Genomic DNA, 288358 nt, shown 5'->3' on the forward strand with positions numbered 1-288358 from the left:
TTATCATTTGCTATAATACTAGGAAAAATATAAAATAATCAATATGGAAAATGCCATTTTTTATTTAAACAATTATATTTTTAAGTTGTATGGAGAATTTTATGAGACCATCAGACACCTATACAAAAAAAAAATGTAATCTGTTTGAAAAAGAGCAAGTAAGTTTTAAACAGTATAAAAAAAATAGTAGCCTGCTTGAATTTAAATTTGTTTACAAACCCTTTTGTCAAATTTGTCATTCATAAGAGTATTAAAACTGTTACTCTCTCTTGGATATTGTTCATGGTAGAACAAATATTCTACTTGGACCAATTATTCTCTTGGATATTGTTCTTGAATCTGGACAATGCACTTCACTGCAAGTTTTATCAAACCAACTTAAAAAAACATTTACTAATTAGGTCATGGTGAGAAGAAAGAGTGAAGTTTAAATAATTTAAATGTTTTTAAGTCTCTGAAGTAATTCCCAGAGGCTAAACAGGTAAAAGAGAGAGAGAGAGGAGTGATGTTTTTAAATAAAATTACGTTTGTATTAGGATTACCTAAAATGGATTTATTACATTTTTGCCTTTATTTTTTATTGTTATTACAGAAACCCTGACAAGAATATTCTTTTAGTTTTATAAGTACTTTTTATCAATTGATATTTATTTTACATACTATTTTTATGTATTTGGTCTGCACAATGTATACTGATGATATTCGTTTAACAGCCAAACAACCATCAAGATTTAAATTTTAAGTACATTTTTTGTAAGGTTTCTGGGGCATATCTTGTTTCAAATTTATTTCAATGAATGTTTATCATAACTCATATTTGAATAAAAAATTACTGAAGAATTTACAGAGAGCATGATCAGCCTTTGGAAACTAGTGTACTCTGCTGGCGGTCGCAACGAACGACGACCAACAGAATAATTAGCTATATTTTTTTGGTTTGTGTAGTTAGCCGGGAGTGAGGTTAGTAACATTATTTTTGTAAGTGATTTATTAGTGTTATTTATTCCAAGGTATGAGCTTCACTTTGCGTGCATTAATAGCAGATGTTAGACGATTTAAGGGTTGTTTATTTTTTGCATTCGTAAACATAGTTGACAGAAGACTTATCAAGGTTTAACAGGGATTTATCAGAAATTTATTTTAAAAACTGGCATACGAATAAATAACATTTAGTTATAATCAGTGAGTTATCATTTTGCATTCTTTTTAAATGTTTAATTATGTAAGTTAAATTCTACTATTAACTTTTATAAATTTCAGAAACAAACTGATTACATCCAACCTTATCATTGTTAACTGGTTATCATATATTTATGTTTCATAATTTGGAAAAGATTTACAAGAAAAAAAAAAATATATATATATTTACTCAAATAAAGTTAATGAATTATTTATTCAGAAGATCGTGATTTTTGTGTTAGGTAATCAAACTATATATTATATAGTTTGTTGATTTCGTCTCATACCAAACCACTTTTTTGTTCAACATTAACAGCTCATGTTTGGTTATCAGATTTATTAATTGTAATTTAAGAAGTAAGTAACGTGCATTTGGCAGATGTGTTTGTCACATCCATTTTTTCCAGATTGTTAAAATAGTGCAATTAAGTTTTTTGGTTATGGTTGCAAAAGTTTGTTTTCTGTTATTTCTCCAAAGTAGTTTACGTTTATTTGTACTGGATTTTCCGTATAACGATTTTATAGTTAATTTTATAGATTATTATAAAGATATAATCTATTGTTCAACACAAATTATTTTATATAAAATGTCCAAATCATGTAATTTATTTCTTAGGTTAAAATTATGTCATCTGAATAACTTGATATTACAGATATGATTTTTTTTTGTTTTAATTAATTCATTGTATACATTTTCATTTTTGTAATACAAACAGGTGAATTCTGTTCAAAGATTTATTTCATTTGGTTAAACTGAATGTGTATATAAAGACAAATATCTTTTCCAACAGTTTGTTAAAAAATTTCTCCTTGTTCATGTTTTTATCTCTGAATTAATTGATTTTTAAAATAAAACATTTCAGTGACTCTTGTAGACTGTATAATAATATTATGTCCATGTAGACTGATAGTTATTAATAAAACAAAAATAAAGAAATTGATTTTGTCGTGAAAAAACTAATTGAACAATTTTTTTGATGTAGCAAGGGCTTTTCTTGTGTACATAAGGATATTTTAACTGGAGTGGCGTAGGCACTCTTGATGAACATCTTATGTAATATTGTACATTTCCTTTGGAAAGTTCTTATTGCCAGTTCAAACTTAATTTTGAACTACGTTGCCAGTTCAGACTTAAAGAATATCCAATCTAAAAAATGTTAAAAAGTACTTTGAAAACAAATAATAAGTAAATATTGTCTTGAGTAACCTATAAGCAAAATTCATTATCCCAATAGCACTATGTTCTATTAAATGAAAACTGGTTGGTTACACCTTCAAACAAGTAAAATTATAATATCCTATTGTTCAGTACAAGTGAAAAACAAATTGTTTTTAAATGCATAGAAATACTCTTCCAGTGGATCTGTTGGGAGTTTACTCATGTATTCTGTTAAACCTTTCATTACTGTTGATAGCTCTCATTGATTGAACATTTTTCTAACTTTTTCAGAATATAGGATTGTTTAAAGTTCTTTTTAATGTATATATTTCTGACTTGTAGAATACTTTACCCCTTTACAAATTGTTGTTTACTTGTTACCTTGTATGTTTTTCTGACACTGTGTGTATCATAAAATTTCTGGTCCAGTTATAAAACAATGCACAAGTCTACCTTTTGTTCAACAAGTTATATTATTTAATCATTTATAATAAATCATTTGAAGTCACCGTCTTGTAGAGAAGTACTCAAAGCTCTGCTTATTTAGTTGGTAAAATATATCAAAACAATTGTTAAAATAAATATTTTGCTTAGATATGGACAGTTCATTGTTTTAACAGTTTCTGAAAATTGACTGAATTTAATGTTCAAACTTGAAAAATTCAAGCAACATCATGTCATCCAAATTTCATGTTTGAACATGTAGCTTAGCTCCCTACCTTGACACTTCCCCTCTAGCCATAGAGCTTATACCAGGGCCGATATTCTTAGAATGTTGTGCTGTGGAATAGTTGTAGTGCATTACAGCGTTTCTTCAAACTGAATTTTTTGGGGCTACTCATTGTCATAAACCAATTAACAGCTTTGATCTGTATTTCAGTAGTTCAAATTTGTGTTTGTCATTACATTTTGCTTGAGCATAATCATTGGCTCAGTTTCTTAACATCATGAGATGTTTGGTCCTAAATTTTTCATTAATGTGGCATTCTCATTGTTTGAGAAATATCTGTTACTCCACCAGCTTCTTTGGCACAGTGGTAGCATCATCCCTTTTGAAAGAAAGGAATTAAATTCCTTTCAGAGTGGGCATTTTTCACTTGCTATAGAAACTTATTTTTCATGAAACTGTAATAGGGCATAAGTTGGCCTATTATTCTGCAGTAAGTAAATAAATAACACTTATATTTTTATTTGATTAACTTTTAACTGAATGGGTGGTTGGTTGTATGCTCTCTTCTCCTATTTTTAAGTACCTTGTATAAATGTCATGGGAAATTTGTGTACCTATACTTTTTATTTAATTTTTTTTTTTTATTATTTATTCACCAAATAAGTTACAAATCTTATGGGAATATGAAATGGAAATTTTTTACTGTATGAAAATTACAATGCCAGACCAGGATTCGAACCCGGAACCTCCAAATGAAAGGCCGGTTGTTCCATCTGTGACTCCATCACAGAGATCAGCTAATTTGTTACACTGGGCTTATCCAATGTTTCCATTGCCTGCCCAAAATTGTCTAGTGAGCCTTTGGTGGTACTTCATATACTTTCTAAACTGATGACAGAATCGTTTATTTACAGGCCAATTTTTTTTTTCAGGAATTATGGCTGATGGGGAAAATGCTGCAGTTATGGAGGGTTTCCTATGTCCAATATGTAAAGCAGATCTTGGTACATATGGTAGACTTGTTACTCATTTTCAAGATGCCCATTCAGAAGAACAAGATTTACTGAAATCATTTAAAGGTATAATTTTACTATTGTACCTTTATTTTTATTGTTTGCCTATATTAATGTTTTTTTTTTTGAAATTTAATGTTTATATTAATGTTTTTTTCTGAAATTTTATCTAATTACCAGAATGTAGTTTAATATTATAAGATAAAAAATATTAATTTTAATATTAAATACATTTTAAATATTAATACATTTATGTTTACTGATATGATTAACATTTAAAATTAATATTTTTTTAATCATGTTTATATTATCTATATTTCTTTACCTACAAACGTTTTTACTTTTATATAAAATCTGGGAAGATAAGTACTGTAGTTTTTACAGTTCTTTTGAAAATGCTGTTTACAAATCTGTGTTAAAGAATTATTTTTTTTTTTTAGACTATTGCACATATTTTAAGGTTTATTGCATTCATTTTCTTAGAATTAAATTCTCTACAAATTTTTGCATGTTTTAGTCATTTAACGAAGACGTATTTTTCATCACCTAATTTATCTGTTTTGTGGGAGATTCAGTTCTAGAACCTGTTTTATTCAATTTTTTCAGGTCAAAACCATCAGGAACCAATCAAGTTTACTCTTTATATAACGTCTTAAAAATTTCACTATGACCTTAGCTCACCATTGGCGGGGGGGGGGAGAATCTGAGCAAAATTTTTTGCTTGCTGCAATTCAATAACAAGGCGTTATCGGACATATGTTTGTATGAACTTTATTTCGTATTTCATTTTCTGTAGAATCAATCAGTTCCCAAATTAGTAAATTTTCTTTTGAAATCAGACAGTATATATATATATTGAATGTTTTAGAAATCAAAGATATTAAATATAGATTTCTCATCTTTCTTTTGTGAGAGATTTTTATTTAAACTTAAACTTTAATAAAATACTTCCATAAAATTAGTAGTTTGTTGTTGGCCTCTGAATCACCTTATATCTCCAGAACTACTGCATCGATTTTTTGGCCAAACTTAGTCAGATTACTTGTACATATGGGGGACATTGGTGTTAAATTTTCAACTTAAAAGGTCAAGGGGATGAGGGTGTAGATCAAGGTCATTCTCAGTATCTCGAGATTTCGCCTAATTAAGTCATATTTTTCTTAGGCAAATCTGTTACCAATTAAAAAATTAATATTTGCAAAATTACATCCCCACCTCAAAAAATGCTGTTGTAGTCGCCTGTTATGTTGTGATGTCACCGGTAGAATTAGATAAATTAATAATGTTTAAAATGTAAAAAAGTAACTTGGTCTGGCAGAGTTTTGAACTCGAGTGCTCAGTTGACTTGGTACCTGGTGTGTTAAGCCTTGCGGTTACACCAGTCTGCCAAGCATACAAGAGAAATTAATTAAAAATAAATTAATTAATTAAATCTATGTAAGTTGTGAAATTATATTAATGTAGTTAGTGCTGACTGTCGCCGCTAATACCGTCACATCCATGCAAATTAAATACGATATGCACACACACTTTAGTTAAAATCATTGAATTAAATAAACAAAAAATAATACAGTTAAATAAAATGATAGATATTTTAAATTAAGTTGTGTGTGAGTGTGTGTAAGCCATGAATCAGAAACATCTGTGCTGTCAGCCTTTTAATTACTGTTATAAAGTTAAAGCTATTGATGAAATTAAAGTTAAATGTTAAGTTTATTATTAAGTTGAAGTTAAATTTTTGAGTACTTTATTTCATAAAGTTAATAATTTTATGAAATGAAAATGGTAAATATTAATTTTGGTTCAAATGTTATTAATTAAATGCTCAGTGAGTGTTGGCTTATTAATTACATTAATATAAAAGAGTTTAATAAGTTACTTTAGACGAGGATCAGTTCTAATTCTCTCTTACAAATAAACAAACCTTACCATCTAAACTTAAAATTCCTTTTATCATTTTCTTGAAAAATAAATTTTATTTGGTTATTCAAAAATTAACTGAATGTTTTCTAAAAAAAGATTTTTTACAGCAGTACATTTAATTTCTTTCATTTATTCTTCTTCCCATTATTCACTTCCCAGTGTCCCATCCACTTTAAGAAGTAGCTGTGAAATGCAGTTTTTGAAATAGCTTTTAGAAATAATAGAAGCATAAAAGAAGTAATTTTCTTTTTTGTTTTCACAAATTTCTTTCCTAGTAATGGCAACTTTAATCTGGAAAGAAAAACGTCAGCAAGGAGCTAGGTCGGGTAAGTACAAGGGTTATTTTTTTTTCAAGATCCGATCGGTCACGAAATTAAAACCACAGTGAAAATAAACAATTTTTAATTTGTAACAAGTACATACATAGTTACACTATTTCTCTACAAAGTCGCCATTCCGATTAAGACATTTGTCATAGCATGGTACCAACTTTCCAATACACTTGTCAGAATGGAGCTGCCTGTGTTTTCAGTCATGTTTCTACGCTAGTCTGCAGCTCGATGTCCGTGCCAAAATGTTTTTCTAGCTAGCATTTCATGTGAACAAAGAGGTAAAAATCAGATAGAGCCAAGTCCGGCCTGTATGGTGGGTGATCAAACACTTCCCAATGAAAACGCTGCAGGAGCTTCTTTGTTACAGCAGCAGTGTGCAGCTGAGCATTGTCGTGGAGAAAGAAAATGCCTAATGACAACATTCCTCTTCGCTTATTCTGAATTGCCCTTTGTAGATGTTGAAGAGTCACACAGTATGAGGCTGCAGTGATGGTCGTGCCACGTTCCATGAATTCCACCAAGAGAACTCCATTCCGGTCCCAGAACACAGTAGCCATACTCTTTCTGTTGGAGAAGGTTCGCTTGAACTTCTTTGGTTTACTGGGAGAATAAGAATGCATCCACTGTTAGGATTGTTCTTTTGTTTCGTCAGTTTCGAAATGAACCCATGTCTCGTCCCCTGTGACAGCTTTGTTCAAAAAATCTTCTCCTTTATTGTGCTGGAGAAACGTTAGGGAGGCGTCCATTGTCATTGTTTTGTGATGGTCAGACAGCATCTTGGGAACCCATCTCGCACACAGATTGCAGTACTGAAGTCTCACTCACAATGGTGTAGAGAGCTGACCTTGAAATTTCAGGAAACGAATCACTCAATACAGAAATTGTGAACTGACGGTTTTCTCGAATTGCCTCATTCACTTGCTCAACAAGATCATCGGTTGACACTCGCTTCCTTCCCTGACCGCCTGCATCATGAACATTTGTATATCCTGCTTTGAAGTTCCAGCACTATTGTCGCACTTTGCTGTCACTCATTGAAGCTTCACCGTACACATTACTTATTACACCCCTCAGCCTGAAGAAATCGAATTACTGCACGCACTTCACACATGGTGGGAGATGCTATTGTTGTAGACATGTTTACGTGCTAGCTGCGTGTTCAGAACTAAATGAAGTGACACGGCGTGATTGAAGGCCATATTAGAGACGCTGCGCAACACATATGCACAAAGGTTCATCCGATTTTTGCACGGGTTTTTATTTCGCGACCAATCGGACCTTGAAAAAAAATAACCCTCGTATAGTAACTGAGGAGTGACATTGAATAAATTTTTTGTATAAAACTTGTGAACTAGGAGTGATGTGTGGGCTGGGTTATTGCAGCAATAAAGGGCCTTGAGTGGTCATACCAAAGTTCAGGTCTCTTTACTTGCTTTTCTTTAACTCACAATGTTTTTTTCATGTTTGCCTTTAATTCTTGCATCCTTAATTTAACATACTTCCTGACATTGCTGATTGATGAAATATTGCACAGTTACCGAGGTCGAGTGACAATACAATATACCACCATTACTTTTGCAAAAATCCTCCCATACAGTGGTAAATTAAGGTGCAGGTGTAAAAAATTGCAAAATCTGCAAAACTGATGTTATCTTTTGAAATCCAAATTTATTTACTAATTAAACTCATGCATTGTATGATAATAATTTGATTAAAGTATTACTAAAAAGTATAAAGAAAGGTTTTAAAAATTTTTGTAATGTTATTCTTCACATTTTCATGATGATGTCCACATAGTAGTGACTGTCTGCCCCCGTTGGTAGAAACTCATAGTGAACAATGTTTTTGATATCAAAGAAGATTGTCAACAACACCTTTGTGTTTAAACAGCTTTTGCCTGTCTTTTTTTAGTTTCAGTGATGATGGTTACCAGATCCCCTACAATGTCTTAAGACTTAGTTTCCGCATCAAATCCGTGCACTATAATTGGCAAGAGGATTTTATTATAATTCTCATGATTAAAGCTCCTGATAAATCACAACATGATTTTCTTTCTACTCTTTTGTCAAGTTTTTGAATGAACTTGACAGCAACACAGTGCCAAGCCTAATTTTAATTGGGATTTTGTAACCCACCAAAACCCCAGTCTTTTCTGCTATTTCACAAACTATTAATAATCAATTTGACCCTCACAAATCATTCACTTGGACAATGTGGGTTATGTCAATAGTATTGCTCAATGAGTATTACCTTTGATATATTCTCAGCCACTTTTAAAATGCCTGAACCTTTCATAGCACCATGTGCAGCTGAGAGAATCTTCCCTCTAAGCTTATTGAATCATTCTTGTGAGTTTCAGTAAACATTTTGTCGAACTTAAGACAAAATTTCACTGCAGCTGTTTGTTGATGTCACCTATTGCAAAAGTCATTGAAGCTACAAAACATCTCTTTAAAAGAGTGGAAAAACTAATCGTTGTAGACACTCTTGAATAGTGGGAATTATTAGTGTACACTACTCAGTGATGCCAAGTACACATTTCAAAATATCTGGGAGCACCAGAGAAAAGAGACCTCGTAGCTAAGAGTGTTTTTAATGTATAAAATTATTTATTACTGTGAACAAGTCACCTTGATATAATAACTGAAAATAGAGATATCAATTCTTAATCCCTGACATAAAAGTAATAAAGGTTTAACAATCTTTAACTTGATGGGAATAAAGATAAAACCTGTGATAACTGCCTGTTTATTGAACTGTTTTTAATTTTGAATATGCCATAAATCAGTCATGAGCGAGATTACAAGAACTGCTTCTATCATTTACTTCTTTGTTGAGTCTTATCGAGATCACAACTCGATTTGTGAAAGTTGATCCAAGGACACTGATTCAAACAAAAACTAGTGCTTGCACATAATTCTTAAAACGTGTTTGATTGTTAATTCTTTACCTGATGGCAGTCAGGTAAAGTTGAGCCACTTACAACAATTAAAATCAAAGTATAATCTTCATAAAAATTAAACTTTTTGTCAAATTCAATTTACAGCTAACAACTATTAATTTCCAATTCTATGTTGGAAATTGGTTGAACACAGTGATAATTTAGATTTAAATGCTTTAAGGTTATTTTTTTATTTTATTATTTTTTAAGATTTACTCGGAAAAGCTAAGAAGAGAATACTAAAATTAGAAGAAGGAAGTGATTCTGCTCCTAGTGTACGCCGTTTGTTTTCTCCACAAGAATCTTTTCATTGGGATCCTCAAGAATTTGGTAATTATTGGTGTTATATGATATTTCTTTTTGAATAAACAAAATAATAATATTTGTAATGTGTAAAGCTTTTGTATGTTATTTATGTGGTTTAAAGAGAAGGTTGGTATAAGATGGCACCACATTAAAAAATTATAAAAAAACTTTATGGTAAATTTGCAAAGAAACTATACACATTAAAAATATATACATATATTCATTGATACAGTTCAATGATACAGTTGAATGAGGAGTAGCTTAGTAGGTAAAGCTGTTTTACATTATTCTTTCATTAATGCTCACATGTGTTCTGTATGGTGTTATTAATTGAATAGTGTAGATAGTATGTGCTTTGTATTTATTCTAAGAGTTCAAAGACAGCAGAAACCAGTTTTGTGTAAGCTTTCCACATATATATAACTTTTATTAAAATACTCTTTATTTCTATATTTGTTAATTGAGAAACAAACCATCACGAACTAATCCAGTTTTAAGAAAACTGGATTAGTTCGTGATGGTTTGTTTAGTGATAGAGAGAGATCTTCAATATTTGATGAAAATATTTTGGACTTATCTGATGCTTTGATGTGAAGTTTCTCGTAGTATATTTATAAACCAATCCAAATGAGAAATGTTGGGCTTACAACTTTATGTAAAACAGTTGTTGAAAAAACTTGATTCATTTTAAACTGATAGCACTTTTGAGTATTCTTGCTCTATTAGTGTATGAAAATAAAATGTATGTAACTAAATTAAATAAAAGATTAGTATAATAGAGAATCTGATTAAACAATAAGAAAGGAAATTTATTATTGTTAAGTTAATTAAAAATTTGTTTATTATTTAATTAGTTTCATTAAAGTATTAAAGAAGTGATTGTACTGAATATTTTCTTAATTGATTTTTTTCAATTGTAGTGTTCTGTTGTGACTCTTTTGGTAATTTTTTTATGAGATTTAAATCCAGTCTTTGTTTTTTAACAGGAGCATCAACATCTCATATGAGATTTTTTGAAGCTGCTAGAAATGCTCGATTGGAAATGTATACTGTAAATAAAAATCGTCTCATTATTCGTTTAGATAAGTTACTGCAAAATATACCTACAGATCCTGTTAAAAAGAAAGGTGTGTGTGTTGTCTCTGATATTGATTTATGGGTAATTTATATTGTGATATTATAATTTTCGTGTTGTTGATTTAAAACTAACATCCATTTATTATAGTTTGTTTGGATTGTTATATCTACTTAGTTGTCACACAAGTATGCTTTATACACGTGTACTTTGCATATAAATAACAAGTCTGTTGTATCTTTTATTTAATTCTATTGTATTTATATTTTTTAATTGTGTAATTAATTCATTTGATCATATTTGTTTATTCATGTGGTTTTGGTGTGGTTGTATATATGTAATATTTAATGTACTGCTGCCTTTAATTAATTTAAAACTTTCTGTTAATGAACCATAACATATTATGGTTCTATATTTCAAATAAATTGGGACAAGTGAATGTGTGTTTAAAATTTTTATTTTTTGATAATTCAAATGTATCCACTATTTATCAGTTTTCAATATTGTTATTTTTAGATTACTAACTTAACAGAGTAATAAAATAGAACACACCAACTGAAAGTTGTCTTTCATAATTTGGACCATCTTTTCATTCTTGATTTTACTTCATTAAAAAATAGTATTGATTTCATTATTATTATTAATTATGATTATTATTGTAATTGGGTCTCATTGTGTCTGCCAGCATTGGTAATTAATTGTTAATCGTGATTTCAAGTTAAAAAGTAATAACAGCAGGTAAAAAAAAGTTGCATCTAATCAATAGATTAAGAAACAAGTCTCTAAAATACACATTAATATATATATTTTTTTAAGGTGAATTAGTACATTTTATGTACGTTTTTATTTAGTGGAGGGAATATAATATCATAGTTAATATATTTTATTATTCTGTTGAAGTCAACAGAATTAATAAATTATGTACATAAGGATAATCATAGCTCATGAGTAGAAAAAAATTTGCTGTCATAGCTTGTGACCTTTTGATCACATCCCTATCTTTAATGTAGAAGGTTCTGGGATCAAATCCTGTTGTCACCAGTTCAAATAAATATTTATTATGTTAGCTACATAATTATAGGTTTTGTAATATCTGTTTTCTTATTAATCTTTTGTTTCTTATTAATTACTTAATTCTATACCGGGTTATTCAAATAGAATGAGCATATTTTAAATATTGATTTCTAATGAATAACAATTGATAGAGACAGATATGATACATCACTGAATAGAGGAAAGTTCAAAGTTTTAAGTATTAGTTCCATTAAATGCCTGCAGCAGTGCTGCTGTGGTTTGTTTATGATAAAATGACGATACCACAGAAAAAGTTGTTTAGTGTGCTGCAGTATGCAAAGAGTGAATCCATTGCTTTAATGCAGCATGCACTTTATTTTAAGTTCAATAGAAATTCAAAAGAGCTGCCTCATCATAAACAGATTTACAATTGGTACAAGAAATTCGTAGAAGATAGTTGCATATGCAAAGGGAAAAGCACTGGTTGTCATCACACGTCAGATGAATATGTTCAGCTTATCTGGACTGCTTTTGACCCTAGGAAATCCACAAGCAGAGGAAGCAGAGAACTTGGAATTCCACAACAAACAGTATGGCGTGTGTGCTTAAAAAGGTCTGTATCTGAAGCCATATAAGTTGTAGTTATTTCAGGCATTGAAATTGGCAAGAAATGAACTACCTGTTTGATGTTTGTCACATTGTGCTCGTGCTGAATGGACAAAATAAAACTTTCCTCTAATCAGTGATGTATCTATATGCCTCTGTCTATTGTTGTTCATTAGAAATAAGTATTTAAAATTCCTCCTTCTTTTTGAATAACACTGTACATTTATTCTGACAATTTTGGGTTGTTTACAAATTTAGAAGTACAGAATACATGATATAAGTATAATTTAAACAAGGATGATCATAAAAATTAGAAATTACACAAAAAATCTACCTACTACACAGAAATATCTATCTAATCTAAAATATATAGAAATATCAGTGCAGATAGACAGAAAAAAATATTCTTGCAGTAAAACAGTATGTCTGTGAATGGTACAATACAAAGACATTGCACCACGTATAGAAAGGTTAAATACAATTATACCTGCTTCAGGCATCTCTTTTTTCTGCCACCAAAGAGTTTTTCGTACAAAAAAAAGGAGGAATGTATGCTAAGTAAATATAAAAAAGGTAAATTTGTTTACTTATGTGTAGTTACTAGTCAATTTGTTAATTCTTAAAAATATACTTTAATAAAAACATGCTCTTTAAATGCATTTTTTGTTACTATGTGATAGCATTGAGTAATATAAATATATTTTCTGTTTTTGTTTAGCTCATGAACAAAAAATGGTGCCATGGTTAGATGGCAAAGCTGTAACACGATGTCCTGATTGTACTGCATCATTCCATACAGCACCAAAATTTACCAGGCAACATCATTGTCGTTTGTGTGGTTCAGTAATGTGCAATGACTGTAGTAACTTCTTGCGTATATCCACTGCTAGTAAGGTCTCTTATTCTAAATTTTAAGATGTAGTAAATTAAGTATTCTGTTGTGGATTTTTTTTTCGTATTACACTTTATTGAAATATTATTCTGTTAAATAATAATAAAGTATTTAGTATTATTATATTTAGTACAACACAATATTTATTTTATAATAATTTTTAGTACCTAATGTTTTAAATTTAAAAAAAAAATTTTGTCATAATCTTCAACAGATTCTGTTTAAGGCACAGGTAATAATGAGGAATACTGTCATAACAATAACTAAATTACAATTACTTTTGCTGTGCACCTTTATTTTGTCTTGAGTGTGGTAGAGTTGTTTTTTTTATAAGATGAGAAGTTAAATACTTGTGACAACTTTAAATAGTTGTTGACTTGTTACATAAGTTTCTACATGTATACAAGGCATGATTAAAAAGTATCTGACCTTGGCTCATAAAACCAGTAATTCTTAATCTGTTTAGTTGAATAACTTGTCTGTTTCAAAGTAAGCACCTTGATGTAACACATTTATCCCACTAATATTTCCATTGCTGGAAGCATTTATCAAAGTAATTTTTAGTGAGTACCATAAATTGTCTTCTTGTTGCATTTCTTGTGATCTCTTACCTATTTTCAAATTCTGTGCTTTAAATGGAATCTTAAGGTTAGGAAAAAACCAAAAATTTCAGTGAGTTAGAAGCCTGCTAATGTCTATCGATCCCTTGTTTTGCCAAGACTGTCTGGATAAGTTATGATGCATGATAGGCTAGAAAGTTATGAGAATTTTCCAATTGCCATTTTCCTAAAGCTTTGGTCTCTTGTGTTGGAACAGTATTTCTTAGCTGACAAAGAACAATTATGTTGTACTCTTTGTCCTTGAGAAACATACTCATAATGGACCATGCCTTGATAATAAAAAAAAAAACTATCATCATGACCTTCACCTTGCTTTACGATTGCCTGGCTTTCTTTTGTTGTGGAGGACTTTGAGTTTTCCAGTGGGATGAGTATCCTTTGTCTCAGGGTTGTAGTCATAGAGCCAAGTTCATCTCTGGTTATTATTTTTATTTTTATTTTTCATAGAATCAGGATCACTATAAGCACATTCCAGTACGTCCTGCACGGTTCGTCAGTTTTCTTTTAGGACTAAAAAAGTTGTGTTTGGACTAATTTTGTTGTAACGTGTCACATCCTGAGGTATTTTTTCTGTTAAAATTTATTGAACTAAGCCAAATGAAATTTCTATTTTCACCTTCAAATTGTTTAATAGTTATTCAACAATCACTGATCATCATCTATCAAACTTGCTAGATTTATTTTGGATTTTTTTCTGGGGGAAGATCTGCCAGAGTGTTTGTCACCAGTTGTTCATCAGTCTTGAAATCAGTAACTCTTTAATTTTCATAACACCTATAGCTTGATCACCCAAAGCTGTTGAATCTTATTGTTTCTACTTTCCTGTCATCAAATTTCTGACAAAAGTTGGTGTAGATTCTCTGCTCAGTTGATTCAGTCATTTTGAATGGCAATGAAAATATGAAAGCCCTACTCACACATTTTACTTTCATGGCTGCTAAGCAGTGACTAGCTGCAATGGCAGCAAAACAGTGAGTCATATGCAACAAATACATGTCAATGTCCACATTCTACATCTCCCACTTGCATACTGGTTACTGCAACATAAAGTAAGGTCTGCTGCTTTTTGATCACAACTCATCCCACAAATGACTTTTGTGTCTATGGATCTAAGTTATCAAGAATAAGTTATATCTACACGAAGACAGTGCATGTTTTTCTCTTTATAATCTTTTAATCATAAGGTAAGATAACTACCATGAAAAAATAAGTGTAAACAGTATTGACTCTGTAATGTTGAAGTGTATGTTACTCTCTACATTGAGCTTTAAATATATTTCAATACATATTCAATACAAATAAATTTAACCCAGCTTGGAAATGATTTAATAGAAGATTTTATTGTTTTACATCTATTTCAGTTGGCATGATGTAATTTTTTGATAAATGTTTTCCTTTGTTTTCTTTTGTATCCAAACATAAGTTTTTAATGTTTTTATGTTACAATAAATATCACCTCGACTTTCCTTGAAACTAAGTTATTTTTCTATGTTTATGGGAATTTTCTTTGCTATAAACCCACACTGGTAGCAGATCATTATCTTTAAAATTTTCACCATGCAGCGTTGGGTTTGAAGTACTTTTATCTCTTGTCAACTTAAAATAAATTGTTAGCTGCTCATAAATACGTTTTTAACAAATTGGTTAGACAGAGATCTCTGCAAGAAAGTTAGGGCAGTCTTATGAAAGACCACGTTATATCCATATTGATGCACTGGCTGAATAAATGATGAATAAATGAATGTGTAGCAAGATTAATAAATAAAGAGACCACTTATGATTTGCACTGTGATTTTTATAATTTAATATTTGTTTGTTTGTTTGTTTTCTTTCCAGGAAAAATATTAGATAAGCCTGAAGATGAAGACAACTCAGGTGATCAGACTTTGCGTATCTGTACACATTGTCTTAAAGTAAGTAAGTATGTTAAAAATTACTTCTTAGTTAAAAATAAAACTAATTTTTAAAGTAATTTTCATGACCAAAAGATATTATAACGTTGCAGAAATAAATAATTAATACTGTTAATTTTCAGTATACAATCCTGATTACCCTGCAGATTTAATTTTCATAATTAAAACATTTTTATATTTGTCTCAACTTATTTTAAATAGTTTTCTTTTTTTTTTTAGTTCTAAATGTAAAGTAAATTCCGAATGTATATTCAAATTCTTAATGCATGTATTAGAAATATTAACATAAATTGATGATGAATCAATAAGCAGAGTTGTTTGAATTTTTCCTAGATTTTTTTTCATAGTGCAATTCTTCAGTTTTAAATATTTCCTCCATTGTAAACATCAACCTCTATTATAAATTATTTTTATAAAGGCACATTTGGTGATTGTTAGAAGATTCAGTCACTATTTATGAGGGATATCTCTAAAGTAAAGACCACTGGGAAATTTCTCTCCTTAAGGTTGGCAAACCATTGTTATCTATAAGTAGTCGCATTGTAGTGTACCTTTGATTACGTGTGAGTTATTACATTATAAAATGAATAGTAAAATCGATGTTGCCACTGACTGTGAAATATATGTAATCATACATTTTCTTAAAACATCAAAATGTTAAGCCGCCTGAAATTCATAAGCAGTTGGTTACTGTGTATTGTGATAATGTAATGAATGAAAGAAATGTCTGAAAATAGTGTGGAAGGTCTAGAAGTAACAGAATTAATGTGCATGATGAAGAATGTTTGGAGAGGCCCTCGATAATCACAAAGGACTTTTTGAAATGCATTGATGATGAAATCAAAAAAGATCATCGCTTAACGATTTCCGACCTGGCTCTTTTTTTTTCCTGATGTTTTAAGAGCTGTTATTGATCGCACTATTCATGGCTATTTAGGCTTCAGAAAGGTTTGTGCACGTTGGGTGCCGCACGTCTTAATAGAATGTCACAAAAAATCCAAATGGGTTTGGCTTTGGAATTTTTGATGTGCTACACAGAAAAAGGTGATGAGTTTCTTAATTCAGTTGTTACCGGTGATGAAACATGGATTTTGTATTACACGCAGAGAGAAAACGGCAGGTAAATGAATGGCGTCATCTTCTATGACCTATTACTCGGTGACTAAATGGACTGGCGGTAAAAGAATACGACAGGAGTGTATTGAAACTGGTGTATCACTATGATAAATGTTTTAATTCACGTGGTGATTATATTGAGAAGTAGTATAAGGTATATAGTTTAAGGAAAATAAAAAATATTTATAAAGTTTTCAGAATAAATTTTTTTTATAATGAAATTGTCTTTACTTTAGAAATAACCTTTCATATTATAAATTAAGGTAATATTTAAAATTTGAAAAATAACATTTTTATCAAGAGTTGTTTTCAGTGTCTATATGTGTACCAGGTTCTGAGTTTCACTCAAGACTCAAATTAAATGTAAATTGCATTGATTTTGATGTTAAGATTAATAGTTTATAGGTATATGTTGATAAAAACAACAACAAGAAAATGAAGAACAAAAAACTTGCTTCACACTCAAAAAAACTCATAAACATGAACATTTTCGGCACTAGAAAGTGCACAAAGATCGGAACATATGACAAAGTACTGGGATGACTGCAGGCCCAAACAGTCCCATCAAAGAGACTTGGATAATGGACTAACTAAACTGTTCCTATCTGGTCATAAAAGATAATAATAATATGTTGATGAATTATTTGAATTTTCACAAATATATATATAAAATAAAAAGTCTTATTTTACTTAAAAATATTACCTTTATTAATTTCTTGGGTTAACCAATCAGCTGCACAAACTTATAAATTAAACTCAATATTTCAAATTGTTGAATTTTATAAAATCGTTTTAATTAGAAACTAAATCTTTTTTTTTTAAATTAATTTACACAAATAAATACACGATACTGTTTTATTCAGTGTGTTTTTTTTTTGGACAATAATTGAACGCAATATTGTACTCATTTTTCTGAATAGCGGATACCTTTAAACAACAACCAGATTGTTGTTCCCGAATCATGTTTGAAATTGGGAAGTTTTACTTTACCTACTTTGCACCCCCTTCAAAGTTTATATGTATGTTTATTATGTTGTTTGGCATGTACAAGATGTTGATAACATCATGTAGTTAAATGCTGTTATCATTCTTAACATCAGCAATGCATGAGACAATTTTATTGAATTATGCAGGATTTTATCCTACACACCATTCTATTTCTAGGATGCTATCTTGAGATATTCCAGATGTTACAGAAACATTAGGTTGTTAGTGATTCAGTTTACCATTCTACCTAGGAACCTATGCATATGTTTGATTGCATTATGTATGTTTGTTCCAGGTACTAGAAACTAGAGAACAGATAAGGGAAGCTCATAATTGTAAACCAATTATTTGTCAGTTTTATGAAAGGTTAATGTCATATAGAGCTGAAGCTGACGAAAATGCAACTGTTTATAATAAAATGGTTTCATCTTTATGGTACTGCTATTCTACTTTTATAATTAGTTTTAATTTAAGTCATTGGAAATAATTTATTGATTGATGATTAACATGAATTTTAACATATTCCAACTTGCAAACTAGTATGAGATAACTGGTTTCCTTCATGTAGGTAACCAACTTATGTGAGACAATTATTGTATAAGTTTATAATATAGTGAGGGTTTTCCACCTTTATTAGATAGCATTGCTGTTTCATCCTAGCCTATACAAAAAATCTTCATTTTTGATCTATATCTAATGCTTGTGAATTAAAAAATTTAGCATTAATTAAACTGCAACCTTATGAGTTTTCATAGACAACCATTTATTAAATTTATCTTTTTTGTAAATCTTATGTTTTCATAGTAATAATTTATTTTCTTAGGTGAATGTATATATTGCTAATTGTGTGGATGTATTCATATTAGGTACAATAGTTGTATTCCTGTTTCCTGCCATGTGAAATTTTTCTTTCATTTTAGCTATGTCCAGAAAGTAACAGGGCAGTTCAGAAAGTAACTTGTGTTTTACTTTGTTTACGGTGTGTTTTACATTATCAAGGTATGGCTGTGGTGGTGCCACCTTGGTGGCTTTTGCTAGGCATCATTCTGCACTAAGTGGAGGACTGCAACATGTCTTGTTGATTTTTTACAAGTGTTTAAAATGTGTGCTGTTATAGAAAATTCTACCATTGCGAAGTGAAATTGATTATTAGATCTCTTTTGACAAAAAACTACAAATCCATTGAGATTTGTTAGGAACTATATGATGGTTATGAGGTAGATGTAATGAGTGAAGGTGCACTGAGGCAGTTGTGTATCAAGTTTAAAAATGGCTGCTCAAATGATCAAGATGAAAAGCGATGTGGCTGGCGTAGTGTTCTGTCTGACGAACTGGTAATGAAAGTTGATGAAAAAATTCATGATAATTGGTGCTTCCATTGCTTTGATGATGACAGAGGATTCTGGGAATGTGTCACTCAGTGGCTGAAAAATCAGACAGCAGAATGTTTTAATAAAAGGTTACAAAAACTCACGTACAGTTATGACAAGTGTCTCAATTTATTTGGCAACTGTACATAGAAAAATACTTTTAAGGATTCATTTTCAAATTGTATGTAATAAATTTTTTCAAACAGTTATTGTTTTTGTTTTCCGAAATATTAATTAGTTACTTTCTGAACAGCCTCATATTATAGTATACATATAGCGTGAAGATTATTCTATATTGTATTGCTTTAAAACTTCTTAATAAAATGTTATGTCATTATTAATAAATATTTCATACATCTATATTCATCATATTACAAAATATATTATATTCATTATTTACATCTATATTTCTATATATTTTTTCCCTCTTAAATTTGTAATGTTTTATTTTGGGGATCCTTCAAGAACTGAGATTGAATTTTCTGGATATAAAAATGACTGTCAGATCTAAATTAACAATTCCTACACTAACAGATGTTTATATTTTTGAATATGTATGCCTTTAATAAATATGCTTAAAATAGTAGTCTTTTATTCCTGAAAAACTGATAATTTTCATTTCTGTGAACTAAGTAGCTGTATAGTTTTTAAATCATAAAATTCTAAAGCCAAAAAATAAAATTAAATAGTTTTTGTAAATCTGAAATCTGAATTATTTTTTGTTTAACAACCAAATTCTTTGCTTATCAGTGAATTATGTTTATATTACTTAATAAACTAGCTAACAATGTAAAGATATTGATAAATTAATTTAAAATTAAATTTAAAGACATAATTTACTAAGACAGTAATACTGTATTGTATGCATGTGGCTGTAAGTTTGATAGTGTTTTAGCAAAATATAGCTCACTTATAAAGTTTTATATTGCTCATTAACAAATTCAATGAAAGTTTGTAAGTGATTGAACATCTTCTATTTTTTAGAAGATGTTTTGCATCAACTTAGTCAATAAATTCAGTTAGCTGTTTATGTATTGTATTCTTTTAACATAATGTGTATTTTACCAGTATGTTTTCTGATTTTTTATTATTAGTTACTTAAGTATTGTTATTATTTCAATTTTGTACACTCTTCATCTGACTTTTTTAAATTTATTCTGATATCCCACTACATTAGCTCTTATTGAAGATTGGATCAATAAACATTTTTCTTTTACGATCTTTTATGTCTGAGAACATAGTTGAAAACCTTTTCATTCTTAATATTTACTTTTTACATTGTATGTTCAGCAAATCATTGTATATATTTGAGGACACTTGCATGTCTGTATAGAGTGTGTAGAGATTAAGATTTTGTAGTGGATTAACTAATAAATATAGGATTTTTTTATTAACAAAAAAAAGATAGGAAGAATAACAAAACATAAATAGAAAAATTATTTTCTGGGTAGAATACGAAATGACAAATATTATTGTCGAATTTGCACTCATTCTTACATAAAAAGGTAAAAAAAAATCAATTTTAGGAAAATTATCAGTTTCTATTTCGTTGTTTTTTGTGCAGTCAGATCAACTTTGTCTATAATGTCATTATTTCATTATTGTTAAAAGACTGTAACATCTTCAATTGGTATGAACTGACTAAGGGTAATTAAGGATAATTGTTCTGCATTCTCTCTTTGGTTTTGCATTGTCTTTGTTACCCCTCTTCCAATTTTGGATATTTTGCTTTTCCTGTAGTATGACATCTATAAGATTAAACACTCTATTGTGGTTTATGTTATCCAATTTTTCAGTTAAGTCCTAATCATTTCAGTTGGGTTAAATTTTCATTGACAGAGACAAGACTGATAACTTATATTTGCACCATAACTGTTTAGTAAAAAATAAAATTAAATACTTGTAAAATTATTTGTTAAGCAATTTCATAAAATTGTAATTAAACAACACTATGTTTAAAAAATATATTCAGTAATTTAATTGTATGTTTTCATAAAATCTAATAAAATAACAAACAAAGGTGTGATGTGCAATTTGTACTCTCCATGATAATAACTATTACTTTTACAGTAAAAAAAAAGAAGAAAATAGGGAGGCCATAAATGTTATGCAGATGTGGTGATTAGATGTAACAGAATAAATGAAATTATAAATAATGAATTAATAGTAGATTTGTAAGAATAATGTCAATCACTATGATTTGTTTGTGTAAATGAATCAAAAACATTGTGTGATTAGTAGGGTTAATGGATTTTACTGGATGAGTGAGGAGCAAACAGCAGGGTTCCTTTTACACAGACCAGCAGATAAACCATTTTTTCCATAAAGTAGTTAAGTAAATGAATTATTAATTGGATGAATTATTAACTGGGTAATAGTAAACTGTGTGTTCTTGTACATTCTATGGTTGATAATCTTGCCTTAAATGCATGTCTATTTTTACTGTTTGTTTTTGTTTTCTTCTTTGTCAGTTTTTTTGCTGATTACTGTTGTAATTAGCTAGTAATATTGAATTTTGACTAAAATTTGTAAATTCTATCAATAATTTTATGTTTTTATCTTCCAGTTGTGGTGAAACTGAATATAGTTTAACTGATGCTCAAGCACTTAGAATGAATATTCTTAAACAAGCAGAAAAAATTGATGCCCTGAGGTAAAGACAAATTTGATAAATATTTAAAATTTTTCTTATTTAATTGGTAAAATACAGGGTGTCCCATATAAAACGCAGCCCATCAATCACTCATCCATGAAATTTCAAAAGTCAAGCTTACTCCCTTACTCGTTACTGAAATGGACTCATCCAACATCTGAACATCGCGGCGACGCACTAGAACACTACCGATAGTAACAACAATGCAATCATAACGTTCAGTGTATTGCTAGAGACAAGATGGTGTTTTCGCTAGATGAACGTGTTTTCATTGTTGAGTCGTACTTCAGTACAAAATCAGTGGTTACAGTGCAAGATTTGTTTCCCCATAAGTACCCAGATAAACCAGCTCCTAACAAAACATCAGTATTAAGGTTGGTTGCAAAATTTAGAGAGACTGGTTCTGTTAATAACAAGGAACACAAAAGATCTGCGTCAGTGTTGAATACAGATACAGTCACTGAAATCAAAGACCGATTAATCGCCTCGTCAAATAAATCGATCAGACGTTTGTCTGCTGAAATTAATTTGTCTAAATCAACTGTTCATCGGGCGACCAAACAATTACAATTACGACCGTTATGAAACGGTTCATCAACTTCTTGAGCCCGGCAAAGAAAAACGCCTACAATATTGTCAATGGTTCCGTTGATTTCTGCGCGAGGGAATTAATGGTATGGATTCGTTATTTTTCACAGATGAAGCATGCTTTCATTTGGATGGCTACGTAAACAGCCAAAATAGTAGAATTTGGAGTGCTGAAAATCCCCACGTTTATCACGAAAAACAATTACAACCGCAGAAGTTGGGCGTGTGGTGCGCAATATCGTGGAAGAAAATAATCGGTCCTATTTTTTTCGAGTACACCATTAATGTAGAACGATATCAGGATATTTTATTCCAATTCATTGCACTCTTGGAAGAGGACAGACACTGCTAGCTACAACATGACGGTGCGACATTGCACTACGCAGGTTCAACTTCTGATTTCATTGAGGAATTCTTTGGTAATCGTGTTATCGGTCGAGGCTTGTGGCCACCAATATCTCCAGATTTGACTGCGGCGGATTTTTTTCTATGGGGTTACCTCAAAGAAAAAGCCTACAGCAACAAACCACGAACACTTGAACAATTGAAAGTCAATATTGAACAAGCTGTATTAAATATCCAGCCACAAACTTTGAAAAAAGTTGCAAGAAACGCTGTAAAAAGAATTGAAGCTTGCATTCAAGAAGATGGCGGCCACTTCCAACATTTACTCTAAATCTAAGGTAATGGATGGTAATAATAAAAATTACATTTACATTTACACATGCCTTTTTATTATTTCAATACCTACCAATATAAGGTTGGGTTGCGTTTTATATGGGACACCCTGTATTTAATTTTAATCGTTTTTTTTTTGCTGTGCTGAAAAAATTTGTTTTGGTTCAAAATATTTTAGATAGAGATAAGGTCAGATGTGTAGCTTTTTTTTTTAACCTCCAGGTCCACCGTTAGGCATGCTTCAGAGGATGAAATGAATGATTTTGTAGTGTATGTGAAAATGCTTTGCCTGACCGGGATTCAAACCCGGGACCTCCAGATGAAAGACCAAGATGCTACCATTCACACCACGGAGGCCGGCCAGATATGTAGTTTGAGCTCATTAAAATGAAGAAATTGATGTAGCATGAATGCACTATTTGTTCTGTTTGCTTATAAGATCCATTGTGTAAAAAATATATTCTTTATGAAAATCTTTGTTTTCTTTTAGGCTTATTCTTAGATAGTTTGATATAAAATCTGGTTAAATTTATTAGAATAATTTTAAGAGAAATGTACAGATTTGTATAGTTATATAACAATCTCTTTCATCCTATGCTTTCTTAAAATAATGACTTTCTTGTTCTCTCGTTCTGAATTGCTTATTGTAAATGTATGTTGATTGTCCACAAAAAGTGGTATTTTTTTGCTTCTATATGCTTTTTAAAACACACAGATTTTCATAAATAAAGCTGTGTCAAGGCTTTTTAAGGCTTGTAAAAAGTTTTATGTAATTTGTTATGGTACCAGTTATTTTCATTATTTCTGTTTCAAAACAAGCCAAATTTAACTATTCTATGCTGAGTTTGATTTAAACTTAGTTTCTATTTAGGATTTGTATTAAACATTATTTTACATAAGGTAACTTCAACCAGGTTGTATTTTAATAAAACTCAAAATTAAAATTTCTCATTATTTCATTAAGTTAAAAAAAATTATGAGAGGATAATTTGAACTGTGGTGTGGTAATTTGGTCTAAAAAATCTCATCTGTTTCATTTATCCAAACTTCATTTAAATCTTTTATCATAAGATGTTATGTTTCTTTGGATCCAGCAATTGTGATATTCAGTTTTCTTATTATGTATGCTTTTCTAAACGTTATACCATGATAACATTGTTTTACTTATTGTTTCTAAAGCGTTAGTGTATAGTGGAATTATTTATTGAAATGATTATTAATCTTCAAATTTTTGTTACGTAAGTTGGTTAATTTTTAAAGTTTTCATCTGTTTTTCTTTTTTATTTTTCAGCCAGAAAATTGCAGTGCTTGGTACAAAAGATACAGAGACTCCTCCCAGTGGACAGGCATTTAGATTAAACAAGTCTATTAGATCAGCAACAACAGCATATCTTCGGTCACAGTTATTGAATTTACCTATCCTTCCCACTGAGTCTGAATTAAAACATGCTCAATTCAAACGCAGGTATAGAAAAATTTTTCTTGTTTATTTACTTGTAATATGATGGTTGTTCAGAGAGTGTTTTTTTTATAACAGATTTATTGTATTTATTTTAAGTTTAATATATGCTACTGACTCTACATTTTCTAAGCTATTTTTCAATAAAATCACCTTCTAAGTTCAAGCATTTGTCAAATTATGGCGCTAGTTTTTGTATTCTGTCATCAAAGAAGCTGCCACAGGTCCATTAAGCCACTAATGAATATCTTTCTTGATGTCGTTACTTTCATAACAGCTCCTGCCAAGAAACTCCTTCAATTTTGTAAACAGATGAAAATCGCTGGGAGCAAGATCTGGAATGTATGGTGAATGACCAGAAACATCCCATCTGAAATCTTTGAGAAGTTTACAATTCTTTTTGTCATATGTGGAAATGTATTATTGTGAAGCATGACGATTTGGAATTGTGCCACAAAGTTCCATGAAAATTTCCTAATAAGATTCAGCATTAATTGTCTCTACGAGGCATAAAATCACACAGTAAAACTTTGTGGTGATTACTTTGTGTTTTGAAAAGTGTTTGTTTGAAATTTTTTGGCGTGTAAGGTGATCAAAAATAATGCCACTGAAGCGATTGACCGTTTACTCACTGGTTTGTAGTGGGAAATCCACATTTCATCACTAGTCACTAAGTGATCCAGCATTTCTTTGCCTTCTCTGTGGTATCTTTCCAGGAATGAGAGAGCAGCAGACATTTGTTTTTTTTTGTGATTGTCTGTCATCATTCTTGAGACTCATCGGCTACAAATTTTGTGGTAGTTTGGGTGAACAGTCCCAATTTCATGTAACAGAGACTGTTAGCATATAGAAAGTTGATATAATATAAATATTAGTTTATGTAATACTTAAAGTTTAAGTCTAATATGAAATAGTGGTTCTATTTAATATGTCTGTCAATCTGCTCTTTCAACTGTTCAGTAATGAGTGTAGACCATTCTGACTATTGCTTGTCATGAACATATGTTTGTGGTAAAACATGCATGTGGTTACTTATATGCGTTTAGGACCGCCACTGCGCTTGTAGATATATATATCTACAATGGCAGTTCAAAAACTAATGAGACTGATTTTCACAGGGAAATTTAAAACTCATTGAGTTTACATATATATATATATATATATATATGTAAATGCTTAGTAGATCTACTTTTAATTACTTCATATTAATTGGACTAAATATAAAATTTAGTAAGTATTAAAGAGGTCAGGTGAGTTATTTGATTGATATCAGCTATAATAAAGTTGTGACTTTGCAAAATAATTAGTTGTGGCTGTGCAAAATAATTAATTTGTAGTGATAGATTAACAAAGATTTAAACTTAATAAATATATTTTAATTATTGTAAAATATTTCTAATCACATCTTCATTGTTCTAAATTACATTGTTTAATTAATTTCTATATAAATGTAAAATATTGATTAAATGAATATGAATTTGAAGGTGCAGTACAGCCTAAAATATTATTTACTGTAATTATTGTTTTAGACAAGAGATGGAAGCTAAAATTAAAGAGGAGAAGATGCAAGATGCTAGACTGAGAAGTCCTGGTTCACGACCAGAACCTGTTACCTATTCTCCTCAGCATAAACCAACAGTTGAGCCTGTAAGAAAAGTAATTATTATCTGTAAGTAAATAATTATAATTTTATTTTAAACCTGTTGTGAGAAAAATGGTCCATTGTTCAATGAAAACACATCCTAAAAGTAATTAATGGTGAAAAATGTATAGTTGGTGAGTGTTGATTATTTTTTGTAGAATAATTATTTTCTAGAATTATTCCATCTGTGTAAGTTGTCTTCATTTGTAATTATTACATGCCTGACTGTGTAAAATGATTATACATACAAGAAGTAGTGCGCCTTCTCCTGTTGATATATGTATAGAAGTGGACTGGATGACTTTTTTCAGTTTATGTATCTTCCATCATTTTTCTTTTATTGTCTCCTTTCTTCTCTTAGATGCAACATTCGTAACTTTCTTTGTACCTCTTTTCAGTCTACTTTTATTCCACAGTTATTTGCTACTGACATTTTTTCATTTCTTTTTTATCAATATTTCAACCAAAATGTTTCTTACTCTCATTAATTTCTCCTTTGGCTCTCTTTCCTCAATATGTTTTGTTATTTCAGTCAGTCTCCTTTCTACTTTCTTTCTTCTAACCACTTTTCAATGCATTTCCTTCTTTTCCTGTTTTAATTTTTTTGATTATCAAAGTTTCAGATCCATGTGAAACAAAGCTTCACATAAAATATTCAAAATCATCTTTCTTTGTTCATTCTTTGGATACTCAGGAATCTTGTGGAGTAGATTTCATTTTTCTAAATCTTGTTCATACAGATTCTGCTTTTTGTCTCTCCTTAGTGCACCTTCTATTATTAATATCCAAATTTCTCAGTTGAACTTACCAGCATCTTTTATGATGTTCCAAAATTTTTACTCCAGACATATTATAACAATCTTTGTAATTCTCTCACGTTCATTTTCTCTTTTCCCACTTTTAATACTCCATGACCTGGTCTTCCATGTCTGTTGAAACCAGTTCATAGGGTCTTTTTTTTATTATATGATTTAAACTAACATTGTTTAAAACTAAATTTAAGAACTTATCAGCTCCGCATAATTTATGCTTTGGGATGATCCTGATTGATATAACTGCTCATGAGAAAATTGAGCTAATCTGCAATCATTAGTTGGCACCGTATTCTTCCAAATGGTTACAGAATGAGCCAAATCTCTTTAACATTTGGCCAAGTACACCTCTTTAATAATGTCTAGCAATGGGAAATCAACCATTTTATTCATTTTGTTTCATAAATGAGTTAATTGATTAATTGAATTTGAAGAAACAAACCTATTTTATGAAATAGTTATGCAGAAATAAAGTACTATTTCAACTGAACAAAAGGTAATTGCCCTAATAAAAACTTTTGTGGTGTCAGTCTTCTTTTAATGGCATCCTGATCTGCACTGCAAAAACTGTAATTAAGAGTAAAAACACTGTAATTTAATTTTCACATTAACTGTAATATAAAACTGCTATTAAACAATAGCAGTTTTAATGTTAATGGATCATCAAACAAATTTATAAGGTAGCTATTAGTAAATAAAGCTAATTAAAACTAAATGTATCAACAAATGAGCTGATATAAAACTAAAATAAAAATTATTGATATAGAGCAAATAAGAGGCCAGAATAGATTACATCTAGAATAAAATGTACATGTAAAGGTAAAGTATCTTTTAACATTATTTCTGTTCATGTAGTTACATTACACAAGCATGAATCCAAGTTCAATAATAGGGAAATGAATGGGTAAAAAAAATCAAATTTTTATAGGATTATCAGTGATAGTTATGAAGATGGTAAGACATGAATGTAGCAGGAAAATGTGTGACCTTATTTTGAATAATAACTTGTTCATTATAATAATACAAATTTGAACACAGTATGTTTATTACAATATGCATTTGAAATTTAAACTTCTGCATCCACACATTGAACCTAATTATGTAATAATTTTTTTTAAATACTTAATTCAAAATGATTTCATATGATCTTTATGACAGTCCTCAATGCCTGGTCCTCCTGTTTTCATGTTGGCAACATCATTATATTACATTACTCACATTACATTTAATATTTTGATATAGTTATTCTATATAAATAATGTTAAATTTATAATGTACATGAATTATAATGATAAATAAAGAAAGAATTGATATTTTCTTAACTTATTGTATTTAATTTTTTTTAGCAAGCTGTAAGTGTTGGGCAAGGTTGGGTACCTGAGAAGAAACAGTTCTATGATCTTGATGACCCTCTTATTCTGCAAATGAATATAATTAAGAATTATATACAAGAAGCTAAGTCAGTATCTTGTTTATGTTACTTTGTTATATATATATGTTGATATTATCTCACAACCCATCAGTTACAGATTAATCTAACACTTTTTGTAGGTGTGATTAAAAGTTAAAAGTCTTTTTGTGATAACAGATTAGTTAAAATTACATAAATCTCTTGTATATTTTATGTTGTTTAACCCATATGTGATTATAAGAAGTGAATCATTGAACGATTGAAAATGCTTCTATGATTCTTATTGAAAATATCTAGTCATTTAATGGAATACTAATTGAATGTTTTCCTAACCCAGTCAGGACTGCCTTGAATACTTGGAAGCTGGGTTGACTGTATATTCTGTGCAATACATAGAAATTTAAAACTTTTTAGTTGATGTGTGTCATGTTTGACAATCCATAGAGCCAATAATTCTGCTACTCTATAATGGTCAATCACACACGTCACTTACAAGCACCAAGGCTCTTATGAAGTTTAAATTTGAACCTATTCTACACCCTCCATACACACCAGATTTGGTGTTCTGTGATTTTCACTTCTTTCTGTAAATAAAGAGGGATATTAAAGGTATTAATTTCACCATCGATGATGATTTGAAGGACATGAATCAAGTGAGGTCTTGGATCAAGGGAAGAACCAGCATTCTTCATTGTTGGAAAAAAAAACCGATTCACCAGTGGAAGAAATGTGTAGTTGTAAATACTGACTATGTAGAGAAATAAATGTGAGAGTTTATAGGAAACGAAATGTTCTTTTATGCCATATTTGTTTAATTTGCAAGTTATGAGCGATTGTACATTACATTCTAGCTACCTTTTGTATTTTTCAAGGAAGACTTCAAAAAATCTCAAGCAAAAACAATTAAGGAACATAAAATTTTGAAACAGCTTTTGCATAAAATTTATTTTGATAATTCCATCATAGGCTTTACCCTGTTAGTGAAAACTGTGGTTTTCATATTTATGTGTTTGGAGGCATTTAAGCAAAATACTTTGCTGAATGCAGTGGAAAAAAATAATACTTCAAACAATTGTATTTAATTGAGAACAGGATTACACCAACTCTTGCCAGAACAACTTTTTTAAAATTATTTTTGATTATGGATTTTAATGAGAAATTTAAAGGTTTAAAATTAGAATTTTAAACAAATTAATTTTTTTATTTTTTATAAGATATTTCAGGTGATGTAACACTCTTATAACTGCATTCTTTACAACCATCAACCTGTTGTAAGTCATGAGTTTATTATCTTAAGAGGACTTATTTGGAAGTTTTATATTTTTAAGTAATAAAAAAATCAAGACTGAGGAAACATGTTTATTTATATGTTGTGAAAAGGGTTGAGGATAATTTGAATTGAATTTTATTGAAAGAAACTTGAAATAATAATTTTTTTTTTTTTTTAAAGAAAAATGTCAAGAGAAAAGAGTAAAAGTTCCAATCAGAAGAGCATATTTTGATGATTTAAAAATATTCTAAAACTATCAGTGGTTTTAAAACACTTAGAAAGCTAAGTAGAATAGGGTTTGAGGAATTAAAGGTTATAAAGTAAAAATTAAGTGGCAACGACCAAAATCATGTTTAACAACCTTTTCAGCAAAACAGCAATTTTTTTTTAGGAATTATTACTTTTTCTGAACTAAAGTCTAAGAGAATAAATAATTATTGTATTATCATATTCTTGTTTGTAGAGCTGCTCATAAATTTGATGAAGTATCCAGTCTAGAAGCAAATTTACAGGAGTTGAATGAAGAATATTGGAGGCAACAACAAGAGCTTGATAAAATTAGGTATGAGTTGTTTTATTGAATTAAATTTTTCCTTTATATTTTGTGCTCATATTTTATTAAAAGAAAAATATCAAACCAATTATGATTATAATTCATGAAAAAAAGTTAATTTTGATGAGTTAAGTTTTAATAATAATCTCCCTGTTTGTTAGGTTACCAAATGATTGATTGTAGACATGAGCTGATGAAAATCAGATAGCCATTACTAAGCATCCCAAGTCAGGTTTATTAGAGTAAACAAACCTTTGAAATACAAAGGTTTTCCATTTCTTCTTCACCAAACCAAATAAACTGTTTTGCAAATCAGTTTGCATCTGAAATAATGTTAAAGTTATACTAGTATACCCTTGTGTTTACACAGGGAGTGGGTGTTTTGCAGTTCAGCAAGATACTGATGTTACCTGATGTAACTCAAATGCTTTACGTATATTGCAAAAATACTTCTTTTTGTTGTAAAAACTATCCCTATATGAGAAAAATATGTATACCTACATATAAAAATTAATTCAAACTTTGTATGCCATCCCTGCCTCTTGAAAAAAATTACCAAAACTGAAATTTCACAGTTTTTCATGTTCATTTTTATTGATAATTTCCTTATAGAAAGAAGAGAAATGGTAAATAAACCACTGGACCAATGTTTTACCTTGAGAAAATATGAATAAATTGCTTTTTGTTTCATCCTTCCAGGACCAGTAACTTTTTTTTATGATTTTTTCCATAAATCCTTACAATCACAAAAATAGGTGTGCGCACCATAACAAAAATGGCCGCCACAGGTAAACTGCTTAAATTAAAAATTAAAAAAAGATAGTTTTAAGGTTTGGAGACATGTAAGAAACAAGTGGTAAGTTTCAATTTTTTTGAATTGGTCAAACCACCCTTGAGTCATTCAAAATGGATCTTTTATAATGTTTTTCAAACTGATTTTTTTGTTGAATCTTTCTTTCTGTATTGTATATGTATTTATGAAAGCCATAGTGAACAAAGGAAAAAAGTTTTCTTCCACCACTTTATTTTTTCCACTGAAAAGGGTGGTTAGTAGCTGTTTAATTGATCACCCTGACTATACCAACCTTATTCAGATTGTACAGTAATAATGTTAGATTTGACTACCTGACTGGACCAACTCTAGTTCTCAGTGCATGTTTCAGCAATGATATGCAGATATTCCATACTGACCTCCACTTGTATGCAAGTAAGTGTGCCTTGCACCGGATCAAAACTTCCTTTTTTTCAGTTATTTCATCTTGAAAGTAAACAGTAGTCTCTTCTGTTCTTCATGAAAAATGTAACGCCAGTGCCCAGTTTTCTTCCACCACAGAATATTCATCAATGAAGGACTTTCATTGAGTTTATAAAAACTTTCCATGAAGATACAGTGACCCTTACCTAAGAAATCACAGTCTCTCAAAAATATCTCCTTTATATAGTATTGTTTTTGTTATCCACAGCTACCGTGTAAACATTGCAGTTTAGCACATATCCTTAGCTGCATGGCACAATACATAGTTTTATTTCACATTTAATGAGCTTATTTTTTATACAGACCTGAAAATCTACCTGGTCTGTAAAAGGATAGGTATATCCTTTCATTTCCATAGAACATTACATTTCCATAGAAAAAAGTTGAAAAAAGAGTAAATCTTACAAATTGGCCCTGCTTTATGGTAATCCATGTTGTCATTCAAATGGAGCAAGTATAGCAACCCCTTTGAACCTATCATGAGATAGCAGCTTTTGTGAGTAACATGTTGATAGAAATATGTTCAATTTGACTACACAAAAATGCAGAATAATAGCAAAAAACTTATAAATTTAACTTTGACAGTTTTCCACTGTTACCACAACTTCATCTTTTATTTTCCTTGCCTTTTCATAGCAGCAATCTGGGTAGCTGAATACAGATTTATTTCTTTCTGTATTTTTTTTATCACATGTGAATAAAATACTGAAAAACAATAAAAATTGGAAAAGTCGTCATCCAATTTTACAAAGGCTGAAAAGTTTTAAAAAAAAACAAGAATTACTTTCTGTAGGCAAGTGAGTTGGCAATGCTTTCTACTTGCTAGGTACATTTACTAGACACTCTCCCCACTCAGTTGGCCATCCCAACCCCATAGAGGAAGACACCCACCTTGTGGCCATCCCAGTTGCCACACCACTCCCTCCATTCTGAGCCCTGAGGGGCTTTACCAGAGGTCATCTTTAGACCCTCTAACTGATTACATCTCATAGTCATCAGCCAGACCTGTTGGAATGCCACGGATGCAAATGCCTCATTAGATATTTACATCAGTAAAAATTATTATCTCAGCCAATGCATTCACTTACGGCTTCTTCCAGACATCTTCACTCTCCTTTACCTACAATATCACCCTCTGAACTAGCTAACAGAGTCTGCGGAAGCGTGAACTCCGTGCTTAGTCTAATTTTAATATCAGTTGTCCAGGTAGCGTTTATAAGAAACCGTCGCAGTAGACAGAGAGTGACTGTTTTCTAAGCCTCTTTCGATGCTTTTAGTGAGTTTGCAATGGCAAATGAGCAATGGGCCACTTCAAATTCTGTTTCCTGTTAAAGAAAACAGTGGCAGAAACAGGCGGGAAGTTTTTATGGGAAGGAAGCTGTAAGCCAGGCAAGAATTTATGAGTTGTTTGTCCAGTTCAGAAGTAGCCAAATGTCACTTGAAAATGAACCCTGTTTGGATTGCTCCTCAACCTCCAGAATAGACAAAAATGTTTAAAAGGTTTGTGATACCATCTCATTTGATTGTCACTGAACAATCGATGAATTGGAGGAAATAACTGGAATTTCCTGGAGTTCATACTAAAGAATCCTAACTGAAGATTTGAACATGAAACGCGTCGAGGCAAAGTTTGTTCCACATCTGCTTTCTGATGACCAGAGGGAGAACCTTCTGTGAGAGTATGTCAGGAATTGAAAGAAGAGGCACACACTGACTTGGATTTTTTTGTCAAAAGTCATAACAGGAGATGAATCTTGGTGTTATGGTTATGACCCTGAAAGAAAATAGTAGTCCAGCCAGTGGAAGACAGCTTCATCGTCCAGACCGTGGCAAGTGAAATCAAATGATGATTTTTTTTGACATCAAAGGAGTCCTTCACGTTGAATTTGTTCCTGGGGCACCACAGTGAACTAACTTTACTATCTGAAGCTGCTGAAGCGATTTTGTGAGATAGTGAGAAAAACTACCTGAATTGTGTGATCGGAAGAGTGGCTACTTCATCATGATAATGCAGCTGCCCACATGGCATTGAAAATCAATCAGTTTTTTACAAAAAACACCATGACAGTGTTTTCTCTCCCTCCCCCACTCTTGACCTAGCCCCCTGCAACTTCTCAAGAATAAAAAAAAACCTAAAGAGAAAGCGTTTCAGGACACATAAGGGGTTAAGAAAAAATCGCTGGAGATGCTTAACAACATTAGTTCAGAAGAATTCAAAAAATGTTTTGAACAGTGGAAAAACCCTTAAGACAAGTGCATATCATCAAATGGATACTATTTTGAAGGTGATTGATGGTTTTAAGATTTTATCGTAAATTAAAAAAAATTAATAAATTGTTTTTTTTTGGATACATCCTTGTAATAAAAAAAAACAAGTTTCAAGCTTTAATTTCATATAATACATCAGTTTGTAGGGGTAATTAATAGTAATGTAGGAATTTTTCAAAAATAAGTAAATAATGTCAGTCTGACATATAAAACCATGTTAAAAGCGTTGGACCTAAAAGCATTAATAGGAGAATGAGCCTTTCTTTGCAGGTTTAAAGAGTGACAGAAGATAAAGAATTAGTTTGCAGTAATAAGGCCTAGCCTTTAAAGTAAAACTTGTGGGGTGGGTTTATTGATGATAATCACATAATTGTAAGTAAAGCTGTATTGTATCCATTGCATCTATTCTGCATTTATTGTAAATCATGTTCTCTAGTTTGTCAGTACACTAATGTTTTATTTTCAGTGTTTTTTTAGTTGAACTAATGTAATGACATGTAATCAGATGTGTAGTTTTTTGGATGTTTTATCTAGTTTTTCTGGACTTTGGCTGGTGGTAGGACAGGTCTTGCTGAATTTTTACAGCCAATGTCCTGTGAATTAATCAGCCTGTGTATTAATCATGTGAATTTTACTTGACTTAAACATGGGAAATAGCGTATTAACATGTTATGTATCTGCTAGTGTATTTAGTTAGAATATATACAATTATAAAATTAAAACGTATACTATCTATGTCTCATACACTTATTTGTTTTTACATTTCATGTAAAACAGAAAAAATTAATAGAAAATTAAACATATTAACCTGTTATCCTAATTTCTGTCCATTTGTTAGTTTGTCATTTAAGAACATTGGATCTTAATTTTATTTAAACATATACAATGAAATTATTATTGTAACCAGGATTAATGGCCAAGGTTTAACTTAAAGTAGAGTTTATGCATGTGATTTACTCACTGAAGATGTGTTTTAGAAAAAAAATCCAATGTTATCAAAAAAGGAAACAATATGTGATCATTATTTCTTTTTTTATTTTTGATAGGACATTCATCCTCCTCTTGGCTAGACTTTTTGTTGTTTACTTGTCTGTAAAATATTTTAGTAATAGATTTATCAGAACTATTATTAAAATAGTAAAATTTTAATATTCTTTTTTCTTCTAATCTTAGACATTTTGATTTTTTTTTTCTAGAGAAGAGGAATTGCTGACAAATAGCACTGATTCCACACAAGATAGTATTGAAAAAGAAAGTTCAAATTCAAATGATACACAGTCAGAACAATTATTAACATCTTCATCTTCATGAATTGGAATTTATTGTCCGTATCTATTGATGATAAGCTTATCTGAATTTATATATATATATATATATATATATAGTATTATATTTATCAATATCAATAATAATAATAAATAAATCAATACTGCAAATGTAGTATTTGGTGGCTTTAAGTATTCAGTATTAAGTAAACCAAACTAAACAATCGAAAGACTTTTCAATTTAAATAAGGTCAGAATTGATGGTGCTGTTGAATTGTAGGATGGCAGTAGCTCTTATGTTGTTAAGATATTGTAGTGATTATAATGTAAGGAGATCTGTTACTGTAATCTCATAATAGTTGTGAAATTATATCTAATATTAATTTTATTTGTAATGCCATTGAATTTCTTGTGAAATTGTTGTATGACAAAGGTAAAATGGAAGTATAGAAAACTGTCATTATGGATTGATTGCAATGTAGCTTTTACCATTCATAATTACAATTATATTTTATTATTTTCTTTTTCTTTTTTTTTTTGTCTTCAGTCATTTGACTGGTTTGATGCAGCTCTCCAAGATTCCCTATCTAGTGCTAGTCGTTTCATTTCAGTATACCCTCTACATCCTACACCCCTAACAATTCTTCTTTTTATTATGTAATAAATAATTTTGTATAACTTGTAAACTAGCTAATTTTTTAATTGAAACGCTTTATATTGTATAACAGTTATGGTAGTCCTTATAATAACTTGAAATATAAGGCATAACAAGGGTGAAATTTTGGTTTTACAACTGGTAGCAGGGAGCTGATAGTAATATTCAATTCTGTCAGAAAACAATTTAATGGTTATAAATGTAACCTTTCGTTATGCCAAATTTAGTTAATTTTATGAATATGGTCTTGGTCAGTGAATTCTCTGAGTGATTTACTGTTTGAAGTGAAATTGTATTCTTATACAATGTAGAATCATTAAAAAAATATTCTTTCAAAAATAATTATTGTTCAGATTAATAGTAAGGCAATTGAGTGATTATAAGTTGTTTGCTGCTTTCTTGTTGCTTAAGATTATTGTAATCATATTACAAATAATAATTGACATTATTATTTGATTAAAAAAGATTATTTAATGTAATGAATTATTTATTTACTATTTTCTATAAATTCATTTATAACCTTTTTTTCTGTTAATATGATTACTACTGTTCATGATTTGATTTGCAACACAAATCATGGCCACATACTGAAGTTTCCCCTGCTGCAATAATAGTCCTATGTATAAATTTAAAATGAAAAATCAAAATTAAAAATGCTTTAACGATTAAAAAGGTTTCCTCTCTAGTGGTGATTGGGTTCTGAGGACATAATTCTGCGTTATGGAATTATTTATTATTGTTGATGTTGATAATTAGTAAAATATTGGCTAATGTTGAAATTATTATAAGCATAATACAATAAACCTTTTTTTTTTGTGTAAATATAACCTATTCATAAATATATAAGAAAGCCTCGTGTATTTGTAAGTATAATTCATTTTTTAAAGTTTTGTTAGTAATTAAGTAATTTTTATGTAAATTTGAGTAAGTTGTTTGAATTTTTTATTTATTTACTGATTCTATTGTTTTTTATTTTATATTTTTAGAGGTTCTTTTCTGTATAAACTCAGGAAAACAGTAGGAGTGTATCTGGCTATAAAATGAGCTGTTGATTTCTATATCTCCCTAATGTGAAATGTTACATGTAAGAACTGGAATAAATTCCATTTTGAGAATAATTAAGTATAAAATATCTCACTAACATGAGGTTTCTATTTTGATTTATTATTTTTTTTTTTTAATTAAATTTATAATTATAATGCATGCCCATGAGATTTATAAAAAAAATTATTGTATAAGAATTTATTATATAATTGAAATAAAAGAATGTATCTATGTTTTTAATATTTTGAAGACTGGAGAACTGAAGGCAACTTTCCTTATAAATACATCAAAACAGATTGTTTCTCTCTCTCTCTCTTTTTTACACATAATAGTGTTTTTATATTACATTATCTGAAAATAATCCGCCAGGTTAATCTACTCATCTCAAAATCAGCTGATTTTCAAAGTTGAAAGTTTTAAGGTTTGAATCCTTGTAAAAGGCAGTTGCTTTTGTATGGATTTGAATGCTGGACTGTGGATACCGGTGTTCTTTGGTGGTTTTTTTTTTACCTTCTCCCTGAGCGAGGTATCACACAGCCCAGGGGAGTGTCCTTTACTCTAATGGGCCTCTATGTCTCGGCCAGAGCCCATCGAATCTTACTTTGCGCCCACCTAAAACCCCCAGAGTAGGATCCACCAGGCCTGGTTATGCCATCCCCACTCTGGGAGCTGGGACTCGGTCTTTATGTCAATGCCTCTAACAGGAACACCCCATGTGGGACATCCCCACTTGTGGGGCCGGGACTTGGTCTTTTTCGCTCTGGAGGTGCAAGAGTTCCTGTGTCTCATGCAAGCACATGCGAATGACAACTCCACACAGGGCCATCCCTCATCTCTGAGTCCTCCAATCCTTCTCCTGAAAAACCATTGCCACAAACCCTGTGATGGTATCAAAACTCTTGGGGCTCCGCAACATAGTGGTGATGATTTCCACACACCGAGCAAGCTAGGTAGTATTCATTCCACTGCGGGCACCAGAACACCACGTGTTCAGGAGTATCAGGGTCGCTGCAGTAAGTGCAGTAGAGGTCATTTACCCTCCTCCTACCTCACAGGTAGGCGCTGAAGACCTCATGGTCAGTCAGGAATGTGTGAACTAGTAGTTCAGCTCATCAAACCTCCGACCAGTCCACAGCTTTATATCTGTGATAAGGCGGTGCGTCTACCACCTAGCTTGCCAATCTTGAAACAGGGCCGCATGTATGTCCCCCTTGGACACCCCCTGGTGGCCCAACTCAAGCCTCTGTCAGCTGCTGAAGAGGTGGCTGCCCTGTGATCACCAGCACTGCCTTTGTTGACACCAAGGCATATGCTGATGCCATCTTGAGGACCATGCGACAGTGTACCCCCTCTAGTATCCTCCTGTTGCGCCCCATGGCCATAGCCCTCTTCCATGTCAGAACGCCATAGAGAAGTGTTGCATTGATCCCATGTGTGCATACAGCCTTCTTTTCGATGCTCATTGTCCACCAATGTTTGAGAGCAACCTAGCCAGACGCTGCACCATGCATCTTGCCTTCTCTCTAACCTCTTTCACATGATGGGTGAACAATCGCTTGTGGTCGTCCAGCCACATTCCCAGGTACTTGGTGGTTTCCCACGACTAGACCACCGCTCCCTTGATGTTGATCGCGATGAACCCCAGCACCCGTCTCCCTGCCAGCGGGACAAACAGATTTTTCTCGGGACAGTTGCAACCTCTTTTTTTCATCCATCTTCCATTTTTAGCTACAGCAGCATTAGCCACCCCCTCAGTGTTCCCCACCACCACAAGGACCAAATCATCAGCGTAGACAAAGAGAATCACTCCTCCCGGTTAACGCAGCTGAAGTACCTCGTCATAAACCACATTCCACAGGAGAGGTCCCAAAACAGAGCCCTGGGGCACCCACACGTAGAGCGAAACCACAGCTCATTATCCCCCAACCTATATCATCATTACCAATCATCAAGGTAATCCTGTACTATCCTCCTCAGGTAGCCACCAACACCCAACCCCCTCAGCGCCTGGAAGCGTAGATTGGGTTTCAATTAACCATACATCTCAGGAGTGGTCGGCCTGAGACTACATATTTACCAGTACATTTACAATCACATGCCAGACTGCACACAGATGCCTTGGCATCTCTGCAGAGTACTGTTGACATCATGTCACTCTGCTGTTACTATGTAACCAGGTATATATACATACATATAAAATAAGTTAATAATAGCTTTGTAAAATAGTGTATTATATGTAAAGGTTGTCATTTCAAAGGTAACAACGTTAATTAATAATTTTTTTGGTAAATCTCAAAAAAACTGTATCTCTTGACAGAAATGAAGATTTTTTTTATAAATTCTGGCCAACATGCAGTCTGGACATGCTTAAACATCCTGTGTTGAAATCTGGTGCAATTGGTTTTTTAAATTTTTTCTTTGTCTCAGTTGCATCCGATTATCATTTTTTGGCCTTCTAGTAATTGATATTTTTCATAATGACTTTCAATGGATTCAAAACTCAGCCAATGTATGTTTTTCCAGTCCAGTTCTTGATCTTCTGAACCATGAATTAACAGATAATTATATCAAGTAAATGTAGAAAAGGTGAAATTACCACTTCTTCTAAACTCTATTTTAAATAATTTGCCATTTTTTTATTTTTTGCTTTGGATAAAATAAGAACAAATAATATTACTGGAAGTTGTTAAACTGTTTAGAAAATGGAAATGTATTAAAAATAGTGTTGAGAAGTACTGTTGAAAAATTTATAGGTTATATGTTTGCAGGTTTGCCAACCCTGTCTATCAGAACATAATCTGAATCACTTTGATGTTTATTTCTTCTTCCAAACCAGAATTGTCAATAAACTGATGAAGTGATGCATCATTATAATTCACAGTTGCTTACTGAAAAATAAATTAATAATTATAATTTCACAAAAAACAAACATAAGAAGAAATTATTTAAAATCCTAACATTTATTTGTTGGATATTCATTACATTTTAATTACAAGTCGTTTTGAACTATCCATTTTACAGAAAAAAACAGGGTCTGTAGTCAGAGCAATTTGTTATCATTTACTATTAGGGCCCACATCTAATTTTATTAATGTTCATATTACTTACTATTGATTAGTATACTATAATTTTAATTCTTTTCAAACTTGGAAAATCTTTATTTTGAACTTATCCTATTATTCATCAGTCTTTGATATTGGTTATGTGTGTAGTTTCTGCGGTGCTGGATTGTAAATTTCACGGCTCTGATATTGTTGTACAAATGTTTTCTATTTGCATTTTGTGTTTTTATGTAATTTTAAACATAGATTCACTTAATGCTGTTTAAAGTGGTGTTTATGATTTCCAAACTGGATGTATTTGAGTGTACCACAATCATTTAGATGAGCAAACCAATCAATCTTAAGGCAGTTATACAACTGCCTGTCGTCACTGATTATTGTTGTGCTTGGATTTAGTGTTTCATTACAAAAGCAACATATCAGCTTTATTTTCTATTTACTTGTTCTATTCCATCAAATACCCGCTAATTTTCAATTAAATGTTTGTGCATTCATATTTTTGCCATTCAGATTTTATATTGTATTTTCAACTATCTTTCTGGCCCTCCTTGTAGCTTCAAAATGTTCTGCTGAATGACAAAAACACATACATCTTGGAGGTAACAAGACCAGGCAATGCAGATTTTGCTAGATATTTTTGCCTGCTACAAATGAAATATTGCCTTGGCAGACATAAAGCACTCAAACTGCCATAAAGTATGATCCTTTTTCATGAGCTTGTGATTTCTCAACCACATATCCTAATTGTAAAACTTTAATACTTCAGTGTTCTGATACTTTCTTCCACTTATTCATATTACTTGTTATACAATTAATACAATGTCCCTGTTATTTAGGGCCATAATACTGTCACACTAGATATTTACATGTGTTGGTATTATTGTGTGTTCTTTTAACAATTGTTCTAATTTTTTTGCAATTTCTTTTTATCTAGCATAATGAGAAAAAAATTAGTTAAATATGTTTGTTTGCACTTGTGACAAGCAAAAAAATCTTATTTGTAATTAGAACATGAAGCCATCACTGAAAATAAAATAATAGCTGCAATACAAAAGTTGTGACAAGCACTGTGTTGTGTAACAAATCTATATTGATGTGCAACAATATACAAAGCACTAGAACGATTTTATATTTTACATCAGAAAAATAGGTGGTAGGTAACCTAATGATAAATAAACAAATAACAAACAATTTTTATTATAAAACCTTCAGTTCAAGTTCTCCCTGGGTTTTATTTTAAGTAAAATATATAACAGAAGTGATGATTGGGGTCAATCTTCAAAGTGTTAATAAGTGATTAGCCAACTGTATTATCAACTGTTCTATAGATTATGCATATTTCAATAAAAAATTACAGAAGAATCGAAAAAACATAGAAGTTTGCTTTGACAACATATCTATTGTAATTTTAATAAGATAAATTACTAGTATTCGTTAGTATAATTCAAAAAACAAAATGGTATATATTTAATAAATATAACTCGGGTAATTATTTTTAAATGAATGAGAAGAATATTAAAATTCGTTGGGTATAAAAAGGCCTCTTTTCAGGTATACAATGTATTTTTTTTTGTGTGTGTATATTTTGTTTTGTTCATCATTAACATGTATCCTTCACATCTTTTATTTTATACTTCAACAAATTCATCCTATTTCAATGTTCAGTAAAAGTACTGGATGAAAAAATTATCTTTCAAAGGATCAATCTGGTACCCAAGTTGTAAGAAGAGTATTATTCAAATCTACTGGAAACGTATAGTTGAGGAACGGCCATCTTTCATAAAAGAAAAGAATTGTCAAATGTTAAAATATCTAATGTACAGAAATTTCTGTACTTTTTTTATGTAATTATTGATTTTATTAAACATTTTCATTGATTGGTATATTATATTACATATATTATTATGTTGAGTAGGGCAGTCATATTTGTATGATTCATGTTCTGTAAAATTTAGATATACTGTCAGCACAGTAGTTTTTTTGCTTATTTAATTTATAGGTGGTTTTTTAGCTTTTTGTTTGATTTGCTTGTATAGAATCACATGAACATTATTATTTATTACATAGATTTTTGGACAAAAGTCTATTAGAAAATTAAACTGGTCTGGATTAACCAAAATTCTGGTCTGTTAAAGCCTGGATCATCAGGTATGTTTATAAATAATTTCAAGGTAGCTGTAATAATTTCAGTGCTAGCTGTTTGATCATTTTTGAGATTTAAGTCAGTTGATTAATAATTATGTGATGTATCTGTTTCTTAACATTATCAGTAATTTTATGCTATGTGTATTAAATCAATTATAATGTTGGTTTATGTAGATTTTTTGTCAATATAATGGTTTTAACTGTGATATAGATTATTATTGTTACTAGGTGTTATATGTAACTTTTTTATAATTGCACTGTTATTTTAGATGTAAAGTACGATATAGCAATTTATAAGAAGTTTGTTAAAATAAGTGTTTACTTAAGTATATTGTCTTTTATTTTAAAATTAGAAGGAAAACATTTTTTTAGATTTTACGAGTCTTTTTGAAGAGATATAGTAATTGTGCATCTGTAACTGCTGAATAATGACTTCAGCAGTAATAGATAATTAATATTTGTAAAAATTAAGCATTCAGTCATTAATGTAATTTTCATTCTACAACCAAGCACTGTTATTAAAGTGTAAAAATAATAATAATTAAAAATATCACATAACACTACCATTGCAAAGGAAAATGTAATGTGATATTAAATTGGGTATTACAAAAGCCAAGGTAAAGAAAGAATGATTACATGAATATATAGTTTAGTTATGTAGGAAAGAATGATAAGCCTTCCTATCATATCTCACAGCTGCACACTCAAATTAGTATATTATAACTTGGTGCATGTGAGTGTAATTATATGTGATAATAAGTGGATATGTAGTTTTGTGTATGTGAATCTCATCAGTGACTGTACCTTCAGCTCATTGAGAGGTCTGATTTATCAAATTGAAGTTGATTGAGATTTGTACCACATTATACTTGACAGATTCAGTTGAAGTTTTATAGTATGGAAAAAATTATTTATTGTTCCAGTTGAGAACAGCTGTGCACATTCACTCTACATGTGATCTAATAAACTTTGTTCTTTTCCAGAAAGGATGAACTTCCTGCAAGAAGGAAAAGTAAACATCATTTCTATTGTGTAAATGAAATAAAGTCTGATTCTGTGGTTTATAAAGAGCTGTTTTTGAGTTAGCTTTGATCATTTGATGATTGAATATTGTATAATGGTTTATTTTTTTTTTTAATTACATGGCTATCTTTGAAAAATAGATTGTGACATAATATATAATCTATTTATTTTAATATTAAATATAAATCTAAGAGTACAATTCCAGCAATAGTTCAAGTACTAGTTTTCAGGCCATATTTACTACAATTACTAATTTTCTGGGTTCAAAATAATTAAAAAAAGTATGCTTATTGAATATTAAATGGTCGCCAGTTTTGGAGCTCTCAGCAGTTCTCCATCTTGCATAAAAAAAAAATCAACTTACAGTCTTTGGTAATAGTAGTTAGGCAGGCATTCAATTAATGTTTGAAATGTTTAGTAGATACTAAATAATATATAATAGATGATAAAAATGTACAAAAGGTGATAATAATATAAATAAACATTCAATAGAGTAAGATGTTTGAAAATATGATGAAACATATTACAACAAAACACGAGACTTGTAAAAAGTAAGTATAGTATACTATACCCAAGGTCACAAACAGTACTGAGCATTATAAATAGTCAGGACTCAAGGCCTACAGAAATGTAGATATCGCATTCTTTACTTTGGGACTTGAATAAAACATCTAGCAATTAAAAGCTGGGATTCAACCATTTGAAATTTTTGGATAGTATATTGTACTATAGGTCTCAAGAGGTTATAATTTAATGGAAATAAAATAAATTCTTTAAATATTCATTTTTTTATATCCACATGAGTTGCACCCTGATACAAAATATGCTCTCCAATATTTATCTGTAAATTCTTGCATTTATATACATTCTTTCATTTACAAGCAGAGTGATTATGTAGGAAGAGTTCATCATAATATTTGGTATATTGTAGCTAATACAAACATTTTTATTTTTATATTAAAAGATTTAATTTTTTAAGAATTTTTTGTCATCAATCTCATTATTTACTTATTATGAGGCCACTTAATTTTTAATAAAATTAATTATATGTGGTTTTTATTCTTTTCCACTAGTTTTTAGAAGTTGCATTTACTTATTCTGATATTTTTTGCCATAAAAAAATGGCAAATTTATTATGGTGCTAAATGTTTCCTTACAAAATTATGTTTCTAAAGATTTTATTATTATAATGAATTCTTTCATATAAAAAGTAGTACTCTATTATTTTTAGTTAAGTCATTGTTTTATTTAAATGGTAAAGAATCTATTTAAATAATAATCTAATTAATTTTAGTCTATTATTTAATAAATTTTACTTAGATTCATCATTTTATACAAAGTTTTGATTACCAGTTTGGTTCAGTAATTTTTTACTATAAATAAAGATTGCACTTCTTCCAATTGTTTATAGAGAGTACATTGTAAATAAATACTGTAACAGCATTTCTTAATTCTTATTAAAGCTTAATCCTGCCAGAACATGATATGCATTAATAATAAATATTGTATCTAGTACAATTTCAGTATTTATGTTGTTAACCATAAAATTTATTTGTTATTTTATAATTCATAAGTATTGTATGTTACTTCTCTTTTTCTATATTACTTTCTAATTTAGATGACTCTGGAACCAGTTTATTAAAAATACTATTCTGTTTGATATTTCATCCTCAAATCCCTTCATTTTCAAGGTTGTTGCTCTCTTAGATGTTAGAAAATTTTACACAGCGATTAGATTGTAAGGGTTGCAATTTTACTGTCTTGCATAATATAGTTAAATCTAATGTAGCCGAGATGTTTTTAACAATAAATATGTTTTTATAGATTTTTCTAACTGCATGATTATGTGTTTGAAGAGACAAATGAAAAAAATATAAATCTTTTAACTGATACTATATAATACTCACCAATAAACATTCCTAATAGTGTAATCCAACCACAGCAAGGTCAGTTAAGCAAAGTTAATATTTTTCACCTTATCTAATTGGATATGAATGCATTTTATAAAAATAGATGAAAAAAGTAACATTGAACAATCTCATTCATTATTCTTGTTATTATAAAATCTCCCAACAATGTCCTACCCAGTGCAAAGTAAATACTCATTTATTTACCCATGTTTGTATATTTATTCTTTCACATTATAGACAAAATATGAGTTTAGAAAATACATACAAAGAATTCAAAGTGATTTAGGCAAGTTAAAAGTGAAGTATTCATTAAAAAGTCTGTCTGAAGATAAAGTGTTAGCTTTTTATCAGTGTTGATGCTTTTTATCTGGATGTGTAGTACATTTTGTTGATTATACATAAATCATTTAACCATGTTTTAGTAATCCATAGTAAGATACAGAATTCTATCAACAATTTGTTACTTTTATATTAAGATGAATTTGCTATACTATTTATGTCCAGGTTAAAAAGCAATTTGGTGTACCAAACTTGAATTATTCAGTTTTAATTATCTTGCTATCATAATTAAATAACTAAAACTTGTATATTTTTGTCATCATCTACTGTACTTCGTAATGTATGTATGTGAATATATATAGAATATTGATATAAGACATATCTTAATTTTTCATGAAATTACTTTCGTGTGATCCCACATCCTCAGTCACAGGAATAATAAGAATCGTAAAAAGATATTAATTTCAGTAAAATTTTTTATATATATATATATATATATATATTTCATAAGTTTGTAAAGGGTAGTTTTACTGTATGTATATATATATATATTACAGAATGTTTAGCATCTTGCTAATTACACTGATCAACAATGATTTTGTGAGTGAATAACTGATTCTTATAGTAGTTTTCTTGGTGATTTCAAATATGAAATCGGAATTCTTCTATCAGGCTTAGTTTTTTTGTAACTACCATTCTTATATTCAGGTAGTATCATGCATGAACTCTACAAACATAGCATTTTGCGAATGTATTTTATTATATTATTTATCAGCTAAAATAGCTTTTGTCTATTTATTACAGTCCCTTAATTGTTGTCAGATTGATTTGTTAGACATTATTATTATTTACCCAAATTAAAATGAACAAGAATGTGACTCATTCTTATTTTCATCTTGCTATAAACATATCCACTCATTAGTTATTTCTGTTGTTATTACATTTACTTTATTAAATTGTCATGCAGACCAGTGGTGGGATAAACAATTCTTTTTCAGGAATCAATTCTTTCTATTCAATTCGATTCTCAGAAAGGATTCGTAAAAAAGAATCATTCGTCTGATTCAAAACTTCTTTTCCTTGTCCCACTCCAGTACTGTAAACTCTAATACGCATGCGCTCTTCACTCATGTTTAACAGTTCATCTCTCTTCACACTCTGTTCGACTCAACTGATGGATACCTACTAAATGTGTCTTTACGATCGTTAATCTTAACGTGCACGTACTTCCTTTCTCCGCACTTCAACTATATTTGATTCTTCTCTTTCAACTCTTATTCGACTCCTTAATAAAGACTGCCATGAATCGAATCGTAACTGAGAAAGATTTGGTTTCCGATCACCTATCCATCCAATTCATTGTTGAAAATTGTAAACAGAATCGGTTTCTCCCACAAACCGATTCTCGACTGTTTCGTTCAGTATAAGGAATCAAATTGACGGAATGACTCTTACATGATTCTTCCCATTACTAGTGCAGACTAGAAAAGTATTTTTAATTTTCATTCAATTGCAAGTTCTCGTGTGTGTAATATTCAGTTTTGTAGCTGGCTTTCGCATATTTGCAGATATACTATGTTGTTCAGTAAAGTGAGTGTATGTTTATTAAATTAGTGTGTTTATATAGTGTTTATTTTTAAACAGTAAAGTTGTTGTAATGTACTAACAATGCCTCGCAGTTGCATTAATCATCTAAACAATTTCTTCTACATCTTTGGTGAAGTAATGTTGAAGTCTCAGAAAAGAAATATAAATCCACTGATAAAAAAGTTGTGTGAACTTATTTTGAATGTAAATTAAGTGATCAGAACAAATCTTTGGCTCCTCGTATTTGCTGTGCTTCTTGTATAACATTGTTGATTGGTTGGCTAACTGGATCTTGTCACATGCCATTTGAATGCCAATGGTTTGGAGAGAACCGAAGGATCACACCACAGACTCTGTTATTTTTGCATAATTAAGATATCTGGATAGCTGTTATCCCAGATATCTTTGTTATACAAAAATAACAGTCTGTGGTGTGATCCTTCGGTTCTCTTCAAACCATTGGCATTCAAATGGCATGTGACAAGATCCAGTTAGCCGACCAGTCAACAATGTTATACAAGAAGAACAGCTAAAACTTGATGTACCGTTAAATACTCTGATATTCTCTTTGCCATGCCACCATTGCCATATAGCCAAGAGTTTCCAATTCCAGTACTACTAGAAACTTGAAATTTAGATGAAGATGGAAATGTTAAATCTTGTGTTGACTTTTAGGTGATGAAGAAAGAGATCCAAACTTTTTAGAAAATAGGTATACTGAACCCCATTTAATTAATCAGTCAGAATTAAATCATCTGGTTTGTGATCTAAATGTATCAGAATTAGCGCGCGAAACAGAAATACTGGTATCTTTTAACAGTCAAACACTAAAATAAGTGCTTTCGATAATACAGTCAGAATTTGAACATTTCTTCTCTCAGTATGAAAACTTAGTATACTGTAATGATGTGAACTCGTTACTGCAAGCTTTGGGACATATGCACCATCCTGACGAATGACAACTTTCTATTGACTCATCAAAGCTTAGTTTGAAAACTCTTCTACTTCACACTGGAAATAAATACCCATTAATACTATTAGCATATGCTATTCACATGAAGGAGTCTTGTGAAAATATAAAACTTGTATTGAGGAGGATTCAGTATAAGAAATATTTGTGGAGATCTGAAAGTAATAGTGCTGTTACTTGGACTGCAACTTGGATACACTAAGTTCTGTTGCTTTTTGTGTGAGTGGGACAGCAGGGATAGGAAAAACCATAACATAAAAGAGCACTGGCCAAAAAGAGAGGTATGGACTGTAGGAGAGAAGAATGTTGTTACTCAGACATTAATAAAACCAGAAAAAGATTTTTTTCTGCCTGTACACATTAAGCTAGGTTTATTCAAAAATTTTGTTAAGACAATGGATCATAATGCTGCAGGGTTTCAGTTTCTAAGAAACAAATTCTCTAATATAAGCGATGCTAAAATTAAGGAAGGTATTTGTTGAACCACAAATAACAAAACTAATGAGTGATCCAGCATTTGAATAATGTTTGAATGACTTGGGGGTTGCTGCATGGAAATCATTTCAAAATGCAGTAAGAACTTCCTTGGAAACCATAAGGCCAGTAAGTACAGAGAACTTGTGAGTAAACTTGTTCAAAACTACAAAGAACTTGGGTGTAATATGTCACTCAAAATCCATTTCTTACATTGGATTTTTTCCTCTAACAATCTCAGTGCTATCAGTGATGAACATGGAGAATGCTTTCACCAGGAGATATTTACAATGGAAACACAATACCACAGAAATTGGAACCCAAAAATGTTAGTTGATTACTGTTTATTTATATACAAATATTGTATATAAATCTAATTATGGATCTACCTACAGCAAATTGCAGCAGAAAATCCAAAAGAAATAGATTTTAGACGAGTGCAAAATGCATATAATGTTACATTTTTGTTTCAAAAGAAATTTCAATTACAAAAACACAGCTTGATAAGATTTATTAACAGATATGAAATATATATATATATATATATATATATATATATATATATATGTTCATAAATCATCTACATATAAATAAATTCTATGTATCCGTTTTTGCTTTTTATATTTTTTTTTTATGTGTTCTGATTAATATTTTTGTAGCTTAAATTGTGTTTTATCTAACTTTAGTACAGTACTGTAATTTTATTCTCTTATTTTGTGGGCTGATTACAGAAGAACCGTATTATTATTTTTATTCAAACATGAACATAGAAAACAGTGTTTTATTTTCAGAAAACCGATAAAATAAATTGAATTTTTACAAAATTTTTCGTTTTAAATTAGCCACTAATTTTTCTTTTTTTTAATTTTGATTTACATGAAATAAATACATAGTACTGTTCTATACAAAGTATTTTTTTTCTGTACAGTAACAAAACATAATACTGTATACATTTTTCTGAGTAGCAGATGTCTCTAAGTAATGGACAGATGTTCCAAGCTTTGTCAGATATTGCCAAGTTTTATTGTATATAAATTGAATTACTAAAATAAAATTTAAAACTAAAATTCAAGTGTTGAAAATTAAACATATGAAAAAAATGCATTTAGAAAAAAATTTTTATTTATTTTAATTTTTGAAAGTACTTTACAGATACTTTTCCAAAAACAACAGGCTGAAGCCCAATTACAGTTTCTTGATGTTAAATGAATTTTTGACATGAAAAATGCCATTCCTGATTGGGATTCAAACTCAGAACCTTCTGGATGAAGATTTACCACTCCACTGTAGAGAATATTCTTTAGTAAAATAATGATTGAGTATCTTTTGTTACAGGTTTTTATTTTAGAAAAAAATATATTTGAACATATTTCGGTCTACTTGCAAATTATATTGTAGATGCTGAAAGGTTTAGGGAATTAACTGTGTTAATTGTATGATTAAAGATAATTCCTTGTAAGTGAGGAATACAGTTTTATTTTTCCAATATTAAAGAATATTTTATTCAAAATGTGCGAGTAATCGAAAACATTTAGATCAGTGAAATTGTGTGTAGTAATAATAATTTGTGTTTATTAATGTTAATAATTTAATTGCGTTTATTTAAAATATAAGAAATTAATAAGTTTTTATTTAAATTGTTCTATTCATACCACTGAAGTGCAATATCTTGTTACTGTTGAAGTAATGTAAATAGTTACCATTAAATATTTCATTTACACAGCTTCAGCCTTTAATTTTTATTAAATGTGACTGCTTTAATATTGCTAATTATTTTTTTTTTTTTTAGTCTGTTCGTTTTTGTGTGAAGAAAGCCCATAGGAATTGTGAAAAATACATATAAAAATTGCTGTGTTATGATTTTTCCCAGTTGTGCAATTTCAGTATTACATTATATTAATAGATTAAATAAAAAAATTATTGTTTTATATAATTTTAATTAACAATATATATATGAAAGAGGATTGTAAAGAAAAAGTATCAGTTTTATTAAAATTGCTGAAAATCTTCGCTGTCTGTTAGAAGAGTGTTTTTAAAGATTGTCTTTTCATAGTTGTTCATATAAATACAAAATAAAATGCTGACCTCATCATTTCTGTACAACTGTTTCAATGTCTACCGCTATGTATTAATAATTGTAATTTTTTCTTCTCAACTGAGATTCTGAATAGCTTTAACAGAAATTTTCTTTTCATCAGAATGCTTTTTCCACCCCTTCTTTTATCAAAATTTGGTACATATTACAATGAATTGTTTATATTTAACACATGTTTCAATATAAAATGAACTAGCTAAAACAGTAGTTGAAAAATAAATTTTTGCCATATTGAAACCAGAAATACCAGCCATAATGAAATCAGAAATTAAAAAAAAAATTCTTTAATGACAACTGAAATTTTTCTAAAATATACTTAAATAATAATTTTTCATACAGCTTATTAATGAAGTTATGAGGTACTGAAATTGTACTACTGAGAAAATTGACAAAAAAGTGTTGTGCTTTTTTATTTTTTCATAATTCTTTAAAAAATTTAAGTTCAATATAAAACGTAATGTTTTTCATTAAGGATTCAATATATGGCTTAAATATTTGTTTAATTTTATTAAACACCATTGAGAGAGAGCAAAAGAGAGCATAATCTTTGTTTATTTAACTTTGATAATTTTATTTAAATGAAAATAAACTTCAAAAAATGAATAGTATTTATTTATTGAATAAAATATGTCATGAGAAATTATTAAGCTATATACTTTTTTGATGTTATGATATATTTTTAATACATTTTTGGGGTCAGATATTGTATTTTAAATTGAATATAACTAAAGTTACTTATTTATTAACAGATATCAGGTTCATTTAAATCACTTTCTGAATACATTGTATCCAAAGTATTATAGTAGTACTTATCTGGATTTGTATAAAGACATAAAAGTGCTACAACATCTTTAGAGTGATGATATCTCTCCAAACAGTAATTTTCTGCATTCATTAAATAAATTATATCATCTATTTTTACTATAATTCTACCATCAGAAAGTACATTGAAATTATCACTTTTTACCTCATACAAGCAATCTATTTGAAAATCAAAACCAAATAATACTTTGATATTATCGGCATTATCTTCAAATTTACGTGGTGTTAATTCTTCATTTAATGGATTGTAATCAAAATATTGTAAATCACGGAAAAAATCTTCTTCAGCAGTAATAACACAATTACCATCAGCATTAAATACAAACTTAGATTCACAACACTTTCTTAAACAATTTTTTATTGAACACACACAACCTCTTTTTTTTCCATTAAAATCAAATACCTTATCTGATGGAAAAAGTATATTATCTGATAACACACTCCCATTATTAAAAATTTCCATTTTTTTAAAAGGGTTGAATGGAACACTCAGTTGTAAATTACATGGAAATGTGGAATTATCTTTAGTAAAACTCACAGGAAAAATGATCAGAATTATTAACAACATTAATTTACACTCTTCCATATTCACAACTGTAGTTCTGTACGATTAATTAGTTAATAATTTGAATAAAATGAAGTGAATTGTCAAAAGATAAAATTCAAACTAAATTTAATCTGATTTATTCATCGTAATATACATGCATCATAAATATTTCACATTTCTTACAATCAATTTATTAACATTTTCCTTGTAGGTTTTTTTAAAATTCAAAGTGGGTTTTGTGTTTGTGAAATTAGACAGACCTCTTCTTGTTAACTCTAGTATCTAGTACATAATCTATTATTTAGTTTTTTATTTAATTAGTTTATTGATAATAATTTTTTTATCCCTTTTTTAACCAATTTCAAAAAAAGAGGAAGTACTCAGTTCATTTTTTTTTTACTATGTGTCAAACATAAAAATCATAAAGTAACAAATACCAAATCAATACATTTGGTATTTTTTTATATTGTAAAAAAAAAATGACTGATGAACTTGTTACAAGTTTCTTCCTCATCACTTAAATGGAAAATTTTTTCTATGAAAGATTTTATTATCTACAAAGAATGATTTTTTTTTTTGCCGCTATAATTATTTAGTATTATATAGTGTAACTAATATCATTATGATACTGAAAAGTACAATACATCTTGCCAGACTCTAATCATTCCAAGTTTTTTCTTTGTGAAAAAATCTCCTTTTCTAGTTTTTATAAAAACATAATTTTAAATCATAGTGTTTCTTTCAAATTGAATTTACATATAACAGTATATCTTGTAAGCTTGTTGTTATTTTAAATAAAAATGAAAGTAAAAAACAAAAGTAAAATAAAAATTAGTAAAATCAATAGTAAAAATTCACTAAAAATTGTTTAGTTCTTTAAATTTCAATATTTGAAATCCCATATCAAATTAAGTGATAACAAATTATTCACCATTTTAATTTGGCACAGTTGCCTTAAAATCAACCCACCAGGTTGGTCTAATGGTGAACGCATCTTCTCAAATCAGCTGATTTGAAAGTCGAGAGTTCCAGTATTAAAGTCCTAGTAAAGTCTGTTACTTTTATATGGATTTGAATATTAGATCGTGGATACCGGTTGTTCTTTGGTGGTTGGGTTTCAATTAACCACACATCTCGGGAATGGTTAAACGGAGACTGGACAAGACTACACTTCATTTATACTCATACATATCATCCTCTCAAGTAATATCTGAACGGTAATTACCAGAAGCTAAACAGGAAAAAAGAAGAGACGTCTTAAAATTAAACATTTTAAAAGAACTGAAAAAGTATTACTTTAAAATTTTTATGCTGTATTTAAGTTGTTTTTTTATTACCGAATTGTAATTGAATTAAATTTATATGTTTTTTATGTTATATTTCTCTTTTACATATTTCTTAGGGCTTGTTGAATGATTTTGTTACTTCTGAGCCCACAAAGATACCCTTCATGGTATTTTTTTGTATTTACAAGAGGAAAACTTTATTAATATTTTTTATTTCTCTTAAACTATATACCATATATAACTACATACTTCTATATACCATAGAAGTAGTCTTCTCTATATAATCGCCACATAAAATAAGACATTTATCGTAGCGATTCACCAGCGTCAATATACCCTTGTCATATTCTTCTGCCGCCAATCCATTTAGCCCCTGATTAACAGCATTTTTAAGTTCATTGTCACCCGCGAATTGCTTACTACACAAAATTTTTTTTAATTTCCCAAACAAATGGTAATCAAAAGGAGCTAAGTCCAGACTATATGGTGGTTGATCGTAAATTTCCCATCCAAATGTTCTCAGTAAATCATGTGTCCGACCTGCAACATCTGGACGTGCATGATCGTGCAACAGGACAACACCTTGGTCACCACCGATTTTGAATGGCATTCTGTAATTTAGGTAGAGTTTTGCAGTAGGCTTCTGCATTTATAATCATTCCACGTGGCATTAAATCAATCAGCAGTATACCAAACCGATCCCAAAAGACTGTGGCCATCAGTTTGCGTCCAAATGGCTGTGGCTTGACCTTTGTTGGTCTGGCTTGTGATTGAGGATGATGCCATTCACTTGACTGCCGTTTTCTCTCTGGCGTGTAATATGAAATCCATGTTTCATCGCCAATAACAATTGATTAAGGAACTCATCACGTTTTTCTGTGTAGTGCATCAAACTTTCCAAAGCAGATACCATTCGGATTTTTTTGTGACGTTCCATTAAGATGTGCTGCACCCAACGTGTACAAACCTTTCCGAAGCCTAAATGGTCATGAACAACAATGTGACTGATAATAGCTTTTGAAACATCAGGAAAAAGAATGGCCAGGTCGGAAAGAGTTGAGTCAGATCTTTTCTGATTTCATCATCGACACGTTTCAGCAAGTCCTTTGTGATTATCGACAGCCTTCCTGAACATTCTTCATCATGCACATTAATTCTGTTATTTTTAAACCTTTCACACCATTTTCGAACATTTCTTTTATTCATTACATTATCACCATACGCAGCAGCCAACTGCCTATGAATTTCAGTTGGCTTAACATTTTGTTGATGGTTTAAAAAACGTATGACTCCATGTATTTCACAGTCGGCGGCAACATCAATTTTCCTGTTAATTTTATAAAGTAATAACTCGCACATAATTCAGTGTAATTCATACAACAGTGCAGTATGTACATTACTAGCGTGGCCACAAATGACACAGATTCGCCAACCTTAAGGATAGAAATTTCTCGGCGGTCTTTAATTTAGAGATATCTCTCGTATATTCTTTTTTTTAAAAAATCAAATAAAGGTTGAAAATGATAAAATAAAATAGTATTGCATATGCTCAAAATTAGATTTATATTCAAGTGTAAAAGTTGATCTACATTCAAAAAATTAATACTTGTTTGTGTAGAATAGTTTCAGGACTTCCTTCATTTTACATTCATGATTATTCATTTGTTGTGGACTGGTCATAAGATTTTAGTGTAAATGATCCTTACCATTATTTTCATTTAACACACACATAGAGCATAATACTATGGTGATTCTTATTACCAGTGTAACTATGTATGGAACTCAATTTTCTGAGTCATCCAGAATTATTTTATGAAAGTGAAGATTTTTGTAATTGTCATAGTAAGTTGTTTTAAGATTATGAATAACATTAATATAATTAAATAAAAAATGGAATTGGTAAAAGTTATTTTATTTATTGGTTAATTTATGTTCATTTAATTGTATTTTTGTAAATTTGTGCAATTATTACTCTGTATCACTACCATTATTGTTTATGGATATTTCATTTTTATAGTAATTTTAATTATATATATATTGCTATCATATAAAGACACTTTTTATTATTTGTTGTTTGAATTCTCGGTTATTATTATGCATTCTATTTTTATTATTCAAGTTAAATAATTGTTTTTGTATCTGTACTAATAAATTTTATATAATTGAACTAATGTATTGTTACCATTACGATTACTGTTTTTTTTTTTAAATTCTATTTAGATTTATTATTTCAATAAATTGTAATATATTTGTAATATATGTATAATATATTTATTTACATTAGAAACTGTTAATTATTATTTAAATAAAAAAACAAAAAAGTTATATTTCTGACACAGCAATTTACTCACAACATATCTCCTAATTCAGTAGAGTTATTTGTGTGAGAGCAAGTCAAAAAGTAAAGTAAAATTAAGAAAAATCAATATATTTATTTGTACTTACATAAATGATACATGAATTATTTTTTAACATAATCCCCTCCTATTTCTATGCACTTAGTCCATCTTTTAACAAGCATTTGAATTCCTTCCTGAAAGGAAGTTTTCGGTCTGGTGTGCAGAAAAGTTTTCACCACTTCAATGGCCTTTTCATCAGATCAATAATGCTTCCCTTGCATCTTTTCTTTTAATGGGCAAAAAAGATGAAAATCACTTGGAGCCAGGTTCGGACTGTAGGAAGGGTGGTCCAGCAGCTAAAAACCAAGATCTTTAAAGCAAAGGACGACTGTTATTTTGGCCATGTGGAACCTTCCATGTCCTAGAAAATCATCATCATCACCTTTCCTGCAGACATCTGAGTTTTGAACTATTTTGCTATGGGAGATAAGGATGTTTCCATACTAAACTTTGTCACTTACTCTCAGGTTCAGAGTGATGGACCCATATCTCATCAATGGTTATTCTCTTAAGAAATGAGTCTCCATCTTCGTAACGTTTCAAAAGCTCTGGGAAATTTTCAAACAATTTTGTTTGAAAATTTGACCAATGCTGGTCAAGTGACGTGGAACCCAGCAAGCACAGACTTTTTGAAACTTTAAAGAATCATGGATGATTGAAAATACTGAGCCAAGGCTTATATTCAACTCACTTACAATTTCATCAACTGTAATTTGTCGATTACCGAGAATCATGTGTTTATCTGCTTCAATACTGTCGTTAGTTTTTGAAGTGGAAGGCTAACCTTGTTGCTGTTTATCACAGAGAGAAATCCTATCATTTTTAAAGCGATCAATCCATTCGTAGATCTTGCTTTCATTCAAACAACTTTCTCCATATTGCTGCTATATTCGACAAATAATCTCTGCTGGTTTCACCTCTTCTGAACTGAGGAAACGTATCACTGCTCACGTTTCTTCCTTGGTGTAATTAGACAAAGGAGCACTCATTTTAAACAGACTTTTAAACACAATCACAAATAGCTAACAATGAAACAATAATTTCAACGAACAGCTGATAGAGGTTATGAGTTACAGCAAAACAATCATTGCTGTCATGCATGTGATTGGGAGGGAAATAAAAATTTCCTTTTACTTTTTGTCTTACTCTCTTATTTTAGTTGATTCAACCACCCAAGAATTCTCCAACTTCATTGTGAATCTATCATCAGTAGTGGTTTTATTGTCTCTTAAATACTTGAATATCTCTTTTTTTCAGGTTATTATTGAGGTTAGAGTGCAAGTGTTGTTATGAATTGGCCTAATTAAATTATTATGCCATATATTGAGCACTTCGAAGGATATTTCTACCTACCAGTGTCTTTAACAGTAAAGAAAAATATATCATGGGGGACTATTTTCCAGGAATCAACTATATAGTAAGAGCTTCTCCCTACCACCAGAAAATAGATAAATTCTTCTGATTTTATCTGGATACATAAAACATTTTGCCTCTCTTACATAGATTGTTCTTTAATCTGTTTTTTATATTTATCAGTTTTTATTTTTGAAATATGTTTGTGATGAGTGAGACAACAGGAGCAGGAAAGTCGGTGAAATTGTATACATACCTTACCAGTGTTGTATGTGTTACCTTGACAAGGATGTAGGCTTGGGGAGATCTGTATGATATTTGCCCTGTTATGAAGAGAAAGTCCTCTGAAAACCCAATAGATGATCGATTTGTAAATATAAGTTAAACTACTTAATCATTGTTTTTCTTATCAATAGTAAAAATCTTATTCAAAAGTCCCAATGAAAATTTACTAGAATGGTCTGTAAAACACTCACCCTGCTGTAATTTTGGTTTATTTTCAGTATTTGAGCTTTCAGTTGAACAAAAGCAAAATGAAATAAAAATTAGAATTTGTGCAAAATGTTATAAATAATTAATTTTATAAGCTAGGTTGAAAATTTAATATTATTGAACAGCTAATTTTTATCTAATTTTTTATGTTCATTTTTTTTGTTAATGAAAGCCATATGTCTGATTTATATATTTGTTACAGTTTTTTATTTGTCCTTTAATCTCAGAATTTTATTTAGTATATTTCTTTTAAGCCTTAATTTATTTGCATGTAAAGCTACTTGAATATCAGTTTTATAATATTGGCTTTTTTCATACTTTTCAATTTTAAGTGGCTATTGTGATATATTTGTAATAAATATTAACAGCATTCTGAGATCTGCATTCAACATCATTTATGTTTGATATGCAGGAACCAGTTTTTCAGACATGGATACTGGCATGTCTTCCTTTTAATTCCAGGTTTTACTTATCCTGAGACATTTGTGTGTTTGGAACAATCAGGTTGTAAGAAATGGATGCAGTATGTCATTTTATACAGAACCCATTTTTGTCTTACTTTAGAAAGATTTAGAAATTGAGAATGTTAGGGAAATTATTTTTTTACAGTTGGCAGCAGTTCTTTGACTTACAGGGTCAACTTAATGTTACAATTTACCAGGTCTCAGATGTAGTATACTTACAGTGTTTATTTAAAATGATTGTAACAATTTCAAATCCAACCACATTTGAGGTATTTGGTATTAATACCTTTGTGCCTATGGTAAAATTGACTTCCTATAAGAGTTGTGAAAAAAATTCTTAGTGTATGTTAAATGCAAAGAATCAGCTTTCCATGACATTCTCCATTTATGAAGAGTCACTAACTATCAATTTTTATTGAGACTTTGTGAAATTACATTTGTACAATGATAACATAGTTATGAAACTGATCGGGAAATTACACTTGAGTACAATGATAACATAGTTATGAAACTGTATTTTGTATTGAAACACTAAATTTGTATTTGAAAAATTATTAGATATTCATTATCGTAAAACATAAGTAATTTAGATTTTTGTTAATATTGAATTTCTGATAATTTGAGATGTTTTACCTACTACATTCATTGTGCACTTGCTGACAAATTGAGTAATGTTGAATGATACAAAATAACTTAATGTAATTTCCCATCATTCAACATGTGATAAGTAGGCTTAATAAGTAAGAAGTAGACTTATAAATGTGACAACTGTAGAAATGTGTAGTATAAATTAAATTTTCAGCCAAATACTTGATAGGAATCTACCTTAGGATTATTGTATATTGATGCCTTCTACAGTAAAATATCAACTGAGAATATTAGACATTTCACACATTCCTAAAATCCTGTATCAAATTATACCCTAATTGACCTCACTATGTCCAAAATGTTACAGACTTGCAATCAAAATCAATAGAATATCTATTATAACTGACATCCATGACATTATCTAACTACTTAATGTAGCATCAATATGCAGATTTCTTATACGTGCTGTATTATTAAATTCACACACTTTTGTCAACCAACTACAATAAAAAATTCTGTACAGTAAGATTCCTCAATCAGGTTAATGACTATTCAGATTTTTAGACAACATGCTGTACAAAAAAACAAAATTTAAACCATATGTTATGACTGAATATCCATATCAGTGCTATATATGCATTGAAGTGATACAAAATTGCCTACATATTCAGGGAAGAAATTCTCTCTCAGATACAAGGAACACATAATAAACAGAATCAAATTTTGCTAATCACCTAATACAAACAGTTCAGATTAACTACAATAAACAGATTATAACCATATGTCAGAGACACCATTACCTTAATACAGTATGAAATTTACACACAAAATTTTATAAACAACATATTGAATGATCACAACATATATCAAATTTGTTGTTGGTTTGTATACTTTTAATATGTTTCCTAAGCTTCTGAAGGTGGTATGGTTAATTTATTTATTCTTTCTCCAGAAATTGCAGGTCTACACCTAGTTAATGCCGTACTCTTTTTTCACTTAATTACTATGGCTGCTTCTGCCTCTCTGCTCCCAGCTTCCATCAAAATCTGTCCTGGCAGTTCTTGTTTAAACTTCCTACTACCATTTCCTTATTTATGCTCTTCAACCTCATATCTGTTGGCTGTCCCTTTTTTCTTCTACAGTTGGTATCCATTACAAACTTTCTTTGGGAGATGCTCCTCATCAATTCTATTGACAAACCCAAACCAAATCAAATGTACCTCCCTTAATAGGCAGAGTAACAAATCGGTTTAAACTGGTTAGTCCACTAAACATTACCTAAAACTTTTGTCTGAAACAACTTTTGATATGACCAACCCTTACAGCAAGAGATGACCAAAGTATTACTGGAATTGTAAAATGAGGCTTGTCGTATGCTAAACTTGTAAAACTTTTTTCACATGCAGTGATTGTCGTATTGAGAAAATTTGAAGTTTTTCTTAACTTTAAGGTGGAAATCTTTTTATCCCCTACTTAGCAGTGGTGAAATCTACCTCCACCTTCCAGCGTGCCAAAAAGGCATTTTTTTGATAAGTAATAAATTTTTTAGCACATAAAACATACAAAGTGTGATTTGGATTCGCATCTAGAAATTTTTGGATGAAAGATTGAGATTCTGCCATGAAGGCCAACCTGCTAACAAAAGTGTTAGTAAATACTGCACTCAGAAGGAAACTGATAACCAATTTTGAAAGAAAAAAGTTATATTTTTTTTTTAAATTGAGTTTTTTAATATTTAACTATTTAAAGATTTTTTCATTCTTTTATTTCTCCATTGGGGATATGGTTGAACATTAATAGTGGAGTTGATTCTACATTCAACACAATTATAGGAGTATGAGCTTTTAACCTTCATGAATCCTTAGTATCTGGAAAAAAGGAATTGTTATATCGTAAGAAAGCTGTGGGTGTTGGATAACACCTGGTGGAAATGTATTAAGGATAAAGAAAATTGTTGCAGTTACTTCATCCTGATTATTTTCAGGGTGAACTTTCATTTTGTAATTTCCTTATTTCCTGATCGGTAAAAAAACTTGTCCCAGTTTAGAGGTGTTATTGCTTAAATTCAAACCTAAAGTAGTTCTGAATTACTAAATATATAATATTATGCAATACTTTATGAAATGCATGACACATTTTTTGTTAGATGACATAGTTGTAAAAAAATAAGTCTGTTTTTTAAAGATTTTTTTAACCAAATGGGTTATTTAGGGGACAAAAAATGACTAATAAGGAAACATAGTAGTAGTGAGTTGGTCAAGCCTTTTATTTGGCAGTAAAGACAATTTTGCTTTTTTTTTTTTAATACACTTAATTAGTAACAAAAATTTATCTTTGAACATTCAGTATAGTCCTAATAAACTGGGCTGTCTAAGTGTGAGTAGTTGACAAGTGAAAAAGGCAGGCGCTGGGTGTTTCTACGTGACACAATTAGACAAAGCAAAAGGAGAATACCATACAAAAGAAAGAGAATGAACAGTGATAGAGCGAGGTAGAGAAGTTGACGAATAAAAAGGAGTAGTGAGCCTTTCAGCTTTAGTTCCTCTCCCTCCCTTTTCTGTAGTGTCTGTTCAACTTCGGTCTCTTTTGTAAATTCCTTTCGTGCTCAACTTATTTAACTCGTAATTGGATGAAGAAACTCTATTTGTCCCCATTCTCTGTTCAACTTTTTGTGGAAGTATGCTACTTTGTGTATAACTATTAATGTAGCTTTAGATGCAATTATATCTGTTACTAGCATATAGATTTCTCTTGGCACTGGTACTATGTTTAACAGGCTTTATTTGCACCTAATTTGGTTGTTTTACAGTCGTTCAATTAAGTACCTTACATTATTACTCATATTTATTAATTGAGAACTAGTTATGTTGTCTTAGGTATCATAATTACAATAAATATTGTCTGTATAAATGTCAGTAACTGTTACCTGTTTACATGATAAAATATCTTTTCAAATATTTTGAAGAACTGAGCCTCAGTTGGAAATTGATTATTTTAAATTTTATTTTTTGAATGGCTCCTAAGTGAATAGTATTCTCAAAATTAATTGGCCACTTATATACCCGCATTCTAAACAGTTTTACTTCAAGCTTATTGTAATTCTTTCATATAATTTGTTCAGCATTTTTTTTGTGGAAAATTTGCTGATTTTATGAAATGTTAATCTGGGAAGAGTATGGATGATTTAAAGAGTGAAATTATTAGATTTCAACCCCCTACCCAATATGGTGATGATTCACTTCTGAAAAGATATCTTTAAAATTTTGGAGCTATAATAAACACTTTTCTCACTGTCAGAATTTAATTAATATAAATAATCATGGTATCATACTTAAATTGAGGAACAGCTGGGGTTACATAAATTTTTGTAGTCTCTTTTCACTGGGGTAGAAATAAACTTCATTTAAATAGCGAAGGTTTTTTTTTTTCTATCGGTCAGTAGGTATTAAGATTTACCCAGACGAATAACAAATCAAATAGACTTTGGACTTTATATTAAAATATATGTATATGCCCTTTCAACCATAAACATAGTTTTTTTTTGTATATAGTTATGCTCAATACATTTTTTAGCTCTTATAGCTTGGTAATTTGATGTCATTTCTAAATTACGATTTAATAATCAAAGATATAATAATAATTTTGTAATTGTTAATTTATTATTTTAATATGCAGTAAGATATTAAATTTCAAACGAGGCTATTTAAGATTGCTATTATTATAATCTGGCTAGAAAGGGAATGACGAATGTCCTAAATAAAATTATAACATTCTGTCGGGAACGTAAGAATATTTATTAGTATAACCATAGTACGCTTGCTGCTGTCGCAGCAGCAGTCAATCTCGTGCGTGTAGATGACCGAACTTACGGAAATGCACGAAGTTAAGGTGAGCTCAGTTGATTCCAGTGTTTGTTACTGTGAATGTTTGTATGTTTTGTCATGTTCTGAATTGCAATGTGCTGTGTATGAAATACGTATATTTTGTTCTGCAACGGTTGAGTGATTCAACGGTTGAATTCTTCCGTTATTCTTAAAAAATTTAATTAAACAGCTTTAAAATTAGATTTTTATGTAAGGTACGTACATATTGTTTGTAAGGTGTATCGGATATAGATCTATTTTAATCAGATTTATCGATCTATCTTTTTATGTAACTATAATAAAACAACTTCGTAAAATTTAATTAGAGTAAAGGTTTTTTCATTAACTGTACAAACAGTTGTACATTATGATGTTAAATGAAACCATCTATCATTCTCTTGATACGTACAGCCGACTAATCATTTGCACGTGTTATCAAACTTCTTTCTTCATAACCCACCAACCCATGCGTAAATGATCATTTTTAGAAAACTCTACATATGTGTTGTGTTATTAATCGTGTGCTTATATAAGTAGAATATGCTTACATGTATTGACGTATTTATGTATTAAATTATAATTTTGTAACGATTTGTCATTGTACATGATCTACGCCTTGTATAACCTCAATAATAAAATTATGTTACAGTATTTAAACTTTTAAATTATCGGGTCTTAGATTCATTTCCTAGCAAGTATACTTCGGCTCTTTATCATACGTAATAGCCTCCATTTCAGTGGCGGCTCGTGTATGGCCACTCTGGACTGCAGCTTCCCCATTGCCAATTGATGTTATCGATAACATTTAATATAATAAATCCTTTTTTCTTTATACTTGTGCAATATATAATACTTAAGCTTAATGTCAGTAGCCATCCTCCAGTTTATAGGAACTGTGCGCTTGCGCTTCACAGTTCCAGCAGCGTAGTGTTTGGTTCTTATGCGCATGCCCACATAGGAAGCTGCACGCGAGGCTGCGAGGGAGAAAAAACACTGTCGCTCCCGCAGTGCCAACCCTGGCGTGTTGGTGGAAGGTAGTTTTTTTTACTGCTCATGTGTATGGGATGTACCTTGTTTGTTTCCTTTTCTAGTTTAGTTGCTGGAAGGAATATGAAAGTGTTTAGTTGTTTTTTCAATAGTGATCAGAAGATGGCGGAAAGCAAGGTCTTTAAGGGTGAAAGAGAAGGTAATTAGTAATCTAATTACTAATCTAATTAGTAATCTAATTAGTATCTAATTATGTATTTGTTTCTGTGTACATAGAAATTTAAATTAAGCACCATTGAACTATAGTGTTTTTAAGCAGGAATTTTATTAAGTTTTTATCCAATAATACTAAAATATCTGCATTGACATTTTATTATTATTATTTGATTAAACCGAAAACGGTTTGTAAGCACACTGTGCTTAAAACTATGTGCCATATTCTTGAATGTGATAAAGTCCAGAATTAGATTATTATCCTGCTTCTAGCCATTCTATTTGATTCATTTTTTCAGTTCATTTATTTTACAAAAGACTAACCATGGCTTTGAAACGGCCCAGAAAAAGTTTTCTGGAGCAGCACCCTCACTAATTTTAGCTACAAGCTGCCACTGCTCCATTTATTAACACATTATAACACGAATGATTTATTTAAAAATGTCATAATGCTGCTGAAATTATATTAGTCTTAATTTTTAAATCTCTACACACACAACACAATATTATTTTATGGATTTATTTATTTAAGAAGAGACAAGCAAAATATTATAACTAGATCAATCTGTGATGTTTACATTTTTGTATAAGTAACAGTAAACAATACCACATGGAACTAAATAACAAAGTCATTACATTTACCTGTTATGATTATTTTGTTACTACTACTATAAAAGCTGTTAAGTTAATCATTTGAGGAAACAGGGTGTTAAGATATGTAATGCTTTTCATTAATATAAAAAAACTGCTGAAAAAAATTCCCTATTTTATATAATTCCTACTTCGTCCATCTTTAGTTATTCTACTTCCCAAATAACAAAATTCTTCTACCTCCATAATCTTTTCTCTTCCTATTTTTATATTCAGTGGTCCATCTACATTATTTCTACTATATTTTATTACTTTCATTTTGTTCTTGTTTACTTTCATGCAGTAGTTCTTGCGTAGAACTTCATCCATGCCATTAATTGTTTCTTCTAAATCTTTTTTACTCTCAGCTAGAAGTACTATATCATCAACAAATTGTAGAATCTTTATCTTTTCACCTTGTACTGTTATTCCAGATCTAAACTGTTCTTTAACATCTTTAACTGCTAGTTCTATGTAAAGATTAAAAAGTAATGGGGATAGGGAATATCCTTGTCAGACTCCCTTTTTTATTATGGCTTCTTCTTTCTTATGTTGTTCAATTATTACTGTTGCTATTTGGTTCTTGTAAATGTTAACAATTGTTCTATTTCTATACTTGAACCCTAATTTTTTTAAAATGCTGAAATTTTATTCCAGTCTATGTTATCAAATGCCTTTTCTAAGTCTATAAATGCCAAGTATGTTGGTTTGGTTTTCTTTAATCTTCCTTCTACTATTATTCTGAGCGCTAAAATTGTTCACTTTGTCCCTATACTTTTCCTGAAACCAAATTTGTCTTCTCCCAACACTTCCACTCCCCTCTCAATTCTTCTGTACACAATTCTAGTTAAGATTTTTGATGTATGAGTAGTTAAGCTAATTTTTCTGTATTCATATTTATTTTCTCGTGTTTTTTTTGTTATCATGACTATAACACTGTATTTAAAGTCTGATGGAACTTCCCCTTTTTTGTAAATATTACATACCAGTTTTATAATCTATCTATCATTTCCTCACCTGCACCTGCACAGTAATTCTGCCGGTATTCCATCTATTCCAGGAGCCTTTCCGCCATTCAAATTTTTTAATGCCCTCTTATTCAAATCACAGTATTGTTTCTCCCCTTTCATCCTCTTTGACTTCTACCCCTTATTCCTCTATTACACCATTTTCTAATTCATTTCCTCCATACAGTTCTTCAATATATTCCACCCACTTATCGACTTTGCCATAAGCTTCTCTAAATTCCATCGATTCATCTGACACCTTTTCTTCAGGTTTTTAAACCCCAATTTACATTTCATTATCACTAAACTGTGGTCGCTATTGATGTCTACTCCAGGGTAAGCTTTGCAGTCGATGAGTTGATTTCTAAATCCTTGCTTAACTATAATCTACCTGATATCTTCCAGTATCACCTGGCTTTTTCCATTTGTATATTTTTCTATCATGAGTTTTAAAATGGGTGTTGGCAATTTCTATATTATACTTCGTGCAAAACTCTACAAGTCATTCCCTCTTTCATTCCTTTTGCCCAGTCCATATTCAGCCACAATATTTCCTTCCTTGCCTTTTCCAATGCTTGCATTCCAATCTCCAACTATTATTACTTTTTTTCATCCCCTTTTATGTGTTTAATTGCTTCGTCAGTTTCTTCGTATACACACTCTACCTCATCGTCATCACCATGTGCACTTGTAGACATACAGATGTTAACGATAGTTTTCGGCTTAGGTTTTAATTTTATCCTTATTACAATGATTCTGTCGCTATGCGTTTTGAAATTCTCTACCCTCTTCCCTATCTTGTTGTTCATTATGAAACCTACTATTGCCTGCCATTTATTTCAAACTGTGTTAATTATTCTAAAATCACCTACCAAAAGTTGTTTTCCTCTTCCCACCTCGTTAATTTCTATTACATCTACATTTAATCTATCCATTTCCCTTTCTAAATTTTCTAACCTATCAACCTTTTTCAGACTTCTCCCATGCTGCGACTCATAGAATGTTATTTTTCTGGTGACCCCTTCCTTAGTAGTCTCTACCTACATATCTAAACATGGGAGACTAGTTTACCTCATATTTTGGAGGTACCAAAATATGAGATAAACCAAGGAATGAGGTTACCAAGGAAGGCGCCTCCATCTTTGTTACTACAGAGAGTTGCATTTTCTTGGGAAAAAGCAGCTGTAGTTTTACATTGCTTTCAGCTGTGCAGTACTCAGAAGATTGAGTGATGTCGATATGGCCATTTAAGTCGTCCTGACTTGTGCCCTTAAGAATTATTGAAACAGCTACTGCCCTTTTTCAGGAATCATTCCTTAGTCTGGCTCTAAACAGATACTTCTCTGATATGTTTGCAAGTTCGGTCCAGCTACTCTGTTTTATTGAGCACTCAAGCCATCTCACCATCGGCAAGGTTTCATGATTCATAGAAGGAGTAATACATTAAAGGAGTTAACACATAATAAATAAGTAAATATGGTATTATTAAAAAATGTGTATGTTTATTTGGTATAAAATCAAATTGTCAAAATATATATACATATTTAAAAAAAACAACATAAACTATCCTTAGTTATTAGACTAAAAATGAAAAATAAATCCTTTGTATTAATAAAACAAAAAAATAATATAATTAATATTAAAATTACACAATAACTTCATCAATTTCTTCCATAGTTTCAGCCACAGGACACTCACGTGAATCTTGAAACACTTGATCAAGCCAACTAATATCTTTTCGCTCTAAAAACTTATAAGCTTCTCGTATCAGTCTTTTCAACGCATTACTTTGAACTCGATCTTTCTCAGGTAAATGTTTGGGAATGTCCATGATGATATTTTCTTCCTGAAGAAAGTAGAAGGCATAAATATTCCAGTATAAGTTGTCACTGCTGCCTGTGAGTGGAAAAGTCAGCCTTACGTATGACTGTATTTTAAAGGTGTAGTTTTTCACTGAAGGTTTTTTCATTATGTTTTTAAATTATTTTGACCATTTCTATAATATTGGTGCGCCATTTTTGGCAACAAAGCACGATGGGTTTTCTTGTGCAGCAGCAAGCAGTTTTAAACACTTGTCTAAGGTGTGAATTTTTTTCTTCTTTTTTATCTTTGAACCAAAAAGACAGTGTTGCGGTAACAGTGGAAAAAAGAGTGCCTTCTAACAGGAAATATATGGGTTACTTTCACTTTGAACTTCACTGACAACTGGCTACAAAAGAATGTGGCCAAAAAGTTTTTATTTTGTCCCCTTTCTCCACCAGAAAAGAGATGAATTTCTTTAAAAGAGTCGCTGAACTTTTCATTTACTGTGTCAAATTAAAATGAACACGTGGTGTCTGGGTTTTTCTTGGATTCGGTTTCCAAAAAGTAATGTAAGGTACTGTTATCATAATGGCATTGTACATTAAATAAATACACACGTATCAGTCGTTTATAAAATTATGATGTCTCATTAGTTTTCAGTAAAGGTAAATTTTGGGCATACTCAAACTCGGGCACAAGTATCTGATTGTTATTTTCTTTAGACTTCTCTATTAGCTCTTACATGTATCTCCTAGTATTGGACTTTCTCGTAGTATTGGACAAATGAAGTTTCATATGGGTTAATTTCCTTTTGCATTCTGAACAAAAATCAAATCAATCTGTTTTAGGTAATGAGAACCCATGGTTTAACTCAGTTTTAAAAATAATACTTATGTTCGTCTTGTAAGGTGGTTTTATTAACTCTTTATTAGTTTTTTCTTTATAGAATTATTTAAACATTTGGTATAACTTCTTAGCATACAGATTTGGATTTTCAAAATACCTCTTAATTGATTTATTTCTTCAGTAATGAGACTCTACTATGAATAAATGTTAAATGCTATTTAGCTAGATCCCAAACATTATTAGGTATTGAACGAAATCTATTTTGATAGGTTCCACGTTTCTCTCCAAATGATTTCATTATTTCGGATTTTCTGCTGGATAATATATAACCTTTTCTCTGAAACTTGATAGAGACCATGTAAAAGATTTTGATAGACAATTGTTTTTCAACCACTCACCTTTACACTGTACTTCCAAATATTTTCTCTTTTGTGCTTAGCACCGGCATGATAAATGGAAGAAGATTTACAATGCATTAATCCAGCTTGTAGAACATCTTGCTGTTCTTTACAATGCTCACAAAAAAACAATTGTACAGGCTGTTTTAGTTTTCAACATGTATTCTTTTACAGCATATTTCTTTGCCAAAAATTTTAAATGGTTTGCTAGAATTTTTCTTAATAGAATAAAAAGTGTACGAGGTGTGTGAGAAAAGTAATGAGACTGACTTTTTACTTACCAAAGTTTTTATTTTTTTCAAACAATAATATTATCCCCTTCAAAGTAGTTCCCTTGGGCAGCTATACACCGGTGGAGTCGTTGTTCCCACTCCTGGTAGCAGCGCTGGAAGTCTTCAACTGATAAGGCTTTTAACTGGTTGGTCACAGTCTTGAATGTTCTCCAGAGTTCCAAAATGACGTCCTTTTAAGACATGTTTCAATTTCGGGAAAAGGAGAAGTGAATTTCAGGTAAATAGGGGGGTTGAGGAACCGTAAGGATGGGTTTTGAGGTCAAAAATTACCTAATGGAAATGGCTGTGTGACACGGGGCATTGTCATGATGAAGCATCCACTTGTCTGCAACGTCTGGTCTCACACGAATCACTCTTTGCCTGAGCCTTTCAAGGAAATCTTTGTAAAACACTTGGTTGATAGTTTGTCCTTGAGGAACAAATTCTTTATGTGCAATACCCCTACTGTCAAAAAAGCAAATTAGCATGGTTTTGATCTTTGATTTGCTCATTCGACAATTTTTTGGAGGATATGACGGAGTGTGGCCAATCTTCGCTTTGCCTCTTTGTTTCAGGATCGTACTCAAATATTCATCACATGTGATCACACAATTGAAGAATTCTTGGTCATTGTCAATCTTCTCAAGAAGATCAACGCACACGTTTCGTCGAGTGTCCTTCTGTTCCGTTGTGAGGTTTTTCGGCACTAATTTTGCACAAACCTTTCGCATGTCCAAATCGTCTATCAAAATTTGATATACGGTAAAAGTGTTTAAATTTAACTGTTCACTCATCATCCGTATTGTTAAACGACGGTCTGATCTCATAAGAACCTTCACACGCTCAAAGTTTTCGTTAGATTTTGAAGTTGAAGGTCTCCCTGAGCGAGGTTGATCTTCAACGTGTTCTCGGCCTTCCAAAAATGATTTGTGCCAGCGGAAAACTTATGCTCTTGATAAGCAATGTTCCCCATAGGCCTGTTTCAACTTTTCAAAGGTTACACTCGCGGATTCCCCAAGTTTAACAGAAAACTTGATTGCACAACGTTGCTCTAAATTCCGATGCTCCATTTTCGTAACTCACAACTTCACTGATGATGCTGTTAAAAGTAATTTGTGGGCTGAACGGAGTTGAAACTTATAGTGAGCATGTGGAAGGGATGAACAAACCGGTAGACACAGCGTTGCCAGATCGCTCGCAGTGTTACCAATTCATTACTTTTCTCATACACTCGTATGCCTCGAGATTGTTTTTCTCGTGATTTTTCCCCACTCCATAAAAAATAATATGATCAACATCCATAAATATTTGAGCCAAATTTGAAGAAAATAAAGTTTCCTCTAAAATACATCTGAAGAAAATTTAAATTGTTTTTTCGTGATATCCCCCACTTCCTTAATGAATTAAAAAATATGATCAATGCCCAGAAATATTTGAACCAAATTTGAAGAAAATCAGATCTGTCAATTGTGAGATATAAGGCCAAAAGGCAAACACATACGCACATACATTTTTTTTTCTAGATAAACTAGTTGGACCCTAAAACGTAAAGATTAGTAAAAACTCGACACCTCCATACTTCCCCTCTTGGATAGCTATAATTAATAATCACTACTTTTTTATTTATTATTTTGAATATTATATATATCACGCACGTAAAAAACGGAGGGCTATAGCTCCCGCCGAAATTATCGGGCGATGGGGGCTGCAGCCATATCGCCCGACAATTATTAAAAGTTCATTCAGAGGTTAATCTAGTAATTTGGGTCCAAAAATTCGTTTTTAGCATTTTACATTTTCGTAGTGTATAATATCTCAAAAGTATTTTCACAAATTTTGAGATAAAGCGGTACATAATCATCTCCCTATTCATTAATCCGCTCCTATATACTTTAACCCGCCGTTACTCGACCCTACAAGAGTAATGCCGTTACATGACGTTTGAACGCCACGCTCACTGACACAATACTAATAAAAATAATTGATAACTGGGGATTTCTCGCAAGCTAGAAATACAACACTTGTTTATCGTCTTCCAAACACATCCGTAGGCAGCTAGACGGCGTTCCAAGAATCTTCAAAACGTTTTCAAATTATTTTGCCAGGTTCAGCTAGTCCTGGAAAAGTGGATGCACTAAAAATCTTAGCGATGTGTATAATAATAAATGTTCTGAATTTGTCTTCCAAACGGAGCTTCTTATTTGGTGCGAAGAGATTAAATTTAAAGAAGTCATTAAATTTAAATTGCGATCTAGAAGTGAGTGAAATATTGGATCGCTACAATAAAGAATATTTGCCGAATATCCATTATCTCTTGCAAGTTTTAGCGAGTCTTCCGATAAAATATACTAATGAACGCTTGTTCTCCATAATGAAGAGAGTCTAAACGATTGCGTTTAACAAGTCGGGAATGGAAGAATAAGTTCGTTAGTTTCTTTGTCAGTGCATAGAGATATTACTGCTGTTAATCCCGATAAAGTTTTAGTTATGGCGAGAAAAAAAATCGATGACTAGCTTTCTAATAGCTCGTAAATTTTATTAGAGTGTAAATGTGTAAGTGTGAAGTACAAATGCAGATTATTAAAAAAGTTATACATTATGATTCTTATTTAGCTAGTAAATGATGTATAAATCTAAGCAATGTTTTGTATTTTTCAAATGCAGTAAAGTTTAAAAAACCGTTTCGATATAAATAAAATGATTTTTCACGTAAAATTATTATTTCATCATTATCATCATCAGACCCTTAAGCTCCCCCCCCCCCCGAAAAAAAATCCTAGCTACATGCCTGATATATATATATTTATGGTTTTTGTAATTTCGAGTAAATTGGAAACTTTATTAGCATTTACTGTCGAGTAGAGAGGAGACCTTTGCGTGGTCTATTAAGGTATCAGTAAACGTGTTATCTATGACATAAATTCTATTTTCTCATATAATTGAAGAAAGGCTCATTTTACTATATCCTTTAATATAATTTCGCCTTTGATCAATTCGGCGTGTGTTATTATGCATAGGTCTTCTCTCTCGTTTCACTCGGTTAGAGAATTAAACTAATGAATACCGCACGTCTATTCAATTCCAGCGTATATTCCATACTGGCTATAGGTATAGAGGTGTATCGATTAATACTAGCAATAGGGAAATATCGATTTTTATATATTAAATATATGGTAGATTAATCGTAAATGTGAGAATGTACATTTTAATCGATATGACTTTAGTTCTAGTACTAATATTTCCATAAAATATTAGCGATATTCAAAACAACATGAAGTTATTCAAAGAGGGAATAATAACCGGTACTGTAAAAATTAACAAAATCGGAGTATAATTGCAATAAACGATTGTTTAATGTAAAACAATGAACTTATATTCAAACAGTTTAGTTAATTTAAAATTATTTTATTTTTGGGGAAGCTAGGGTATAAAATATATCGTGGAAAGCCGATTATCCGAACTCCGATTTTTCGAATGTTAAAAAAAATTTGTACACGATTAAAAAAAATCTAATACACTGTTCAAACAAAACTTTGTTTCAGCAATAAATGTATATTATCGATCTGTGTATTAACCGGGTCTTTTAATTTACATTTTTTTTTTTAAAATTCGTGTAGTACAAAGCATGCAAAAATTTAGGCGTGTGTTAAAACTACTGTATACACCCATGTATCACGTACACTATTTTGTCCGGAATGACGGTTGCGAAACTAGCCTACGCGTCGTTTATGGATTTTAAGGTTTAATATTGATGATAATAATTAATTAAATTTATTATTTATTAATCTGCATAAATCGACCATTTAAAACAAACTAAATAAAACTGGATTATCCACACAACTCTACATCGCATTAAAATTAGGTAACCGCCTTTGACAACTTACAGATTTGTGAGTGAACAACTGGGGTTAATCACAAATACCGAATGATTTGATTAAAAAATCGTTCAAGTAATGTATTTGATTTCTATGGAAGTGATGATTATTTTTTATTAAGTGATTACGAAGATATTTGCAGTTCTACGGATGACGGAAACTTGAACAGATGCAATCACTGTGTTTTTAATAATTAAATGTTAAATAAATACAGTATAGACTGGTTTATTGATATTATGCAAATCACAAATATGTTATACGTTCAACCTTCTATGGTGATTTTGTTAATAAAATGCAAAAAGATAATTTTTGTTTTTTTAATTTTCCAAACCTGAATGCCCATTTTATGTGGGCGTATGCGGTACACGGCTGTACACGGGAATTGCAAAATTAACTTCTGAAAAGATTGATGAAACATTAATTAATCAAGTATTAAATATGAATTCTGCTGCGCATATACAGGAGGTATAAATAAATTATAACTTTACTTTATTCTTTACCTTACAAAGTTTCGTAACTTTACACAAAGATTTTTTTGTACCGTATTATTGAATCTGTTTTTGGTACTTACGTATTAACGCCACCGCAGCTACGGCTGTTTAGGTTATGTTGACTTCGTACGTATATGTTGACTTCGTGTACTGACAAATCGTACGTATATCAAAATAACCGAACTAAATATAACCTACGCTCACTTCGCTCGCTAACCTCTTACAATTAACATTAAATATGCATGATTTATACAACTTATTAATAATATAACCTTAATGTTATAGCACCGAAATCGGTGCTTAATGTTAACCCACCGAAATCTATTTTCGTCTTTATTAAGTGTAATACGCATTAAATATTACAATGATATGTCCAGTAAGTATGATAAACCTTTTCCAATTATCCGGATTCCGCCTTGAAAAAGTCAGTCCGGATAATCGGTGATCAATTGTAAAGTTTTTCACATTTTGGTGTTATATTTCTTCTGTTAATTTTTTGGAAGTAGCAAAATGTTTTTTACCTATTTTTAGAACGAATTAATATTTTTGTAATTTGGTAAAATTAATAAAATTGTATTTTCTTTTTTGATACAATTCAACATGTACATTTTGGTCCCTGGGGACAATAAATAGAGGTTTTGAATGATATAATTGGTTTGAAGGAGAGAAAGCCCAATAGCAATTAACTTCTCTGTATATCGTTTTTTCTGGCTTGCACCCTGTTAACAGACGTCGATGGATGATAATGAAATGAATTTTTTGGGGCGTGTGAAAAAAATACCTGACTGGTACTCGAATCTAGAACCTTCGGCTGAAATGTAGACACTACCACTCCATCACGTAATCGGTTAATTTTAATCTTAGTGAAAAGAATATATTTTTTTCGTATTTCTGTTATTAGATTATTTGTTTATTTGATGAAAATTAAATACGTGTAAATTTTTAGATTTTTGTTTGCATAAATTACTAGCACAATTTACTATGTAGATTCAGATTTAAAAAATAATTTTTCTCTCCCACTTACTCAATCTCTCTCGCTTTTGCAAAGTCTATAATTAGAATTCACATCGTACCATTACATCTACCACAGTTAGTATAACGTTGTTGGCGGATTTAAGGTATTAAATGACCCCGTTATAAAACCATATGACCCGTGACAATTGAGATAAATGTTATAAATAGAGTTTCCAAAACTACACATTAATTTTTCTTTTTACTTCATTCCAGTTTTGAAGGATGACGTAAAATAATTCGAATTCTCTGTTGTGCATGCGCCCCGCACTCGTTTTTTACCTCCTTGTACAAAGTAAAGGAAGTATTGTGATCGCGAAAAATTTCGATTTTCAGATTTCATTTTGACTATCCCTGAATCCATTTTGACTAGTTTCGGCGTGACGTCTGTACATACATACGTACGTACGTATGTATCTCGTATAACTAAAAAAAACGATTAGCCGTAGGATGTTGACATTTTGGATTTAGAACTATTGTAACATTTAGTTGTACACATATACTTAGAATAATTATGAAAAAAGAACAAAAAATACTTAAGTTTTTCTTTCAGAAATTTTTTCACGATACATTAAGTTAGTCAGCGTTGTGCAATTTAATATTACTTCTACATTTTATGTTGAAATCGGGTGCCTACGAAGACTAAATGAAATGGGTATTTTTTTTAGTGGCTTCCACTTTTAATTAACAGACACCTGATTACAATATAAAATGTAGAAGTAATATTAAACTTCACATCACTGACTTAACTCTATCCTGAAAAAATTCTGTTAAGAAAAAAGAAAAACTTGTTTAACTATTTTTTTGTTCGGTTTTCATAACTATTCTATGTAAATATGTTCAATAGTTGCGATGTATTCCTGTTTCCTTTTGCTGAGCACTTTTTTCATCAATAATCACTGATAAATTTCACTTATAATATTTTTTTTTATAATTTCGCTGTTCAATTTTTAAAAAAAATCACGAGAGGCAAAAGGTGTATCTGTTTTGTCGTTTTATGGAATACCTTCTTTAAAATTTGGAAACAGCGTAATTTTTAGATTTTGTACCCCAGTCCATCGCCCTTCCCTTCTAGAAATACAATGTAAGATAGCCTGTGTTACTTCCAGACCATAAACCTGTTACTACCCAAAAGTTGGTTATAGTTGGGTTGATCTGTGAAGTTAGAACAGGGAACAAACAAACATAAATATTTAAATACATTACCAATCCTGCTATGGACGTAATTAGATAAAAAAAGTCAGTTAGCTTTTTACATATAATACACAACTATTTTCATACCGATATTACTGTTTATATGACCAAAGAAATTGGTAATCCCATTATTAATTTAAGAAATACATGTATATATATATATATATATATATATATATTTATTTAATATATCTTCTTTTTTTTTAATTGAACATCAATTGTACATCTTTCATCTGAAAAAAATATTAAAATAAAAAAGAATATATTTTATAAACCTCCAGGACCACCGTTAGGTATTGCTTCAGAGGATAAAATGAATGATTTGTAGCATGTGTTAAAATGCCGTGCCTGAACGGGATTCGAACCCGGGGCCTCCGGATGAAAGGCCGAGACGGTACCACTCGCGCCACGGAGGCCGGCAAATTAAAAGTAATAAATGTTACCCTGACAGTTATTTTACAATATTTTTCCTTTCAAATTTTATAAAATTTAAATGCTTTCCCCATATCTTACCGTATACATATAAGAAAAATTTAAAGATATTTAATTCGTTTATTAATTTTTTCTGCTGCTCATTATATACATTTAGTATCCGGAAATACCTAAAAAAAAATCCTACTAAGGTGAAAATAAAAATACACCTCACTGTTAAGTAGCATGTCTCTTTGACAATTATTAATAATAAAATAAAAGTAAATAATAATAATAATAATACATAAAAAACATAGTAATAATATTTATTGACTGTTTCAAGTTTGTACAATCCAGCGAAATTTTATATTGGATTCAACATATTTTTATAATGAATTTATTATTTAAAAAAAAATCATATTTATTTACATAACGTGTAGAAACCATTATTTCAAAATTGCATGGAAAAAATCTAATTGAGAAATGAATTAGTTTCATATCTACAAAGCAGATTTAATTTTTAATCTATATATATATAAAAATGAATGTTTGTCTGTCTGTTTGTCTCTTATGCCTTCCTAAACCGTTCATACGATTGCGATGAAACTTTGGTAAGTTATTGTGCGCACGCCCGCAAAGGTTTCTGAATTAGTTTGGACCCGCTAGGTGGCGCTGTGGTCGAGATATTTTGAAAAATTGTATTTATGGCCCGATTTGGCTGATATTCAGAATGTGTGTTACATGGAAAGAAATACCTCTACAAAAATTGGACCCGCTAGATGGCGCTGGGGTTAAGATATTTGGAGAAATTTACATTTATGGTCGGATTTGGATCATATTTAGAATATATATTAGTTACGTTAAAATAAATATTTTTACAAAAAATGGACCTGCAGGTGGCGCTGGAGTTGAGATATTTGGAAAAAATTGTATTTATGGACCGATCTGGCTCATATTCAGAATACATATTAGTTATGCGAAAAGAGAAATTTTTGCAAAAACTATACCCGGTAGGTGGCGCCGGTATCGAGATATTTACGAAACAAAGAATGAAATATACAGATTTTCTTCTTCTATAGATATAAAAGGCAATATAATATGTTCGTATGTGTGTCCGCTATAGACTAAAACACTTCAAGTGAAGGTTAAATTTTATGAAGTTCCGTAATGTTAATCTTTTTAATGTTTTACCAAACTTTCAATTGTATTAATTTAATATATATATACTCAAATCTAGCAATAGCGAAGCATTGCCGGGTCTGCTAGTATTTTATAAATTAATTAAAAACTAGGAGCAGAATTCGTAAAATAAAATAAAAATGTAATATCGTTTATTTTTTACCAGTATTTTTACATTAATTTTTTTTATGCTGTCCTCATGGTCATTTTTTATTATTCATTATAAATTAGGATTATAATTTTATATAAGATATTAACAATCAGTGAGTATTTAAAAAAAAATACTGAAAAGTTACTACACATTAGCTAACCTCTATTTTTTTAATTTCTTATTTTTTGCTTTTACGGCTTCATTGGACTATTTAGTGATTTATTTTGATCTTTGATTTTTATTAACTTCGGGATTTTTAAATTTTCTTGATTCCCAATATGGGTTTTTCTTTCTGCCTCTGAAAAAACTCGCTTGATCAATCCTGATTTGTTTACTTTTGATTGAATTCTTATAGGCTTATTCTTATTCTTCAATTTTTCAGTTTCTCTGTTTTCTCTCTTAAAAGCACTAATTCCAGATCATCCAATTCTCTCATATCTTCTTTGATTTCCCTGATCCAAATTGGTTGTGTTTCCTGTTTCCATATTTTTTTATTATCTTTCTAGTCAATATATATTCTGGCATTCCCATCAAATTCCGAAAAAGGAGATCCTTTTCTTTTTCAGTGTGTTAATTTCTGATTCTACCTCTTTGTAAACCATCTCATTTAGAAGAATTCACCACACTCCTTTTTTGATTTTTATTAATGCAAGTTTTAATTATTCTATTTTATATAATACATTTTTTTTCTTAAAAATTATTATAAACACATTGAAAAAATTATGGAAATTAGTTACACTCGTACAATTCCTAAGTTACCTTTTTTAAACATATTTCATTATTCAAATGTTAACTATTTGTATTCACATATCTTACAATTATTTGGAACCCCAATTTTTAGCAAATAATTTCACGTAAAACATCTATCACACTTTTAAATTATTTTCATGATACTCTATGTAGTTATCGTCTAAAATATTTTAAAACACTCGTAGGAAAATTTTATCTGAAAAAGATCTTAACACCTTTCACATTATAATATGTAGTAGATATATATATCTGTTATTTAAAGAGCATCCTCTATTATAACTAAAATATTATTTTTAACAAAAGAAAATAATGTATATATATAAAAGTTATGCGATCATCTTTAATTTTTTTTTTCATTTAATATTACAGTACTTTAATACCCATTAGTTCAAAGTTTTCATCACCATATTGGTGTATACTTATTTCATTTTTATCACATTTATTATTAAGCAAATAGTTTAACACCTAAAACTGAAGTGTAAAATATACTGGTCACGGATGTGTTTTTCGCTTTCGTTCTTGCAGTGTGTGCGGGAGGCATGAACGTGTTATTTTTTTGCCTATATTGAGCGGAATGCGGACGGGGAATGCTTATACCCCTTCCCGGAAACCGGGTTGGTGAATTTATGTGAGATTGCTCTGCCGAAGTCTTGCGCCGTTCAAAATGAGTTAGTCACTTCAGTCCTTGTGGGTTCTCCCATTGGTGTTGGAGCCCTTACTGCAACGTGTGAACTCTGGAATGTCGGTGGGTTAATCTGTAAGAGGCAGCTGACTGGGGGAACCCAGGCAGAATCAATGATCAGGAGCATCACCAACTGCCTTTCCACCCGCCCCTTACGACATATTGACTGACGTCATTTTATTCATGCAAATTAACTTCCACGATATCTGTGGAAGAGGGTCCACATAAAATTCGTCCAGGATAGCCTTTTGACAATGAAGCGTGTTGCCCACATATTTAGTGATAAAGAGGAAAGAAGAAGCTTTTACTAAGATTAGTCCTCTTGTGATTGGTCGAGGGATCATAGAAGCTGTAGGAGGACCTATTAAGGAGACAAGGAAGACTGCTATTAGACTATTTGTTGAAACCGTCAACTGTTACAATTGTTACGGTTACTCAAAGCCAAGAAAGTAGGACTATAGACTCTGAGGTTTACCGCACGGTACACTAAATACCTCTAATGGATTGGTTGTGTGCAGGAATTTGCTGAACTACAAAGACGAAATTGTGTAGGAATTAGGACGACTGAATACAAGACGCAATGGGGAAGTTGAACCATCCGCGTCGCATGTCTGACATTTATACAAACCCTAAGTCCCGAAAAAAATAAAGGTTAGTTTTCATAGATTAGATGTTTGATAAATTTAAATTCCTAACCAAGTCATTTAATTCACTTTATGATATAAGATGTGGCTTATTGGAAGACAATTCAAAATCAGAATAATTGTTGTCTTCAGTACTGCCTGATTCTTCATACATTCATAGGTGGCTTAGGAACTGGAATAATTTCACGGTGAGGTACAGGCCTGATTGCAGATTGCAATGAAGGGTTTTTTTTACAATATGAATAGATTTTTTAGAAATTCCAGACACACTTGTTAAACAAATGTAACAATCGATTACATGATCTTTTGGTTCACGCCAAACCATAGGTACACCAAATGACAAAGCCTTCCGTGTACCTTTCAGCCATCCTCTTAAATATACAGAATAATTACTGCATACTATACGAGGAGCCCACGTCTTATCTTGATCACCAATTTTACACTGAAAGTACAAATGATATGTTTAAAAGGTGTAATGTTTTTTCTATTTGATTTTGCGGTGAACTCGCCACTTAACAAAAGGCATCCACATCAGTTATACAATTTCGGGGTATTATGATACTGCACTGTTAACAAACTTAAGACAGAAATAAGACTACAAAATTAATTCATTCTTAAATCCAGTGCTTAATACAAACAACACAACTGTTTTCAGCTACATGTTTTGACCTCCACAGACATGATTAACCTTGTCCATGAAGGCTCACTCTTCAGTATTAGATATGATTTCATAATACGTGTCTATGATATGATTTAATTCTTTGTCAGTATTGTTTATTTATTGCTTACAAAGTAGATTAACAAAGTTAAACAATAAAAAAAGAGCTAACAAAATACAATACAGCAGCTTAAAATGTTAACTATACGTTGAAATATGAAAAAAAGATCTTTTAATTAATATTTAAAAACTTTTCAAAAGTGGTTGATGAAAGAAAGATTCATATTAGTTTTCAGCATCATAAAGTAAATTAAAGTCCTGTATCACACGTTATAAACAAAAATTATGTTTATCAGTTTATTTATTAAATTGATAATTTCATATTTTGTTATCGCTTGTTTATGTTGTTTTGTCATACTGGTCTTACGATTTGCTGATGATTTAGTAATTCTAGCCGAGAGTAAAAAGGATTTAGAAGAAGCAATGAACGGCATAGATGAAGTCCTACGCAATAACTATCGCATGAAAATAAACAAGAACAAAACAAAAGTAATGGAAATGTAGTAGAAATAACAAAGATGGACCACTGAATGTGAAAATAGGAGAAGAAAAGATTATGGAGGTAGAAGAATTTTGTTATTTGGGAAGTAGAATTACTAAAGATGGACGAAGCAGGAGCGATATAAAATGCCGAATAGCACAAGCGAAACGAGCCTTCAGTAAGAAATATAATTTGTTAACATCAAAAATTAATTTAAATGTCAGGAAAAGATTTTTGAAAGTGTATGTTTGGAGTGTCGCTTTATATGGAAGTGAAACTTGGACGATCGGAGTATCTGAGAAGAAAAGATTAGAAGCTTTTAAAATGTGGTGCTATAGGAGAATGTTAAAAATCAGATGGGTGGATAAACTGACAAATGAAGAGGTATTGCGGCAAATAGATGAAGAAAGAAGCATTTGGAAAAATATAGTTAAAAGAAGAGACAGACTTATAGGCCTTATACTAAGGCATCCTGGAATAGTCGCTTTAATATTGGAAGGACAGGTAGAAGGGAAAAATTGTGTAGGCAGGCCACGTTTGGAATATGTAAAACAAATTGTTAGGGATGTAGGATGTAGAGAGTATACTGAAATGAAACGACTAGCACTAGATAGGGAATCTTGGAGAGCTGCATCAAACCAGTCAAATGACTGAAGACAAAAAAAAAAACAAAAAAAACTGGTCTTTGTATAGTGGCTGATCATATTTCTTAGTTGATAAAATTTTTTATTTTGTATATATATATATATATATATATATAATGTGTGTGTGTTATAAATTGTTGAAATGAAAATAAAATAACACTTATTCTCAGTAAACAGATTCACTGCTGTAATAAATTAATTATTGTTTATTAGTGAATCAAATTTATTTCGCAATATAACCGACACACACACTTTCATTAGAACTCCAGATTTATGTACTCTGATTACATTTTGCTGTCATGTTTATTTTATATTTACACATAAGTAAACGCAGTCAAAGTAATATTTTTTCCTCAAGTATCGCTCTGGATGGATGTTTTTGTTCGCTTCTACTAAAACTTTTTTCGGCAATTTTTTTTTTATTCTATTTAGATTCATTTTTTAATTTAGAATAGATTTATATTATTGTTTTAATTAAACGAAAATTTCAGTAAAACTTTTTTATGTTATATGCCGACTATAAATTTTTTTATGACCAACCGGTTTAACCACTTTTCATTTTATATGATTTATTATGTATTCAAAGAAATAGCTATGATGGAAGGTTTATTGAAAAAAATAATAAAATAAATAAAACTAAAACACTCAAAAAAAGTGTTTTCTATTTTTCGAACTTAAATAAAAATATAATTTATATTACCGAGAAAATGTTTATTTCGTTATCTGTTAAAATGATTGGATATTATGTTAGCGTAGTCTACTTGTACGGTACACTGGCTTTTAGCCTACAAAATGTATAATACGTAACCTGTACTATATAGATGTAGGCTGTGAACTGAACGAGAGTTTCCTGTTGGACAAGGTCGCATCGTTTTTGCTGGATTATCTTCTCAGCAGTGCTTTCCTATTTAACGGTCTGGTGATTTTCCAACCCTTTAAATTATCTATTCTCCCTATACTACTACGCTTTCTTTTAGTTCATCTTCCTTTTCTTTTTATCGTCATTTATTGCGTAGGCGTAAGAAAAAAGAAGTAGTATTTGGGAGGAGAATACGACCTACATATATTTGAAAATCTTAGGTTAATATTTTTTATTTAAACTCTATCGGCAAGTTCGACTGATTGTTAAAAATAAAAGTTTTTACGAAATTTATCATGACATCAAGTCTTAACATTGTACTTTTTTTGATAGGAGTTGGGCAGTATTATTAGTGTTTACTTCTTTCTATAAGAGTAAAATTGTGCATAAGGCTAATTGGGTGTTTTTGAGAAACAGGTTTTTATTATGCCCTACGGTCTATTTTATTAAATATAAACATTATAAAACATAAAGTATCATTTAAACGGTGTATTTTGCGTTTTTATAAAACAATTAAAATTTTCCCCGTATAACGCTTCAAACTGTCATGGCCTCTCGTGTGATTTCACGCCGTACAAAAGAATCAGACGTTTAGTGGAGCGTTCAGGTGTTTCGAAAATTACTTAGTCTAAAATGAGTTCCAAGTTTTACTAGTACTGTGTAGTGCCTCAGTGTGAAAGTACTGACATTAAAACTGCAAATAAATTGTTTATTTAACTGTGTATACATGTTTATTTAAACTGTATAAAATTTCGCACGAACTTTTAAGTTCCGGGCATATTTTACATTTCACTGTACATATTTTTCCATCACGCTTCAGCTGCACGTTGCTTACAGCATCATCTGCATATGATTCTCTTGAGGTCCTAAAATCAAATTTAGCCATAATTATAACTATTTAACTATGAGATACGTTTTCCTTCTGACAATTAACATCAAAAACAATACGGTCAAAATCAGTTATATGTTCACTTAATAGCTGTCCTCTTAATAGCCCGTTGACCAATAATTAGTTAGTTAGTTAGTTCTTAGATGGCGTCACTGAAACACTATATTGAAATAAAAATGAATAATGAATAAGTAAAGGAATAATAATTATAAATTTAACCATACTTTCCGTTGCAAAGACTTGCTGTAGTCGTACTATTATAGAAAATCGCATAACACGCGAAAAATTGTGTTTTAGAGCATAAAATCAACAAACCACATAGACCGCGTAAAGAACAATGTGACGTTTTGCAAGACATGACGTCATGCGCTCTGATTGTTGTTTTATGTCACGTGACCAACGGGCTTTATTTTTACTTATTTATTTCTTGAAAATATTAAATAATCTTAAATAAATTAACAGATTAGGTTTATCTTCAATATTTTCAGATTAAGACCAATTGTAGAAAATAAAATTCTATCAGGTTTTCCCTTACTGTCATCTAGCCTTATATGTGTTCGTAATATCCGTACATCTCGACTTTATATACGAGTTGATATTTGCAAGGGCAGCTCAAAGTATGCGATAGCACGCACATTCACACACATACATAATATTTAAAATATAATTACAGCGAAATCTGTTGCACAGTTGAAACATTTTGTAAGTTAAGGTTTATAAACATACATTTTTTATATTAAGATTGAATTTTACCGCTTCCTTTTAATATTTCCTTCTTAAATTCTCGGTATATTTATTGTTTTCCCCAGATGATTTAAGGTATATGTTTTTTTTTCTTTTTAACTTAACAAATACTGAAGTAACTTATCTTTAACTGTTGCTAAAATATTTATTCGTTAAATTAGTATTATGAAATACTTTATTATTTACGTGCTTACAAAAAGAGTAGTCATCAATCATTAACTATTAAAATTAAATATTTAGTATCGCAGAAGCTTTCATGAAAGTATAAATCATTATTATTTATACGGAGAACTTCCAGTCAACCTTTCTATTCTATTATAATAAGTAATAGAGAGAAAATATTTCTTTTTTTTTTTTTTTGGTCTTCAGTCATTTGACTGGTTTGATGCAGCTCTCCAAGATTCCCTATCTAGTGCTAGTCGTTTCATTTCAGTATACTCTCTACATCCTACATCCCTAACAATTTGTTTTACATATTCCAAACTTGGCCTGCCTACACAATTTTTCCCTTCTACCTGTCCTTCCAATATTAAAGCGACTATTCCAGGATGCCTTAGTATAAGGCCTATAAGTCTGTCTCTTCTTTTAACTATATTTTTCGAAATGCTTCTTTCTTCATCTATTTGCCGCAATACCTCTTCATTTGTCAGTTTATCCACCCATCTGATTTTTAACATTCTCCTCCTATAGCACCACATTTCAAAAGCTTCTAATCTTTTCTTCTCAGATACTCCGATCGTCCAAGTTTCACTTCCATATAAAGCGACACTCCAAACATACACTTTCAAAAATCTTTTCCTGACATTTAAATTAATTTTTGATGCAAACAAATTATATTTCTTACTGAAGGCTCGTTTAGCTTGTGCTATTCGGCATTTTATATCGCTCCTGCTTCGTCCATCTTTAGTAATTCTACTTCCCAAATAACAAAATTCTTCTACCTCCATAATCTTTTCTCCTCCTATTTTCACATTCAGCGGTCCATCTTTGTTATTTCTACTACATTTCATTACTTTTGTTTTGTTCTTGTTTATTTTCATGCGATAGTTCTTGCGTAGGACTTCATCTATGCCGTTCATTGTTTCTTCTAAATCCTTTTTACTCTCGGCTAGAATTACTATATCATCAGCAAATCGTAGCATCTTTATCTTTTCACCTTGTACTGTTACTCCGAATCTAAATTGTTCTTTAACATCATTAACTGCTAGTTCCATGTAAAGATTAAAAAGTAACGGAGATAGGGAACATCCTTGTCGGACTCCCTTTCTTATTACGACTTCTTTCTTATGTTCTTCAATTGTTACTGTTTCTGTTTGGTTCCTGTACATGTTAGCAATTGTTCTTCTATCTCTGTATTTGAACCCTAATTTTTTAAAATGCTGAACATGTTATTCCAGTCTACGTTATCGAATGCCTTTTCTACGTCTATAAACGCCAAGTATGTTGGTTTGTTTTTCTTTAATCTTCCTTCTACTATTAATCTGAGGTCTAAAATTGCTTCCCTTGTCCCTATACTTTTCCTGAAACCAAATTGGTCTTCTCCTAACACTTCTTCCACTCTCCTCTCAATTCTTCTGTATAGAATTCTAGTTAAGATTTTTGATGCATGACTAGTTAAACTAATTGTTCTGTATTCTTCACATTTATCTGCCCCTGCTTTCTTTGATATCATGACTATAACACTTTTTTTGAAGTCTGACGGAAATTCCCCTTTTTCATAAATATTGCACACCAGTTTGTATAATCTATCAATAAAAATATTTCTATCGATTAAAAACTGATATCGACTAGGATATCATCACATAAAAAAAATTACGCGATAAAAATTAACTATGTTATCAAACTAAATATTTACTTACGGTCTAGTCTCGGTCTAGTGCCGAGACTAGACCGTAAAAAGGAAAATGGATAGTCAGGTTTTCAGAAAATATAAATAAAAATTTAGCCCGTTCGATTTTCCTTTTGTAAATAGCTGTAAAACATATTAAGATTTTTTTTTAGAAGATTTTCAAGTAAATCCATATAAAACAGCCAGCTTAAATCTCTCTTTGGTCGAATCTTACGTGTAAAATTTAACGAAATTTTGTAGCACTTACTCAGTTTTCTTTGTTTTATTAATAATTCTGTTGAGTCTGAAATTTCTAACTTTAATACTATCCTATTTTTTTTGAATTTGCTATTTATGAAGATGTAGTATATTTGTAACTACAACTCTTCTAAGAGGTATTGGACAAGCTTTGTTGGCTTCGTTACAAGACCAGTGTTATAATACTTTATAACAATATTTTTAATTTTATAATTACATGGTGAACGTGGTGGATAAGGGATGCAACGTTGTTAGATTCTTTTCGGGTATACAAGTAAATAAATTGCTTGTAAGCAAGTTACAAGTAATTGCTTGTAAATAAGTTGGTTGCCTAAAGCTTTACATATTTACATTTAGCTTTTACATATTTGGTATTGTTTACCCCTTTTTTAAATTCATCCTTAATATTTTTTTTTTAAAACATAAAAAACCAAAAATATCATAAATTCACTTAATTTTATTCATTTATTGCTTCAAAATATTCACTTAAGAATTGGTCACGTTGTAATTTATGTATTTTTTACGTTGCTACATTCGAGGATAATTATAGTACCACCAATCTGTAAAAAAGGTATTTTACCAGATTTACCTGAAAAGTTAACACAAATAAAGTGTCTAAAAAATATTTAATGCAACCAAAAAACATACATCTCAACAGGTTATGTTAATTTTATGAAAATTTGAATTATATCGTATTTTTTAAGTTCGTGTCAACGGTTCTGATATAGAATTGAACGTCAATATGTAGAAGAAAATTTTATTTTGTACATATCATGTATTAGTTGATTTTTCCAATATTCTTACGGTTATTTGTACTCGGAAGGGAACGTTGTAAAATAATTAATTCCTAAGTTTTATTTTGTAGCAGAATTGTTTCAAATTTTGTCTTGTGTAACTCATGATCCAGAACATTTAATAACAATATTAAGGAGATAATTAGGAAACGCTGACCTTTTTTGCTTAATCACCAGTTTTTTCCAGTAATTTTGTAGCGATCTGTTGAAAAAGTGTTGGTATTGTACTTTTTTTAACCTCCGGGTCCGCAGTTAAGCATTTTTTTACGCAGAGGATGAGATTATTGTTGTAGCGTGTGTGAAAAATGTCATGCGTGACCGGGATTCGAACCCAGGACCTCCAGGTGAAAGGCTGAGACGCTACCACTCGTGCCACGGATGCCGGCGGTATTGTTGGACCTAGATTTAAACATTGTTGGCAGTGGGGAAAAGAGGTAAATTTTTTTTCCTATAAATATCTCAAATTTATTGATTTATACAAGCAAATTTTATCAATTTTTCTTTAAAGCTTACAAAATTCTCTGGAATTAGAATTTTTTTATATTTTTTTTTTTACTTTTTCCTTAAATAATATTTTTATTTGTTTAATAATTAATACGAGGATTAAAATTATAATTGAGGATAGAAGAAAAAAACATGAACTAACAGTTTAAAAAAATTATTTTCCCATAATTTGCTTTTTTTTCTTTATTTTTCCTTAAAAAATTGACCTAATCGATCATTTATTAAACACACCTTTCCAGGAATAACTTGACAATAATTTTTAAAGATATTTTTAAACATTTATATAATAAATTGATTAAAAGATTGTCATTACAATGATTACAATTTATTTAAATTTCAACAAATAAAAATCTGGATTTTCTGATGGTTTTATTTATTCTATAAGATAATACACTTGTTATATTTTAGCGTTGATAGTATTTAATTGCTAATTCAGTGTTTCTCAACCTGTGGGGTGCGTTCTTCTGAGGGAGCGTGATAAAACTAAATGGTGGGGGGGGGCACGTGTATATCAAAAAGAATATATTATTAAAAATAATTATTAATTTACTGAACGGAAAGCAAAACGAAATACATTTTGACATAATAAATAATAAAATACACATTTGTACTGATATAAATACACCTATTGTTACACCTTTGTACACCTTTGTTACACCTATAAATAAGATTTTATTAGTACTGCACAATGTATTTAATAATTAACTTATCAATACTAAATTAAAAAAGTTTAATAATTTTTAGTGACTCCCTTGAGTCTGTCTTACAGAACAAAGTTTTTCGAAGGAAGGCTTAATGTTAGAAATAGACATTCTGAGTTCTTTTTCTATATTTAGCTGAGATTTATATTTTGTCCTCAAAGGAGCCAAGGCAGAAAATCCGGTTTCGCAAAGGTAGAATGTTGAAAATGGTAATAGTATACGAAATGCTCTTGTTTTCAGTGCAGAAATTCATCCCTGCCAAAAATTCAATGAGTGATTTATTACTAAATTGTCTTTTGATTTCGCAACTTTTTTTTGGTCTATGAAGATTTCTTCTTCGGCAGTTGAGACTCCGTCGGGAGTATTTTGAAATAGATCCCTAATGCACTCGTAACTTGCTATCAAGCTGATGTCAGCAACAAGATACTTCTTAAAATTCTTTGCATGGCTAAATGATTTTCAGTGGTTATAAAAACAACTTTCACATGCTGGTCTTCAAACTTGTCAATTTTAACATACTCATTCACATCTGCAAACATTTCTAGGTTTTTTCTTAAAATTTCTGCTCCACAATTTCAATTTTCTACAAAAAGCTTTAACTTTATCACCTGTATCCAACATATGTGTATTTACTCCTTGAAATTGTAGATTCAAGGTATTTAATTTATCGAACATGTCGACCAAGTAGCTCAATTCCATCACAGATAAACTACCTCAAAACTTCTCGACTTCGAATCGGTTTTACTGTTCTAGAAAAATGGCGATTTCATTTCTTAATTCATAAACAAGTTGCTAAAATTTCCCACATAATAACCATCTTGCCTCGCAAGTATTCACTATGAAGCGTTTCCAAAGTTTTTTAGGTTTCATGCTGTCAGCTCCCAAAATTTTTGTTAAATGACACAGAGAGGCCTTTCTTATTCATTTATTTCATTATTGGTAAACCAAAAGTTTAAGTATTTTGGAGAATTTTTCTTGATTTCATTTTCGGAACCACGTTCATCTGTACATTTGTTGATGCTTCACTATCGTCTAATGCTCGCTTACGCCCACTTAAAAGTTTATCCATGATTCTGTATAATTGTACGGCTGTGAATAGTTAATACCGTGAATTATAATTAACACGCAAATTACAACATACACATTCACGGTAGATTCCATAGCGATAGAAAGATCGACTCGATTGAGACTGGCTGGAATTGAACGAGGTACAGCATTAAACACGTTTGCGCAGACGTTCCAGAATGTTCGAGACAAATCAAAACTTTTCGCGAAGCCGCAAGAATGTCCGATATGGTGGACGTAAGACAGAGAGCAATACAGAGGCATCGATTCTGGTTTTGTCAATGTAACGGATCGGAGTTGCCAAATATCAATAAATTTACTTATTCTTGGTAATTTTTAAAGTTTGTAATTAAGGTCGTAGTGTGGCTTTATCTTCAAAATACTCAAAATACATTATTATTGTATGAGAGGGGACGCAATGAAAATTATGATTGAAAATTGGGTCGCAGGTACTGAAAGGTTGAGAAATTCTGTGCTAATTTAAATAAAACTATGCTAACTTAAATAATTTTCAAAACGTATCATTTCATTTGTTATAATTTTTATGAATCTTATTTTTTAATATAAAATGGTTTTCCCAATCATTCATTGGGTTTCCTTTACACGATTTAAATGTTTCATTGTATTTTTAAATAAATATTATGATTTTTTTTCTATTGTGTGTTTAAACATTCTTTAACATTTTGTATGTTTATAGTACTGCTTACCTTTCTTAGCTCCAGGATGCCTTAGTATGTGGCCTATAAGTCTGTCTCTTCTTTTAACTATATTTTTCCAAATGCTTCTTTCTTCATCTATTTGCCGCAATACCTCTTCATTTGTCACTTTATTCACCTATCTGATTGTTAACATTCTTCTATAGCACCACATTTCAAAAGCTTCTAATCTTTTCTTCTCAGATACCCAGATTGTCCAAGTTTCACTTCCATATAAAGCGACACTCCAAACATACACTTTCAAAAATCTTTTCCTGACATTTAAATTAATTTTTGATGTTAACAAATTATATTTCTTACTGAAGGCTCGTTTCGCTTGTGCTATTCGGCATTTTATATCGCTCCTGCTTCGTCCATCTTTAGTAATTCTACTTCCCAAATAACAAAATTCTTCTACCTCCATAATCTCTTCTCCTCCTATTTTCACATTCAGCGGTCCATCTTTGTTATTTCTACTACATTTCTTAACTTTTGTTTTGTTCTTGTTTATTTTCATGCGATGTTCTTGCGTAGGACTTCATCTATGCCGTTCATTGTTTCTTCTAAATCCTTTTTACTCTCGGCTAGAATTACTATATCATGAGCAAATCGTAGCATCTTTATCTTTTCACCTTGTACTGTTACTCCGAATCAAAATTGTTCTTTAACATCATTAACTGCTAGTTCCATGTAAAGATTAAAAAGTAACGGAGATAGGGAACATCCTTGTCGGACTCCCTTTCTTATTACGGCTTCTTTCTTATGTTCTTCAATTGTTACTGTTGCTGTTTGGTTCCTGTACATGTTAGCAATTGTTCTTCTATCTCTGTATTTGAACCCTAATTTTTTTAAAATGCTGAACATTTTATTGTCGAAGGACTAAGGGCGCACATATTGAAATTTATTAATTAAAAAAAAATATGTTTGAGACGACAAATTTGAAAAATAAAAAACATAAACTAAGTAATTCTGTTTTAATTTAAACCATGTTCAAAACCGCACCATTCTTTTATCATAACCCTGTACTTATTAATCGCTGTTAACATATTTTTAGCTATTTTTTGAACCCTTTTATTTTATGATTAAAGGTTATACAAGAATGAATTATTAAATTATTTTCTTATACATTCTTTTTCAGAATTTTTAGGATTTCATTCGTTTGTATTTTATTAAAGTTAATATTTATAAATGTATTTAATTTCTTAGCAACTTCAAATGACGTCACGTTACAGTTAACTTACAAACAGTTTTATTATAATTTTTTTTTTATGATAATTAAATTTTGTCCTTGTAAAAATTTTAAATTTGATCATAATTTGAATGCAAAATTTTACGGATAAAAAAGAATACGATCGTTCTTTCTTTTTTTAAAACGAAAACGGTTTTATTTTAATAATTTTTTAGTTTATGGTGTAAGTCCGGGAGATTTACTACCGTACTTTCTTCATCTTGTTAAAAGAATTCTTTTGAAAATAAGGGAATAAAACGCCTCTATATTTACACAAACTTTGTTTACTTACTTTTATTTTTATCAGATTATTACATTTGTTGCCGGTTTTCCTTACCCAATCTTTACTTCTTTTTTTTACAATTTTCCAACGCCAAATTTTTTCCTCTCATTTCCTTTTTTTATATTTTCTTACCGGTCTTATCTTGGGTGTTATATTTACTTCTTTTATGCAGTTACCCATTATAAAATTTCAAGAAGCTGTTCATCTACGGTTCTGTTGATAACTTTCAAAACCAACTATTTAAATAACTTTAATGTATCTCTGCGGATGTGATTAATCATATTAATGAGTTTTTCTGGTTAATTTTTATGATGTGTCCGTTCATATTCACCGTTATTGATGTAGTTATTACTTCTTCTGTCTAGATATGGGTCTCCCATTCTGCTTTCAATTAAATTTTGTTTAAGTGTCACAGAAAAAAAATCATAATGGTTTTAATAAATTATTCATATTAATAACGAAATGTATGAAGATTTTTAAATAAAAATTTTAAACGAAAGACATAAAATGCTAATGCAGAATACTGAAAGTACCCTTATATTATCTAAGAAACCCAACAGTTGTTATAAAAATTATATATTGAACACGGTTTTAAACCGGTTGTATGTACATGATTATTACACATGTCACTACTATTAGATAAGACCCACAGAAATCGTAAATATAATAGATTATTATCATTAGTATTGTAGGCAGTGTGCTGGTATTGTGTGTTATATTGATTAAGGAATGGATTCAGTAGCAAGAGAAAAAGAGAAGAAAAAGTGTTTTTGAAAAATTTGATTTGCTGTATTTACGGTTTAATCTGGAAAAAGTTTCAGAAATGAAACTTTGAAATAAAATGGATATAAATATTGTTATCGTGGAAAATATGACCATCAAGATTTATTCATTATGATAATCTTATTAAAAGGAATATAAAACTTCGAGACAAAAATTCCGTCTTTTATAAGAACGCAAGCGTGCGTGAATGTAAACGTACAAGCGAACACGTACACTTAATAATCTGAGTAAGCAAAATTAATGTTTTCGTAATTTTTCAGTTGTAATAAACAAGCACACCACTTTATATCATTGTACAAACATCGTAAAAATTTTAACAATATACGGATTTAACAAATTGCGTGTCACTTGATTTCAGTTAAGAATTATTGGGAAATATCTATTTCTTTTTTCCCCCCTCCGCGGTGTTTTAAACTGTTTACCTTCCGTTTTATATCGGCGACAAAGATTTAAAGTTTACATGGCGGTTTATAAGGAGAAACGATGAAAAAAGCTTGTCTGTATTCGTGTAAAGAATAACCTGTATATTACAATTGCTAATTTAAAAATGGGTCTAAAAAATTTTATGAAAAATCTATTTTATGAGAAGTTAACAATAGATTTTAAATAGAAATAGCGATTAACTGTACTGAAATTGTAGCGGTATCCATCTGTTGAATTTATTACCAGTCGTCTCTACATCTTGACGAAAAATATTTTTTTGTTATTTACTGATATTTCACAATAAAATATTAGATACTTACGTATTAACGCCACCGTAGCTACAGCTTTATTTAAAAACAAAGTAGTCAATCGGATTTCGGTGGAAAATGAACAGTCTCTTTATTAATTTTAATAAATATTTATTTATTTTATAAATATAATTTAACCAAACTTAACCTACGCTCGCTAACATTGACTAATTAACACCGTAATTTTTTGAGTATTTATTTAATAAATTCAGTAATTATTGCAATTATTTATTATTTAAATAATCAAAACAATCCTGTTAATTAGACAAGGTTAGCGAGCGAAGCGAGCGTAGGTTAAGTTTGGTTAAATTATATTTATAAAATAAATAAATATAAATAACCATTTATTAAAATTAATAAAGAGACTGTTTTGAATCTATGTTAAACTCTATATCGGCCCATTTTCCACCGAAATCCGATTGACTGCTTAGTTTTTAAATAAAGCTGTAGCTGCGGTGGCGTTAATACGTAAGTACCAAATATTATTTTTAATAAGGTATTGTTTGTAGTTTTATACATTATTAATGTATTTCGTAATCAATTCCGATTTAATTCACGATGAAATTGATTTTTTCGCTGTTGCATTAGACGAGCATTGAAAATTTTGGAAACGTAACAAAAAATAAAATAAAAAGTTGATAAAGTTTGATCGATTCATCATATCCTTTGTTCTGGAGAATGTGAATTTTTGAAATAGAAATTATCTTCATATAAATATAACGTTTATTGATATATTCTGACAGGTAGAGGGCTCAGTTTATTACCGAGAAAAAACTATAATACAAAGTCGGTTATCCGGAAATTATAAAATTATAATATTTCATTTTGACTTCGTCAAAAGTTGTACGACAACTTCATTTCATACATAGATTACCAGTTTAAAAAAGTTTATTTATTGGATTTTTTATAAGAGGAATCCATATAAACATAAAAATTCATTTTTTAAAGGGATGAGCATGTAAAACACGCACTGTACTTTTTAAATACAATTTTAACTCATTCCTGTGTAAAATCTGGTATTCCATATGCAAAATATGGTATTTCAAACCTGCAGACTTAAAGGTATAATATAAATTCTCACATTCTTGTCGCAATTAAATTTGAAAGCAGACAATAAAAATTTTAATTCGTTCTTTTTTGTTATAATATAAAAATCTGATTTGGCCACCACGTGACTTCCTTGTACGCCTATTAAATTACATACACAAATTTTTTTAAGATGATAAGTACATAACATTTTATTTCATTAGCAACTTCCGATATTTTTTTATTTTTTTTTTGTAATTATTATTTATTGTAAATTTTTTTACAATTTAGAGGTTAATAATTATTAATAAATCAATATATTTAAATTAAAATAAAAGTTTAAAAAAGGGAGATGAATTCTGATCGAACCGATTTTCGTTTCCCCTTGATCCAAGTATTTCATTAATTTAAGTTTTATTTGGCTATAACTCTGGAACCAATGAAAATAAGTACCACTTATGATATATCGTTGAAAACCTCTCAATGAGGACTTATTACTGCAATTAACAAAAAGTCCAAAATCCAAATTTTTCTGTATTTTGGGCTTTTTTTTGGACAGTTTTGGTTCAGTCGATTGTAATCAAAAGGGGAAGTCCATAACTAGATGATACAAAAGTCCTAAATCCAAATTTCAACATCCTACGGCTAATCGACTTTGAGTTATATGACGAGGAAGTAAAAGTTTGTATATTTTCTAAATTATATTCGTACTGGATTCAGGAACAGAAGAAGATACTAATTTTATTTTATTTTAGATGCACATAAAAGCTATTAAATTAGCTTATTTTCTTAGAGAGCGGTATCTGTGAGCTTTGAATATAACTAATAATTAATTTCTAAGTATGGTTGTAGATTCATATTAATTCAGAAATTGATCCCAGAAGTTCTTGATTGATTGGATTCGATTATTTCCATATTGTTAGTTTTACATATTTTTATTTCTATCTATTATTTCACTTTATCAAACAATAAATTTAAAAATATTTATGTAAAATAAAATATAGGACTGTTTTAAAATCACTTTCCATATTTATGTATTAATTTTTCGTAGATGAACGTGAGTTTTAATTATAAATTAATAAAATTGGACTAAATATAAGACATCTACTTGTATAACAAGCACGTATATTCTTCAAGGAAAATGAAAAAAAATAATTTTTAAAAGGCTGAAGATTTTTGCAACTAGGTTGTTTTTCACAAAAAGGTAATAGATTCAGTTTTGATGTTTTCTTTGCAAAAAACAAAAACGTTAAAAGTTTCAGTTTACGGTTGGGCGAATGTTACATGTGTGTGAGGGGGGTGTGCGCCTCTACCTCTACGCGATTTCTATGTGAGCGATTGCTTTCCCTTTATAAGCTGGTAAATAAAATTATATTCTTTCTTCTTTTTCTCAATTGTATTAAAGCAAGAACGTCATGTTAATTTATTTGAACATGGATTAAATAAATTTATAACTACGTAGTAAATTCCTCACTACGGAACAATGAATACTTTGAATTATTTAATTATTACAAAATAAATACGGATACATATAGGTAAAAATGACTGGAAAATGTATTTTTTTCTGTTTAACTTTTCTACCGTTTTTACCTTCTAATTTCGAATTTTGTTATTTGGGAAGTAGAATTACTAGAGATGGACGAAGCAGGAGCGATATAAAATGCCGAATAGCACAAGCGAAACGAGCCTTCAGTAAGAAATATAATTTGTTTACATCAAAAATTAATTTAAATGTCAGGAAAAGATTTTTGAAAGTATATGTTTGGAGTGTCGCTTTATATGGAAGTGAAACTTGGACAATCGGAGTATCTGAGAAGAAAAGATTAGAATCTTTTGAAATGTGGTGCTATAGGAGAATGTTAAAAATCAGATGGGTGGATAAAGTGATAAATGAAAAGGTATTGCGGCAAATAGATGAAGAAAGAAGCATTTGGAAAAATATAGTTAAAAGAAGAGACAGACTTATAGGCCACATACTAAGGCATCCTGAAATAGTCGCTTTAATATTAGAAGAACAGGTAGAAGGGAAAAATTGTGTAGGCAGGCCACGTTTGGAATATGTAAAACAAATTGTTAGGGATGTAGGATGTAGAGGGTATACTGAAATGAAACGACTAGCACTAGATAGGGAATCTTGGAGAGCTGCATCAAACCAGTCAAATGACTGAAGACAAAAAAAAACGGATCAGTTTGTAAATCCATTGCTGTTGGATTTATTTAAAAATAAATACCACTGGCAGCGTCTCTGTCTTTCATCCGCAGGCTCCGGTTTCGAATTCCGGTCATACTTGTCATTTTTCACATGCTACAAATCTCATTATCATCCATTGTCAGCTGTGATAAACGTTTCAACATATTGTTGTTGAATAAGTAAATGAATAAAATGAAACAGTAAAAAAGCAGAATTATTTTACGGGCAATGGGGTGGGTTTGAAACAGGCAAGTTAATTAAAATTACTAAACAATGGGCATTTCGATATGATAAAAATAAAATATGAAAGAGAAAATCAGCAGTCCTATAATTAATATAAAATGTACTTTACTCGGTATATTAAATGTACAATATAATAATTGAATATAAACCGATTAAAGATTATTTCAAATATAATGAATACTTTAATAAAACAAACAAGAAACTGTTTGAAGGAAATAAACTAACGTTAAAACAGTATAATTTTAAAGCAAAGCGATATATTTACCACTTAAGAGAATAGGAAATGTATTTTCTCGGAATTGAGAATTAAATTTACAAATTTAAAGTTTTTTTCAGGTATTTGTTTTACGAGTCCAAAAATCCTAACGACATGTAGCTTATTTACTTAGAATTGTTTCACAGAAAAGGTAACTTGATTGATACACGAGCTCATGTCACAAACAAGAGATAAATATTAGAAATTAAAGAACTTAACTGCAAAAAAAAAAATTGCTAATAAACATTGCTCTTTAATGTAAGATAATTACTAATATAGGACATTTGAAGAGCGTGCGGGTGACAATCGGTTCAGCCATTAAGCTACTACGGTAGAAGAAACAAAACATACACTTTAAATACATTACACTCCTTTTTGGGCAGTCGTGTAACACCACTAGTAAGACAATTTTACACGTATGAGATACGAGGTTTCCGAATCGTTCAGATTGACGCGTTGAGATGCGAGCAATTCAAAAACGACTCGACTGGTAGATTTAACTTTTTTTTTTCTTTTTATATATATATATATATATATAAATATGTATATGAATATTAACTTAAATGGAATTTATATAAGTTTATTTTCCTCTTGATTGGATAAAATTAAATAAATAAATAAGACATATTTTACTTAATACTACAAACTTTACAAATTTATACATTAAATACACAACGTTTCACCTAGATTTCTCTAAGCTTTCTCAGATGAATACATATTCATACACATATACAAAATTCTCTTGCATACTTAAATGCACACCGTGTATTTAATTTGTAACTTTGTATGGTTGATTGGTTAACCCAAGAAATTAATAAAGGTAATATTTTTAAGTAAAATTTTCTTTTTATTATATTAATATATATATCCTATAATACTCCCGGTAACGTAAGGATTCCAACACGGGATCATATATCTAAATCGGTTCAGCGGTTGAGCTGATACGGTGGCACACCGTAAATACATACACTCCTTTTTGGACAGTCGTGTAAAAACTTCTAAAGTTGCAGTATTTGAATGAAATCTAAAGTCGAAGAATGATAGCGCATTCAAAGGGAAAAGTTAAGAATTAACCAATTTCCGTGAAGGAGTGGTGGTAATGTCTCAGCCTTTCATCCGCGAGTCCCGGGTTCGAATCCCGATAAGGTATGCCATTTTTCATACGCTACAAAACTCCACTTCCATATTCCTACGTTAAAGCTTTTCTTAAGAATCTATGGTGAATTAATTCATAAAGCAAGGGAAAAATAAGTAGAACATATTCTACATTAGATTCTTTCTGAATTCAAGAACAGAATAAAAGTTTTCACACTTAGTTTCCTGTATTTTAGTTGAATAATGAGCTACTAAATGTAATGTATACAAAATGGAGACCACACGACTAAATATTCAGACTGCGTATGTTATACGGTTTGTGTGTCTCAAATGAGACCCTGGTTTCAACGTAACGGATAAAGAAACTGGACGCAAGCCAAACCTACTTTCGCCTTGAAGCCTACCGCTGGAACACGCAGGTTTTACACGTTCTTATTACTATTTTTATTGTTGCATTAGAAGTAGTAAATCAAGAAAATATTCGTATAAAATGATATATAAGATTTTAAGTCGATATATTAGTTTTCCGCGATGATTAATATTTTCAATTGTAAATTAGTTTACTTAACCTGTAAAATAAGTACTTAATTCATTTTTGAAACGAATTAAATAATTGACTTTCTTTTTTTAATACTTTTATTTATAATCGCATCAACAATTATAGTATTAGCGACTTAAATATGATTACATGATCAAAAACAAGAAATAATTAACACAAACCAGAACAAGAATAATAAATGTATAATAAATATTGAAACATCACTACTAGTGATTTCACACTGCGCATATCTCACGTAAGATAAATTACGTTCTTCATCCTACTAACAGAGAGAAACGGCAACAGTCTTTTTATGTGTTCCTTCCGGTTTAATAAACGCTTCACATTTGAACCCAGGTGTAACTTTTGTCGACTAGATCCGAACAATGGGTAGTGTATGAGCAAGTGGTTTACGGATCATATTATATTGCACGCCTCACAGTTCTGTTGAGGAGAGCCAAGTAGATGGGCGTAGGTAAGCCTTGTGTGTCCAGTTCTTTGCCGAGTTAGGATGACTTGGTCTCTTCTGTTGCTTGTGATAAAGGTTTTTCGAACACGTTCTCCCAAATGCCACACCAGAATTTATTCCACTGAGAACGAAGTTTAACACGGACTGTTTTCATGAAGTCGCTCTCACATGTCAATTCTACGCGGAGGCCAATTCTATTGGCCTGCTTTAGTTTTTTCTTCAGAAAATCAAAAGGTTTCTGCTGGATTCTTTTTTTACAGAAATTTAAACTTTAAAAATTCAGTTTTGTATCGGGTGAATGTAATATTTTTATTTAAAACGTCAATTATGGGGTTTTTTCTTTATGTTTATGTTTATCAGTATGTGAGAGAGGTTGCGCGAAACTTAAAAGAGTTGTTTAAATGTAATTGAATACTCAACGTTTTCCGGCTTGATTTAAAAGACAGCCATATTAGGCAATTGTCACAAAATATTATTAAATTATAAATCAATTTTTTTTTAAATTCGTTTCATCTATGTAGGAGCCAACTTGATTAAACGAACGTAAATATGAAAACATTTAACTGAGAAAAAACGGCAAATGGAAATTTCTTTTCCCTTGACATATTAATGGATCTTATTTTTCTACGTCTCTTAACAAAGTTTCTGTTTCACATAAACGATAAAGATATATAATATTCTATATTGCTGAAGTTTTTTTTAAGAATATCTATAAAAAAGTGGGTGAAAAATTGTTGCAGATGACATTCCATTAAAAAAATTAAATACTCTTTGCTGTAAAAATAGTAATTAATGCTCTCACCATAGGCTATTTAATAAAAGTACTGATAACAATCTAAAAGTATATTAAAAAAAAATTCGTTAATGAAATTTATTTAACATGTAAATTTATTTACATGTTATAAGAAATTTATGAAAACAGTCATGTCAATCCAGTGCTTACTAGAAGGTGGTTGACTTCTTAACGAAAATACTAAATCCAAATATTTCCCTATTTTCATGACTTAAATTTTAGTAAAAACGTCACTGGATTGAATTAAAATTTTTGTGGTAAATTAAGGACAATTACAAACATCCTTATCGAAAAAATGTTTTAGTAAAGGTAATTCAGGGTTGTGGTTGGTGAAAAATTGTTCTCTAATTGGTTATATTCATAACATATTATTGATAAAAATAATTATATTGTGGTAGACGAGGTTACGACCTAGACACCGTTCGGAATTGCGAATTGCCAAATAATTATGTTATACGATTGGGCCGATATATTCATTTGTGTAATTAACTAATAAATAATTTGATTGGTTTGAATTATGTGGATTCCTTTTGGTCGGAAAAAAGGATGCTTTCATTGGCCTCAATATGATGAATTTTAATTGGTCAATTACATTCATTGTTGTGAATGGTTAAGAATAAACGGTATTATGATGTTTTTATCGTTTTAAAATCTCATAAAAAGCCCTTCATAAATTTTCATTGCGAACGTTATCTATGTTCTGTATAAATAGATAATATTACGACTGCAAAAGATTCTAAGGATTACGTTTGTTTCAAAAGTACCTCGGGGTGTTTCTTGATGAGAAACTACAATTTAAGAAGCATCATCAATACGTCGCGGAGAGGGCCTGCAATGCCTTATTCGGTATTCGATGTGTGGTCAGTCCTGATTGGGGTCTTAACCCCAATAAATCTATAAGGGCTCGGAACGGAGGGGTAAGGATGTTTCATATCGTTAGAGTCTATAATAAAACAACGCAGAGTAGCTTTCGGCTGAATGGCTTTGGTTATTTAAATATTTTCAGATTGTCTCGGTTTTTGTGTTTCAGAGATTGTAACTGGATTATTTTTTAACAATACGATTCGTTTTAGGAGAATATTAATATTAAAATCTTATTTAATAAAAATAATAATTTATGCGAATCACATCTCAGCAATTACTATCACTTATCGTCTTTAAATTGTTACCGTTTGCTTTTCATCTTGATGAAAAATTAGCTTTTGCGCATTTACAGTTGCTAAAATAACAAAATAGTCTTATTTTTAATGTAATTTAATGTTATCCCTGAAACGATTATTTTGTAATGCGTTCCAGTTTAATGTAAAAAAAAAAAAATACTATTTAACGGTTGTATTAAATGAGTAACGGAACTTTTTCTCTTTACTGATTTTATTGTGGTTTGTGTAAAATAATTTTTTTTTACAGATGTTTAAGTCTCTTATATGAATCTTAAAAAAGGAGTATGTAAGTTAACGAATTGTTAGATTTTACGTATCCAATCTGGATTAATTTTTTACGAAGCTTCTATATATGGTTCACTGATGCTATTAAATTTTTGGAAAAAAAGAATCCGTCCAAGGACGGCAAGATAAATAGATTTGGGATCGTATTTTAATGAAATTGTCAAGGTATCTTTTTTCCTTATTTTTGCCTTTTTAATGTAAGTAATTTTGCAAAAAAAAAAATCATTACATCTACAAACATTTCAAGTAATCGAATTTCACCAATCACAGCTAATAATTAAAAAAAAATTCAACATATAAGCTCGATGCTTTTCCTTTGGGAATATTAGATAAAAATTTTTAATCCATGATAAACGCCATGCCTAACCCAAGACCTGCGGATGAAAGGCGGAAACGCTACCATGATCAGTTAATTTTATTGTAATTTAAAGTTAATTTTCGGTGTTAATTTAAAGTCATTAAACTTTAACTTTAAGTTAATTTAAAGTCTTAATTTGATGAATATTTAAAAAATTGAAAGGGAGTTTCAGTTATTTCTTGTATACCCGAACTTCGTTAACATAGAAATTTAAATTCGGTTACGTAATTTGTGTATGCAAGTAATTTTTAACCCATATTTTATTTTAATTTTTAAATACCTTTTTAATAGATTGATGAAATTACCCTATGAGATCGAAATCGTTAAGCAACTCTTTTCCGCTTTTTATAATTTCACAAGTTTTACCGAAGGTAATATTTTTTATGATTATAATTTATATTTTATTTCGATATTCTGTAGCACTCCTTTATCCACAGATTAATCATACTAAACGTCCGGTAACTGTAATTTCAATTCTGGAAGTCTAAACATATTAAATAGAAAATTTCAGATGTCCATTCAACTTCTAGTTATCCACCGAAGGATAGTTTAGTTCTTTTTTTTGTAACAAGAATCCTGTTTTTGGTACAGTTTTTTAAAAGTAATTTTTAATTCAACAAAAAGAAATCTTACAATTCCTCAATTCTTTCCATATTCATTTATGGATATGTAAGAAAGTAATTTCCAGCGGTTGTAATTGATGTTATATGTAGTAACGATACAGATTATTGTGAGTTGATGGATTAAAGTTTACAAACACCGTTTTATTTGTACATTTAAAGTCGTTAGTAGTTGTAATTTTTAATTAAAAATTCGAAAAAAGTTAAATTTAAAAAAAAACGAAAAAATTGTTGATCGTTGGTAAAGTCTGTAATTTTAAGTATTTTATAAACAAAAAGGATAAAATATATTTCTAAGTATATAAAACTAATAGAATAAATATTCCTTGTTCAACTAAGTTAACATATATGATATTAATATATCAGGGTTTATTCGTAAGACACGAATTGGACTTGTCTTGAGCTTATAACATGTATTTCTGCTGTATTGGATAAAATATTTTTTACTTAGTTTCTAACATGATTTATCTTGTTTTGACTGAATGTTTGGCGTATTTACAATCTACCTTAGCGTATGGATATGGTATTAATTATTTAAGTATTAACTATGAGGATGATTTAAAGAACTAAAATTGATTTTGAATGGATGGAAAATTGCTGAAATATTGACTTTAAGTAAATTGAATTGTAGGACAAAATTACCGTTGTTGCGATCAACACTTGTTTTGTTGATCAGTATGAGATTTGGTATGTTAATCAGTATGATATGTTAATTATGATATGTTAATATGAGTATGTGAATCAGTATGATTTGGTATGAGAACAGGATTTTTGGTGTTTAAATACTCAGTCAAGTAATGATTTGAGTGCATATTCTAATTAAAATTAGATATAGGAAGAGGTTTTGTGTGTAACTCGATATTAGAGAAGGCGCGGGGATCACGCTTCCCCAAATCTGTTAATTTGATAATCGAGGGTTGTAAGTTATGGTAGGTGGTCGTGGATGGAAGAGACTATACGAATGCGATAGTAGGCTGTGTAAATACACTGATTAGGTCTGACGAGGTATTTACATCGTTAAGCGTCCTGACATAGGCCAAACTGATGACTGTGTTGTGTTATCAAGTTTAGAGGGTGTAAAAGACGACCATCGGTAAAGCCCATCAGGAGTATGAATGAAGGGGGTGGTGTGGCGACGGGAATCGTCACAAGGCGGGTGTATTCCCTACGGGATCAGCATGTAATTTTGTTTAATATTATTATGATTTTATTATGCGGTTTTAATTAATATTTGGCCTACCACTGAAAAAAATAAAAAATATAGTGAATTGTTCGAAAGTAACTATTTTCCTGCTTTAATTCTATAATTTGAGTTGGTGGTGGGTTTTTAACATAATAACGAAATTGTTATTGCTGTAAAATTCAAACATCCAGTGTACTAGTGAGCGCTGCACACTGATTAAATAAATAAAATAATTTTTTACGCTCTTACATTTTGGATAAGAAAATGCTATAGTTGTTTAATAAAAATTTCTGACATTTTCCTAAATCTAGGTAAATTTTATGTTATTCAGTTTTGTATTAAATAGGTAAAAATGACAAAATAATTATGATAATATGAATATAATAATACTCTAAATCCCAAAACAGTATTTTGTACATTATTTTGTAATTAAGAGTTATATACGAATAACTGGGACTATAGAATCGGGAATAGGGAATTGGGAATAGGCAGTATGGGGACTTATATTGAGCATGCTTACTGAACGCAACCTGTGTGTAGAGCTACCGATGTGTTGGTTTACCATTTCCAACCATCATTACTAGTCTTCCATTAATACGGAACAACGAAGTTCTCCTATCATTCCACGATCATTATTTTAAATATTCAACCTATACTTGCTAGCTGTTTTTTTTTTTTTTTTTTTTTTTTTTTGGTTTTTCATCAAGCGTTTCAACTACTTCCATTTACAAGAGACTGATTTTTTATATACGGAACTTATCTTCTAGGTCTTATTGAAAATAAAAATAAAAATAATAATAATTTAAACTCTTAGAACGACCAATTTTTTTTTTTTGTTTTATTTTGGGAAAGGTTTTAGATTATATTTATAGGGAACATAGCTAGACTATTAGTAAAATATATTGGAAAGCGCTTAAAATAGTTTAAGAAACTTAAAATTTATAACTAGCTGCAATTTCGATTGTTAAACAATTGTCATTATAAATACTATGGAATTAGTATACGTAAAAAGTAATAATTAAAAAAATAAAGAAGATCGATAATTATTTAAAAAACGCTCCAAAAAAGTATTTCTATTATTTTTAATAGAATCAAATGTATATATACAGTTTTATATATATATATATATATATAATATAATATTATATTGTATATATATATACACACACACACACATACATACAAAACTGCTGACCAAAAAAATAAGATTAATCGTTTTAGGCAATCCCAGTTGAAAGCATGAAGAAAATGTTCTAGTTATTAAAACTTCCAACTCAGAAGGACGTCCACTACTGCAAAATAAAATTATTACTTTTTTATAAACGCTTTTTAGTGCTATTTTGTTTCCAGTTATTATTTAATATTTATAAATTGATTAATGTAATTGAATTATTTTTGTTTATTTTTCTAGACATAAGTTATCTGAAGTTTTTCCTTCCTGCTTCTATTCTATTCTTTTAATCTCAAAATATTTACAATATATTATAAATTAAATCAAGTATTTCAGGTGTATATCTAATTTGAATATCCTTATATAGTTTCTAAATCTTTACTTTTTTTTAATACTATTAATAAATTAACTAACTAGTCCTCATGTAATCTTAAGATTATATTTGAATCTCTAAATGAGACTATGGTTAACTTTCTAAAACCTATGATTCAAGGTTAGTTCCACTTTCAAAGACGGATTTGTATTTGATCGGATTCAGACAAAAAGTTAATCTTTAAGTACTGGGGAATACCTTTAGTTTCAGGAAGTAAACTGCCAATCAGATAAAAACCTTGATCTTGTATTTTAAAAGTAGGCATGAAATTCCTTTCTTTTATCTTATTTAATTCAAATGATATCATTTGAATTATCCAAAATGTTGTATTGTCCAAAATTATCTAACAAATGTTAAGATAAAGGATGTGTTCCCAAAATCAAATGTTTAATGCATCAAGAGGATGTTGAAGTTATTCCAAAACTACTTTTCCTCCGGCACAGCAAAGTCCAGGAGTTTAATCATTCCATATTTGTCATTGCATCGGTTACATATTTTAATCAAGTTACCTTTTTAAATTCGGATAGTTAATATTAGTGTGATAATCAAAAGCTGATTTGAGATTAAGATATTTCTGGAAGGTTGAACTCGATTTTAGTCGATAGTATAAGTTGCTCTTCACGTTTTTGAGAACGCTCTGGCGTAGTTTCACGTTACTTACGATCATTAATTCTAGTAGCTCTTGAAGGTTTTTCTATTTGTGACATCGCCGACCTAGACACTATGAGAATGTTAATACCAACTGAAGTAAAATGTATGCCAATTATCTGTTTAGCTTACCTTGATGGAACTTCTTAGTTCAGGATATAAAAAATATTATAGAGTGCTACTTTACTCGCGTGAGGATGAGTTATCATGGGTTTCCGGCAGATTAGAATACATTAAATTTAGTATATCATAATATATAACTTTCTGAAGAAGTCTATATTGACATATGCAATGATCGATACAGTTAATGGCAATCGATATAGACAGTGACGTTAAATTTATTGATAGAAGTTTTTCTTTATATATAGTAGTAAGATTGGCGAGGTTTGAACTGTTATAAACATTCAGGGGGTTTTAAGAAAACTACAGTTAAAATGTTGTAGTGATTGTTTCAGTAGTTTTCGCGGTGATCGGGAAGAAAAAAAACGTCTCTTTACACAATAATGAAATTTTAGTGCTACGTTAAGAAATAATAGTAGTATAAAAATTGAAGTCTGATGTCTAAATTACCTTTTTTCGGAATTCGACAGGCACTTTTATCAGTCTTTTTCTTCCAAATCAATGGATATTTCGAGATATTTGAAGATAAATAATACATACAATCTAACCAAACTTAACTTACGCTCGCTAACCTTGACTACCAAGCGTAGAGTTGAGTTCGGTTAGATTGTATGAGTAGGACCCACCGGGTTGGTCTAGTGGTGAACGCGTCTTCCCAAATCAGCTGATTTGGAAGCCGAGAGTTCCAGCGTTCAAGTCCTAGTAAAGCCAGTTATTTTTACATCGATTTGAATGCTAGATCGTGGATACCGGTGTTCTTTGGTGGTTGGGTTTCAATTAACCACACATCTCAGGAATGGTTGAACTGAGAATGTACAAGACTACACTTCAGTTACACTCATACATATCATCCTCATTCATCCTCTGAAGTATTATCTAAACGGTAGTTACTGGAGGCTAAACAGGAAAAAGAAAGATTGTATGAATAGAAAATCTCTATACATCTTGTATGTCTAGAAAATCTCTTAGATTTTGAAGGAAAAATTTGAACAGGGAACCCCTTAAAAAAAAGATATAAAAAAGGGGTTACGAAATATGGCGGCGTCTAGGGACAGGGAGGCAGCTCCCATGACTAGGATGCCTGGGCATGCTCACCCACAAGAGTGGGCATATCTGTGTACTTACGATGATGTCAAGGGAGACCCTCAAGGTATGAGCGGGAGGGCGCGCTGTGAAGGCCATATGGAATAAATATCCGGAACATCAGGATAGGGTCGGGAAGGGCAGCTCCTACATTGAGGGGTATCTGGACTTTCCCGAATGGGAGGTTCGGTTATCTCGGAGATATGTAAGAGACCCCGATGGGTGAGTCCCATAGTGGACGAAGACAGGATGGGTGGGGGTAATCATCCGTCATTACATACGGGGCCGACTAACGAGATGCCTAACGGCGATTCCTGGTTGCCCCTGTATGTTAAAAGATGGGGGAAAAAAAAAAGATTGTATGTATAGAACACACCGGGTTGGTCTAGTGGTGAACGCGTTTTCCCAAATCAGCTGATTTGGAAGTCGAGAGTTCCAGCGTTCAAGTCCTATTAATGGCAGTTACTTTTTTACAGATTTTAATAGTCGATCGTGGATACCGGTGTCCTTTGGTGGTTTGGATTCAATTAACCACACATTTCAGGAATGGTCGAACTGAGACTGTACAAGACTACAGTTCATTTGCACTCATACATATCATCCTCATTCATTCTCTGAAATAATACCTGAACGGTAATTCTCGGAGGCTAAACAGAAAAAAAAGATTATATTTATAGCCGACTTCCATGGCGCGACGAGTTGTAGCGTCTCGGCCTTTCATCCGAAGGTCCCGGGTTCGAATCTCGATCAGGCATGGCATTTTCACACACGCTACAAATGATTCATTTCATTCTCTGAAGCAATACCTAACGATGGTGTCGGATGTTAAAAAAAGAGAAAAAAAAAGATTATATTTATAATTTATCTGCAAATGCCTTCAAATAGTCACTGATTTGGAAGAAAAAATTGAAAAAATAGGCTGTCGGATTCCGGAAAAGTACCTAAATTACACAAGTAATTAATTTTAGTAAGTAAAATTGAGAAAGAATTAACTATAATTTTAATATAAATATACGTCAACTCTGCTGCATGAAATATTATATATAAATCAGAATGACTGTATATACATTTTTACTGTTGTTTCTTTAAAAATCACGATCCGTTGAGCCGATATGAACTATTTCACCACTATTTTTACTGAAATATGAGGAAGATTTTATGTGTATATTTATCGAGACAACTTGAACGTTGGGAGAAAAATAAAGTTTGAACTGACTGACATTAACTTCATTTTATTACGTTATTTTTCTTGTAGTACTATTTTGTAATAATTTATGTAAGAAATAACTATATATTTTTTGGCGAGTGAAATATATTGAAAATCGACTTTTCTCTCATCAAAATCAGATAAACTGTTTTAAAAATATCAAGGAATTAATAGAAAATTTGGGTCTTTTTTATTATGTACCCCACACTTTTTTAATCCATTATTTATGAATTGTTTTTTTCCCACATATTCGCTGACTGTGAACCTGCGATCATACGAACATAAGCCTAGCACTTTTCTACTCGCACGTTGCGAGTTTATAGTAATGCAGGACAAAATTTAGCTTATAGTCGTGTCACTCGTACAAATAGGCAATACCAGATCGCTAATTTGCCGGCCTCCGTAGCGCAAGTAATAACGTCCCGGCCTTTCGGCCTTTCATCCGGAGGTCTTGGGTTCAATCTTGGTCAGACATGGCATCTTTACACGCTACAAAAATTGTCTTTCATCTCATCCTCTGAAGCAATACTTAACGGTGGTACCGGAGGTTATAAAAAAAAGAAAAGATCGCTACGTCATCTATAAACCTACAAGCCAACATAGGTTATAGATTTAGAAAATAAATCATTTAATATGATGATTTAAACGATAATACATCTTAATTTTGCTTAAATCCCGTTGTAATAACATAAAACAAAGTGCGAGGTACATACCAGAAAAGACCCGAAAATTTTATTGTTCCACTCATTTTGCGTTTCACTCATTAAGTAGGCGAAAACGTAATTTTTCAATTAAATGTTAGATACTTTTTCATTTTACGCCACCCCCTTCTCGGAACTTTTTCACATAGAAATTATTTAATATAGCACGTTTTATAATAATTAATGAATAAAACATTAGAGAAAACACATTAACGTGCTGTATTATACCGGTCATTTTAAACATATTAACGTATTTTACATACTAACGTATTAGTCAAGGTTAGTGAGAGTAGGTTAATGTCAAGTGATGAAATAACAGATTGGAAAATGTACCTGAGAGAGGTGTATGTGCTGATCATTTATTAAAAAAAATCCAAAAAATTTAGGTGGTCAGGAATGACGGTAGAAATAGACGAGATCAATTTTAAAAAAGAAAGTACAATAGAGGCAGAATTTTTCCAAATCAGTGGGTATTTGCAGAGAAATTATAAATATATACCAACCAATTATATTAATTGCAATAATTACTATTAATTATTAATCAAATAATCAAAACATTACTGTAAATTAGTCTAGGTTAGCGAGCAAAACAAGCGTAGCTTAAGTTTAGTTACATAGTATTTGTTCTGTTATAAGCAATAATTATCTAATTTTTTAATATGTAAAATTTTTTAATATGGAGAATGCTTAAAATGTATAAAACAGCGTGTTAGTGTGTTTTCTGTAAATTATTATTGGGTTATTTTTATTGAGTTATAGGGTTACTACGGTATAACTAATGTTTTATTCATAAATTGTTATAAAACATGTTATATTAAGTAATTTTTATGTGAAAAAAGTGGGGCGGGGTGTAAAATGATATATTACCAAATGACCATTTTTGATCAAATATTTATTACGGATATATTTTTCTCTAAGATGTTCATGTTGATTCTTTTGAGGTAAGTAGGAGGAACGCTGTCATCTGCAATATTGAGACAGAAAAACTAACAGTATTGTCTTAGTTTGTTCTCGATCAATATCTATGTTTGTCCACATTTTATTGTTTGGAAGTTTTTTTTTTTAATAACAGTTTGTAGGATTTTCTCATTGTTCTTTTGAGTAAAGTTTTCACTCTCGTAACATTCTTTTATTGTTTGTTATTGGTCTGTTTTTTAATATTACAATAAAACATATGAAGCAATTTATTTTTATGTATAGTTCATACAAAAATTTTAGATAAAATAATTAAAGAACTTTTAAACCGATAAAGGCAGCAAGATACGGTTTTTTATATGATAGTAAATTTTACATACATACATAACTGTGCTGAAAAAGATAGCTAACTTTTGAGGGTTTTTTTTTTTGAGTGCATCATTTCTTATTCCCCCCGGAGGCGAACACACAACTAAGCATTAACACCTCTCCAGGGGATGGCTTCGCCTCAAACTGCCTCGTCGAGAACTATTGTTCCTCCAGGCAGCCAGGATTCGGTCTTTTCTGATATGCCATGCCAGTAATGAGGGATCCCAAAGGGGTCTTCCCACCGGGACTCCGGTCTTTACGCCTTGTCTGTAGTGAGGAAACAGAGGGATCCCCACCGGGAGTACGATCTCTTATTTTATCCCCCAAAACCGAAGCCACAAGGGAGTCCCCGCTCAGTCATCGAGGGTGGGACACCTAAGCGGCCCACCCGTCTTGGACGGGACTGTCCCAACCCCAAAATTCATACCAAGAGTGAAGACGTCAGGATTCATTTCCGGGCACCGGCCCTGCAGCCACCGCTCCCAAGAGCGGGCCCATGGGCATTGCAGTGCAAACACTTCGTCTCCGTTGAACAGTCCTTAAAACTTGAGATGCCCCTCAGCCACAATTGAAGCATCGCTCCTTCTGTCAGGACCGCTTAATGAGTAAGTACTCGCCGAACGCACCTACCCGCCGTGACTATGGTGCCTTCAACCTTATCCAATATTTGTGGCCATAACATGGTAGCCACATCTCCTGTGTCTTGGACCAGTATATGAAGGTCCTCTCCCTGACCTCTGCGCGCCGACAAGATGTTCACCTCATCCGTCAATACAGTGTATGGAATCGTTCAGGTTCGGTGAAAGTCCACATATAATCGTCCCGCCACCTTCACCACCACTGTTGGGGGTCCCACTGATTTCTTCGCCTAGGGTAACCCCCAACGAAGACCCATCATAATGTATACGAAGCATAGTCAAACTCCTCCGGGCCAAGTATTCAGCCACCTTATGAATGTATTTCCCCATCTTCCCCTGAAGCCCACAAAAACAAACTCTAGGATTTGAGGCCAGCGTTAACCTGGCGGACTCCACGATACGTGAGACCAACCGCTTCTCAACGTCGGAAGAATCAACTGCTACCGCGATGTTCATTCCACTCACTGCTACCGGCCCACCAGCCAGATCCTGTGCCCGAGTACTACCTGGCTCGCCTGCAGCGAGCCCGACCGGAGCATCGGCCCCGCCCTGGGCATTTCCTCCAACATCTTTGAATCCGCCCAAAATTCCGCATCCTGGTCGAAGTCCACCACCCAGGCAAGTCCATCAGCACCAGTAACGTCCTCAAGAACTTCAGTAGCTACAAATGACTCCTTGGGCCATCGATGAAGAATCAACCGAAGTGGATCTCCATCATCCACACCTTTGTCCAGTGCTTGCTGTACGTCCATGAGAAAACTTGACCCCAAAGTGGAGCCACTTTTCTCCGTCTAGACGGCCGTAGGTTCCATCACCACCGGCGTTTGGGTGGCCACCATCACAGTCTTTATTGGTGTCCTTGTGCCCCCCGAGGGTAGTTCCTTCAGGACGCTTTAAATGTTTTAGCCATAAACACAAGACTATCCATTTCGAAGGAAATGTCTTTGATTTCCTTCTTCGTGTTAGTGCGCTAACTCACTCAGGTCACAGACATGTTTAAGAAGACACCGTAGATTGTAAGAGAAACATTCCTTCCTCCTCGCCAACGTACCCGGCTCCCCTGTCGGAACCGATCCACCAACATCCTGACCAGACTTCCCAATCGCACAAGGCTTCTTCTGCTTCTTGCGTCGGGGAGGAGAGGCGCAACCTGCGTTTTGATTATTTTCCCGTTGATGGATCCCCAATTCTTACAACACAACAAGCCAGCGGTGGAGGGGGTCCAATGTCACTTCCACTAAAATCATTATAACTTTTGACGCTTAGAATAAAAATTCACTCATCCGTAAATACAATTTGGTGTAAAGCAACTCGTAAATTTTAAATAAAAATCGACATTAATTAATTATTAATCAATGAAATGTGTATATTATACTGTAATCATTATAAAGAGTTTATTTGCTGAAGGAAAACAACGGAAATTAAAGGTCTTTTTTGCATTTTGCACTAGTCAAATATCGGAAAAGTTAATCGAACTGAGAGTGGTTTCTACCAATTCCGGAAGTGATTGTTTACAACCGTCACAGTTATAGGACTTACCTAAATGCAGATTGTGAGGAAAATATACATAAAAAAATGTAAATTTAAAAAATAGGAGGCGGTTTACATAATAAAACCCAGTATTATGAAAATTAATTTTAGAATGTAGGATTTAATTAATTTTTTTTATTTATTTATTTTTTACTGTTTCAAAGTTTATTCACAATCGGTTAAATTTATATTAACTTTGAGTATATTGGATCTCACTCGCAGTCATATGATAAGGAGTTTCCAGCGTAACGCCTCAAAAGACACATGAGTATTACAAAGAATTTGTGTGGCAACCAGCACATACACAGTAATTACGAACAACTTGTTAACACTTAACACTAGAACAAGAGAAACAAAAATAAAAGAAGTAAAATAGTAAGAAAAACTATGAAACAACAAAAATAAATATAAAAGAATGCGCAATAAATTTGAAAATAAAAATCGAAGAAATAATGCACAGCACGCATAGTTGAAGTTATACTTAAAACATTATATTCACTAAGGTTCAGAACGTGTAACAGTTTTAATCTTCTAACGTCATACCCGTTGTCCAGGAGGGTCAAAGCTAATTGAATCACATGCTAATTGAATTAAAGTACGAACTCGTTAACGTACTCGTAGTTCTGGCAAGCACTGGACAAAAGGGTGGATGACGGAGATCTACCTCGGTTGATTCTTCATCGATGGCCCAAGGAGTCATTTGTAGCTACTGAAGTTCTTGAGAACGTTGCTGGTTGCTCGTAGTGGTGTTGTTAACTTGTAGTTCGTACTTTGAACTGAAACGTTGTATTTCCTCCCGGACGTATAGTAAACCTAGATATTCGTGTATCTTTTTTTTTAAAAGACCAAGATTACACCTGTTTACACCTCGCTAGTTTATTTTGAAACCGATGCATATATTTGACATTGGACTTGCTTGCAATACCCCAAAGTTTGATCCCTTAGGTCAAAAGTATTTTAATATGTATTTTTATTTTCCTCTTATTAGCTGCACCCGTGACTTTATATTCGTGTCTGTTTTTTGTATGAATAAAAATTAAATTCCACGGTTTTCATCTTACAGGCAGATACTTCAATTTTATTAAAATAATTGAACGAACATAATTAAATAACAAAAAATATTGGTTTCCAAAAATCCAGAATTAATTAATACTGCTGAGCTGATAGATATTTAAAATTCGTTAATTTTTTGAATGTATAATTTTTCTCCAGATTTGAGTATTATTATTATTTTAATTGAGAATTACTTAAAAAAATTATCTGTGGTTGGAAAATTGGAAGAAATTTCTAAATGAAAATAACGTGGCTTTTTAACGGATGGAAATATTTTAGCTCTTATTTAAGCAAATAGTAATGTAAGTTAAATATGTAATATTTTTTAAATGATAATGCATAAGACTAAAAAAAGTACATGAATCTTTCTTATTTCTTTTTTTCTATTAAAAAAAAAGTATCTCGGGAAAAAAATTTTGCCGCAGGGATAAAGATAATAGCGACGAGCATTCTCTCACATCAGTTTATTGTACATTACTACTGCGAGAGGTAGGAGATTAAATATATATATATATATTTTTTATGCACAGTACTTTTTTTTTATTATGTCTATAACTTTAAGAAATAAATGAAACATTTTTTCACGGTTATCTGCGTACTTACTTCTTTTTTTGCTAGTTATTAGAGCCATATTATCGTATGTAATATATTTATATTTACATGCAATTTTGTAATTATTCTTATTTTAATTAACTTAAGGGATTGGAGTAAACTGTAATAAAATTATAATTACTTTTATTTTCTTGAATAGATTTTATTGAAATTTTGGAAGTTTCATTTTACGCTCAGGTGAGAGAAGTTTGGGAGGGATTTTTTACGGCCGGGTTTTACTTTAATCGCTAGGTTTCAGAAACACATTATAAATAAATACGGTCACCCATCAATCTGTTAGTTATAATTCATTTAACTTAACTTCAGTTTTCGTATGGATACAATAATTAACATAGTTAGTATTATCGCTTAAATATAATTTGGATGATGAATTTTAAATTTAGTTTCATAGTCAGGAATAGATTTCTTAAAAGGAAAATTAAAAAAGAATGCATCGTGAATTATTATTATAATGCCACTTTGGTTTTTAGAATACTACAGTAATGGAAGTATTTTTAATGGGTGAAATCTTTGAGTCCCGCAAAATTTTCATGATTAACACTTGTGGTAGATAATCTAGAAAAAAATTGAAATATTTTCCCCTACTATTTCCAGCAACACAATCATCACCGACATCAATTAAATAAAAATTATCCCAAATAATAGATGTTTAAACTTTTTTCATATGTATTAAAGTATGAATATCTACAATGATCGGTTTTAGTCCAGAAGGGTACCCAATCTTCTCTAAACTTCTATATGAAATGGGTTTTGTGATTATCGGCAAATGGGTGGAGTAGACCCTTTGGATCCCATGAATGAATTTAAATAAAACGCAAGACGTATTTTACAGTTTCCCTTTTCTCAAATAATCGATTCTCCTTATTTCTGCTAAACACAAAATTACAGTTTGAAAAGCTTTTTTAGTGAAAAATCTTTCTTACCTAATTAGGGTTAAATACGTTTTAGAAGACATGTTACCAGTTTTTATTATTCACTTTATGATACGCATATAATTATAATTTATTTTACTGTTATAACACCGTATAAGTAAATTATTTTTTCTCTCTTTTTTTGTACGATATTTTTCTTTTGATATTTTATCCAAACCGTATTTTTTTTTTCAACCTGATTTGTTTTATAAAGCATCAATTAACTACACATCTCAGAAATTGTCGACCTGAGACCGTACAAGACTGCAGTTCACTTACACTGATACATATCTTCCACTGAAATAATACCTTACGCTGATTCCCGAAGGCTAAACAGGAAAAAAGGTCTTCTTGGACTTGTGTGAACCATTTGCTTTTTTTTTACTTTGGAAGAGATTAAAATTTGTTCAGTCAATCTTCTGTTATTCATTCTAAATTGGAATAAAATGCAATTCGTCTTTTTTTTTTCTTATCGTGTCTTGACAGTTTTTCAAATTTAGCATAACGTTTGTTATTGGGAATTAATTTTACCTGATTTTTTTTTTAATTAATGATCTAAAATTTTTGTTACAATTTTCTTTACTTTTTTCTAGATTTACTAGCAGACCTTTGTTGCACAGTCTTAGGGTTTCTGCCGCATAGAGTGCTTCCGGCTTTATCACAGTTTTATAACGTCGAAATTTTAACTTCCATGATAAAGACTGTGTTTACTTCCTTTTACGAAGTAAAGGAAGTATTGTGATCGCGGAAAATCTCAGTTTTCAGATTTCAACGGAAATATTCATTTTGACCATCCCTGAATCCATTTTGACTAGTTTGGGCGTGATGTCTTTACGTACTTATGTATCTCGCATAACTCAAAACCGATTAGCCGTAGCATGTTAAAATTTTAGATTTAGGATTGTTGTAACATTTAGTTGTGCACCTCCCCTTCTGAATGCAATCAACTTGGGCAGAAGTGTCCAAAAAAGTCCAAAATTCAAAAAATTAACTTTTTTTTACCTGCAGTAATAAGTCCTCATTGAAAGCTTTTCACCGATATATCATAAGTGGTACTTTGTTTCATTGGTTCCAGAATTATAGCCAAATAAAATTTTTATTAATGAAATATTTGGATCTTACAGGGTAAAACACATCGGTTCGAATCAGACATCATCTCCTTTTTTCTTTTAATTTAAATATATTTATTTATTAGTAATTATTAATCTCTGATTATAAAAAAACGTTTTACAATAAATAATAATTCAGTAATAGCAATAAAAAAATAAATATGAAAAAATATCGGAAGTTATTAATAAAATAAACTTTTATTTACTTTTCATTTAAAAAAAAAATGTGTATATGTAATTTAATAGACGTATAAGGAAGTCATGTGGTGTCTGTATCAGATTTTTGCAAATAGTTTTTATCATGATGTTTTTCGTTAGCTGGAAAGCTAATTTCATTTTCTTGTTCTAATTGTTAACGATATTTTATCTAAAGAATTCGAATTGATCAGTCTCCGAGATATTTGAAAATATCACTTTCTATAATTTTTTATTATTTATATTAACGAAATTCGGGTAGTTATTAGTCAAAATTTCCATTTTCTCAAACACGATTTTCAGTCCCCTTTTAACAGATTTAAAATTTGTTCATCTTCTTTCCAGTTTTTAGCCAATAATGACATATAATCGGCGAAAGCTAAACATTTAATCTTTAGTCCTTTAGTTTCCAATCTTATTTCACTATTGTTGTCTAAATTTTTGCTCCATTCTATAACTACCCTTTCAAGAGCACAGTTAAAAAGTATTGGAGGAAGTTCACCTCATTGTCTTACGCCGGTTTCATGGGAAAAGAAACAGATAATTCTCCTAGAAATTTTATTTTAGCTATGTGTTAATTAATGTTGCTTTGATTAAATTTGCGGTTTTGTTATCTAAATCTTATATTTATTATTTAATGGAAGATTAAATTTTATAGTAGAACATTAAAAAATAAAATTGGTCCTATGGTTCTTTTATGATGTTTAAATGTATAAAACGTGAATATAACGTTAACCGAATGTATTACATTTACGAGTGTGTATCAACCAAACTTATAATCATATTTACAAGCATAAATTGCTTTGAACTGCTTCTAAAGGCTCAATTTTCACTTTATTAAATAGAGAAGCAAGTCGTATATATGCAAACATATATAAGCTAAATGGCCGGTAGTCTTAAAAGTTTCAATCTCCGGGAAAAGAGCACGACATGAAACCTTAGTAGTATTAAATAGTTAATAACTCTAAAACCACTAAGCTCTTTACCACTGTTCAATTTCATACTTGAAATTTGATTAATATCACAATAATAAAACGAGAAATTATGTGTTTAAATTTAAATGTAAAATATTATACACATTTTGAATAGTATTAAAAAGAGGGTGGTATTTATTTTTATTGTGTATTACCAAATTATTCTTCGTCTTTTAAAACTTTTACTCTCTTCGTTGATAGTGAATAAAAATTAAAAAATGATCTTTGATAATTTCTAAATATTTTTTTATATTGATGCAGAATTAAATAAAAGTAGCAAATTGTAAATTTAAAAAAAAAACAAAAAAAAATACGATACTGTCCTGTCGATCTTTACTAAATTATATTGTTCTTTCAATCACAAAATAAAATAGGTTACTGCAGTTTTTTTTTTTATCTATATATATAAAAAAGAATATTTGTCTGTCTGTATGTCTCTTATGTCTTCCTAAGCCGTTCATCCGATTGTGATGAAACTTTGGTGAGTAGTTGAACGCACGCCCGTGAAGTTTTCTGAATTAGTTTGGACCCTCTAGATGGCGCTGGGGTCGAGGTATTTAAAAAAATAGTATTTATGGTCCGATTTGGCTCATACTCAGAATATATATTAATTACGTGAAAAGAAAAATCTTTACAAAAATTATACCCACTAGGTGGCGCCGGCATCAAGATATTTACGAAACAAAAAACATACTTTCTTCTCCTATATATATAAAAGGTAATGTTTTTATGTGTGTCCGCTATAAACTAACCGATTAACGCGCGGGGAAAAGGGAAATAGGGAAAAAATATAAGGGAAAATGGGAAAAGTTAAAAAAGGAAAATATGGAAAAAGTAAAAAGGCAAAAAAGGGTAATAAGGAAAAAAGGGAAAATGTTTTATCAAAAATGAAATATAAGTAAATATCCTCAATGAATCGGGAGCTAAATTAGATGGTTCTGAAACTTCTTCAAGATATGTTGACTCAAAAACAAAATGTTAAATTTCTCAGTGAACAAAACCTATCCATATTCATTTAATTAAATATCTTAATTAAATGATTAAGGCAATAGCGAAGCATTGCCGGAGTTAGTTACAAATTTAAATAAAATAAGATTTAATTGCGAAATTCTACCGCCTTGTCATAAGGAGTTCACAAATTTATAAATACAAACGGGTAAGTCCTCGCTAACTTTATTTCTTAAATAGCTAGAAAACTTATAATTTTAGGTTTTTTAAAAATATTTTTGCCTTTTTTTAGTTATAATTAAAACTTTTTAAAAATTTATTTTTTAATTAGATTTTTTAATATCTTATTTAATAAAATTTAAAATTTTCGATGTTTTTTAAAATGGAACGGAAACAAAAAGGCGTTTACTTGTCATTTAATTTATACGTCATTTATATGTTATTTTGTTTTCCTAACATCGTTATACACTCTTCCTTATGATTGAGATGAATATTTTGATTCTATTTCTTGAAAATAAAACAAACAAATAAGTTTTTCACCCAAATTCATTATTCTTCTCTTGGAGAAATTTTTTAAATGAAAGTTAAATTAAGTTTCATTAGAATCGATTATAGGTTTATTTGTGTTAAGCCCCTCACAAAAAAAAAAAAAAATAAATAAAAACCTAGGGTGAGACAAACAGTTATAATAAAAGAAAGTAACTTTTTACCATAATTCTGCTGCGTTAAATGAACTACAAAAAATTTACAATATTGAAAAAAATTAAGGTATCGCAATCATTTCATCAAGATATTTATATAGAGATGATTTAAAATGATTCTTGTAAAAAAAAAAAATAGGTCAAAGGTAGGAATAAATGAACTTTTTTAATAACGCTTACTAAAAATAAAAAAATTGTTTTAGTTGATATAAGCTATGGTTTTTTCCCGTAATGAAATGGATCCAAGGTGGAAAATTTGTTTGTAATAACATTTATTTTAGAAACAAATTAATGACCTGTCAAACTATCCCAACAGCAATAACAATTCCTTTAGTAAGATCGATTCTTTATTTCAAAAATAAAATTATTTTCTTTATTATTACTATTATTATTTTTTCTTTTGTGGAATGAATTGCTTAATCGAAGTTTGTTTTCAGTGTTTGTTATCTTTTATTAAAAAAGAAGAGTTTTATTATAATTTTTTTTTGCATCTTTATTTTTAATTGAAAACAAAGAATCCTAATATTTTTAAACATTTTCAGTTAAGTTTCTTTTTTTAAAAAAAAAAAATTATTGTTAAATTACATTGTATAATATTTTCTTTAAGTCTCTTTTTAATTATATGTTGGTAACAAAAGGAATTTAATTTTATTATGTTCAATTATTATTATCACTTTGTTCTTTTTTTATAGATTTTTTTGTATCTGGTAATTGCATTTTTAAAGCTTTAATATTAATTTATATTCCTCAGTTTTATTGCAGTTATTTATTCCCAATATTTTTATATAAAGATTGTCCTAAATACGAAACAAAGTAAACGCTTGTTTTAGAAGATATATCTATCTTACGAACCACTTCGAGGAAGAAATTGAGTTTCACATCATATTAAAACTTGTTTATTTTCTGCATTATTGTTGTGACGTTCAATTTATTTGAAGTAAGCCTCCAGGAATTGTGGAAGATTAAGCATAAAATATAATCTCGGTTTTCGCTTCTTTTCCCAGTTGTATAATTTCACCGTTCTAAAATCTCATTTATAGGTTGCTTAAAAAAGATACTTAAGTATATTTAAGAATAAAGGTTTTTAATTGTATTTAAATATTCCAATGAATAATTCTGATTTTTTGAATTAGTATGGTGGCAACAGAGCCGTAACAATGATTTTGGCTCCTTTGGCAAAAATATCAAATATGGCGCTCCATTATGTTTTTATTACTTCCTAGTACGAAGTAAAGGAAGTATTGCGATCGTGAAAAATTTCGGTTTTCAAACTTCTACGGAAATATCCATTTTCACCATCTCTGAATTCATTTTCACTAGTTTCGACGTGACGTCTGTACGTACGTGTTTGTATCTCGCATTACTCAAAAATGATTAGCCGTAGGAGGTTGAAATTTGGATCTAGGACTGTTGTAACATCTAGTTGAACACCTTCCCTTTTTATTGCAATCGACTGTACCAAAAGTGACAAAATGCCCAAAATCCAAAAAAAATAAATTTTGGACTTCTCCTTATAGTCAAATAGTTATAGCCAAATGAAATTCATTAATGAAATATTTGGATCTTACAGGGGGAAGACATATGGGTTCGAATCCGACTTCATCTCCTTTTTTTAACTTTTTATTTAAATTTAAATATATTTATTTATTAATAATTATTTACCACTGATTGTAAAAAAATTTACAATAAATAATAATTCACTTTTTCAAAGATGGTCACCGCTGATATATTAATAAATTATTGAATATTATTAAAAAGTACGAATCCATCTTACCAGCAATTAATTTTGAACTTTTCAAGATCTTTCAGTTCTTAAACCATCGTCAGGATATTAAAATATATTATAAAATACAGTTTCAAAATTAAAATATTAAATAGTACAACTCATTGAGTATACTGATAACTAGCAGTCATGACTTTATATTTTAATTTTTTAACTTTATTTTATAATATATTTTAATCTCCTGACGATGGTCTAAGGACTGAAAGATCTTGAGAAGTTCAAAATTAATTGCTGGTAAGGTGGATTCGTACTTTTTAATAATATTAGATAAAAGATAATTCAGTAATAATAAAAAAATAACAATATTTCGCTACGAAATCGTACGGGAGTGTAAAAGAATAATTTCAAATTAAATTTGTTGGTGTTCCTCCGCCAGAAAAAATGTCAATTTTTAGGCTAGCAAACCGATTTCGAGAGACAGGTAGTGTTTTCGACAGAAAACGTAGTGGTCGACCAACTCCTTGACAGATGACGTTTTAGAGAATGTGAAAACAAGACTGCTCAATTCTCCACGGAAAAGTTTACGAAAACTTTCCACGCAAGTCGGTTTGTCATATTCGAGTGTTCAGAAAGCTGCTAAAAAATTGAAATTGTGTCCGTATCGCGTACGATTAGTCCAAGAGCTTCAGCCTCCAGATTTAAACAAGCGATTGCAATATTGCCGTTGGTTTAGGTCTCTCGTAAATGATAACGGAATCGAATTTTCAAACACAGTATTCTTTAGTGTTGAAGCTTGGATCCATCTCGATGGTTATGTGAACAGTCAAAACTGTCGAATTTGGGCGGTTGAAAATCCTAATGCTTTACAAGATAAATCTTTGCATCCTGAAAAAATTGGTGTGTGGTGTGCGATATCTTGTCATCGTATAGTCGGACCCATATTCTTCGAATAGACAGTAGATGGTGAAGTATACAGGAATATTATGCGCCAATTTGTGTCCCTCCTGGAACCTCAGGAACGGTATTGCTGGTTTCAGCAAGACGGCGCTACATGCCAAACGTCTCGAGAAACCGTGAATTTTCTGTAGGAGTTCTTTGATGATCGAATAATAAGCAAGGGCTTATGGCCTCCAAGGTTTCCAGACCTCACATCTCCTGACTACTTTTTGTGGGGCTATATTAAGTCCGAGGCCTTCAAAAACAATCCTTACATTATTGATGAACTTAAAGTCAATATTACTGACTTAATCACGAATATTTCCAATGGAACTCTTAAAAAGGTTTTTTCTAATATTCTGAAAAGAGTCCGTGCGTGTTTAGCCGCACGGGGTGGGCATTTTGAGCATATTTAACAATTATGTAAGTGATAGCTTTTTATTAAATCTCTTTTGTAAGTAACAAATACATTTTTTTATTCCACCTAAATTTTCCTTTCTTAAATTACATTTAAAATTGGGTAACAGGATTAAAATAACTCTGTAGTAATATATATACAATATATATAAATATTAATTTATTAAATGCTTTAATTTATATTATTGATTTTACTGTTAAACCTAGTTTAAAACAATAATGTTGGTTAAAAAACAACGATATACGTGAATGGGTACCCATAATGGTCATTTTATGTCTAAATTTTGAACAAAACCTTTAATAAATGTATTGTATATTGTTTATATTGAATTTTTCATCGTAACAAAAGTTTGGTTCACATTCCGAGCGCCCTTCAGATTTTTGTGCTCTTGGAAAATGACCCGTTGTTAATGCTTGGTAGGTTCTAGTTGGCAGTTAAAAAAATGGCTACTTGATTCTCATATTGCAAAAATAAAAAAATACACTGAAATTTTTTTTTAATAGTATTATTACGTTATATGCATAAATTCAAAATTCGTGAAATAACAATCGTAAAGTAAAAAAAAATTTATCAAATCTGCTTGTAATATTAGAAAAGAATACCGTTTATTAGAAAAGAATACCGTCGTTTCATATTAGCTGAAAACGTGTTACGGACTTTGTGGCTGTCTTTGTAATTGTTTTATTATCTATCATTTTTTATTTTTTTATAATTTATTTATATCATAAAATTACCGGTAAAAAAAATTGTACTTTACAATTATTACTGCATAAAAAAGAAAAAATATACAAAATTAATAATGAAAATTATAAAAGTAATAGATAATAGACAGACATTTAAACAATCAACAGAATTTATGCAATTTATGGAATTAAATACCTCAAAGAGAAAAGATGAGGTTACCATCGCTTTATAAAAAATATAATAGGTGAAACTGTGTCTCCACAGTTTGAAAATACAATCAATACATGTTGGCTTCTAATTTTACTAATGACAGCTTATAAAATTGTATTTAGATTTACTTATTTATTTTTTTAGAAAAAATGTAGTTACATTACTTTCTATAAAAAAATAAGGTTTTATTTATACTTAATTAAGAAAAAAATAAATTTCAACAACTAACTTAATTAACTATTCTTTTAAGTAAAACGGAAACTTATTTATTATCTTTCTTTACTTAATAAACTGTAGCAACTTATTTTAGATCATAAGAGCGAAATTCCTTTTGAAAGTTTTACTTCTGGATAATTATTTGCTGATGTACGTTATTTATTTACCAATGTTAATAACATATTATTTATTGATTAACTATATAAATAAATAATAAATATTTGTTTTCACATTAATATGGGAATTTTTAATCAATAATTAAAATATTTGTTTTTCTCGATTAAGTGACTTCGGTACATTTCCTGTAAATAAATTATTTTGCCTTCCTTTAAATCCGTTGTTTAAAGAAGAATCCAAATCTACTTAGTTGTAGAATGATTAATCTACTTCGTAATACATTGTTTTAAAACGCAACCCAAAAAAAAGCAACCCAATTTAAAGAAAAATAATGTGCTATATTTAACGCGATTAGTTATAAATATTACAAATTATTTATACAAAACAGAAGAATACAGAAGAATTGAGAGGAGAGTGGAAGAAGTGTTAGGAGTAGATCTAGTGTTAGGAGTAGTAGTGTTAGGTTTCAGGAAAAGTGTAGGGACAAGGGAAGCAATTTTAGGCCTCAGATTAATAGTAGAAGGAAGATTAAAGAAAAAACAAACCAACATACTTGGTGCTTATAGACCTAGAAAAGGCATTCGATAATGTAGACTGGAATAAAATGTTCAGCATTTTAAAAAAGTTAGGGTTCAAATACAGAGATAGAAGAACAATTGCTAACATGTACAGGAACCAAACAACAACAGTAATAATTGAAGAACATAAGAAAGAAGCCGTAATAAGAAAGGGAGTCCGACAAGGATGTTCCCTATCTCCGTTACTTTTTAATCTTTACATGGAACTAGCAGTTAATGATGTTAAAGAACAATTTAGATTCGGAGTAACAGTACAAGGTGAAAAGATAAAGATGCTACGATTTGCTGATGATATAGTAATTCTAGCCGAGAATAAAAAGGATTTAGAAGAAACAATGAACGGCATAGATGAAGTCCTACGCAAGAACTATCGCATGAAAATAAACAAGAACAAAACAAAAGTAATGAAATGTAGTAGAAATAACAAAGATGGACCACTGAATGTGAAAATAGGAGGAGAAAAGATTATGAAGGTAGAAGAATTTTGTTATTTGGGAAGTAGAATTACCAAAGATGGAAGTGAAACTTGGACAATCGGAGTATCTGAGAAGAAAAGATTAGAAGCTTTTGAAATGTGGTGCTATAGGAGAATGTTAAAAATCAGATGGGTGGATAAAGTGACAAATGAAGAGGTATTGCGACAAATAGATGAAGAAAGAAGCATTTGGAAAAATATAGTTAAAAGAAGAGACAGACTTATAGGCCACATACTAAGGCATCCTGGAATAGTCGCTTTAATACTGGAAGGACAGGTAGAAGGAAAAAATTGTGTAGACAGGCCACGTTTGCAATATGTAAAACAAATTGTTAGGGATGTAGGATGTAGAGGGTATACTGAAATGAAACGACTAGCACTAGATGGGGAATCTTGGAGAGCTGCATCAAACCAGTCAAATGACTGAAGACAAAATAAAAAAAAAATACAAAACAATATTGAGATCAATTTTTTTTTATCACAGTTCTTGAAAGTGTTCACTATTTTCACCAATCCAAGGATTTACCCTCTTTTTCATATTCCGTGCAACCTTTCGAAGTGTACTTCTTTCAATTTCTCGTAATTCTTGAGTTATGTTAGCTCTCGTTTTTCAGTGGTGTGTACATTATTTTTGAATACACAACCTTTTAGATATCCCCCAGAGAAAAAACTGCAGGAAAAAGAACAGGTGACCTAGCTGGGCCAGTCGCTATTATTCTTTCACCAAAGAAATAGCGGAGCCTAGCAGCATAATCAACCGGGTGTAATTCATGTGATACGTGAATTCAGTATAGTTTTAAGTTAAGTAACCGGGTAGCTTTAAAATAACGAGGTATTCCTTTTCGTTGCGCAAGTTTTGGTAATGATTTGTTCGGTTAGTTTAAAAAGCTTATTCTAACATCTTTCAATGATTCTTTATTAAGTACTGAACGTTTCCGGCTGTGTCTTTGATTGCAAACGGAACTAGTCTCTCTATATTTCTTTATCAAACGATGTATTGAAGATTTATTTGTTACATTTTTCCCGGGAATTGCAATTGAAAAGCTTCTTGGCACAAAACAAAAAATCTAGTTAAACAATTTTCCACAATAAAAAACTTTTCTTCTGTGTTCAAAACGTTTCTTCTTAATAAAAATACAGATAATCAAAAATAAATAACTGTTCACAAAAAAATAAATAGAAAATTATATCAGCTGATTACAAAAAAACAATAGGTAGTGCTGCCAACCTCATCATCCGAAGGGGTTGGCAGCCGAAATTTCTTTCTTCATCCGAAATTTTTGTATTAACTTTAAGAAAAAATATTTTGCTTGGGTTGCGTTTTAAAACAAACATCCAGTTCTATCAGTGGGAGGTAATTTAGTGAGATAATAGTTTAACAGTATTATAAAACTATCTCCTTTAATTTAAAACGCTCATACATTATTCAATTCAATATTAAAATCTCGATCTTACATTTGTCTTCTTTCCAATATATAGATTGAACCCACACTTGTATGTTAAAAGCTTTAGTTTTATATGACATCGTTATTAAAAAAAATATTTAATAGCTTTCGTTCTACATGATTCTGGTTATTCTATAATTGTTTTACGTATTTTGAATGAAAATAGTAATAGAAAGTTTTTTTTAATAGAAAGTTTTTTATATATATATATATATATATATATATATATATATATATAGAGAGAGAGAGAGAGAGAGAAAGAGAAAGAAAACTAAATCTAGAGATAGAAAGTTTAATTTTTAAAGTACCATCTCTCTCAGATACGATTCCAATAAGGATGTGGCATTTTTTAACCAATAATTTCGTTCACGTCATTCTTGTTATACGAGGCTCGGCTGAAATTTTGCACATTAGTGTGCTACACTGAGACAAAAGGTACTATCGAGTTGGGCGTGGCAGCACATGATAGCTAAACCTCTATAAACATGTGATAATACGTTGAAATCCGTTTACCGGTTTGATTTCAGTAGCAGTTAAAATGGAGTCGAGTACGGCCAATATGTCAGTACGGTTAAAACAGCGCGCAGTAATAGAATTTTTAACAGCAGAAAATGTGAATCCTATGAATATTTTTTATCGCTTAAAAGCAGCTGACGGTAGTGAAACTGTTGACAGGAGTACGGTGAATAAGTGAGCGTTGAAATTTTTCGAATGTGAAGCTGGTAAAGCGACAATTTAGGACGCATCTCGCAGCTGACGACCAGTTTCTGTGACTCACGAGAAACATGGAAAGGAAGTGGACGATTAGCTTCAAAGTGACCGGCGTATCACCCAGCAACGCATTTCTATTCAGTTAAGCATATCTAAAGAACGATTAGGCCATATTATCTAGCAATTGGGTTACCGTAAAATCTGTGCACGATGGGTACCGTACAAACTCTCTGATGGCTCTCCGCAAGCTGAAGTTTGAGCCTATTCCGCATTCGCTATACTCGCCGGATTTGGCTCCGTGCGACTTCACTTTTTCCCTCATCTCAAGAGAAATTTTAAAGGTAATCATTACACCACTGACGATGAGATGAAGGAAGCTGTGGCCACTTGGATCCGAGAAAGACTGCTAGAATTTTTCAGTGACGGAATGAAAAAACTTATCACGCATTGGAAAAAGTTTATCAATGTAAACGGGGATTACATTGAAAAATAAATATTGCTAATGTAATGTACTTTCATTAATTTTTTTATTCTGTTCCAATTCTCTTTTCATTCCCATGCTATACATATAAATACAAAATTTATCAGCCGAGCCTCGTAATTCTTATACAGATTGATTCACGAAGAATGTAACAAATTTTCAAGACATATTCTACTAGTAAAAATAGAGAAGAAAGTTCTTATAAATATAGGTTCTACCATAATTACTAAATTTTCTAAAAGTTTTGTTTAAAACTTTAATGTTTTTATCACCAATTTTACAAATTTATTTTACGCCAAACATAAAATAGTGTTTTTTGACCCCAATCTTTTGTTTTTACCTCAAATTTTTCGAAAACTACTAATAGGACATTTTTGGGGCCTATTTTTCAAATATTTCAGATCAGATTTCATATAAAACAACAAAATTTATTGCTTAATTTGGGTTCCAAGAATTGCAGTCTGGTTTTATTTTACCGAATGCTCAGAAATCAGGGCGAAATTTTCCGCTAACAAAGTGTTTCCGACCTCTATTTATATTAACATTATTTCTTTTTAATATCAGGTGTGTTGATATTACAAAGTAAGGTGTATGCCTCAGTATTAAAACTGACGATTATTTTTTTTTTATATGATATAAAAATCATTAAATTGTATAATTAATTTCAAGAATAACAAGATTAACTGACAGGATTACTTGAACAGATGAAAAAATAGATGGTTTCCTGTTACATTTATATTTGCGTATATAATTATATAAAACCAATCAAAATACACTTTATATTAGCCCTTCAAATGACACTTTCATTCTAATTAACAATATTGGTTAACATTGAATACAATTTCTTTCAGAGAATGCTACTTTGACTAGTTTCCCTTACATTTCAGTTGCTTTACACAACATCAAAATCATAAGAAAAATTAGAACTGGTCTTTGTAAAATAGAATATTAATGTGCCCCTTCCCTGAGAAACAGTTCATTTTAAATACCTTTGTGTGGTATATCTATACTAAAAATTAAGAAAAAGTAATCGTGCAAGACTAGTTAAAATCGATTCTGCAATTTTTTACTTGATAAATAAAACTCTTGGAAGCAAAAATCGTTGAAAGGAATTTAAAGAGTTATGTTTATAAAATATCAATAAGTTTTTTATAATTTACATTATTATACTGGTATTTCATGTAACGAGATTCGTTTTTTTACTTTAATGTACATGTTATGCATAAAACCGATATGAAAGGAAACATTAAATATTTTAAAAAGATCAAGAAACAAGTTATATTTAAAATAAAAGTTAAGCTTGAGGGTGAGTAATTTGTTGGTTTTTCATTAAATGCTCCTAGAAAATTCTTTTGGCACAACAAAAAGCGGCAGGAAAAGTTTTCTCCGCAAAAGTGCAATAAAAGAACGTGCACAGAAAATCCTAAGGGATGAACACTCTTAATATTCTATACCATGTTTAAAGTTTTCTTTCATGAAAAATAAAATACAAAATATTACCCCAATTTATGCACGAATTTAATTCATTTTTGTACAGTGTAATCCTATAAACGATGCATATCTAGTTTTTATTACCTACTTATATTATTACAAGTTTAGACCATAGTATATTTTTATTGTACATAGCAGCACACATAATTTTAATTTTTAAGCTCATTTTCAAAATTTTTTTTAAGATTTATATCTCAAAATGGTGGTATAAGGAAGCTATTTTTATTTTATCTATTGTATGTAAGCCATATTTATAATAATATCTGGTTATCTATTCTTTTTTGTACTCTTATTAACAGATATAATAAATACATACAGTTTTATTTCAACGCTGTAATAGGTGTGTTATAAATTATTACGCAGTGGCGGTGATACGTGATTGTTCATTTAAAATTTTATCAAAAAAATTCCATTTATAACAGTTTTATTCATAAATAATTTAAAAAAAAAATTAATTTAAATAACCAACCACAATAAAACCTTAAAAAACATGAAATAATTAAAGAACTGTATTTTTACCTTATAATCCTCTGTGACATTGTGATATTGTTTTAAGATAGTAAAATTTAAGATTTTGATTAATCGTCATGCGTGACTATGATGATGATAAAAGCTTATAAATGGAAGTCTACGGGTCACACAAGACGGTCAATCAAAATATTACATTTAATTGTCTTAAAAGCAATATCACAATGTCACAGAGGATTATAATTATTTCACGTTTTTTAAAGTTTTTTAAAACTGCTAATTTTATTTTTTATTAGTTACTTTTTAAAGATTAGTAAGTCTGTGCCCAACAGTGTAATGTTTATAGGCTGATGATGATGAAAGTTCAGTGTTCTTGACTAGCGCAAATTATTTAATAATCCACACAATAATGTATCCTTGCTGGAGTTAGAAAGACTTCGAAACTATCAAAAGCCGTTTTTAAGAAACATACTTACTGCAGCGGCGCCCCCGCTGCTCGGGGGCTTATAACCGTAAAACTAATCTAAGAACCTGCCGACACAAGGCTGATTCCTGTAATAATTTTAACAAATGTAAAAAATGCGTTTAACAATGCATCCATATTGACCAATGCATCAGCAATGCATTGGTCATGCGTTACTGATGTGCTCAGGAAGACAAGAATCAGTCCTTTCTTGAGGAGAGTCGTGCATGACTACCTGGAAGATAGGTCGGTGATGGTGATGGAGGTAATGGTGAATTAATGGTTAAGATCACCAGATCGCCAGGGAGAAGAATACGCACTCCTCTCCTGGGAGAAGAACACGCCTGGGAGAGGCTTGTTCTCGGTCCCCTGTTGTGGAGGAATATAGCTTATGAAGGGGTCCTGGGAATACGACTTTCGAATGGGTTGCAACCTATTGCCTTTGCCGATGATTTGACATGGGTAAGTTGTAAGAAGACAGAAGAAGAAGTCATGGACGTCGGTAATTACTCACTGGGCCTTGTTAAAACTTGGATGGACAACAACGGTTTAAGTATTGCGGTGGAGAAGACCACAATGCTTATAATGACAGGAAGAAGGAAGATTAGAGGTATCACCTTCAAGTTGGACGGGATAGAGATCCTCCCTTCTAGTTCAGCCAATTATTTAGGTGTATGACTTAATAATAGAACTTCATTCCAAGTACACGTCAAACAAATTGTTCATAAAGCGGAAAGGGAGGTTAAAGCACTTTCCAGGATATTAGCTAATTCTTAAGGACCGAGTTATGCCAAACTTCCTCTTAGGACAAAAAAAAGAACTAGCTCTGGGGTGATACCTAAGTAATGCAAAAACCCGCATCGAAGTCGGTCCAGTAGTTTTTTTAGGAAAATTGTAACAGAATACACCGCGCAAACACACACACACACACACACAAACTTACCCCAAACGATATACCATCTCTTCCTTCTATCGTGGGTAAAAATACTACTCGTGATGAATGATTTTCTGTAGAGGAGTTAAATCATTTTCTAACATTTATAAAATTCTAGTAATCGAAAAGCTCTTAAAAACCTTAAAATAAATTATGAAAAATAAATTGCATAACAAATTTCTGGTTACGCCAATGAAGTAGGAAGGGGTGAAATAGCTTGGCTAATTTTTTTTTCAAGAAATACTAAAGAGTAACAGCTATCAAAAAATTAGGATTTTTACATTTTAATTTCAATGGTTAACTTTGAGATGGATTTAAATTTAAAAAATAAAAAAAAAATATTTTTTATTACCACTGACCATTGGTGTGGGATGGTCATTTTTATAATAGTTTTGAAGGCTTATTGATGTAAAAAATATAGATGCAAAACATGCCATTAACTCCTTTTCTTGATCGCTTTGAGGTAAAGACAGATGTACGATATGGTGATCGATTGTCTCCGCTTCTTTTTAACTGCATTTTTGAAAAAGTGATCAGAGAGTGGAGGAAGAACTACAAGTACTTATACTAGAACAAAATACTTCTTTACTTGTAAAACGGAAGATTTACAAGATTTACAAAAATAGTAGCTACAACTACTATTTTTAAGAAGACACCAACTATGTTAAAACTCGCATATTTCACTCAGAGTTTCGAGTCCTGTGCTGACCAAAATTTTGCTCTGAAGAAATTACAATACACTGATAGTTTTTGTTATAAATTGAACAGGCTTTAATTGTTATTTATCAGTATTATCGTCACATGCATGAAGATAATGAACATAATGGAGGTCCAGGGGTTGGAGCCCTGACTGTTTAGTTTATTACAAATATTTACATCATCTTTACATCCAAAATGCATGACAAGGCGAGTGGTATCAAGAAAAATGGATGTGTGATTAGAGGTATTGAAGAGGAATCTTTGTGATTCTGAGGATTTTTCATAAAACTGATTCTTATAGAGCCCTGCTGAAAAGTTACTGAATTTCTACGACAAACAGTCTCTTGTATTCCGCAGTAACTGCCGTCTACTGTGTGTTCAAAATTTTCGATAATATTTATTTTTCTCTACGTCAGTTGTCTAATTTTCATGATTCACTGGTAAACAATGACATACAAGTATTAACAATTATTTTCTTATAATAGAAAGGATACACTCACCAGATTGAATATCATAAGAATTTGAGGCGGAAGAACAATTTAATCTGCTTTATTTTTCATAATTCGGTTGTTTCCGATTTTGTTTTACTGATTTTAATCTTATCTTAATTCTGGATGCATAACTTCATTATTTTTTTTTTAATAAAAAGCATGCCTATGTTTAATATTAATGTTTTCGTAGTATTTTTTTTCAACCTAATAATTGGTTTTAGATGAGAATAACTAAAATTAATACTTCCTTCTACTTATTTTCTATATTAGTTTTAATTTAAAAGTATATTTTGACATATGTGTAGATTATCAGTATTTATCAACATAATAAGTATTTATTTTGTTCTCTCGTCAGTGAGGATTTGGGTGAACAGATTATAGTTCAGCTAGATAATTTCATACGTCACAAAGTTCCAGGGGAAAACTCCCTGGGGTTGGAATTTGTACTCAAGGGAATGGTGTTTATTTAAGAAATCCGATTTTATTCCACTTTTTCCTATCCTGAATATAATTAATCAGATTTTTTGAGATGTAGTTGTGATGAACGTACTTTCAGCCTGGAACGAGCGTTGAATTTATTTTGAGGGTGGTGTTTTTTGTTTTTTTTACCGTAATTCATCCTTTTTTTAAACTACCCTTATTACTCGTAATTTTTTGCAAAATTCTTGATCCTCTCTTCCCAGTTTTAAGTTATCTGGTTCTCCTTTAAGATCCCAGTTGGTTCATGATGACTGTATGAAATGTGTGAAGTGGGAGCGGCCTTACTGTAATATGGAGGCGGTGCCTAGGGCTAATTTGAGAACTTTTCCTACCGGGTGATTCGAACGGTATAACTCTAAGCTGTAAGCAAATATAGTGAAAGTGTGTATGTAAAATAAATTTACATCAGATGGTGAATGAACTTTTGTAAAATATATAATTTATGAAACGATATTTCTGTTATTCCAATTTTTTATGGAACAATATTTTGTTAATTTACCGATGGGATTTATCAAATTATTGGAGTTTTACGTGCACTCCCATTCATTTTCTCTCATTTCTACGCTTACTCTCACTGTTCAGCATTTAACGTAATTTAATGGTGCTAGTAATTAGTTCAGTTTATTACAGAGAAGTTAATAATGTCAAATCGGGGAGTAATAAATTATACGTTGTATTTTGTAAAGTTCAATTTATTTGAATAATTTTATTATTGTCTGTATGTACGTTATTTCGTAATACCTCATTATATTAATGATATATATTTATATTATATTAAGCGCATAATTATATATATATATATATATGCCAACGAAAGAAATGGAAAACTCTTAAGAGAAATTTATCTAAACAATATTAGCGCAAGCTTATATTAACTTGTAGTCTGAAATTGAATTAAATTTTCCAAAATTGCTATAAAAAAAATTCTCGTAAGAGATTTTGATACAGACTTTTACACAATTCAGAATCTTAAACTTTCATTTTATTTCATCTCTTTTAAAAATCTAAATTTTAATAAATGTTTTCTTTTGCGGTTTCGAATCTGTAGAGTTCATTACTAAGTCAAATAATGAGATAAAATGACTACTAATGACTAGTAAAATCTTTTTTAGTAATAAAGATTTTTAATAGTAACATAGAAGAAAAAGATATATACATCAGTAATGTTACATAAATGCAGTGCAACATGCATTAGACAAACGGGAAGAAAATTGAAATTAAGATATAACGAACACAACCCACCGGGTTGGTCTAATGGTGAACGCGTCTTCCCAAATCAGCTGAATTGGAAGTCGAGAGTTCCAGCGTTCAAGTCCTAGTAAAGCCAGTTATTTTTACACGGATTTGAATACTAGATCGTGGATACCGGTGTTCTTTTGGTGGTTGGGTCTCAATTAACCACACATCTCAGGAATTGTCGAACTGAGAATGTAGAAGACTACACTTCATTTACACTCATATATATCATCCTCATTCATCCTCTGAAGTATTATCTAAACGGTAGTTACCGGAGGCTAAACAGAAAAAAGAAAAGATATAACGAACACATGAGGTCTTATAAAAATTAAAAATAAGATTCTAATTACGTAACGTATTTTAAGAGAAAGATATACACAAATGAAAATAGAAGAATCAATGAAATTAATTCACAAATGTCTTAAAAGAAGAAGAATGAACATTTTAGAAAATATAGAAATCTTTCAATTAAAAGTAACAATAAAACCATCATAAATAAACAGATCAACAACCAAGCGGATGTTCTTTTCAAGAACCTCAATTTATTGAAAACAGGAAATAGATAAATAAAATTAAAATATAAGTATAACCATTAACAACAAATGGAGAAGAAGGCGGTCATATAAGGCATGACGTCAAATATAGAAAGGGGTGATAACTAAACGGTATATAAATATTAACAGAAATTTAAAAGTACCAGTAAATAAGTTTTGACAATGGAGTGGTTCCGAAGCGCGTCAGCAAGAGATAAAAAAATGGAACTAAGGAAGCTAAACAGCTACTAAGGAACTTAGTAAAGGAACTAAGGAAGCTGCTCGACTTAGAAACTGTCACTTTATCAGTATTAACTGAAATCCTTTATAGCTATTGTTAAAAAAAAACATCAAAAATCATTTAATTCTCTTTTATAAAGCGTTCGTTGATCTAATCTAGACTAAATCTGGATTACTAAATTTAATACCGTTTTTTATGTATTGTATCAATAAATTTCACATGTATATTATACAGTCCCAGCCATAGGATGTCAGTTCATACATATACATGCTCTACACAAAGGCTGTTTAAAACAGTAAGCAATGTTTTTCTCTGTGTGTAATTTTTGTACAATTCATAGCGTACATGTACACTGCACACTGAAAACACGGCACTGTTTTCGCGGTAACTTGTGCACAGTCACACGGAGTAGGAGAGTTGGGTCATAATGTTTAGAGGGGGGGGGGTGAGAATGAGATGCCACTGACAGTTGGTGGGGAAAACCGCCAATATAAATGGTAATGAGTGTAGTGTTTACGAGCCAGTGAATGGCGGCTAGTAGGCTAATACGGTAGGTAAGGATACGGCTAAACCTGTCCCTTAGGACGGATCATCAGAATATATGTGTTGTAAAAGGATAAAAAGCTCATTATTAACCTTTAAAATTAACTTTATTTTTGTAAGCTAACGAACACACACACACACACACACACATATATATATATATATATATATGTAAAATACCTGGTACTCATACCGACAAAATTAATCGTGATTCCTCCCTCCCAACCGATGAAACGTATTCTATAATGTCAAATTTTGCCCTGAAGGTAAATTAGGTTCTATAACCAGTTTCAGGCTCGAGATACATTTCACTCTAAAAATAGCCATTCTGTTAATAATATTGTATGCCAAGCTTGCAAGAAAGTAAGACGTGAAGTAGGTTTTCCATTCCCTTCTTTACAGAACCTATTATACTATTACATATTAATGTTTTATACCCGTAGTGAAGGTGATATTCAAACTTACAAAAATACAATTTATTCAGTTAAATTATTATATTTATTTAAATCTTAAATATCTAGATTATCCGCTCGTAATAAGTGAATTTTTGTAAAAACCTCACTCGGGGATTTTTTGAAGATTTTAATTTGGGGAAAGTCTCATTGGGCACACCCACGCCCGTACGAGAATACTATTAATAGCAATAAAAAAACTGAAAATTTTTCTCCATCCTTTTCCTCCTAAACTAAAAAAAAAGTAGACGATACGGTCAGTGTTTCAAATTTTTTGACGTTTTAAAACAAACGATACGGATGAAGAGAGAAGTAATAACACTGCCAACCTCTAGTGTCCAGCTGTGGAAGTGACAATTAATAATTAAAAAAAGGGTTTTTGTTTACTTTAGAAAATTAACAAAAAACGAAAATAAGTAAGGTAAAGTAGAAAGAGTAATAATAATTTTCAACATTATCATTTGGAAAGGGTTAAAACCTTTAGGTCCATTGCCTCTAACATTCCGGGCGACCATGCCGGAGCACGCTATACCGTCTCCGGCATGGGTTACCACTCGGTCAGCCGGGACTAGGTCCTCTCAATCGTCTGTCTCAAATCAGGGGTTCCCCTAACTGGGGTTTGGAGAACCCCTGATTTGAGATAGACGACCGAATCCCGATTCGGTCTTTAATTGCCTGCCTCAAATCAGAAGTCCCCTAAATACTTTGGTGGGTATCGTCTCAGGAATTGTCGGCCTGAGTCTGTCGAAGGCTACACCTCACTTACATGTCATACATACCCTCCTCATTTCATTGGTCCGTGGGGGGTTGCTTATTGTTTACTAGTTGAACAGATTGCAACGTACAAAGTAGGAGAATTAATATAAATAAATAACCTAATACCTCTTTTATTAAATTTAAGGTAGTTTTCTATTTCGATTACCATTTTTTATATCGATCGTTGTGTATTTGGACTACTTCAGACAGTTAGATAAACTAAATTTAATGTCATTGTCTGTAAAATATCAATTTATGTTATTATGGTAATATATGTAAAAACAAATTAGTTTGATAATAGAATTAAAGAGAATAATGACTATTTACATATATAACAAAGTTTTGGTGGTTTGAGGAATATTGAATTTCGATATTAATATCAACTTCTTCAGAAATTTATTATGTGTTTTACTAAATTTAATGTCATTTTCTAATCAAGTGGCATCAGCGAGAAATATTCTCATTCATCATCTTCCTGATCTCATTAAAAATTTGATTTTAGGAACACAACCTTTTTAAATAAAGTTTAATAAACCTCATATTCAATAAGATTCTACGTTTTACTTTATTTTTATATAATTATATGATATAATGAACATTTTATAATTCCTTATTATATACTATCTTAATAATGTAACTAACTCGGAAAAAAAGAACTAATAAAATATGAAACTTGATGATCTAAATTTGATCGTAAAGAGTTTAATGTTGTAATTAAATATAAATTTATCTTAACGATGCGAATAAAATAGAGATAAATGTATTTTATAAAGAATTAAGGAAGTATCTATAAAAATAAAAAACAATTTAAATAGACTACAACAGAGTGAATCCTCCTGTGGATTTTATAAGAGCTTGAAAAGGAAATAAAACAGTATGTTATATATATATATATGTGCGCGCGCGCGCGAGTGTGTGTGTAAAATAACCAGTTTTCCATTTATGACTACACACAAAGGAACTGCAATGCAAAATAAAATATTTATTTTAAACTATGAATAACAGCTTAATAGATGTTAAAAGAAAAAATAAATAACATATGGTCAAGGAAAAAATGTATCAGATTACTTTAAAACTGTAATGTGGATGATATATTTGTACATCTGTTATTCTAGAACTGCTGCTGTATCGATCTTAATGAAATAAAGATTCATTTATGAAATGACTAGCTGGTCAGGATTCGCTTCGCTTGCTCTTCTCGTCTAGCCAAGATGAGACCCTTCGCTATGTTCGTTATTCTCATGATTGTGAGAATAATACTGATAAATAACAATTAAAACCTGAAAAGCTCTTTTTCCTCCAATTTTTCCCTCGGTTCTTGACATAGAAGCTCTGATATCTCCTGCTATGGACTAACATATCGCTTTTGGTTCCTCTTTCGATTACTCTATAATACCTTATATCTCTGGAAAGGGTCAAGGTAATTAGCTGAAAATCGGTTATGTTATAAATCGAATAATCTATTATTTTTACGTCAAAAAACGAAATAAAAAACGATATTAGGTGACGGCCAAGAGGAAAAATTCATAATTTCATCCCCAAGGAGGCTAGGACCTCGATTTATGGCTTAAAACCTTCCCTGAGATAACAGAATGTATCCTGTGAAAATTTGAAAGCAATCGGTTGGTGATTCTCGCGTGATGCTGTTGCAAATGGAAAGAATCGCCAAAAAATTTCGTATTTATATATTAGATTTAATAGAATGACGCTAATTTTAACGGGTTAATTTATAATTAAAATGGTAAATCTTAGACGATAGTTTTTTTATGTAAGTGTTACATCCTTTGCGATGTAGAGGACCATAAAACCTTTGTGGTAGGTTTTAGAGCAAGTATGATCTGTAGATGCATAGGTGATGAATTGAAACAACGCCTTGTTGCTTATTTAATATCTTGTAGTCTTGACATTTCGATAACATATGATTGAATTTCTAATATATAACGTAACAAATATAATTAAACTTAATAACTTTAATTTAATTATGTATACTAATAAAATAAGCATTCATCTGAATATTAGTATAAGCGTCCATCCGGACTGAATGTACAACACGACCGCTCTGGGTCAGATTCTGTAACCCACCGGGTTGGTCTAGTGGTTAATGCGTCTTCCCAAATCAGCTATTTGGAAGTCGAGAGTTACAGCGTTCAAGTCCTAGTAAAGCCAGATATTTTTACATGGATTTGAATACTAGATCGTGGATACCGGTGTTCTTTGGTGGTTGGGTTTCAATTAACCACACATCTCAGGAATGGTCGAAATGAGAATGTACAAGACTACACTTCATTTACACTCATACATATCATCCTCATTCATCCTCTGAAGTATTATCTAAACGGTAGTTACCGGAGGCTAAACAGGTAAAAGAAAGGAAAGGGTCAGATTCTGGCGCCGAAGAGGTTGCTAAATCATAATGACCACTCCTTGCGGTATTATGACGTAGGACATCGTATGATCATAGCTTGCGGGAAAGACTTAGCCCTCGCTAGGTGGCAGCACCCGATGGCACAAGTAGAACGTAACAGAAAATAAAACCAAAATTGTTTTAAAAATTATCAAATCACTACAAAAAAAAAATTAATTATTAAAATTATCAAATGAATTATATGATTAAAATACTAACGGAGATAGATTAGAAAATCTCTAGATGAAAATTAACGAAGATAAGTAATATAAAACAGAATTAAATCATTCGAAATATTTTTTCAGAAATAATTAAACATTGTTACTTAAAAAGGTTATGAAAAAAAATTCAGAAGGTAAAGATTTTGGACAACACCTTTGTCATCCCTTGCCTACCAGCTCTTTTGATTCATTCTGAGATATTTTTAAAATTTACTGAAATCAGTCTTCTATTATTTTGGTTCTTTTATTAATGTTCCTACAATAATATTTTGGTAGCTATGTTTAGTGGTTTAAAGATATTTTTTACTCTTTATTATCCAATGAAAAGTTACGCAACTTCAGATTTACAATTTTTTAATAATCTTATCATATAAAAAGAATATCTGACAACAAAGTTGTAAACTTTCCTAGCTTAGTTATTTATTTTTAATAACTAAGGGATGAGTTATTATAACTTGGGATGAGGGTAATTTATAATGAAGTTTTACTCTAGAATTATCATTATATGTTTAAGTAATCCAAAAAAATTTAAAAAATCGATGATATTTTTTATTTTTTTCTGCCCTCCTTCAAAATCACCTTCCAAGAAATTTTTTTAATATTTCGATTATTTTTCTATGTTAAATGGAAGAAAGTAAAAAAATTCTAAATTAAATATGTATAACCAATAAAAAATCTAAAATTTATTTTTCTGGTGGTGGAGTGTGAATTTTGATGAGAGTTTATAGTAATGTTAAAATTAAAAGTTGAAATAAACGAAACAGTTTTAAAAAATAAAAATGACATTTCAAACTCTGATCGGCTCTCTCTACCCCAATATTGTCTCCAAAATATTTTTTTTTGGTCACTTTTGCTGTTATTACTATTATGCCTAGGAGACACAAAAAATTCGGTATAAATAAATAAAAAAATAACTTTTCAATTTTTGAGAAAGGGTGAATTTTGGGGCAAAAGTTTTTTAAAATGGTTAGATAAGCATACACGCTTGTTCTGAACTTAATATAAATTGTAGTTATATTTGCAAAATTTTGAGAAAATCGATCCCCAAAACCTGCCCTGGAAATATTGACCCCGAAATTTTACCAACAAATTTCTCCACATACTCAAGTCTTCGTAGAAAATTTCATCAAAATCTGTTTATCCAGTCAAACGTTATTAAGCTTCAAATACGCCAACACACGTAAATAGTGTATGAATTACACACGTACGTACGATTATTACCACCCCCCGCCTTTTTTCTTTTTTTTAGAGTCCTTGGGGCATGAAATGTCGAGAAATGAAAAAAAAAACGTACCCCATATCCCAGAACTATGATGTCCGGAAAGTAAAAATCTTTAGAAATTTTAAATAAAACGAATATTTTTATTTTAAATGATTTATATTTCAAGCATTCATTTTGATGTTAGAAAAAGTTGAGTAGGTATTGCAGTATATTATATTTTTTAAATACATGAAAATCTATTTTGTTTGGTAAAGGATAACATTGTTCTAATAACGTACAAAACCATTTTTTTTTTTTTTTTTTTTTTATGAAACATCATAAATATTAATAATATTAATATTAATAATATTATTTATATTTACATCATAAACATCATATTGAACAATTAAAATGTAATACGAAAATTTGGCTTCTGAAGTTAAACAGATTGTGGATAACAAGCTAATTGACCGGTCTCCATGGCGCGAGTGGTAGCGTCTTGGCCTTTCATCCGGAGATCCCGGTCAGACATGGCATTTTCACTCATGCTACAAAACATCTCATCCAGCAATACCTACCAGTGGTCCCGGAGGTTAAAAAAAAAAAAACAAAATGACAAGCTAATTGAATCCAACGAGTATCTATGCTATCGCTTTGATCACTTGAACAATTTATTTTTCCAGCTGATAATTTAATAAATAATTTAATTGTCTTTAGATGATGTGGTAAAACGTGAAGTGCTATTAGATGAATGAACAAACTCATCATATTGTACTGTGTTTTTTTTTTTTGGGGGGGGGGGAACACAATCCTAATGAATAGATCGTTATTTAAAATTAATGGAAAATTTTTAAAAGTTTTTAGCATAATACTAAAATTTGTTATTAATCAACTTACAGTTAGTTTATAAATCATTGCTTATACTAAAGTACAAGAAATCACTTAACTATAAACAACTGTTTTTACAATAATAATTTATTTTATAATTAACCTTGTAGTTAAAATATTTAATTTTTATACTAAATACTAAATTGATTTTTAAAACGTTTCAACCTCGTACTAGTTATTTCAACTCGTTTCCAAAAGTAAAACTTTATTAATTTACACACAATTTTCTTTTCTTCTGTAACAGTTTTTACTTTACTTTTATATAAGCTACTAACTTAAGGTAATAAGTCATTATTTACACTGAATTACCTTTAAAAATTATATAGAACTGCATAGACGGTAATCCAAACCCGATAGAAAAAAATGATTAATTGTATTTAGTCTGACTTGATATGTAGTTGTATACAAGCATCTCCTTTAATGGTTTGGACTGTCAAGATCAGGCAAACAGTTGTACTAACGGTTAAATATTTGGCATAAATTGTAAAACCAGTATTTTTTCTGTCTTCAGTCATGTGACTGGTTTGATGCAGCTTTTCAAGGTTCCCTATCTAGTGTCAGTCGTTTCATTTTCGTATACCTACTACATCCTACATCCCTAACAATTTGTTTTACATAGTCCAAACGTTACCTGCCTGCACAGTTTTTCCCATTTACCTGTCCCTCCAATATCAAAGCGATTATTCCAGAATGCCTGAAGATGTGGCCTATAGGTTTGCCTCTTCTTTTAGCTGCTATATTTTTCCAAATGCTTTCTTCATCGATTTGCAGCAACACCTCACCATTTCTTCCTTTATCCTCCCACCTGATTTTTAACATTCTCTTATAGCACCACATTTCAAAAGCTTTGTAATCTTTTCTTCTAGATACTCCGATCGTCCGAGTTTCACTTCCTTATAAAGCTACGCTCCAAATATATACTTACAAACTACTTTCCTGATGTCTAAATTAATTTTTGATGTAAGCAAATTATATTTCTGAGTGATAGTTCGTTTCTCCTGTGCTATGCGGAATTTTATGTCGCTCCTACTTCGTTCATCTTTGGTAATTCTAATTCCCAAATAACAAAATCCTTCTACCTCCATAGTATTTTCTCGTCCTATTTTTATATTCAGTGGCCCATCTACTTTATTTCTACTACATTTCATAACTTTCGTTTTATTCTTGTATATTTTTATGCGGCAGTTTTTGAGTAGGACTTCATCCATGCCATTCGTTGTTTCTTCTAAATCTTTTTTACTCTCAGTTAGAAGTGCTATTTCATAAGCAAATCGTAGCATCTTTATCTTTTCACCTTGCACTTTTACTCCGAATCTAAATTGTTCTTTAATATCATGAACTGCTAGTTCTATGTAAAGACTAAAAATTAACGGATTAGGGAACATCCTTGCCGGACTTCCTTTGTTATTAATGCTTTCTTACGCTCTTCGATTATTACTGTTACAGTTTGGTTCCTGTAAATGTTAACAGTTGTTCTTCTATCTCTTTACTTGAACCCAAAACTTTTTAAAATGCTGAATATTATTCCAGTATACGTTATCAAATGTCTTTTCTAAGTCTATGAATACCATGTATGTTGGTTTGTTTTTATTTAATCTTCCTTTTACTATTAATCTGAGCGCTAAAATTGCTTCCCTTGTTCGTATACTTTTCCTGAAATCAAATCGGATACTTTTCCTGAAACCAAATCGGTCTTCTCCTAATACTTCTTCCACTCTCCTCTCGATTCTTCTGTTCAGAATTCTAGTTAAGATTTTTTATGCATGACTAGTTAAGCTAATTCTGTATTCTTCACATTTACCTGCTCCTGCTTTCTTTGGTATCATGACTATAACACTGTTGAAGTGTTTGAAGTCTGACGGAACTTCCCCTTTTTCGTAAATATTCCAAAAAAGGGTTTGTATAATCTGTCTATCCCTTCTTCACTTGCACTGCGCAGTAATTCTGCAGGTATCCCGTCTATTCCAGGAGCCTTTCTGCCATTCAATCTTTTAATGCTCTATTAAATTCAGATATCAGTATTGTATCTCCCTTTTCATCCTCTTCGACCTCCTCATCTTCCTCTATTATACCAGTTTCTAATCCATTTCCGTCATATAACACTTCCATATATTCCACCCACCTATCGACCTTTTCTTTCGTATTATAAATCGGGTACAGTGATTAGTTAACACATTATTAGATTTTAACTTATGTACCACAAATGTTTCCGTAACTTTCCTGTATGCTCCGTCTATTTTACCAGTGATCATGTCTCTTTCCACTTCTGAACACTTTTCTTTAATTGACTTTTCTTTTGCTAATTTGCACTTCCTGTTTATAGTATTTATTAATTGTCGGTAGTTCGTTTTAGGTTCTTCATCACTAGAATTCTTATACTTTTTATGTTCATCCATCAGCTGCAACATATCCTCTGATATCCAAGGTTTTCTACCAGTTTTCTTTGTTCCGCCTAAGTTCGCTTCTGTTGATTTAAGAATTTTCTTTTTAACATTCTCCCATCCTTCTTCCATATTTTCTACCTTATCGTTTTTACTCAGACTTCTTGAAATGTCCTCCTGAAATATCTGCTTTACCTACTGGAATGGAATGGAATGCAAAATTGGCGGGAGTTTATTACGCCCTACTTTATCGCAGAACCTGGACAGTCCCTTGCGGCTGGATCATTCTAATCGGGCTTGTTTTTTTTTTTAAAAGGGTTAATTTTAAATAGCGGGTCTAATTTTTTTTTCAAGTTTTGGTAATTTTTATTTAGTTAATTTAAGACGGATGCTTTACCTACTCTTCCTCAAGTTTTTCTAAATTCCACCGGTTCATCTGACATCTTTTCCTTAGGTTTTTAAACCCCAATCTACATTTGATTATCACTAAATTATGGTCGCTATCACTATCTGCTCCTAGATATGCTTTTCAGTCGACGAGTTGATTTTAAAATTTTTGCTTAACCATGATATAATCTACCTGATACCTTTCAGTATCACCCGGCTTTTTCCATGTGATATTCTCTGTTATGATTTTTAAACTGGGTGTTGTCAATTACTAAGTTATACTTTAAACTCGATAAGTCGGTCCCATCTTTCATTCCTTTTCCCCAGCTCGTATTCACCCACAGTATTTCCTTCCTTGCCTTCTCCGATGCTTCATTCCAATCTCCAACTATTACTAAATTTTCATTCCCTTTTACGTGTTTAATTACGCTGTGAATTTCTTCGTATACACACTACTTCATCATCGTCGTGGGTACTTGTAGGCATATAGACGTTAACAATCGTTGTCGGCTTAGGCTTTGATTTTATCCTGATTAGAATGATTCTTTCGCTAAGATTTTTGAAATACTCTACTTTCTTCTCTATCTTCTTCTTTATTACGAAACATACTCCTGCCTGTCCTTTATTTGACGTTGGGTTAATTATTCTAAAATCTCCTGACCAAAAGTCGTTTTCCTCTTCTCACCAAACCTCGCTAACTCCTACTACAGTTACGTTTAACCTATCCATTCCCCTTTTTAATTTTCTAACCTACCAACTTTTTTTAGACTTCTAACATTCCACGCTCCGACTCGTAGAATGTTATTTTTTAATTTTGCGGCGCAGAACTCAGAAAATTGAGCGATGTCGATATGGGTCTGACCTACTCGCTGAACAACTATTGAAAGAGCTGGTGCCTTCTTTCAGGAATCATTCCTTAGTCTGGCTCTCAACAGATACTTCTCCGGTATGGTTGCACCTTCGGTCCAGTTACTCTTTATCAATGAGAACTCAAGCCCCCTAACTATCGACCAGGTCTCCACGATTCATAGAGGGAGAAATACAGTATTACGTATTGAATATTAAACTGTTAATTGCTAGAATTTATATGCATCCCAAAACCACGTTTTCAATATTACTAAAATTGTCATTCGAACACCGCTATTCATTTACACAAATAGTAATTTTAATAACCGAATTAAATTATCTATGTGTAGTAGAAAGTTTTCAATGTTATCATTAAATTAGACGCCTGCCTGCTATTCAAACTGTTTGGAGTTCTATATATGATTTTTCAGTTTATTGATTCTCTGTATACTAATTTTTTATTGCGGTAAATTATATAGTAAATATGCTTGTTATTATAATTAAAAAGAAATTATACTGTATATATATATATATATATATATATATATAAAATATCCCCAGCTTACAGGGCTTCAATCGCCCCAGCCGGTCCGGGACGAATTCCAGTAGTGCCTAGCCGGAAGCCTAGCAATAAAAATGGAGCCGGAAGAGCACCGCTCGAGTAGAACCTCCTCGTCTGCGCCGGCGGAAGACGGCCGACGCCGACACTCCGGAGCTTTGGAGGCCACGCTGAAGTGTGGACGCAACCGCCGCTGAGTGGAAGCCCGGTCCAGTTCAAACGGACGAGCCGCAACTCTCCGACTACAGCCGAGCCGACTTCACTGGAGACCAGCTTCAGAACCCAACAGCTTTTCTCAGGGCTACCTCGCAAAACCCTCGAACGGCTCCTTTTCGGTCACAAACCGCAAACAGTCCTTTTGAGAGCTACCATAAGATTTTTAAAGTGCCACGTGCCCTCGAAGTCATTCGGCGAAAATGTAAATAGTATGTTAATCTGATCAACGTTTGCTTATCTTGATTTTTTCCCTATTTTTACCTTACATGACCCCCTCTAGTAATAAAAAAAATATTTTCGCATTGGAAAATCCCGGAAAGATGTATTTACCACTGGGTGGCTCGATTTGGATGGATTTTTTTCACGATGATTTACGTGGTGTTTAAATTTATTTGCCACTTTTTTTCACAAATAGTAAGACGGCATAAAATTTAATGCTTTTTAGGTAACTAAGATACATTTTGGTGGTGTTTGGTCTGAAGAAACCTCCATATAGAGGTGAAGATAAAAAACGTTTTCTTTTTTGTCGTTTCTAAACTTAAAGGCACCTTCTTGCAATTAGAATTTAGAATTTTTAAAATTTTATTTTATTTATTTATTTGCCACAGTTTACAACATTATTCCATTTACAATAATTAACAATATATTGTAATAAGAAGGAAATAATATTAAGAATAATTTCTTTGACAATCTGGGCGTTGCCAGACAAAGCAAAGCTACTCAATCTGGCACTCAGCCAGCAACGAGTATAGTTCAGTAACAAAAAAAGAAACTAAGTACCCACTTTACAAAAAAGGAAACTTTTTTTTGCTGTTACAGATTCGATTACTGTTTAGATGAAGTATAATGAAAAGAGGTGAAATATAAATACATATTTATTTAGTAAATTTCTAAACTGGGTAATGTCATAAACATAAATATTATATCAGTAATAAAAATACAAACATTTTATTAGCACAAGTACGTAAAATTATTATTGTCTATTCGAATACATGAAGTTTTCAAGGGGGTTAATTGATATAATTTTGAGAAAATATTTTTACATTTAATCCATTACACAACACGTTTAAGAAGAGAATGGTGATTTTTTTCCTAATGAATAGCTCCGGATTAAGATTTATTAGGTTGTTAGAAATGTAAGAAAATTGCCTTCTGCACACAGATAAATCAGCGCGAGGAAAAACGTAGTAAAATTATATCTGTAAATTGTAAATGGTAATTAAACATGTGTCTATTTTCATTTACTAGAGGTTATATCTAAACTAAAGACCATTTCATTGTAAAAAAAATTATTCTGAAACTTTATAAATATTTTCTATTTCTCATATACTACATACCTTACTTCTCCATATAATCGCCACATGAAAAGACATTTATTGTAGCGATACGCCAGCTTCCAATATACCCTCTCGTATTCTTCTGCCGCCAGTCCATTTAGCCACTGATTAACAGCATAGTTCATCGTCACCCGCTAATTGCTTACCGTTACAAAATTTTTCAATTTCCCGAACATATGCTAATCAGAAGGAACTAAGTCCGGACTATATGGTGGGGGTAATCGTAAATTCCCATCCAAATATCCTAAATAAATCACGTTTTGGACCCGCAACATGTGAACGTGCATTATCGTGCAGCAGGACAACGCCGTCGGTCAGCCGCCCACGTCACCGATTTTGAATGGCGCGCCGTAACTTACGTAGAGTTTCGCAGTAGGATTCTGCATTTATAGAGGTTCCATGAAATCGATCAGCAGTATGTCAAACCGATCCCAAGAGACTCTGGCCATCAGTTTGCGTCCAAATGACCTTTATCGGTCTGATTGGTGATCGATGATGACGCCATTCACTTGCTGTTTTCTCTCCGACGTGTATAACAAAATTCATATTTCATTGCCGGTAACAATCGAATTAAGGAACTCGTAACCTTTTTTTGTATAGCGCATCTAAAATTAGAAAGCAGATCCCATTCGTATGTTTTTGTGAAGTTCTGTTAAGACATGCACAAACCTTTTTGAAGCCTAAATGGTCATGAACAATGTCACCGATAACAGCTGTTGAAACATCAGGAAAAAGAAGGGCCAGGTCGGAAATCGTTGAGCGACGATCTTTACTGATTTCATCATCGACGCGTTTTAACAAGTCCTCGATTATTATCGAGGGCCTCCCCGAACGTTCTTCACCGTGCACATTAATTCTGTTATTTGTAAACCTTTCATACCATTTTCGGACGTTTCTTTCATTCATTACATTATCACCATACACAACAACCAACTCCCTATGAATTTCAGCCGGCTTAACGTTTTGACGGTTTAAAAAATGTATGTCTCTACGTATTTCACAGTCGGCGTCAACATCGATTTTTCTATTTATTTTATAACGTAATAACTCACACGTAATCTAAAATACTAAAACGCGGCAACTTACAAACAATGCAGTATGTACATTACTAGCGTCGCCATGAACGACATAGGTTCGCCAACCTTAACGACAAAAATTTCCCAGCGGTGTTTACGTTAGAGATATCCCTCGTATGTACATTATTACATTTTTTAAATAAAGTTGTTTAATGATCATAACTTTGAACTCATTAAAAGGTTTCTAGCGGGCATAAATTTTTGGTCTAGCAAGTGCTGTTCTAATCGTACTCTTTTGTATTGTAAATATTTTATTAAGGTGCGTGTCAAAAACTACACTCCTTATTCGATAATGAAGGGCAGATTGTGTATAATATGCAGAATAAATTCTAACTAATTTTTTTTATCTTTCAGTCCATTGCTTTTAAAAATAAAAATAAAAATAGTTATTTTAAGTTTTGACACATGTTTTTAATGTGTGTACCCTATTTTAGGTATAGGTCAATGAAAAGTCCTAAGTATTTGACTTTTTTAACTCCAAAGAGAAACCATGCGTGACGTGTGTTTAGATAAATAAATATATCGATTAGCACCCTCTTACTTGTGGCTGAATGGATTTTTTCGTCATTATGATTTCATTACATTAATATCCGTCGGGAAATTTCATTTCAGAATGGAGGAGCATGCATAAGTCTTAATTTGTTTAATTTTTTTTGTCAACTAATTTTTTTTTTTAGTTTATATCTTCGGATTTGATGAACAAATGTTTAAAACATTTTGTACGATTACTTCTAAATATGGGTCATTGATTCTATTTAACTTTGGGTTTCAGTTTTTCAATGGTTTCAGGGAGATAGGATCACCGTGGGTCCTGCATCACAAAATTTTAATCGAAGGATAGAATAATTTATTTTTATATAATTTTTTTCTTGCATATTTACATATTTTAACATTCGTCTTAATTTTATTTCTAAGTAGAAGGTATATTCATGATAACTAATATGCTGAATTTCATAACTTTTCGGAAGAGGTATTTAAATAATTTTGTATTCTAACTTTTTGTCGATATTATTTTAGGATAAGTGATTAATAAATTAAAATTTCGTATTATTATTATTATTATTTTTATTTAGTAATTAAAAATACTATGCTGGTGCTGTCTATTGGTGGAAAAAGCTGTAATTACTTTCATAAACCAATCATATCTTTTTTTTGTTTTATTATATTGTGGCATCACATTATTATTATTTTTATTATTATTATTATAATAACAATTGTAATAATTTACCAGTAAATTTTGCATAATATGAACATACTTAAAATATTTATTGTAGAAATAGTGGGTAAAATATATGGAGGTTATTTATTATATGTTCTCAATGCATACCTAACATGTTTCTATAAGCGCAATATTTACAATTTAGTTCTGAAATTTACGATTTCCTGCAGTTTCCTAGCATTTTGTTGAATTTATCTTTAATAAAACAATAGTTTAGATTATTTTTTCAGTTATTTATCTGCATTTAAATTTTTATATCTGAATTTATTCTAAAACTAGCAGACCCGACAATCCTTCACTATTACTAGATTTGAGTATATATATATATATATATATATATATATATATATATATATAGATTAAATGAACACAATTGACAGTTTGGTAAAACATTAAAAAATGTTCAATTTTTTGATGTTTTATCAAACTTTTATAATTATATTATAATTATTAATTTTCAAAAACCCGGTTGTAAATCGGTTCAGTAGTTTTTTAATCTATAGCTGACACACATACGAACATACCTTTTATATATATATAGAGAGAGAGAGAGAAGAAGAATGTCTGTTTGTAATTTAGTTTGTTTCGTAAATATCTCGACACCTAGCGGGTGTAGTTTTTGAAAATAATAATTCTTTTCATGTATTAATATTTATTCTGAATATGAACCAAATCGGACCATAAATGCAATTTTTCCAATACTCAAATGCAATATCTCAATACTAGCGCCATATAGCGAGTCCAGTTTTTGCAAAAGCATTTCTTTCCGTGTAACACATATTCTGAATATGAGCCAGATCGGACCATAAATACATTTTTTCGAAATATCTCATCCAAGCGCCAACTAGCGGGTCCAGAATAATTCAGAAACCTTCGCGGGCGTGCGCAAACAATCCACCAAAGTTTCATCGCAATCTCATGAATGATATAGGAACGCATGGTATAGGGACAAAAACAAACAAACATTCATTTCTACTTTCTTGTACGAAGTAAAGGAAATATTGTGATCGAGAAAGATTATAGTTTTCAGATTTCAATGGAAATATACATTTTGACCATCCCTGAATCCATTTTGATAGTTTCGGCTTGACGTCTGTACGTACGTATGTATGTACGTCGCAACTCGCATAACTCAAAAACGATTAGCCGTAGGATGTTTTGCATTTAGGACTATTGTAAATCTAGTTATGCACCTCTCTTTTTGATTGCAATCGTCTGAACCAAAAGCGTTCAAAAAATTCCAAAATCCATAATAATTTGAATTTTGGAAGTTTCGTAACTGCAGTAATAGTCCCCATTGAGAGCGTTTCAACTACATATCATAAGTGATACTTTTTTTCATTGGTTCCAGAGTTGTAGCCAAATTAAATTTTAATTAATGAAATATTTGGATCTTAGAAGGGAAAGGCAACATCGGTTCGAATCAGACTTCATCTCCTTTTTTTTAATTTTTTAAAATTTAAATACAGAGCGTTTCATAATGTTCTTCGGAGTTTCGAAAATTCATTAACAAACACTATTTCACTCGTACTGCACGAAAGAGTACTTCAAATAGTTTTTTCCACATATTCTAGGCAGTTAGTAAACCATTTGCTTGCTAGGCGTCGACAGTAGAGAAAATGGCTGCCACGGGAAGCGAGAAGTCGTTTTGTGTGTTATAATTTCACTTGTCAAAGTCAGTAATTTCTGTGCAAAGTGCGTTTCGGTTGAAATTTCATTAGGAGCCACCAAGTGACAATTCAATTCGTGCATGGTATAAACAATTCAGTGAAACTGGTTGCTTATGCAAACAAAAATCAACTGGTCGTCCATCAACCTCAGAATTCAATGTCGAACGTGTGCGTGCAAGTTTCATTCGCAGCCCGTCAAAATCGACTGCGGCTGCAGGCAGAGAATTAGGTATTCCGAAAACAACAATGTGGAGAGTTCTCCGTAAATGTTTATTATGCAAACAGTACCGTCTTCAATTAATCCAGCGTCTTTCTAATGGAGATAAAACACGTAGGCTCGATTTTTGTTTACAGTTACAGAAAAAGATGTTGTTAGATGAACTTTTTCTAAACAAGATAATTTTCAGCGATGAAGCTACTTTCCATATTAGAGGCAAAGTAAACCGTCATAACGTGTGAGTTTGGGGAACCGAAAGCCCACACGCTTATGTGGAACACATTCCGGATTATCCGAAAGTAAACGTTTTTTGTGCGATCTCTCGTGAGGCAGTGTATGGGCCGTTCTTTTATTATGGAAACGAAAGTAACCGGCATGATATATCTGGATATGTTACAATTATGGCTTATGCCTCAGCTATTCAACGACTTCATTTTCCAGCAAGATGGTTGTCCTGCCCATTTTCATAACGAGGTTCGACAGTACCTTAACACAACATTACCTCGGCGCTGGATAGGACGTGCGTCTGAAGAAGACCAACACATTATGCTGTGGCCACCAAGATCACCACACCTCACGCCATGTGATTTCTTTCTCTGGGGTTACGTGAAAGATAAGGTGTTAATCCCACCAATACCGCACGATATCGCTGAGCTAAAGGATCGCATAATCAATGCAATCAACTCTATCGAAAATGACATGTTAGAACGAGTTTGGTAAGAGCTAGACTTTCGTGTTGTTGTGTGCCGTGTCTCCAGAGGAGCACATGTTGAACATTTATAGATTTTAACAAAAACTGTTTGAGTCCCTGCATCACCTCGTACAACTTTAATGTAGGTAAGTGAAATACTTTTTTTTGTACTAAATTTTTGTAACTCCTAAGAACATTATGAAACGCCCTGTATATTGATTTATTAATAATAATTAACCTCTGATTGTAAAACACTCTTTACGGTAATTAATATCTCAGTAATAAACATAAAAAAAACGAAAAAATATCAGAAGTTTTAATGAAATAAAATTTTATGTACTTTTCATTTTAAAAATACGTATATTTATGTAATTTAATAGGCGTACAATGAAGTTATGTGGTGCCCACATCAGATTTTTATATATACTGATAATAAGCTATCTTTTTTTAACTATACTTATTTTTCGTTCAGTGAGCCAGTTTTATTTATATGTTCGTAAACATTATTCTTTTATATATTTACAAAAAAAAAAGTTTAGCAGCGGCTTTTATGTGCCACTCTATTATTATTTTTTTTTTAAATCAAAGTTCTTGCTCGTTTGAATTCAATACAATATTAGACGATTTAGTAAATTGCATCCGTTTCTATTCAACCACTTACAACTTTTACATCTTATATCCTATTTCAAGGGTTCAATTTATGTCTTAAGATGATTTTAAATTCGCAGTTTAAGCATGGAGCTTCAGATTGGATATATTGTATAGATTTTTTGTATCGCTTTAAAAGGCCAAGCGTGATCATGATATGAAGATATAACTTTTAGGATGAAAAGCGGAAATGATTAATTTAATATTCTTAATTATTTATACAGCATTGGTATTAAATAATACATACGAGTCAAAATAATTTAAGAATAACAAATTGGCGGAAGATAGATCACATTATTTCTTTATCAAAAAACTGTCATTGCTTGAATTAAATTAAATTGGTTATCAAAAAAAAAAAAAATCAGATTTTAAAAGAATATTTATAATTATGAATGATAAATGATTATTAAACTGTAAAAAATATATATATTTTTTTAAAATTAAATTTCAGTTTGTTTTTGCACTTACTGCTTTTCCTTTTTTTTATATAATTTTTGTCGAGTATTTTCGTAGAGATATCTACTTTTTTTAGAACGGTTGAGTTCATGAAAAATTAATTAAAAGTATAATTCAAACTTTTTAATTATTGAGATATATTGTTTCCTATCTGTTCGTATTACGGTTTACGTATCATAAAGCTGTTGTTTTGGAGCCATAATAATATAATTTTTAAATATAAATTAAATTTAATAATAAAAAAAAAGAAAGATTAAATTAAATTTGAAAATATTTTTAAATACCCTACCAAAACAATAGATTCATTATCAACCAGTAGGTTATAACAGAAGCAGAATAATTCATTTTGTTTCAGTGAAATACACTAAAAAAAAAATAAATAATAATAAAAAAACTAGCTTCACAATTGAAGAATTTTAATTATGTTTTCATTTAATTTTAATAAAAAATCCATTTTTAAGAATCGGAGATGTCTGCAAAGTATTCGACGGAAATTATAAAAAATAAAAATAATAAGTGAAGAAAATTGAAAATTAATTTTAACAAAATACATTATATTGTATTGCTATGATGTAATTTTTTATCAAAATATTATCTTTCGTTAAAAATAAGCATAAAATAATTAAAAGATAATTTAAATCTAAATAGAATATTTAAAGAGATTAGATTTTCTTTTACCCATAGGATCCTTATATTAAACATAAATTTTCTACTAATCTTAAAATTAATTTTCATTAATTGAAAGTCACATTGAGATAATTAATTATTGTTATTATAATAGATCTGTAACGAAGTGAGGTTGGTGGTAAATGGACTTAAGTTTTAGTAAACCGTCTAACTTACCAAAAACATAACTTTCCAATCTGTGAATTTTTTTTCGTCTTTAGTCATTTGACTGGTTTGATGTAGTTCTACCTAGTGCTAGTCGTTTCATTTCAATATACCCCTTACATCCTACATCCCTAACAATTTGTTTTACATATTCCAAACGTTGCGTGCCTGCATAATTTTTTCCTTCTACTGACCCTCTAATATTAAAGCGACTATTCCAGGATGCCTTAATATAAGGCCTATAAGTCTGTCTCTTCTTTTAACTATATTTTTCCAAATGCTTCTTCAGCGATTTGCTGCGACACCTGTGGATTTTAATGATTTTATACTACCCTTATTAATAGTAGGTCATCATTTTTATTAATGATTTAACATTTTATGTTAGATCCCCAGAGAGATTTATGGAAGCAAAAGATATAAAACTATTGAAAACTTAACGTGAAACATTTTTTGTTGGATTTCCTTATGTCTCCATTTAGGTTTAAAATTATTAATTTTTTTTTTCATTTGAAAATAGAAAATTTTTTCTGTTAAAATTCCAGCAGCGTTAAATCAACTATCCACACTTTTACGAACCCAGTTATATCGTAATTATTTACTATAACAATATATATATATATATATATATATGTATATATGTATTGATATGTATATATATATATATATATATATACATATCAAAATATGGAAGAAATGTTTGTGATGAAGAAAGTTCTCTCTGTAGTTTTTTAGGATATCTACATATAAATGGATGATAAATTTCATCCAGCTAATCTTAACAAAGTTAATTAAATATATGTTTTAAACGTAGTTCCGTTATAGCTAGAGGATAAAATAAATCCATTCTATAATATAGAACTATGGTAAATAAGTTAATCATAAACCTGAGCAGGCGAGCGAACAAATAGACAAGCAAATATATAAATAAAAACTGGCAAAGTAAGACATGAGTTTCCTGGCTATTCCGATCATGTTCAACTTGCTAAAAGGTAATTTTTATAAATTAAAGTATAAATTTTATGAAAGTAGTGAAAACAATTGCTTCTAATTTTTTGTTCGGAATACAAGTGCCAAAGCTACTTTAATTTCAATAGCCTTGAAGAAACAAAAAATCTTTTTTAATACTAAAAATTAAAATTATTTGAGACAAAAAACAAAAAAAAATAGAATATATATTTTTTTTGGTGAGGAATAAATTTTAAGAAAGGTTTTTCTAAAAATATTTTTTTTTTAAATCTAACACCCTCTTTAATAAAGACTAAAATAAGAAAAAGAAAATTGAAAAAAATTCTGCTTTTTAGGTCCGTGTCTATAATACAAAAAAAAAAAAATTGTAGACGTTTCTTGATAATTCTGTAGATGAATTATAAACTTTCCAAATATTTTTGAAAAATATTTAAACCGAAGAGGAATGGAGAAAAAGAATAAGAAACATATATTTCAGTTTTAAGATGGGGGTGTTGATTTTTTGAAGAAAAAAAACATGTTTTTGATTATTTATATAGTAGTATAGGTATTTAAAAAATTTACTTTAACAAAGTTTTCTGCAAAATATCTTTGAAGAAAATCGAAATTTGTTTTTCGTGATATCCATACACTCTCTTAAACAATCTTAAAAAAAAATATAATATGATCAATGTCCCGAAATATTTGAGCCAAACATGAAGAAATCGATTTGATCATTCCTGAGATTTAAGGCCTAAAGCATTGTGACACATTTTTACGTAAAAACGCAAGTTCATACTTTTTTTTTTGTCTATTCAGGTCCAAAGACGTAAAGATTTGCAAATAACCCGTTAACCCTTTTTTGAAATGATTACAAAATTTTCCTTTTTAATGTAGCTATTCTAGCTAAATTTGTTCGGAAAATAATAAGTGAACGGATAAAAATTCTGTCAGATGAATAAAAAAACTAACGAACAACAGACAGGCGAGCGGGAAAAATAAATTATAAACAACTAGCTTCCGATGCTAGGCTTACCATGGAAAATTAGGAATTATAATGTTTTTCATTATCTTCTTCACCGAGCGGTTGTATTATACGGTAAGAATATGCCAAACCGACCATACAGAGACTTTTATCCCTTCAATTGACACCTTTATTCTATTTATTACTGGATGAATTGAGAACATCATTACTTTCATAAAATGCCTCTCTTTCTTCCGGACTTTCCTTGTGTTAAGATATTTCCAACCGAAATAATTATGATTTTATTCTCTTTAAAGATTTATTTTATTATTTTTATTGTCAATTGAAAATTATATATACAATTTTATTCAACATATTTATCCTTGATGCAGGTAGTAAAAGAACCCTTGAGCGCTAGCCGCGAGTTCATATCATTATAACAGGATGATTAATAAAAAAACAAATTAAAAGTACAATATTTAAATATAAAAATACATATTTTTTTTAACATGATACATAAAAATTAAAAATTTAAATTGAAAAATTAAGTTAAATAAAATAAACTTAAAAGAAAAAATATATAGAACATGGTGAACAAAGGTAATTCGTCAATTGTTGCTAAAATCTAAGTTAAAACTTAATTAAAAGGGTTGTACAATTTTAAAAGCTTTGGCAACACGTTCAACTGAGTTCAACCTGGCTCACGACGGCTTGAACTCAGATCATGTAAAATTTTAAAGGTCGAAAAGACCTTACTGAAATAAGTAAGTAATTTTTTTTTAAACATTTAAATCGGATAATTATAAAGAGACTTTATGTACTAATATTTATTAATTATAATTTTTACAAATTTATTTCTGAAATTACATTTCAGCGATTATATTTTATATAACTTATCTACAGAATTCCTAATTACATTATTTATTTAATTGCTTTTATAATTAAATTTAAAAAAATAATAACTGAATAAGAAGTGTATTAGAAAGTAAGATGTTTTCTTTAGATATCATTGACAGATAATGGTTAGGATACTGGTAGTGCAAAAGGAAATAGGATGAGGATGTGGGTTGATAGAGGAAAATCAGAAGAACCTGGGACAACGCCAGACTCACAATTACTTGCTGACTAAGTCTTTTGTCTCTTGGGAAAATTTGTCGTCATAAAAACTATCAGATGTGTATCACATCTCTTTATTGCTACTTATTTTTGTTTACCTATTACATAATTACAAGTGTTTGAATTGAAATAATCTCTATTTAATTCAATTTATGTTTAAGATGATGTGTACTTAATTTTAATGAAAAAAGTTTATTAACGATTGATTGTAAATTGATATTAAATATGTATTACTAAATTTCATTTTTGTATTATAATATACTATATTTTGAAAAATATTTCATTTCAACTATACTCTTAGAAAAAAAAAAGTTTTTAACTGTTTTACTTTTAATAGGGCTAATGTAGTAATTAAAGAGAGAAAATACACCTCTTAAGTGCAGTAAAACTTAGGGGAATCAGAAGATGTTAGCATTTTTTCATCCTCTTCGTTTTCCTTCTTTTTCAAATGCTTCATTCTTTATTTCTTTCTCTTAGTCTTTTTCCAGATTCTACTCTCGCCTGAGGTGCAGACAGAAAATAGAGGAACTTGTACATTTCATATAATGACCTAAATCTGTGATTGTTTTTGTATAGTGTAATTAGTAGTATTGACACGTAGTAAGTTTCATTTAGATATAACTATGATGTAACTATGATTCATTCATTTATAGTGTACTGCCATTAGAGTAGGTCCTGTCACAGCAGCAGCTGTTACAGGACCTATCACTGTGAACAAGCTATCACAGCTGCTGCTGTGACCTTGTTTTATCCTTTGCCAACCTCTTTGTTTCAGCATATTTCCCTTTTCCAGAATTCCATCCATCACTTGAAATCTCTTCCTTTCCTTCCAATCACCAAGCCTTCTATCGCATCCATTAATAAACACTTTGTCATACAATGTCCTGATCAGTTCCTTTTCCTGTATTCGATCACATTTAGCACTTTCCTGTTTTCTCCGATTCTCCTTAATAGGCCTACTTCATTTATTATATGATTTTACCATCTGATATTTATCATTCTGTGCCATATCCACATCCTCAAAAGCTTCAACCGTTTTCTGTCTGTCTTTCTCATCATCCATGTTTCAGCGCCATAAAGCATCATACTCCAAATAAAACATTTCATTAATCCATTTTTTAACACCAAGTTTAACTTTCCACACAGCAGTCTTCCCTTATTAAATACCTGCTTATTTTATGGTATGCTTCTTTTAATTTTTATTGTGCAAGTCAGGTTATCAGTTATAAAGCTCCCTAAGTACAGAAATTTCTTCACCTGCTCTAAAACTTCATATCCAGTCTTATCTCAATCCTTTCTTTTTTTTCATTTAATACCACATTTTGTCTTCTTTTTGTTAATCCTCATACCCTGACTTTTGGAAGCTTCATTTAAGTCACCAAGCATTTCATTTACTTGTGGCTCTCTCCTAGTACCGCCATGTTACCTGCAAAACGTATACATATTCTTCTTCCCCTGATTTTTATTCTTCTTTTCCCACTCAGACAGCATTTAATTATTTCTTCAAAATATATATTAAACAGTGTTGGTGATACGCAGCATCCCTGCTTCACTCCCTGTGATGATTAGTTTTATTTAAATGAAATTAATGCTAGTCGTTATACATTAGTTTTCTGTTCACATTATTTACATCAGTTTTATTATAATTAAATTCTCTATAATTTATGTTTAAAAAATGTATGATTTACTGCCAATTTAACAACGTTATTGTACGACAAAGGTAAAAAAATGTGTTTTTTGACACTATATTTGGCGTTTTACATAGGATATCATAGAAATAAGAGAGATACAGTTCTTACCTATTTTTTTTCGATTTCCCAGCTCAAAAACCACAAGCAACAATAGAATTTGCCCTTTAATTAACCTTTCCAGAATTTCAGAAAGCCTTAATTTACCCGGAGGAATGGAAACTCAGGCGAAATCTTTCACCCTGTATAATTCGCTAACGAAGCGTTTTCGGACCTATGTTTATATGAGCTTAAATTTTTCTTATTTTTAGCCTCTAGAATAAGTTGTCAAAATATTGCCTTATCCTCCTGAACCACTCTGTATATCCAATTGAAATGTGTGGTGGGAGGGTGGAATTAATCATCAAATTATAAACCTGCAAATTGTGCTAAAAAATTGTATTAGATTTTAATTAGAAATCTGAATTAGGTGCTAGAAACTTGATTAGGAACTTAAAGAACCTGATTTTAGATTGTTTGTAGTTATTTCAAATTGACTATAAATCTAGATTTGATGAAAAGAAATTAAAAAAGTTGATAAAATTGCTGATTTTTCATAAACTTTCCTGTAATAATGCTTAAAAATTGTACTCTTCCTCTGTGATAAACTTGAAAAATCACGTTATTATCAGTTATGATTACACTTATTTCTGTACTTATTCATCAATTTTCGTAATTAAAAAAAAATTAAGTGATTTTTTTAAGAAAAGACACTACTAATATAATTTGTTTTAAACATTTTTAACGCTGGGTGAAAAACAAAAAAAATTGAACGAAAAATTAAAATTAAAAAATTAGCTTTTTAAAAAAAATATTTTTTAAAATATCAACTGTAAATATATAAGTCTTATTTTAAAGAGCAGGATTTACAATCTGTAACCATTGATAATTTATAAAAAAAATTTCTATCTTGGTAATGGTTCATTAAAAAAAAATTAATAACTTTTATCGAAAAAAAAATGTATATATGATGAGTTACCATCAAATTTTCTTGAAAAATATTTTATTCAAAACAAAGACTCCCGAAAAGCCTGTTTTACTTTACTCATACTGTTAAATGTTTTCTAATAATTTTTTTGATCTGTGAAATGCGCCTGCACTGGATGATATTAATCGGTTACAGAAGAATTTAAATACAAATGTGCCTTGTATAAAAAATGTAATGTAAATACATTACAGTTATCAGTGATTCAAAACTGATTGTAAATTTTTGATATTTGACTATTAAAAAACAACTGTTTTTATATGAATGATCAAAATTATTAAATCTTCGGAAGTGTTTTTTTTCGCTAATGAACAAAGTACTTGATTTTAATAGGAGGGAAATTAAATTAAATTTTCCTTTTTTATTTACTTATACTAATAAAATATTGAGATTGACTGAACAATTTTCTATGTATAGTTACATGAGACAATAATTATTTTCTTGCCTTATGTTTATTTAAGAATAAATTGAAGAGGGTTTTTAGTGAACCCTTTTTACCTTAAACAAATAACAGAGTGTAGATAATTTTTTACTTTATGAGAAATTCAAGTTTAGTTATCTAAATAATTCTGTTAGGAATTGTAGAAATATTTACATTGCCTTCCCTGATCTGCAGATAGTTACTGTTTATGTAATTTATTTATTTATAAGATTTTAAATAGTACTATTGATTTATCTACTTTTCAGTGAAAGTTTTTTACATCTAATTCGTGTTGAATTACTAATTTTCATTATTTGTCTCAAGCAGCAAGAACAGTTTATCATTATAATATTCCTAATAATTAAAATGGTTTTATTTATTCAGTATAATAAGCGATGAAATTGATGAATTTTACGTTTTTAATCGTTTTAAATTTCTAATGATAAATTATATTGATTAATAAAATTTCATAATTTTCTTTCCATCTTAATATTACTAACAAATTCATTTATTAATATTAATAATTAATTAATTAATAATTAATTCATTTATAATTTGTTTTGTTATTAGTGCTTATTTTTATTACTGTATTACTAATACTGATTTTTATTTTTTCATTTGATAACGAGCGAGTGTAATGAGTAACTACTTCAATGCTCATTTTCTTACGTAATATGGGAAGTTTTTTATTTTTGGAATGGCTATGTAATTTCGGAAATGATTAGAATTTTACGCCTAGTTTCTAACAACCTGTACAATTATCGTAGCTAATATAGATACCAACAAATAATTTATAAAATAGATACACAACTAAGTCGTTTATTATATATGCAGGAATAACAATTTAAATGCAGTAAAAGCTATTATAATTAATTTTAAAAATTTTAAGATAATTTTTATTTTATATTTTTGTGATAATTTAGCTTCGTAGCACATTATTTGATTGTTTTATTTTCTACACTGTATTGTTTGTATGTAATCAACAAAAATAGGTTGGAGCAGTTGGTTCAATTAAAGAAATAAATTAAACGAAAAAATAAATGCAGCTGTGTGTGTGTGTGTGTGTGTGTGTGTGTGTGTGTGTGTGTGTGTGTGTGTGTGTGTGTGTGTGTGTGTGTGTGTGTGTGTGTGTGTGTGTGTGAGGGAGCGAGCGCGCACACAATATTTGGTGAGGAAATTACAGTTATCAATACCTTCTGAATCTTTTAATGAAATTATGTTTAATATTCAAATTTGAGATTATCACCAGTTTTTCTGGTGATAATAAAAACGACTTTATATTACTTTCGGTTTTTTTTTTAATGGAATGAAATTGGGTAGGTTAAGAGAAAATTGATTGGAAAACATTAGACCACACATTATTTAATTTATTTTAATTTTTGTATTATTTGGAATCGAGGTTTTAGGCACTTCACTATTTTTAACTCAGAAATGTAAAAATAGATCTTTAATTGGGATGTTTTACTTTGATTATTTGTTTAGAGTTTAATAATTCATTCCGTAATGAAGGTAAAAATTCGTGAGTGGTTTCACTTAATTTTTCAATCACTTTTCAGTTAAACTTTTAGAATTCCATAGTTGTCCTTTGCTACCGTCCTCCAAATAATTTTGTGCGTAGGTAATTTCCTTATCATTCGTTTTATCTCAAACAATTATAAATTAAATTTTCAATTAATCTTTTAACAATTTTTTTTTCATACAATTCATTTTATCTTTTGATAAAACAAAGTTCAAACACATTCGCAGGACAATCCATAACAATACCGAATTGCAATTACTACAACGCAACGGTGACAATAATACAACTGCTCGAATAACTACGGTGTATTGATGTAATTTTAAAAATAAGTATGAAACAATTCAAACAAAATTACCCGCAGTACGATGATTTAATAAAAACGTATAAACATTCTTGTAAAAGTCTTAACACAATAATCATGATTGGACCAACCTTTTTAGTAATAAAATTAACTTAAGTAACATAATTCGTTAATACTGTCTTTTAACCGTGCAGCAGTAAATATAATGAAAATCGTAGGGCAATGACGTTTAGTGTAATTCTGAATATTATTTAATAAATAATAATATTTAATTCAAAATTCTACTTTTGGCTTCTTTTTAACGTAACTCGACTTTATGCTCGCGTGAATTCTTCAAGTGTATTAAAAATATCCCAAAAAATTAAATCCGTTGTATATAATCTTTTATTCTTGGTCTAGATCAGTTTGGTTGTTTTCCGGACTAACTGTTTTCTAATTATCAGTCGTTTTACGAGAAATAACTATTTCAAATTAGGAATGGATATTTCTAAAACAAAAAATTGTTATGCTTGTTAAGAAAACCTGAATAAGACAATGAGTAATGTAATTAAAAATAATACTTAATGCGACAGATTGCTGGTTATGTTTTTTTTTTATTTTTTATATTAACACATCTTTTATTAATTTCTGCTGAGAAATAGAACCGCAACAAACTCAACTAATAAATAATCTTTGTAACAGCTATTGTGCTCTTGTATGTTAGACAACACCAGCCATTTCCTTGCAGGGTTTTTTATATACATCTGTACTTTTTCCCGACCTTACAAAGTTATTTTTCTGTTTAGCCTTCGGAACCACCGTCAGAATTACTTCAGAGAATGAACGAGGGTGATATGTATGAGTGTAAATGAGATGTAGTCTTGTACAGTCTCAGTCGACCATTTGTGAGATGTGTGGTTAATTGAAACCCAATCACCAAAGAACACCGGTATCCACGATCTAGTATTCAAATCCGTATAAAAGTGACTGCCTGAACTTGAACTAGGATTTGAATCTTAGAACTCTCGACTTCGAAATCAGCTGATTTGCGAAGACGCGTTCACCACTAGACCAACCTGGTGGATCCGTCCTTGCAAAATTGGTTTACGTCACATGCACTGGTGCGAAATTTTTAATCGCGTTCTTGTTTACATATGTGCTATTTCATCGGTTTCCTAATAATCTTGATTTTGCGGTAGTTACTTTTACATTCTGGTAATTTGTAAAAATATACGAGTTATTTAATATTTTTATGATTACTATTACTATTTAAAATAGCTATTTCTTACAAAATATTTGCTAAATAACTGATCAAAAAAGAATTGAAATGTGCAACGTGAATTATAAAATATTCGTTATTAAAAGGACAATTTGGAATATTTATTTAAAAAAAAGTTTTTTGAAGTGTTTTAAAAGAGATATAATGTTTTTTGTTTTTTCTTTATTGTTTACAAAAAAATCTAATTAATGAATTGAAAATGGTCTGATAAACAGAAATAAAATTAGGGAGAAAAATAAGACTATCTTTTACTTTTATCTGCTTATTAATACGAATTATTAAGCTTCAAATTTTTCGGCCGTAAATATTTTAATCACCGAAATATTCTGATAAATAACATATTATTCCAGTCTAGTTCTATTACGATTAAAGAACTTAGTTTAATACATCTGTTAGTTTATACATTCATATAAAATATACGGTTAAAATAATTATGATTTTGTGAGATTGATACGGATAATAACCGGCAATACTGTAAAGCAGGCTTTGATCGTACAATTTGATATCCTATTATGAAATTACACACCAAAAAGGGATTTCCTGAGAATATGTGTAATAGGATAGGAGTGTGGGTGTGAGTGTATGGATGTGTATATGCGTAAACTGTAGTGCAGATAGTCTACATATAACGGGTTACATAACCATGGAATTAATCCTGTTTTGGATATGTTGTAATAGCGTACGTATCTCGTGCAGCTTGGCTCTCAAATCTTCCTTTTAATTATACTTAGTATACTGATGTTGCTTTGTTAATTTCATCTTGTCCTATTTCATAACTTAAATTGCTGTTTTCTCGTTATCTGTATTAATATAAGACATTAGTGTTTATTCGCACTTAATTATTTTTTTTTAGGCTCTAAATATAGATGAGATTTTATTCATATTTAGACTGGTTCTTCAAAATTGTGTTAAACTGATTAATCTATTTTAAAAAAATTTCAGTTTATCATTTCTAATTCTGTTTTACTTACGTATAGTTGTTGTAAATTCTCCTAGCATATTAATGTGGTTCACCTAATGACATGAATTCTATTTTAATTTAATTTTTATTGGATCCGGGGTTTTTATATACCTAAAAAAAAGATCCTTTAATTTTATAAAATCTAAAAAATTCCTTTCGGCAAATCGGAAGGCGGAGGTAGATTTCACCGGTGCTAAGTAAGGGATAAAAATGATTTCTACCTTAAAATTAAGAAAAAATTCAAATTTACTGTATGTTAAAAAAAGTTTCACACGTTTAGCATACAACAAGCCCCATCTCCTTACAATTCCAGGAATATTTTGGTCATCCCTCGCCGTAAGGGTTGGTCATATCAAAAATTGTTCCAGACAAAAATTTTAGGTAATGTTTAGAGGACTAATGACCTCTTTAAACCGATTCGATACTGTTTAATTATGAATTAAACAGTATCGAATCAGCCTATTAAGAGAGGTATAATTTTTTGTCTTCGAAACCCTATTTTTTTCACTCTCTGGACCAATGGTTGGTTATATGAAAACTTTAGTTAGATAAGTTTTAGGCCCTTACGCAAAGAATAGTAGGAACTTTATAGGATTTCGATATTTTACTTAATAAGAAAGTTATAGCGATATTATTTTATTTTTTTTAAAAAGCCTCCCACCATTTCCACCACCATAGTCCGATTTTGCCCATTAACGAACGCGACTAAAATTTTGGTTAGTTATATTTTACGTATCAATTTGAAAGTGATTAGCGAAAAATTACGGAAGTTATCGTATCCACAAGAAAGTAATGCATTTTACTTATATATACATATAAAGTAATATACATTTTTGAATTGACGGTAATTTTGAGGTCTGAGAGATGTGAAACGCGAAGATATGTCGAAATTTTCCGGAAGTCGAATCATGGTACCCATTACAATAGGTAGCTTTCTTATGAAATCTACCTAAAAGGGCAATATTTTAACATAAATTCTATGTTACTGATTTTAGGCTCGACTACTATCCATTAGAGTAATATCTATAATCTTCTACGGTTAAAAGGAATATATTATAATCTTGAGATAGTGAAAAAAAATTTTTTCCCATATTTCTTGAGATAGCAAAAATCTAGGATCTTCTGTGATTACTTTTGAATTAAATAATTTACATTTGTGTCCATTTTATGGATTATTGTAATAAAGCTTAGATATTGCATCAGTCTGTGAATTACACCAACCAGCATTTAAAAAATTACATTCTATCTTTTGAATTGATTTTTGGCTCTTAAGGTTTTCTTCCTTTCTCGTTGAGGTGTTTGAACATAATGTTTGTAACAGAACTGGTTATAGTTTAAGTAAAACTGTGGCCCAAATAAATAACATTTTTAAGTGTTTAAAAACTATTGGACTAGCAACAGGATTTTATTTTAATCTTTCCATTTGGTTTTTAATTGTGAATTTAAATGGAAGACCTTTAAACTCCTTGCATATTAAATTTTAAAGACATTTTTTTATTTTTAAATATAATTGTTTCTTTAGTTATGATTTTACCTATAAGTTATATTTCCTTTTTTTCAGTTGCTGGGTATGAATAATGGACTTTTCACCTCTAGTTTCAGATTGGTTTACTTTTTGTGTAAGTATCATATCTATTTATCTTCATAGATTATTTTAAAATCATATATTTTTATATTAATTTTTGTTTTGTTTTCATTTTATAAAGTTTTTCGTACTTTTAGCTGTGAAAAAATTCAAGAAAAAGTTTATTATCGCTTACAACAATAAATAAACCAAATTGAATTAAAATTTTGCAACCGTTTGTAAGTATTCCAATTTTAAATGTACAGTATTATTTATTTTATCTATTACAGCATAGCATTTACCGTACAGTAAGGGAATGTATGGAAATTTTATCAAAAACACCTTTCCACTCTTTTGTTTTTTGAATTCAGGTCATGAATTATCAAGAAAAGCATAAAAGGAGAGTAAATTCTGTTTGTTAGTATGTTTAAATGTGTATGTGTTTGTTCTGGTTTATAGAATTTCCTACATCTAAAATTAGTTAATATACCAAAAAATTGACTTCCGAAAAAAATTGTTGATCCGGTTACCGGACCTTAAAATTGATAAAATTCATTCTTTAAATTGGATAATCCAGGAATATATATTTTTTACGACAAATTATACTTACATTTATTTCTATACATAAATTTTCTATCTAAAAATTCACACAACTGTCGTACAAAAAAATTGCTACGAACGCTGAACAGGTTACTTTAACTTAAAGTAACGTGGTGAAAAATTCACTGAAATCAACAATTAAGTCAAGTTTTTTCTCCACATGGTAATTTTCTTTTTAAATTTTAGTTAGTGTGTGCTTTTTTATTATAAATGTTATGCGAGTTCAGTGATGATATGATTTCATTTACGTCGTTCTGCGGATGACGCCAATTTGTTATACAATTTTACTTGTCAGATGTGTATATCATAAAACTAGATTGACATTTTTACCTACCTCTCCAATATTAAAATATTTTAGTGGGTATCACCTTCCTCTTGAATTAAAAATAATAAATTATTTTCTAATTTTTTTTTCCTCACTTTTGGATTTAATAAAAAATATGCCTATATGTGTTTTTCATGTGTGTTTTTTAATAAAAAATTTGATAAATTTTTCAAAATGGTTAATGTGTCTCGGATCCTTTGTTCAACTGGAAAATATTTTAAAACTGTCTTATTGAAGATAGATTTCAACGAAAACTTGAAGGAAAACGATTAAAAAGAATTCTATTAAAGTGTTGATTCTTTTTATGTTCATGTGGGGCTACATCCTCGCTCTTATGCAATTTCTGTAAAACATTTCAGGGGGAAAGAGTTTAAGGAAACAAAATTTGAAACAATCTTCTAACTTTCTTTGGAGTAGAAAGAACCTAACATAAATTAAATCTGATCTGATTGAACACAAAAATTATAAAAATAATATTAAAGAGAAAAAATATGTTCCAGGATGTATTTTACTATATTTAAGAAATGGAGTTTCGGCAACAGTTTTCGGCAAGAAGGGAATAAACTACTTTTATTTTTAAATAATAACGTAATCAAATTAAAAATAATTCAAAAACTCATACCTGATTATATTAAAATACTAATTAATAGTTATTTATATTTTCATCTGTATGAAACAAGGACCGGTTTGCGAAAAATACCAAATATTAATTGAACTTGCTAAATTCAGCATAATTAGAAATCTAATTATACCAATCCCATGTAAATAATTATCACATTAAATTAAAATTTTTAATGATTTCCCATTTTAATGAAATCTACAATTCTAAGTTTATGTAACAAATAACATATTTTATAAAAGTAAAATTTTAATTTACATAAAATTCTCTTCATTTTATAATGGTTATTATTATAAGTTTTACATAAACCAGAAACGCAAAGGTAATATTAACTTTCTCAAAAAGTACATTATCTATATAACTTATATGAGTTAATAAATTACACAAACCAGCGGGTCAAAAAAAAATCGTCTGTACTTATGTAGGTACGTAAGAAGTTATACTTCTTTGGCGTGAATAAAGAAATTATTTTTTTACGCATTCAAACAAATTTGAACCGAGTCAAACAATCGATAGACGACATTAAATATCATGAATAAAAGTTTGAATAAATAACACTTTAATTAAATAAAATAATATTTATTTTATATAGTTTAAAAGTATTGAAATATTCGTTGTCATATAAAACAAAGTTCATGGAATATATTTCGATTAGTTCAGTTCCATCAATTCTTCGGATGACGATTGAATAGCCACGAGGGTTATCAGTAGCTTATGATATGAAAAATATGATACAAATAGTTTTATTTTATAAGAGTGTATTTTATCAAAAATTTTGTTTTTGGCAAATTAAAAATTATTTATGAAAAATCAAGAATTTATCTGATGTGTGCTATTTTCTGTTATTAAAAAATAACACCTACATAAATATAATCTCAAATCTTGATACCAAATTTTCACAAAAAAAAAAATAATGATAATAAATATACGCTGCAATATAAATAAGGTTTTATGAATATGAACAATATTCACAGTTAAAAATATCCGTCTTCAGAAATCCGTGTATTTATATATTTATTACGACTCAATATCTGTTATATTTACAACACGTGCTAATCACTTAACTGCATTGAACGACTGACTGAATTAGACACTATACGCATGTGCGTGCAAACCGATCCACATGAGCCTGCGCAAATCTTCATGGTGTGTTACATCGGCGCGCGCAACTTCCGTAACTTGCTGAAAATACACTCGATCAGTTTCTCCTAACGCGCCAAAAGAAGTATAACTTCAAAATAATTACGTTTAGTTTTACTTATTACATACAATAATAACCGTTTCCCTTTATACATAGCATTGAAACTCTTAGATTAAAGCATACAGTTGTACTACTGATTTGATTTTGATGACATAAATTATATAGACTTTCTAATTTACGAATTAAATACCGAAGTCTCAGTTGATAAGATTTATATTCAAGATAAACCAATAAACTAATATAATATTGCTAATTAATTACGTAAATACTTCTAATAACAGTTGGATAATTAACCTATGATAGAAAGTTCACAAACTTGTTCCTTACATTTCAACGCTAGTTACCGATAATATTTTACAAAAGCCATATTTCTACCTCCTATTCAAACTACTTCCAGTCCAACAACATGAATATTCGCACTAATATTACTGTTCATACCAGTTAGATAGAGCAGCAAATTACATACAACGTGTAAATTTTTAAATATACCCTTGATACAAAATTGATTGGTTGAAATGTTTAAACTTTTATAACGTATTATTTAAGTATTAACAACTATAACAATAGTACTGAAAATTACTGCAAAATGTGGTACTTACTTTCTAAAATCATTCAAATTTTAGTTAGCTTTACATTAAATTTTAACAGATCACCTTGTATTTATTATTATAAAACGGTTTCAAAAATAGCGTCAGATAAATATGATGAACTGCTCTGATCTGATATGTAACTAACGAAATACCATTACGGAAGTAACAGTACTGTAGTTTCGTATTGGTTGTTTAAACGTGTCAATAACGATCAGTACTCTGATTGGTCAATGTACTTTCTTAGTGTGATTGGACAATATTAATTCGAATTGGATTGGTTAATAGTCAATCTATTATTAACCATTTAATTCGTTCAATATCGAATTAATCGATATTAATTCGATTGGTCTGATTACTTCCTTGTTTTGATTGGTTAAAATTTATCATTGTTCGTGATAAAAGTATTGTGATATTTTGGAATTTGTGTATTCTAAACGTTACAATTAGTTTAGTGATTTGTCAAAAAAACGGTGTATGATTAGTCAATTGTATGGCTTCCTGTAATGAATGAAAGAAATAAGGTATTAGGATTTTTGGTTATATTATCGTTTTATAATGTCACTCTTCTATTGAGTTTCATAACAGTTACTGGTGAAACCATAATGGCGTTTTATGCTTTGGAATAATGTGTAATCGGTTGATGGAAAAAAACAATTTTTTTTATAATTTATACGCCTATGATTAAACCGGGTATATTTTTGCAATTCAAGCATTAAATTCCTTGGTTACACTAGAACTTTACTGCTATGTTAACGTTAATCTTACGAACTCAGTAAAACACAAGCTTTTCGGGTAACTTATTAGATAGTTTTGAACACAGTATAAGCTAGTCTGCACTTAAAATAGATGGTATACCAATTTATCACTTTCCAGAAAAACCTTTGCTCTTGAATTTTAAGTAATGTTAAGACTATTTAAATTTCAAGGAGCAGATTACTTGCATTAGATGACTATATGTTTTAACCTGCAAATGTGTGTAATAATTTTTCTCAAGAAAAAATCTGATGTGGACACTACATGACTTCCTTGTATACCCATTAAATTACATATACACACTTTTTTTAAAAGTGGAAAGTACATAAAATTTTGTTTCATTAATAACTTATGATATTTTTTCATATTTATTTTTTTATTGCTATTATTGAATTATTATTAATTGTAAAACGTTTTTTACAATCAGAGATTAATAATTATTAAAAAAAAAAAACAATATATTTAAATTAAAAAAAAGTTACAAAATAAAGATGAAGTCGGATTCGAACCGATGTGCCTTTCCCTTGTAAGATCCAAATATTTCGTTAATTAAAATTTTATTTGGCTATAACTCTTGAACCAATAAAAATAAGTACTACTCATGAGAAATATCGTTGAAAATCTCTCAATAAGGGATTATTACTACAGTTAAGAAAAATTCCAAAATCCAGATTCTTCGGATTTTGGTCTTTTTTGGACACTTTTGGTTTAGTCGATTATAATCAAAAAGGAAGGTGCACAACTAGATGTTACTACAGTCCTAAATCTAAAATTTCAATATCCTGCGGCTAATTGTTTTGGAGTTATGCGAGATACATACGTACATAGGTCACGCTGAAACTAGTCAAAATGGATTCAGGGATGGTCAAAATGGATATTTCCGTTGAAATTTGAAAATCGAAATTTTTCGCGACCACAATCTTTTACTTCGTAAAAGGAAGTAAAAACTATTAATGATGCTGTATTAAAATTAAGGTTACACCAAAAACCTAATAATAATTAATTTTATTAATAACTTAATACTTAATTAACTTTTATCTTAATAACTTATTAATTTTATTTATTAAAAACATGGTGTATGAAATTAGTATGAAACTAAAAAAAAAGTTTGTTCTATTTTAAGGATAATAGAGACGAATATTTATAATCTCATTTGTTTAAGAAACTTGTACTGAAAACTATTATATTTGCATTCAGTTATTCATCTGCATTCAATTAAACTATATTGAAACATTTTGTGAAGTTATTTACTTAATTAAATCGTAGTAAGGATTTAATAATAAATTATATTATTTTTTTTTTTATACAAATACTTCGTTGAATTATAAGCTAATGGGTAAACAAATTTTGAATACTAGATCGTGGATACCGGTGTTCTTTGGTGGTTGGGTTTCAATTAACCACACATCTCAGGAATGGTCGAACTGAGAATGTACAAGACTAACACTTCATTTACACTCATACATATCATCCTCATTCCTCCTCTGAAGAATTATCTAAACGGTAGTTACCGTAGGCTAAACAGGAAAAAAGAAAGGGTAAACAAATTTACTAGTTTAACTGAATATTTAAAGTATAACTAGGAATAATTATACTCTATAAATGGAAGACTAGATACAACGTGAGCAGTTCAGAAAAGGGACAAAATAATGGGATTCTTATGAGGCTCGAATCTGTTACTGGGCTCGACGTAAGAGAGTGGGGAAAACTCCGCACTGGAAAGTGTTTACACTTAACTAGCAAGCAACCCGTTGATCATCAATGGTGCATACCGAACGAATCAATCTCACTTTATTTAGTCGAACAAAAGCGTGATTGTAAGTACAAGTGATTGAAAGAATGGAGTACAGTTCCTTAATGTATAATACAGATGATGATAACATTTGAAGTAAAACGTTTAGGCAGGTTGTTGTAATTCGCGCCAAAAGTAGATTTTAAAACTGTGATCTACAGCTAATTGTGTACTATATATCAATTCCTTTGAAAAACAGTGAGCATTGTAGTGAAAGTGAGAAAATATATCAACAACGTCAAAAAATGTATACTGGTATATTTCAATTATTTTTAGTTTTCACTAAAGAATCACGAAAGGTACAAATTTAAACAGGGAAATTTTGCGTTCAGTCGGCAAACGCAGCCCGATTGAGTGGTCATACATTTCCAAAGCGGGACCAGCAGGATTAAAATATATCGTCTAACTTGGTGATCGGTTGGTAACAATTGCAATATAATAACGTATTTAATTGTCTTATTAGGAAACGTGGTGCACCCATCGGGTTGGTCTACTGGTTAACTCCTCTTCCCAAATCAGCTGATTTGGAAAGTCGAGAGTTACAGCGTTCAAGTCCTAGTAAAACCAGATATTTTTACATGGAGTTGAATACTAGATCGTGGATACCGTTGTTCTTTGGTGGGTTGGGTTTTCAATTAACCACACATCTCAGGAATGGTCGAACTGAGAATGTACAAGACTACACTTCATTTACACTCATACATATCATCCTCATTCATCCTCTGAAGTATTATATAACACGGTACTTACCGGAGGCTAAACAGGAAAAAGAAAGAAGGAAACGTGGTGCATAACTTTTGGAAAATTGTTTCCGACATTATTTTCAAAGTATAAGAAATCTTTTTAAAATACGAATCTGACCAGAAATTTTGTGGATTTTAGACATTAGAATATTAGTTTACTTTTTTTAGTAAGTAATACGAAATTACAGTGTATCGTTGATAGGTTAATTGTCGACGTTATACAAAATTAATTTAATGTTTAAATTATTTCACGGTAAAAATTTATGATAAATGTCAATTTCTATGATTACTGAATTGAGTACTCAGTTTATTTTGTTTCGTTGTTTCTCTTCTACGCTACAGATGTCTGTTTATTCATATTATGGAAAAAGAGAGATATAAACAATTTCGCCATTTTAAAAACATAACACAAAACAAATGATAATTAATTTTTATTTCAGTTCTGTTTAAGAACGCGCGGTTTGATGTCTTAAAAATTTAAGACATCAAACCGCGCGTTAAAAAATGTTTTTTCATGGAAACAATAGATTTCAATTGTTCCCATGAAAAAACATTTTCCTCTTTGAAAATTTAAAAAACTAAATGCCTTAAATTTAAAAGATTGAGGTGTATGTAACAATTACTTTTTATATACGAGTGCGTGAAACAATTACAAATGTTTAGCCGATTATAGTGAGTGTCACTGATAAATATACTAGCGTATGAAACGTTTTATAAATTTAGCCACAAAGAAAAAAAACGGTATAATTTATAAGCCCAAGAATGTAATTCCCATTTCCTTATAAATCCGCTGGGAACGAATGTAATTGGATATAATATACTTTTATAATTGAGAGGAGAGTGGAGGAAGTGTTAGGTGAAGACCAATTTGGTTTCAGGAAAAGTATAGGGACAAGGGAAGCAATTTTAGGCCTCAGATTAATAGTAGAAGGAAGATTAAAGAAAAACAAACCAACATACTTTGCGTTTATAGACCTAGAAAAGGCATTCGATAACGTAGACTGGAATAAAATGTTCAGCATTTTAAAAAAAATTAGGGTTCAAATACAGAGATAGAAGAACAATTGCTAACATGTACAGGAAGCAAACAACAACAGTAATAATTGAAGAACATAAGAAAGAAGCCGTAATAAGAAAGGGAGTCCGACAAGGATGTTCCCTATCTCCGTTACTTTTTAATCTTTACATGGAACTAGCAGTTAATGATGTTAAAGAACAATTTAGATTCGGAGTAACAGTACAAGGTGAAAGATAAAGATGCTGATGATATAGTAATTCTAGCCGAGAGTAAAAAGGATTTAGAAGAAACAATGAACGGCATAGATGAAGTCCTACGCAAGAACTATCGCATGAAAATAAACAAGAACAAAACAAAAGTAATGAAATGCAGTAGAAATAACAAAGATGGACCACTGAATGTGAAAATAGGAGGAGAAAAGATTATGGAGGTAGAAGAATTTTGTTATTTGGGAAGTAGAATTACTAAAGATGGACGAAGCAGGAGCGATATAAAATGCCGAATAGCACAAGCTATTCAGCATTTCAGCAAGCCTTCAGTAAGAAATATAATTTGTTTGCATCAAAAATTAATTTAAATGTCAGGAAAAGATTTTTGAAAGTATATGTTTGGAGTGTCGCTTTATATGGAAGTGAAACTTGGACGATCGGAGTCTCTGAGAAGAAAAGATGAGAAGAATTTGAAATGTGGTGCTATAGAAGAATGTTAAACATCAGATGGGTGGATAAAGTGACAAATGAAGAGGTATTGCGGCAAATAGATGAAGAAAGAAGCATTTGGAAAAATATAGTTAAAAGAAAAGACAGACTTATAGGCCACATACTAAGGCATCCTGGAATAGTGGCTTTAATATTGGAAGAACAGATAGAAGGGAAAAATTGTGTAGGCAGACCACGTTTGGAATATGTAAAACAAATTGTTAGGGATGTAGGATGTAGAGGGTATACTGAAATGAAACGACTAGCACTAGATAGGGAATCTTGGAGAGCTGCATCAAACCAGTCAAATGACTGAAGACAAAAAAAAATACTTTTAAAAAGGGGTCCATATAATGCTCGGAAATATTTATTATCAGAAATAGCATGAATTCGTAACTTTGTAATCGTGTAAATTGTGTCTGATTCTAACGTTCATACTTTAATGACGCGCATAAATATTTCTGTAGTATTTGGGTTTTACCGAACAAACTCTATAACGGAAAATCCAGATGACGGGAACAAATTTAAATGAATAAAACTTTTGATACAAAAGGCCTTTTTTTGTGTTTTTTTTTTACTGATATCACTATATAAGCTTGAAGCTTGTACGTGGGATACGGAAATTGAATATTTTGTAGCGTATGAAAAATACCATGCCTGACTGGGATTCGAACCCGAGATCCCCGGATGAAAGGCCGAGACGTTACCACTCTGCCACGGAGATCGGCTCGAACACGCTTTTGTTCACCCAACAGCAAATAACATGCTCGTAAGACAAACTTAACAACCATATTCAGATGTATCTTTAAATACACGGCCTACATCAATGCTAACCATTTGTTAATACAAATTCCTTACTTGTCTACGTACGAAAAAAGTACATAAATCACTCTGTTTAAAAACTGTTTCATGAAACATAGTACAAGAATTTAAATTAAAAAAAAAAATTAACAAAATTCAGCCATTACATTAAATCCTCAACAACGTGAAGTACATTTGTACATCTCTGTACGAGATTGATTTATTTTTGTCTTTAATCAGTACTCCTAAAATATCACGCTATACAAAACCATTAAATTTCTGTTTCTCTTTTACTGTATCCTAATTTGTCCGTAAATCTCTATAGATTAATGATTAAATGCATCAGAAAAGTTTTACTGTGATTTTAGTAAAAGAATACTCATATCGCAGAAGCTTTAAGCCATAATGACTGAGAAGATCTCTTAAAGGAAAAACTTATCGTCCTTTTTACGTGTCGTAAACCCTAACGCCATATATCCTTTTTTTTTATTTGTATCGTTCACCAGTTGAATTGTTCATCAGAAAGGGAAGTTGGTAGAGTCACTAGTTTATTGATAGAAGAAAGTGAAAGTTGCAGATTTTACTCGATGAAACGACGGAGTAAGTATTTTGTGTTAACTGGAGCTCACATATTAGGAATACGTTGACGCAGTACGTGAATGATTAAAATTCTTCGAATATATTACAACACTGTAATATATTCGAAGAATTATACGTGTAAAGGAAATTTACACAAATTTCCTTTACACGTATAACTGGAAAAAAAACAGGAGTTTATATTAATTTTCTTAGCACATGTATATGTATGACGTGCACACAACTCTCTTCCGAACTCTGTTTCTCTTCCAGGGATTCACCCTTTCTCTTTAGCTCCCCCACTTACTCTCTGTAGTTTAATACAGCGTTCTATATCACGTTTGTCCTTGAAAGTGCACATTAATACTTATCACCTGTAATAATAGCACGATAGAACTTAATTAATTTCTGAAAAATAGAAAACATTCTAAAATTATGGAAAACTTATAAAAAAAAGTTTTTTACGTTATTTATAGCATGAATTGTTTCAGGTAATCGTAGATAATTAAGCTAGCTAGTTTTATTATTATAATCGATAAATTAATTATTTTGTTTAAATGAAAACAATAACATTAAAAAGGTTAGCTAAATTTTTATACTTTTTAATTGTTGTAGTTATTCCGGTCTCCGTGGCTGTGCGGTATCGTTTCTGCCTTTCATCCGGAAATCCCGGGTTCGAATCCCGGTAATGGAATTTTCACACACGCTACAAATCATTCATCTCATCTCTGAAGCAATACCTAATGGTGGTCTCGAAAATTAAACAAAAAAAGTATTGTAGTTATGGACCATTAAAATTGTACTTCTTCCTTAACTTTCACGACGTCGTTTTGATGTCTTATGTTTTTATATAGTTTCGTTATCTGTAGACCTTAGGAATTATCAATGAAATAATTCTATACTTCTCTATTTTATGCTACAGATTTTCTTTATTGTAAGTAGGGTAAGTAAGTCTAGGGTAATTACATAATTTGCTGAATTTTTTTGTTCGGTTGATATAGTCATACACATGAAAATAATATACAAATTAAGTCTTTTCGATTGTTTATCTGTTCATTCTTCAATTTTAAACAGTCTATTCATTTCTAATCATAGTTGCTAGTTGATGTAGTGTTGGCTCTGACTCAAACAAATTCATCTCTTTCTTGAGCATTTATCCGTTATCAATGTTGGCAATCCGAAACGCTATTTTTAGTTTTTTTGGCCGCTGTTCTAAATAGTCTTCCAAGTTGTAGTCCCGAATGAAGTTCTTAAAATCTTTTTAAAGCAATTTTACGTCTTCTTGTCCTCACTACTTCCTTTTCCTGTCCCCTAAATAACTACCTCAAATCTCTGGTTTCCTTAATCATACATGTTGTAAACTGTTTTGACAAGAGTATTAAACTTTAGATTTAATTAACTGAGCATTTAGCACTATTGGTATTAATACAATTGTATAAAGTAAGTTTCTACTTGCCAACAATTTAAAAAGTGTAAATCCTAATATTTTCGGAGCTGTTACTCTATCTTCAGGGATTTTCTAAAAGATGTTAATTTAAATTCAAATCAATAATGGTTTTTAAATTAAACTGTTATGTTTATAATAGTCCGTCATCAAGAATAAAATTAATTCGTACGTCAGTAAGACAGTAACGTCATGCTTGTAAGATGTTTGCGCGACTATTATGAAAACATCATAAAAACATGACGTTACTGTTATTGACATACGAATTAATTTTATTTTAAGTAACTTTCTTTCTTTTTCCTGTTTAGCCTCCGGTAACTACCGTTTAGATAATTCTTCAGAGGATGAATGAGGATGATATGTATGAGTGTGAATGAAGTGTAGTCTTGTACATTCTCAGTTCGACCATACCTGAGATGTGTGGTTAATTGAAACCCAACCACCAAAGAACACCGGTATCCACGATCTAGTATTCAAGTCCGTGTAAAAACAGCTGGCTTTACTAGGACTTGAACGCTGGAACTCTCGACTTCCAAATCAGCTGATTTGGGAAGACGCGTTCACCACTAGACCACTAGACTAGGTGGGTCTATTTTAAGTAACTAGTAAATACAATCTTTACACTGTTTTTTTTGTTGGAAAAATCAATTTGGCTCTTCTGAATAAAGAAATAATTATTTCTAGTTCTTATCAACTTTTGTAGGTTTTAATACTACTTCATGCTTTACCAGTTATAATTAAAAATTAATAATGTTCTTTACCAAGGGTATTCTTAGGAATTATTACGGAAAATTAGTAACGAATGTCTCGGTAAGGGCTTTATGTAAAGAATTTTATTTTTTGCTTAAATATTTTTAATTTGAAGATATAGTTTGTAGTATATTTATATTTTAATGTTTTTATAAAATTTTCTGTACTAATCTTGTTTAGAAATTTTATATTGCTGCAATCAGTTTAATTACTTGTTGATAATAGGCTTTTTACACAGATGTTGAAACTTGTATTTTATCATGAGAAAACTTTTAGAGAAGTACTGCAGGGTTGTAGAACCATAGTGGATCATTAATTGTTTACTGGTACGTGCGCAAGACTATAATTAGAACAGAGTTTCTTGTTACCGAGGTAAAACCAGAGAAATGAGAACTGCGTACTATAGCGTCTTATACTACTAGCTCGGTGAAAAGTTCAATCCTTTATATTTTACTTTTCGTATTATTGTTACTATTATATTTTCATTTATTTTCTTCAGACTGAAACTGTAATTTGCTGTATGTTCTATGGTAGGTTTTTATTATTTCCTTTTATTATAATGTATTCTCTTTTCTTCTTTTTTAATTTTTACAAATCTGAAAAAAACATTTTTATATTTTATATTCTTAACATATATAGTATTTTAGTCAACTTAGACATAGAAAATTTAATAAAAATTGTTATAGATTTTTCTTTAACATTTTTTGAAGTTCTATGGAAGTACTGTACTTTAAAATGTTTACTGAATGAACCGTAAAGTTTACGTTGTTGCTAACAAAATGTTTTGATTTTTTCATTAATACAGGAGAATATTCTTCAGTTGTAAACCGGTCATTGCAAAGATTTTGAAATATTCTTTATCGGTATAAATTGCAATGAAAACAATTTTACCTTGTACATTATTAATATTCTTCAATAATTTTTTTTTATTATTACCTAAAGCTAAATTTTTTATTACTCAATTACAGAAGAAGAATGTGCCTGAATATGTTTTATTTAATATGTTAATATAATGCGCTTTTTTTCTTTTTTTTCCCCCAAAAACAACCAGTCCTCGCAGTTAAGCAAAACCCAGTAACCTCGGAGTGTTGTGGCAGCGGTCTCTGCCCACCCTATCTGACCCCCTTCTGGGGCTTTCCCACCGGAATCTCCTCAACTTCACTAGGACACACCAAAAAACTGTTGGTAGGCGATAAATAAATATAAAAGAAGTTTAATTTTCATGTACTTTTAAATGCAATAGTGTTATCTTTATCAGTCTTGGAAATGGGATTCTTTTTCTTGGAATTAAGAATTAAAAAACTTTTAGTTCATTTCGCATATTTGTGTTACGAGTCGAAATAATCAAACGGAACATAGAATTGTTAAATTTTCATTATTCCCCTGGAAGGAAGATTGATCTATATGTACGAGGTCAATTCAAATACAGTTAATGTCGCAGATTTTACACAATGATACATGAATGAGAATAAATACGGCGTATTACCGTATTACCTTTTAATGATTAATCGCGAGAGCTCTGAAACATACCCAGAAAACTTAGAATTTATGCCGTAAACTCAGCCCAACACATGGATTACTGTTTTCGGTATTTAAAGCCCCACCGGGTTGGAACGGAGGGGTTGGTGTGGCGACCGGTAACGTCACAAGGTATCTTTCCCCTACAAGGTTCGGATGTTCTCGGTACGTTTATAAAACGGGACCATAATGAATGGGATTTATAGTTTTATTTCGTGAGGAGTCGGAAAAAATACTAATGTAATAACTAAATTAATTATATCGAAAGCTTGATTTATAACTTTTTTTTAAAAGGTTTTGAACTTCTGTTGTCCCAGTATGTAATATAATATATATTAATTTGACTAAAGATATGTGAATTTTAATCGGTATTAGAATGTTAGTTTAAGTTTTTTTCGTGTGGCTAGTCGGAAAATATAACGTAAGTTTGTTAGGTAAATTGTCGACAATGTCTTAAATAAATTTTAAATATTAATATTTTTTCACGGCAAAATTTAAATATCTGTTTCATAAATTTTCAATTTTCTTTATTCCTTTACTTTCCTTTTTCAATTTATATTTTTTCTAATCCGACAGGATCATGCTGCTGTAATATAACATTCAATCTCGGGAAACGTTCCACTACATCATAATTATAATATAAATTTGAATAGGGGAACGCATCACAAGTCGTTAATGGTGATTTATATGAATGACTTAGTCACATTGCGAGAATCTTCCAGTCAACATCTCTGTACGCGCTTACAGTCTAAGCATACATATGTTTGATTAATTTATATATTATTCAGGAATGATAAAATTGCTTTTTTAATTAAAACATATGCTCAACTTTATAAACAGTGAAACGTAATCTCAAAAATTTCTATTTAAATACAATATTCCACTGATATGTTTTTGGTGGTTGTATTCAAAATCATCGTGATAAACATCGGTATATTTTGAAAATCATAATCTGATAAATTTGGGTATTATTAGTAGTATTATTATGAGATTTTTATAAATAATTAAACTCTACAATAAATATTGAATCTTTTTAAAATTTCCTACCAGTTAACGTTTCATTTTTGTTATATAATTTTATTTTTGAAGCGCAAGTATAATTTAACGGACAATGGAAAAATTACATGCGTAGAAATTTATTAATTTTTGTATGAAACCTTAATACGGCGGAGGCTAATGTAAGAGTATGTAAAATATTAAGATACTGGTACTCAGGCGTTTTCAATAAAAGTGCCATTTTGCGAAATTTATTTAACTTTTCCCATTCGTAACAATCACCACCTTACATTGTTAAAAAGAAATGAGTACAGCCCAAACTTGATTTTATTCTTTCCAATGCCAAGCCGATAAAAAATAAATCGATGCCCATTTACATTAATCCTGGCACATCTCAAATAACACTTCCGTTTCACGCTTCTACAGATTAGAGCAACTACCCAGTCAGATTACCGCATTTTCCTAACCAATCACTAATAAGAATACGATTGACTATCATAAAGATTCTACGACGGACCAATCACAGCTCTAAAAGGAACTAACCAATGAATAGGCAGTAAATTCCAACCATTCATAATTCCTTTTTTTAACCAATCATAAGGTGTGAATAAAACTTATCAATTAGGATGCAAAAAAATTTTCCTGATAAAATACGTACCTCTCGTCTATCCTGTTAACACTATATCATATAGGATCGTCAAAATTTGCATTTCACCAGACACAAAGACAGATAACCTTTCAGAGAATAATTATTTGCGACCAAACCAAAGAGAGAAAAATATCATCGCCATTACATCGATAAACATACCAAAAATATTTTTGATAAATCCAAATCGATTTATGATTCAATATTTATATATGGGTATGCAATCGTTTATATACATATATTGTATTATTTCAGTTAATTTACTGAAAAATTACATTACTATAGATCTAGTCGTTTTTGACAAATGAAAACAAGAAACTGTTGGTAGGCAATAAATAAATATTAAAAAAAAATTAATTTTCATGTACTTTTAAATGTACTACCCTTATCTTTATTACTCTTGGGAATGAGATATGTTTTTTTTTCAGAATTAAGAATTATATTTAAAAATTTATCGTTCATTTCACATGTTTGTGTTACGGGTTGAAATAATCAAACGGCTTATAATAGTGTTAAATTTTTATTGTTCACCTGAAAGATATGTTTGTCGATATGCAAGAGGTCAGTTCAAAAACAGCAAATGTTGCAGATTTTACACAATGATACATCAATGAAATTACATACGGAGTATTAAGCTTTTACCCATTAATCACGAGAGCTCTAAAACACACCCTGAAAACGTAGCATTTCATCTGTAAACACAGCCCAAATGAGTGATCGTTGGTCTCGGTACGTTTATAAACAGGACCACAAGGAATGCGATTTATAGTCTTATTTCGTGATGGGTTGGAATCAATAGTAACTCAAAAACGAAACTAATTATCATATTCGAAATTTTGCTTTATAGCATTTTTTAAAAAAGGTTTTGGACTTCCGTTGTTCCAGTATATGAAATTGTAATTTATGAATTTGACTAAAGATATGTGAATGTCAATCTGTATTAGAATATTAGTTTAAGTTTTTCGTGTTTCGTGTGGTTAGTTAGAAAATATAATGTATGTTTGATAGGAAAATTGTCGACATTGTCATAAATAAATTTTTAATAAATTAATAATTCTTTTTTTAAATTTTTATTATTTTTTTTCTTCAGTCATTTGACTGGTTTGATGCAGCTCTCCAAGATTCCCTATCTAGTGCTAGTCGTTTCATTTCAGTATACCCTCTACATCCTACATCCCTAATAATTTGTTTTACATATTCCAAACGTGGCCTGCCTACACAATTTTTTCCTTCTATCTGTTCTTCCAATATTAAAGCGACTATTCCAGGATGCCTTAGTATGTGGCTTATAAGTCTGTCTCTTCTTTTAACTATATTTTTCCAAATGCTTCTTTCTTCATCTATTTGCCGCAATACCTCTTCATTTGTCACTTTATCCACCCATCTGATTTTTAAAATTCTTCTATAGCACCACATTTCAAAAGCTTCTAATCTTTTCTTCTCAGGTAATCCGATTGTCCAAGCTTCACTTCCATATAAAGCGACGCTCCAAACATATACTTTCAAAAATGTTTTCCTGACATTTAAATTAATTTTTGATGTAAACAAATTATATTTCTTACTGAAGGCTCGTTTAGCTTGTGCTATTCGGCATTTTATATCGTTCCTGCTTCGTCCATCTTTAGTAATTCTACTTCCCAAATAACAAAATTCTTCTACCTCCATAATCTTTTCTCCTCCTATTTTCACATTCAGTGTTCCATCTTTGTTATTTGTACTACATTTCATTACTTTTGTTTTCTTCTTGTTTGTTTTCATGCGATAGTTCTTGCGTAGGACTTCATCTATGCCGTTCGTTGTTTCTTCTAAATCCTTTTTATTCTCGGTTAGAATTACTATATAATCAGCAAATCGTAGCATCTTTATCTTTTCACCTTGTACTGTTACTGCGAATCTAAATTGTTCTTTAACATCATTAACTGCTAGATCCATGTAAAGATTAAATAGTAACGGAGATAGGGAACATCCTTGTTGGACTCCCTTTCTTATTACGGCTCCTTTCTTATGTTCTTCAATTATTACTGTTGTTGTTTGCTTCCTGTACATGTTAGCAATTGTTCTTCTATCTCTGTATTTGAACCCTAATTTTTTTTTTCAATGCTGAACATTTTATTCCAGTCTACGTTATTGAATGCCTTTTCTAGGTCTATAAACGCCAAGTATGTTGGCTTGTTTTTCTTTAATCTTCCTTCTACTATTAACCTGAGGCCTAAAATTGCTTCCCTTGTCCCTAAACTTTTTCTGAAACCAAATTGGTCTTCTCCTAACACTTCTTCCACTCTCCTCTCAATTCTTCTGTATAGAATTCTAGTTAAGATTTTTGATGCATGACTAGTTAAACTAATTGTTCTGTATTCTTCACATTTATCTGTCCCTGCTTTCTTTGGTATCATGACTATATCACTTTTTTTGAAGTCTGACGGAACTTCCCCTTTTTCATAAATATTACACACCAGTTTGTATAATATATCAATCGCTTCCTCACCTGCACTGCGCAGTAATTCTACAGGTATTCCGTCTATTCCAGGAGCCTTTCTGCCCTTTAAATCTTTTAATGCTCTCTTAAATTCAGATCTCAGTATTGTTTCTCCTCTTCTTCCTCTATAACACCATTTTCTAATTCATTTATTACTCTTCAATATATTCCACCCATCTATCGACTTTACCCTTCGTATTATATATTGGTGTACCATCTTTGTTTAACACATTATTAGATTTTAATTTATGTACCCCAAAATTTTCCTTAACTTTCCTGTATGCTCCGTCTATTTTACCAATGTTCATTTCTCTTTCCACTTCTGAACACTTTTCTTTAATCCACTCTTCTTTCGCCAGTTTGCACTTCCTGTTTATAGCATTTCTTAAATGTCGATAGTTCCTTTTACTTTCTTCATCACTAGCATTCTTATATTTTCTACGTTCATCCATCAGCTGCAATATATCGTCTGAAACCCAAGGTTTTCTACGGTTCTCTTTATTCCGCCTAAGTTAGCTTCTGCTGATTTAAGAATTTCCTTTTTAACATTCTCCCATTCTTCTTCTACATTTTCTACCTTATCTTTTTTACTCAGACCTCTTGCGATGTCCTCCTCAAAAATCTTCTTTACCTCCTCTTCCTCAAGCTTCTCTAAATTCCACCGATTCATCTGACACCTTTTCTTCAGGTTTTTAAATCTCAATCTACATTTCATTATCTCCAAATTATGGTCGCTATCAATGTCTGCTCCAGGGTAAGTTTTGCAGTCAACGAGTTGATTTCTAAATATTTTCTTAACCATGATATAATCTATCTGATACCTTGCAGTATCGCCTGGCTTTTTCCAAGTGTATATTCTTCTATTATGATTTTTAAATTGGGTGTTGGCAATTACTAAATTATACTTCGTGCAAAACTCTATAAGTCGGTCCCATCTTTCATTCCTTTTTTTTAATAATTTAGTAAAATTTTTAATGTGTATAAATTAACATGACCAATAAGTTAGATAACATTTTCATAGATTTTCAGATTTCTTTATTTTCTTTTTTTCGTTTGCAATTTATAGTTTCTTTTAATCCGACATTATCATGCCGTAATATAACATTGAATCTCTGGATATGTTCTGCTGCATTATAATTAGAACAGAAATCTGACCGATTTAATAGGGAAATGCATCACAAATTGGTAATGGTCATTTTCATCTATGAATTAGGCACATCGCTATATTATTCAAGCCAACATCTCTGTTCGCGATTATAGACTAATACACGAACGTTTGGTTTATTTATATATTAATAAGGACTAATATAATTCTTTTATCATTAAAACACATGGTGATCTATATAAACACTGTAACACAACTTTCATAAATTTTTATTTGAAAATAGCAAACATGTTTGATATGTTATTCGTTGTTATATTCAAAATCATCGTGATAACAACACTACGGTATATTTTTAAAATAGTAATCTGATTAATTTGGGAAATATTGTTAGGAAATTTTTATAAATTAATGAAATTCCACTTTAAATGTTGAGTCTCTTTAAAATATCCTACCAAGTAACGTTTCACGTATGTTATATAATTTTACTTTTGAAACGCAAATCACTTGGCAAAAGGCATCAAATCGGACACAATTTTTATTTACTTAATATCTTGATGTTTTTCGCTATTGTGTTATATATATTTCACAATTAAGTTAGTAGTATTTAAAAATTTTATGGCGTATTTGAAATACAAATCTGTCAGAAACAAAGTCAGGAATGTTATGCAACCCTTTACATCTTTTTTCCATAAGCTACCTTTTTAATATCAAAAAAATATTTCAGAATACAAGGTTGATCTGAAAAGTTCTCGCCCTAATAGTGGAAATGAGAATTTATATTTTCAAAAAATTGTTATTTTTCAACATAATATCCTTCAATAATTAATACATTTCATCCAACGGTGTTCAGCGCCATTATCCCTTTCTCTAGTGAGTTCCGCGGAACACGGTTTTAGCCGCGTGATAGGAAAGTCCTACAACTGTGTTGTCAGCTTTTTTTTTTTTTAAAATAAAACCAAAATTTGTTAAAACTAATATTTAGGGATCAATCAATGATTAGAACATTTTAATGGTTGCCATTTTTAATTTCCAAAAGTAACATTTTAAAACCTATTTAATTTTGTAAACGTTGGGTATTCACCAAATTTCATTAAAATATCTAAAACATTTTTATTGAAAAGACTGAATAGCGGACAGACGTAGAAAGAAGGAAGATAGAACGTTTTACCACGTGAACGTTTTTTTTTTATTTTGATGTTCTGAATCTTTCTCTTACGTTTGGCCAACATCTACCGGGATAAGGTATAATTGATTTGCTTGCCATTTCTCCCGCCCCCACCCCATTCGGTCGCCCTAAAGCATACGACCAAATGTCTGTGCCACAAACGGCTACTGAGCCTCGAAACAGTTTAGCGACCAGTATCCTAAATAGCTCTTAAAGCTTACCTAACAGCGTGAACGGACTAAGCGCGGTACCATACACCACCAACTTACGTGTCCCAACCGCTCACTTATCACATATTTGCTAAAATGGGTAGGCGCACCCCGTAAACTACTAAAAATATGTATGATCTATACTTATAGTTATATACCTTATCACGGTAAGGGATTGACAAAAAGATATGGTTATCATAATGCCCCTTCTTCGATGGGATCGAAAATAAGATCAAAGTTGGGATACGTATAGCCAAATATTTTTAAATTTCGACTTCTTTGGTCCACGGATTTTCAAAATGGGGCAAAAACTGTTGAGAAATAATGCTGAATATTCTCCACTTATCCGATCGACTTAAATCTTTGGAATTTTAAATAACTTAACTATTTTCATAGTACTAAAGTTCAATTTTCCACTACACAAGAACAACTATACAAAAAGTAAAAATCTGAAATAATCAATGTACTCATCCTTCGTTTTAATTTTTTTTTAAATTTAATACCATCAAAGCCTCAAATATAGAAATGTTTTGGGAACATTTTTGTTAACTGTCCCACATCCTGTTTTTTTGTTATTTCTCGCTCTGTACCTTTGTTATTTTATTTATATAAAATTATGATATAATGACATTTAAATCATTGTATCAAGTGATTAAGCAATAAAAATAAATAATTTTGTAAAACTGTTTCCTATGTTAGCCTGTACGGCTTAGAGTTAACACAGCGATGTGTACACCACATCGCTGTACAATAGACAAACTGACTACACAATAGACAAATACAATTTATACAATACAGATATTTGTCTTTACAATAGACAAATAGGCTATGCGTCTATTTGTACGCAATGTTAATATCTCGTTGTTCTACACAAAAATAAATGTGCCTGCACAATAATGTTTCGTTATTCAAAGAATTATTTGGGTTAGATTTGGTTAGTTAAGTGTGTAGAATATGTTAAATGTAGTGCAGTTTTCAAAAGAACTTCATAGGTTCTTTTCTCCGTACCGGAAGTCTGATTTTGATGGCCTAATTATAAAATGTTATAAAAACAAAACAAATGTTTATTTCACTATTTTGTTTTTTTTTTTAGTTTGTTATTGTACTTTTTGGTTTGCATATTTTTATTAATATTCTACTATTGTATATTTATTTGTGAAATTAAGTTGATGTTCTGTTAATGTCCGTGTACAGTGTAAACTCGTTCTTGAAAAGCGTTGTTATTTTGAGTGAGACGACAGTACGAGCTAAAAGTTGTCCTGCTTTACTGTAAACTCGCAAAGCCCTAGTGGAAAACCGCTAGTCTTTTGTTTGTGTGGTTGTCGGTTCCAGATTCAGCGAGTACGTGGAAAGAAACAAAACAAAAATTCATGAATAGTTCATAAAAAAAAAGTACGGCGCGGATAACAAGAAACCCATTTTTGAGGCATTTCTAAGAATTTATGTTGAGCCAGTCCAGAGATATTAATCAAAATACTGGCCAATTCACGTACTTATATACCTCTTCCGGAAATTTCTATGAATTTTTTTTAGTCTTTTGAACTTAAAACCAATTTCGCAAGTTTTCACGTTTCTGAAACGTCGACTTTCGCAAAAAATCTGACACAAACTTTTGGATCTACATACTTTCCCTTTACAGCTACAGCTGTTACACATCAGCAATAGAGCTATATTCGAAAAAGTAAAATTATTTATCCCACAACATTAGATATAAAAGTATTATACGATTTTTATTCTTTTCCGTGTTTAAAATTATTCAAGATTGTACAATTTTCAGATATTGTCATTCTTAATTTAGACTTATCTGAAATTCTTAATTATATATAGAATGAATAACCGAATTATTCATCTATAAGCGACTCCTATATCTTGGACTACAATCCATAAATCCACAATATTCATAATCAAGATACTATCGAAAAATTGGGTTGAGTTATATACTGCTTGGCGCATAAATTTTTTGTTGTCTTTAAATGGTATCGCAGTGATTCACGAATTATTTCCCGGGGTATATTTTTTCGTTTTGTGTCTTTCAATTACTTATTTTCGTTCTTCATTCTTTCTTCCTTGATTTTGAAATTGGAGATCTGAATCAAATACCAGCTAAAATTATCTATCAGAACTCGCAAACAAAATTGTTCCGTTTTGTAATGCAGTGGTAGGCCGACTATGAATTTGTCCAGTGGCTATACATTTATCTAAAAAAAAAAAAACATATGTTTTTTACGTGTCTAAATTATATGTAATATATAATTGCAGGTATCTAGATACATATTTGAATATTAATAAAAGTAAAAGCTGATAAACCTTTAATAAACAAATTTCCCGCAGGTAGTGTGGTTGAATTAATGAACAAAGAAGGTTTATAGTTTTATTCTGTCTAGGATCACACTACACCGTAATAATGGCATATAATTTTAACAGAAATACAAATATATATGGTAATATGCGAGTGTGTTTATATACGTGTACACTGTACACAACTTCATTATATATATGCAGCGTTGTAAAGCTAATGAAGTAGCACATGTATGAATTGTAGTATACGAACCACATATAACATGTACATGCTGACGCAACGTAGCGCAGAAGGGAGATTGTAAACGAGAACAATACCCTGTCGAGCTTTCCTTAAAAGAAAAACAAACGGTAAAACAAAACAAAGTGAAAAGCCATTTGTTTAAGTTAAGAAGAAACATGCATTTCATACATTTTGCCACACCTGGACCAACCAAAGCCGTATTATTTGTGATAGCAAATATTTAGAAAGCGGAAATATTTCTTTATATTTGTTATTCCCAATTTCTTTATACAGCTCGTTAAATATACGATTTTTTTTATTTTTAATATCTTGCATTTACATTTTTATTTACAAAACAAATATATAAATCTTTCTATCGCATGGTCTTTTTATATAATATAATTAAAGTTTATATTTTTGTGCTAAAATTAAAATAAGGTGATATATAATCTTCGATTTATATGTATAAATCAATGTTCTATCTTAGATTTGTAAGTATTACCTCTTGTAATATTATTTTTTCCTTATAATAACGGAGAAAAATTTTAAAAATCTATCAATTTATTTGTTTTTGTCTGTTTCGTTTCCTTATAGTAGAAGAAAATCCCAATGGATTAATCGTAAACTAAAAATTGAAACGAGTAAAGGTTTAGCTATGATTAATCGTAGCTCTAAAACTTCTGTGTATTAGAAATATAGGAAAAAAATTAATGCTTAACGATTTTTTTAAAAAGATTTTAATAATGTATGTAACAGGTTTTTTGACGGTTCAAAAAAAATTAAGTTTTTATGATTGACAGTCTTCAGAAGTAAAATTGAATTAAATATGATTTTAAACATTCGTTTTTAATAATTCGGGATCCTTGTACAAAAAGGAATACAAAAAAATGCGCTTTAGAACAAATAGAACTACAAAAGTTTTTCATAAGAAAGTTTCATACTTTTGTTGTGTACTTTTTCCTCTTTATAGTTTTTTCTTTACTCAATCTAGGGCAAGGAAACTACTTTAAAAGTTTTCAGCAGTTAAGAGGAAGGAACTTCTTATAAATATGTAATATAAATTTTACCTGTTTTTTACGCTTTTAGCAGATATATTTAACTCTGAATTTAAAAAGTATATGTGTTTTAAAAGAGTTTAAACAAATTTTTCACACATTCTTTATTTTCAGTTTACATGATATTAAATATTTATTATAAAAATAAAAAGAAGCTGACAACAAATTTGTAATACTTTCCTGGCAGTGATTATTTATTTTATATTATGGAAAAATAATTTTATATGAGAAAAGTTATCTAAGATTTCTTTTTTTTGGAGTCTTTTTCTGCTTTTACATCTCCAAAATCACCACCTCCCAAGAAAGATTTTTAACTTTTATACATTTATTATGTTAAATGGAAGAAACTAAAAAAAAAAAAAAAACACTAAAAAATGTACAACCAATAAAAATTTACCTAAGATTTTTTTTGGACTATTAGGTGAATAATGATGAAATTTTATTGTTATATTTATTATTACTAAAAGTTTGTTATTTAAACTTTTAATATTATTAAAAGTATTGGATCGGCTCCCCATCCAATACTGGGCCAAAATATTTTTTTGGGGTCGTTTGCAGTACTACTATCTATAGATTATACATTAAAAAAATATGCAATGAATAAAAATTTTTTTTTTTCGATTTTTGAAACGGGGTATTTTTGAGGAAAAATTAAAAAAAAATTGGTAAGTTAAGCATGCGCGCATTACTGAGCTTAATATAATAAAGTGGAGTTGTTAGTAAAATTTTGAGAAATTGATCTTACCCCACCACTTGGAAATGTTAACCCCACATTTTTACCAAGAAATTTCCCCATATTTATAAATCTCAGTAGAAAATTTGCCTATCCAGTCAAAAGTAATTAAGCTTCAAATACCCCAAAACATACGTACATACGTACGTACGAATTACCCCCACTTGATTTTTTTTTGTTTTTTGATGTCCCTGGGTCATAAAAGTCGAAAAATTAAAAAAAAACCTGTTCCTAACTTTTTGACTGATTACCGTACTTTCCCTTCTTGCAGCGTATTTCTAGAGCTATGATGCCAGGAAAGTAAAAATAAGTCTAAAAAAAAAATGTTACCTAACTTATAATTAACAATAAAATTCTGATGTGGACACCAGATGACTTCCTTGTACGCCTTTTAAATTACATATACACATTTTTTTTTTAAAATGAAAAGTACGTAAAATTTTATTTCATTAATAACTTCTGATATATTTCCATTTTTTTTCTTCTTTTATTGTTATTGAATATACTATTAATCGTTTAATATACTATTTATCGTGAAAATTGTTTTACAATCAGAGGTTAATAATTATTAATAAATCAATATATTTCAATTAAAAAAAAAAAAAAGTTAAAAAAAAGGCGTTGAAGTCTGATTCGAATCGGTGTTGCCTTGTAAGATCCAAATATTTCATTAATTAAAATTCTATTTGGCTATAACTTTGGAATCAATGAAAATAAGTACCATTTATTATATTTATAACTATAATTTAATTTAATTTAAATCCATCTCGCAAGTTGCCCATTGCAATTAGTATATAAAAAATCTTACATTTTTTGATAGCCCTCTTCACCGGCACCTCCACCACCACAATCACCGTAATCACCAAGCATTAATCATCATCATCATACCACCTTAGGTATTTCTTTAAAAAAATTATTCAAAAATGTTCACCCCTTCCTAGAAAATGACAACATTGTTTATTTAGAATTGCAGGTGCATCTTTGTATTTTTTAAACAGTTTTAAAAAATATATTTTTATATTTATTATAACCAATTGGAGATTATATTTTTTTAAATTAATTTTATTCGTTTGCATTCCCTAGAGTATGGAAGCCTCCAAAATGTAAAAAAACGTTTCTTTGCACAATCTCAAATTTTTATTGCTCAGAACGTATTTTATTTAATAATAATGTCATTAGATATCTTAATTTCCGTTCCAATGTAAACTCATAACCCGAAATTCCTAATACTCTAAACCCATTAAATTTTATTTACAAGATAAAAACGTTAAGCAGTGAATTGAATAACCTGACTGGCGTAGCTGGGAAATTTATGAAATTTATTACCGGCTTTTACTGTATATACAAATTAATTTGCTATATTGATATTTTGTTCTTCATTTACTTGTAATTTTTGGTTTTCAGCAATTTTAACTCAAGTTACAAACCCAGTTTTCTATTTTAATCTTTTTAATTATGGTATAAAGGGAAGTCGTGTAATTCATTCTCTTGTAATTTCGTAGTTCTATTTAACTTTTAAAAAATATTTACTGGAATGTGAAATTTTATCCTTTTTCATTTTTATTTCAGGTTGGGCGTTGAATAATTTTTCTTAGACGCCTATTCCTATTCCTTTTTCCCTCCTTTCATTTATGGCTTCATTGTACTACGCGTCTGTTAACTATCTATTTTACTAGGTTTCTTTCACGTCTGCGTTGTTCAACTTTGGTAATTATTGTGACATTCTCTACGCTTACCGAACTATTTAATTTAACAGTATTTAGTTGTTTCTTCAATGTTACACTGCTTTCTCTATTTGAAGATCGCATTACAGAATTAATTCATTGTAATTATTTTAAACTTTACTTTTGATTACTTCAAAATTCAATTTAAAGTCATCAAAAGGGACTAAATCGTATTCTGTTCTGAGCGCGATATTCTGCCACTCCCTTCATGATTGAAAGCAAAGTTAACAATTTTTCACGCTTTACCTCAATTTAAACTATTATAACCCCAGAAATTTTCAGATCCAGGTCCTTAAGAAACTGAATGATTCTCGAAACATAATATTAACAAATGTTTTTATACGATAAAACATTTTTTCGCTTTTCGATACGACTAATAAATAACACTTCATAAATAAAACGAAAACAGAAATTTTTACCTTTTGATAATATTAAAACTATTTAAAAGGTAAATTGTTGTTTCACTTAAATCGAAAAATGTAGATTAACAACAAAACCCACCTTTAATAAAAAAAAGGCGATATATCGGTAATAAATTTTTGAAGTTATTATGTGAGGTTTTTTTTACTACAATAATTTTTATTTTCCGTAGAGATTAGTGGGTATTAATTTTTACTTCCAAGAAAAAGTGAGGAAAAAATTCCTTCTTAGCGAAACAGATTATTAGTTAAGGATATCTTCCACGCCAAGTTTTTAGGTCTTCTGAATATGGGATCATATTTAAACCCACTACTAATTAAACACCTTAGGGAAAAGTAGTTCTAGTGATTATTTCTTACTTTTCCTGAGCGACCTCTTTGGATTAAAAATGGCGAAACTCATTCGTGTAGGTATCTAGGTTAAAAGATAATTTGATTTGAGGGAGTCAGTGACGAAGATACCGATGATGATCATCGTCACCTACTATCACTATCATGATGATCGTGATCATCATCTTCTGGATCCCTTTCTATCCTCTTAGAAATAAATAAAAAACCTCATTCTTTCTATAGCAATATTTATATACTTTCCAGGTTTTAAGAGTTCTGTACTTCCGTTCTTATCTTTTTACAACCTTTAATCAATGTAATTTCTTAGGATTAAATAATTAAGTTAATTAAAATAAGTTTTCATTACGTTTTCTAGAAGCTCTCCTTAAAATAATTGTCTACAGTGAAAAGAATCGCTTTGTAGGAAGTTTACTCTAGTAGGAATAATTATGCAAAATTTCTGGATTCTAGTCATCCGGGGAAAAGAGCTGATGGGGAATCAAGCGAGGACTTTCGCATTTATATACAGTATGTATCACGACGTTCATCCGGAATTTTCATAACCTATTCTACTTGTGAAAATAATGGAAAAAGTACATATGCCGTCAAATGTTTCATTTGCGAGTTACGGCTAATGAAAGATTTCGCTTGGATTTCAACTACTCCGGTGAAATGAGATCGTACTGAAATTTTTAGGACATTAATTAAGGGGCAGAATTAGTGATTTCTTATGGATATTGACTTGAAAAATAGAATAAAATATATCTGTACCTGCAGTAGTTTTTGAGATATCTGAAATATTTTGAATATGAAATTTGTTTTCTGAGCTTTTATCTGTAACTCGCAAACGAAGCATTTTAAGACATATGTTTATATGAGCTTTATCCATTATTTTCTCGAGTAGAAAAGGTTTTACTAATGAAAGGGCCGGAAGAACTTCTGCAACTGTCTGATCTATCACGGAAGAACTTTGTGATAGACTCTGAATAAATATTTGTATATATGCACAGTAAGTATTGTTTTTACTGATATCAGATATAATGACATACTGGATATAGTTACCAAAAACTTGTCTCTTGGTTGGTTTTGTTTGCTGTTAATACATAAATACAGTATGTATATTGTTTATAGTTTCAACGGTTGTAGTGACATATCGATTATGATGACTTATTTTTTCTACTGCAATGCAACATTTTATCGCTTATAATGATGGACGGAAGTGATTCATAGTAACGTAGTATATCTACATTGCAGCTACAGAAATAATTTGACGGTTACCTTTTCCTTTTTACCTGCATATTTACTATGGTTCTTGTTTTTCATATCATTTTCCTGTACCAGATTATTGTAAACTGCAGCACCCACATTCAGTAGTTATTAATATTTCGCTGTAAGCGTATCATATCATTGTGCGGGTACAGTATTTTTTTTACGTATACTGTGTAATTCATTTAATAGTGATTTAATTATGACTTCGCGAAAAACATTCACGATAGAGGGAAAGGCGCACATAAGCGGTTAGAGAAGGGTGAAAGTAATAAGGGCTGTCCATGAATTAGACGTGGGTCATTCGACAAAATCGGTGATATGGAAGAACCGTGAAAAAATTTAAAAAAAAAATTTTAAACAAATTCTACGAAATAAAAAAAATTACGGTCTGATCAACATAATGATGAAGACCAAGCGCTGTAAATTGCTATAAATGTCACAGGGCTTCGGTTTAGCGGCCCTATATTGCAAACTAAGGTATGATTTTTCTGAAAAATTCGGTAAACACGTGAAATAACTTCTGCTTGGATACAACGGTTCCATCAGCGTCACGATATTGTGTGGGGGAGACTAAGCAGCGAGGACGCAGCAACTCCAACCGGCGTGTCAGAAAAATGGCTAGAAACCATTTGGCCAAAATTAAAAGAGGGCTATACGAAAAAATCTATAATGCTGATGAATCCGGTCTTTTTTTAAAATGACCCCCGAAAAAGAACCCATCGGTTCTTTCTGACCAAATCTTCCAGAAGTTTTAGCGGCAATGAAAACCGTTTGCCGGTTTCTCAGTTTTACAGAAATTTCTAAGGAAGAAACAAAGAGTGTTTGTTTTGCCTTAGTAAAGAACTTGCAAAAATAGTATTACAACACGAAATGTTCGTGTTGTAATACTATGTAATGTAATGTGTTTAAATTTTCAAAGAGGAAAATGTTTTTTCATGGGAACAATTGAAATTTAAGACATCAAACCGCGCGTTCTTAAACAGAATTGAAATAAAAATTAATTATCATTTGTTTTGTGTTATGTTTTTAAAATGGCGAAATTGTTTATATCTCTCTTTTTCCTTAATATGAATAAACAGACATCTGTAGCGTAGAAGAGAAACAACGAAACAAAATAAACTGAGTACTCAATTCAGTAATCATAGAAATTGACATTTATCCTAAATTTTTACCGTGAAATAATTTAAACATTAAATTAATTTTGTATAACGTCGACAATTAACCTACCAACGATACACTGTAATTTCGTATTACTTACTAAAAAAAGTAAACTAATATTCTAATGTCTAAAATCCACATAATTTCTAGTCAAATTCGTATTTTAAAAAGATTTCTTATGCTTTGAAAATAATGTCGGAAACAATTTTCCAAAAGTTATACACCACATTTCATTCTTTCTTTTTCCAGTTTAGCCTCCGGTAACTACCGTTTTAGATAATACTTCAGAGGATGAATGAGGATGATATGTATGAGTGTAAATGAAGTGTAGTCTTGTACATTCTCAGTTCGACCATTCCTGAGATGTGTGGTTAATTGAAACCCAACCACTAAAGAACACCGGTATCCACAATCTAGTATTCAAATCCATGTAAAAATATCTGGCTTTACTAGTACTTGAACGCTGGAACTCTCGACTTCCAAATCAGCTGATTTGGGAAGACGCGCTAACCACTAGACCTGGGTGGGTTACAGTTTTTCTCTATCTTCTTTTACTCTAACGTATTTGTAGTTATTATTACATATTTTTATTTCTTTTATATTATTTTATTACGGAAATAAGTTATTATTATTTTAGTGTATTAAAATGCCCATGTAGATGGCATATTAAAGTAGTACCACTAAGCTATCTAAACATCGGCTATAATGACTTAAAATCGTCAGTTCCTTGGAAGTCACTATAAACGATATTTACTGTATATATAAAATTGTTTATGTTATTTCTTTTTTAATTAATGTAATTTGGTACTAAATATGCGCGCTCACACACGCTCACAAGGTTTGTTAGTATAGAAATATTACGAAATTATTTGATGTAAAAAAAATAAATTAATAAGAATATTTTTTATAAATTTTGTCATAAGAACTTAAATCTTATTAAATTATTTAGCATAACTCTTATAATTCAAAATTAAAAAAAAAAAGTACAACTCGTCAAGAGGGAGTAGCCTTTTCTGAAATTCTTGTTGTTCAAAGTAATTGACTAATTGACGAATAAATAAGTTTACTATAAAAAATTATTCTTCAGAACTCAGTTTAGCGATCTTTCAGGTACTCGAATAAACAAACACGAACCGAGTTAGTTGCCTAATTGTGTGTTATTTTTTTATTTAAATATGCTTAGTACAAATTTTTTTTATATTTTAATTTATTATCTTCAGTCAAATGCGTGCACATTTTTTAAATTTCTTATCGGAAATAATAAACGATATTCTTCATATAAATATCTTGGTTACTATTAAGGATTGATTTAATAATAAAATCTCTAAGCGCTCTCAGGTTATTCCATTATATTTAGGTAATGAGTGTTGCAGATAGAAATGTATAACTACCAAGTTACACTTGAATGGAGATCAGGGAAAACTGCGTATCCTACAGAACTGTGTAGTAAATCATTGAGACGTGATGCTTCAGGCAGATTTACTGCCCAACCGGGTTTGCGTTCTTGGACGATGCGCAATATGTCCTACGGCTCCTTTCATACAATCTAAGCATTAGTACTTACTATTATAATACTATATATTTGGCATTATTCGTTGTTAAAATTTAACCGTAAATCTATGTAAATTATTATGTTCTTTAAAAGTGATAAGAGATATGAATCTATTTTCCGGAGCAGGAAATATTGCATTTAGGCTGTATAAAAATAAAATAAAAATGGATGAAAATTATGATTTAAATATTACGGAAATGGAATCTGTAAGCTGATATTAGAAATTAAATATTTTATGTATCTTTAAATTACCCAAGAGTAAAGGAAGAAAAAGAGGTGTTGAAAATTACATTAATATATTGAAGGAGGAATTTCATACGGTATAGAATTCAATTACTATAACCTACAAAATTATGAAGAATTTTTTTTTAATTGTATGTTAATTAAACAATTAAGTTTAGATTGCTTTATAGTTGAGAAATCCAGACAATGAGATTACCAGTTTAGATAAAAATAAAGCGTTTAAAATAGATCCATGAAATTTGGTATGATTTGAAACTAATTGGTCTGATCTAGAAAAAATTCCGGCCCACAAGGAAAATGTGACATGGTTTATGCTTCATTCCCCCAAAACACAAATATAATTTTAGATAAATCTTTCGTATAAAGAAGTATAAATCGTTCGAACGAATGAATCGTTCGTGCGCTGCGCACCTCGTGGTCCGCTCTGCGTCCGTATATCAAACAAACAAAAAATCCCACGCACCATCCTTTTTTTATGGAAAAGGTAGTTATGAAATTACAAGATTTAAGTGAAATCAGACAATAAAGCTCTTAGTAACGTTTTAAAGGCTACACTGTATTACTAGAATGTAGTTTAATTTTATTTTACTTTTTACCATGAATGAATTTTTTAATTCGAAATTTTTAGGATTGAATTTTTAATTCGAAATTTTAAATATTAGTTGACAAAATATTAAACTTCGTTATTTTACGGAGTAAAACTGTTTAAAAGAAAAAAATTAAGTGTTTATTTTGAGGTGAAAATTAATTTTTTATTTAAAATTAATAAAGAAAATTAACATTTGTACTCCGTTTTAAACACTTTTTTCTTTTAAACAGTTGTACTCCGTACAATTATAAATTATAATACGTATTTGTTGACTAATATTTAAAAAAATAACTCCTATTTTTACGTTATATAAAGATGAGATGAACGTAAATTAAAAAAAATTATTGAATAAGTTTTAAATAGCAACCTCATAATTTTAAATTTGATGGACTGGTTATATTATAAGAACCAATCTATAACCGGGGAGCTGACCTCCCGTGATACTGTAGGTGACAGTCCAACTACCACAAACGTATCTATTCTACTACCCATAACGAGCAATACTCGTTATCTCTTCCTTTTCCTTTTGATTTAAAGCTACGTTATAGATGGCTCCGTCGGCTTGTGGTCAGATACACATTTAAAATCCATTACACTAAGACAGGAAGAAGAATGGATTAGTAGGAGTGTCAACGGGATTTATCGTTGATACCTGCTACAATAGAATAAAAACAACTAATCGATTATTTCAATTCCAATTATCTTCAGGTCTTTTTCAAATTAAACATTTCTCTTTTCTATACATTAGAAAAATAGATTCTGCTACAAGAAATCCTTTTGAAATATATGTGTATATATAAATATATATATATAGAACGCATGTCACTAGTATTACATTTAACTGTTGTGAAACATTCAAAATTTGGGTTGATTAATAAACCAATATGAAAAAAGGAAATTATTTAGTGATATATATATATTTTGAATGTTTCACAACTGTTAAATATAATACCTAGTGATATGCGTACTCCAGTGAGTAAAATCAGAAAACCATTCGACTTTTTGAATGTTTTTTCGTTCTGATTTAACGATTCTAATTACGATGAAGTTAAATTTATATTTAAACGTTTTTCTTAAATCAAATGTAGGTTACCAAAAATTGTAATTTACTTTTGATAACCTTTCAAGTTGTACATTTGAGTCTATGTCAGATGTTTTCAGAAGGTATCAGATGATTGATAACGAAAGATTTTAGTTAATGGAGATTTTAGTTAATAATATTAAAATGTCACTATTAAATGTATTAACTTAAATAGTAATTTTCTATATTGTTACCTTATTCTGTAAAATTTTATTACCATGAAGTTTATAGTTGTTGTGATATGCCAAGTATTTTAGCGTGAAGATTAAAAATATATATTGCAGGTTTAAAAAAATATATATATATATTTCAGGTGCTGTAAGCTTTATTAAACAAAGTACTTCAAAAAAAAACCATAGAAGTAGAACCTTCAGATGGATCACAATAGATGGAGAAAGAGATAAGTTAATTACAAGGGTGAGAGAGTGAAAGTGTGTGCGCGTGTTTGTGTGTGAGAAAAAGGACATCAAGAAAGCATGTTGACTTTGGGAGAAACAATGCGGCAATGGAATAAAATACACAAATGGAAGCGGTGGTATTATTGTTGAAGACGTAACACCAATTTTACATAAAATAAGAATGATTGATTCTGAACGGAAAAATTTGTGTAGCACGTAACATCAGGCCTTTAGTTGTTATGAGTAGTTAAAACAGCCTACGGTTGGCACGTGTGACGGCCAGAAGAGAACGGGCGGTGATAAACACTGGGAACAAGGCGATAGATATTATTGTTTCACACCAAAAAATTATCGTTTTGGACTTTAGCTTTCACTGGAGAAAAGTCTTTGTCTCAAGCAGGTTGACCCCGATCCGTTTAGGGTTGGTACCACAGTAGTCCATCCTACTACATCTGCAGTTAAGTACCTTGGATGTGGCTAGATTAGAGCGACACGTTTCAGACGCACATTAGCGAGATGTCGATCAACGTTGAGAAAAACAGCTCCTGCCATTTGTCAGATAGTGACCAGCATCGGGGATTCCCGCACATTAAAGCAGAGGATCTTATTCCAGGTCGAGTTGTAGGGAACTTCAGTATAGTTTGTCGCGTTGGAAAGCGGGAGGGCCCGTTCGATTTTTAGTAGGGTGCACAGGGCTTTCTTTCTTCTGGTATGCTGCGGGTAAGGAACATTTCGGGCTATGCCGCCAGTCTATTGGCCGAATTTCTGTCCCTGGATTTCTTCGCCCGGAAGAGGAAAGAGATGTACAAGGGGACAGATATGACAGGTGCGGAAACACCCACCGCTTTTTCACTTCCTATCGAAAATACAGGGAACTGGGCTAGGAATTGAGCCAGTTCCATTCCGGTAACGGAGATTTGAAGGGATACTTTTGCGCGCTGACCTGAAATTCTCCGTGGAATGTGATTATTGCGTTGAGGAAGTATTCTAAACTGGTCACGCAGTTCAGAGTATTTCTTGAACCGCGTTTCCTAGGAAAATAATTTTTTTTATTGGTTCCAATTAGATCAGACACCCACTAAGATATCTTTACAAATAATTTCAACGTTTAAAGATAAAAATTTATGATAATCTGGTAATCTTGAAGCCAAAATGATAATTACAAGAAAGGAGATTCTAAGATCTCAGAAATAAGGTCTTTAGAATTTTATTTACTATTTGAAATACAATTTTATTACATATCAAAAAAACGTCTTTGAAACAAATGTTATTTTTTCAATAGTATATGAGTAACAAGTAGTAAAAAAACATCTATCTCTAAATAGCTTATTTAAGGGGGAACGGGGACAAAATATCAAAAGTAGAGAGAATATTACAGTGAATATTTTATTGCAAGGTATTATATTGTTAATACATACTGGTTGCGTAGGCTTATTTTCCTATATAGTAAATACAAACGTCGCTCACTTTTTGTGTGATGTCTGTATATACGACTATAATGTAATTTTGTTCGCCAAGAGATATCATTCTACCTAACAGGTATATAGTATTATGTGGTTGCGTGCTCAGGTGTATATCAAATATTACACATCTAATTTGTCATATATGTCATCTCTCTTTTGTAAAAACGGATACACATGACAGTCTTAGTTCTCTAATGTGATTACTTTGGTTGTATTTTATCTAAAATATTTACCTGGAAATCTTTTTTCTCTCGGTTTGTTATGTTCTTTTTATTTCCTTTACAAACAGTAATACACAAACCACCGCACCATACGCATGTTTATACATATATAGGAATTTATACTTATATGTGTGTGTATCCTACATCTGTGAGCATCCATTTTAGCTTACATATTTTTTGTCATCAGTTACTTGCCTGATTTGATGAATTTTTCACTTCTCCCTCAACCCACTCTTTCTCTCTCTGTATATATATGTTTGAAACTACAGAAGAAGATTTATTTTCTACATGAAAACTCACCTCGCTTACGTCACTCTGCTTCTGTTATTTAACTTAGTACGTTCCTCTACCGTAATATTTAATTCCTCAATATTCTGTTTTATTCTTAAAACAAAATCCTGTTGAATTTTTATTTCAAACTGAATTTTTCTCCTAATAATAAATTAAATTGTACAATATCTTTTCTTAATATTTTTTGGTGTTCACAAAATTAACAATTAGTCAGTAAGTCTTTTCTATTTTCTCTTACGAAGATAGTTATTTCACTCTCAAATTTATCGTTAAATTCCTCAAATATTTTTCTTTTCGTAGGAAAATGATAAAAAAAAATATTTTCAAATGTAATAAAATTATCTGAATCTATTTGTATCCATTATTATTATTATAGGATTAAGAAAAGAGCTAATTATATGAAAATTTTGAATTCCGTGAAATTAATATTAAACCTGAACTTAATTCTTTTTAAATTTATCAGTTTTATAAATTCTGAATTGTTTTAAAAAATCTGAACTGTTTAAGTACAAAATTATTATTATAGTACGACTCCGCTATAATACGGTTCAAAATAACGCGGATGGAAGGGTCCTCCAAAAAAATAACTATTACCAGATAAAAACTTTTCTATTTATTTGTAAGTATGTTGAAACACATTTTAACTAGGTGTACCGCGTTTAGTAATAAATTGAACAGAATAAATAAATACGCTAATACTTCTTTTTTGTATTCGTTTCCCCTTGGGACCGGACCTAGGCCGGAGAAGCACGACTGAATCCCAAGGGTGCCTTTGTCACTTTGTCACTCGGCTATGCCGTTTCCAGCACGGGGTACCATCCGGTCGGCCGGGACTGGATTCCGCCTCTAAGCGGAAGTCCCCCCCTAGAGGGACCTCCACCCGGGACTCTGGTCTTCCTTCATGCCTTGCCTCTAAGTGGGGGGGGGCCCCCTAGAGGACCCTCCACCTGGGACTCTGGTCTTTTCATTTTAACCCCCTAACAAATCTCCTGGAGTTCCCTTTCACTCATCAATCGTGAGAAACCTCGGCATCCCACGCCTCCTGAAAGGGGTTGGCTATCCACCCAACCCCTAATCTAGAAACCTCAAATCTCCGTTTTCGACGTCCTCCTCATCTTCCACCTCTTTTCTTGCCTTAGCTCTCATTATACGGATGACCATATTACTAATAGCATCCCAGTTCCGCCTATTGAACAACATCGTCTCTACCACGTTATCTGGGGTGATCACACCAGTAAAATGCTCCACCTCTCTCTTCCCCATCACCCACTTGACACAGTGGAACACTACGCTAATACATATAGCTCTGTAAAATTATACGTAGCTGTAAAAGAAATATGAACTCCAAACAAACAAAAATAGCTTCTTTTCAAGTAACTGTCTTAAATCTAAGTGTTAATTTATATACATTCAGATGTGTTACGTTAATGTTGTAATGTATTCTTATAAAGTTGTACTGTACTAAAGTACTTTACGGTATTTTGAATTCAAATCAGTTACGTCATAGCATTACTATATATTTAATTAAGCTATTAAAGAAAGTGCTTAAAGACTGTAAAATTACCCTAGTTTACCGTTCCCAAAAAAACGTGAAAATGAAATCCAACTACAAATATGTAAGTATTGTGTAATTCATTTTTATTTTTCTACATTTTATTTTATCCCATAATAATCTCATTTTAACTAAAACATTCCGTAATGTTTTAATTGTGTTAATATATTAACTACGTTGGCATTGTTGTTTTTCGCTTATCACTTTATCTTCGAAATAACGTGGTTAGCCTGTAACGCGGCTGTAATAGTTGTCTCCGAATGTCCGGGGGACATATTTCATATTCAATTTTTTCATTAACTTTGATTAAACCTAAATTATTTGCATATAAATAATTTTTTTTTTCTTTTTGAACGGAGTAAATGAATTGAATTATTTTTAAGCAATATGTTTTAGTGCAGTTTATACTTTTAAAATAAAGTTAAGTAAATAATTTTAAGAAAAAATGTTTTTTTTTTGATTTGTGACAGCTTTTTCCTGTATGTGATGAAAAAAAATATAACGCTAAAATGAGAACGTTGGATATAGCATTGCTCAGCTACTTGAATTGACTATAAATTAAGAATTAAAAAATTCTTAAATGTTTTAATTTTGTTCTTGTTTTTTATTATTAATCTATTTAGGAAACAATTAAATTGTACTTTCTCAATGAATCTTTTCAAAGAAAAAAAAGCAGTGATAATATTAGTGTTTGTCATATTTATCAATAAATCAATCCCATCGCATATCAATCTCTTTAAAAAAAATTAAAAAAATTTATTTAGCTCGATTATTCTATCCGTCTCAGGGATAATTTCGTTCTTGTTGGACAATATAAATTAGTCTTAAATATCTGTTATGTGTACGTTTTACTTACTATGTACACAATTTTTTTTATGTATCGTTTTTGTCTTTCTTTACTTTGATGTGTCAACTCATCAAACTGGATTTTTCTCAGTTTCATTTTAATTAATTCATTTCATATTTGATTTGAGTATTATTTTCTACCTTTCCTAGCATTTTCACTCTAACATTTGTAGTTTATGTGTATGGAAATGCCTCCATTGTCAAAAATGTTGAGAATTAAAATTGTAAAATTTGAGAGTAAAATTGCTTAACTCAAAATTTGAGTTAAGATGAAGTTTTGTGTTAATATATTTTCAGGCACTACGAATTGGGTCAACTACAAATTTTAATGAAAATATTAGAAAGAACAGAAAATAACACTCAAAATTAATTATGATAATCCTAGCAGAAAAATAAAATTTTGTGACTATTTTATATCATACATTATTCAAATAATTCTCGTTATGTTTTTTTTTTCTTTTACTCGTACTTACTGCATCTTCTACTGACATTTGTAAGAAGTAAAGGAAGTATTGTGATCGCGAAAAATTTCGGTTTTCAGATTTCAACGGAAATATCCATTTTAACCATCCCTGAATCCATTTTGACTAGTTTCGGTATGACATCTGTACGTACGTATGTATTTCACAAAACTCAAAAACGATTACCCGTAGGATGTTAAAATTTTGGATTTAGGACTGTTGTAATATCTAGTTGTGCACCTCCCATTTTGATTACAATCGACTGAATCAAAAGTATTCAAAAAAGCCCAAAATCCAAATACATTTGGATTTTGGACTTTTTCTTTACTGTAGTAATAAGCCCTCTTTGAGAGCCTTTCAATGATATATCATAACTGGTACTTATTTTCATTGGTTCCAGAGTTATAGGCAAATCAAATTTTAATTAATGAAATATTTGGATCTTCGGGCACATCGGTTCGAATCAGACTTCATCTCCTTTTTTTTGTTGCTTTTTTTTTAATTTAAATATATTGATTTATGGATAATTATTAACCTCTCATCGTAAACAAAAATTTTACAATAAATAATAATTCAATAAGAATAAAAAAAAAATATGAACAAAATCAGAAGTTGTTAGTGAAGTAAAATTTAATATACTTTTCATTTTTTTTTTAAATGTGTATATGTAATTTAATAGGCGTACAAGGAAGTCATGCGGTGTCCACATCAGTTTTTTAAAAATCGTTATAAGTTACAGTTTGTAATATAATATTTTGTAAAATTTTTTTACATTATCTTACTTTTACAATAAATTTACTTTGAAATCTAAAGTTATAATATCGTAGAGAAAGTTTCGTAGAAATTAGATTAACGGACAGTAAAATTGCCTTACTGAACTAACTGTTCGCATACGGAGATTATAGTAAACAGTATTCAGATCCTAGTTACTTTACTGTTTTGTTGTCGGTTACGTGATCTAGTTATGACTTTTAGTTACTTCACTTAATACAAAGTACCTTAGCTTAAATCTAGTAAAAACTTTGTGACAATAATTATTACGAAATGTTACCTACAGCTTTTTTATTATCCCTGGAATACTTACCACAATTCAAACCTCAACAGTCTTACTATTATATAAATCATTAAAAAAAATTTATATAAGTAGTTAACCTACAACTTTTTTGTTAAATTTAATGTCATTGTCTATATTGATCGTTGTCTATGTCAATATCGATCTCTTTAGAAGTTATTGTGATTTATAAAAGCTAATGTCATTTTCTAATTGACGGTAATTCGCTGCAACTCATTAACGCGGGAACAAAGTAGTGCTGTCAATTTTTATGTACTGAACATGGAGTTCCATCCGGGTAAGCCATACACATAATCGGCATAGGTTAGTGGTGGTGCATAGATTAAACTTTCAATTTGGTACTAATATTTTCATAATGCCTATTTCGGCAAGGTTATAGATAGGAAGAGATATACTTCAAGGACTACTAGAATTCATTATCATAGACAATGTGAATCTGTACAGAATGTTCTCAAAAACTTGAAAGGAGCGCATACACTCGGCTCAAAATCAAGTTCAAACTTTGAGAAATATGTTATAAGTTGAATAACAATACCTCTGAGAGCAAGAGCCCATACGAAGTTACTAAAAAATTATTTCAAATTTTTGAAGTTCTATTCACATATAGCGCGGGCGAAGCCAAGACGGAGATTGTAATTTTAAAATATAGATCTTTATATCAAAAAACTGTTTGTTTCTATTCTGTACTTTCTCCAATTTGTAAAAAACATTTTGTTATATTATTTCTTAGAAAATTAATCCAAATAGTAGCACCAGAAGATAAATAACGTAGTTTTTTAAAAATTCACAAAATTATATGTGAAAATCTAAATTCATTAAAATCAAACTAATTTTTTCACTTTAAATATTTCAAACGATTATTTTTATTTAAAAAATTTCATGTCAAAAATAATTTATTTGAGTTTAGAAAGTTGAAAATTAGACTTTCATCAAAAGTAATATTTTTCGCTAATACGGAAGGTTTATTAGGCGCTAAAACCTTTTTTTTAAGGTGGTAAATTGTGTTGTTTTTACTTTAAAAATATATAGAAATTAATTATATATTATGAATAATAATTTTTTGCACAGGGGAATTAGTATAGACACAGTCATAAATGTTTAATATTGTAAAAAAAAATTATATTTCTGACAATTGAAATTTTTACAGACACAATATCTATTTCGAAGTAATCACAAATTATGTGTCTCACGTTATTTGCAGTTACCTCGCAATATAATTAAAGTAAGTGTATTCTACCTCATAACCATCTGTTTGCAGGACAAAATTATGCAGACCACACAAGCTTTGAAAATGTCTACAGCAAAATTGGGTTCCAAATTTATAGACCGATGAAAACTTCTCTATTTATTGCTGAGTTTATCCAACATGCATTCGATATATGTGCCAGATGTACATAGACGGTAAGAATTCTTTGTTTTATTGTTAATCTATGGCCTCCATTCGATCGAAGTAGGTGTTTATGAAGACTAAATGCTCCATTTCCAATAAAGAAAAAGGTATCTTAGGAATTGACATTCCTGAAAGACATCTTTCTTCTGGAAGTTGTATTTGATTATTTTTTTATAACTTTCACAGAGAGCAGTTCTCAAAAATGTCTTCATATTTATTGTGTCAATCCATTAAAGTCCATTGTACATGTTTGTCTCATTTATTTTATGAACGAGTATGTGTGTAAATGAGTGTGAGTGTGTAAATCGTCTGCTTAAAAAACTACACGCAAAAAGGATTTTCATTCAATGACAGGGATAGCATCATCACGCTGATGTTTAAAGTCCATGTTTGTAATTACGTCGATGTGATAATTGCTCGAGGGTGGATGTCGTGCCAATATATCAGTTATATTTACCCTATATAGTATGTTAATATAAATTATTATAACTATTTAATTACAGTTATAAAAAACTAATTAAATATTAAATTATTATTTTCAAAGTACAGTTATAATGTTTTACCCTTTTTTAATACTTGATTTTATATACATGTTTTTAAAAAGTATATTAATTTTCATGATTTAATTTTAGAGTTAGTAATTTTTTTATTTTTATTTATAAACATTTGTGCTTATTCTTGTTTTTTTTCACATCCTCTTTTACCTGTAGTCTCTCTCAATACGATACAAAAACTGTTTTTAATCACGCACTCAGTGTACAATGTATACAGTTTGTGTGGATCCAGAAAAAAAGTGTTGATTGAAAGAAACCAGTGACTCATGAACTGTATAAGTATCAAAAAATTTATTGTATGAAAATATATAAATCTTTCAGGGTAGTAGAGATTATGTGTTAGTTACAGTAGACTAAATATCAGCAATAGTTTTGAGAATTTTACAAAAACTTGGCAGTACGTCATACTTTCTCTCAAATAATAAATCAGTTTTACTATTTCAGAGAATCAGTTTTACTAATTTATGAGATATATTTTATTGTTATTAAAAATACGTAGTTATCTACGTAAGTCAAATTATTTACCTGTTTATCTCAGTAATCGGAAACTACTTAGTATGCTAAATTTTGTTATTGGATCTTTTTATATTATCTGGGTCACATTTTATTCACAAACCATTTTAATAGATGTACGAAATCGTGGTGCAAGGAACAACGAGGTCCATGACTATCTAAGGTTGTCGTACGTTCACGAGAAAATTCAACGATTCAGTTCGAAGCATAAGTTACGGCTTAAGAACCATGAAAACAATCTTGCTGTGAACTTGCTGGATAATAGTAGGGATATTAGACGCTTGAAAGGTTTCCATGTTTTGGATTTAGGAGATAATGTGGTAGGTGTTTCTTCCCTCAAGTTTCTTCCCTGCTGCCTTTCGTCTCATCACTATAATTTAAAATTTGTTGATTTTGTGTTGTTGTGTCCTTTTCATATTGTTTTACTTTTTCCTTTTTCTTTCTCTATGTTATATATTTATTATATGTAACGTATATTTTTGCTTACATGGACTCTTTTTGAATAGTTTCACTGGAAACGTCCTTGTTCAAGCCATTTAAATGCAGTTCAAAATGAATTGCAATGAAAAAATGAAATGAAAATCAAAATAAAATAAATTTATCATATTATTAATCTAACTTACTTATAATTTTTGTAAATGAGACCGATTGTAAATAAAACTTGGCACAAAAAAATACACTTCTGATATTTACAGATTATTATTGTTTTTGTGGAGATATTGCATAATACTACATAAATGAATTTCTATGCTATTTACTTACGGGAAGGAAATTTCAAATCGTATTTGAGAAGGAGCAGAAGGTTGTGAATTTGAAAAGAGAGGTTGTATAGAGATATCAGCGTACTACATACTATAATAGTAGTAGTTATCACTGTATTTTCATATATACGTATACATATATACTATCTGTTGAAATTTCCTATGAATGTTGTTGTTGAATTGGAAAAGTGAATTGATAAAAAGAAAGAGTATCTACGATATTAATGTCACATTTAGTTAAATTTCTTTATTTTTATTAAAAAAAAAAGTTATTCAATTAACAAAAAATACAGTAACGTCCGAATTTCATTAAGTATTCTTATAAATACAGATTAACAATAGACAAAATTATTTGAATTTGAAAAGTTACTTTTAACTTTTTGTTATATAAAGAATTGTACATTAAAAAAAAATTAGAGCGAGTCAAGAGTTTCTAGAAATTCAGTTTTAATTAAATGTTATAAAAATAAATCTTTAATGACTACTTTAAAACCGAAAGATAAATTCCATTCATTTACTTCTCCTTGTTATTGTTTGATTCTTTTTTATTAAAAAAATGAATGAGCTATTTTTTAGTTTAAACGAGAAATGATTTTTTTTAATGGAACATAAATAGATGTGTATTCAATCAAAATGCATTTCAATTCTTATACTTATAATCCTTTTTCTTACTAATGTATAATAAAAAAATTACAATAATAATTTTGGTTAAAATTCTTATAAATATCTCTTTAAAAATGTTTGATTATTTTAACATGAAAAAAAAGAGTGAACCTTTAGATGGATATACTTCATCAACAGATGAAGAGGACGTTCAGCAATTACTTCTCACCCAAGAAATGGGTGAAGTGACTTCGTTATACAAATGAGTGATTTGGCTAGCATTCTACCAAATCACTTGAACTTTTACAATCGTTGAACATAATGTTTCATTCACAGCTGAGAGGCTAGAAAATCATCCTTTGAATGAACCTTTGAATGAGGCTAGAAAATCATCCTTTGAATGATCCTTTGAATGAACCTTTAGATGGATATACTTCATCAACAGATGAAGAGGACGTTCAGCAATTACTTCTCACCCAAGAAATGGGTGAAGTGACTTCGTTATACAAATGAGTGATTTGGCTAGCATTCTACCAAATCACTTGAACTTTTACAATCGTTGAACATAATGTTTCATTCACAGCTGAGAGGCTAGAAAATCATCCTTTAGATAACAAATTTTATTAGTTTTGATCCGGATTCGAACCAGTATCTTTTAGATTAGAGCTTTTTTTTAATACATCTTTTTATTTAATATGAGAATCAAAATACCCTCAAATAATACAGATTTTAAACCAATGGGATTAAAAAATAATACAAAATTTTTTTATCTCTCCTGTAAGGTTGTAACCTCTAATTACATAGACTATTTGCAGGATGATTCTCACGTGATTTTCTCCAGAAATTTTGAAATTGGAATGATCTAATTTTAACATTTTTTTTGTCTTCAGTCATTTGACTGGTTTGATACAGCTCTCCAAGATTCCCTATCTAGCTCTAGTCGTTTCATTTCGGTATACCCCCCACATCCTACATCCCTAACAATTTGTTTTACATATTCAAAACGCTGCCTACCTGCACAATTTTTTCCTTCTACCTGTCCTTCGAATATTAAAGCGATTATTCCAGAATGCCTTAAAATGTAGCTATATTTTTCCAAATGCTTCTTTCTTCATCTATTTGCCGCAACACCTCTTCATTTATCACTTTATCCACCCATCTGATTTTTAACATTCTCCTATAGCAGCACATTTCAAAAGCTTCTAATCTTTTCTTCTCAGATACTCCGATCGTCCAAGTTTCACTTCCATATAAAGCGACACTCCAAACATATACTTTCAAAAATCTTTTCCTGACATTTAAATTAATTTTTTATATAAACAAATTATATTTTTGACTGAAGGCTCGTTTCGCCTGTGCTATTCGGCATTTTATATCGCTCCTGCTTCGTCCATCTTTAGTAATTATACTTCCCAAATAACCAAAATTCTTCTACCTCCATAATCTTTTCTCCTCCTATTTTCACATTCAGTGGTTCATTTTTGTTATTTCTACTACATTTCATTACTTTCGTTAAGTTCTTGTTTATTTTCATGCGGTAGTTAATATTTTTATCAGTTTGTAATTGTAGTATTTATCTTATATGCAAAGCAAAAGGTTTTTCTGTTTGTTATGCTTTAATACTTGCAGGTTACATTTTTATTATCCCAGGAAAGGTTGTAAGCCTTAGATCGAGGTCCTAGCCCCCTTGGGAGTGAAGTTGTGATTTAAAGATATTCATTAAAGAAAAAAAAAATTCCTTTCGGTACGCCGGAAGTAGGAGGTAGATTTCACCGGTGCTAAGTAGGAAATAAAAAAGATTTCCACCTTAAAGCAATTAAAAACTTCAAATTTACTCAATACGACAATGATTGCATGTGAAAAAAAAGTTTCACATGTTTAACATTTGACAAGCCCCATCTGCTTACTATTCCAGCAACATTTTGGTCATCCCTTGCAGTAAGAGTTGATCATATCAGAAATTGTATCAGACAAAAGTTTTATGTAATGTTTAGAGGACTAACAACCACTTTAAACCGATTCAATACTATGTTTATTAAGGGAGGTATGATTTTTTTCTCCTCAAAACCCCATTTTTTCCACCCCCTTGGCCACTGGTTGGTGATATCAAAAAACTTTACTTTAATAAGTTTTAGGCCTTTATTCAAGGAATAATAGGAACTTTAAAGGAATTCGATATTTTACTTAATAAGAAAGTTATAGCAATATTTTTTTGTTGAAAAAGCCCCCCATTTCTACCCCAATGGTCCAATTTTGGCCGTTAACGAACTCGACCGAGATATTTTTAAGAAACAATTTGAAAGTGATTGGCGCAAAATTACGGCAGTTATCATGTGCACAAGAATATATAATATATAAATATATATATATATATATATATATATATATAGACTTTTGAGCTGACGGTGGTTTTGGGGTCTGGGGGATGTAACACGCGAAGATATGTTGAATTTTTCCAGAAGTCGAATCATGGTACCCATTACAATACGTAGCTTTCTTATGAAATCTACCTGCAAGATAAGTCAGTCCTTTTACTTCTTTATTAATACTTCTGTCACCATGACAATAGAAGTAAGTTATGAATTTTTCGTCGTCAAAGGCGTGTATATTTTAGTTACCATGTTTACTATTTTGTGTTTTGTAATTTAGTTTCTTTTTCAGGTTTTTATAAAGACTGAGTACTTTAATTGTTATTTATCAGTATTATTCTCACAACCATGAGGGTAACGAATACTGTGAGGTCTAGCGGGCGGAGTCCTGGCTAGTTTTTTATCTAGCCAGAGTATGCGCGCGTGTGTGAATAGAATGACCACGCTATAACGCAGCCATCCGGAGACAACCGTTATACCCGCATTAAAGACTAACTATTAGTTGGAGGATAAAGTGATAGAAGAAAAAAAAAAACAATGCCAATTCATTTAGAGTTGTAGCATAAAATATTACCGAATGTTTTTATTAAAAATGAGATATTATGGAATATAATAAAACGTATAAAAATACAATCCTCACTATTTATTGTGTAAGTACTGTTCTATACATAAATTAATGTTTTTGTTGATAGTGATTACTGAAAAAAGATTTCATCGCAATTGTAAATATTTCGGCTACAACCTTTTGCAAAATTTCGTTTTTTTTGTCATTTTTTTCATCGCGTTAACTATCCACTAGATGCATTAAAGTCATTACCGCTGTTGATTTGAGAATGAAATTTCAGGGCCTGAGCTTGAACAACTGTACGTGATAAAGGTACGCCTTCCTTAAATTTTTTACAAAAACCAAAAGTACAAACATTTATAAACGGCGTTAATATTACCAAGACGACGAATTTCTGGTAGTTTAACTACAATTCTTTAATATGAAACGGTTTTTAATTACGTGTGCATCGCATCCTGTATTTTTACCGGGTATGAATCAAAGCGAAACATTTCTAATGAAATAAAATCAGATTATAAAATAAGTACTGTTTTGCAGTTAGGTAATTTAAAAAGGAAGTACAGATATGGAAAATATTAACTCAAAATATATTTTCGTTATTATTTTATGATTTTGGCTGTTTATGTAGAACAGCTACACGTAATATAACAGAGTCAACAATACTATCATATTAATTTAGTTAATTACATTAATTTACGTTAATATTTAAGTTCAAATTCTAGACCATGTTAGTTGTTTTTATATGGATTTGAATACTAGACAGTTGATGCTGGTGTACTTTGGTGGTTGGGATTAAATTAACCACACGTCTCAAGAATGGTCGATTTGAGTCTGTAAAAGACTAAACCTCATTTATATAACATCCCTATCCCACTGGGTCGTGGGGAAGAATTGCTTATTGTTCACTAGTTGAACAGTTTGGAACGAGCACATTAGGAAAATTAAAAAAAAGAAATATTTACACGTATGCGTAATGCGTATGCGTTTAATTAATTACTACATTTTAATGTAATACTACAAAAGAGATTAGAAAGAGATTTTTTTTTTATATTTTGTAATAGAGTTTTTTTGGGAGCATCTTTCTACCCGCGTTATTTTAAACCACGTTAATGCAGGATCGTAATGTATGTATATATATATATATATATATATATAGAGAGAGAGAGAGAGAGAGAGAGAACGAGCGTGCTTGTGTATTATACACAAACACGCAAGTAATAGAATCTCACTTTTTTGCTTTAAAAAAATTCATTTTTAAAACGGAGAAATTTTTTTAAAACAGAAAAGTGAGGTTGTAGATATTTAAAAAAAATTAATTAGCAGTAGAATTACTTTATTTCGTTACGAAATTGCGTAAAAATGTGTAATTCTATTAATATGTAGAATTAACACATAATTTATAAAATATGTAACAGATAACGTATTTTATTATTATTTTTTTGAAAAATAAATATCTAAAATGAACATATCAAACAGCTATATAGTCTTATTCTCTAATAAATTTCTCGCATTTCAAGGAAGTGAAAAACTTGCGCAATACGGTCGGTTTCCTTCTTTGTTAAAAATATGCTTATTTTAAGAAATCCTGAGTATTATTATTAATAATTAACCTTCCAGTATCAATAAATAATTGTCATTTTCTCTAACTTGTGTCTTTTATTAGTTTCCTAATAGAGCATTATAAAATGTTGAAATTTTGGCTTATATACAATTTCCTTCACTAAAATTTATTTAACAATAAATTATTTTTGAGATTTTTCAATGGAAAACAAAAAAAAGGTGGCTCTAATAAATTACAAAATTATAAGAAATAATAGTTATAAAGTTATACTTTTAACGTCCCTCAGATGATTTATATTTTGCTTTAAAAATAGTTTGTTATTTCTTTAAAAAAAAATATATATAGATGCATATATATAGACGCTTCCGGTAGTGTTAGGATTCCAACGCGGGGTCATAAATCTTGTCGCCGAATGGCTTCGACGGTACGTGGCACTTATTGACCGTATAGTGGCCCTGAAAAGGGCCGTTTTTGTCGTCGATTAGCTTCGACAGCTTGTTGTAATTGCTAACCTTATGGTAGCCGTGAGAAGGGCTGTTGTCGTCGAATGGCTTCGACGGTTCGTATTTCATAACCTTGTGGTGGCTCTGAAAAGGGCCGTTTTTTGCGTTAGCTCTGAGAAGAGCTCTTGGGTCCGGAAGCTGGTCTCCGGCGAAGTCGGGGAGTTGCGGCTCGTCGATTGAAATCCGACCGGGCTTTCCCTCAGCGGCAATTGAGTCCCCACTACAGCGTGGCAGTGGCGGCCCCCAGATCCCCGCAGTGTCGGGTCGGCGTCAATCGTCCTTCGCCGGCGCGGCCGAGGCGGTTCTCCCCGAGCGATCTCACACTGGGCCAGCTCCTGCAGCTGAGTCCGCCGGCCAGGCCGATTGAAGCCCGGCGAGCTGGAGCGGGAAGGTAGCGTCCGCGTCCGGCAACTTCCTCGGCGGGCCGGCCAGGCCTACTGCTCTGGCGGGGATGTTGGCGTCCGGGAGGTCCCACGTTGAGCCGGTCAGGGAACTTCTTCTGTCTTCTTCCATCTTCTTCTTCTTGGTCTTCTCCAGCTGGTGGTCGACGATGAATTGAATTCACTCTCGTGGTGCACACTCTTTTATTAGATCCTGAGACTGATGGGGCTGCAGCGCCGCTATGGTGGGAGAATTGCGCGGTCAACTGCGTGGTGGTAGTGATGCTTGTATCAGCGCGTCCGTATACTGTTCGCCAGTTGCTGTACCGTTTTCGGCCGCTGATATTAAATTAGGCATATATGTGGTAATAATCTAAATCAGTTCAGCTGTTGAGCTGCTACGGTGGAATAAACATGCATACATCCATACACCCTAAATACATTATACTCCTTTTTGGACAGTAGTGTAATAAATAATCATAGTCAATAAAAAAAAATATGATGATTGGGAAAAAATTGGTGTGCCGCAAATGGAAAAATTTATATAAAATTAAAAAATTCTATTGATTTATGTAAATAGAAATTTATTCTTTTTTGTTTAAAAAAATAAAAACTTTTTCTTTCTCTTTTTACTATATTTGTTACTTTATTAAAAAAATGAAGGGTATAGAATATTATTGATTTTTTCAGTGATTTTTAAACTTATTATTTACTCACTTGACATATCATTCACCTATTGATTGCTTTTTTTCTTTCTTTTTTTTATCTATTTATTCGTCAATATACTCGTATATCACCTACAAAAACAACTCTATTATTTACTTATTTATATGTAGATTACTCTCGTGTTTGTTGATACCATTTTAGCAATAAGTCAATGTTATATTACAGTGATTAAATTTGTAAGCTATTGTTCATTGACGTAAAAGCATTCTCCTGTATGTCTTATCACGACTTTCATTGTTATTCATGTTAATGAATCAAATAAAGTGTTGATCAATTTTATAGATGACCTATTTATATAAAATCTTGTACAATAAATTTGATATGAAAAAATATTTTTATCATTTTACATATAGAAAAAATTGTTTGTTTTATCTTTATTGTAGACTACAGAACAAATTGTACTAAAATAAATACATTTAACCAACATCAAATGATAAAGTTTTGTGTACCACCATATTTGCTAATTGATATTTGTTTTTGATTTTATTGGTTATTATTATTAGACAAACAAATGAAGAATTAATAGGATGTGGTATTTGAGGTTATAGAAGTAAAAAATAAGAGAAGTATCTCTAGATGAGAAACAAAAAATTTCAGTTTTTGTTGATATTTGTTGATATTCTTCTGTAAAGTCTTTTCTTTCTTTTTTTTTTTAAGAGGTAGAGGAACCCTATTTATGGACGCCTATGCAGTGTCGGGCTCGCTGACAGGTTCCGCAAGGTGTTATTAAGTGCGTATGTATACCTGTGTACTACCGACTAAACCTCCGTCCCTGGTTCCCCACCCTTCCAGGAACAGCTTAAGGAAGCATTTCAAGGAGAAGGGGGAGGGATACGCTCTCACACAGTCATACACCAATCATGCACAGAGTAAGAAAACAAGAATCACACACATCACGCTACAAGCACACCAAACAGTCGCAACAGATCAACAAACACGCATCATACACATCAAGCACATAAGTCTTTTACACTACTCACCGTAGGCCGCCATCGAGCACGCGGGCGGAGTGCCTCCAGCCTCAACGCACCCAGGCAATCCTCACAATCATGGGGAACTCTCTCTAGGCGCTCAGCAGAGGGCTTGTCCGCCTTCCCACCTTCCGACGCCTCGTTCTCGAGCGAGTCTTCTCCCAGGTCCTTAGTTCTTCCGTGACCTTGTTTGTAAATCTAGATATCGCCTTCCAATTACGCTCCGATTTTAGTAGCACAGCCTGGACCTCCTCAGACATGAACATGGTCTCACTATGGATGTTACTTAGCAATTCCACTCTTGCATCCTCAAATCTGGGCAGGAGTAAAACACATGCAAAGGAGTCTCCTCCTCGTCACAAATTAGGCAAGAATCAGAATAATCCAACCCAAATCTAAATAGGTAGGATCTGAATTCCCCATGGCTCTCCAGGAACTGAGTCAAACAGTAATCAAGTGAGCCATGGGGTCGATCACACCGTCTCCTGATATCTCCACCAAACGGTGCATCCACCGTCCCTTATCAATCCATCCTATTCCCTCGCCGCCATCCCATCGCCGCTGCTACGAATCTATAAGTTCATCCATCAGCATTCCAATCTGCCTCTTCCTTTCTGGAGGTTGTATCGGCCCTAACTCCCAGTAGCTCGTCTGGCATTCTATTGCAAGATCAACTCGGAGGAGCCCAGCCAGCACCTCCACTGCAGTTTTGGAGACGGTTCAATATGCAGGCACCACTCGGAGGCAGAATCTCCTATGCAGTATCTCTAACACATAGGGATATCTACATATAGGGATACAGATATAGGGATATCTGTAATGACTTACTTGGGAGTGGTTTTAAGTAGGAAAGAAGTTGTGTAAGTAGTAAAAAAAAAAACCAAGGAAAATCAATTTTTCTGAAGTAATCCTTATTGAAGTACTTTAATGAAACAGAAATAGTTGAATTTGCTCTGGAATTTGATTTATATATACCAGGTAGAAAGAACGCCAATCGTATGGTGAGGTAGTACAATTTTTATTAGCTAACCGATATTATTAATCATAATATTATTATTATTATTATTAATACAATAATAATAATCTTCACAGAATATTACCGCATACTGTGAAGATAAGTTTTTACTGAAAAATGATAGAAAATATAAACATTAATGGAAAGGAGCAGTTAGACATAAGGCCAGGAAGGTGATGTAAAAAATTCAGGTAAAACAAAAAAAGATAGTGAGGAAAGAAAAGCTACAAAATTGTATCAATAAATTTAGAGAAGCTATTATGATAGATTACCATAACAGACAGTATCATGTTTTGAAGATTACTGAAAAAAAAAATTGTATACTGTTAGTAACTGATACATGAATTAGAAATATTGATCTGGCTGAAACAATCCAAGGTCAAGAATGTCTATGTTTGTGAAATACCTGGCTATTTATTTCATAAGCTATGTCAGGTGAAAAAATTATTAAAAACTAGTGGTAAATTTATGCGCTTCTCAGGAGCATTTGCTATGAATCAGATTTGAATATTCTCTGGCTTGTACAACAATGAGTTTGTAGGTGCTGGTCGTAGCTTGCATCTTCTTAGCACCTTGTAGTTGCTAAGGGAAAAAAAATGGAATGACTATTTATAGGATAGAGATTTATTTTACAAAGCTGGTTATATGGATATTTTTACTAGAGTATTATTTCCTTAGGTAAGATTTATCAACATAAGATTAAGTACTAGTGGCCTCTGGAGCATGATTGTTGTTAATTTGAAATGCATCAATAGTGTGCTGATCTTTTTTTACCTTAGTAACATGGAACAGAGAATATTGTATTGGATTAAAAGCTGATAGCATAGTTCACTACTACTCATTTTACATTTACATATTATGTTACAGAAGCTGATAAAATTATACTGTTCATGTGGGAAATATAGTAAAACAAACGTTCCAATAAGCATAGGTTTTTTGTCAGAGCAGTGTCAAAAACATCTCTGTTCTTTTTTTACCGTCACTAGTTTATATCAAAGGTCTCTTTATTTTCCGACCTTGTAAATATATTTCCTGAGGAGATTTGAGAGTAAATCGTTTTTACATTAACTGCTTACAGATCATCAACAATCTTGCCGAGTACTACTAGATATTGTACAGAATATGAGGGAAGTTGGAGCTGGTTTGGAAAACAGAAGATTAAAAGTTCATAGAAAGAAAATTTGCTTAAACTTTAGAAGGGACAGTAATTTTTTGAGGACAGGGTATAACTTTAAGAGCTAGTCTCATCTGTGTCCAGAAACGGTGATTTGGATTGAAAACAATTTACTTGTTGGGTTTTTTGTGATGGCATAGAAAGTGCCCGAATTAAGAGAGAAACATATATGAGTTTCTCTAAATATTTCTTGTAAACATTGAGATATCTCAAGTTTTATGTGGAACAGAGATTTGGTTTAAAAGAAGATCCTAGGCAAGAATGTGAATGTGCCTGAGGTAAAAGCTTTTGATAGATGTGAAGAATCTCTGCAATGGATAAAGGCAGAATTGGAAAATAATCACTTATATCAATTAGGAAATATTACCAACATAACAATTTAAAATTCTCTCTTTAATATCACTAATCGGTTCATGAACTCTGATTATTTCTTATATGTTTTTAATTATTCTTATCTAATCATATTTTTACAATTAGTTTTGTTAACAATAGATATTTTAGAATCATTTTCTGGATTTTTTCATTTTTAATTTATTAATATTAAGATGTCCTTTCAAGAAAGGTAAATAACACTGATCAATAATGATTTTGTTAAATGAGGGTGAAGAGGGTGAATAACTGATTCTTATAGTATTTTTCATGCTGATTTCAATTATGAAATCAAAATTCTTCTGTCAGGCTTAATTTTTTTGTAACTACCATTCTTATTTTCAGGAAGTATCATGCATGATCTCCAAAAGCATAGAATTTTGTGAACCTGTTTTATTATATTATTTATCAACTAAATAGCTTTTGTTTTTTTATTACAGTCCCTTAATTGTTGTCACATTGATTTGTTAGACATTAGTCATAATATTTATTATTTACACTGTTTTTTCCCTGTTTAGCCTCTAGGAATCACCATCAGGTATTATTTCAGAGGATGATATGTGCGAGTGTAAGTGAAGTGCAGCATTCTACAGTCACCGGTCGACCATTTCTGAGATGTGTGGTTTATTGAAACCCAACCATCAAAGAACACCAGTATGGTATCCATGATCTAGTATTCAAATTCATATAAAAGTACTGCCTTTACTAGGATTAGAACGTTGGAACTCTCAACTCTGAAATCAGCTGATTTTCAATGATGTGTTCACCACTAGACCAACCCGGTGGGTTATTACTTGCTTACACACTAATTAAAATGAACAAGACTGTGACTTATTTCCATCTTACTATAAACATATCATCTACTCATTAGTTATTTCTGTCATTATTATATGTACTTATAAACTGTCATGCAGACTAGTGGTGGGATAAACAATTTTTTTTCAGGAATCAATTCTTTCAATTCGATTCTCAGTAAGAATTTGTAAAAAAGAATTGTTCATCCGATTTAACGATTCTTTTTCTTGTCCCCACTACCAGTATTGTAAACTCTAACGTGCATGGTCTCTTCACCCATGTTTAGCAGTTCATCTCTCTTCATACTCTGTTCGACTCAAATGATGCATACCTACAAAATTGTCTTTACGATTGTTAATTTTAAGGTTCATGCACTTCAGCTATGTTCGATTCTTCTCTTTCAACTCTTATTCAGTTCCTTAAGAAAGATTGCTATGAATCGAATTGAATCATAACTGAGAAAGATTTGGTTTCCTATCGCCTACCTAATTCATTTTTGAGAATCGTAAACATAATTGGTTTCTCCCGCAAACTGATTCTCAATTCTTTCGTTCAATATAAAGAATTGAATTGAAGGAACAACTCGTGATTCTTCCCATTACTAGTGCAGGCTAGTAAAGTATTTTTAATTTTCATTCAAGTGTGAGTTCTCATGTGTGTAATATTCAGTTTGGTAGCTGCCTTTTGTAGTTACAAAATGTTTTAGGTGTACTATGTTGTTCAGTAAAGTGAGTGTATGTTTATTAAATTAGTTTGTTTATTTTTAAACAATATTAGTTGTAATGCATTAACAATGTTTCGCATTTGCATTAATCATCCAAACAATTTCTGCTACATCTTTGGTAAGGTAACGTTGAAGTCTCAGAAAAGAAATATAAATTCACTGATAAAATAGTTCTATGAACCATATCTTGGATGTAAATTAGGTGATCAGGATAAATCTTGTGCTCCTTATATTTGCTGTGCTTCTTGTGTAACACTGTTGACTGGTTGGCTAAATGGATCTCATCACATGCCATTTGAATTCCAATGGTTTGGAGAGAAGTGAAGGATAACACCACAGACTGTTAATTTTGTGTAATAAAGATATCTGGGGTAACAGCTAAAACTAGATGTCCTGTTAAATACCCTGATATTCTCTCTGCCATGCCACCAGTGCCACATAGCCAAAAGATTCCAATTCCAGTACCACCAGAAACATGGAACTTTGATGAAGATGAAAATGCCAAATCTTGTGCTGACTTAGGCAATGAAGAAGGAGATCCAAACTTTAAAAAAAATAGATATACTGAAGCTCACTCATTTAATTAATCAGTCAGAATTAAATCATCTGGTTTGTGATCTAGATTTATTAAAGATCAAACAGAAATATTGGCATCGAGACTGAAAGGATGGCATCTTTTACAACTAAACACTAAAATAAATGCTTCCCGTGACAGACTCTCAGAATTTGATCATTTCTTCTTTCAGTACAAAAACTTAGTATACTGTAATAATGTGGACATTTTACTGGAGACATATGCACCATCCTGACAAATGGTGACTTTTTATTGACTCATCAAAGATTAGTTTAAAAGCTCTTCTACTTCACATTGCAAATAAATACCATTAGCATACACTGTTCATATGAAGGAGTATTATGAAAATATGAAACTTGTATTGAGCAGAATTCGGTATGAGAATTATTTATGGCATATTTGTGGAGATCTTAAAGTAATAACGCTTTTAATTTGACTACAATTTGGATACACTAAGTCACTTTTTGTGTGAGTAGGACAGCAGGGATAGGAAATACAGTACATAAAAGAGCAGTGATCAAAGCAAGTGGTATTGACTGTGAGAGAGAAGAATGTTATTCATCAGGCAACAATAAAACCAGAAGAAGTTTATCTTCCCAGGTTTATCAAAAAATTTCTTGAAAGCAATGGATCGTAATGGTGCAGGATTTCAGTTTCTAGAAAACAAATTCCCTAATATAGGTGATGCTAAAATAAAAAAAGTTATATTTGTTGCACTACAAATAAGAAAACTAATGAGTGATATGAAATTTGAGAATGTTTGAATGACTTGGAGGTTGCTGCATGGTAATCATTTCAAAATGTGGTTAACAAGTTCCTTGGAAACCATAAGGCCAGTAACTACAGAAAACGTGTGAGTAAACTCCTTTAAAACTACAAATAACTTGGGTTTAACATGTTAAAAATTTATTTCTTACATCCACATTTGGATTTTTTCCCTAACAGTCTCTCGGCGTTGTCAGAGATGAAGTGGAGAATGCTTTCAACAGGAAATATCTACAATGGAAACACAATACCGGGAAAAATGGAACCCAAAAATGTTAGCTGACAATGAGGAATCTATCTACAGAAAATTACAGCAGAAAATCCAAAATAAGTAGATTTTAGGTAAGTACAAAATGCATATAAATTATTGTCTTATTATGTTCACCTAAATTTGTTTTTTTTTTTTTTTTTAAGAAATATCAATTACAAAAAAACAGCTAAATAGAAAAGTCTCTTAACATATATGAAGTCACCATAAAAAATACTACAAGAATTAGCCATTTACTCATATTTAACAAACAAAATTTTGTTGACCAGTGTAATCTAATTGTAATAAAAAAATTAAATTAAAATGTTCTATTATTACTACTTATCTTTCTTATTCTGTTTAGCGCCTGGAATCACCGGAAGGTATTACTTCACTACTTTAAGTAAGGTACGTACTTCCATAAGGTATTGGTAGTACAACTACTATGACTACTAGATCACGCGCGCGCCCATGCGTGCACACGAGTCACAATTAACTGGTAGCCACAAATATATAACGGTAACTAAAAATAAAGGATTATTTTTTTTTTTAAATTCTACACAACACTGATTTATTTATTTCACATAATTAAAAATAACTATAGTTACCTTAAAATATAATACTGTTTACACCTATTTGAAAGAACAATATTTTTAGTTGGTTTTATTTTATTAATATTTAACATTATTTCTATACTTACTTTCCTGGCATCATAGTTCTGCTGCAAGAAAGAAATTGTAGTAATCAGTCAAAAAATGGGGTGTGAGTTTTTTTCGTTTTTCTCGACGTTTCATAATGTAAGGATCTCAAAAAAAAGAAAGTGGATTATAATATTCGTACATATGATGGTGTGTTTGAAGCTTAGTAACTTTTGACTGGATAAACCGATTTTGATGAAATTTTGTACAGAAATTCGTGTGTATGGGTCAACTTGTTAATAATTCTGGGGTTAATATTTTCAAAGGTAGTAAATAGTTATTTTAGATACATTTTCTCATATTTTGCTAATATGAATAATTGCAAATATTAATAAAATAAAACCATCTAAGAATATTGTTCTTTCAAATAAGTGTAAACAGTATTATATTTTAAGGTTGCTATTGTTACTTTTAATTATGTAAAATAAATAAACCAGTTTTATATAGAATTTAAAAAAAATTAAAAATAATAACCCTTTATTTTTAGTTACTGTTATGTATTTGCACGGCTATCAGATAATAATAATTTATATCTCGTGTGCACGCATTCCCGCGAGTCTGGTTTAGTAGTCGTAGTAGTAGTTGTACTACTAGTACGACTACTATACCACGCGCGCGCACGCGTTGTGTAGTAATACCTTACCTGAATCGTACTGTTAACCCACCGGGTTAGTCTAGTGGTGAACGCATCTTCCCTAATCAGCTGATTTGGAAAGTCGAGAGTTCCAGCGTTCAAGTCCTAGTAAAGGCAGTTATTTTTACACAGATTTGAAGACTAGATCGTGGATACCGGTGTTCTTTGGTGGTTGGATTTCAATTAACCACACATCTCAGGAACGGTTGAACTGAGACTGTACAAGACTACACTTCATTTACACTCATACATATTATCTGAATGGTAATTACCGGAGGCTAAACAGAAAAAAGAAAGATAAGTAGTAATACTATTTTTTTTTTATTACAGATAGATTATATTATTAGTGGTGTTATAAAAGAAAGACATTTTAAACGAAATATAGGCTATTAGTTAAAGTGAAGTGAATAAATGAGTTTTATTTAACAAGCTACCTCCTGAAAAGATTCATTTAATTTCTTTCATTCCTTGTACAATATTTCTCTTTTCGCTAATTAGAACGTCTTTTATTTAAAAAAGGAACAAAAAAAACATTCAGGTAATATATCCGTCCTTTTTAAAATAATGGTTTAATTTTCTTTTCTTTTGTTTTTTTAACGGTAATCATCTACAAATTGTACTAAGTAATTTTTTTAAATAATTAAAGAGTTAAGAGTAAAGATTTAAAAAATGTATTTTCGATACAGTTTTTTTAAAGTGAATGAGATTTATTTTTAATTGGAATATTTACTTTTAGTCGAGGGTAATAATTTTAGTTTATTTAAATTTATATTTCAAGCGTTTTATACCGTTTTATTTTAATTAGTTTGTTAAATATTCATTTACTGCTCGTTATGGAGAATAAATTTCATGATAATTTTATTTTATATGTAAATTTATCTTAATTATTATTAACAACACTTAATACTTACTAAAATGTCAGAGTAAAATCTTTCCTTGTACGCATATTTACTTCAAAATTTATTATTTCTTTTTTTCTTTCTTTTATTTTCGAGTTATATCCAAAATGTTATTTTTGAGCCGCATCCCGGTTAATTATAACTTTGCCTTCAGACACATTACTAATGGTGTATATAAAAGCCAATGTAAAAAACATTTTTATCGACAAATTTTTCTTGTTGATCGTAGCCAACATTATTGCAATTTGAAGTAATTGTTTATAATTTAATTTATTAGTATCTCTTTTTTTACTATAATCAAGTGTCTGCCAGAATTTATCAATGATTGTCCAGTTTCTTTCCCACATCAGAAAGACGCATTAGAAGTTTTGATAAAATATTTATTGTAATACTGATAACCAGTAGCTGCACATAGTATGATTACGTAATTTGTATTTATGGTTTTCTTGATTGAAAAACTCGATAATTGTTATCATTTGAGTAAAAATATTTTTAATAATTAATGTCAATTACTTATACAAGTTGGTAGTTATTGCAGGGAAACTTAACTCCATCACTTATTATTTTTGTATATAGATTATTTACTTGATAATTTTAATATGTATCAGATTACTGTGTTTGCTGTTGCATTGCTTTTGCGAAATTTCTGGAAGAATTGCAGTCAATAACTGTCGTTACATAATAAAATTAGGTCAAATTTAAATATAATCCTAGTAAAGTAAACTTTATTGCTCTTCTTAAGTCCCTAAAATAAATACATTCTAACCAATAAATAAATTGTTACATTCTAACTTAATTATGGGATGTGTGATTCTAACTTAAAATGTGTGATTTTTTCAGTTATGCTTCTCTAGAATTCATAGTCGATTCGTTTTTTTTAACTAGCGTAAAATGTTGATTTTGTACACTCACAAAATTTTTGTAGCAGTTTTCTGTTTGCTTTGTTATTAGTAATTTGCATTTTTACTTACATGTAGCTTCGTATTGTATATTATTTATTATATATACCATGTACGGCTTGGGATAATGTTTTTGAAAAATTTTTTATATGAATGTGGAAGAATATTTATTTTATTAAAATTTTTGTTTGACAGCCTTGCAAGTACTAGATCGACGTGCCTTTAATTGATTTATACTTTTATAAAAGAATAATTATTACTCTTTTTATTAATTTTTTTAATTTGTGTATAAAAATAAATACCTATTAATTCGACCATAAACACACAATTCGTCAAAAATAATATCCTCTCCCACAAAACATGATTTAAAAAAAAATTACTATTTTTTATGTTTATTTATTTTTAAAAACCACCAGTAAAAATCCAAAAGATTAAAAATAATAATTTTCTATCTACCATGAAGAATAAGCTACTGATTGCTATTCTATACTCCGACAGTAGTACTTAGATCAGACTGATATGGGGGTTTGATAATGATTTGGAGTATTCTGGAATAATTGTTTTATTCATATTTATTAATTTACTTTAATTATATTTTTTTATAATTTTTTTGTATTTATCTTTATTTTATTAATCTTTTATAATTTTAACTTGAATAATGTTTAATTTGTAAGTAATTTGTAATAAACTAATCAACAGTTTGAAGATTGATGTATCGTGCCGTAATTCACAATTATATGTACAAATAAGTAACGCTATAAGAAATTAAAAAGAAATAAAAAGAGAAATTAGGTATTACCGTTTATGAATACTATCCAAATGAAAAATTATTAACAATCGTTTTTACCCAAAAACGTTATTCTCATTTACCAGTCGTCACAAATCATCATCCAAAACTTCTTTTTATGTCCCTCATTTTAAATGTTTGTTGCGATTCATCATAAAATGCTTTGTAAGATGTGGCACACTCTTATTGTATGACAGTCATATTTACGATCGTTGAAGAAAAATCAAGGTTATATTTCGATGTAACGTAAAAAAATCTTAGAGAAGAAGCAGGGTCAAAGGGCACAGCATGTTACGAGACTGATAATCCACTGCAGAATCGGGAGAAACGAGCCACTAACATCTAGCTGACATCACTTCCTTTCTTTTTCCTGTTTTGCCTCCGTTAATTACCTTTCAGATAATACTTCAGAGGATTAGATGTACGAGTGTAAATGATATGTAGTCTTGTACAGTCTCAGTTCGACCATTCCTAAGATGTGTGGTTAATTGAAACCCAACCACCAAAGAACACTGGTTTCCACAATCTAGTATTCAAATCCGTGTAAAAATAACTGACTTTACTAGGACTTGAACGCTGGAACTTTCGACTTTCCAAATCAGTTGAGTTGGGAAGACGCATTCACCACTAGACCAATCCGGTGGGTCTAGCTGATATCACTAACAATCACTAATATTACTACCACGAGTTGGAGAAGCCAACATCTAATGTAGAGTTCGTTTTACATAGGTAAAACTGTTCGTTTTACATAGGTAAAACGAAGAGTAGGTAACCTAATAAGCCTACTTACCTCGGTGATTCACAAAATCCGCTGATGGCTAGACTGCTCAGGGGATTGCCTGATACATGAATGGCCCGCAACATGAATTAACTTAATAATGATATTTTTTGGGTAATACACATGTATTTTTTAATATTTTTTTTTTTCATTTTTTTTGTAAATTAGATATAATTATCGACCAAACCTTTATTTTCAGTTTCTTTCTACGACCTTCCCTTTTTTCTCCTTTTTAACCGTTTGAGGAAAAAATCATATATTTTTTTTGAAAATAAATAATTTATTACGCCCCAGATCGCACTGTTTCCAATACATGTTTTAGGGGTTCCAAAAACTGATGCTTTTTTTTTTGCTGGATCTGTATGAGCAAAAATGACCGAATTATGGTAGTTTGAAGATCTGATGAGCCTTCATCCTTTTATATATGGTTATTTTTAGCGCTCATGTTTCTTAAAAAATAATTACATATCGATTAATATTTATAATAAAAGTGTCAGGGTATTCAATTCCTTACAAATTTCATCTTCTTTCGTCTTTCCTTGAATTCTACAATTTTGCCGAACTCTATGGCTGAGTAGGTAACGTCTCAGGATTTCATGTGGTAGTCCTAGTCTCGGATCCCGGACAAAAATGACCATAGGTGTTGAGGCCCGCTCTTTCATAACAACCAAAAACTCTTCAATTTATTAAATTATATCCCAAAACAAATATTTTTCAAAATTCCCTTTTGCTCTTAATTTGTTTCTTGTTAAATGTTTAATTTGATTTACTTAATAGACTGATTTAATCACACAGAGTTCAGATCGTGTAAGCACGAGCTAAGATACGTAAGGAAGAGAGGAGACTATTAGCATTAATTTCCTGAAAAAACTGTTTTAGTACTGGGCGATTTATAACAAACTTATGCTGTTATAATACTAACAACTAATCGGAGGGATTTTCTCTTTCAATCAGTTGGAAAAAACCCTTTTTACAGGTTACAATATATATATAACTAGGTGCAATTACAGTAAATTTACATATTTTACTTTGAAATTATTGCGTATTATAATATTTACTCAGTATAGAAATTCTATTTAAATCAAATGTTTTGATTATATTTTACATATTATCGATTAATATTGTATTATATATAAGGTAAAAAGTATTATTTATATTCCCTCATACACACACGCATGCACACAATTAATAGGTAATATAATTAGTACGACTTTCTGTAGTTTTTTGAACGTTCTGCACTGCCGTAAAATTTAGTAAAGTTTAAGATTTGTTAACAAAAGAGTATCTTTTCTTTAGTTTTCTGAAGGAAAGTTTTCTAATGAAATTAAAATTGCATAAATTAACAGAAATAAAGTTAGGTTAATAAAATAAGACTGTTCTTTAGAGTTTGTCATAACTACGAAGTAAGTGTATTATCTAGCTTAAATTTATCGGTAAAGATAAACGCGACTAGTATAGGTGTTGAAAGTTAAATGAAATATTCTTACTAATTTTGCAATTGATTCTGATTTATGATTACAGTATTTACATTTAGTATAACGTTGATAATAAATTAACTGTAATTTGTTACATTAAATATAATTTAGCTTAACCGATGTAATAAGTTATAACATATATCGTACGTCTATTATCTACTAAAGTCAACAAGAACAAATTAAACTGGTCTATAATTTATATGCTCGTATTAAAATGAGAACTATTTAAATTTTTGAATGAAAAGAGGTCATCATTTACTCTACTGCGTTACTATATAATCAAAATGAATCTAAGTATTATTTTATTACCGGTATGTACATATCTATAAATTAAAATTGTGTACTTTAGTTTTTGATTTTGACTGTACGTTCAATATCCTGATAACACACACCTGCTACTGCCATTGGTGCTGAAGCGATGTCGCATTTAGAATCAGACAATATCAGCGCATTCAATGATGCTTGAATCGTGTACTCTGTGTAACGTTCTAACAAATGTTCCACCATTCCAAACATTATTCCTGGTCTATCTGTGTCATTATTTTTACTGAATTTATTCTTATTAAGATTATTTCACTCGAGTACCGTATGAGAATAATTATTTTCAAAGCTTTAAAAGTATAGTTTAATGAAAAATGGATATAGTTTGTAATTAATAACTTTTGACGTATAAGGAAGCTTTTATCCCAGGCATATATTTAATATCTCAGTTCAGTAATTATTTTTGATGATAAAATATTCCAATGATTAACGTTTCATTCAATTTACGTCAATAATTATAGTAAAAAATAAAAAAAAAATATTAAAAATTAAAAAACATGACTGCCAAAAATTATGGCTCTTTAATATAGGATAATTAAAGAGCGTGCGAGTGATAATTTTATACTCGTATGTAGTATTTTTTTCAATTTTTTAAAATTATTTAAACATATATACATATATATATGTATATTTTGTCTTCAGTCATTTGAGTGGTTTGATGTAGCTCTCCATGATTACCTATCTAGTGCTAACCGTTTCATTTCGTTATACCTCCTACATCCTTCCTCCCTAACAATTTGTTTTACATATTCCAAACGTTGCCTGCCTGCTCAATTTTTCCCTTCTACCTGTCCCTCCAATATTAAAGCGATTATTCCAGGATGCCTAAATATCTGGCCTATAAGTCTGTCTCTTCTTTTAACTATATTTTTCCAAATGCTTCTTTCTTCATCGATTGGCCGCAACACCTCTTCATTTGTCACTTTATCCACCCACCTGATTTTTAACATTCTCCTATAACACCACATTTCAAAACCTTCTAATTTTTTCTTCTCAGTTACTCTGATCGTCCAAGTTTCACTTCCATATAAAGCTAAATTGTAAACATACACCTTCAAACATTTTTTCCTGACGTTTAAATTAATTTTTGATGTAAACAAATTATATTTCTGACTGAAGGCTCGTTTCGCTTGTGCTATTCGGCATTTTATATCGCTTCTGCTTCGTCCATCTTTAGTAATTTTACTTCCTAAATAACAAAATTCTTCTACCTCCACATTCTTTTCCCCTCCTGTTTTTACATTCAGTGATTCACTTTCATTATTTCTAATACATTTCATTACTTTCGTTTTGTTCTTGTATATTTTCATGCGGTAGTTCTTGCGTAGTACTTCATCCATGCCGTTCATTGTTTCTTCTAAATCTGTGTACATACAAATATATTTTTATAGCCTCTGACACTCCTGGTAATGTAAGGATTTCCACGTGGGGTCATAGACCTAAATCAGTTCAGCCGATGAGCTGTGACGGTGAAACAAGTATAACCTGCACATAACATTATTTTTTGTGCACAGATCAACAGGATATTAAGACTACGAACAAATAGACAATACTAGGAATTTTTTTGGGGGGGGGGGTGGTGAGTCGGAGGAACTCCAGTTACAGGCAAAGTGTCGGGCTTGCTAATAGGTTTCGCTAGATGTTGTTAAAGTGCGTATGTGTGTCTGCGCCCTAACGACTAATCATCCTATCTCACCAACTCCTCTCCCGGGCGGGACCCGCAATTAAGCATAACTCATCCCCGGGAGGTACCTTTGAGCTCAGGCGATCGAGAGTCCCCGTGCATCATCACCGTTATTCATCTTCGCAAGCGCGGACGCATGACGGTTCCGCAGGACGCTGTCTGTCACCCCTTCGCTCTCAGGTCGATTTCTTCTCCACAGCCATGGAGGCCTTATTCCAGGCATGGATCTACATACCAACTATTGTGAGCAACCATTCTATTATTCGGTTCTGATACCAGGAAAAAGTCTATTCAAGATTCCACTGCCGCAGCCCATATCATATCATGAGCAGCCGAGCACCTGCTTGTATTCACATATAAGGACTCCCGGCTGCCCATCCTGTGACCGGCTTTGCCACATTGAATACACCTCGGTTTCTCCTCCTTGCAGTCTGCCTTACGGCGGCCAGATCCACCACATTTAAAGCAGGCACGGCTCCTGTCCATTTCCTTACATGTGGATGCCTTGTGTCCAACCTCTCAGCATCTGAAGCACTTTACCTCCGGCCTCCTGTTCTCAGCTCGGCACGACTGCCAATCAACGAGTATTCGCCTACCGGTCGTCAGTCGCCGTGCCTCACCCGGCGACAACCACCGTGGCGTTTTGAGTACAACCAAACGCCGGCTTCAATGACGTAACCTTGGCAGAGGTGACGTCACTCAATGACCTCTTGACCGCGACCATAATCTCGTCGCTCGTCACCTCGGCATCCGGGTTTTAATATGTACTACAGCTGTCATTAAAGCTCCTTTCTCAGCCACCGTCGCACTAAAAACAGAAGCAGGATTTTGTCTTTTAAAGCCTGGGTCGCTCTTCCTCCGTCCTTTAGTCTTAACTTTTAGGTCCTCTCCTCCGCTTTTTCTAACAGACACGGTATCCTGAGCTGAGACCTCTCCAACGGACGTCTTAACATTCCTAAGAAGGTCGGCGGAGGTGGTGGCCTATTGGAGCGCCACCATTACTGTCGTTCTCTGAAACTCCATTTGGATCGGTCTGGGTTCCTCATCCGCTTGGAAGAGCGTGGTCTGTAAGTTCCACCTCTTGAGCCAGTACTACAGAGTCTTTCAAACTGTCAGCCCCAACTTGCCCTTCATGGACGCAAACACCATATCTTGTCCCTCCCTAAACTTCTTGTATTTTGTTCAGGCCCTTCACTAGATCAGTAACTCCCTCACTGCCATCAACCGCCACAACATCACATAAGTGTCTCCTCTATTAAGAAGTTCGTCCTCTTCCCCGAGGATAGCCAGTGCGAAGACCTCCCTTATAAGTGCGCCTGGGGAAAGCTTGCCGCTATATAGTTTGCTCCCCACCACAGGTGCCACAACATACACGTCTGGCAAACTGATTCCTCACATGGAACTGATCACCCTGGGAATTCAGGAGTAAGATCTTGGCTCTCTCTTCTTTCTCCAGCGGGTAACCGGATTCCTCCGACACATTTTCATTCAACTTACTAGACCATCTTCTGTCTACCGCTACGGCAAACTCCTCTAGTGAGCCCGATTGTAGTATTGTAGTAGTTCTAAACCAAATTTGGGCCCTCAGTCTGCGTAACCTGCGTCATCTTCACAGGTTGCACGCGAACGTTTCAAGATTCTTCCCATAAACCTTTAAAGTTTGTCAACCGCCGTGCAATGAGAAAATATCACGTAGCTTTCTTTAAACCGCACAGACCAATAGATCTTTACAAAATTATTTATCTACGAAATTATTTAATCATTTAATTTGATGATTTAACGATATTATATCATAATTTTATATAAATCCGCAAGAAAAGAAAATGGCGTGGAACGCATAACAGAAAATAAATTGTTTTTAATAAAATTATTAATGAATAAAAATAAATAATTTACTATTTAATTTTACTGTTGCATAATTTCATATAAAAATTTGCTGTATTACGGATTTTATTCATTGTAAATTTATTAATTTTCAGAATTTGACTTGTTTGATAATTATTACTTTCTTGAATTTTTTTTTTAGGGTTCTTAATATCTTTTTTTAAACGGAATAAATATCTAGTATTGTATAAACGATATTTTTTTTTAAGAATAATAATGTGGAAATAATTGTACCACGAAATTTTTTGGTTACTTTTAATTTTTTCCTGTAGTTTTGTTAAAAAATTTAGTTTAGCCAGTATGCCTCACTATTTTTTTAAATATTTTTAAATAAATGCAGCTTTTTAAATGGTTTTTTTTTTTTAAATACTATTATTTATAGCTGGATCAACAGTTATTAGTGACTTTTCAATGTAATATAACTGTACCGGTAAATGTGTAGTCTTGAATAAACTCAGGCCGATCAATTCTGAAATGTGTGGTTAATTGAAACCCAACCACCAAAGTACACCGGTTTTCCACGATCTAGTATTCAAATACGAATAAAAGCAACTACCTTTATTAGGATTTGAACCTGAAAACTTCGACTTTGAAATCAGCAGATTTAAATTTTTTAATTGTTAATTTTTTGATAATTGATTAAAATTTTAGGAATGAAAAAAAACACGAATTATTTCTTTCAGATTAATTGGATTAGTGCTTTTAATCTAAGCGCACGGGTGGATTTTCTGTTCATAGAAGTATCTTTTATATTTGATTCAATTTTGTATTGAAACGTATCAGTTTAATATCCGTCGTTTCGCGGATATTTTCTCATCATACAAAGAGATAGCATATAACACTTCTTTTCTCTCTTTGTAATAAATTTAATATTTTATTTACTATCATTTAACTGTCACTATGTAACATATTATTTCCATCATAATTTTTTCTCTTTTAAATAAATATTTATGATGCAGCTTAATATTAAAAATAAATATTACACCATTTTATCGTTTTAATAAATAGTGAAGTTATACTGTTTATTTACTGAATATATACTTTTCTATTTTTTACGTTATGCAGTGTATATTTAATAAACAAAAACACGAGATGAAATTTTCTACTTAACAAGATAACTGAAATTTTTAAATAAAAAAAATTTTACATTGTAACGGTATGTATACTAATATTTAAACATTCGATTTTTTTGTGTTATTACGCTTTTATCCAAAATAAATATTTATTTAATAAAGAGAAATTAATTCCGTTTATATTCGAAATAAATTTTTATAATATTTAAACGCTCAATTATGTCCACTAATCATATTTTTGTGATCTCATTTGGGATTAATAAGCCGTTGGTTATTTTTCATAAATAATAATAATATGTTTATATTAATAATAATAAATATAAAACCGGCTTCAGATAAATTAACTCAAACTAGTGAAATATGTACATTAAATATTAAATCAATATTTAATTTTAGCACACTTAGAAAACGCCTCAAAGTAATTTTATAAAGTGCCAATATAATAAATATTTAATACCATATGTAAATGTATTACATAGAGTGAATTGTAACATTTACTTATTTTTTGTAGCCTTTTTTTGATTCATTTTTATTTAAATCCAATTCTGTTTTTATAAAAAAAAAATATTTTATCTTTTAAAAGGTCAAATAATTAGGTGAATAGAAGCAAAGTAGAGTTAGTAGAACAATCTAAATATCTTGGAAAAATGATAACTTACAGTGAAAATGAGAAAGCTGTTGGGGTGAAAGAACAAAGAAATTAAAAAAAAAATTAAGATAAAAAAGAAAAATATTTTAGCAAAATATTTAAAAATATTTTAAAGTTACAATTATAATTTTATTATTACTAAATAAATAATTTTTTGCATTTTATTTAATTAAATTACAGGTATTACTAAATTATAAGTTAAAGTAAATTGACTACCTTCAAGTAAATATTGGGAAAGAATATTTAATCAGAATTGAGGAATAACAGTATGGGTTTAGAAGAGGTGTTGGAACAAGCGACGCCATAGGGCTAAGAGTAATAGGTGACAGATTCAGAGAAAGGAAGCGGAAAGTGTATGTTGCATTTTTTCATCTTGAAAAGGTGTTTGACAGAGTTAAAGATAGGATATATAGTATTAATTTTTGAAAAGAAGGAAGCAGACTGGAAGGAGAAACGCTAATAAAAGAACTGAACAATAACCAGAGATTAAATGTGCGGGGAATCGAAAGATAAGTGAAGCAGGGATTCTGCTTTTCATCAGCACCGTTCAGTATACGAGGTGCGACAATAAAGTAATGAGACTGATATGAAAAAAAATGTTGCTTACAGTTTTAGTCATGTTTAGTGCTGTCTCCTTCGAAGTAGTTCCCCTCTGATTACACACACTTATTCCAGCGCTTCTGCCATTGATGGTAACATTTCTGGAACTCATCTTCTGTAATATTCTCCAAGACCCTCGTCACAACTTTTTGGACATTTTGTGTTGTTTGAAAATGGTGTCCCTTGACCGCCATTTTGACTCTGAACAGTATGGGATGGCGCATTATCGTGATGCAGAATCCAATTATCAGCAATGTTGGCACGGACACGAATAACTCGTTTACGAAGTCTTTTTAAAATTTCTTTGTAGAAATATTGGTTAACTGTTTGTCCAGGAGGCACCCACTCTTTGTGAACAATTATCGTATTGAATAAACCAACCTTCATCACCAGTGATAACACGGCTCAACAAATCTGGATTGATTTCCGTTTGCTCTAACAGATCGGCTGCTACATTTTTCCGTGTTTCTCGCTGTTGTTGCGTGAGATTTTTGGGGACCATTTTTGCACAAATCTTTCTCATACCAAGATCTTCAGTTAATATTAGACGAACCGTTTCTCGATTGATGTTGAGTTCTTCTGCAATCATTTTCCGGGTAATCTTCGATCAGATCGTACGATTTCACGCACCCTGGTCAAGTTGACATCTGTCCGTGAGGTTGATGGTCTCCACTGCGGTCTTCATCTTCAACATTGGTTCTGCCTTCACTAAAAATTTTATGCCACCGAAAAACTTGAGCTCTTGACATAACCTCCTCTCCAAAAACCTTCTGAAGCTTACCATAAGTTGTCGTCGCGTTTTCACCCAATTTAACGCAAAAAAGAAATGGCATACCGTTGCGCAATATTTTGCGGTTTCATTTCTGTGACGAGAGACACAAACACGTGTTCACTTATTACAGCACAACTCATGACTGAGCAGTTGCATCAATGTGCCGTTTGGACTATAAGTAGCTTTTAGACCAAGGTCAAAGATGGTGTGCCTACGCAAGCTGCAGGGTTGTCACATCTTGCAAAGAAAAATCAGTCTCGTTACTCTATTGTCGCACCTCGTATATCTGGAAGAAATAATTAAATGCTCTCTGAATGGGAAAAGAGGAATAAAGATCGGGGGAAGGAGAATAAAATGTATATGTTTTGGTGATGACATGGCGGTACTGGCGGAGAGCCCAAGTAAACTAAATGAAATGCTTGATGACTTAAATAATGCTTGTGAAAGTCGGCGTATGAGGATCAACAAAAAGAAGAAAAAATGTGTGGTATTAGGTGGAAAAGAGGAGTTGATTGAGATTAAGATGGGGAATGAAGTTTTAGAGCAGGTGAAGAAATCTCAATATTTGGGAGTTTTATAACCGATGACCTGACTTGCAAAAAACAAGAATATAAAGAAGTAAGCAGGCATTTAATAAGAAGGGAAGATTACTGAGTGAAAAGTTAAACTTAGCATTAAGGAACAGATTAATGAAATGTTTTATTTGGAGTGTGATGCTCTAACCACACACTCTGCTGAAAAGTGGACGATGAGAAACTCAATCAGAAAAAGAATTGTGGCTTTTGAAACGTGGGTGTGACGCAGAATGATAAAACTCGGATGGCAAAGCTTTGTAAGAAATATAGAAGTATTAAGGGGAATCGGAGAGAACAACAAAATGCTAAATGATTGAATAAAAAAAGGAACTGGCTAGGACATTGTGTGAGAAGATTTTGTTAGTGGATGCGATAGAAAGTTTGGTGAATGGAAGGAAAGGAAGAGATTTCAAATGATGGATGGATTATGGAAAAGGGAAAATATACGGAAACAAAATAAGTTGGAGACCAGCAGCCGCAACAGGACCTGCCCTAAGGACAGAAAACTGTGAATGAATAAATGTCAATAAAATATTTCTTAATTTTATTGAAATTTTGATAATTTTTTTTTGCAAATAATTAAAATTTTAATGATAAAATATTTAAGTTTTGTTTTGTACAAAGCAATAAGTTAAAATATATTTATTACAAAGTAATAAGTTAAAATAAGTATCTGTGTCGATACTACACAGATATTGTGACACAGATCTGTGTTATATTACTACACAGATAAATATCTGTGTAGTAATATAAGATGTATCTGTGAACTCGCATTCGATTTATCAGTGGTTATTTGCTTAGACCACAATGGTTCGATATTGGTGAGTGCAATTTTTCCTAGTGGAAATAAAACTTTTTAAATTGATACCGTTTCTTGTTTTTCCGAGTGCAGAGGAATCTTACATTTAATAATAATTTCTTTGGATTATGATTCCTCTAGATTTAAGAGTTTTCAATGGTTCAGCTTAATACTGGATGAAATCTCCTTTTTTATATGTCCTTCTAATACAAAAATATACTATCGTTAGGTAATATGTATATAAATTCTCTCCTACTAAAGGGCATCTTTATGTGTGTCTGCGTATGTAGCTTGCACCGGAATGTACCGATCACTAGTGGAAAATCTCGATTCGTTAGTATCAATTTCTAGAGTTAGATTTCTAATTTAACTTTCGATATATCAATTTTTATCATTCAAAAAAAAAAAATATTTTTTTTACACAAGAGGTAATCAATTTTGGACAACAACTATCCCATTCCGAGACGCCGTCCGCCAGGGCAACCCATCCGGAGGTCTAGCTGCGAAGGGCGTGCGTATGTCACTCTTCTGCAGCTAGTGTATATATATATATATATATATATATATATATATAAATAATCTGTCAGTTAGTTGTTATTTTAATAAGAATTTATTGAAACATTTTTTCTGATTCGTCTTTAAATCTCCTTATTTAAAATTTTTCAAATTGATTTAATTTTAAGTAGTCTTCCAGAAGCATGTATTCCTATTGTGTATGTTTCATTTTCATACATACCATTTTTAAAAAAAAATTTATTTCTGTTCTCTCTCTCTCTTAAAAAATAATTTTAATTTATTAAATTTATTGCACACCTTGTCATTTTGACATGATGTTCTTGGTATAAACAATATAAAATATATAAATATCCTGATACATATATTACAATATTAACATCCCTTCTGTCAGATTTCTTTATTTTTGATTTACTTTTATTTAATATATTTGCATGTTAGATTTATCTCTTGTACATGTGTTCACAATACTTATTAACTAACCTTTAGCTTAAGCTACGTACAAGAATAATTCCTTCAAATTAATATCTTTTTATTCTACATTTATGAGTTTAAATCAGTATCCTTAATACAAAAGTCATTTTAGATTACTTTAATATTTATGATGTTTTACTTTTTTAAAAAGTCATAAAACTTTTTTTAGTATTTTTATTTTTTTTAATAAGTAAATGAAAAATAAGTAAGCAAAATATTAAGGCTAAGACATTTAAATTTTTTCGTAGGGAGTACCGATTAAATTTAAAGATCTATTCAAATATGAAAGTTCTGTACCGTATTGTCCGCTTGTTTTTTCCGTTACTTATCAAGACAGTAACGTATTTCAATGTTTTTTTTTTTTAATGAGTCCTCTATTTGCTGTACATATTAAACTTCAATATTTTCTCATTCATTAACTATTCCTGGTTATCGTTTCAGTGGATATCAACAAATTGTACTGTTTAACTAACGAAATGTGTTTCGATTTAAATAAGATATATTTCTTAAATATTTTTTGAACTTACTTTATGATTTAAGATTCTACAAGTTAACTTTTTCCCGTTCTTGGGGTCAAAGGTACTTTATAGCTTCGATCCTAGTGTTATTTATTGGGCTCTATAACACTATTATATTATTTATTACTGGTTAGGTCTCTTTTCTGCTTTTATCATAATTTATAGTTATTTATGTTTTTTTAGTGTTTCAATATTTCGTACTTTATTTTAGTCTTTTTAACTTCTTTTTTTCTGTTTTATACTGACATTTTGATACTAAAATAGGTTGTTATAATAAAGAAATGCATTTTTAAATTAATTTTTAGCATATTTTATGATTCTGATCCTTCTAATTAGAGATAAATAAACATAAATAAAACATGATAGTAAAAAATCTTATTTGAAATATTTTTTTGCAGTCTCATTTTATATATATATATATATATATATATATATATATATATATGCGCCTGCGCACTTGTGTGTGTGTGAGTGTGCGTGCGCAAGAGAGAGAAAGAGAGAGTGAGTGAGCGTGCGTGAGAATTTGTGCGCGTGCGCGCGCTTGTATGACAAAGGAATGAAGTTATTCTATCTACTTTGCCGAATTTTGGTTGATTAATTTGCCTACATTCAATGCGTTTAGCTGTTATATGAACATTCCCTGACCTGATGCGATTATTTTCCTTATTTTCTTACTTTTTTACTTTCCTTCGCCTAGTTCTGTGTGGAGTGAAAAAGTTTCTGAAATTCTGTTAAAAACAACCTTTAAAATAATAAAAATCAACTGATAATTAAACAAAGATAATTGGGTAATTCAACTAAGCCTTAGGTAGTGAGAGGATTGTTGCTGAACTCGTGTATGAAAGACCCTGAAAGGAGAAATAATATTTCTCTATGCGCAATGCGCAATTATTTCTCCTTTACAAGCAGTGTACGTATCAATGGCTTTTCCTTAATCACGAGTGTCATGGGATATGAACATACTGCCTTCCACCAATTTTTTCTTCATTCATTTGACGTTCGTTTCGATGTTTACCAACTTTACAGGAAGATAATTTCTGCAGTACTAGTGTAACAGTGTGAGTCTCCATCAGTGTAATGTTACCGGTTAGAAGGAAAATCCGATGACAAATAATCAATACCAAACTTCCATTGACCATATATAGTAAAAAAAAAAACTTGTTAACTTAAACGTAAAAATACGTTTTTGATTTTAATAGTGTTTTATTTATGGAAAATTAAATTCGAAAAGACTTTCTTACCTCTGTTATTATCTCATCGTGAAGAATTAGAGTGTTCGAGCAGTGAGTCGTCTTTCAGTTAGACCGATAATAACTAGAAATTGGTAATCATATTGCTTTGTGTTGATGAATTAAAGAAAGTAATTTTCATCTGAATTTTATTATTATAAATGGCAATTAGGATGTTAGCATTCCCACTCATTTTGAAGTATGTGTTGTTATTTTTTCCTTTTATCTCCAATAAAAGGAATAATAATAAAAGGAAAATAATTTCCAATAAAAGAAAAGTCTGACGATGACATTTACTTATAAATTGTTTGCTGAATAATCGCTGAATACTTATTCTGTGTATTTAGTTCATTAAAAACCGTGTAATTTTGCGCATGTAATTTTATTATTACAAGTAGATTTGAAGCTATATTACCTTAAATAAATTTGAATGATTATTATAAATTATTATTATTTTAGTTATAATTATTATTTTTTGTTGATAATTTAGTTTAAAATATATAATTATTTTTATTAACCAATGGTTTGAGCTCAATAAACCCGTCAGCTGTTTGTTTTTGAAAGGATTTATGATTAATAAGAAAAAAGAATCTTCATATAAGTATATTCATACACGATAATACCGTTATAAACATTATAATTATCTGAATATTAAAATAAATAATGACTACAGTACATATATTACTCTTATCAGGTTGATAGCAGAGCTCGACATTAGAAATTAAGCTTGATGTATGATGAAATTATTACTTCAAATTTACTTGCGTCAAACTGTAGACAGTAACACCATATGAAGTAAATTTTGACAACTAACACAGACAAAACGATCCGGCACCGCAATCTTACATTTTAATAAAAGACCACTTCCTAATAAGCTCTTGTGTATCTATCCGTTTTTTTAAATAACACTCCCTTAATTTTATCCAAGCACATTTAGTTAATCACTCCTTTTTTAAATAGCTTAAATTTGACTATTTTTATTTATTATCCTTAAGCAAAATACTTTTATTCAACTTTTAATAACTCCTTCTAATTTCAGTTCACTGCTTGTAAAAGTAATTTAAATATCATGTTAATCTGTAAGAATAAATTCTTTTCACTACTCTAACGTTTTCAAAATATCTTAATTCCATATTAGAAATATTGCTTTTAAAATTATAATAGTCTAAGGGGCTACTTACAGACATTTATTTTTGAACAATGTAATTCATGGGAGTACTTTTTTAAATGTTTTTCATTTCATTATGTAGCTGATAAATGCGTTTTTATTATTGTAGTAAAGAAGTAGATTTTAAAAGAATAAACTTTTCTTACACTGCAATATCAGATAGATTTTTTTGTGAGTGCCTTCAGATTTTTAAAAATTTAAATTTTTGAATACTATTTAAATTGATATAAACTGGGAAATAATATTGTTCAAAAAATTATTTCTTAAAATCTAAACCTACTTAGATATTTCGATTGTTAAACAACCATTACATGTTTAGTTTATGATTTAAAAATATTAAAAATTAAAAACAGGACTACCAACACAAAAAACTAAATAAACTCTTTCATATATGATAATTACTAATATAGGCTATTTAAAGAGCATGCGGGTGAAAATTTTGTATGTAGTATAATAGTTTTTTTAAATCTTTTAAATTTATTTAAACATTTATATATTTGCATAGACTCTGACACTCCCGGTAATGTAACGATTCCAGTGTGAGATATATCTCGCATTCAATGGGAGATATATCTAAATCGGTTCACTCATTGAGCAGCTACGGTGGAACAAACATACATATATATATATATATATATATATATATATACATCCTAAATACATTACACTTCTTTCTGGGCAGTCATGTAAAAGAAATGTACGAAATAAACAGGATTTAGATGTTTGTGAATTTTTACTTTATCGATTGGCAACAGAAATATTATTATTGAACGATAGAGGATCGATATAAACTACTTGTATTATCCTCATGCGTGGTATCTCTTTGATTGGTTTAGGGTTAATGCCGTCATTACCATTTATGAGAAAAATTAATCTGTTCAACCTGTAAGAATCATGTAAGTTGTAGTAGCCAGCCTAAATTTGATTTTTATTCAATATTTTTAAAATAAAATTTGCGTTTTCTATTGAGATTGCTTTTACGAGTATTTTTTTTAATTCTAATTGTAAATCACGGTTAAAACATTTGATTTATAATGTTTTGTAAATAGTATATTTTTTAAACTTTTATTGTTATTAATAAACGTATATTATTAATGTTTATTATTTTTGTTTTTAAATATTAACTACCCGGTCAGGGTAACCCACCGGGTTGGCCCAGTGGTCAACGTGTCTTCCCAAATCAGCTGATTTGGAAGTCGAGAGTTCCAACGTTCAAGTACTAGTAAAGTGAGTTATTTTTACACGGATATTAATTTGGATCGTGGATACCGGTGATCTTTGGTTGTTGGGTTCAATTAACCACACATCTCAGGAATGGTCGAACTGAGACTGTACAAGATTACACTTCATTTACAAGCATACATATCATCCTCTGAAGTAATACCTGAACGGTAATTCCCGGAGGCTAAAACAGGAAAAGAAAGATACCCGGTCAGGGCGAACTTCGCTCGCTTAACCATCTAATCAGGGGACTTTCCCTCTTGGGCTCTCGGTGCCCAGGTCGCCAAGTCGAGCTCCGGGACCTCCTGGAATCCCACGGGGTTACAATGCCGAACCAAGGACCTCAGTCCTCACTCCAGTCGACTTTCTATTCTAACCAGAGAGCTTCCTCCTGGATCCCGCAGCGTTAGTTACTGTCATAGAAGTGAGAATAATACTGATAAATTAAGGCTTTATAGAAATCGGATAAAGAAACTAAATTTTAAAGGCAGAGTAGTTGAACTTTTTTCTTTTTCTGGTTAGCCTCCGGAAGCACCATCAGCTATTACTTCAGAGGATGATATGTATGAGTATAAATGAAGTGTAGCCTTGTACAGTCTCAGGTCGACGTTTTCTGAGATGTGTGGTTAATTGAAATCCAACCACCAAAGAACACCGGTATCCACGATCTAGTATTCAAATCCGTATAAAAGTAACTTGTCTACTAGGATATGAATCTTAGATCTCTCGACTTCAAAATCAGCTGATTTGCGAAGATGTTCACCACTAAACCAACCCGGTGGTTTAGAATAGTAGAACTATGGTAGCTAAAGTAAACAGACGTTTGATGAGGAAAACTCAATAAATTATTTCCGTTGCCATGGTGATAGAGATATAATAATGAAATAAAAGGATTAATTTTTTTTTTCTTTAATGAATGTCTTTAATCTACAATTTCACCCCAAGGAGACTAGGATCTTGATCTATGATTTAAAACCTTCTCTGGAATAACAAAAATGTATCCTGCAAATTTGAAGGAAATTGGTCGCATGGTTTTTGCGTGATGCTGTTGCAAACAATCAAACAATCAGACAAAAACAAAAAACCATCAGAATTACTTTCGGAATTATACGTAAGATTATTTTTTATTATCTTTATATATAATTTTTGTGTAGTGTTGGAGATGATCATTATGTAAAAATCAGTGTCAGAATTTAGGTCTAGATTTTAAATAAAATATTATGTAAACGATTTTGAAACATATTTTTGTTTTTTAATTTCTTTCAATTATCGTTTAGTACAACGCTTTATTTGTATATAATATATTACTAATACATTTTACATATTGTCATTCGGTTTGTTTGTTCTTTGAACAAAAATGTATTCAAGAAATATTTATTAGAAATACTTATATAAATTTTTTTATTTAAACTTTTTGCCCGAACTAACAGTACTTTAACAGTATATCTCATTAATTTGTAAATATATTTTGACTGAAAATAATATATATATATATAACAAATTATCCTACCACTCAGATCATTATATATATATATATATATATATATATATATATATATATATATATATATATATAAATTTATATAAATTATATATAAATTTAATTTTTTATCTTAAATAATTTAAGGAAATTAATTTTTAAAAAATTACGTTGATTTTTCTTTTGAGATATTGTTTCTTAATTTATTACGTAGTTTTACTTTTTGTGGAGTTCTAATACAGTCTGCGTTTTAGTTTCAATCTGCATGGTACCAATCTTACATGATCAAACTCTTAGCTACACTACGTAATTAATTTTAGTTTACTAGTTATATTTGAAGGGCGGCTCTCGTTTTACTATATCGAAGTATAAGTATTAATTTCAAAACTTCTGTTGGCCCTCCTTCTGTTTCCATTCTGTTTACATAATACCCACTACCTTTTTTTTTTTTACATCGTCAATAATAAACTCTGGCCATTTTCATATCCTTTCTGCAATAACTGAAATCCGTATATCGTTTTTTACCTAAAGCTTCCTGGTTGTAATAAAAAAATTAAATTTATAAGAAAAGGTTTGAATGCAAGACGGATTACATTACTTCCTTGCATTATATATGTTAATACGCTTATTTGTGTTATTATATTTTTTTAAATTTATAGTTATTGATATCATATGTGGCTTACAGAAATTAATTACTTATTCCTATTATGTATTATTACTAAATTAAAATATTTACTATTAAAGCAATGGATAAACATTTTGAAATATATAAAAATCAGTGGAATAATATTCAGTTAAAAAGATTAATTCGAAAGTTTTTTCTTGAATTATTTCGGCATTATTCATATTTATTCCCATTTTGAAAAATCTTGCTTACCAATGTGTGAGCGGTTGTAACATATTTTAGTTTATTAAACATAGAATTAACAAACGAAATGTTGCGGTTAGACCTAGTACATTGAACTACTTGCAATGTAGGAAGTCGTATTTTCAAATCATGGATTTCACCAACTGTTAACGAGTTCTTCATCTGATATAGCGTTCATACATTAGTGTATGAAGGAAGCAATAGTTCTATCTTGTAGCGTTAATACAGTTAGTAACATATTGGCGGGAATGGCGTATCGCGTCAGAATAGACATCGGTCCAGCAATTCATCTCCACCCTGCGCGTTAACTGAGCTTTCTACACTTTAATAAATAATTAAAATAATAATGAACAATCTAGTTCTAGGGAGAACGAGATGGGTTTCAGGAAGGGTCGATCGTATATTGACAAGGTGTATCACTACTTATGGTAATAGAGACACCGAAATTTAATGGTTCTTACATCTGGCCTTTGTAGATTGGAAAAAGGCATTCGATAACGTTTGTTAGATCTATTATGTGAAATACATTTTTGGGTAATGAATATCCTAATCATCTTGTTATTCTGTTGCTGGTTTAAATTCTGAAACGATTATTATGATTTACGTAGGACATGGGGGGAGTTAGGGTAAACAAGAGTCTTCGATAAGGTTATCCAATGTCACCAACATTATTCAGTGTATATCTGGATGTGCTAATGTCTGTTTGGTGAGGTAGAGTTGACTCCGGTGTACATCTTGAAGAAGGAGTTTTCCTTAATTTTTTAGCGTTTGCTGTTGACACAGTAATTATACAGGAAATTGAAGACAACTTGCAAGTTCATCAACTCCATTTCCTCAGTAAAGAAATCAAATGAAAATTTCGCAGCAGAAATCTAGTTATGTCCTTTTGCGGAAAATGACTCTTACGTTCAAGGTCATCGATGGGGAAATTCTGGAACAGGTGGATAACTTCAAATATCTGGGGTATGACCTTTCCTTCGATCATGAACAAGATATAAATGGAAAATTGGCCAAAATTAGTGCGGTTTGTCGATCGATATATCGTATTCTGAAAGGTCAGACCAGGAAGAATACTCAAATTAGATTTTAAAAAACGGCCATTCCTTTACTTAAATATGTTAATGATGTGCGAACCAAGAACAAAACGGATGATTTCTGTACACAAACGGCGGAGATGACGTTCCTAAGGAGCGTGAAGTGTTGCACAAGAGGCTATGAGGTCATTCGTGAAGAGAGTAAGACACAATCAATCAACGAAAAGATTAAACAATATCGAGAAAGATGGACGAGTCACCTGTTATGAATGCCTTAATATAGTTTGCCATTACAGGCGTGGTATTACAAAACCGGATGGAAGAAGAAATGTAGGCAGACCTGGAACAGGCAGAAGAAACGTCGATGGGCGCTGGAACAGGCTAATCAAACCTAAACCGTTAAGGAAAAAGAAGACTAATGAAAAACACAAGGTAGAAAAAATTTTTATTTTTGTAACAAAATATATATGTTTCTAAAACATTTCGAGATCATGTAAGTAAACATCCAAAGATGGTTGTTTTTGGGATTGTTATTAGAATATTTGACTATGCTGGAGTATATTCCAGCTTCCTTTTATTCCATCTAAAATAATGTACATTTTCTTGGAGAAATCATAGACTGCATCGTGAGTAGGGAACGGATGTAATGAGAGAATATTCTCTTATCACATCATTCGGATGAACTATATAGTTCATTCATTTTGTGGTTTCTATAAAAGAATCGTTAGTGTAGCAATGCCAGGTGAAAATTCACGATTTTTTTTATAGTCTCTAGAAATAACTCTTGCGTTAGTGACTACGTTAGAAAAAAGTTTATACCCTGCATAATTTTTGAACGTGCCAAGTTAACGTATAAAGTGTATGCGGTGTATTTTAATTGTTTAAATTATTCATTATTGTTACATTTATTACAAGAACACATATTTTGTATTTATTACAATATACATATATTTTATTATTAAGTAACCACCAGTTTGTATAAAGAATGAGATACTGGTGGTTAAGGTGTTAGTCTTTGTTAGAACATTATTATTTTCTAGTAAACACATTAGGAAATAGTTCCGCGTAAACAGCCGGAATTCGCTCGTTGACATCAACACTAAGCCGGAGATTTATAGCTTGACATTTCCTAATTAGGGGAAGAGAAAGCGAATGTCATCATACTTGTTTATTTGTTGCTAGGCAACCAATATTTACTCTTCTAATTTCTCATTAACACAGAAAATAATTTATATCGGTTTTTGTTTAATATTATTATTATTATTTAAAATTTATAGTATGTATGGAAATTAAAGATCCGCATCAGGAAATTTATTTTTCTGAAAAAATATGTTTATTACACTTTATAGACGCTAAAATAAATTTTTACGTAGGTTGCAAAAGTTTATTCTACTGTAAATATTTTTTGGAAGATTTGATGAATATTTCTGTTTCTTTATATTATATTTTTCAGTTGTATTTAAATGACAACTGTTTTTAATATATTCCCAACAGAGAAGGAATACTGTAAAATAAAAAGCATTATTTCTCAACAAATGAGTAAATAATGTGTTATTTTTTTACGGGTTTTAACATGTAAAGCACCACGATGCACTTAGAATTAAAAACACTTTTGAATAAAAAAACTTCTATAAAAAAAGTAGAATTCCAATATCAGATTTGAATTCTATTGATGGCTGATATTTAGCGCATGCAAAAAATTTAGATTCTACATTTTCCTTACATTAAGCTTCATTTTATGTAGCGAATAAAATCTTTATTTGTTATAGCAGGCGACGTATAGCTGTGCACATTGCGTGCGAGAGAGATAGTTTAATAGGACGGGTGGAACAGTAAGATAGTTTTTTCTTTACAAAAATATCTCGTATAGCTAATTTTACTTAATAATATGCAGTATATTATCAGAGTTGTTCAGGATAGTTAATCCAGTAAGCCAGCCGTCATCCTATATGCACAGCAATATGCCACCCGCTATAATAATAATTTACAACATCCAGCCAATAACAGCAATGAATAGAATGAAAGTGCCACTTCTTGTTCTGGATATCACGTGAATTTCGATGAGCTTAGTATACCAGTGTGCCGGATTTGAATACTAGATCGTGGATACCGGTGTTCTTTGGTGGTTGGGTTTCAATTAACCACACATCTCAGGAATGGTTGAACTGAGACTGTACAAGACTACACTTCATTTACAGTCATACATATCATCCTCATTCTTCCTCTGAAGTATTATCTGAAAGGTAATTGCCGGAGGCTAAACAGGAAAAATAAAGAAGTATACCAGTGTGCAACAGTATGTTTGTCTTATTGAAGAAAGTAGGAAACCGTTTTAACTCCTCACTTTTACAAGTAATTGGCATGGAATCCTTGTTATTCTTGAGAATAGCAGTGATAATTTTTGGAGTCATTCGTGTCGTATGTTTTGTCCCGTACAACCTTTTTTCTGTATGGTAAAATAACATAACTTATAGGTTTTCTTGTTATTTTTGTTTTCCTTTATGATTATCAATGTATAATTTGTTGAAATTTGATGATTATGGAGATTGTGGACTACTGGTTATGTTCTGATCAATGTTTTAATGATGAATTGTTGTGTTTAGAATGTATGAAATATCCTCTAGTTTCACCTACGTAAAGAGATTAAGACATTCTTTGATTTTTTTTTGTTGAAGACTAGATTTACCACAAAGCTCATACGAGGGATTATGAAATGGAACTTTTTGTAGCATATGAAAAATTCTTGTTTGACCGAGATTCAAAACCGGAATCTTCTAGATGAAAGGTTGAGATGCTGTTTTATTTTGTGAGCTTATGATTTCGGTGGTTATATAAGTAATTTATTATTGTTTTTTTAAATATTTTAATAGATAATTTTTTTCTGAAATAAATAAATTCAAATGCAGTATCTAACTTCAGTCGATATATATTTGAATATAAATACAATCACGGAAATCATTACTTGCATAATAATACGAAATATCTACTGTTCTATTTATTATTTATTCTCGCTTTTAGGGCTCGACAATTCTGAATTAAATATTGCATATGTAAAATTATCGTGAAAATAAAGAATTAGTGAGAGTTGTTAACATCTAAATAAATCTAAATAAAAAACTTGTGTAAAAAAATAATAAATCAAATTGCAATATCAGGTTCAAATTTTATTGAAGATTAATCTTTAACACACGCTAAAATTTAAATTTTACTTCGTTTTTCTTATCATAATCCTCATTTTTAAATAGCGAATTAAATCTTTGAAAAAAAAAATAAACACTTGTAGTTGTTTTAGAATAGTAGGCCACATATTGAGTTTCTTAGTCCATAATTAGAATTTTTTAACATCATTACAAAGAATGTTTATTTGTGTCTTCTTCAGAATTACAGTATTGATAAAAAAAAATTAATAAAGTAAACGCTATTTCCTTCTTTTATCTTTTTTTTAGCTTCAGCCCTATGCAAACATCTACTTATTACTCATATTGCCACAAACCGATCGCTTTTTGCTCTTCAGCAATTCTCACTATCTATCTTGATACCAACCCATCTCCATTGTACTAAAATGGACAGATTATGTTAACTAATCTATCACATTTGTATCCTAATTCGAAACTTGTTCTTCATCACCGTTCTCCCTATTTGTTCTAGAATGATTTAACTTCAAAACCATTCCCCTTTTATTAATAGATTCCTAATCTACAAACTGTTCTTTCTTATGGCACTTGAAAAGCCACCCCTGTCCTTGTTCTATAATTAATTCAAATCGTGTAGTTCTAATGTGTTTCTTTTGATATTTTCAGTATTTATGCATTTAACCCACCGGATTGATGTAGTGGTGAACGCGTCTTCGCAAATCAGCTGATTTTGAAGTGGAGATTTCTAAGATTCAAATCCTAGTACAGTTACTTTTGTACGGATTTTAATACTAAATCGTGGATACCGGTGTTTTTTGGTGGTTGGCTTTCAATTAACCACACATCTAAGGAATGGTCGACCTGAGACTGTACAAGACTACACTTCATTTACACTGATACATATCATCCTCATTCATCCTCTGAAGTAATACCTGACGTTACTTCCGGAGGCTAAACAGAAAAAGAAAAAGTATTTTTACATTTTAAAGTTTTCTTTATTTATTTTTAATGATTTAACAAAATCTAATTTGTAAAATATTTTGCCCGCTTTCGTCTTTCTAATTCAATGAAGAAAATTCCTCCTACGGCCACTGCACCAGCTTGTTATTCGCAAACTAGAAAATCTCACTTACATTCCTGAGTTATTGGAAAAACTTGCTTCTTGAGATACACTAAAATTTATCTGGGTCATCTATCAAGTTATGAACATGAATAAAGGAAATATTCTTTATTCACACAACTTCTCTAACGAATTCAGTATTCCACTGATGTTTGTAGACTATTTTCGGGGTTTATTGTCTTAACAGGGTCACTTCTTGGATGTTAAGTATAAGAGGAGGAGGAAGAGAAATTAAGAATATATATTTTTTTTTTTATAAATTTTTATTTTATGTAATACAGATGGTGATGGTGGTGATGTTTCATCTATAATATTCACCGAAATGATACTTTTCTTGGGTAGTCTCGTATTATACCCCATTTGTTGAGTTATAAACTATTTTGATTTCACTCAAAACTCATCTATCTCAAATTTTTTTCCTCACTTTTAATAACATTTCAAATTCTTTCACATAGATGTATACATAATATTAAATCCTAATATATGATAACTATAACATAAAACGGTCGTCTATTGAGTGCGTACGTACTATTCATAAACAAATAACGTTTTTTATTCAATTATAAAAGAATATATAGTTTAAAAATTCGTTGAAGGAATATCGCATTTAATATAAACGTTATAATGAAAGCAGAATGATATTAGAAAAAAAATTACGTCATTGAAAAAATAACTATTTTACATGGATGAGATTTTTCATTAGATAAAAGTAATATAAAATACACAATACAATTATTGAATATTAATTCTGTTAAAATTTACATTTAACAGTATATCCTTTTTGTGACGTCGTTGTCTTCGTGTATAAAATTACCCATTTTGAAGCAAATATTCTTCATAAGAGTTAAAACTAAAACTCTATTTCTCATGCTGTGATCGTTAGAAAATTTTCATACGAGTAATTAAAACAATACAATTTTTATTATGTGTAAGTAAGTAACATTATGCGCCCGAAAGTATTCGATATCTACTGTCATATTGTACATAATGGTTGACTCAGTTGTTTTAAATTGTCAGAAAAAGAAGTTATAAGACGGAAAAAATAATGCAGATAAATATTACCCATATCACTATTCTTGTCACTGTATTTATGCCTGATGTCCAAAAAAGAGCTCTAGGGTTTTAAATTAAATCTATTTTTTACATTTAAAATTAAAAATCTGTGTGTTTTATTACGTGAAAATTCAAAGTCTTTTATACCCCTTAATATGACAATATAAGTACTGCTTACAGCTCTACAGGCGTCAAACCGACAATCCACCTCATTCCAAACTTTGCTGAGGTTGTCTACAGAAATAGCCTCCATGACAGCAGTTATTCTTGGTGAAGGTGGTCAAGTTACTTGATTCTTTTCTTAGTATACCATATCTTTTACGTAGTCTCAGTAGAGAAAATAAACACTAATGATGGAATTTCTCCGCAATCGTTTGAAAGCGAATGTCTGATTTGGTAACGTGTGTAAACGAATTTTTGGATCTTTTTTGATGAGAATATTATTGCGGTCATAGTGTTTTTAGACATTTTAGAGAATATAGTGTTTCCACATATGAAATATATGGAAGACCTGACTTCCTAACGGGATGGAGCTCCTCTGCATCATGCAGAAATTGTGCGGACTGCGCTCAACGACATGTTGCCAGAAGGCCGGACAGGCTGAGAAGCTCCTATCACTTGGCTACTGAATGTCCTGATTTGACGCTCATGGGTTTAAGTAAAAGTGATCTTATACCGATAAAAATCCAGTCCCTCGACCATTTGCGATGAAAGAATAACAGCAGTGGAGGGGATGATTACTGAAAACGTGGTTACCAAGGTGCGGAATGAGATGAATTATCAGTTTGACATCTGTAGAGCTGTTTTACGTCTGTAAAAGGAACTCATATTGAATTTCATTAAGATATTAAACAAAAAATTATACTTTGTACTTTCATGTAATAAAACATACATTTGTAATTCTAAAGGTAATAAAATAAATTTAATTTAAAACCCCGGAATTCTATTTCGGTTTATGTAACTTAGAATTTAAATTAAAAAAAAAAAAAAAATGAATATCATCCTTTTTTGATTACATATAAACTAGTATCCTAAACTTATGATTTTAATAGGAATGAATATTAATTGTTTACGAAGACTGCTGATTATTCCCAAAATAAATTATTCAAAATAAAATAAACACGGCAAATCTGACTATTCAGACGTGTAAATGACTGAAACTGTAATCGGGATTTGATTAAATGTTTTTCAATAACAATTGCTTTCTTTAAAGTCCTCGCTGATATTTATATTACGGATCTATATTCTCGTATATTATATCCTATAAGAAAGGTTGATATTTTACAACATATTTTTTAGATACTTATATTTTTGTCCATTTGGAAATTTAGCAAAATAGGTCGGCGAATAAAATACCTAGTACTAATCAGACATAATTTTTTGTGGGGGATACCCCCATTTAATTAAAAATTATTTAAATAGATCTTCGATAATAAATTTTATTTTTTTTATCCGTTCATTTTTATTTTTTTTTAACATAAGTTTAACTTTTATTAGTTTATATAATAAAATGTTTTTGTTATTTTATACAGTATAGTATTTCCATTATGGTTAGTTAACTGATAAGCTGTAACATTAACAATATGTTTCTATTTGACAGTGACATTAATATTTATAATCCTATTATTTTAAACTCAATTTTTATAACGTAAAGTTCTAAAATAAAGTAAGTAATTACGTAGTTAAATAAAGTAATTAATTAGTACTTATTATTTTAATTGCAAATGTAGTTTGGCTTGGAATTTCGTAAAGTACTGTAATGCTGATTACATTAAGCATTGTGTATTTGTATTTTCAATATTTGTTGAAGCGAGGTTTAACGTAGAATTTAGTGGTTAACTTCACCATCACGACATAGGGACTCTTGAGAGGAAATGTTCATAAATTCATCTCGCAACAGCTCTAACGTTATTGCCAGATACTAAGGCACAAACTAAATTTATTACATTCTCTAACTCGGTTGTTTAGTTTACATCTACAATACTGCGTACAACATAAATGAGGAAAATTACAATAAATTGCATACTGTACAAGAAAAAAGGAAGTATCTTCCATTTCGTGAAGTTATGTGAGATATACGTAGGCAATTTCGTTCCCTTTTTTACTGACGTGTGTAACAAGATAAAGTATGACGTAACACCCGTAAAATCTAAAATATTTTGTTTAATGTTAGATCTCGTTTACTTACCCAGCATTGTTCTCATTTCCTTAACTTAGTTTAAGTTGTTTACACAACTCCTCGATGTTCAATGGTTTGCTAACTTTATAAATTACACGTTGAAAATACATGAAGTAAAAATTAATTTACTTGTTTCATGAATTTTGTGTTAAAATAAAAAAAACCAAAAAGGAAACGAGGATCATTGCACTATTACTTTTATTTTTAGATATAAAACATTGTTATATATTAATATTTACATCAACCTTGTTTAGAAGATCAGAAGACAGAATTTGTACACTTTGTATGAACAATATACTACCGTACTCTAGTGTACTACATTACACACGTATCTCATCTAAAATGATAGTGGATAAATGAATGATTGCATTGATGACAAGGAGTTGGAATAGCATAAAATAGGTATTACTGTGTAATCCAGCGGGTTGATCTAGTGGTAAAAGCGTCTTTGCAAATCAGGTACGAAGTCGAGAGTTCCAACGTTCAAATCTTAGTAAAAGCAGTTACTTTTATACGGATTTGAATACTAGATCGTAGATACCGGTGTTCTTTGATGGTTGGGTTTCAATTAACCACACATCTCAGAAATGGTCAATCTGAGACTGTACAAGACTGCACTTAACTTACACTCATACATATCATCCTCACTCATCCTCTGAAGTAATACCTGACGGTGATTCCCGGAGGCTAAACAGGAAAAAAAGAAGGTATTCTCTCTCTGTGTGCGCGCGCGCGCTCATTTGTATAAGAGACAATCCATTGAATTGTATCCATTCCATGTTCAATATTTAATATCTGTAGGCAGCAGTACTTAATATTACTATGGAGATTTACTATTACATTTAAATTGTTTACTTACCATTGAAATTGCATCATTCATTATTTTACTTTATTTATTAACAACAAATATATTTACACTATCACAATTAGAATGTAAATAATTCTTCTTAGCATTAATAATAAAATGTCTTTTTAAGTAAAATGTTAATGAAATAAACAGTTTATGTAAATTTGTAGGATGATCATAATAAATGTTTCCCAGTATTTCATTCCCAATTTTAATACAAAGAAATTCTTTTACTGTAACATCGATCATGCTAAATTTATAATAATGTTATATTGTATATATATAATGATATAACTAATTTAAATTAAGTAATAAAAGTAATCTATGTGCTGACTTTTGTGGCGAAGTGGTAGTATCTCTGCTTTTCATTCGTAAGGTTTTGCGTTCGAATCCCGTCAGGTATTCTTTTAATGCTGAAAAGATTCATATCATGTTTCCACGCACATATACTTTTAGTCTTAGTAGTGAATTAGTCTTAAAAAAAATAATTTTCTGTTCTATAGTTAGCCATTACGTTTATTTACAACCACTATCAACTTATTTGAGATTTGCTGTCATATCGTTAAGATTGATAGCTACATAGGTAGAACAGTTTTATTTTTTATCTCATAAAATCTGTATTTTATTTATTTAATATAAATATGTATATATATATTTTTTTTTTATTCTAATAAAATGCCACTCCACTATTTGTTGAAAGAATCTTTTTTTTTGTAAAATCAACCAGGACTAAGTTTAGTAAGTTTACTTATACGAAAACAGTCATTTTAATGGTTGATGTACACAGTTTTAGCTTCTTTAAATAGCATTACCTGCTGCGTACTAATTACTCGTAATATTAAACGTACGCAGCATGAATGACTCGGTGTTGTTAAATGTCGATGATTTAACAAAATTTTTTTGCTTAACATTCATTTTTTGTATAAACCTTTCTTCGATTCTCACCGCTGAGAATTTCACTGAAGAATTTAATGTTTAGCTTTTTCTACAGTGGAATTTTAGTAAACTTTAATATATAGTAGCGTATGTTTCATTAATTTTTGCAACTTTATAATTTTCAATTTTACAATTTGAAAATGTTTTGAGTTTCTTTATCCAAATAACCTTTATTAAACTAGGACCAAGTCCTTGCTAGAGGATAAGAATTAAATTCATTATTTTTTCATAGAAATTTTCTGCTATTTTTTTTTCTTAAATAGTGGTGATAAGAGAGGTGAGAAAGAAGATTGTTTGTCTTCAAACCAACATATAGTGAAATGAGAATTTCCTTCCACTCTGAAGCAACTTAGTTCAAAGCCAGGCATCATTTTAAGTTCGTTTCTTAGCGGTACATGTTAGATACCCTTTCTATACTACTTCCCTACGTTAGTTACTTTCATTTTACGTCATTTTTGTCTCTGAGACAATACATCCACTATTATTTAGTACCGGCCTTCCTAGCAGCATCGGGTTTAATATATATATATATATATATTAAAGCACTTCTCGAGATTTATTAGTTATAAATTTGTCGTTCTCCTTGGAATCAGTGTTTAAGTTATTGAAAATGCACTAATATAATTTTGACACTGGCTTATTTTTACATAATTTGGCAGTTTGTTTTTTAAGAACTACTAGTTTGTTGTTTTAGAAAACAGCGTGTTATGTATTTTACTATACGCTTGTATTATTATTATTATTATTATATCTGTCGATTTTTAAAAAGTAGTTTTATTCATTTAAAAAACGACACTGAATTGATTTACACTTAAATACTATCCAGATATTACACGAAAAAACGAACCCAATGAAGTCATTGCGAGCACTGAAATACGTATGCATATATTGTAAAGTAAATCTTTAATAGATTTCATGACAGTAACGCGGTTCCAAAACTATTACTATAATCAACACTATAAGTACGCAATTGTAACAGTATAGTTCATTCACAAATCTGCATTACAGTGTCAGTTAAATAGAACATAAATATATCCTTATAGAATTCATTTTCTTTTTTGAATAATAAAATAAGTAGATAAATAATAAGAAAATAAGCTGTCGTAATAGTTTAAAAATTTAATTTTACGTCCTACATAAATTCCAGAATGTTCCCTAACATCGTTTTTAGTATTTTAAAAGTTTTTAGATAAATGTATGGTAAAATAAATTAATGTACTTTAATTAAGACAATTAATGTACTTTAATGCTCTGAGACATTACACCATATTAGTCTGAAATTTGAATTTAAGTTAACTTCTTAAGTATACTGTAATTACAGTCTAAAAAGTAGGCTACGATACGATAATGTGCTTTTATTTGTTACGTATTTCTCTTGCTTTTTAGAATTCTGAACTGGGTTACATCTCCGGCGAGGTAATTTGAGCTAGGCGGTATTGAATATTCCATTGGAATCAAGAAATAACATAGAACACTTATATATTCTTCTCTGCCTACGAGTTTGTATTTTTGTAGGCGAGTTATTCATTATAAAATAATATTGTTGTTTCGGTTAAAGAATTTACTAAAATTTCGAAAGGATGCGGTAATAAAATACATTTATAGCCCCATTTCTTGTTCAGTTGAATTTTAAATTAAGATAAAAACAACAGTACAGTTATAGTAGTAATAATAATACAAAAACGTATTTACTTATTACTTCTTTCGTTACAATTGAATTTTGAGAATATATGTGAATAAAAAAAAAAAACAAATTATTGTTTGGGAAATATAATAATAGTAATACTATTATTTTTCTTTCATTACCTTAACTGCCAATTTTTAGACTGTTTGATTTAGTAAAGAAAAACTGATGCTACCTTACTGAAACAAATGTTTATAGGGTAAAATTATTCATTTAAATTAAAAAAAAACAATTGCTTATTAAAAAGCAAGTTATTCTGTTATGAAAAAAAAAAACAGTGTAAAACAGATAATTGCTATCATTAGAATAATTTATTAAAACTGAATTTGTAAAATTATTTCTACTTTAAAAAAACTGTATTTGATACGTGACACCAGCATTCAGGCTCATGACAACACAATACTTCTCAGAATAGTGTTTATGAAGAGGTGGAAGGAAAACTAACAGAAACCTTCAAATTGATAGGTTCGACATGAGAGTACAATCAAAAGTGTTTCGGAACACGGTAATGTCTCTCGGTTTTGCATGAGAGTAAGCAGTTTCAAAGTGGGAAGTACCTGCATACCCTAGGGGTGTCGTTGTAGCTATGAATGATACAGACCATATAGTTACTGGTTGTCTGAAACCAATATAAGTTCGTGAACTTATATTGGTTTCAGACAACCAATTTATATTGGTTTATATTGGTTTAAAGGGTAAACCCGTGGGTTTACCCTTTAACTGGTATAACACCATGCAGCATAAGACGGAAAGTAGTGGGAGAATTTAAAAGGAAAAAACAGGCGACAGATGATTGTGTCACTCTAAACACTAAAACACCCTATGTATGACCATCAATCCTCGGCTTAAATCTAGAAGTAGCTCCATCCAGAGATAGCACATTTGGGGGTTCCACCTGAGATCCAGCGCGAATAGTTGTGAAAGAGAACCAGATGAAACGGATCCCATACGCAAAGAGGAATTCCACAAAGGACATCAGATGCCATAACTTCACGGTTGCTGAATCGACTTTGGAATAAAGTGGCAAGAAGTTAACGTAATATGATGCTGTTAGGATGTGCAGAGAGAGAGAAAGAGATGTTATAGGTGAGATTGTGAGGAGATTGCACACATGAGGGGAAGGTTGCACACATGAGGAACTACTGTACTACACTACAATATGAGGAACTACTGTACTACAATATAAAACTTTCGAAGTAATTTTTTGTTACAAATAGTGGTAATCAATAATAGAATTTTGACGGAGTTAATTAATTATCTTTTAGAAAATAAATAAAAACTTAACAAATGTACTTAAATATAGAAAAAAATAAATAGTATTAAGAAAAGAAAACGTAATATATTAGAAGTTGAAACATTTTATTACTTAGAAAGGGTAATAACAAAGGATGGAAGAAGTAAGGAAGACATTAAAATGTTGATAACCGCAAACAAAGAGAGCTTTTATCCAGAAAAGAAGTTTTGCAACTATAAAACATACACCCTTATATTCATAAATGAAATGTAGCGCTTTGTGATAAACAAACATGTACAATAGGAAATTCAGAAACAAAAAAATAAAAATAAATGTAGTGTCGTGGAGAATGATGAGAATTAAGTTGATTAGAAAGGAATGAAAAGGTGTCAAAACGAAATAAAAAATAATTTTTAACGAAATAAAATTATTGACTGGCTATATTAATTCTACTAAGATTTCTTAGTATTGATTTATAATGAAGAATTTAAACAAAAGTGGTAAAACTTTACACAATTAGAAATGTACGTATTTTTTTTTACACGCCTACTTTGACATAAGAGTGTTCTGCAAAGAGTGCACAGTTTTTTGATGTAGGTATCTTTTTGTCCACTTATTTAACTGTATTCCCACGTAGACATCAAAACTATTCATCGAAAACATGTAAGCCTTTTACTTATCTAGCTTTCTACTCTTGGGGGGGGGGGGGGCAGACACTGAACCACCCTGGAAATTAGAGGTCAAGGGGAGAATTGGCCACTCACGAGCAGCGAGACAATGTTGCGGAGAGCCGCATTGTTGGACCGTGTGGGAGTTCCTTGATGCAGTTGCGTTTTCAATTGGCATTAGTTTTTTGAGTAAGAGAAAGACTCTTACCGTACTGCTGTGGGAAGCTAACCGTGAGAATGGCTGTCTACCAGCCAATGGTGGACAGGTACTTGTTGGTATTCAGCGACCTAGGTGTGACAGCGAATCGCTGTCTTTGACAATGTAAATTTTATATTTATTGACGTCATATATTTTAGTATTTTAGACAGGGTGCGCCTACCTAATTTATTAATATATGGACAAGTGATCGGTGGGAAACGCAAACGAGTGGTGCATTGCACCACGCTTATTCTGCTTACGATGTTAGGTTAGCTAGTTAGGAAACTGGTCGCTAAATTGTTCGAGGCTCAGTAGCCGTTTGTGTACAGATATTCGGTTTCTTGCTTTAGGGCGATCGAATGAGGTGGAGGCAGGAAAAATGCCAACACACCAAAAAGCCTCTTACTTTCTTGGCGAATAGAGCTAGAATATGTTTTTATAAAGGTAAAAATCCGGTGATCATGACAAAACTGAGGTAACAGGTTTTTTAAAATCAAACTAGTTCATCTAAGCCAAAAAAAACATACAGGTAGCACACGAAATGATCCAACATTTGACTTTGTTAGAAAATATTTATCTGAATCGCAATACGGAAAAGTAAAATACAACGTGTTTACTATTACCTAGAAATTACGTTCTGCTTATCACATGTTCAATATGACCACCATCACGTCTAGCAACTTCTTCGACACGAACTCCTATGTTGTTAACTCGACGACACATATCCTCGGTTATCTCGTTGCACGCCTCAATGATCAGCTCTCGCAGTTCCATCACTCTACGCGGATGTTTAAGAAAAATCTTTTCCTTTAGAAAAACCCTAAAGAAAATAATCACACGGATTCAAATCAGATCTGTTCGAGGGACAGTTCTTTCCACCCGCAAAACGATTAGAAAATCGGTTTGAAATGATATTTACGTTAAAAGTTTCATGCAGAAAGTCTAAAATATCATTAGCTGTGTGCGGTCTGGTTCCATCCTGCATGAACTACTAGTTTTCTAATCAAAACCCTTTTGCAAAGAAGCTAAGGAAGAGAATTATTACGTAGCATATTTAGATAAACGTACACTGTTCACTGTACAAAAAAAATGGCCCTATTACTCCATTACTTGAGATAGCGGTCCGTACCTTAATTCTTGGAGCATAATGCACCTTTTCATGAAGCACATGTGGCTTTTCGAAAGCGCAAAAACCCACATTTTGTTCATTAAAAACCTTGTTTTTAAGGCACATTTTCACCCCTAGTTGAAAATGTGCCTCATCTGAAAACCAAACATTGTTCAAAAATAACGTCTTGGTACACAGCCGTATAGCGAATGCCATTCTTTGATGTATGCTGCCAACCGTTAATTTAGGCAACACCGTTTTTTTTTAAGGATACAAATGCAAATCAGTTTTTAAAATTTGCTGCATAGATCGCCTGGAAATCCCAAATCGTGCTGCTGTTTTTCTTGTTGACTCGCTCGCGCTCCTCAGCAACGCTGCACTGACAGCTTCGACATTCTATGGAAGTCAAACATCGGCAGGCCGTTCGCGCTTACAAAAATAGTGTACTATTACTATTAAACCTTTCGTAAAGTCTACGTATTGCTTTAAATAAGGGCGACCACCGAGTTAGAAAAGGAAAAGCTGCTCTTTCTACATCATTTAACACTGAAATAAATATATCATCTTTGACCAACTCTTTTATTTGAGGACCAACAAATATTCCATCTTTAATTTTTCCTTCACTTAGATTCGGAAATTTCTGCCTGATGTACAAAAATCCGGGACTATCCTTCTTCATTGCTTTTACAAAATTTTTCATTAGTCCTAGCTTGTTATAGAGAGGGGGTAAAAATATATTTTTTTGGGTTCAAGTAAGGGCTCATGAATAATATTTTTCCCATTTGGAGTTATGTTGTCTCGTTTCTTCCACTCTTTGACACCATAATCTTTATCTCTAGCTCTGCTGTCTCATTCCCAAAGAAAAACATGTACTTAGTATAGCCTAAGTACATACATAACAAGATAACTTTCAAATCACCACATATATTCCAGCTATGCTTTTTATAACTTATTTTTTCAAGAACGTCTTTCATCACATCGTATGTCTCTTTCAAATTAATACCATAAGCGATTGATGTTGAAGGATATTTGTTACCGTTGTGTAGTAGAACCACTTTTAAACAATACTTGGGCGAATCTATGAAAAGGCACTAGTCTTCAGGTTTATGAATTTGCCCTAAGTGCAGCATAAGCGTATCAATATTTGTGCAATAAACCAAATTATTTTCATCAATAAAGTACTAAGAAAGTTTTTTTGTCGGCTTCAAAAGCCCGAAATGTTTGTATTTGTTTTATGTAAATTCAAACTTTGCAATCTTGATCCTATCAGTTCAGCTTGATTTTTTGATAAATTTAAATCCCTAACCAAGTCATTTAATTACCTTGTGATATAAGATGTTAATTGAAAATCAAAATCCTTGTTGTCTTCTTCAGTACTGCCTGATTCTTCATCGCCGCTTTCGAAACATACATTCACAGGTGACTCAGGAACTGGAATAATTTCACACTGAGGTACACACCTGATTGCAGATTGCAAGGAAGGATATTTTACAGTATGTTTAGATTTTTAGAAATTCCAGACACACTTGTTAAACAAAAGTAACAATCAGTTACATAATCCTTTGGTTCACGCCAAACCATAGGTACACCAAACGGCAAAGTCTTCCGTGCACCTTTCAGCCATCCCCTTAAATATATAGAACAGTTCATACTATATGAGGAGCCCACGTCTTATCCTGATCACCAATTTTATACTGAAACTACAAAAGATATGCTTTTTTTCTTTTTTTACGGCCCGGAAGGACCAATTGGTCATTTATGTTTAGTCTTTCTTATCTTCCAATACTTTTTCATTTTCCTGGAAAAATCCCTTTTCCGTTCCCCTGTCCAAACCGTCCCCGTTCTCTTTTTAGGCTTTACTGCAATTTTAATACCGGGCAAGTTGTTATAATTTCCAGATCCTGTTCTGAGTTCTTGCAGTGCAATGCCTGCTTCTTTGATGTCTTGAAACACCTCAGTGAGCCACACTAGTTGCGTTTTTAGCTTTAGCAATCTTTCCAAGAATTGTTTACTTTTTCTTGATTCCTCTAAACGCAAGAGGTGGCCAACGATTTTTATTCTCTTCTTTCTTATTTCTTCTGTAATTGGCGTAACGACCTCATAGATTTTATGGTTTGGGAGTAATCTCCACTTTCCTTCCACCAAGTTTACCCCGCCAATACAGTTATGTTTTTTAATTAAAGATGTAATGTTTTTTTTATTTGATTTTACGGTAAACTCACCACATACATAACAAAAGGTATTTACTTCATTTACACAATGACACTGCACTGTTAACAAACTTAAGACAGGAATAAGACTGAACAAAATTAATTCACTCCTAAATCCAGTGCTTAATACAAAAAACACAGCTGTGTTTTCAGCTACATGTTTTGATTTGCACAGATATGATTAATCTTGTCCATGAAAGCTCACTCGTCAGTAAAAGACATGATTTCATAACATGTGACTATGATGTGATTTAATTCTTTTTCTAATATTGTTTATTTATAGCGTATAAATTTTAACAAAGTTAAACAATAAAGAATGAGCTAACAAAATACAATATAGGAGTTTAAAATGCTAACTATACGTTGAAAAATTAAAAATAAAATCTTTTAATTAAAATTTAATTTTCAAAAATGGTGGGCGATAGAAAGATTTTCAGTTCATATTCGTTTTCAGCGTCAAAAAACAGATTAAAATCATGTATTGCATGTTGGGAAACAAAAATTAAGTTTATCAGTGTAATCTAACACCGTATTTAAAATCTAGTTTACAAAATAGTTTACAATAATAATCTATTACAACCTTTGTAATAGATGATTCAGTTTTAGAAAGTGTTTGAACACTGGAATATTATTTTGAATGAACGAGAATTTTTTTCTAAACAAATAAAACATGTGTTATTTTTTTATGACCTGTTTTTTTACATCCATACAAAACATCGACAAAACTATTTAGTAAATAAAATACTTAAGTCAATCGAAGGCGTAAACTTCTTTGGAGGACCACACCCTACTAGAGTTGCAATGAAGTATGGGTGTGGGACTTACTGCACTTTATAAATTCGTATCATGTTTGGTTTCAGAGATTTATCAATGTAATCAAATCGTGTAAATGTATTGCAACAAGAGATATATTAATAATATCTCTTATAATAACGAAAGAAAACAATTAGTCCTTATGTGTTTATCAGTCGACAGTTAAATTCGACAAAAATGTGATGGGAAATGAGCTTATAAGAAAATATGGTGCATGCAAAGGATTGCCACATAAAATACAGTTACAACTTCATTTTGCATTACAATGAGATTATGTAATTATAAATCATAAATCTTAATAAATTGTTAAATTATCAGTAGGTTTATATTTTGTAGGCTAAGTTACATACTAAAACAGTAGTTTATGAGATAAGAATGGATGTAGGGAGAAACTCTATTTCCCCTATGTATTTCCCGTTTTCTATATGGAAAGTAACTTCACTCTGTTTTAGTAAAGTCTACAACTCTTGTCTTTCATGTCTTTCTCAGTCACGTTGAATCGTATCTTTCTTTCCCTATCCCTGTTTATGCTCTCTTTGTGGGGTGCCCTTTTACTGGATTTATGATCACAAGTGGTCGAAACCTCACTTACTACAAATTGAAAGGGAATATATTACCTCCCTCAAACTCTCACTTTAGTTAATGTAAATGTTTAGAGAAGTATTTAATTTAGTATCACTCAAGTGAAATCTCTTATAATTATATCTGATATAAATTAAATAATATACGTATGCATAAAAATTATGAATTTTAATTTTTGCATAACACTGATTACGTAGTTGAAATATTTTACTTTACATTATATGATGTAAATTTAGATGTGTTAAAAAACTGTTCCTGGTTAAAAGTATTGAGTTTATTACCAATTTTTATTCTATTCTTTAAAGCTGTTTGATTTATTTATTACTTCCTTGAACGAAGTAAACGAAGTGTTGTGATCGCGAAAAATTTCGGTTTTCAGATTTTAACGGAAATATCCATTTTGACCATCCCTGAATCCATTTTTACTAGTTTCGGCGTGACGTCTGCACGCATGTATCTCGGATAACTAAAAAACGATTAGCCGTAGGATTTTGAAATTTTGGATTCAGGATTGTTGTAATATCTAGTTGTGCACGTCCACTTTTGGTTGCAATAAACTGAACCAAAAGTGCCTAAAAAACCCAAAATCCAAAAAGATTTGGATATTTTCTTTTTCTTACCTGCAGTAATAGGCCATCATTGAAAGCTTTTCAACGATATATCATAAGTGGTACTTATTTTCATTGGTTCCAGAGTTGTAGTGAAATAAAATTTTAATTAATTAAATATTTGAATCTTACAAGGGGAAGGCGCATCGGTTCGAATTCGACTTCATCTCCTTTTTTTAACGTTTTTTTGTTTAATTTAAATACATTGATTTATTAATAATTATTAATCTCTGATGTATAAATGAAATGAAATGAAAAATGAAAAAATATCAAATGTTATTAATGAAATAAAATTTTATGTACTTTTAATTTTAAGAACATGTGTATTTGCAATTTAATAGGGGTACAAGGAAGTTATGTGATGTCCACATCAGATTATCTTACAAGTTACAAGCCGTTTTGTAGAACCATATCTATTACAGCGCCTCCTGGTGGCCTATAACGGTAAAACATGTATAAGAACCTGCTCTGAAGTGATACCTATGTAATGCAAAAAACCGCATTGAAATCGGTCCAGTAGTTTTTGAGGAAAATGGTAACAGACATACACACAACCTCTTAGCCCAAACTCACATACCGCCTTCGCTCCGTCGTGGGTAATAATTCAAATGAAAATGTAAAGAGCATCCACTAAAATTGAAGTAAAGCGATCCCACTAAAACCTTAACATATTTTACAAAGTATATTGTAATAATGTGATTTATTAACGATGGAATAACTATCACATACGAAACCTATGCGGTGAATTAACGAATTTAAGCTTGTAATCATTTTAACGGGTTAGGCAGTCTACCTGAGCAAACTTCTCTGGTGATGGTAATGTAGTATAATATGGTGCTTCTTCGATAAGATCTTTTTCATAAATTAATATAAATAAACTCTCACATTTAACTATGTTAAGTGACTTAAAAATAGTAAAATATTTTCTACAAATATGTACTAAAATAAATAACCAGGACGCAAAATTTACATTTTACTGTCTAGCAAACAACTTAATTTGCGTTAGTTTCGTAAAGAATTATGAAGGTTACTTTCCAGTCACCTCCGTTGTAATGGAGCAGCTATATGACCAGTATTTTCAGATGCCTCTCCTTTTGCTCCCTTTTATCCTTTGTAATAACATAATTTTTAATTATCTGTGTTTTTTAATCTAATATTTCTCTGATATTTTAGTTTTTATCTTCTGTACTTCTTTTCATTACACAAAATAAACTAACCCTGGTTTAAATATTTAACATTTTTAAATTTATTGAGTTTAATTTGCCAATTATTGCAACAAATAAAAATACTTTTATAAATTTCTAAAATTAATTCTTTATTTTATATAAAAACACTATATACATATTTTGATTCCAGTGGAATCATCTTCAGTAGTATAACATTAACAAAATACCAGAGGAATGGACTGCCTCAGGGCGGTGTGCTATCACCCTTACTTTTTAAGCTGTATACCAACGATCAAGCTATCTTCCCCGAGGCCGAGCATTTCCTGTATGCGGACGACCTTGCCTTGGCTGATCAAGATCGAACTTTTCCAGAAGTTGAGAAGAGACTTACCGCAGCCCTAAACGGTTTAACTGAGTATTATAAAACAAACTCCTTAAGACCAAATCCAGCGAAAACAATTGTATGCGCGTACCATCTGAAAACCAGGGAAGCAAAAAGACGATTGAATGTTAGATGGAACGATCAGCAGCTGGAACACTCAGAAGCGCCAAAGTACCTTGGAGTTATATTAGACAGATCACTTACGTATAGGGCTCACTGTCAAAGCACAATGTTGAAAATAAATACGAGGAACAATCTCCTGAGGAAACTCCGAAGCAGTAAATGGGGTGCTAAGCCAACCGTCCTGTCGACGACAGCTAGAGCTTTGTAGTATTCAACAGCCGAATGTGCATGTCCTGTGTGGAACAGATCAACACACACCAAAAAGGTTGATATAACGCTGAACGAGACCTGTCGTTTAATAACGGGATGTATGAAACCCACTCCTATTGAAAAGTTGCACCGAGCGGCAGGCATGGAGGAACCTGGAATACGTCGAGCTGAAGCCGAGTACATTGAACGGTTCAGACAATCTTTCGATACATGACATACATTGTACCAGATGGAGCGAACACCCCCTCCGAGACTAAAATCGAGAAAGGGATTTTTGAACTCTACATCTATCGAGCCCCCTCCATGGTTCCCAAAAAGAGCTCCAACACCTCCAGGACATGACCTGGACTGGCAAACGTGGGTGACTTTAAACCGGCTTCGAACTGGGATTGCACCAACCAGAGTTAACCGCGCTAGATGGCGTTAAATAGAGCCTAACGACCTAATTGCGAGTGCGGTGAGATTCAGGACTCTGAACATCTCCTAAAATGCACCCTCTGCCCAACCAAATGCACACTAGAAGATCTGTGGAAAGGAAATGCTTCTGGTGTTTCGGTGGCACAATACTGGTCGCAAAGGTTTTAATGTCTCATCGCTCGGACACGAAAAAGTAAAAGTAAGTAACAAAATATTAAAACTTTTAACATAAATAAGCTATCAGTATTTTTGAAATACGGAAAGGAAACATGTAGCTTCTGCAAAGATCTACATGTTACAGTAACATTTTTGCAGAAACTACATGTTCTTCTTCCGTGTTCCAAAATACTGAAAGTTTATTAATATGACAAATTTTTATTATTTTGTTAATGTTATATTTCTGAAGATGATTCCATTGAAATCGAAATAGCTATATAGTGTTTTTATATAAAATAAAGTGTCAATTAACCCTGGTTTATTCAACATTTCAATTCCAGACCAAGTTATTATTTTACTGATAGCTTGATACTACTTTTTCCTTTTTTCGTTATGAAAGAGCGAGCATCAAGAGCTATGGTCATTGTCCCGGTGGAAATTGGCAGCGGATGAAAAGATGCCATGCGTGATCAGGATTCGAACCAGGCACCTCTGTAAAAAATCCCTAGACGCTACCTACTCAACTAATTTTTCTTTTTATAATTAATAAATTTATATAAAAACGCAGTTAAGAAATAGAGCAATTAATATCACTAGCTTTTCATTTTTTAAATACATTGTAAAAATTACCGATCCGTATAAATATGTTTTTTTTTTGTTATTTCTCATTCTCACCATCATTTTTATGTTTTAGTAGATTTCATTTTTCTTGAAATTGAAAAAAGCTCTTGGTTTTCATTTCTTTCTTGTTTCGTCCTTTCTTTGTAATTTTCTGTAATATTAATCGTATTAAGATGAAAAACAATTCTTTGATAGATCTATGAGCTATAGTATAAAACATACTAAAGGTCAAATTAAATATTTTGTAAAGCCATAATAAATATAAATATAAAATTAATATAGTATTGAAAATTGTAATAAAATTGGAATTTTATTGCAGCTTGGTACACATATCTTATGTTTATATTAAAACCGTACAAATTTAATTTTAAATACGAAATTATTAAAATTTAATAATGAAATATTTATTTATGATGAAATAAAAATAATAAATCCTCATGATTATATAAAGAGACAATATCTTTTTCGTTTTTTTCCGATTACCGCAAAAACTACTGAAGCAATCATTACAAAATTTTAATTGATCCTTTTTTATGATTCAAAGAATGTTTACCACAGTTCAAACCTCACCAATCCTACTACATATAAATCATAAATAGAAAAATAAAAAAACTTATAAATACATAACTAGGATTTCTTTTGTTAAATTTAATGTCGTAGACTTAAGTCAATATCGATTTATTCAGAAGTTATGTGATTTACAAAAGTTAATGTCATTGTTTAATCTGGCGGCAAACCGCGGTAACTATTCTCATAAAGTTACACTTACTGGAATTTTTATCCTACTTTTGTTCTTTCAGGTTAAGCAACGCGTAATTGGCGTAGATTTAATATTACAGTCTAATATTAAAATTTTCATAACGCCTAGGTCAGCGAGGTCATATATAAGATAAGCTTTTAGAGCTACTAGAATTTATGATCGTAGAACAACGTGAATCTACGCCAGAGCGTAAATATTCGAGAAATATATTAGGTAACAAATGAAGTTTGATTACCACCGTGAAATTGGCTTTCTAAATTTCAAGATATTCAAATAGGTAACATGATTAAAACATGCAGTGCCAAAAAATGGAATTGTGAAAATTTTGGTCTTTGGTAGTTGAGAGAAAGGTAGTACTTGAACAAATTCAATATCCTCCTGATTTTATTAAAAATTTGAATTTGGGAACCCATTTTTATCTAAACTTTTTAATTCATTTGGTAAGTTATGAATAGTCATAACTCTTAAGAGCAGCAGCCAACCCATAATTACTAATAACAGTATTTCAAATTTTTGAAATTCTATATGCATATAGCACGAGGAATGTTGTGACAGGGAATATTATTTTTTTAATAAATCTACATTTGAAATAACTTAAATGTTCTTTTATTCTATAAATATTTTTTTAGAAAAAAAAGTTGTTAATTAAATCAGATGTGATTAGTAACAACAGGAGAGCTTAACTGAATAGTAACGAAAAACAAATTATAGATTTCAATCGGAAAAATTATTACTAATACCATATTTACCCTGTTATCCCCCACACCACTTTTTCATAACAGCATTATCATTTTTGGAAAATCATATATTACTTTGGACCCTGTTTATTGTTTTAAAGATTTTTTTTTTTTAGTTTTTAGCAAGCTCGACAAATACTTAATATCCAGCTGTTAATACCGTTTTAATTTTACTTTAAACAGTTTTACTAATTTTTTCAGCAGACACCAATGATGATAGCAGCTTCATCTATAGTACTAATGAAGGAGACCATTTTTTTATGACACATATAAAGAGAAAATTGTAGTTCATAAATTGTAATATTTTAATAATTTTAACAACATATAGTTAAAACAACTCATTAAAAAATATTAATATAAATTATAAATTAAAAGTTATTTTAGATTTAGGTTAATATTGTTTTCTTTGTTCTCGATGAGTCGGAGAAAAAACCATTTATGTATCCCCTCAAAAATGGGTGAGTTTCGGACTCGCACGGGTTCGGCTTTATTATTAAGTGCCTATGTGTTCCCGCATCCTACTGACTAAAACTCCTATCTCTCCGTATCCCCCTTCCGGAGCCGGATCAGCATTGCCTGCCTGCCTCTAACCACCAAGAAGGAGTTGCACCAGGCCCAGCTAAGCCGTTCCCAGCCGCCCAAGTCAGTGGCCGGGTCTCGGTGTTTTCCGCTGAAGTGGTCGGGAGTCCCACCGCTTCATCGCCGCCGCACAAGCCAAGCCCAGACGAACGAAAATTCCACGGAGGGCTGTCCCAAACTCACTCGCTCCTTTCTCTTTTATCTCTATTTGGTGTTTATTTTCACACCAGTTTCTTCCTTCATCTTCCTTGGTCTTTAGTATGTCAGCGGTTAACTTTGACACCTCCTCCTAATGAGCTCGTCCTCTTAGCATATATTCATTGGTATTATTTGGTGACAGCCACTCCTGCCTATAAAGATGCTTATTCTGATCCCACCTATGAAAGTTGTAAAAAATATGTTAATGTCTTCTAATCCACAGTATTGACAATCAGGTGTCATCATTCTTTTGAAACTAAACAGGTAAGAGGTAAACCCCCCGTGACCCCACAACAATTGTATAAGCCAATAGGTGGGTTCACCGTGTTTCCTCCTAATCCTTGGCGAGAGCTGCGGTATTAAGTGTTTAGTCCATCTGCGTTATTTGTCTCATCTCATTGTATCTGCCATTACCTCAGCAGTTGTTCCTCGGTCATTGATTCGGGGATTCCCTCTCTCTCCAGTTAATATTTTATGTTAACTGTGTCGTTAATATATCAGTTTGATATGATTAAATCTGTGTAGGGTTACTGTAAAACAAACCAAATAGTTTTGTTAAAACGGATTAATTTAAGATTTTTCAGAATAATACGTTAAACAGACATTTTTAAATGTTACAAAACAATTTGGTAGTAAAAAATATTAAAAATAAATAAAATTATTATTATTATATTTTAATTACGCGTTATTCCAAAACGTTTTTATTTATACTATAATAGCTGAAACGATCAATTAAAATTTAGCCAGAAATTTTGTTTTTATGCGAAATGGGCACTTAAGACTATTTCTCTTCTTCCATGCGTTTTTCATTTTTTTCGGGATAGCTTCATTTTTTCTCATCTTTCAGTTTTCTTCCTGCCATTATTTTTCTGCCAAAAGAACTTTTATCAAAAATCGAAAAATAAAAAAAAAAAAATTATAAATAAAATTAAATCTTTGAAGTCTCCTTTGCTCCTAGCCACCAAATACCAGGATTTTCATCATTCCATTTTTTGGTATTGCATGTTTTAATCATGTTACCTATTTGAATATCTTTCAAATTTAGATAATTAATTTCAGGGTGATAATAAAAATCTGATTTGTAACCTAATATATTTTTTGAAAGTTGAATTCGATTTTGAGCGTGCTTATATGTTTCTCTACAAGTTTTTGAGAACGCTCTGGCGTAGATTAACATTGTCTACGATTATACGTTCTAGTAGCCCTATAACTTCTTCCTATCTGTGACATCGCATAAGTAAGCGTTATGAAAATATTAATATCAAATTGAAAGTCGAATCTATGCCAATTATTTGTATGGCATACGGAACTTCTTAATTCAGGATATAAAAATCTACAGAGTGCTACTTTACTCAAGTGTGAGAATGAGTTCTCGAGGGTCACTGTCAGATTAGACAATGACATTAAATTTAGTAAAATACATAACTTTCTCAAGAAGTTAGTATTGACGCAGACAACGACATTAAATGTAATAAAATAGATCTGGGTTGTATATTTATTCTTTTTTTTAATTATTTATGATTTATGATTATGTAGTAGTTAGATTGGTGAGATTTGAACTATAGTAAACATTCCTGAGGTCATAAAAAGGCTACAGATAAAATTTAGTAATTTTTATAATTTATTTATATTTATTACAATATTATTTTGTAACCTTTCTAAATATCTGCTTTACATATTCTTAAAAATCTCAAATTAATTCATTTTAACAAAACTATATTTTTTATTGTTTTACAGCAACCCGATAAAAAATTTAATCATACTTAAATTAAGACATTGTAAAATTAAACTGTAATAATCCATTTCATTTAAATTCGTATTAATCATGAACAGTCTATTTTAATAACATAAAATCGATATATTATTGCAAACGGCCATCCTATAAAATTCTATCCGAATGATACAGTTTATCCTAGTTTAAACATATTATGGTAATCTTTTGCGGGAAAAGATTACCTAAATTTGTTTCGAGTTATGTACCAGATGAGAAAAGGACGAAGTGGTAGTACTAGCTTCAGGGTATCAGAAAATCGTTGGAAAGAAGAGATCTAGAATATAATGATGAGCTTAGTAATAAAATTTGGAGCTTGCGATGCGATAAACGACTAAGGACACGCGCGTGCGCGTGAGTGCATGCGTGTGACTACACACATACTCATTCTTTTTTATACTTAATATATAAATTTAAATCTACATAAACGCATTTTTTGCGTATTTTAACGTAATTAGACGTGATATCTTGTATTATTTAATTTTAAATTTAATCTCTAAATAAAAGATTATATTTGAAATGGTACAAAGAATAAACAAATGAAATTTTTTGCCTGATCTATTATTAATTAATAATAAATATTAGTTACTTTTAATTCAATTAATAAAGGAGTAAAAATAGGCGCAAAATTATCAGTCTTTATCAAGTGATTTGAATAAATCAGGTTTTATTCACAATAAAAAGCTTAAAATATTTTTAATAAATGAAAACTCGGTAAATTAATAATTAAAATTTTGTTATTTCGTAAGTAATTATACTTGCGTAGCTGTAAATGTTTTAAAAATTTACATGGCCACCATTTTATAATTTTCCACGGTATAAAATTTCCAAACTTATTTATTTCCTAGAATATATTGTTGGGTACACGTACACCAAATTTCATTAAAGTATCTAAATCCGTTCATAAGATATACATTTTTATTGAACAATAGAAAATGACGAACAGAGGTAAAATGAAGCTAGGTTGGTCATTTGTCCCCCGTACACTTTTTATCATTACTTTGTTTTTTTTGATGTCCTGAATCTAACCCTTAAGTTTCGCCGACACCTTCCGGGTGTCGTACACACACTGTATGTAATATATATATATATTAGATGTATGTAATATATATATATCCAATCTACATAAATATATATATATATATATATATATATATATATTTATGTAGATTGGATATAATCATTGGATTTTCTAAATTTATTTCACTCTTTCTTTCGTAAATAGTTACATCAGTAGATAAGTAAAATAATTTCATCATTCCTTATTGGAAAACTGATCTGTCTTCTCTGTTTGATACAAATTAAATTGCGGAATGAAAGTTTCTGGTAATTTAGTTAAAACTGAGTTCTAAAAGTGACGTGATGGAAGTCGGAAGTATTTCTGTCAGTTTGTTACTAGTTTTCTGCTATACGTTTTTCCTGTTTGTTTACTGTTCTTTGTTTCGTTACCATTATTACGTTTGTTTTGTTTAATTTTCCGTTGTATTTAGCGGACTAATCTTAATTTCAGTTTATACTCTCGCTGCTAATGAAAGTTACCCTTAGCAACTGTAGGTTAAGGTTCAAATTTATATTTTTCTTTCGTGTTAATTTTAACTATTTTGGGTAATTTGGCTTCTATTGTCCTTACATATTGTTTTTTGAGTGAATTCACAAAACATTTGATGGTTTTGTATTCATTTCACGTGAGAAACTGTTTAATTTATTTTCGTCGCTGCTCGTAGTTTACATTTTTGATGATTGATATTAATTTCTATTTTTACGTATTTTTTGAGAATTATAATGTATTAATATAATGATTATCAAGAATTAATAATGTTTTGTAATATTTGCGCAGTTGAATAATAAAAGTAAAATATTATTAAAGAATACTACTGCAGTTTATTTTGCAATCGATATAGCCTTCCGACCTTAACAGTTTAAAGTGGTAATAATATAATTGTGTAGTGTAGGAACATCAGTGTTCCTTCAAGTCGGAAATCCATTAATTCTTCAGACGTTTAACATTTCAATCTATCATTTGAAAATTCTGAGTTATTTTTTTCCATGATACAGAGTAAACTTTAAAATATTTTTCAACAGCTTTTTTCAAAGTCTTTTTCAAATATTATCACTAAGGTGTTTATAAGAATTTTTTATGCTTTTTTTTTAGAAAATTTTTGAATAAATTATTTCAAATTTTCATTCTTTTACTTGTTATAAAATTATTGTAAATTATTATTTTTTAAAAATAAATTATGTATTAAAAAAACTAATGTGATAGAGGTGACAATAGATTTCAACCTTATCATTAGAGAAAAGGTTAAATTATAAGTTTAATGAAAATAGCAGGGTAGATCAGCAACAAATTGCTTTTTTCGAATTTACTTTCCATTTCTTTTAATACATTATTGATTATATGAAGTTATAAAGTATTTATCTGTTTAGTATTTAAGTATAATAAAAAGTTATCTTAGTTAATAAAACTAGTTATAACTAGTTAATAAAACTAGTTATAACTAGTTATAATAACTAGTATTATAACTAGTTATAATTATAATAAAAAATGTTTGATATTTAATCGTCTCAATTATTTTATTATATTTTAAAGTGGAATATCCGGTGATTGAAAAAGAACCTCACAACTTTAAAAGTATATAAACATTTATTGAGATAACTTAGAGATTTGGTACATTAGTACCGAATTCGGGCACCAGAGCTGTTACTCAGTGTTTGAAAGAAATAAAAAGCTTGACATGGTTACATTTACTGGTACGAGACGTGCTCGTTGTGTGTTTTTGCTCGTGTTCGTTGGTGTTTTGAACGATTTGCAGTCAGCAACCTCAGTTCAAAGTAATTTTCGTAGAGAGTACGGTAGGGAGCCTTCTAGTTGGCATACAATCTCCTCTTGGCACCAAACCTTGGTTGAGATAGGTTGTGCTGTTAATGAAAAATCACCGACGCCCAGCGTTCCTGATTTTGCTTTCGAACAACTCGGAGAAAGCTTTGGACGTAGCCCAAAGAAATCAACTTGACGTACGCTACGTGAGATTGACATTCCAAAAAGAAAAACGTGCCAAACAGTCGTTTGGCGCGTATTACGTAAACGATGCACTTGAAGCCATATAAACTAACCGTGGTTCAACATATTACAGATGATGACAAACTTGCTCGGCTGCAGTTTTGTGTAGAAATGATGGATGGAATTACAGACGACGATACATTATTAGACAATCAATATTTGGTAATGAGTCCACGTTTCACATCAGTGGCAAGGTGAACCTCATAACTGTCTAATATCGGGTAGCGAAAACCCTTATGAAACTTTGCAGCACATTCTTGATAGCTCTAAGATCTAAGGTCTTTTGTGCCTTAAGCCAAGACTGTTCGTTCTTCTTCCAGGAGGCAACGGTAAATGGTATCGTTTATCTGAACATGCTTCAAAATTTTCTAATTCCTCAGTTAGATGACGAAGACCAAGGTGGATGCCATTACTGTCACAACACGGGTCACCTGCTCAGTACAGCATAGAAGTCTGAGATTTTCTTGATACTTTATTTTCAGTCGGTGGATTGGTCATGAAGGTCCAATGCAAGGCCACTTCATTCCCCGGATTTGACCCTGCTAGATTTTTTGTTGTGGGGTTTCAATAAAGATTTGGTTTATGTACCACCTTTGCCTGCTGATCTTGTTGAGCTAAGACTTCGAATTAACACCGCAACTTTAGAGCTAATACCCGACTTGCTGGTTACAGTCTGGAACGTAATCGACTTCAGGTGAGATGTATGTCGCATTACAAATGGAAGCCATGTCCAACCAAAGTGAATCTTGGGTGAGAAACTTCATGTGTTTTTTTATGAAATGAGATCGCAATCAATTTTTGAAGTTATCTGAATAAATCTTTATACGCTTTTATGGTTATTTTTTGGGTGATTCAGAAAATAAGTCTTTTTTTTAATCACCCGGTATGTTATTGCTTTCTTTACTGAACAAAAGAAATATATGTAATGCATTATTTTGTAATAGAAATGAGTAAATTAGTTTATTGTTACACCATTTTTTTAAGTCTTTCTTGTAACTGTGAAGCATGTAAAGCTACTGAGATACAAGAGCCTTCAGTTAGAGTAGCTTTTATTCAGAGTAGGGATGTTAAACATACAGTCAGATCATTTTTTTAACAGTAAAATTATCACTTGTAGGACTAAAAATCACGTAAAGTTTGGTTATCTAAGCATGCTGTTATGCAGCAGTCCATTCATCTTGATGAAGAAGACAACGGGAAGACAACTTAAGTCCTCATTTTCCATAGTATGCCTGATTAGAATTCTCCGTATTCTTGAGAATGGGTATGTCGTTTCTGTCACTTATGATTCATATCAGATTACCCAAAATCGTTACACTTATGGCACGTATTTAAAAACACATTCACGTATACATTCATTCCTTAATTTAATTTTGCATGTGTTAGCTACTATAACAAAATGAATATAGGTGATCTAATATGAAAAAAAACAATCTTGAAACCGGTAGAGGTTTTCAAATAATAATATTCGTGGCAATCTTACTAAAAAAAAAGAAGAAGAAAAAATTAATTACACCGTTATATCAGTCGTAAGCCTACAAGTGAAACATTTACTCATTTAACGATAAGGAATAGTGAACATCATTACTCTTAGTGAAATTAAATTGAACTGGTACGTCTTGTATCTCAGAAACCTTACAGTGCATCTCATAATTCTGAAAAGTCTAACCATTGAACGATTTTATTTTTGAGAATGGCTGCATAATTTTGGGAAAAGTCATGAATCATGACAGATCACTTATAATCGTCAAGGCGCGTAACACCGTTAGGTGTCTTATAATTGTTATACCACATATTATGCAACACACACACACACACACACAAAATTCATTTTAATTATGTAAAAGAGGAAATTAATCATTCCTTTCTTTCGTGTCAAAGTGCAGTAAATAATTCATTAATGCAGTAATTTAATGTTATTTTTATAAGCACAATGAGATTCGTTATCTATTCAATAAGAAATATAATCGATATTTTAAATATTCAAGATGATATATTTAATTAATCTGTATGTATATATATATATATATATACTAACAAATTATAAAACACAAATTGGTGTATAAAACACAAATTTTAAAACGCATATAAATAAAGTTTGTAGTGGAAAACATGTGTTAAAGGTTAGTTTTTTTCTAGAAGATGTAGCCTTGTTGTAATGAAATAAAGAGAAATATAATTGGCAAGCAATGTTATTTCTCGGCATAATTTACTTTACTTTTCAGTTGTAGCTAATTAGACAGCAATTAGAATACCGGAGGGAAATAAGAAAGGAGGTAGAATTTAAGAAAGAGGAAGATAGAAAAAAAAAAGAAAAAAGATTAACTAAGTGCACTAAGAGAGATGAGAAGGAAAGAGTAGTTTGAGCTTTCGTCGTACATCCCAATACAGGTCACGAGGGTTCTACTAGAAGAAAGCAATTAAACGAAAGGGAAGAAATTCTCCCTTATCTTTTTTTTTTTTAGTACTGTGTAGGGGTATGAAGGGATGGTTACGGTGGATATTGCCGAGCCCGGGCAGATTCGATTAAGGAGACATCCTGCCGACAGCCGCCTTCCTCCTCAGAATTAGGTGAGGGTTGATTCAACTCGCAATGGAAATAGGAAGAGCAAAAAGCTCTAGTTTCTTCACTTTTCCTGATCATGTATGTATTCTTAATGGATAACAGTGGACATTGCTTTTAACATATTTTAAATTGCCGATTGAACTAAATTAATACAATTTCTATTTGTTTTTATTCTTCCCTAAGTAAAAAAATCTCCTTCATTTTTATTTTAATACTAATTTCAACGAATTGATAAACAATTAAATTAATACTCGGTTTATTGATTTCCATTTTTTATTTTCCTTAACTTCATTTTATTCACTTTTCAACCCGCTATTTTATTTTATTTCTTTTGTAAAAAGTACTTTGCTTAACAATTGAAATACTAAAGTAGTTGTAACGAATAATAAGGTTTCGATCAGGAAAGCCAATTCAACTGGTGTATAATAATTTAAAAACTGAAAAACCAACTAGTGGACGATTGATGCTATTTTTCCTCATCATCTTGAATTCATCACATGGTATAAAATAAAAGTGCTTATAGCAATTTATTAAAAAAAATTAACATTAAAGGTATGCTAACAACATTTTATAAAATTTATACAGAAATTTATATTATTTAGTCGAAATAATTATGAAAAAGATTTTTTTTTAGGTTTTGAAATAATTTGTTTAAGACTGACAGTATTTTCAGATTAATTCATGTTCCAAGGCTCTTTTTAATAATCTTAAATGTTAAAAAAAATTATCTAATTTTAGCAATAAGTTTTATTTTCATTCTCCTTCTGTTAGTTTTATGAATATTTGCTTATTACTTTTGGCTATCAGGCTCCTGATTGATTTGATGGATTTCCTAATTCTCTTATACCTCTGATCTAGCTTTTTAATTTCAACATAATTGTTAAGTTTCGTTTTACATCGTCAGTTGTTTTCTTCATTTATTCCTAAGTTTTGTAATTCCATATTCCACCTTGAAAAAAAAATTATAGTTTTGTTTGATCGTATTCGATGGCATTTACGTTATGGAAAACGTGTAATTTCATTACAAGGAAAGTAAATGAAGAGAAAATTTATATGGAAATTACTTGTATAGTTTTCTAACGCTTTCAGTCAGCTGTTCTCAAAGTTTAGCATATTAAAGCTTTGTTTTTTTGGTTTATTATCCTTTTTTAGGAAATTTTCTTTTCATTAGTCTCAGTGTAGTTACCACTCGTTATGGTGGTATTTACGGCACGGCCACTTGCTTCTAATAGATTCTGCAGCTTCTCTAATAACAAGGTATAATGATTTCAAAATTGTTCTTTAAATTAAAGAGTTTTCTTTAAAAAAATGTGTAATATATAGCCTTATATAGTAGAAAAATTTGAATGATAAGAAATGAAGCAAAACAAAGAATAAAAGGCTCTACAAATTTATTTTAATGAGTATTGAAAAATAATTATTTATCTCAACAGTGGCGGCTCGTGGCTAAAATTAGTGAGGGTGCTGTTCCAGAAAATGTTTTACCTTCGTTTTAAAATTGTGTAAAAGGTAACAAACATGTATAAAAAGAAAATTTATTCAGAAATTTTATAAAATTCTAAAAGGACAAAATCAAACATTTTTTACTTATTTTAACCTAAATTGTTACAGTTCATGCTTGATATATTATTTAAAACTAAAATCCATTCTTCATGTTTTAATTTGCGCGAAAAGATCAATAATTTTCTTCTTTATCACATGCGGATTAAAAAAAAAAACTACCTTCCACTAGCATGACAAGGTCGGCACTGCGGGAGCGACAATGCTCTCTCTCCCTCGCAGCCTCACGTGCAGCTTCCTATGTGCGCATGCACACATCAACCAAACACCACTCCGCTGGAACTGTGAAGCGCACAGTTCCACACATAGATTTTTGTATCTTCTTCATAAACTGGGGGATAGTACCACAACCTCTTGGTTGTGGTATCCCTCGGGGCCGAGTTTATGTTTAGTTGCGGATTAGCTCCGGGCTGGCGGTGGAAAAAAGGAGAGAAAAAAGTTATACCTTCATTTATTACTGAAAAAATTAAAAAAATAAAATAACAGTTCTTTGTTTCTTCATTTTAACCCTTTAAACTCGGAATTAAAAAAAAAATCTTTTATTAGTGCACACTTACACCATAAGAAGAACATGTATGTATATATACAAACTTTCGTCAATTTATCTTCAGTAGTTTTTTCCGGGCGTTGATTATGAATCATGCACAACATATATATATATATATTTGTAATATAAATAACTATTAATAACTATAAATAAATATATATTTGTAACGTAAATATATATATATATATATATATATATATATATATTTACGTATCTGAGTGGGAAAGATTTGTGGGATTTGTACAGGCAAATGTTCTTCTTAAAAGAAACTTTCTAGTGGAGATATTAATAGCACGATCATTACATATCTGCTGATTATTCCCGAAAGTAAATTCGGCTTAAAAGTTTTCATTAGGGAATATATATTTTAAAACAATATTAAGGTTACAATATAAATATTTATTATATAACACATAAATTTTGAGGTGGTACGATGTTAACCCAAGGTTGGTCTAGTGGTGAACGCGTCTTCACAAAGCAGCTCATTTGGAAGTCGAGAGTTCTAGCGTTCAATTCCTAGTAAAGTCAGTTATTTTTACACGGATTTGAATACTAGATCGTGGATACCGGTGTTCTTTGGAGGTTGGGTTTCAATTAACCACACATTTCGGGAACGGTCGAATTGAGATTGTACAAGACTATAATGCATTTACACTCATACATATCATCCTTTGAAGTATTATCTGAAAGGTAGTTACCGGAGGCTAAACAGGAAAAAGAAAGGTGGTACGATGTTGAGGTTGAAACAGCGCAGGATAAAAAAGGAACAGAGAAATTAATCAAAAAATAAATTATTAGAAAACATAATGTGATATTACGTACGCATTCACTAAATCGGCTCTCACTTATCCTGAAAACAACCCTTCCTCCTTTCAATAAAATACTATATTATTTTAAAATGACTCTGTTCATCTTCGGTCGATATCTGAAGGAAGTCTAGAATGATACATAGTGCTCAACACTAACTTTTAAAATCCCTTTACACATTTTAAAGAAAAAGGGTGATATAGAATTTAAATTCCAATGATTTTATACCTGTCACAATCAAACTAGGTAAAATTATTCATTCATAGCTTGTTTTCAGATAGTTGGGTTTTAACTGAACTCAAATCAGAACAGGAGTCTGTCAATCAAGAATATATTTACCCGCATTGCAGGTAAAGCGTTCAGTAATGCTTCATTGAAGGGGCATAACTGTAAATGTGGAGAGTTTAAACGGTGAAAGCTTTGTGGTTGGACACATCATTAGTCACAGGATCGTTTGACGGATTTATTTGCATAATTCACCCCAACCGCTAAATTCACCGCAATCCGTTTCGCCTCTATCCTAAACACAGTTAATGAAAAATGAACTTTATTATAATTCGATTTCAATGAAAAAGGAAAAAGAAAAACGTCTGAATAATATTTTCTTGACAGTTTTGTGCAGAGTTGTTGTTATTGCATCCGGTACAAAATTCTTAGGGATATTTATTATTTCTAATTAATTTAAAATTTAATTTCTAACTTAATGTAAAATTTCTAACAAGTGTAATCATAAAGCTTTGTTAGATTATGTTTGAAATTTATTCTTTACTAGATTCTATAATAAAACAATTAGAAAAATAATATAGTGTAAACAGTAGTTATCAATATAAAAAAATCACAGAAAAAAGATTGAACTTTCTGTTAGCTCACAGTAATATAAAATATTTATTTGTTATACATTACATTTTAGGAATTATTTTTTTAATTTCCTGATATAAATTTGGCTGAGGTTTTTTACATAACAGCATTAAATTTGCTGAATGATTTTTAATAAAACCAATTTAAACAACTAGATAATGAATTTAAGCCCCGTTTGAAATCTATTTTCTTACGTAGTAAATGTATTTAATGATATTCCACCTCTATTTTAATTAAAAAACTTTTCCATCATATAACCGCTCGGGTTTTAACAGATATTATGTTATAAAATCTAAATTATAATCTACACAATTTTGATCATTATGTTTTTATCGAAATTTTTGTTTGTAGAATAAGTGCTTCAATTATTTATTTAATGAAAAAATAATCTAAGATTTGTAAATAAAAAAATTAGGGATTTCGTTTTAATCCAATGTCAAATTTATACTATGCAGGTTTAATGACTGTCTCTGCACCTAGCCTTATAAGGTATTATGTCGCCCGATGAGTCCTGATTGGGTCACTAAAATTAACTGCCATAATTAGTTACCATCACCCATACTACTCCCTTTTTTCTTGTTTTTGAATTTCCGGGACCACCATTAGGTATTACTTCAGAGAATGAGATGAATGATTTGTAACGTGTGTGAAAATGCCATACCTAACCGGGATTCGAACCCGAGACCTTCGGATGAAAGGCCGACACCCTACCACTCGCGCCACGGAGGCCGGCACTCGTACCCCTTGAAAGTAACAAAACTAACCCATTAGTTTTCATCTAGGTAGAATACAGAATAACCATTGTACCCTTATTGCCTGCTCTCCCACCGGCATTCGCAGTTGTTTTTCCAGTCAGATTCCATAGTGAAAAGTATAGATCGACCACTGCTCGGCGTGTCAGCCCAGATCTGGCTCAACAGTCGCAAAGTTAAATCAAAACACGAAAAGATTAAAGTTCACTTCTTGTTTGTAAGAGTAACTTTCCAGTGTGTTGTGAGCAATAAAGACCGGCCACCATTACCTGACAAGTCGAGAGCTCGGACGTCGTGATATAATGAGCGTTTAGACATTACATGTATGTCTATGGGGGCTTAAAAGGTTTCCATGTAATATACAATGAAGTCAGATTTTTGACACATATACAGTCGGTGGTATCGCTAGGCTATGAGTTTTCCTAAATCAGGTCTCTGCTTGAAATAGATTTCTAAGTTGGACCACGTCTGGGTACGTACTTATGTACGTAGCATGCCTACGGAAGGTTAAATATTATACTAGTTTTCTTTATATATATATATATATATATATATATATATATATATATATATATATATATATTTGTTTTAAAATTTTCAATAAAGTTTAAATTTTACTGATTTTAAAATTGTAAAAGTCACGTGTAAATTCGAAGAAAACCCTCATTATAGTTGCATGTTTATAAATTATGAAAATATTTATTTATAGATAATTTAGTTTAATTTAAATATTACCACCGACAGGCGGACATTGGGTTTGTGGCTCAATAATGGTATAACAAACTGCTATTGACGTAATTACTACCTGGGAATTAAATACCGAAAAATAAAAATAGAATAAAATCTTATTTATTAAAATTCTGCAGAAAAATCCAACTTTGTTACTATTCGTAAAAATATTACAAAATTTCTGAGCAATAAAATGAGTGCTTCATAAGTTGGTGTAATTTAATAAATTATTAAAGAAAAATTTTGTTTTTCCAATAAATTTATCTATTTGTCATTCCTACATTTTTCACTATAAAAAGAAATGTAAATGAATATTTTCATTGTAAAAGTAATTGGTTTTTTCTTAAGCAGTGTTAACGTTCGTAATAATATGAGATATCCTTTTCTTTGAGATCGTTAAGATTCATTGAAAAGTGAAGGCACCGATGTTTAATCATAGTGTGGTATAAAAAGAGAAGATTATCTCAATAAATAAGGATTATCTTTTTAAATGAGATTTAATTTTTGGATTTAACAGAATGTAAAATGTTCCATTTTAAACCTGACAAAATCTTCTTGTAATTAAACAGTCAGATATTCTAAATATTACAATGATTTATGCATGTAATTAGATTTAACAACATGTTGACATATGTCAACATATTTAACGAGATTATTTGTTTAACTGAAAATAGGGTACTACCTGAAATTTATTAATTTTTTTATATATTGATGAGAAATCAAAAAGGCTTAAGATATTAATATATTTAAATTTAGTGTATTTTACAAAGGAGAGGGTATTTTTAGGATAAAAGCTAAAGAAAGATAATGATTAATATATAAAACAGATAACTGAAGATATTTAGTGAATATGTTGTTGTTAGAATATTAGTACAAAGAAGATAGAAAGAAATGGAACATAAAATCAGTTCAATCAACTAATGAAATAAAAAAAAAAGCAATAAAAATAAAGAAGGTCAATAAAAAAGAGTAAAATACATACACACATATATATATTGTCGCCGAATGACTTCGACGGAACGTGCTCCTTAGAACCTTACAATAGGTCTGAAAAGGGCTGTTTGAAGTTTTTGAAGTAGTGGACCTGTAAAGAGTCGTTTGTGTGCTTTGCGAGGTAGGCCTCAGAAGAGCTGTTGGGTCCCGAAGCTGGTTCTCCGGCGATGTTGACCAGATGTAGTTGGAGAGTTGCGGATCGGACCGAGCTTCCCCTCACCAACACGTTTGCCGAAAATAAGCTCAGCATGTGGCAACAATATATATATATATATATATATATATATATATATATATATATATATATATAATTGACTCTATCTGTATATCTAAAACAACTTGTGAGTGAATCATAATCAATGCCCAGCATAAACTTCTGAAAATAAATTGATAAAAATTTCTACACACTTTCTTCGTAAGGTGTAAGAATTTTTTTTTTAATTCCGAGTTTAATGGGTTGAAATGGAGAAACAATGAAATTTTATTCTATCAACTTGGAGTTTGTAATTTTAATGTAAATATCTGAAATTCAATTTCTATATTTTTCGAAATTCGACCTTGAAAGAGGGAGAATAAACGTAAAAAAATGTTGACCAATGATTACAAATTTTCTCAATTCCGATTTTACTGTAAGAGATATTCAGTAAATTTGAGCTTCAAAATACTCTTCAGAAAAAATGTTGTAAAACCATTTTCGGATTTTTTTGAATTTCGATTTTTTACGGTGTACGGCGCATCCCTTAAGTGGCTCGACCACTTAACAGACACTGCCACTGTTACTATATGTGCAACGCGACTGTTTGAACCTGCCTCCTAAAAACTAAAAAAATTATCCGCGATGGGAAATGCAAGTAATCGTAGTATAGCCCGGGCGAAGCCGCGATATGGATTCTAGTTTACATATAACAAAACAATTATTGAGTGATATAGTGAACCCCATCCCTTATTTTTTATAGTGAGGGATTCTGTTACCGCCTAATAATATCATAATTATAGATAAGTGATCTTGCGTAGATAATAGCTTATTTACAAGAAAATAATTATTTTAAACCAATGTGTTGAAACAGGAATACATAAGAAAACTTTCCTGAACGCCTGTTTTTAATAGTAGGAATGTACTATCTCTATCCCTAATCCGCTAATAAAGTTAAAGGTTGGAAGACTTTTTCACTGATAAAATACTAATTTGTAGAATATAAGTAAGTATTTTGGTAGATTGAAACAGTAGTATATTATATAATTTTATTAAAAAAAAAATATTGACTTTAGGAGTGACGGTTTTAATGAATCCTTCTTTTTAAAAACTGTCCACTTTTAATTCTTTTTAATTTTTTTATGTTATTGTTTTTTGATGGAATAAGTAAATTCTCCTAAAGTATAATTTTTCGAAGTACACTTTCTCAATTTTTATCCACTTACCATTAAATATTTTCAAAAAGTATGTAGATTTAATCTGGTTAATATAAAAGCTAATGTTTTATATTAATGATCGGTTTAACATTAACAAATACAAAATCTAAAGTGAAGTTTCGTGGCGAATTTTCCGAACCTTATTACATAAAATCCGGACTGAGACTAGGCGACGGACTTTCGCCTTTATTATTTAATTGTGCACTAGAATTTCTGATGCGCAAATGGCTTAAAATTAATCCAAAAAATATTCACATAGGATACAAAAGAGATAACTTAAATTTAAATTGCCTAGGATTTGCCGACGACTTAGCTTTATTAGCTAATAGTATCGCAGAAGCCAGAATACAAATAACAAGTAATAGAAGAACTTGCGAATAAAACTGGACTTAAAATTTCTTACGAAAAGACTAAAATGATAGCTAAGATCCTTTACTTATTCATTCTGTGAATATTAATGGAAACAAAGTAGATCTTGTAGAAAAATTGAAATATCTTGGAGAGATCATTACTTGTAATTGTAACGAAAAACAAAATTGGACTGAAAGACTTAATTAATTTTTTAAAGTGTTGCAAGTAACCAAAAATACTTACAACAAAAATCGCTCTCGATTAACACTAAAATTAGACATTACAAAACTGTGGTTAAACCAGTAATTACTTACGCGAGCAAGACTTTATATAGATTAAATCAGAAAAATAGGACTGAACCTTTGCTTAAAGTTGAACGCAGGATTCTTAGAACCTGCATACATAAAAAATATAAACATGAAAATCAGTACAGATTATTGCCTAATAAATTTCTGTACGAAAACTTGGAATCCTTAATTGATACTATGAAAAAGAAGCGAATTTCTTTCTGTGCACACTTGTTAAGATTACCGCAGGATAGGATTCTAAGAGAATTATCGATCATATAATTATCGAGAATTAAGATCATTTTTGGTCTTTAAAAAATCCGCCATTATGGATCAAAGAAATTAAAGAAGACATGCAAGAATTAAATTTGACTTACGAAGATTTACTTAATAAATCCGAAAAATTAAAATTTGTTATTAAAGATCCGAATACCGACTTTAAAGTAAGAACTTTTAATTATACAAAAAGGGTATATTCAGAAGAGGATCGTAAAGCAAGATCATTAAGAATGACTAAATATTGGGAGAAAGTAAAAGCTAAGAACTTAAAAGGCCAAAAGATCGCCAAAAAAGACTTGAATTATTCTGACTAAAGTGGTCCTTTGCGGCCTTAAAAGTAAAAAAAAAAGCTTAATCATAAAAATTTATGATTGTACATTAAATTACTTAATGAGATAAAAATCAGAATAGATGCATATGTAAACTTTCATGAATGTCTATATAAATTGGATAACTTCTGTACTTTCAAAAAAATATATATATATATAAAAATGTATATAATAAAAAATAATTTATATTAAATAAATATAATTGGCTAGATGATTTTTTTTTACCAGTAGCAATATTTACCTTCTGTTACGTACTGTCACTAACAAAATATTATTCGTAGGACCTTTTTTTAATATTTTACTTCAAATGCAAGCACTATTGACTGTTTCCTTTTTAAAAATTTTTTGTGTGATTTTTGAGCTAAGAACTTTAATGAACAATTTTTCAACGAATAAAAATTAAGTAAAATAATATTTTAACCAGTTTTTATTTAAAAATCTCGATCTCAGTGGCGGAGTGGTAGCGTCTCGGCCTTTCATCGGGAGGTCTCGGGATCGAAATCCCAATCAGACATGGCATTTTTTATATGCTACAAAATTTCATTTACATCTCCCACGCAGAAAAAAAAAACTGAAAAAATATTTAAACTTTCACCGGAAGTTTATTTAGAAATTTTTATTTAAAGTTCTTCAATTATTTTTTTTCATGTTCGTATAAACGTAAATGTAACATTTAGGAAACGTAGTATAATTTATATGGAACGTACCAAGTTGTAGATAACCAAAAATTCTGACTAATTCTGTGAGGTATTCTAATTAATAAGTTAATAGTAATGATAACTCAGCATGGTATTTCTTTAGACAAACGTAATACCTTTACATTGTACCTTGTAAAGGTACATTGTACCTTTAGATTGTATTTTCTGTAATATTTTTAGTTTTAAATCTAATATGAACTGTACAGTTAAGCTTATATGAGCTCTTTTGTTTGCGAATTAAAATAGTAGTATTTTTATACGATTCCCTGGGTAAAATAAATTCAACTTAAAATATATTTATTGCTATGCAACGTCGTGAAGTGATTAAGGGCATTAACATATGAAGGGTTTCTATGAATATTAAATAAATAAATCTCCTTTTCCGTTTGTGTGCTTTTATTTGCGGTTTTAAACAAACACTTTTATCTCAGTAACGGATTGAATTGTTTTAGTAAAATTCGCTTATTCATTTAATTCGACATTTTCTATGAACTAATACAATTTTATTTTTTCACAATAAAGATTTCAAAATGACTGCTGCTTTTTCATTTTTTACTTCCTTGTACGAAGAAAAGGAAGTATTGTGATCGCGAATAATTTCGTATTTCAGATTTCAACGGAAATATCCGTTTTCACCATCTATGAATCCATTTTGATTAGTTTCGGCGTGACGTCTGTACGTTACGTATGAATCTCGGATAACTCAAAAACAATTAGCCGTAGGATATTGAAATTTTGGATATAGGACTATTATAATATCTACTTGTGCATCTTCCCTTTTGATTGCGATCGACTTGACCAAAACTGTCCAAAAAAGCCTAAAAAATGGATTTTTGACTTTTTCTTAACTGCAGTAATAAACCCTCATTGAGAGCTGCTCAAGGATATATCATAAGTGGTACTTATTTTCAATGGTTCCAGATAGCAAAATAAAATGTTAATTAATGAAATATTTTGATCTTATAAGGGGAAGGCACATCGGTTCGAATTCGTTTCTTTTTTTTAAATTTAAATATTTTGATTTATTAATAATTACTAACGGGTGATTGTAAAAAAAAATGTTACAATAAATAATAATTCTATAATGACAATAAAAGGAAAAATTAGAAAATAATCATAAGTTATTAGTGTAATAAAATTTTATGTACTTTTAAATCTGTTTGTATGTAATTTAATAGGCGTACAAGGAAGTACGCCTATTATATCTGATGTCAGATTTTTTTGTCATTACTCTAGCTACTTATTGATTTATAAACAATTTTTTTTTTTTACAGCTGAGAAACCGAAGTATGGCTGAAAATTCAGTTTGAAGTAGTAGTTAAATTTAAAAAAAAAATAATAAAAAATTAAAACTTTGTTCAAAATGAGGTGTTCTAGATTTTACTTAACTACACTCTTAATTTGAGTGAATTAATAATTCCCGTAACATTTATGATTAAAACTTGAAACGGCTTCCATTATATTTCAAATTTCAATTACTTCTTGAGATATGAATTTAAAGTTAAATTTCAGAAAAAGACAGATGAATGGAGAACGTAGTGAATTTGGCCATATATATTTTTTAAGAGTTTTTGATTTATTTAAGCGACCCAAATTTCATTTAGAAGTTATACATTTATGTGTGTTACAGTCTGGGTAAATCGATTTTATTAAAATAAGTATTCAATAAATTTAATATTTTTGGTTACAGTAGTATTGATATACTGTAATCGATTTAACCAACTTTATATTAGAAACGAATAATTATTAGCTAATAATTAATAATTACCAGCTTTACAGTAATAGTCGTTTAACCAACTGAGTTCATTACGTCACATTACACAAAATATACAAACGAATACGATAGAAACTTAAATAAAAACTGAATTTATATTGTCGTAACTACATCATACCAATAACGCTTTAAAAATAAATAACTACTCACGTTAAAATATATAATCCATTAAATACACTTACCCTTCTTTCTTTTTCTGTTTAGCCTCCGGAACCTCGTAAGGTATTACTTCAGAGGATGATATATATGAGTGCAAATGAAGTGTAGTCTTGTAGAGTTTCAGGTCAAACATTCCTGTGATGTGTGGTTAATTGAAACCCAACCACCAAAAAACACCGGCATCCGCGATCTAGTATTCAAATCCGTACAAAAGTAACTGCCTTTACTTTTAAGGATTAGAACCTTAGAACTCTCGACTTCGAAATCAGCTGATTTGTGAAGTTGGTCATCCGTTAGGTTAAATTCACTTAACCTATACTCAAATAAACAGAGCGTGTAAAAAATCGTTTAATGTTTTGGTAATGTGCTTATAATGTCGAATATTCGCGTAAACATCGGCCCAGAAAAGCTTTTTCATCCGTTTGTCCACCCTTTTGTGTTTTGTAAATATAAATTAAAAATTATAAATACAAATTATTTAATAAAGTTGGCATACATTTTTATACTAATATTCTCTATAAAATAAATAGATAATATTTCCTTTTCGAAATTTTCAAAATGGCGGCCATCGTAATTAATCACTTCGCTATAACTCGTGAACTAGTACATACTGTTAGGAAATAATAATGTACTGATTACCATTTTAAAACGTTTTGTTGTGAATATAAATGAAATTTTATTTTTTTTAAATCCCCTAAACAACTGAGTTATAATGGAAAAGTTAGTCAAATATGATCAAACTATAAAATAGTTTCTGATAGTTTTTATTTCCGAGATAATTTTGTCAATATCGGATAAATAATTGGTAAAGATCAAATACCATCAAACTGAAATGTTATCTTCTCTACATTGGTAAAAATAACAATTGAATATTACCTAAAAAATAATTTTCTTTGCAAATTTTTTATTTTGAACAGAGTAATAACACGTTTTTCGGATTATTTTGTCATGTTTATTATAATATTTATTTTCTAGAAGTATAGTATAACTTCTGTTTCAACGTTGTTTGAAAAAACTTGCATACAAATCCTGAAATAGCTGACGTGCAGCTGATGTACGAAAAAACAAATTGTTCTACAGCAGAAGCGTCCTGCCAGCCTCGCGTCTTATGATAGATGTTAAACATATCATTACAGCAGTTTTATGCCTAAAAGAAACAGAAGAAAAAAAAACAAAAAAGAAATACTTGACGTATTATTCATTAGTAGAACGTCATAGGTAAAGAGACATTCAATAAAGAGCGCTTCATAATGTTCTTCGGAGTTTCGAAAATTCATTAACAAAAAACTATTTCACTCATAAGAATAAAACAATTACTGTACGAAAGAGTACTTCAAATAGTTTTTCCACATATACTAGGCAGTTAGTAAACCATTTGCTCGCTAGGCGTCGACAGTAGAGAAAATGGCTGCCACGGGAAGCGAGAAGTCGTTTTTTGTGATAGAATTTCACTTGTCAAAGAAAGTAATTTCTGTGCAACGTGCGTTTCGGTTGTAATTTCATAAGGAGCCACCAAGTGACAATCAATTCGTGTATGGTATAAAGAATTCAGTGATACTGGTTGCTTGTGCAAGCGAAAATCAACTGGTCGTCCATCAACCTCAGAAGTCAATGTCGAACGTGTGCGTGCAAGTTTCATTCGCAGCCCGTCAAAATCGACTGCGGCTGCAGGCAGAGAATTAGGAATTCCGAAAACAACAGTGTGGAGAGTTCTCCGTAAACGTTTATTATGCAAACCGTACCATCTTCAATTAATCTAGCGTCTTTCTGATGAAGATAAAACACGTAGGCTCGATTTTTGTTACAGTTACAGGAAAAGATGTTGGATGATTGTTCTAGTATGTGCGTTCGAGTGTGATTGTGCGTGTGTCGTGTGGTGGGGGTGGACGAATGAGTGTACGAAAGTTGGGAGCGTCGGTGAGTGAGTCTGGTATTGGAAGCGTGATCGAAACGTGTTAATACAGTCCACTAGTTCAATGTGTAATTAGTTCAGTAATCAATAAATCAAATTATAATTCAAGGTGGATGTGTCATTAAATACCAGCGCAAAATCATTCAGATGTTGTTAGATGAAGGTTTTCTAAACAAGATAATTTTCAGCGATGAAGCTACTTTCCATATTAGCGGAAAAGTAAACCGCCATAACGTGAGTTTGAGGAACTGAAAACCCACACGCTTATGTGGAAAACATTCGGGATTCTCCGAAATTAAACGTTCTTTGTGCGATCTCTCGTGAGGCAGTGTATGGGCCGTTCTTTTATTATGGAAACGATAGTAACCGGCATGATATACCTGGATATGTTACAATTATGGCTTATGCCTCAGCTACTCAACGACTTCATTTTCCAGCAAGATGGTTGTCATGCCCATTTTCATAACGAAGTTCGACAGTACCATAACACAACGTTACCTCGGCTCTGGATAGGACGTGCGTCTGAAGAAGACCAACACATTATGCTGTGGCCACCAAGATCACCAGACCTCACGCCATGTGATTTCTTTCCCTAGGGTTACGTGAAAGATAAGGTGTTACCCACCAATGCCGCGCGATATCGCTGAGCTAAAGGATCGTATTGTCAATGCAATCAATTCTAACGAAAATAACATGTTAGAACGAGTTTGGCAAGAGCTAGACTTTCGTGTTAATGTGTGCCGTGTCACCAGAGGAGCACATGTTGAACATTTATAGATTGTAACCAAAACTGTTTGCGACCCTGCATCACCTCGTACAACTTTCATTTAGGTAAATGAAATAATTTTTTTTGTAATGAATTTTTGTAACTCCTAAGAACATTATGAAACGCCTGTATATTTTTCAGCGATAAAAGAAAAAAAAATTAATCTTTACGTTTGTCAGTGAGATCATCTTTTTTTAGCTTCCAGGACCACCATTAGGTATTACTTCAAAGAATGAGATGAAATGGAGATTTTTTAGCGTAAGAACTTGTCATACCTGACCGGCATTGAACCCGGGACCTCCGGATAAAAGACTGAAACGCTACCATTCGCGCCAAGAAGGGCGGCTCAGTGAGATTATATGAAAAAAGATTAAATACACTGACACGTGAATTGCTAGGTCAGGATTAGAATATGAGACCATGTATTCGTGTATCATGCATCAGGAGCTCACCATATCGTAGCATATGATCAGTTGGCATCAATAATGCATAATTTGTTGTCTTATCTAGATCCTGTTATGCTTTATCAACTGGTCCTTTACCTCAGAACAGCGCAACAATCTCTTCTCACTAATATTTTTTTAATTTTTACGATTTGAATAATTTATAGTTGATGGTCTCGCCCTCTCCTTTTCGATCTCTCAAATGAATCTTTCTTTATCGAAAGTTATAGTTTTTAATGAAAGATGAATATAAATAAAAACCTAATTTTGCAGATGTCAAAACTCTGTGTGAGTGATAAAATAAAGACTAAAAAAAAGCTGAAAAATGAATAAGCTTAATAAAATAAATAAGCTCAAAAAATAAGATACCCGTGGTTACCCTCTTTTATGGTCGCCGATTTAGTCACTTTTGATTTTGTAGCCTCCGACAACTCACCGTTTACGGTATCTCTTGCGTGCGTAGTGGATACGCACGCAAGAGCAAACTTTCATTTGGTTTTCTAACGATTATTGTCAACTTAGTAATCGCCAACCAATCGACAGTGCATAAAAGGCTTTAATTTTCAAGGCACGCAGTCACCCATTGGTTCTTGATAAATAAGATTGTACAAGATGTCCTGAAGATTTAATAAGTCTTAAGTGCCAAATGCGCTGAGTCACGTAATTTCATCGATATATGTTTAAGGTTTCTTTACAACTAAGGGTAAGTAATTTATGCTGTTAAAGGTTATTTAAAAAACTTGTGTGCATTTATATATTCTTATTCTAAACTAATAAACTTATAGTACACACCCATTCTCTACGCCTACGGTCAACAAACGTTATACTTAAGCGTAACTTAGTTTGAACTGATTTAATAATATTAAATATAAATTTATTCGTTTCTTCATTAGCATTTAATTTTTCTGATTCCTAAATATAAATTAAGACAATTAAAGAAGTTCTC

The 288358-nt window shown here is 30.7% G+C and overlaps 1 protein-coding gene and 1 long non-coding RNA gene across 2 annotated transcripts; both read left to right on the forward strand.

Moving 5' to 3' along the window:
- Positions 1-945: 945 nt before the first annotated feature.
- Rbsn-5 (Rabenosyn-5) lies at positions 946-35038 on the forward strand. The gene is made up of 13 exons (XM_075373034.1): positions 946-1182; positions 3941-4087; positions 9428-9547; positions 10510-10650; positions 12937-13107; positions 15567-15643; positions 18042-18181; positions 21683-21769; positions 24327-24500; positions 26024-26141; positions 28295-28407; positions 30093-30191; positions 34902-35038. Exons 2-13 carry the CDS (start codon positions 3946-3948, stop codon positions 35014-35016), a joined length of 1497 nt encoding a protein of 498 aa, XP_075229149.1. The 5' UTR covers positions 946-1182; positions 3941-3945; the 3' UTR covers positions 35017-35038.
- A 26984-nt stretch (positions 35039-62022) lies between these two features.
- On the forward strand, positions 62023-203425 carry LOC142329065 (uncharacterized). Its single transcript, XR_012757420.1, has 3 exons — positions 62023-62053; positions 163040-163097; positions 203304-203425. It is a non-coding gene; the product is annotated as an uncharacterized LOC142329065 (long non-coding RNA).
- Positions 203426-288358: the final 84933 nt, after the last annotated feature.

The sequence above is a fragment of the Lycorma delicatula genome, chromosome 8 (assembly GCF_047948215.1).
Source record: "Lycorma delicatula isolate Av1 chromosome 8, ASM4794821v1, whole genome shotgun sequence".
NCBI classification, from domain to species: domain Eukaryota; kingdom Metazoa; phylum Arthropoda; class Insecta; order Hemiptera; family Fulgoridae; genus Lycorma; species Lycorma delicatula.

Coding starts and splice junctions, on each gene's coding strand:
- Rbsn-5 (XM_075373034.1), top strand. CDS start 3,946: ATGGCTGATGGGGAAAATGCTGCAGTTATGGAGGGTTTCCTATGTCCA. Junction 4,088..9,427: donor TTTACTGAAATCATTTAAAG/GTATAATTTTAC, acceptor TTATTTTTTAAG/ATTTACTCGGAAAAGCTAAG. Junction 28,408..30,092: donor AATTATATACAAGAAGCTAA/GTCAGTATCTTG, acceptor TCTTGTTTGTAG/AGCTGCTCATAAATTTGATG.